The sequence below is a fragment of the Bubalus kerabau genome, chromosome 4, assembly GCF_029407905.1.
Source record: "Bubalus kerabau isolate K-KA32 ecotype Philippines breed swamp buffalo chromosome 4, PCC_UOA_SB_1v2, whole genome shotgun sequence".
NCBI lineage: Eukaryota > Metazoa > Chordata > Mammalia > Artiodactyla > Bovidae > Bubalus > Bubalus kerabau.
The window spans coordinates 173,549,810-173,838,167 of record NC_073627.1 but is presented as its reverse complement, the minus strand read 5'-3'; the positions used below and the strand labels follow the sequence as shown (position 1 = coordinate 173,838,167).

The following is a 288,358-nucleotide window of genomic DNA, read 5'->3' as shown; positions in this document are numbered from 1 at the left end:
GTCCATTGAGTCGGTGATGCCATCCAACCATCTCATCCTGTGTCGTCCCCTTCTCTTCCTGCCTTCAGTCTTTCCCAGCATCGGGGTCTTTTCAAATGAGTCAGCTCTTTGCATTAGGTGACCAAAGTATCATGAATTAAAACTGATCATTTGAGAATATTTATTTTAAAACAACAGGAATAAATCCATTACATTGTAATGGGTTAACACAAACAACATATTTTTATGAAAGTATTTTTCAAAAGGGCTTCCTTGATATCTCAGTTGGTAAATAATCCATCTGCAATGCAGGAGACCCCAGTTCGATTCCTGGGTTGGGAAGATTCACCAGAGAAGAGATAGGCTACCCACTCCAGTATTCTTGGGCCTCCCTCATGGCTCAGCTAGTAGAGAATCCACCTGCAATGTGGGAGACCTGGATTCAATCCCTGGGTTAGGAAGATCCCCTGAAGAAGGGAACAGCTACCCACTCCAGTATTCTGGCTTGGAGAATTTCATGCATTGTAGTCCATGGGGTTGCAAAGAGCAAAAACAAAAATAACTTACTGTGAAAAGTCGCACTTTTTTTTTTTTTCATTTTGGAGATCTCTTTAATGTTTGGCTTAAGAAAAGCCAAAAGTTTTTCAGGTCTGCTTCTGCATTCAACTTGCTGCCTCTGGAAAACTCCACTGTGCACTTGTGAGAGGATGAGTGTGAAAAATTTCTATAATATCGCAGTATCACTATGAAAATAGTCTTGGCCTCATGGACTCCTTGAAAGGGTCCAAGGGACCCCTAAGGATCCCCAGACTACACTTTGAGAATCACTGCTAAGCGTATTTCATAATACATGTTCTACAGACAGCAGGGAAAATAAATCAAAGGATTTATTTTTCTTTTTTCAAAAGAGATTTACAGTTTTATCCCATTAGGATAAATCCTTTTATTCTAGGATGCCATTGGTAGAGAAATTGGCAGGCACATTCTCATTAAATGATTAAAATACCATCAAGAAGGTAGTTCCGGTTCCAGCGTGGGGCATTCTCGTTGCTGGTGGTCAGTTGTTGCGGTTGGTGGGTAGTAACTGAGCCAAGATGCTACGGAATCTTCTGGCTCTCCGTCAGATTGCTAAGAGGACCATAAATACTTCTTCACGCAGGCAGTTTGAAAATAAGGTTCCAGAGAAACAAAAGCTGTTTCAGGAGGATAATGGAATTCCAGTGCATCTGAAGGGTGGGATGGCTGATGCCCTCCTGTATAGAGCCACCATGGTTCTTACAGTTGGTGGAACGGCATATGCCATGTATGAACTGGCTGTGGCTTCATTTCCCAAGAAGCAGGATTGACTTGAGTTTATCCTCCCAGCAATCAGTTGGTTCAATTCCATTCAGCTGTCTGTGGACCAGTAATCTGATACATAACTGAGTTCTTTGGGGATCAATATTTATTGACTTGTATTAGCTGCCACCAATAAAGCAGTCTTTACCATGAAAAAAAATAAATAAATAAAATACCATCAGTTCAGTTCAGTAGCTCAGTCGTGTCCAACTCTTTGCGACCCCATGGACTGTAGCCTACCATGCTCCTCCATCCATGGGATTTTCCAGGCAAGAGTACTGGAGTGGGTTGCCATTTCCTGCTCCAGAGGATCTTCCTGACCCAGGGATAGAATCCAGCTCTCCCACATTGTAGGCAGACATTGTGACTTTACTGTCTGAGCCACCAGGGAAGTAATATCATAGTTGTTAAAATCTACAAAAAGCTTATCTTCGCAAAACAGAAAATTCATCACAGCAGCACAAAACTGCAGTTTCTGTAATGTTCCTTCTAACTTACCTCCCATCATCTCTCTGCATTCTTAACTGGGCCTTCCAGATCATCAGGAGTTCTAGCAAGAAAACCAAGAGTAATGTGAGATGGCAGAAGAATAAAGCTTTTAATTCTTATAACTGGAGACGTAGCCCAAAAGTTTCCCCACCCAAGTCTTTTCCTTTTTGTCCTCCTGTCCCTGAAAACTTAAGGTTGCTTAAAAAGTAATTTACATTGAATGGCTTTGAAAGAACTACTTATCTCCTTGGTGGTCAGTGAAAATACAACTCAGAGTTCATTTCACTGTGCAAGTTGAGAAATCCAACTACTTGGATTTAAATCCTGGTTCCTCTACTTAATAGCTTTGTGACTTAAAGCAAGTTTCTGAAACTCTCTGGCCTCAGTTTCCCATATCTAAGATGAAAATGATCACTGTACCTATCTCTTAAAAGTATGATAAGGATTAAATTAATTCACATATGTAGAGTACTTAACGGAGAAGGCAATGGCACCCCACTCCAGTACTCCTGCCTGGAAAATCCCATGGATGGAGGAGCCTGGTAGGCTGCAGTCCATGGGGTAGTGAAGAGTCGGACACGACTGAGCAACTTCACTTTCACTTTTCACTTTCATGCACTGGAGAAGGAAATGGCAACCCACTCCAGTGTTCTTGCCTGGAGAATCCCAGGGACGGGGGAGCCTGCTGCGCTGCCATCTACGGGGTCACACAGAGTCAGACACGACTGAAATGACTTAGCAGTAGCAGCAGAGTACTTAAAATAGTGCATGATGTGTAGCAAATTGTCAATAACTACTGGCTATTATATATCTTTTAAAGTTTATTAAGAGGAACTAGAAATGTACATTTCTACAATTGATTCCATTCCCCATAATTTAGCATGACTTATAAAGATTTGTTTGTAGTTGCAATTTCAAGGCTGAATTCACTTAAAATAGCTAAAAGGGTTGATTGATTGAAGTACCATCATGGAGTCATCTGCTAACAAATCAAAACTGAGGCTTGAAAATCCATACTACAAAGAGACTGTGGAAAACACCTCCTTTCCCAAAAGTGTTTTTGTATGTAGTGGTTATCAGCCTTGCTCCAGCAAGTGCTAAATGGCAATCAAATTTAAGTTGACCCCCAGGTTAATTGCACACCAAGAGGAATTGTTATGGTCAGGCATTTATTGAGCACTAACAGATTCAGCAACTCACACTGAGCATCCCTCCACATAAACTCTAGGAGGTGATGAGGGCTGTGGAGAGCCCCACATGCATGGGACAGTGAGTGATACAAGTAAGACATCCTAAACACTCAAACACAGGCAGTAAATAAAAATGCTTACAAAAGAGGAAAGAGAAGGTCATTCTGACTTGAGGCACCTGGGAGGACTTTGCTAAGGTGGTAGCTCTGAGGTGGGTGTTGAGAAATGGGTGAGATTTCACCATAAGGACATGAGAGAAAGCAAGAAAGGACATGGCAGAGAGCAGGATTCGGCACAGTAGACTGCTCTCATAGGAGCAGAAGGCAACAGTGAGAAAGGATGTTTGGAACAGAACAGAGCACATTTTACATTCTAGGCTTAGAAGTCTAGAGGCCACTGAGCAAGCCAGAGGGCAGCCTTAGTCACAAAGGCTGTGAAGCTGTGTTATCCACACCTTAGTGTTTGTCACTGATATACTGCAGGATGGATGAAAGAGAGGGCACTGGAGGGAGGAAAACTTTTGTGAGACCATGGCGACGTCCAAAGAGAGCCATAGTTGGGGCATCTGCAATTGGAAGAGGAAAAGAGGATGCGACATTTATTCTAAAAGAATACAGTAGACTGGGGACTGATGAGATGTTTGGTGGGAAACTGTTCTGCACTAGACCAGGGATGAGTCTGTTATAAAGGAAAGAATTTTGGCAACAGCTCCAAGAAGGTAAATTTGGAAAGTATATGGGACTGAAGGAAAAGAAAGAACTCACGATTGCCTGATCCAGAGCAAAGGAATGGGGAAGGAAATAACAGGACCACTAGAAAAATAATAAACAAAGAACTCTTACAATTTGATAAGAAAAATGAATATGCCAGGAGAAAAATAGGCCATGGATATAGACAAGAAAATTATAAAATAAAAATTTTAAATGGCCAAGAAATACGGAAGAAATGCCCAACTGAATTAAAAAGCAAACATAAACAAAAATATGAGATATCACATTTTGTGTCTAAGATTGGAAAAAAAAAAAAAAATACAAAGATTGGTGAGGCAGACACTTGGTTGTCTACCCAACAGCATTTTTCCTTGCTAGCAGAACTCTGGATTTGTTGAGTTATCCAGACTCTTCTGACTGGCTTCATTTTTCTAGATCCCAGTCCCACCCTATCCCAGTAAGGAAGAACTTGGATTAGAATGAGCTTCCATTCGTATCAGTGACTGACTTGGGAAGGGATATATGCTCCCATTCTGGCTAATGATATTTGACAGAAACATATTGAGAAAGATGAGAAAGCCTTTAGGAGCAGTTTCATAAATCTTGAAAGCTCAAGGTATTTCAATACTCTCTGTACCCCTAGATACATGAGGATACAATGAGCTGCTTCAGCTCTGTTGAGAAAATGAGGGGACCCAACCAACACGCTGAAAATGGAACAGAGGAAAGGCAGAAATAAGCTGGTATCTGATGTCATTTGGCAGCTGAATTAACCTATTTTGAAATCTTCCTATCTTGGGACATCTTGTTACGTAAGATTTTTTTAAGTCTTATTATGTACATGAGTTTATAGAGAGCCTTATTTTCCTGAAGAGCTTTCAATACATTTCATTTCGGTTAATTATGAGAACAATTTGTATCTACACAGTAGGTGCTTAATAAATATTTGACGAATGAATGAATAAATGAGGGTGATAATGGGGCATGCCCGGAAGGACCATAAACTTCAAGTTGGAAAGGACCTCAGAGATCCTGTTGAATCTGAGTATGTTCACCAGTATGGAAATGGAAAGTGGAACAGGGTTTGGACTTCCCCTGACCAGACTCCGTCTAACTCACCACTTTCCCCCAGAACTGTGGCTCCCAAGGTCCAGTTTCCATTTGGCATTGGTTCAGCCAAATAAGGTTCAGGAGTCAAGATCTGCCATCATGGGTCACAGGACTGGCTATTTGCCAAAGGCCCTGGTTGCACTAATCATGAGAGAGGATGGATCTCCACCCAGGAAAATTGAGAAAGTGCCCAAACTTGGTATGTAGAGGAGAATCCCTTCCTTCATTTTTTCCTGGGGGTTGCAGCAGAATATGGTGGCAGAAATCCAACTGGGAGAGTATGCTGGGAGTGGCCCTGTGAGTTCCTCTTTCATCACATGAATTTGTTCAAACCGGTTCTGTTAAAAGTTGTGGATCCCACTGGTGAGATGACGAGCACAGACACTTTCTCTCACAGAAGCAGTTCTCCTTGTGTCATCCTCAGTATTCCCTCCAGATGAGGAATTTTCTCTTTTTATTGTTGCATAATTCATGTTCTTGGATTCTGAAATTGGACATGAAATATGCCCTGTCTTCCCTTGAAATTTAAAATTCAAATGTAAGTGAACTACAGAGAAAAAATTTTATGCCATAAAGTAAAAATAAATTCCATGGATTTAAAATTTTAGATCTTAAAAAACTATAAAAGTTGTAAGGAAAACATAAATCAATATTCATAACATCTTGTAGTAGTGATATGCTTTATATATAGCACTTAAGGTAGAAGTCATAGTCCAAAAAAAAAAATGAATGGATTCAGCTATAATTTTTTTTTAACTCTTGGAGTGGAAACCTGAAGCCTGGGAACCAAGAGTGGGAAGGTGACTAACTTGTCACTAAGCTGTTTTTATGCCTGGAGATTAGCTCTTCTCTTTTTTTTTTTAAGATAATGTTTTTAATTAATTTTTAATTTTTTATGTATTTATTTTTGTCTGTGCTGGTCTCTGTTGCTATGCGGGCAGCAAGTGGGGGCTACTCTGTAGTTGTGGTGCATGGGCTTCTCTGGTTTCAGAGCTTGGGCTCTAAGGTGTGTGGACTTCCACAATTATGCCACACAGGCTTAGTTGCTCCACAGCATGTGGAATCTTTTCGGATCAGGGATTGAGCCCACCTCCCCTGCATTGGAAGGTGGTTTAACCACTGGATACCAGAGAAGTCCCTAGATGAGCTTTTCAAATAATAAAATAATAATGCAAAAATTTAAACTTCCATAGTCAAAAAATGAAAGACAAATTATATTCCAGAAAGAAAACATATTTGCAACATCTATCACAGAATAAGCTACTATATTTATTTCATGAACTAATAAATAACACCACTTTGCAGACAGACAAATCAAATCAGCTCCAAGACTCCCTCTTGCCAAATGCAAGACTGAGGCCATGTTCTCTCTTTGCCTCAGTTTCTTTCTCTGCAAAATGAAGATAATACCTCTTAGAGTACAACAAGTAAAATATCTGATCTTTGTCCCCAGGTCCTGGTACAGAGCTCCTTAAGCCCTGAGTTATAAGGGTGTGAGAAGCGTGACTTGTTCTAACCAGTGGCTCTTGGTGGGCCCCTCAGAGAGGATGGGGATGGTCACTAGAAAGACCAACACTTGATTAGAGATTTGTTACTTTCAGTCCTGTCCCCCAGTCTCTATGAAGAATGAGGATGGAGACTAAGTTAATCACCAATGGCCAGTGATTTAATATACCATGCTCAATGATTAATGAATGAAGTCTCCATGAAAACTTCCAAACCACAGAGTTTCGAGAGATTGAGAGTTGGTAAACACGAGGTCTGTCCATGGGAACAGAGGCTCCTGCACCCAAGACCCTTCTGGACTTCACTCTTTGGACCTCTTCATCTGGCTGTTCACTTACATCTTTCATAATAGACCTGTAACAGTAAGCACAGTGCTATTCTGAGCTGTGAGCCAGTTTGGTGATCCATCAAACCTGAGAATGGGGTTGTGGGAACCCCAATTTACAGCCAGTCTCTCAGTCACCTGATACTTGTAATTAGCATCTGAACTGAAGGCAGTCTTGTGAAACTGAGCCCTTAAACCTGTGACTGATGCTAACTCTGGGTAGTTAGTGTCAGAACTGATGCCTAGTTGGTGTCACAGGTAGAAATGGGATCTTGGAAAAAACATCACACGTTCAACGTCAGGAGGAAAAATGTCCCTTACGTCCTCACAGAGTAACCATGTGAATTAGATGAGATAATTGAGGCAAGACATTTAGCAAACAGTGGACCTCAATAAAATATTAGTATTATCATTGCTACTAGGGAAAAAAAAGATGAACCCAGAAGTTGGAAAATATATGAAGGTCATTACAGGTAGGTAATTCATGAAAGAAGAAAAATAAATCATCAATTAACAAATAGGATGCTGAACCTCATCAGTCATCAAAGAAATGCATCTTCAAATAAGATATCATTCTCTCCTTGCTTAATTGCCAAGTATTAAAACTAATGGCAATGCCTAGTGCCAGGGGTTCACTTCAGTGGTGTATATAACATCTGCTACGGCAAAGAGGTAATGTGTGTCAAAATCTTAAACACACACTCTTTGACTCCAGAATTTTATTTCTGAGAATGTATCCTAAAGCAGGAAAGTAAAACATAAATTTGCACAAATATTTAACTGCAAGAATGCTCATTATGGCACTAGTCGTAATAGCAAAGAAAAAAACAAAGCCATCTAAACGGCCTGCTTCCAGGCAAACCATTAAGCAAAGTGTGATTCATAGAAGAGTATCATGCAGCTATTACAACAAAAATACTTAATAGCAAGAAAGAGTTTCATGATATAGAAAGTGATTAAAGAAAGGTTATAGAACATATAATATTTAGAATTATATATATATTTGATAAACTATAAAGGTATATATCAAAATATTATAAAATTATGGCAAAATTGTAGGAGGCTGTACTTTGTGCCTTACTGGTAAATTCTGAAATATTTACAATAAACAGTTACTTTTGAAATGCTTTTTTTAAATTATGTTTATAATTCAATCTTTACTAAGATATTATTAACATAAAGAGTGAAAATGTATCAAGACTATTCTAAAAAACTAAGATAAAACAATTATTCAGGTGGGTTTTTCTCAGCCTACTCTCAGTTTTTCTTTTTTACTAATTTGGTTCTTTATATATCACACCTTCTGTATCCATTCATCCATTAACGGATACTTAGACCATTTCCGTATCTTCGCCACTGTAAATCATGCTGCAGTGAACAGGTGGGCACAAACATCTGTTCAGATTAGTTTTGTTTTTTTTTTCTGATAAATATCCAAGAGTATGGTGACTGTAAAGAAATAGCCAGAAAAGCTGATTTGGTCAAAAGCTGGTTAGGCATTTTTCTTAATTTATAAAGAGAAGTAATGAAGTTTTAGTGAGTTCCTGCTATCCTATTCATGTTTGTGTGTAGGAGATTAATACTAACTCCATACCCAGTGGTCTAACCCTAAGGCCCTGAACTCATGGCCCCAAACACCCTCAGAGGAGAGCCATGGGGGCCTCAGTAGTCTGAATCTCAGTTGGCACTGGCCATGGGGAGGCGGTGTCTTAGTCCATCTGGGCTGTTGGACAACCTACCACAGACCGAATGACTTATAACCAGCAGTTACTTATTTCTCACATTTTGACAGTCCAAGATCAGTGTGCCAGCAGTAGACGTCTGAGGACAGTCCTCTTCTGGATTTCAGAATTACTGCATCCTCCCATGGCAGATGGAGACGGAAATGGCCACCCACTCCAGTATTCTTGCCTGGAGAACCCCAGGGACAGAGGAGCCTGGCAGGCTACAGTCCATCCGGTCGCAAGAGTTGGACACAACTTAGCGACTAGATCACCTGTGGCAGAAAGAGGGCACCAGCTCTCCAGGGTCCTGTTATAAGGGTCCTTTCACAGTCATGACCTAATCACCTCCCAAACGCCCCACCTCCTAATGCTGTCGCATTGGGGGTTAGGATTTCAACATAAGAATTTTGGAGGGACACAAGCATTCAGTCCATTGCAAGCAGGTTCTCTCTCCAGATTTTCTCCTAGTTAAAGACACAAAATTTTCTATCTTGTTAAACATTCTACATACCCAGAGTCAGCCAATTAACTGAAAAGCTGAAAACAACAAGTAGAATTTTTAGCAGAGCAGTACTTTAATAAATGAAAAAAAAAAAAAAAAAAAAAGAATTGCCTAATGCTCCTTCTTACCACCATCATTTCCAGTATGCACACTTCTATTTTAGGGGAAAAAAAAATTCTGAGGAAAGGGGATGAAAATTGGAACAAGAACTGAGAGTAGCCTTCAAGGACACGTCTGACCCTGTGACCAAAACCTAGAGAATAATCTCCCTTCACCTCTATGCCTAGCCCTTGACTACCAGGATCATTCTAGGCCCCCTGCCTAGCCAAGGCTTTCTCCCAGGGAAGTTCAGGAAACCCTCACTCCCTGCAGCAAACAGTGGCTACTGATCAGTGCATTAACAATTTAAAGGTAATGAACAATCAAATCTGCCTCTCTCTGAGCTCTCTCTAGATGCCAAACAACGTGCTGGATTGTCCGCCCGCTAATCTCATTTGGCTCACAACAATGCTAAGGAGCAGGGTCCATAACTGCTGTTGTCTGTTGTCTCTGTTTTAAGGCAGAAAAAAAACTGAGGCTTAGAGATCTCAAATAATTCATCCAAGATCTCAAGGCTACTGAGTGGTGGACCTGAGACTCTTGTCACCTTCCCACCTCCCCTCTCTCTGTACCCACCTCTCTCTAATCTATTTTCTGGTCTGGCTGAGCTGGTTGTAGTTCACCTGAAGGCACCAGGCATTTCATGTCTTCTGCACCTTTGCTGAAGCTGTGGTTGTGGTCCCTGTTCAGAGAGTCCTGGCCTCCCACCCCCTTGATTGGCTGGCTGACTCCCACCCATCATGTAAGAGCAGGTTGACAGTTCTGCATCTACGAAACCCTCCTAAACCAAACTCTCAGATTAAATCATTCTTGACCTCTGGGCATGCCACAACCATGCTTATCTCTAGGTTTCATAGATATGATTTTCCCTCCACCAAAACAGTCTTTATTTACATGCACAGACGAATACATGTACATGGGTGCTCATATGCATGCACATAAATGCCTCTTTCCCCTAATCCTACTTCTCCTTCAGGTATCCTGCAAGTCCAGCATTCTGAGAAATCTTCCCTGAGCCATGCCCACAGCCGCACACATGGGACTTCTTTCCTATCACACCATCCATACCGGTTTGTCATTGTTTCTACAAAACAACTGAACTCCTTCAAGGCAGTGACCATCTCACCATCCTTGGGTAAGAGTCAGGCACATAACAGGTGTTTAATAAATGTTACTTGAATAAGTGAATGCTCCCTCTATCTGCTTCTTCTTGTTTGTGCCCCTAAACTATGGAAACAGAGAATTATGTGTCCCAATATCGTGCTTCCACTTGGTTGAGTTGTCATTGAAACCAGAGGTCCCACACTTTTATGGTAGGAAATGAAGAATCCTGAAATTCTTCCCAGGACTTCTTTTGAGAATGAAACACTCTGAGGTAGACAATATCATTTTTCCAAAGACTAGAAGCAACCTGGATGGGGGAAGGTGGAGAGCAATAGTCAAGAGGAAGAAAGATCTTACTGAAAATTAAAGCTGCTATTATATATCCAATAATCATGAAAAGGAGCTTATTTCCAGGAAATATGAGATATCCTCACATATATGTATTTGCATATTTAATATATCTCATATAAGAGATACTCCTTCAACAGCAATGGTTCATGGTGATATAATTTTACCTTGACATTAAGATGCTTTCTTTGTTTGTTTGCTTTGGGGAATTGTATTTACTCACCTTGTATTTGTCACGCGAAATTAAACTTATTTAATATGTTTGTAGGGCTTCCCTAGTGGCTCAGATGGTAAAGAATCTGCCTACAGTGTAGAAGACCTGGGTTCAATCCCTGGGTCAGAAAGATCCCCTGGAGAAGAGCATGGCAACCCACTCCAGTATTCTTGCCTGGAGGATCCCATGGACAGAGGAGCCTAGCAGGCTATGGTTCATAAAGTCGCAAAGAGCTGGACACAACTGAAGCAACTTAGCACGCACTCACACACCATGCCTGTAACAGTTAACCCACTGACTTAAGATCTCATCCATCTCATCATATTTAATCCAAATGGTAGTTTAAACGGCCCAAGTTCTCTTGGAATTAGGAAAAACATTTGCAAGTTTGTTCTTCTTTAGTTTATGTAATTAAAATAAATTACTTTATATGAGTCATTTTTCAAACTCAATGTAGTTTCAAACTTAATATCGACAGTGATAAGTTATGTTGAAAGCATGAACCCGTGATATGATGTGGTGAAAATGACACTATCTCTGTGGTTTTCCTCCTCAAAACCTATAACTCTAGTCTAATCATAAGAAAAATATCAAAGTCCAATGAAGGGTACTCCATAAAATACCAATTCACCTCAAAACTGCCAGCACCATCAAAAACAAGACAAGTCTGCAAAAAGGTCAGCGCCAGGAGGCGTCTGAGGAGATATGATGACTAAAACATGATGTAATACCCTGGATAAGATCCTGGAACAGAAAAGAAAAAAATCATTAGGTAAAAACTGAGGAAATATGAATAAAATATGAAATTTTGTTAATAATCTTACACCAATAATGGTTCCTTAATTATGGCAAATGTACCAAACTAATATGTTAGTAAGAGGGGAAAATTGGTTATAGGTATATGGGAACTCTTTGTACTTTGTAATTTTTCTGTAAATCTAAAGTTATTCTAAAATTTCTAGAATAAGTGTTTTTGTTTTTTTTTAAAGAAACTCAATGTAGAATTATAACATTTTTCTATGTCTCTTTTTCTTCCCATTCCAAAATTATTGCTGTCCTGTTTTGCTTCTCTCCTCTCTTCTTTTCCTTCCCAGTTTTAATAAGCACAGGCCTCAAGCAACTCCCCCAAGTGATCCTATAAATGGCTGGCAGCAACAGACTGAGGGCAGGTGAGTATAGATGGTAGGCTGATTGGATTAACGTGCTCATGTATCACACCCTTTGACATGAGCTTCTTAGTTTATTTCTCCACTCCTTGGATCTGGGCTGGCCTATTGACATGCTTTGGCTAATGAGATGTTAGCAAACAGGAAGCAATCAGAGACTTGAAAAAGGGTTTGAGCATTTCAACTTGATTCTTCTATTTCTGCCCCTGCCATGTGACCGTGGCCTGAGCTAGAAGGCTGCTGGAGGATGAGAGTCATGTGGAGCAGAGCAGAGGCACGCCATCCCAGATCAGCCAGCCTACTCCCAGACATGTGAGCATGCGCCCCCAAGACCAGCAGAGCTACGGAACTGACTCACTGCTGTCCACAAACGCCTGAGCAAACCCAGAGACGGTCAAGTCCAACCCAGACCATCTGAATCGCACTGACTCCCGGGCTAAGTAAATATTTTGTGGTTGGTTGTCACAGATTTTTGTGGCAATACACAGCTGATGCAACACCAACTAACATGCAAATATTGGTCCATTTCAACTGGAAAGAGATTCCTTGGTAGCAAAGACAGATAAAGGGAAATTCCAGGAACTCCTTCCCCCAGAAGAAGAGAGCAATGGCATCCCATGACCAGGCCTTTAATTACCAATCCTAGCTTCATCTCTAACCACTTCCAGCATTTATCCTTATACTCGATGTACAGCTCCTTCGTGTGTAAAATACTGACAATGACAGTATGTATCTCGTAAGAGTTGTGAGGCTCAAATTTCGGTAGATCTAAATTGCTAAGAGTACCCGGTACGTATAGTAGATACTCAACAAATGTTAACTAATGCTTGTGGTAGTACAAACAGCAGCAGAATTCTCAGACTGTCTACCCAGGAAGTTCTTTCCACTCTTTTTCACCTGGGCAATTTCTAATCCTATTTTAAGCCTCTTGTCATCGCCTCCAAAAAGCCATGCTTGGCCCTGGCACAACCTAGCTTTGCACTCTTCCTTTGAACTCATAGAGCTCAGTATTCCAACCTTCCCCTGAAGCTTGGGACGTGATTTGATTTTCAAACAACCTCTATGTACTAATAACTGCCTTTCTGCCCAGACTGCAAGTTTCTTGAGGACAGAGACTATACCTCATTGTTCACTGAGTAAGGCAAATATGTTCAGAGCTACAGACACTATGCCTCTTAAGACCTGGATGAGGTTGTCTTGAATCCCCATCACTCATCTTGAGGAAAGCTGGGGCACCTCCTCGAGTTTTCTGACAATTCCCAGGGACCTGACACTTTCATGACCCCTCTGAGCCCCAGCTCCTACCAACAGAATCAGTTCATTTACACCTTGTCCTGCTTATTGGAGGCACTCCCTCACTTCCTTAAAAGTCAACGCAGGTCTGGAATTGACTCATTTCCTCACTTGCTGTATATTAGCTCACAGAACCTTGACACGTGCAGTGGACTCTGCAAGAGGTTTACAGAGATGACAGGAGTGAAGATGGTGCCGCATGACAATAGTCCAAGCATGTTAAAATTCCATGGTAGACAACCCCGGGCTTCAAAAAGTTCCTCAGCTGCCTGCCAACATCAACCCTCATGCCTCTCTTCTCTCCTCACCCTCTATACCCAAATTCCTGCTGGTTTGTTACTCATTCAGCTCCTTCTTTTTCCTTATCTCTAACTAGACCCCTTAATCTTGAAGTGAAGAGCCGACTCACTGGAAAAGACCCTGATGCTGGGAAAGATTTCAGGCAAAAGGAGGAGGGGGCAGCAGAAGATGAGATGGTTAGATAGTGTCATCGACTCAAAAGACATAAATCTGAGCAAACTCCTGGAGACAATGGAGGACAGAGGAGCCTGGCGTGCTGCAGTCCACTGGGTCACAAAGAGTCAGACACAACTTAGCAACCGAGCAACAACAGCAAACAGGCCCCTTAGGGAGGGCTCACTCACAACCCCAGGTGCAACTTATCCCCAGGAGCAATTCTTGGGTTAGTTTCTAATTCTCTTCTTACACTGCTACCCAGAACAGCACCAAGTTCATGGCAGGCACCCTATCAATTTAAGTCCGATTTTCAGGAAACATCCAGACAGACTCAGGTAAGAATGGACTCATGTAAGACTTACGAGAAAGGAAACAAAGTCCAAACAACAGACTGAGAGGTTTGCTCATGATTCTTATAAACCTGAGTCTTATGATATTTGTCATCATTCAAAGGGATGAAATCTAATTGATAACAAGATACATGCAATGGAGAGCAGGCATTAAAAGCAAGGTCTTTGGAGTCCAGATGACCTGGGATCAAATTCTAGTTTTCTAAATAACCATCTTCATCACCAAGTAATTAGCTTCCCTTAGCCATAAAATGCAAATAACGGCACACAGGCCACGGCCTTGTTAGAAAGAGTAAATGAGAAGTAAGCAAAACGTCCTGCACAGTCCTGCTGCTGCTGCTGCTGCTAAGTCGCTTCAGTCATGTCCGATTCTGTGCGACCCCATAGACGGCAGCCCACCAGGCTCCCCCTTCCCTGGGATTCTCCAGGCAAGAACACTGGAGTGGGTTTGCCATTTCCTTCTCCAGTGTATGAAAGTGAAAAGTAAAAGTGAAATTGAAGTCGTTCAGTCGTGTCCGACTCTTAGCGACCTCATGGACTGCAGCCTACCAGGCTCCTCCGCCCATGGGATTTTCCAGGCAAGAGTACTGGAGTGGGTTGCCATTGCCTTCTCTGCCCACCTAGTCCTAGCCTCTAGTAAGTGTGCAAAAATAGTTTCTCTCATCTAATGGGAAGATGAGTCTTCATACCTAGGAATCCCAGGAAAGAAAGACACCCCAAGAGATAGAATAGAGGTCCTATGGTATTCTCTTATCTCTCTCTTATGCATCCAGAATTGTACTAGTTACAAACCACCCTTGGAAGAAATGAGAAAATGGTTGGTTGCTCAAATCATGTTCTGTGTTAGTGGCACAGATGAGGCTCCCAGTTGAGAAAGGCTGGGATGGAAGGAGGCAGGACTAAGGAGGTGGATTTCTAGACATATGATATGAGAAGGAGAGTTTCTTAGATATTTTAGGCCTGGGAGGAAAAGAATGATCTAAAACTTTAAATACTTGAAATTCCCTATGATCTCCTCACCTAAGCCTCTCCTATGGTTCATCTTCTCTCAGAAAAATCACATCAAGGTCCCAACGTGAAGGACCTCAGATTCATGGCAGGTCTCAAGATTCCTCAAAGACTTTTTTACCTTAATTTCAATTGTAGTTTTTATCACAGACCAGTACTATCAGGATTAAAGATGGCACTCATCTTGCGACTTTTAACTTGTGCCAATAACCAAAAAGCATGCTTTCCAGGGAGCTCAGTGAGTGCCATATATGACCAACTATAAAGCAAGTCCATATATAGGGAGAAGCTTACAATCCCTGACAAAATATCAATAAAAATCTCCCATCCTCATGTATATTGTAATAACTTTAATTAAAATCTTCATGCTCATCTTCAACATCACTGTCTTTGTCATCAATAGAGCCATTTTTTTGGAGTCATCAAACTCAGTTCTTCAGAGTGTATCATCTATAATTCTGCTTCAGAACTATGTGCTGATCCACAAATCATACTCACACTTCAGATGCAATCCAAGGCAGCAAGTCGCATTTTCAGAATGCTGGGAGACTTTGTTTTTCTTTATCTTCTGGTGCATAATTGTATACTCAAAGCATAATCACACTAATTCTATTGTTTAATAAAACCATCTGTTTAATTTTCACCCATCACTTACATTCTAGGAAGGCAGAACCCAAGAAAAATTATTGAATATGGTTAGATTTATTTGCTTATCATTCTAAATGACTACATCAGGTTATATTTGGGCATACAGAGTAATATTTTTTATGAAGTCTGTTTCATCTTACAAATAGCACAAATGTATTACATTGTTTTGCAGTACAAGTTCAAGCTTGTTAAATTTCTACAATTAATATAACATATAAATTCTGTATTTTTGCTTTTTAATCTTTGCTTAAACTGTAAGGCCCTCACCATTGTAAATAAAACATGCCTACATCATTCATTCTCCCCAAATACAAAGATGTCCATCTCTCTTGTCTTTTTGCTTTCTCATTCACCACTCTGAAATTCCTTCATTCATTCATGGAACTCATCAAGTGCCTTAGCTCATGAACATCAGAAGAAAGACTGACCTTATGTTGCCATGACTTAACAGCATGGGATACAAATTTATTTCATAACATTTGACATTTTCACTAAACTTACGTATGATTTTTTCTTGTTCTAATTCAAGTAGAGTTGAGTAATTTTTCCTGTTCTCTAAATAGTGCTTAGATTAGGTTCCTTTATCAGTCTCTTGACTTTTCAGATAGCTCTCAGTATGACCAAAAATAGAAAGGCTGGAATGAACCAAGCACTGAAGGGGAATTTAGGACCAGGCCCTGGTCCAAGCAATAAGTTCATGCTAGAAAAATGGTGACAAAGAATAGGCAACAAGAGAAACTGGCTAGCTATTTGAACCCTATCTTTCAGGCAATGGGGAGCCACCAAATATTTTTTTAGCTGACAACAGACATTAAAAAATAAAAATCCACAGGCCATTTAGTAAAACATGGCCTTTGGGATCCCAGAAAAGAATGTATTCATATCTCGTCACTTAATGATAAGATCTTAGACTGCTCACTTCCCATAAGCTTCTGCTATTTAAGCAAACATAATTATATAGACCTCAAAGAGTTGGGGAGAAGGCAATAGCGCCCCACTCCAGTACTCTTGCCTGGAAAATCCCATGGACGGAGGAGCCTGGTAGCCTGCAGTCCATGGGGTCGCTAGAGTCAGACACGACTGAGCGACTTCACTTTCACTTTTCACTTTCATGCATTGGAGAAGGATATGGCAACCCACTCCAGAGTTCTTGCCTGGAGAATCCCAGGGACGGGGAAGCCTGGTGGGCTGCCATCTATGGGGTTGCACAGAGTCAGACACGACTGAAGCGACTTAGCAGCAGCAGCAGCAGCAAAGAGTTGGTGGAAGGATTTTAAAAGGCAATGACCATAAAATGCTTAGCATAGCACCTGGCATAAAATAGGTGCTCGATAAATGGTGACTGTCAAATCATATCATGAAGTCATGTTTGGGGAAAATTAATCTACCAGAGGGTGTATGCATGAGGGATTAGAGGCAGAGAGATCACTGTAGCTTACAGGAAAGTTGGGAGGATGGCTTGGCATCCTGCAAGGTTTGGGGATAAAGAGGACAGAGGGGCCAACATACAGGCAAGACTAAGGAGGACCCTGATAGCCGAGCCCCAGCTGATCAGCTACTGAGAGAATATCAGTGCCTCCAGGAGTGTCGGGACAGGGGGGAAGAGGAGGGGAGAGAAAAGCACTACAGATGACCCAGAGAGCCCAGCTAAACAGCTGAACAAGGAAACCTCAGTGCTATTCAGAGGGAAGGTCAGGATAGGGAGAAGAAGAGGATAAACTTGCTTCTAGACACAGTGGGTTTAAAGTCATGATGGTAAAGCCAAGGAAATGTTTACTAGAAAGTTGGAAACATGAAACTCTTGGGAGATAAGTCACAGGGAGGAAAAGAGGCTCTGGAACATCTTCCATTGAGGTAAGAATTAAGATGGTGGAAACAGAACTGTCCACAAAGTGGGACATCTGGAGCATGTGGAGTTGATGCGACAGACTTTCTTACCCACTGGCTTTATTCTGCTCTGATTTTCTTTCCTTCTCAACTCAAAATTCCAGGAGAACAGAGAGACTGAGCAGGGATGCTTATCAATGTATCTCCAAAGCCAAGTTCAGGGTTGGGCATGGAGCAGGCTTTCCTTGAATATTGTTCTTCTAATCCATCACACACCTGGAGGAGGACATGGCAACCCACTCCAGTATTCTTGCCTGGAGAATCCCCATGGACAGAGGAGCCTGGCGGACTACAGTCCAGGGTGTCACAAAGAGTTGGACATGATTGAGCGACTAAGCACAATCCATCACACATGGGATAATCAGAGAGACCATGACAAGTCCAGGCTCAAGGCTAAACATTTAATATTCCTGTCTTTTAAAATCCACTCAACAACTCTTTGAGGGGTATGTTGTGCTATTATTATGCTCACCTAAATAACAGCAGTTTATGCAAGATGAGATCTCCAAGATCTTGCAGCTATTGGTCTCTCTGATTATCTCAGGCAGTTCTGAAGCTCTAATCATCCCTTCTGAGGTCTTTGATTCATATATACTAGGGAAATAAATTACTAATGGAAAACATCTTTCAAGACATATAGAGTTTTGTTTGGCAGCAGAACTACAGGCAGCAGGTCATGGGCAGGGATTTCAGAGCAGAAGGGGTGGATGCCGCCAAAGGCAATGAAATGGTCAGAACTCCAGAGGACAGAAGCACTGCTCCTGCCTGTGTGTGTGCCTCCAGCTTGGGGAAGCCACTCCATTGGCCTGGATTACTGAAACAGGACCCCACTGGGGCAGGGGGAGGGGGTCTATCAAAGAGGATTTAGGCCATGTCCTTGATAGAAGGGCAAGGAAGGCAGCCTGAGGAGGAAGCCAGGTTAGCTGAGACCACACCTGCTTCTGCAGCCCCTCCCTGCCAGGCTGGGGACTCTCCAAGCTCACGCCTCACCAGCTCTGCAGGGCTCTTTCATCTCTTTCATTTCTAGACTCCCAGCCTGATGTTTGCTAGTACCAAAGTGCCACTCTCATCATTCCACTAGAATGAATGCCATCTTCTGGGCATACTTTTCAAGTAGAATCAATACTCACCTCTCTTTACAAATGGCAAGAGGGGAAGAGAAGGCAGACATGGAAAGCCCAAATCTTCTGATCACTGAAAACCAATTACAGTCGGATAAAGCTGTGGTCAGACTCATTCAACAAGCAAGCTTCCTGAGGGACTTTCCTCTGTAGGTTTCTAGGCTTTGCAAGATGTTTCTCCCACCATCATAACAGGGGAAATAACCCCAGCTAGCCTAAGGAAATCAACATTGCATAGATCAAAATGATTGATCCCTTCTACCTTCCACAAGAGTTCTATTGTCTGAGCCAAAATATAGGCTTCAGGAAATATCTCATTAGCAACTTCAATGTGGCTGCAGTAAAGCACTCTAGAATGGTCTGACCTTGCCTTTGAAGAAGAAAAACAAAAATTTCCCCAACAACTAGCTGTGCCTCTCCTCGCTCCAAAGAAGAATGAAATCATAATAAATCATACACCTCCCCTCAAACATTAAAAGCTGTCCACGGGGTGTAGAACAGAATCACCTGTGTGAGCGGTTGATCTGTAGCTGAGATAACTCCCAAACATAGGGATTTAAACCACAAACCCAAACAGGAAACCACGATTTGAGGAAACCACATACACGCTGGTCTCCAATCGGCTAGCCCTGGAAGCAGAAACAATCTGAGGCCTGTGTCCAGGGCCACTTCTCCTATTGGGTAGCAATATCGAATTTGACAACTGGTGACCCAGCTTCTTCTGAAAGAGGGGAGAGAAAGGGAGTTCTGATAACCCTAGAGGAGGATACTGCCAGACCTGGGCAAGGCCTGGTAACTACGGGAGAGCACACAGTCGCCACCCAGTTTTCTGAACATCATAACCTCAGAGCAAGACCTGTGTGTTACCAGGCCTAAAGCTGACTCTTGGCTGACCAACACCTCAAAAGCAGGGATCTTGCCGCTCTTCTCCACTGCTGGATCCCAAGCACCTAAGATAGTGCCTTGGGCTCAACATGCACTTGAAAATTCGGATGGATGAATAGATGCCCCAATTTTGGTTTCCATTTGGCATTAGTGATTAATTTTAGTGAAAGACACCTGATATATCACTGACCCATATATATCCATCTCATCTGGGGGTGCAGATGTGCAGGGTGGTCCATAGGGTGTCCACAACTTTCCTCCCACCAGCATGTCAGAAAAAGTACTGATTAGGGGTCAGATGGACCTGGCCTCAAAGCCTGGCCCTACCTCTTTCTCTCTGGGCAAATTTGGGCAAGTTATTCCACTTCCCTGAACTGTGGGTTTGCATCAGTAAAATGGAAACAGTAACACTGACCTCATAGGGTCTTTGTGAGAATTAAACAAAATGGGTTATATCAAATGACTCACAGTACCTGGCCCACAGCAGGTGTTAAATGTTATATGCCACTGCTGGTGTTATATCACCACCAAGGCAGAGGAAGGGAGGGCGGCCAGAGAGTGGCCACCCTCCTAATGTCTACTGCCTCCATTCTTCTGCATTCTTCTCCAGACATCATTACCCTGCTGCCCAAGTTCCTGCTGGCAGGGTGAAGACCAAGCTGTGCATTCAGGATTTCAGAGCCACTTATCACAAACTTTCACCTATCTTCGCCAGTGCTGGGCTAGAAAAGGTTTAATAACTGGTTCTCTAAGGGAGAAAATGGAGAAGGCAATGGCACCCCACTCCAGTACTCTTGCCTGGAGAATCCCATGGACGGAGGAGCCTGGAAGGCTGCAGTCCATGGGGTTGCTAGGAGTCAGACATGACTGAGTGACTTCACTTTCATTTTTCACTTTCATACATTGGAGAAGGAAATGGCAACCCACTCCAGTGTTCTTGCCTGGAGAATCCCAGGGACAGAGGAGCCTGGTGGGCTGCCGTCTATGGGGTCGCACAGAGTTGGACACGACTGATGTGACTTAGCAGCGGCAGCAGCAAGGGAGAAAAAGGGGCCTTGATTTGTGGCTTTTGCATTTCCATGGTGTAAATATTTCCCCCATGTCCAATGTCAAACTGCTGAAGATATGGAGCACAAAGTTGGTAAGAGATGACTAATACATATCACTATATTGTATTTCACCATTCAGATACAACAGACGCAAACAACCTAAAGAGTAAAGTAATCATAGTAACAGTAAAATGTAACAAAATGATTAAGAAGTGGTGTCTTGAATATTCCCTTACCTCTATTTTCATTATAATTCATTCGATTAGAAGTTTATATGGTTTTCAATAGTGGCTGTGTTTCACAACCAGCTTGCAAAATTCCTGAAACTTTAACAAATGGGCCAGTGTGAACTGACTCCAGCACAGGGCTGATTCTGGTCTGCTTCTGCCCACAGGAGCACTATCACCAGAATGGAGTGTGGGCAAATTCAGCAGGCCTGAACATCAAAAGACTTCAAAGACCAACAAGACGTCGCCAGAATTCAAGGCAAGTTTTAGGGAGACAAATTTCACTTTCTCTAAAAATGCCTCCAGGAGAAAGTAGTCAATCTTTGGGGTCTTTCAGTGAGGAGATTAATTGACTTCCTAGGTTCAGGGGAAATCCAGCATAAGTCAGTACACTGGAATACCAGAGACTGGATCTGTAAAGCTAGGGTGAGGCAGAAAAGAAGCGTGGGTCACCACCTGCCTCTGCTGCCACGTGGCTATGTATCTTCAGGCAAGTGACTTCATCTCCCACAGCCTTAATTTCATCATCTGCAGAATGGGGACAGTACCTACTTATAAGTGTGGCTGTGTGGCTGATGAGCTCATATATTCCAACTGACTCTGTGAACTGCAAAGCATCATAAACACGTAAGGCATTTCTTCTATGTGGGGGATGAGACAGAAACCGGAGTGAGAAAGAGCTGGGTGGGAAGGAGGAAGAAGGTAGCCAATTTAGACAGCGGACAATGGAAGAAACCGGGAGGCAGAGGCTGGGAGTGGGAGGAAGATAAGGGAAGTGGGGGTGAGAGAGGGCAGAAAGCAGCCCATTGCATCTGGAGTGATTCCTCAGTGCTTTTCCAGCCCTCTGGCCACACTCACTGCAGCAGGTTCTGCCTTATTTCTTAATAGTTTCCATGCTCATCTAGGACACTTTTACACCATCCCAAACACCAAGAATGGATTCTGGCTTTCTTAACCTGTACCCTGTGGCCTTCCTGACCCACACGTATCCCTACCTCATCATGGGTAGAACCATCTTAACTACAGCTGGCATTAGCATTATCTGACGCCCGGAGCTCTATTTTGACAAAAATCCTTCTTGAGCTCAACCGTGTTACTGTCTCTGTCATACATGAAGCTGGAAATAGTGTTGGGCCTTGAATGAGAAAAAAATGAAAATCAATTTCAAATCAAGGCAATGGTTTGCTTTAGGGGTGCCTTTGTTAAGCAGGCATTTTCATACAAGGATTCTTAAGACCCGTCTCAAAAATACTGCATTCTCTGGCCAAGGTAGGGGTAGAAATGGGACAGATGGGTTGATGTTCAGCGCTGAAGCTTTTCAGCAACAGAATAGGCAATTCAGGAGATGAGTGTCTTCTCATTACAGGAAGGATGAAGAGGAGATATTGTCTTCAGCGTGTCAGAGAGGTGTAGAGAGTACCCACCAGGTTGGCTTCTCAAGATTCTTCCAAACCTGAGACTCTGCTACAGTCATTCAAATATACCAGCCTTGGCTCCCATCCTTCAGGCTTTACAGCGTAGTTTCTTCACCCTTTGGCAGGGCTGTTATGAAAACTGGGACATTCCCTCCCCACCACAGACTCAGCCAATAGGATTACGAGGAGTAAACAAAATGGCATTCCTCCTGAGGACACTCATTTCCCAGGGTACCTCCAATCTCAACCATAGTTACACTTTATTTTTGCCTTTGAGACCACCATAAGAAACTTGGGTTCAGAAATACTTAACTTGATTTGACTTTATAGACGGGGAATCCCGGGGCCCCCACTCCATCTCCCTGGCCTCTGCCTTAATCATCTCTCACCTGGACAAGTGCCACCGGCTTCCACCAGCAGCCTTCCCGCCAGCCTCTCTCACTCCAACCTATCCTCTGCATGGGAATGATTATTTTGAAATGCAAATGTAACTGTGTTCCTCCTCTGCCTGCAATTTTTCCATATCTCATCACTAGGAGCTTCTGTACACAGGAACAGAAGTCCCAGTGAACCTGGTTTCACTGCATCTGTATGATCTGTGCCCTCCTTCTGCCCTGCTTTCTTCCCCATACAGCCTATGCTGGAGCTGCACCCCCTTGCAATTGACTGTCCAAAGATACCACGCTCCTTCCTGCCTTCACGCTTTCAGGAAGTTACTCTCTCCTTTGAGAACAGTGCCATCTGGCACACCATTACCCCTACTCACCTGGTAAAGGTCTCTGCTTCTCTTAATGCCTATCTCAAATACCACTTCTCCTTTAATGTCCTCCCAGAACCACTCAAGCAGGTTCAATTCCCTCCCGCTTTCCTATTTCCACAGACTCTTGTATTGATACAGACTCTAGTTCTGCAGGCATCACTCATCTCTGCCTTCAGATCAGATCAGATCAGATCAGTCCCTCAGTCATGTCCGACTCTTTGTGACCCCAAGAATCGCAGCACGCCAGGCCTCTCTATCCATCAACAACTCCCGGAGTTCACTCAGACTCACGTCCATCGAGTCAGTGATGCCATCCAGCCATCTCATCCTCTGTCGTCCCCTTCTCCTCTTGCCCCCAATCCCTCCCAGCATCAGAGTCTTTTCCAGTGAGTCAACTCTTCGCATGAGGTGGCCAAAGTACTGGAGTTTCAGCTTTAGCATCATTCCTTCCAAAGAAATCCCAGGGCTGATCTCCTTCACAATGGACTGGTTGGATCTCTTTGCAGTCCAAGGCACTCTCAAGAGTCTTCTCCAACATCACAGTTCAAAAGTATCAATTCTTTGGTGCTCAGCCTTCTTCACAGTCCAACTCTCACATCCATACATGACCACAGGGAAAATCATAGCCTTGACTAGATGGACCTTTGTTGGCAAAGTAATGTCTCTGCTTTTGAATATGCTATCTAGATTGGTCATAACTTTCCTTCCAAGGAGTAAGCGTCTTTTAATTTCATGGCTGCAGTCACCATCTGCAGTGATTTTGGAGCCCCCCGAAATAAAGTCTGACACTGTTTCCACTGTTTCCCCATCAATTTGCCATGAAGTGATGGGACCGGATGCCATGATCTTCGTTTTCTGAATGTTGAGCTTTAAGCCAACTTTTTCACTCTCCACTTTCACTTTCATCAAGAGGCTTTTGAGTTCCTCTTCACTTTCTGCCATAAGGGTGGTGTCATCTGCATATCTGAGGTTATTGATATTTCTCCTGGCAATCTTGATTCGAGCTTGTGTTTCTTCCAGCCCAGCGTTTCTCATGATGTACTCTGCATAGAAGTTAAATAAGCAGGGTGACAATATACAGCCTTGATGAACTCCTTTTCCTATTTGGAACCAGTCTGTTCTTCCATGTCCAGTTCTAACTGTTGCTTCCTGACCTGCATACACATTTCTCAAGAGGCAGATCAGGTGGTCTGGTATTCCCATCTCTTTCAGAATTTTCCACAGTTTCTTGTGATCCACACAGTCAAAGGCTTTGGCATAGTCAATAAAGCAGAAATAGATGTTTTTCTGGAACTCTCTTGCTTTTTCTATGATCCAGCGGATGTTGGCAATTTGATCTCTGGTTCCTCTGCCTTTTCTAAAACCAGCTTGAACATCTGGAAGTTCATGGTTCACATATTGCTGAAGCCTGGCTTGGAGAATTGTGAGCATTACTTTACTAGTGTGTGAGATGAGTGCAATTGTGCGGTAGTTTGAGCATTCTTTGGCATTGCCTTTCTTTGGGATTGGAATGAAAACTGACCTTTTCCAGTCCTGTGGCCACTGCTGAGTTTTCCAAATTTGCTGGCATATTGAGTGCAGCACTTTCACAGCATCATCTTTCAGGATTTGGAATAGCTCAACTGGAATTCTATCACCTCCACTAGCTTTGTTCGTAGTGATGCTTTCCAAGGCCCACTTGACTTCACATTCCAGGATGTCTGGTTCTAGGTGAGTGATCACACCATCGTGATTATCTGGGTCATGAAGATCTTGTTTGTACAGTTCTTCTGTGTATTCTTGCCATCTCTTCTTAATATCTTCTGCTTCTGTTAGGTCCATACCATTTCTGTCCTTTATCGAGCCCATCTTTGCATGAAATGTTCCTTTGTTATCTCTGATTTTCTTGAAGAGATCTCTAGTCTTTCCCGTTCTGTTGTTTTCCTCTACTTCTTTGCAGTGATCGCGGAAGAAGGCTTTCTTATCTCTTCTTGCTATTCTTTGGAACTCTGCATTCAGATGTTTATATCTTTCCTTTTCTCCTTTGCTTTTCGCTTCTCTTCTTTTCACAGCTATTTGTAAGGCCTCCCCAGACAGCCATTTTGCTTTTTTGCATTTCTTTTCCATGGGGATGGTCTTGATCCCTGTCTCCTGTACAATGTCACGAACCTCATTCCATAGTTCATCAGGCACTCTATCTATCAGATCTAGGCCCTTAAATCTATTTCTCATGTCCACTGTATAATCATAAGGGATTTGATTTAGGTCATACCTGAATGGTCTAGTGGTGTTTCCTACTTTCTTCAATTTAAGTCTGACCTATCTGCATCTCCTGGGGTTGTGAGCGCTGAGACTGCATTATACTCATCTCTAAGAGCTCCCTGGTGGCTCAGCAGTAAAGAATCTTCCTGCAGTACAGGAGACACAGGTTCGATCCCTGTGTTGGGAAGATCCCCTGGAGAAGGAAATGCAGCCCACTCCAGTACTCTTGCCTGGGAAATTCCATGGACAGAGGAGCCTACTGGGCTACAGTCCATGGGGTCATAAAAGAGTCGGACACAACTTAGCAGCTAAACCAAAAAGTGCCCTGGAGGGCTGGAAACAACACCCGGTTCGTCTCAGAATGGCTTGTCCAAGGTCATACAAGTAGAAGAGGTCACATGTGAACCAGCTCTTGATAAGCTCACTTCCTCACCTGCTTTCATTCAATCTCTCAGCCCTAATGTTTTCACCTTTCTTAATTTCTTCCTTCTACCCTTTTGCGGATAAAAATCTGACCTGAACAGCCTGAAGCTCCAACTTTCGGTTTTACTTAGGTGCTCTTCCAAAGCAGTGCAATGAACAACCATGCTCCTCTCTCTGCACCTCCATCTACCTCAGTGGTTTCTGGATTCTGCTCAGATCATCAAGAAGGCACACAATGCTACTCCCAGTACAAGCTTCCAGAATACACCTCGGTCTTTGCCACTTACACGTGCTGAATCTGGTTATAACCCACCCATCATAAACCTTCCAGCAACACCTTCACAATCCACCCTGGTGTGAAGCTGGCTGTCCACAACAGTCCAAAAACAAACATGTTGGGAGACTGTCCTATAGAGAAACTTTAAAGAAAGGAAAGTGACGAAAGCCAAGTATTTTTCCCAAAATATTTTCATACCCATTACTGAACTTAATCCTCTTCACAACCACTTATCTTACCCACTTCACTTTACAGACCAACCAACAATCCAGAGAGGTGAGGGCTTTTGCCCAAGGTAGCACAGTTGGTTACAAGCAAAAATACAGATGTCTTCAGGGTCTCCCAACACCAGTTTTTTAAGGTTCTGTTCCATCTGCAAGGAACAGCCATTCATTTTCCTTCTTTCTTCATTTTCTTTCTTTCTTTTGGCTCCTCACATACTTGCTCTGAGTTTCTACCAACATTCTAGGTACTGGGGACACTAGCAACAAAACAAAATTTCTGCCCTCATGAAGCTTGTGTTCTAGTTTATGTAATTTTTTATGGACTCATCTGAGTCACAGGAAATATTTATTTTTTCAGAGAAATCACAGAAAATCAAAAGAGAATTCAATTCTGACTATTGCGTTGGACCACGCAACATACCTTGATGCTTTGTAAAGCAAGACTCTGGCTCCCAAGGAGAATGCCTCCAGCTAGCATAACTGGATGGTTTAGCACAACTTGGGAGGGTGGGGAGGGTGAGGCAGAATCTGGTTGTAGAACCCCACGTGGTAAAAGTCAAGGCATACAATTTAAAAAATAACCAAAACTCTTTTTTCCTCCCAAAACACACAGTTTGATTTAGGAATGTACTGAATCTCAACCCAAAAAGAACCCCTTGAATGCTTTAGTCCCTTTTTATCCTCTGGTTGGTTCAGCTCCTGCCAGTCACTGAAGGGCACAAGAATAAAGCTAGGTTCAGTTCTGGTTGGTACATGAAGCCAGTCTCTGCCAACCAAGAGCTATGCTTGTACCAGATTATAGATAATCTTACATATCAGGTGATCTAAAATACCTGCTCTGAGTTCCTGTGTGAAACTAGAAAGTTCTTCCCCTTCCCTGGGCCTCTATTTCTCCATATGAGACTAGGTAGGAACCAGTCCCAGTGATGGCTATGGACTTTGAGAAGTTAAATTTTCCTGGACCTCATATTCATGTATTCAGTAGGCATCTGTTAAACACTATCACTTGTCACTGTGCCAAGTGATAAGGACACAGCTGTGACCAAGACGGACTTGATCCCAACCTTCACAGACTGATTCTTACCAGTGTCTCTTTGGAGCAAATTTCTCTTTCTCCCATTCTGTTTCTTAAGACTATCTCTATACAAGGTATGGCCCTGGTGGAGCAGAAACTCAAAGTCAAGTCTGTTGTGAGATCTCTCTTCAAGGAGCTCCAAGTAGCAGGAGAACATATCTATACATCCCATTTATCCCAACCAAAGTGGAAAGTGTGCAGTGGCTTAAAGAGGTACAGTGAAATGCCACAAGATCAGATTAGAGAAGAGAAACCTACGGGCCCTCTATGACCTAGAAACATCTGCTCAGATCCAATTCAGCCGTGCTAAGTGCTTTCATAGATGTGGCCTTTTTGGACCTTCGCCACAGCCACAGTGCAGTCCCTACTTTACTGATACGAGACTTCAGGCACAAGGAGGTTCGTATGACTTGTTTCGGACCAGATTGCTAAGAAGTGCTGGGACCCGCATCCAGGTCTGTCCATGTCCATAGCCCTTGCTGGTGTGCCATATGAAGTCCCCTCTTTCAGCACCAGGCACTCACTAGGGCCTACAGGTTTTAGCACCATGGGGAGCTCTTACAAAGAAAGAACAAAGAGAAATTTGGTTTCTAGTGTCATCATTTTGGTCTGAAAAAAGATGTGGCTCTGACCCTACCCAACTTTTTCACACTTGCCGGCATGGGTTTGGAAAGAATTTGAATCAGATGAAGACAGGTTTGCACCCAGCAGAGGAACAGGGACCTGACAGCTTAAAAGGCATGGAAGGAGCTACGATTCTCGAGGGGCTCCAGGAGGGGACAGTGTGCTGGGAAATGAGGCTGGCTAGGTGAGCTGGGTACAGACCACAAGCAGCTTTAATTAGATCTCATTAAATTCAGCAATTTGGCTGAAGATTAGTCTGAAGTCCCTGAGGCCATATTGGGCAGGATGGAAGAGGGATGGATATGAGTCTGAATTAGACATTCACCAAAGATAAACCAAGGCTTTATAGTACTCAGATGGTCTTCCAGGTATCAACAGTAAGAGGTTTCTACTAATTAAGATAAAATTTTTGTTTATTTTAGTCTCATAAGGTGAATGGCATGCCAAGAGGAAGGCTTGGAGCATCTGCAATTTCCTGAAGCTCATTTGTGGTTTTGAGAAGTTAGAGGGGTGAGCATAGCTGAGGGTGCAAGAACGCCGCTTTAGAGTCAGCCAGGCACGAACAAATCTTGACTCTGCCGTCTCCTCGTTGTTTGACTCTGCAGCTTCCTACACGTCTCTATGCCTCTACTGTTCCACGGCAAAGGGGGAAATAACACTGGCCTCCTTCACACAGCTTCTGCAAAGTTTAGTGAAATTATATATGTAAACTTACCTAGCACTTTGCTTACACGAAGTTAACAACAAATCATAACTTGATACTAAACGAACGTGAGCTAACGGGAAAACTAACCATCTATCACTTAGTGTTTACCAGGTGCTATATAGGCGTTACTTTATTAATATTTAATCCTCCCAGCAATACTTCTGCAGAGATGTTGCCATCACAAGTTCGCATATTAAGAAACTGAAGTTCCAGGCAGTTATGCCTGATCGGTTTTTTTTTAATCATTTTATTTATTTTGGCTGTACCGGGTCTTTGTTGCTGAGCGGGCTTTTCTCTAGTTGTAGTGAGTGGGGGCTACTCTGCAGTTGTGGTGTGAGGGCTTCTCACTGCCCTGACTTTTCAAGGTGCAGAGTACGGGCTCTAGAGCAGTGGGCTTCAGTAGTTGTGGCCCCTGGGCTCCAGAGCACAGACTCAGCGTGGCAGACGGGCTTAATTGCTCCGCAGAATGTGGGATCCTCCGAGGCCAAGGATTGAACCCATGTCTCCTTCATTGGCAGGCAGAGTCTTTACCACTGAGCCACCAGGGAGCCCTAATCATTTGGTTTTGATCTCAGTTAGGTTGCTCATAATCTAGAGCCCAGCTGCCATGGGTTAAACTCCTCACCCCACCGCTTCTAACTTTGTTAATCAAGGCTTATAAATTCTCTGATACTCAGGTTTCTCACCCATAAACTGTGAGAAACTTCTGCCCACAGCTGTCATAAGAATTAATAAGATAACGTAGGTAACATGACCAGCCCACACAGACCATTCATAAACGGTGTTATCTTTGTGGTAAATTCACACAGCTATGAAGAGGTGGAGCTGGAATCTGAACCTATGTCCAAAGCCGAGGTTCCTTCCTCTGTATCACATGCTGGGAAACAACCCCAGTGTGCAATTCTATATTCAATGGTAGATGACATGACCTCCAAAGATGGGGAATTTCCCAAAAGAATCCAGCTGGTCCAGAAGTCTTTCTAAACCCAGCCCCTGCTTCAAATTCCTTCTATTAGTTTCATTTCATTAGGTTAAAGCTCAACTAAAAGCCAAATGTTTCTGCTGGGAGGTAAACACATTATTTCTTGCTGAAGTGTAATGGTCTTATGTTTGCATTAGATGGCTATCAGCAAGCAGGAATCAGGATATAGGAAGTGTAAAAACAAAGACATGTCAAGGTTCAACGAAATAAAGACTCCCATCAGGAGTTGAACAGACATGGGTAGGCTGCCAGAGTTATAGGCAGGACAGAGTGGGAGAAATAATAACTGACATTGATAAGTAAGTTCTAGAACTCTACTGTATAGGAGAGTGCCTATGGCTAACAAAGCTGTATTGTATACTCAGAATCTGCCAAGAGGGTGGATATGATGCTAAGTGTTCTTATCACCAAATAATAATCATCGTCATGATAAATGGAGCAGGAGTAAACTCCGGGAGGCGATGGATGTGGCTCTGCCCTTGACAGTAGTAATGGTTTCCCAGGTGTAGACTTTAACCCCAAGCCCCCTGAGTTATATGCATCCCTGCTGGCTCAGTGGAAGAGAATCTGCCTGCCAACGAGGAGACACAGGTTCAATCCCTGGGTCGGGAAGATCTCCTGGAGAAGGAAATGGTTACCCACTCCAGTATTCTTGCCTGGGAAATTCCATGGACAGAGGAGCCTGGCAGGCTATAGTCCATGGGGTTGTAGAAAAGTTGGACACGACTTAGTGACTAAACAGCAATAACAATAAAATATGTATACCTTTTCACATGTCATCATACCTCAACAAAGCAGTTCAAAAAAAAAGAAAGAAAGAGATTTGGTCAATAAGAGGCCCTAATCTAGCTGTGCGACCTCAGCTAAGCCTCTTCCCTCTTCTGAGTCTCCACTTCCCCTCTCTAAAAAAGGACTCAGACCAAATGTTCCTAAGCACTTTCCAATTCTGACAGTCTCTGCTTCTGGGGAGGGGAGAATGGCCAAAAGTGACTGAAGAGACAGTCTTTCCCAAGGCATCTTGAGGAGTTTTTAGGGAGAGGCCCGAGTTGGGGATAGGTCATCTTAAGCAAGCAGAGGCACAAAGCTCATCGGCTGATTGTAGCTTCCAGACCACAGATCCTCATCCCCAGTTCTGAGCTCACTCCATCTCCCTGATCACTCTTAACACCAAAACTGAACTTGGAAGGATCCAAAACCTTCTTGCCTTGCATTATTTATTACTTCAGATGAGGAGGCTGTAATCCATGGAGGTCAAGCTGATCCCTCAAACATCCTACTTTTGGATTCATATAGAACTTATTTAAAAACATCTTCTCTAAGTGGCAAAGTTAGCAATGACCTTTAAACCCAACTCTCGTCCAGTGCTCCTTTGGCTCCGTCAGATGGACTCCTATTCTAATTTCTCCAGGGCCATGATTCTCAACCAGGGTCAACTGTGTCTCCACAGGGGCCATCTGGCCAAAGACATTGCTGCTTGTCACAGTGCTACAAAGAACTACTGGCATCTAGTGAAGGCATGCTGCCAAGGATCCCACAAGGTACAGAGTAGCTCCCACAAAAAAGAATTATCTGGCCCAAAATGTCAATAACACTGAGAAATTCTGCTCTAAAACATACCAAAAGCTCACCCAGTTTTTCAAGTTACAGCATCTGAAAGACTCCTTCATACACTTTTTGACAGCTAAGTTGAAAGTGAATCCTAGGTCACATAACTCCTGGTTCTTTGATCCTCTCCATCTGACATTTATAACACAAAAAGATACAGAAGCTCCTTGTCAAGAATGTAGATGATTTATTGTCTATCTAAATGTCAAAGATAAAGCTACTTGAGTCACATTTCCACCAAACAAGATAATCTTCCTGTTGAATCCCTGGAGATTTCAAGATGGAAAGAGGGGTCTCTGAGCCAATTTCTGGACCAGTTTCTATCATTTTCTATTACCTCACTGTCTTGTTTCCTTCCTCTTTTGGACAGACACTCTAACTTGGGCAACACTGAGTACCATTCATTTGTGCTACAAACGTTTATTACAACAAGGCCTGTGCTGGATACTAGGGATTACAGCAAAAGGCACACTGGCCACCCATAAAAATCGCAGTCTAGTAAGGGGAGACAGACCTGTCCACAGGAGGTGGCAACACAGCATAGTAACTGCCTTAGTGAGGAAGCCCCAGGAGATGCCTGACAGCTTAGGGATCAGAGAAGGCTAAAGGGGACAGGAGCTCTGAGCTGCTGCTGCTGCTGCTAAGTCGCTTCAGTCGTGTCTGACTCTGTGCGACCCCATAGACGGCAGCCCACCAGGCCCCCCCGTCCCTGGGATTCTCCAGGCAAGAACAGTGGAGTGGGTTGCCATTTCCTTCTCCAATGCATGAAAGTGAAAAGTGAAAGTGAAGTCGCTTAGTCGTGCCTGACTCTTAGCGACCCCATGGACTGCATCCTACCAGGCTCCTCCATCCATAGGATTTTCCAGGCAAGAGTACTGGAGTGGGTTGCCATTTCCTTCTCCAATGCATGAAAGTGAAAAGTGAAAGAGAAGTCGCTCAGTCATGCCCAACTCTTTGCGACCCCCTGGACTACAGCCTACCAGGCTCCTCCATCCATGGGATTTTCCAGGCAAAAGCACTGGAGTGGGTTGTGATTGCTCTGAGCTGAGGCTTATGGAATTATCTAGGTCAGAGCAAAAGTGGCAGCCAAGTGTTCTCTACTAGGCGAAAACAGACGCAGATAGCTAAAGGGAAGGGTGAACATGGCTCTGTGAGAAAGTCTTAGTGGTTCCAAATGGCTGAAATCGATAAAAAGATGGTGAGACAGGCCAAAAGTGAGGATGAAGAGAAGATGGAGCCAGAATGAGAAATGTGTCCATGCCAGTTAAGGAAGTAAGCTTTATCCTGAGAATAAGAACGCAGCCAAGGGTTATTCTGGCTGTACTTTTGGGATGGATTGTAAGGCAAGTGTGGAGGCAGCAAGACTGGTTTTATGAATTCATCTGCAAAGCAGAAAGAGACAACAAATAGAGAACAAATGCATGGATACCAAGTGGGGAAGCAGTGGTGGCATGGGGAGTAGGATGGATTTGGGAGCTTGGGATTGACATATATACACTAGTATGTATAAAACAGCTAACTAATGAGAAATTACTGTACAGCACAGGGAACTGTACTCAATGCTCTGTGGTGACCTAAGTGGGAAGGAACTCCAAGGAAGAGGGGATAATAGGTATACGTATGGCTGATTCCCTTTGCTGAACAGCAGAAACTAACACAACATTGTAAAGCAACCATGCTCTAACAGAAAAAGAAGAGAGGGGTGGGCAGAGGGCGGAGGTGCTGGTTTGGCAGCACTCTCGGCACCACTCTCGGCACCCTGATGCTAGGTATGGCAACCCGACTCTGGGGCCGGGGTGGGAGCCGGGGAGGCTGAGAGATACAGATAAATGTGGGCAGGTCTCGCAGGTATGCTGAACAGTGCCCAGTTACTGCTTGACGATGGGGGGTGAGGAGTTGGGAGAAGTCAAGAATGACTCCCAAAATCCTGGCTTAGGTGACTGAGGTCACTGACAAAGGGAACACAGCAGAGAAGTAGATTAGGGGCAGTACAACAATTTCAGTTCTGGTCATACTGAGTACAGATTTTCTGAAAACCGCTATGTTGGTCTGGAGCTCAGAAGAAAGGCCTAGACACCCAAGAGAGGGTGGGCCCAGTAATGAGGTGATACACTCTGGCGTGAGGGCCGCAGGGCTCACACACCCAGGGCCTCAGGGAAGGAATGAAAGCGACAGCAACAGTTTTTTCCACTGTCGTTGAGCACATCGTCTAGCTGGGGAAGGACCTGGTGTGTCTCTTTCCTCCAAGGATCTACAAGGCTGGTATTACCTTTGATTCAACAATGGAAGAAATGGAGCTCAATAAGGGGCCGATGATCAGCTCATCAGTTTGAAGTTGATATTCTAGATGAGATCTGTCTGTTTCCAAATTCTGTGTTCTCGCTAAATAAACACCACTGCTATACTTTTCAAAAGACTGCCCTTGTGTTTCTAAACATTTAATGTGATGAAGCATCACAAGTGCTAATGTTGGGAACACATGGATTCAAATCCCAGCTTTATCACTTATTAGTAGCTCAACATCCTCATTTGCAAAACAGAGGCTATTAACACCTACCTCACCAGGATATTGTGAGGACTGAATATGGAAATCCCAGCACTGGGGCTGGCATAAAGAACTCAACAAAGATGGTCAGTATCTCAGCCAGGGCAACTGTGCTCCCCTCACCCCGCTCCCTGGGATGTTTGGCAATGTCTGGGGGCATTTTTAATTGTTACGACTTGGGGGAGAGCCGCTTCTGACATTTGTGGCTGGAGGCCAAAGTTGCCACTAAACATTCTACAATACACAGCACAGCAAAGAACTATCTGCCATGCAATGCCAATAATGCCAAGGTTGAGAAATCCTGCTTCCATGTAATAAAACTATCTAAACTAGGGGGGAATGAAATTTGTTAAAGATGATATAACTTAACCTATTCATTTCACAGAAGAGAAGACAGAGATCAAAAAGGGAAAGGGATTCGTATCCCAAGGAGAGATAACATGGAGTCAAGAGGAGCCTACCTCCAGAAGCTTCTGGTGGGGAGGTTTCTACATCCTTCCCAACACGCCATCTGGGGAGAGTGGCCAGGGCACTGCTTTCCTGGCCTCTCTGAAGATGAGAAAGGAAGGTACAGGGGCCCAGTGTGAGGGCATGCAGTCTCAATCTTCCAGTGGCCACGCTCCAATCTGTCCTGCTGTCAGGGAAGCAGTCAGGAATACACGTTGAATAACGTGTCCAGCACGTTATGAGCAACATGTCATTTATTCTTGAGGACACATCATTCTATTGTTGTCATACCTCTGTGGCTACGAAGGCAACATGGTTTGCCCAAGTTTACACAACTGAGGGAGGCAGCCAGGACTGGGAGCCCTAAGGCAGTGGGGGTCCTAAGTTCAGAACTCCCCAGAGAGACCCTGGCCTCGGTCTCCAAACCCAACATTTCTTCCATGTTTACAAGAAGCAGAGCTAGCTTCTTCAGAAAACATGGTTTAGGTGTCATTAAAACTACTTTCAACCAAAATCATCCGAAAGCATGTTTCACTGGATTAGCCCTCTCTCCGGGCACACAGATGAGAACTGTGGATCTGGTGGGGTTCTCTGTGGATCTGGTGGGGTTCTCAGCCCACTTTTTTTTTCCAGAAATCAGAAATAACAAGTTTGTGACTGGTCTCCTGACTCCTTGACCATTTGGAACAGAAAAGCAAAAGGAAAAAACACTAGCTCTTAATGCCTCTTACTCAGAGATGGCCAGAGACTTAACCTTGGGACAGTTTCCTTCTGAGACAAAGATATTTGCATGAAGTGATTCCCCAAAAGATTGTGAAGAAAAGGTTTTCTTGTCTCCGTTCGCCCACAAAAGCAAATGGGAGTCTGGATTGCTAAAATAGCAACTTAAAAGGGGTAAGTAAAACTGCAGAATGAAAAAGAAAAGCTATTTGCAGATGTCCAGCCCAAATAACAGTTTCAATTCTATAAATTTTCAAGCCAGAACCCAAAGCTTCACTTTCCTTTTTAAACAAGGAAAGAGATACTGTTTCCCCAATTTCCCTTTAATAGGAGCCATCTTCCAGCAAGAATGCTTTTGATTCATTCATTTATTCTATAGCTCACCTCATCCCCACAAGTATTTTGGTATTTTGAAGCAACAAGCAAAAGTACATGCAATATTGGGGAGGGGTGGAAAAAAATCAAAAGTCTTGGGCAAAAGAGTGTCAAATAGGAAGATGAGCCAGAGAACATCACTCAACAGCAACAAAAAGTTGTTATAACGAGCTTCCTGGAAGCCAACTCAATGAGGAAAATCAACCTATTACCAGGCTCACAATGCCCATAAGAAAAAATATACACTAGTCATTTAGATGAAAAACAGATATTTTTTTCCTTAACATGATGTGAAAAATAAACTTGTCCTGTTGAGACACTGAGGTTCTCGGAGGCTGGCTAATGCGGCAACTAACGTTAATACCTGACAAATCCCCACTCTACCCCTTTCCACCTCCGCCCTCTCGCAAGCAATCAGTTAAGTGCTGGATGAAGGACTGAATGAAGCCACTTCAGGCTTTCTGATTGGCAGGTGATGTTCCCTAATCTCTCTATTAGGTCAGGATGCTACAACTTTTATTCCCTCAGTTCAGTTCAGTTCAGTTCAGTCACTCAGTCGTGTCCGACTCTTTGCGACCCCATGAATCGCAGCACGCCAGGCCTCCCTGTCCATCACCAACTCCCGGAGATCTCACTCACGTCCATTGAGTCAGTGATGCCATCCAGCCATCTCATCCTCTGTCGTCCCCTTCTCCTCCTGCCCCCAATCCCTCCCAGCATCAGAGTCTTTTCCAATGAGTCAACTCTTCACATGAGGTGGCCAAAGTACTGGAGTTTCAGCTTTAGCATCAGTCCTTCCAAAGAAATCCCAGGGCTGATCTCCTTCAGAATGGACTGGTTGGATCTCCTTGCAGTCCAAGGGACTCTCGAGAGTCTTCTCCAACACCACAGTTCAAAAGCATCAATTCTTCGGCACTCAGCCTTCTTCACAGTCCATCTCTCACACCCATACATGACCACAGGAAAAACCATAGCTTTGACTAGACAGACCTTTGTTGGCAAAGTAATGTCTCTGCTTTTGAATATGCTATCTAGGTTGGTCATAATTTTCCTTCCAAGGAGTAAGCATATTTTAATTTCATGGCTGCAGTCACCATCTGCAGTGATTTTGGAGCCCCAAAAAATAAAGTCTGACACTTTCCACTGTTTCCCCATCTATTTCCCATGAAGTGATGGGACGGGATGCCATGATCTTCGTTTTCTGAATGTTGAGCTTTAAGCTAGACCAGAGCATATTCCCTAGACCTGATTGATATTTTGCGTGCATGCTCAGTTTAAGTCACGTCCAAGGCTTTGCGACCCCAGGGACTGTAGCCAACCAGGCTTCTCTGTCCGTGGGATTTTCCAGGCAAGAATACTAGAATGGGTTGCCATTTCCTTCACGAGGGACCCAAGGATCAAACCCATGTCTCTTACCACTGAGCCACCAGGGAAGCCCAATATTGACATTTTAGACTAGATAATTCTTTGTTGGGGGTGGGCAGGGGAAGCTGTCCTGTGCACTGTTGTATGAGATTTAGCAGCATCTCTGGTCTCTATTCACAAAATGCCAATAGCATTCCTCCCCCAGGCGTGACAATGAAAAATGCCTCCAGGTTAACTAATACAATACTGTAAATTAACTATACTTAAAATTTTTTAAATGCCTGCAGGTATTGCCAAATGTTGCCCAGTTGAGATCACTACCCTACAAAAAGGATCCAAAAGGACAAATTATATATCCCTCTCTCCCAGCCATCCCCATACCACTTATCCAAAACACGATAAACAAAGAGGGACAGGATAACCATGATCAACATACCTGCTTGGAAAGAAAGGGAAACATATGAGTCATAAGGCTAGAGTGGTTCCGAAATCTTGCTAGGCAGACTTCAGGAAGCCTCCTGCTCTGGGTAAGAGGGAATGATGTCCTCTTAGAGCCATCAGTGAGTGTCTATTGTTCTCATAACCCCAGCGTCCACCTTTGGGACCCATGCATGACCTATCTTAGAGTGAGTATTAGGGATTATGTTCTGCTGGACATTGTATTTTTTTCTTTGGTGAAAAGGTTGGAATCCCAAGAGTTGTTTTAAGCCTGAAAGATTTTCTAGACCAGGCTTATGGTTTCTTTAGCATTGCATTTCACTCAGTAATATAATAGGTTTCTGATCTATTTCCACTGACCACAGCCAAAGCTCTTTTGAAAATATAGTTCTCAAATCTGTCCTTTTCCTTTGCTTTCTCACTCACTTGCCTCTCTCCCTCTTAAGCTAATGACAGCTATCTTGAGACTATATGGAAAAAATCAATGAGAAATCTGCTCTTTTCATTTGATCCATCCCCCAAGTCACTTTTCCAATTGAGAGGTCTGACTAGGCCTTTGCCGCCTAAATCCTTATAGAATCTCCTCTCTTATTGTGTGATGTCTTAAGTAGTATGCAATCCAATTTCAAAGCCTCGAATTTCTGGACTCTCTCTTCTTAATTTCTGCTTGCCATCCACCTAAGAATTTCCTGAACTTTTCTCATACTTATAATACCTTATCAAATGCAGCCAGGCCACCATCATTCTATTTTACTATGTGTTCCCTGGAAAGACAAGTACACTAAGCTCAGGATCCACATTTTCAAATCATCACAAGGAACAACTTTACAAATATCTTGCCACTGAATACTCTTACCTCCATCTTTCCAGTCTCCAACACACTTTCCCATTACCTGTCCCAATCACTAAGATATCATATATTTTGTTTTTATAATGGAGCACTTCACTTCTTGTAGCAATTTCTGCATTAAAATAATTAACAGTAGCTGTCAAAACAGATAAATCCTACAGTTTCAGTGGCTTAAAAGAATAGGGGTTTATTTCTCATTTATTCAAAGCCCAATGAAGATAAGATGTCCTTTTCCATCTCAGAGCTACAGAAGAGCCAACTGCTTCAAGACCCCAAGTGATAAAAGATGAGATTTTTAAAAGGCATTGAATGATAAAGCCCAGTAAAACCTAGGTAGAAAAATCAAATTAAAGGTGTGTTTCCTCTCTCTCTCTCTCTCTCTCTCTTTCTCCTGTGGCCTTTGGTAAACCTAGTGGACACATGTTCTAACTACAAGATGGAAGAAGACCATTCATAGCTATGTTCACCAAGTGTTCCATAAACATCACCTCCCTGCAAGCTTCTTGTCCAGTACTAGCTCCTAAATATCAAAAGGAACATCAACAAACTTGGGAGACCTTAATCAAGGGACTAGCTTCAACAGCCTGAGACTGTAGTATGGGAGAAGTGACCGTGGAGAACTGTATCTTCGTTCACAAATATCTGCAGCCCCTTCCTGACTCCAGAATTTTCCTCCTCACCTCACTGACAGGAGGCTCTAACTAAAGCAGCAGGATTGAGTGTGAGATGTGTCAATTCCAGTAGAAGCTTTCAGGATCAGGGTATGGAGGCCTGTGTTCTCATTTTCTTCAACGAATACAGTTGGCAATGCTTTATTTTTGTTGTTGTTGTTGTTGTTGGCTCTGCTTTGTAAACCTTTTAATGCATTCATTTTAAATCTGGGGGCGGGGAGGAGAGGGCAGTAAACTTGAACTTCCCTCTGAAGAAATGACAAAAACATGTTGGGTGTCCCATCCTCTCCCTCACCTCTGCCGGCCAAGTAAGTACCTGCTAGGAGGTCACTTGCGCTGCCTCTGAAACCCTGAACTAGGTATCAAGTGTTCAGGTTGCGATGGCACAGAGTGGGCCCTAGACACCTGGCAGACGGACCATCACTGGGTCTGGACAGTTCCGTCGGGTGTCGTGGTCCTGGCTGCGTTTGGTCACCGGCAAGACGCGAGTGCTGCATGGAGTTCAGCCCGGATGGAAGGCCGCCTGCAATCCGTCCAGGAAGCTCTCGGGAGCTGGGACGCCCTCCTTCAGGCTTTGCATTTGTGTGTTTCCACTGCAAGCTGGCTGGGGTGCCTGGCGGTGTCCGAGGGGTCTGCGGCCAGGGCGTGACAGTGTCCAGTGGACTGCGGGGTAAGGCCTGGCCACCCGTTTGGACCTCAGGTCAGTGGAGAAGCCAAAGGACTCATGACAGCCAGCAAAGCTTTCATGACCAACACGGGGGTGGCGACCACCTGGGGGACCCCCAGGACATGGTCCATCTTGTTCGTGGACAGTGGGCCTCCACCAGGTAGATGGGCTCCAGGTGGTCAGCACGCAGTGTAGACGCAGTGCCCGGCGTGGGGCAGGGGCCCATCCGAGGTCATCTGCGTGCTGCATCACATCGCAGGCATCAAAGCACATGCTCTGCAGTCCTCCCCGCCCAGCGCCCCCACCTTGGTGGACCAGCTGGCACTCAGAGAGAGGCGAGGCTTGGCCAGATGGGATCCCAGAACGAAGATGAACCCAAGCAGTGGATCTGGCTCACAAAGTGAACGTACAGCATGAGCAAACGACAAAGATTCTCTCCTCAGCCACCTCTATTCAGGTTCCTATGAACCGTCCTCTCAAGCAGGCTTTGATTTTTGAGCTTCAGTGTTCATCTTTGCATTGCCCTGTTTTAACAAGAATACCGCCAAGTCGGTTTAGCTAGACTCCTCCATCCTCCATGTATGATGGCTTTCAACATTTGGTCAGGTCTTCATCCTCCACCACTTCCCAGGTGATGTGTAATCACCCTGGCCTGCCTTCAGTAAGAAGCCTGTTAGATCTTATTAGCCAGAATCGCCTTACTTCTGATATTTCTTCTTAGCTATTTTCCATCCACTGATCCCCATTTCCACTTACTCGTGCTATATTAAGAGCTGAATCCAATCTCTGCAGGGCCTTGTGGTGGTCCTACACCCATTGAAATACCCCTTTAATGAAGTCTCCTTGCCATTCTTTAACAAGTGTCATGAATGACTTTTTTCTTTACTACAAGGAATAAATGTTTGTTCCTGAGAGCCCCTGAGATATTGAGATTGTTTGTTACCGTAGCATAACTTAGCCTGTCCTGACTGGTTACACCAGGGGAGGAACTGCAGATGGTGGTCCTGAAGAAGAGAGACTCTATGGGAACACGGCCATTGCCATCAACAGCCTGAAGAGTCAAGTGGAAAGGGCAGCACCGAATTTGCTAGTGTGATGTTCCCAAACTGAAAGTCGCAGAGGTGGCTGCCTGAGCAATAATATTCTGGGAGTTAGTACTAAGTGGCTGGTCTTTGGAGTTCCCTGGAGGGCCATAAACAGAGGAGTGAGATGGGAGGACAGGAGATGGCATGAAGGCCTCTTCTGGGACTGTGGTTACAGGGAAAATCTATGTCATAGGCGACCTTTTACCCCGGGCTTTCCACCTGTCAGTGAGGAAAGCCCAGAAACTTAGGACTCCCCAGCACCTCAGGTAAGCCAAAGAATCTCTCTTCCCCGGAGGCCCACAGGGCCAGAACACAGTCCTCAGGAAGTTTATATGTTTTTCTCTCTATGAAACACAGCTACCCATGGGAGTTTGCGTCACTGTCCTTTCTTATTCTCTGTCCCCATCTCTCGGCCTCTCCGATTTCCTCTCTCATTGCCCTGGTTTCTGTGCACCTTTGGATCTCCTCAGCATTCTCTCCGTGTGGCTGTGTCTTTGGGTTTTTCTTTTCTTTTGTGTATTTCTGTCCCCATCTCAGTCTGTCTCTCTGCTTCAGTGTCTCTTCTCCTCCCTCTCAGTCTTCACTTTGTCTCTCCCTCCCATACACTGGGATGTTTACACCACTCCGATGTTTTTTGATGATCCCCATGAAACCAGTCCTTGGGCTTCTCTCACCAAAACTGGGACTAAAACCATCTGCTTGTTCAGCCACACCTTCCATCTCTTGATTCTTTTTTATCACTTCTTTTTCATCCCTAGAGAAGAGCTCCTCCCGCAACATTACTCATCTCCAGCCCCAAAGGCTGGAAGCCTTGTGCTCAATCTCTCCATTCTAAATTCCAAAATCGTCTCTGGCCCTGGCTCCACGGCAGTCAGTGCCTTGCCCTCCTTCGCTGCCTGAGCTCTCTGTCCAGAAATATTCCCCAGAAAGCCCATGACAAGGGTGTGGCCACTGCGGACTTTCTTGGGCGTGAAGGGTGGAGGTTTACAGGCTCTAAACAGAATGTCCCTGACCACGGACACCCACCCTGACCTCAGGAGCTGCCCAGCCTTCTAATGCAGCCTCATTCCTGCTCCTCCTCCACACAGTCCTCTGCATGTGTCTAATGGCTCCCGCCCCATGCCTTGGCTCTGAGCCTGACCTCCAATGGCCACACCTTCTGTGCATGGCAGTGTGACGGGATATCAGGAACAGAGCACAGGCCTAGGAAATTGGGGCGGGGTCCAATTTAAACTTCCGTTCCAGCTCCACAACTCACTTTTTGGGTAATTCTGAGAAAGTTTCTCACCCCTCCATTGTCTCTTTCTTACTCTTAATTTAAACTTCAGCTCCAGCTCTACAACTCACTTTTTGGGTAATTCTGAGCAAGTTGCTCACCCCTCCACTGTCTCTTTCTTACTCTTAAAAATTGGAGTCATGGTGCCTATCTGCCAATGTTGTGTGATAATCAAGTAAGATCATGCACAGGAAGTTCCTGATGCCGAGCTGATGGTGAAACATTTATTCCTGTTCTACTTCTTCACCACCCAAACCCCAGGCCCCACGTCGTCTCCCCTGTCTGACCTACAGCTGGTAGACACCAAGACAGCAATATCAACAATCTGCTTTCAGAGTCTGCTCTGATGGGTGAGCAGGCATGCAGTTCCGGTTGTTACTTACCTTGACTATCCCCACCCCATCATTACCACCACTCCTCCCCACTCTCTCTCCCCTGATAGAGAGGAAGGGAACCCACCCTCTATGCATGGAACCCACTTCAAACACCAAACTAAACCACCCTCCCTTATCTCTGATCTTCCCTGAACCCCATCCAGGCAGTAATAATCTGTCATTACTTTGAGGTCCCAGTCACTGGGTGCTGACAACAAGGTGAAATGCATGGTGTTCCCCCAGCTTTCAAGTAGCATCTCCAGTCTTCCCTGAACTTGGGAGACTTGGCAATGAAAAAGGCAGAGTCTCTGCCCTTGACATGTTCACAGGCCGGTGGGCGGGGGAGCTCTGTAAATAAACCAGGACGATACAATGTGATACGACTTCAGTAATTGAGGTGTGGGCTGGACATACTGAAAGGAGGGAGCTCCAGCTCTGCCTGGGGCTGCCACTGTGGATGTGGCTCTACAGCTGAGTCTTCTGCTCCTCTACTGCAAGATCCACTTGATGCAATACTGCACAAGGAGCCAATATTGCCCATGTTGAGAGAAAATAAGCCAAGGACAAAATATTACCAGTCTTCAACCTCAGATCTGGGTCAAATATGCATATCCAGCTTCTGGTTGAGTCTGGGCCACGGGGGTAGGTGTCCGAGGAATCGAGGAATGCCCACACCCACAGCCAGGCTTCACAACATAGCCACATTCTTGGTTGAAACTGAATAATTCCAGAAAGGTCAGAGAAGAAAGAAAGACTTCAAGGAAATAGTCTAGTTGTTTGGCCAGGACAACTCAGATTCCATCTTCCGTGCTTCAAATTTGTTCCAACACTTTCTTCACCCAAGCACTCTCCTCCCAACCAGAACATTTCATGTATCCAAAGAGGTCTCCTCTATTTTTTTTTTTTTTTCTGTAATCGAATTGTCAACAAATACACAATCAGGCCATTTAAGGGAATGCTGATTTAAGGAAAGGCTTAAAATGGGACCAGGTTCAACCAGACTTCATTTTCTAGCAACATCAGTTGCTGGACCAGAATTAAGAACTAAGAAGAAATCAAAACATTCCTTTGTAAGACCAAAGCAGTCACTCTGAAATCTATGTGTTGAGGCTCATCCACATGATTTGTTGGAAAGTCTTTCAGGAACACACACAGCATCCACTGATTCTTATTTTTTGTCTGTTTTTGGATCTCATAAAGACAGAATTGGAATTGTCATAATCCCTGGATCATGTTACACACGTCATAGTCTATGCTTGGACTGCCTTTTAATCAGTCAGCTAATTAATTAGTAATAACATTGTAAATACCAGTTAATGCATGACATAAAAGGAAAGCCAGGACCTTGAGGGGTATCATATGAAGCCTCTTGCCACCACCCATTTACTGTTCCAGCTCAGGGTATTCCTCATCCTAAGTCCTGTGTTCATCATTGTTTTATTCTCCTTTATAATTAGCTGTATCATATGTATTTGTGTGTGTGTGTGTGTGTGCACACCCATTGTTTTTAACTTCATATAACCTTGCTATATATAACCTCTGGGAATTTACCTTTCCACTTAAAACATTTTGCTAAGATTCATCCATATCAAGGCATGCTGTGTTGTTCCTTCTTTTGAACGGCTGTATAATGCCTTATTTGGTGACTTCAACACACTCTGTTCACCACCCTTCCTGGTGACATCCAGGTTTTTGCCCCCATGGTAACTGCTGTGGCAGAGGTTCTCGTATGTATCTCCCGTTGAACATGTGTGAGAGTTTCTCTTGGGCATGTGCTTAGGAGTAGACTAGTTGGCTCTAACCTGCTTGAGAATTATGATAAAGCATCTTCCTGCAATGCAGGAGACCTGGGTTCAATCCCTGAGTCGGGAAGATCCCCTGGAGAAGGAAATGGCAACCCACTCCAGTATTCTTGCCTGGAGAATCCCATGGACAGAGGAGCCTGGCGGGCTACAGTCCACGGGGCTGCGAAGAGTCAGACACAACTGAGTGACTTCACTCACTCACTCACTCACTTGCTGCTGCTGCATCACTTCAGTCATGTCCGACTCTGTGTAACCCCAGAGACGGCAGCCCACCAGGCTCCCCCGTCCCTGGGATTCTCCAGGCAAGAACACTGGAGTGGGTTGCCATTTCCTTCTCCACACTCACTCACTTACAACATTGTTAATAAAATCCCCTAAACATTTTGGGCTTCCCTGGTGGCTCAGAGGTAAAAGCGTCTGCCTCCAATGCGGGAGACCCAGGTTCAATCCCTGGGTCGGGAAGATCCCCTGGAGAAGGAAATGGTAACCCACTCCAGTATTCTTGCCTGGAGAATCCCATGGACAGAGGAACCTGGCGGGCTACAGTCCGAGGGGTCGCAAAGAGTCAGACACAACTGAGCGACTTCACTTCATCACTTCGAAGGGCATAAAGACCTAAATGCAAGATTATAAACCAGAAAACTCCTAGAGGAAAAACTGGCAGAACACTCTTTGACATAAAATTATAGGAATATTTTTTCTGAATCTGCCTCCTAAAGCAAATCTGTCTCCTAAAGGGGCTTCCCTAGTAACTCAGTTGGTAAAGAATCTGCCTGCAGTGCAGGAGGCCCGGGTTCAATTCCTGGGTCAGGAAGATTCCCTGGAGAAGGAAATGACCACCCACCCCAGTATTCATGCCTGGAAAATCCCATGAACAGAGGAACCTGGCAGGCTACAGTCCATGGGGTCGCAAGAGTAGGACACGACTTAGTGACTAAACCACCACCACCACTTAAAGCAAAGAAAATAAAAGGAAAAACAAATTAATAGGACCTAATTAGACTTAAATCTTTTGCACAGCAGAAGACCATCAATGAAATGAGAAAAAGTCTACTAAATGGGAGAAAATATTTGCAAATGGTATGATTGATAAAGGGTTAATATCCAAAATAAATAAATAGTTCATATGACTCCACATCATAAATAGAAACAACTCAATTTAAAAATGGGCAGAAGACCTGAATGAATTGAAGACCTCTTCTCCAAAGAAGACAAGCAGATGGCCAACAGGCACGTGAAAGGATGCTCCACATCAATAATCATCAGGGAAATGCAATTCAAAATCACAGCGAGAGAGCGCTGCTTACCTGCCATACTGAGTGTCATCAAAAGGAACACAAATAACAAATGTCGGGAGGATGTAGGGAAAAGATTGCAAATAGCCAAAACAGTCTTGAGAAAGAAAAACAGAGCTGGAGAAATCAGGCTTCCTGACTTCAAACTGTATTACAAGCTACACTAATCAATAAACATAGCATTGGCATGAAAACAGGAATCAATGGAAATCAGTAGGAAAGGATAGAAAGTCCACAGATAAACCCAAGCACCTATGGGCATCTAAGCTATGACAAAGGAGATCGGAGTACACTAAGGAGAAAACACAACGTCTTCAATAAATGGTGGGAAACCTGATAACTACCTGTGGCGGATTAGTTTTGATGTTTGGCAAAACTAATAGTGTTTCAGGTTTAAAAAAAAAAAAAAAAAGTGGAGCACTTCCTAATACCATACACAAAAACAACCTCAAAATGGACTGGAGACCTAAATATAAGACTGGACACTACAAAATTCTTAGAGGAAAACATAGACAGAGCACTCTTTGACAAAAATTGCAGCAAGTTTTCCATTCACCTCCTAGAGTAATGAAAAATAAACACAAAAATAAACAAATGGGACCTAATTAAATGTAAAAGCTTTTGCAGAGCAAAGGAAACCATCAACAAGATGAAAATGCAACTTTCAGAATGGGAGAAAATATTTGCAAACAAAGCAACTGATAAAGGATTAATCTCCAAAAGATAACAATCCAATCAAAAAATAAGTGGAAGACATAAATATGCCGATTGGTGCTGGTTTAGACACTAAGTTGTGTCCAACTCTTGCAACCCCATGGACTATAGCCTGCCAGGCTCCTCTGTCGATGGGATTCTCCAGGCAAGAATACTGGAGTGGGTTGCCATTTCCTTCTGCAGACCTAAGTATACATTTCTCCAAAGAAGACATACAGATGGCCAACAGACACACGACAAAGTGCTCACTAGCGTTAATTATCATGTGTGTGCTTAGTCACTCAGTCATGTCATTAATTATTAGAGAGATGCAAATCAAAACAATAATGAGGTATCATCTCACACTGGTCAGAGTGGCCATCATCAAAAAATCTACAAACAATAAATGCTCTGGAGGGTATGGAGGAAGGGACCCCTCTTCATTGCTGGTAGGAATGGAAATTGGCACAGCCACTATGGAGAACAGCATGGAGGTTTCCTAAAAACTAAAAATAGAACTACTACTATCCAGCAATCCCACTCCTGGGCATATGCCCCAATGTTTATTGCAGCACTATTTATAATAGCCAGGACATGGAAGCAACCTAAATGTTCATCAGCAGAGGAATAGATAAAATAGATGTGGCACACATATACAATGCAATATTATTCAGTCATATAAAGGAGCAAAACTGGGACATTTATCAAGATGTGGATGGACCTAGAGACTGTCATACGGAGTGAATCAAGTTAGAAAAACAAATATCATATATTAATACATATATATGGAATCTAGAAAAATGGTACAGATGAACCTAATTGCAAAGTGAAACAGAGGAGCAGACATAGAGAATAAATGTATGTATATCAAGTGGGGAAAGGAGATGAACTGGGAGATTGGGATTGAGACACATATACTACTATGTATAAAATATAACAGGTAACTAATGAGAATCTACTGCACAGCACAGGGAACTCCACTCAGCTCTCTATGGTGACCTAGATGAGAAGCAAACTCAGAAAAGAGGGGATGTGTGTATTTATGTAGCTGATTCACTCTGCCACACAGCAGAAACTAACACAGCCTTGTAAGGCAACTACACGTGCGTGCTCAGTTGCTGAGTCATGTCGAACTCTTTGCGGCCCCATGGACTGTAACCGGCCAGGCTCCTCTGTCTATGGAATTTCTCAGGCAAGAATAATTGCAGTAGATTGCCATTTCATTCTCCAGGGGATCTTCCTGACCCATGGATCAAACCCAGGTCTCCTGCATTGGCAGGCAAATTCTTTATCACTGAGCAGAAAACAACTATACTGCAAATAAATAAATAAGTGTCATCAAAGATGTAAATAAAAGGGAGCCCTCATACACTGTTCACTGTTGGCGGAATGTAAATTGCTACAGCCACTGTGGAAAACATTATGGAGAGTTTCTAAAAACCTAAAAATAGAACTACCATATGACATGTATGATACATACTTCTGGGTATATATCTGAAAAAAATAAAAACACTAATTTGAAAAGATCTATGCACCCCATTCATAGCAGCATTATTTACAATTGCCAAGATATGAAATCAACCTAAGTATCCATCAACAGAAGAAGATGTGGTATAAACATACCACATGTAAAGTAGATACAGTATTTTATTACAATGGAATACTACTCACTCAAAAAAAGAGAATGGAGTTTTACCACTTGTAACAACATAGATAGGCTTGCAGGGTGTTATGCTAAGTGAGATAAGTCAGTCAGAGAAAGACAAATACTGCATGATATCATTTATATGTGGAACCTTAAAAATATAACCAACTAGTGAATATAACAAAAAATAAGCAGACTCAGATGCAGAGAACAAACTAAGTGGTTACTGAGGGGGAGAGGGAAGAAGGGAGAGGTGATGAGAAATTAAGAGGTACAAATTATTAAGCATAAACTACAAGGATGTATTGTCCAACTCAGGGAAGACAGCCAATATTTTGTAATGACTACAAACCTTTAAAAATTGTGAATCACTACATTGTAGACTTGTCTAATATTATACACAACTCTGTGCTGGTGGTGCTTTAGCTGTAAATTGTGTTCGACTATTGTGACCCCATGGACTGTAGCCTGCCCTGCTGCTCCATCCGTGGATTTCCCAGGCAAGAATACCGGATTGGGTTGTCATTTCCTTCTCCAGGAGATTTTCCCAACCCAAGGATTGAACCCAAGTCTCCTGCTTGGCAGGAGGATTCTTTACCGCTGAGCCACTTCAATATAAATAAATAAATAAACATTTTTTTAAAAAGAAGAAAAATTCTTTCATCAAATAGCTTATTTCCCAACAGAACCAGAAAGGGGAAGCTCTGCAGCCAAGAACACCATTCCAGGAAGGTGGAGAGGCACCCTGGATTAGCAATCTCCTGGGAAGACTGTGGGTATTGCACAAGTCAAGACATACTAAGATGTCAAGAAGTAATTACTGAAAAAATGACTGGTTTTCCCAATTTGGGAAGCAGCAAGAAAACCTCCTCCTCCCTATCCCAGCTCCCTATGCTAATTCCTCATTGCACATTGTGGGCAGTTGCATGGTATGGTGTGGGAAGGCTACTCAGCGAACAAGGGTGTGTAGAGACGCGTAAGGGGAACAACCAGGAAAAGACACAGAGAGACCCTGAAAACACTGATGCCGAAAGCACCCTCAGCAATAATCACAAAGCTCAACTCCTTGTCCCCATTTTACAAATGCAGAGACCGAGACCTGAAGAGGAGAAATGATTTAGACTCATCCTGTCTCAGTGAGACCAAGAACTGTAACACACATCGAGTTCAAGCATCTCTCTAATAATTTAATTTCTCCTAAAATATCCCCCAATAAGTGGTTATTCAGGTCTTGTATTTAGTCATTGGGCAGAGAGCTGCCGCCTTTGCAAGCAGCATGGTTTATCTTTGAAGAGCATTGATATAGGCTTAAAATTGAGCTGAAATATGCCTCTCAGTACCTTCCGGTCTTTCAACTCTGTGGGTGCTACACAGAATGGCCAAATAATAACAGCACAGTGATAATAATGTGTGTGCATGCTTAGTTACCTAGCTGTGTCCGGCTCTTTGGGAACCCATGGACTAGCCCGCCAGGCTTCTCTGTCCATGGAACTGGATCTTCCCAACCCAGTGATCAAACCCACATCTCGTGTCTCCTGCATTGGCAAGTGGATTCTTTACCACTGTGCCATCTGGGAAGGCCTAATGATAATACAATCCAAAAATGTGAGGAAAAAAAAAACAAAACAAAACCCTAACAATGTGAGACGCAAATGTAAGATGCTGATATGATGCATTTGGCACCAAACCTAACTTGAAAACATAAGTGTGTGGGTGTGGTGTGTAGATAAATCTCACTCAATTTGAGTTGGGCTTCAGAAATATCTCTGTGTTTGATTAGAGCACTGTTCCAAACCCACCAGAAAAGTGTTACATAATATAAGACATCTGGAATGGACAGTTATGATGAAGCATATATATTATTAATATGGGTCAAGAATGGTCTGATATTGGCAATTTCTTATGGTTCAGCTTAATGCTTTTCTAAAATCTGGTCCTAAGGACTTTGCACTGACAATCTGTAATCAAAAGAGGAGCCTCCACTTTTTGGCACTAGTTATGTGATGGATGTCAGGAAGCAACGGTTAGAACTGGACATGGAACAACAGACTGGTTCCAAATAGGAAAAGGAGTACGTCAAGGCTGTATATTGTCACCCTGCTTATTTAACTTATATGCAGAGGACATCATGAGAAATGCTGGACTGGAAGAAACACAAGCTGGAATCAAGATTGCCTGGAGAAATACCAATAACCTCAGATATGCAGATGACACCACCCTTATGGCAGAAAGTGAAGAGGAACTCAAAAGCCTCTTGATGAAAGTGAAAGTGGAGAGTGAAAAAGTTGGCTTAAAGCTCAACATTCAGAAAACGAAGATCATGGCATCCGGTCCCACCACTTCATGGGAAATAGATGGGGAAACAGTGGAAACAGTGTCAGACTTTATTTTTCTGGGCTCCAAAATCACTGCAGATGGTGACTGCAGCTATGAAATTAAAAGACGCTTACTCCTTGGAAGGAAAGTTATGACCAACCTAGATAGCAATTGAAAAGCAGAGACATTACTTTGCCAACAAAGGTCCGTCTAGTCCAAGGCTAAGGAGAAGGCAATGGCACCCCACTCCAGTAGTCTTGCCTGGAAAATCCCATGGACAGAGGAGCCTGGTAGGCTGCAGTTGATGGGGTCGCTAAGAGTCGGGCACGACTGAGCGACTTCACTTTCACTTCTCACTTTTATGCATTGGAGAAGGAAATGGCAACCCACTCCAGTAGTCTTACCTGGAGAATCCCAGGGACAGAGGAGCCTGGTGGGCTGCCATCTGTGGGGTCACACAGAGTCGGACACGACTGAAGCGACTTAGCAGCAGCAGCAGCAGCAGTCAAGGCTATGGTTTTTCCTGTGGTCATATATGGATGTGAGAGTTGGACTGTGAAGAGGGCTGAGCACTGAAGAATTGATGCTTTTGAACTGTGGTGTTGGAGAAGACTCTTGAGAGTCCCTTGGACTGCAAGGAGATCCAACCAGTCCATTCTGAAGATCAGCCCTGGGATTTCTTTGGAAGGAATGATGCTAAAGCTGAAACTCCAGTACTTTGGCCACCTCATGCGAAGAGTTGACATATTGGAAAAGACTCTGATGCTGGGGGGGATCGGGGGCAGGAGGAGAAGGGGACGACAGAGGATGAGATGGGTGGATGGCATCACTGACTCAATGGCCGTGAGTCTGGGTGAACTCCGGGAGTTGGTGATGGACAGGGAGGCCTGGCGTGCTGCAATTCATGGGGTTGCAAGGAGTCGGACACGACTGAGCGACTGAACTGAACTGATGTGATGGATTCTACCCCAAGAGTGACTCAAAAATGAATATCTCCTCCCAAGTCTTTCCCCGGGACCCCAGACTTGTCATCCAACTGCCTCCTTGTCATGTCCTCTCTGCTTGGGTCTAAAATCACCTTACAGGATGCACATCTTGATCTGAGATGTGGAACTCCCAGTCTTCCTTGTCTCCATGAAGAGCATCTCCATTCTTCTGATGCTCTAGGCAAGAACTTGGACCCAGATTTTTCTCTTCTTTCTCATTCACATTCAGGTCAGTAAGAAATTATGTCTGCTCTATTTCAAAATATATCTGGAATCTGCCATTTCTTGTGACCCTCCCTGCCACCACCCTATCCAATTTACCATTACTCCTCACCTAGTTTACTTCAATAGTTTCCAACTTAGTCTCTCTGATTCCATCCTTCACCTTTCAGGCTATTCTCAACATAGCAAACAGGATTATCCTTTTCAAGTTGAAATCAGAACCTGCCAACTTTCTGCAACACATCTTCTAAGACTTCCCATCTCCTAGAAGGAGAAGCCAAGTCCTACCTGAGTCCCACCCCAGAGGCCCTGTGTGGTCAGGCTCCTGTGACAGTGTTCCAGTCTTCATGACCAGCCTGATGCTCCTTACACACACCTGCTTCAACATCAGGAGCAATCTTCTATGATACCAGACACCCACAGGGCTTCTCCTCATTCCAGGTCTTCAATCAAATGTCCACTCTCAGGAAAAGTTGCTTTTTCTGACCACCTTATTTTAAGTTACAACTAGGGTAACTCCCTAGCTCTCTTTTCTGTTTGTTTGTTGTTGTTTTTTTAATTTGTTTTCTAAACCACTAAGGCCATCTACTATACCATAAATTCAACTTATTTTTTGTGGTCTACTGGCCATCTCCCCACACTAGACTATAAGCTTCATGAGACCAGGGATTTTTATGTGTTTTCATCACTGCTTTAGCCCATCACTTAGAACACTATCTTGGACTCAAGTACAGTAACTCATTATTTCTCTGTAAGCTACTTACCTCTGTCTTGGAATTGAGAATCTCCTTCTGCACTGAGAATCAAGGAGGAAGGGAGAAGTACATTGCAACAGCCAAAACAGATGTTTGTCTCACCAAAGAGGTTATACAGATAGCAATAAAGTGCATGAAAAGATGTTCAATGTTGTTAGCCATTAGGGAAATGAAAATTAAAACCACAATGAGACAACCCTATACACTTAACATAAGAGCTAAAGTTAAAAACTGTAGTAACTCTAAGTTCTGGAAAGGGTGCAGAAAGGATGTTGGCTCTTTCACACATTGCTGTGGGAAGTAAAATGATACAACCACTCTGGAACAGAGTCTGGCAGTTGCCTATAAACTAAATATGTGCCAGCTGCATGACTCAGCAATTTCACTCTTGGGCATTTACTCTAGAGAAATGAAAACATGTTCACACAAGAACCTGTACACCTGTACATTCATAGCAGCTTTATTCTGCTCTAAAAACTCTAAACAGGAAATAACCCAAATGTTTAACTGGTCAAACAAACTGTGGTCCATCCATGCCATGGAACTCCATTCAGCAATTAAAGGAAATGAAGTATTATTTATGTAATAATTTGGACAGACCTCAAGGAAATGATGCTGAGCAAAAAAAAAAAAAAAAAAGCCAACTCCTAAAGGATACACACCACATGATTCATTTTATATGATGTTTGGCAAATAGCATAATTACCAAGTTGGAGAGAAAATTTGTGATTGTCAGGGGTTAAGGAAGAAAGACTCTTGAGAGTCCCTTGGACTGCAAGGAGATCCAACCAGTCCACTCTAAAGGAGATCGGTCCTGGGTGTTCTTTGGAAGGAATGATGCTAAAGCTGAAACTCCAGTACTTTGGCCACCTCATGTAAAGAGTTGACTCATTGGAAAAGACTCTGATGCTGGGAGGGAATGGGGGCAGGAGGAGAAGGGGACGACAGAGGATGAGATGGCTGGATGGCATCACCGACTCGATGGACGTGAGTTTGAGTGAACTCCGGGAGTTGGTGTTGGACATGGAGGCCTGGTGTGATTCATGGGGTCGCAAAGAGTCAGACATGACTGAGCGACTGAACTGAGCTGAACTGAAGGGAGAAAGCGGGGGAGGATGGCAGCTGTGACTATATAAAGATCCGTGTTGGATCTTTGTGGTAGAGATTTTTCTGTATCTTAACTGTAGTGATGGTCCCAGGAATCTATATATGTGATAAATATCACAGGGCTAAACACATATACACAAACAGTGCATATAAAGCTGGTCAAATCTGAATATCAATGTCAACTTCCTGATAATGGTATTATTATACTTATGCAGGATGCTGTCTTTAGGAAAAGCTGAGTAAAGGGTATAAAGAATCTCCCTGTATTTTTTCCTCTGTTCCTGAGGACCCTCCAGGCAAGATTACTGGAGTAGGTCGCCATGCCCTCCTTCAGGGGATCTTCCCAACCCAGGTCTCCTGCATTGCAGATTCTTTACAGACTGAGCCACCAGGGAAGCCCATTTTTTTCTTACAGCACTATGTAAATGTACCTCAACAATTACCTCAAATAGTTGTCTAATAGGTCTATGCCCTAACACTCTTATCCTCTTCCCAAAGGAAGTTCCCCAGGCACAAATTCAGAATCCATTGACCCTTACTTTAAACAGAATTATAACAAGGCTGTGTGCTGCGTTCTAAGTTGCTTCAGTAGTGTCCGACTCTGAGATCCCATGGAAATAGCCCACCAAGCTCCGTTGTCCATGGAATTCTCCAGGCAAGACTACTGGAGTGAGTTGCCATTTCCTCCTGCAGGGGATCTTCCCGACCCGGGGATTAAACCTGTGTCTCTTATGTCTCCTGCATTGGCAGGTGGGTTCTTTACCACCAGTGCCACCTGGGAAGCCCATAACAAGCTTATTTACCACATTTTGCAGATAATCAGATACATCAGAATGAGGAGCGTCTCCTGGAGTTCTGAAGGTCGCACAACTACGAGACTAAAACTGAGGTCTCCAGATACCCAGTCTGGTGTTTTTAGTATTCACCATTTTTCAAGACCTTCTTATACTGAAGATGATAATACATACCTCTTCAACTGAACCCATACACTTACACTTTTAAGACCGTGGTTTGATCAAGCACACCAACTCTCTAAAAAAGAACTACAAGGGTAAGTACACGTTTATAAACTCCTTCAAGATGATTTGATACTAAGTGTGATTACATGTTTAAAAGTTACAATAGCAAAGATTTAGGTTAATCTCAAGGAAAAGTTTCTTATTAGATTTGTTAAACCAAGAATAGGTAACCAAGGAACACACCCTTGGCTGGGATTCTTTGAGAATATTTTAGATGCTTATTTCAACAGGTGTTGGTTAAGAGTCTATGGTGTGACAGTTACTACGTTAGAAGCAACAGGAAGGGACGTGTCTGCCGTCTTAGATTTGATACTTTACTGAGGATGATGAAACAGTCACAGTCTAGTATGAAATACTCAATGGCAGGGGAAACAGTGGAGGAACAACAAATACAACAGAGCAGCTAGTCCACAGTGCATTGAGGGAACCACAGCTTGGAAAACAATAAGAGAAGAGCTGGACGTTGCGGAGAGGTGACAGTGGGTGGGTCATGCAAGGTTTTTCCAAGAAGCCTGCAGGGTTCCAGCTGTGATAGAAACAGAAGTAGCCGCTGAATAGAGGCACGAGTCAGACTGGTTTCCACCATATGCCACAGGACACCCTTAAGTTTTCCTCTTTCTGTAACCCGTCTTTTTGTAGGGCCCTCTCTTCTTCTCCAGTATCACCCTCCCTAAGTTTCAAGGTCTTGTTCCAACACCACCTGTTTCTCCAGGAAGCCTCTGCAACCTGTACCTGAAGGGATGACAGTCTGGGTAGAATGGTGTGGGTGTCCGTGGACATGCAGTGTAACGTAATGGTTGGGAGTCTCTGGAACCAGCCTGCCCCAGTGCCAAGCCTGCTTCTATCACTTATTCTCTGCACTTTCATTTCCTTATCTGTCAGGTGGGAAGAGCAACATTTCTACACCAAAAGGTCATCTCAGGATGGAATAATTTCATTGATACATTTCACTCACTCAGAAGAGTGACCGGCACAAAGCCAGCATTTAATCAGTGTTAGCCTTTGTTACACGTGATGGCCCCCAGGCACGCCCAGCTTGGGCTCAGTCAACTTTGGACTCATCAGAGGGTGTCCTCTCCATATAGACAGTCACCTCTTATTACCTCATACTCTTGCCTCAGACAAACACAGGTTGGTCAACACAAGCTAAAAATACACTTTCCTTTCATAAGCAACCATGTGAAAGAAGCTTAAAACATGATTTGGAAGAACCAGATCATCTTCCTAGCTCCTGTGTCTTAATCCCTGGCTGACCTAGGGCAGGTGTGTTTTCGTTTCAGGACATCAGTCATCCCATCTGTGCAATGGGAATAAGCTCCTAGGAGACCTAAAAAAGCAGAGGGCTTGGCAGCACTTTGCAAAGTGGTGATGCAAACATGATTTCCATCTGCCAGTCCGCAAGCCACAGGGCATACCTCCCCATCCTCACTTTCACTTCCGGAAGACACACACTCCCAGATTGGCACACGGGCAGGCCTCCAGCAGCCCAGGGAGCAGGTATGTTTTCATTGGCTCCACCCACTGACTTGAATTCTTTTTCTCCTCCTCCAGGGACTTTCCTGACTTCCTTCTGTAGATGAAGGAAGGAGCACATGAGCACACTGTATATAAATATGCTTGGGAAAGCTTTCTTCTTCTTCTCCTTCTCTTTTTTTTTTTTCTTAAACCAAACTTGGTTTCTGTTGTAGGCGGTGCATTCCCTAGCAGGGTGGGGTGGGGCCAAGTGTGTTGTGGAAAGGGGAGGGGGGGCGGGCAAGGGGAGGAGTAGGCAGTGATTAATTCACCCACTGTGAGAGCTGGGCTTCTATTTAATGGGGGGTCTCTCTGCCCAGAAGGAGTTGGAGGCAACTCTAGGAGCAGCAGGAGCATGGCAGAGAGCCTGACACTGGGCTTCAGGGAAACGGCCAGTGTGGAAATGCTGCCGGAGGATGGCGGCTGCAGGCCCAAGGCCAGGGCTGGGCTGGCGTCCAGGAGGAGCAGCGCACGCTGGCCTCTGACCTGCTGCCTGCTGTCGATCCCCATCCTGGCCGCACTCACCACCTACCTGCTCGTCGGCCAGCTCCGGGCCCAAGGAGAGGCCTGTGAGCTCCGGGTAAGTGAGACTTCTCGGTGACCTGGGGGTCCGCAGACCTCCGGAGGCCACCTGGCCACTACTGCAGCTCTGGACAGAGCTCCGGGATCCATCACGGTGCTTGCTTCCACATGCAGAGGAGAGGTAGAATGTGAGGGCTGGAGAAGTCCAAACTGGTTTTTACTCTTAACATTGCCAGGGTATGAATTGTGCTTTTGGATGTTTATTTTGGAAAGAACTTCAAGCCACATATTTAGATACTTATAATGTACTGATAATTTGGGGGTATTCCTTTTCTTTAAAAAAAAGCTAAACTATGGGGGGAGGAAGTGCAAAACTAATACATAGTTGTCAAAAAAAGAAAATACAGATAAAGGGAAAAAGATAATTATCATTACCCATAATGCATGAAGGTGACTACAATTAACATTTTGGGGTATTTTTCAATAAGATGGGTTTATTTTGAGTCTCCTAATATATTGTGATTTTATTTATTGTTAGTAAATTCACAGCAGCATGATGACATAGATGGTTGTATTATATTGCTGTATATGTATGTGTTATAATTTATTTAATCAACCCCCTTTCTTGGGTTTGGAAATATTCTTTATCAAAGCTCAAAAGAGAACCTCCTACCTGATTATTTATCTCTCCGGTCTTGGTCGGGATGGGGTGTCACGGAGCTTAGTCAAAGAATATTGGGTCTAGGAAAACAATGATGCAATGGTTGGAGAGTGCTGACAGGTGATGGGGGAAAACAGTTCCAGACTAGGAACTCCAAAAACCTCAAAGCCTGAAGAGCGTGTCATTCAAGCAATACCCTTGTAAAAAAAAACTCTCCTGCATAATCTGTGATAAGTTATTTAACTTCAGTCCAAAGTATTAAATTCCAGAGGGGAAAACAGGCTCTTCAGTTAGTTTAACTGGAAACCTGTTCTCTAAGCACTGCTGGTGACTTGAAAGCAGAGACATGCTGAACCAGTCGTGGTGAGCGTGTAACTCTCACCACCCATCAGGGTCAGCAGAGATTAGGACCCTGAGACTGACACTGGCTGAGATCCGGACACCAGCATCCATGGCCATATGCCACGACCATTCAGGGAATGTAGAAACAGGCAGACAACCAGAATTGCTGCTCATAATTACAGAACAGGAGGGCATGGGGGTCTGGGCTGTGACCCTAGACCACTGTGGGGCTGGTTCCTACAAAGTCAAACTGTAGAGTCCAGTCAACATTCTGGACTTTGTCCCTCTTTAGCCAGAAAGGGTCGGGTGCTCTTGAATGAGGCAGTGAGTGCTTTCCAACCTGAGCTCTCCTTGGTTCTGATGGAAAACCCTGTCTCTGCCCCAAAGGACTGCCCAAGGGGTGTTGATCTAAAAGTCCATCAGGTGGGATGCTGTGGTCCCTCAGGGGGCAGTGATGTACCCAGTCGGAAAGGGAGTCCAGGCACAAGCTGGCACTAGACAGGAAGCCCTGTGAGTGAAGGAACCACGTGCCTGCCCTGTTGTAGGCACTCAAGAGATGCAGAAGTTAATATTCCGTTCTGTCATTGCTAAATCAATCTCCCTGGAGAGTGAACATGTGGGGACTTTTGGAGCTGTGGTTTGGTCAGGTTATACAAGTTCTTGGTCAGAAGAAAGAGAAAGGGAAATGAGGTTAAGGCTGGGGAGCATGCAGGAATTGGAGTCCTGAAAAGAAACACCAGCCCTATTCAAAGAAGAGACTTAAATAAGAATGTTTAAAGAATTTAAAAGAGGTTCAAAGAAAGGTCAATTTGCTAAAATGCAGATGGATTAATGGGAACCACAGGGCTGGCAGCATCCTGGTGCTACCAACGGTATAGTTGGTCACCGCCTCTTGACCTGAAGAGGCAAACAGAGGGAGGCGCTTTAAAAGAACCCAAGGAGACCTAACTTGTAGGAGAGGGCCTGCCTGGAGGGGCAGCAGGGAGGCAACAGAAAGCGGGCAAGGGAAACTCTGACCAGTGTCTGGTCCCAGCCCCTCACCCCATTCGGCAGAACTCAGCTGGAAGCTGGGTTCAAAAGAGCCAGGGAGGCAGCCTGCCAGGAGGGAAGACTCGCCAGGCACAGGACCGAGAGTGGACCCAGAGAGGCTAGCAGACAATAACTAGCTCAGAGGGGATGGAAGACAGTGGGATTCAAGAAGGAAAATCAGTTTACCAGGACAGCTTGGGTAGACATAGCAATGAAATGTCAGGGTTCTTAGCCGCCCGACTTTGAAGCCCAGCTCAGGAGCTTCCGGTTGTGTGCATAAGCATGAGGCTTCTGTGTGTGCGTGTGTGTTTGCCTGTTCCTCTTTCTAACAAAAAGGATTCTAATATCTGTGCTCTGACAGCACTAATAAAGCACGCGCAGGTGCAGTTTACATGCTGGAAATGTGGGGAGAGCCGCAGAGCACGTTCAGAGCACTTGCCGCCACCGGCTGTCACACCGAGTCCATCCGAGCTCCCTGCAACTGGAGTGACAGCTGTGGCAGCCGAGTGGCTTCCTCCAGGGGGAGAGCCAGCGTCCAATTTCCCTGTGACGGAAGGCGGTCTTGCCACTCGGAGCCAGGTGCCCACCTAAATTAGGTACCTACCTTTGCACTGTAACTGGGAGGCTGGGGTATTATCTTTCCTGATGTTCACATTTCAGAGAGATGCTCCCAGGTCCAGGGAGAGGGTGGCAAGAAGAGACCTATGTGGTCTTTGAAAGAGTTTCTATACATTCCAAAGCAGAGAGAAACCACTTATGAGTTTCCTAACATAAATGCTCGAGGAAAGAGGAAGGGAAAGAAATTTCTCTTATTTTGAACAAAGCTTCTTATTTTTCATTTGCACTTGTCCTTATGACCTAGATGCCACAGTTAGTAAGACCTAGATCCACATCTCAAACCCAGATCTGTCTCCCTCAGAGCCTGAAACATTCCACAAGCCCTGCAGATACAAAGCCCCACTGTGATCTGCCTGAGGGGACTGCCCCAGATGCACCTAGGGGCAAATCACCACGTTCCCCATCCTCCCTTCCATGGGCTTCCCCTCTGTGTCCCCGTCCTCGCCTCCTCCTCCTCTTCACCACTCCCACCCAGCCCCACAACCACCATCTGCCGACAGCCTTCAGTGAGATCCACAGGATCTGAGCTTGTTTACGGAATGACTTTTCAGGCCCAGGCAAATCAATGCTAACACAAGAAAAATTAAGAGAAGGGGGTCACCCAGACCTTCAAATATATTCACAGGCCTGAAGAGCTGGCTGAGCAGCAGAGGATAAGCTGATGATAACACGTTAAAGACAATAATGAAGATACGCTATGAGCTCCCATCTCACACGTGTAGCGTGAGCTCATAAACGTGATCCCACTGGACGTTCATCCTAACCTAGAGAGGCAGTGAGGGGGGAACAGAAGCATTTGGCAGACGGGGAACTTGGAGCGAGAGTATCGGCGGAGCACCCAAGGTCGAAGACTAGGGGGATAGAGCAAAGCCTCAGAGTTGACAAATCCAGGGTGCCTTGGTTTCTTTGTTACCTCCCCTCCTCCACCGCCCCATCCACAATCAAGCTTTCAGCCAACAAAAGCACTTTCCATTTGCCCCTTTGCATGGATGAGAGAGGGGATCACCCTCATGTATTGGGGAGTTGAGGAGCATAGGGAATAGGAGAACTCTGCAAAATGAGAGATCCTGTAAAGAGGGGCCTGACCCTGACTCTCCCCATGGGAACCGCAGTGATTCTTGGGAACCTCTTCACTGCACTGCGTCCTGGCCCCACCACGGTGGCTTCACCTTTCACCCCTCACCCTTCTTCCCTGCCTCTGGTTCCTCAGCCCCTCTGGCTCCCCAAGGTCCCCTCAGGGCTCCAGTGCTCTTGCGCGCCAGGTCCTCACCTGGCCTCTTCCCCCTGTGAGGGTTGCACTGAGAGACCGCCTCATTCCACCCACGGAACAACGGTAGGAGGCCAGCATCCCTGAGGATCTTTTCTAATCTACCTCAGAAGAGAGCTGAGGCTTGAGAAGAGGAGGCTCAAAGGGGCTTGAAAGGAAGAGAGTGAGCAACGCGCAGAAGCTCCCCAAGTTTCCATTTTCCCATCATACCCACCCCACAGAAGAGCCCTAAGGATGCTAAGGAAACTTCGTAAAGCCCCTCGAAAGTACTTGGCAATCTAGGCACTACTGGGTGTCTGTCCCTTCCTTTCCCTTAGTAGCAGGGCTCTTCAGAGATTTATAGAAATTAAAAGATGGCAATGCCCTTAGTCCAAGGGTCAACAGCTATGACCCATGGGCCAAATCTCACCCAGTGTGTGTGGTGGAAACACAGCCACACCCATTCGCTTACGCAATGAACATGTTCACACTGGACACATTACACGCTGGACATTTTCATACAAACAGCAGAGTTAAGTGTTTGTGACAGGCCCTGTGGTCCACAGAGTTAATATTTACTACGTGGCCCTTTCCAGGAAGTGTTTGCTGACACTTGATCTAGTCGAATGTCCTCATTTTAAAGTTCAGGAAGCCAAGAATCAGAGAAGGGAAGGAGAAGTCCAGGGTCACAGAGCAGGTCAGGGGCAGGCCTAGAGCCAGATCCTACGTCTGTGTTTGCTTGGCCCCACTCTACCAGAAAACAGGACCAGTTCCTTTCTTGCTGGGTCCCTAGACTAGACTTTGGAAAAGCAACAGCGACTTGTGAGTAGTCTTCCAGGTTTTTCTTAGCAGCAACAAAAACGGTCACCAGCACTGTTAAAAAAAGAAAATACTTTAAACGGGACTCTTCCTTCAGGAAATGTGTTAGGGAAGATTCAGTGTGACATATTATCCAGTAAGTTGCAGAGATGAAATAAAAATTAGATTTGAGAAGGCTGGGCTAGTTGCCTTTAGATGAAGTGATCATAAATATAGCATCAATTAAATATATCGTGGTCCTTTCATGCAATGGGAAACTAAAAATGAAGCATCTCATATGAAAGGGTGGGACTTTCTGGAAGATGTATGTTAGGTGAAAAAAACCAAAGTACATAACAGCATATAGAATGCGAAATACTTCATCTTCTGAAAAAACAATGTATATTAATATATATGGATGTGTCTATAAATGCATAGACTATCTCAAGGAAGACGATTAAATAGACTGATAACTCTGTTAGTATCCAAGTGGGGAAACTGAAGGGGCTGGGTAACAAAGGAAATAGGGAGATATTCTTGAACCCATAACATTTTGGACAAAATATATTTGTTACCTATACAGGAAAAAAAAAAGAAAATTAGACACAGTGAAGCATTTGAGACTCTTGAAGCATGCTAGATAGATTTGCATTGTGGAAAAACCGTGAGTCAAAAATTCAAACCCAATTTGAATTCTGGCTTAGCCACTTCTTAGCCATGTTACCTAATCTTCCTGGGCCTCAGCTTTTTAATGTATGAAATAGGGATAATTAGAAATAAAACACTTAAAGTATCTGGCAGGGTGTGGAGTATTAGCAGTCGTAGCAGCTAGGCTCCGGGAACTTCCCTGCTCATGGAAATTATGTCACAAGAGGACGATTTCAGCAGCCTTCCTGGAATCTGCCATCAGCAGTCCAGAGAGCAGGTTCTGGCACTGGAAGGCTTTTCTTGGTCTCTGATATTTGTGAGCTGTCTTCGTACCTCCTTCTCCACCCTGGTCTTGCCCCCTTCACCCATACTCCAATGCATCTTTTCCCAGCTGCTCTTGAACACAGCCCGGGTGTTCTTTTGGCCTTTAGTGGCCTTCTCCATCTCTGACTCAGGCCCAAAGGTACCCGGAGTCTAGGCCTTCATCTTCCCTCCAGTACAGAGTCTGCGCTCCAGGCATAGCTGAATGCACCGCACTGGCTCAGCCCGAACCCAGCACAGATCCACAGGTTGGGCACTCAGTGCTGTGTGATGAAGAGTCAGGAATGCCACAGGAGGCACGGCTTCCCAGGGCTGCACCACCATCAGTTTCAGTCCTTTCCTCCAGGTCCTACCTCTAGAATCATCTGCATGCACTCTCCTCACCTCTCCTCAGTCTCCTCCAATCTCAGTTCCAGCCTTTCCTGAAAATCCCTGCAAGGCTCCTGGTTCTTGTTCCCTGCACCCCTCTTTCTCCTACACATGGCCCCTGAGACATCCTGGTTTTGCTCCAGGTCAGCGGGACCCAACAGTGATGCCAGCTCAGGCTTTAGCATGGTACACACTACAGGGAAAGCCATGGCCCTTCCAGGCCACAACTGTGACCTTATTATAATTTGTGGACTTCCCTGGAGACTCAACGGTAAAGAACCCGCCTGCAATGTGGGAGACCTGGGTTCAATCCCTGGGCTGGGAAGATCCCATGGAGGAGGGCATGGCAATCCACTCCAGTATTCTTGTCTGGAGAATCCCCATGGACAGAGGTACCTGGTGGGCTACAGTCCTTGGGTTCACAAAGAGTTGGACATGACTGAGCGACTAAGCACATTATAATTTATTATATACCAGACTCCATTCTAAGCTTTTTCATATTCAGTTTTGAGACAAGCACATGAGGTCACGCCTATAAAGTTCTTAATGTGGGATCTGGCATATAACACGTGCAGTGAATGTTTACTGTTGATGCTTAGTGCATCATCTCAGTTAATCCTTGAAATCACACAATGAAGAAAGTACTGCTATTATCTCTGTTTTAGAGAAGATGAATCTGAGGCTTAGAAAATCTAAACCATACACAGAGCGATACTGGGATCAGAACCCCTGTGCGTGTTCGTTCCTCTTAACCGTGATGCTAGTCTGCCTTTGAGTATAAAGCCAGCAAATTATTCACTTTCTGGGGGTAGTCAGAGAGGATTTAAAGATGATACCCTAGAAAATGCCTTTCACGTAATAAGTGCTCAAAAATGCGACTTCCCTTTCTCCTCTGGAGACACCTAGCAGTCCCTAGCACACAGAAGGCATTCATAAGTGTTTCCTGGATGGAGAGGAGAATGGAAGAATGCACAAGGTACCTGATCTCCCTAAGCCTTAAACTCCCCATCTATAAAACAGAGAGAGTAACACATTTTCTTCACAGCATTGCATTGAGAATTCTGCACAATGTCCAGAAAGCTATTGCCATACAGTAGATGCTCCACAGACATCATTTCTCTGCTGAGGCCACCTTTAAGTGCTTTATTTCACTGAAGCTGTTCCCTCTGCTGGATGTAAGGATTAAGCCCCTTTGCTTGTCTAGAGGAAACAAAGTTGAGAGAAGTGCTTTTTGTAAACTGCAGAACCCTGAGCACTCAGTGGCTGCCTCTGCTGTAGCCTCAAGGAGTCTGGGCACAACTGGAGGAGAAGCCCAGCCCACTGCCAAGGTCAAACCAGAGGCAAAGTGCAGAGAATCCAGAGGAGGTGAGGGTGCGCTGCAGAAATGAAGGGAGGGCAACTGAGCAGGTATGTGAATTGCACACTTCCGCTGGAGCTCCTGGCTACTGACTCCATGATCCATCCATTCCCTCTTTAAAATAAACACACATCACTCAAGGCCAGCGTCCTCTTCTAACAGAGCAGAGGCAGCCCAGCGGCAGCAGCACCGTGCCTCTCAGAGGTCATCCCCCAGCCTGGTGTCCTTAACAAGGCCCCGCAGCTGAAAGCAGCAACAAGCATGGGCTTTGAATGGGTGAGGCTATATCCCAATCCTTCAACTCCTGTAGACTCAGCAAGGGCAGGAGTCTAGAAGCAAACTGTGGACTAAGGAGGCCTCCTGTTGGGAGAAGGAGAGAGCCGTCCAGAGGGTCAAAAGGATCCAAATGTGCCACTAATCATAAAGAGACCCAAGGGTGGCTTCTGTTTACCACTGCAGCGGTGGGGATGAAGGGAAGGTTTGTGGAACTGTTGTAGCCACACGTGCTGGGAAACAAACTCACTCAGAAGGACAATGCAGACAATGGAGTGCAGTTTATTACACCGGCAGGCCCAAGGCAGTCTCCTCTTAGCCAAGGACCCCGGCCAGTTTTTGTGAAAACCTTATATAGCCTAAGTGTACATGCCCAAACCCACCTCCCCAAATTCCCTGAAACTAGTCTGAACAAAGGAAAAAGACAGATACAATCAAAGTTAACCCGTGATTCATATGCCTTAAGCCTGAGTACTGGAGTGGGTTGCCATTGCCTTCTCCAGATAGTTAACAGTGGACAATTATCAATAGGCTTGTGGTCATATCCCAATAAGCATAATAGAATGTATGATTCTATTCAGTTGCACAGATAATTAGGGTATTCTTTTAGGCAATGGAGAGCCCTGGGGCTCTTCCTTCCGAGGGCCTGGTTTTCCAGTTGGTATGTCGTTTCCATAGATACTGGGCATATAGCTCAAAGTCCATTAGTCCGGCCCAAGATGGAGTCCTGCTTTCAAGATAGAGCCTGTTCTGTTTCCTCCTTCAGAACCAACAACACATACCATAAGGATTGACTGAGCCCAAACAAAGAAGGAAAATGAATCGGCTTTCTACTCTAGCACATGGTCTTTCTTAGCCATCACAACAGTCTTGGGAGGAAAGAATCAGTTTGCTTTCACTGATGAGACTGTCTCATTGAGGTTATCATGTTTATGTGCTTAGTCATGTCCAACTCTCTGCGACCCCATGGACTGTAGCCCATCAGGCTCCTCTGTCCATGGGATTCTCCAGGCAAGAATACTGGGATGGGTTGCCAGTTCCTCCTCCAGGGGATCTTCCTGATTCAGGGACTGAACCTGCGTCTCCTTCATCTCCTGCATTGCAGGTGGATTCTTTACCACTGTGACCACTAGGAAATAATACAGCTGAGATTTCCAACTTTTGTTGGGCTGCAAACACCACATTCTTTGCCTTGCACCACTTGGAGTGTTCCATGTAAAGCTCCATCCAGCATACCCTGGAGGAGGATGAAATGAAATGGCCTTGGCATCAAACATTTCCTGGTTGGGTATATCCTTGTGCAAGTTCCAATAGGAAATTGCAAAAGGAAAAGGCAAAGCAACAAGCATCTGTGTATTTCTCCTCGAAGTGCTGGGAGAATGTTATGGGTCATAAAGCATTTATGCCTTTGCAACTGTGGTATTTATGTGGTATTTATTTATTTATGTGGTATTTATAGTATTTCCCATAGTACAGACTACGGGAAAAAGGATAAGTGGGTCATTAGTTAAAATATACTCAAGGGATTTTTCTGGAGAAATGCCAATAAGAGATTCTCAAAGACCATATCACTTCAGGCTCATCCATCATGTAGTCAGCTAATGTTTATAGGGCTCCTGACATGTACCAGTCTGTACTTGATCTAAAGGTTCAGATCCCTCCCCCTCTTTGCCTTTGACTTATAAAGATGATAAACAGGTGATAACCTCTCCTGAGGGCAACTGGAGTACTAGATGAGGCAAGCACAAAAGCACTAATAGTACCTGGCACCAAGGAGCCCTCAACTAGATTGCAGTCTCCTCCTTCCCTCCATCCTTCCTTTTTCCTTGTTGGACGTATTACAGAATTTCCAAAATGTCTGAAGTAATAGGTCATGGTTAGTTTGAGTTGCTGCCGCTGCTAAGTCACTTCAGTCATGTCCGACTTTGTGCCAACCTATGAACTGCAGCCTGCCAGGTTCCTCTGTCCATGGGGTTTTCCAGGCAAGAATAGTGGAGTGGCTTGCCATTTCCTTCTCCAGGGGATCTTCCCAACCCAGGGACTGAACCCGGATCTTTCGTGTCTTACCTGCTTTGGCAGGCAGGTTCTTTACCAGCCAGTTTCCCAGGTGGCGCAGTGGTAAGCAGTCTGCCTGCCAGCGCACGTAAGACACGAGAGACGCTGGTTCAATCTGTGGGTTGGGAAGATCCCCTGGGGGAGGGGCATGGCAATCCACTCCAGTATTCTTGGCTGGAAAACCCCATGGACAGAGGAGCCTGGCAGGCTACGGTCCGTGGAATCGCAAAGAGTGGACCATGACTGAGCACACACACGCTATGGAATCTATATGCACCATCCCCTCAAAAAAAAAAAAAAAAGCAAGAAGGGGAAAAAAATCAAATGCAAGTGAAAATTCCCTGATCTATAAGAAATATCTTCCCTGCTGACTCAGATGGTAAAGAATCTTCGTGCAATGCAGGAGACCCAGGATCAATCCCTGGGTTGGGAAGATCCCCTGGTTGGGAAGATCCCCTGGAGGAAAAAATGGCAACCCACTCTAGTATTCTTTCCTGGAAAATTCCATAGACAGAGGAGCCTGATGGGCTATGGTCCATGGGTTCCCAGAGAATCGCAAGTGACTGAGCAACTAGCACTTTCACTTCTACCTTTATTAACTAACTTCATAAGAACTAAAGGGGAAAAAGCATGAGTTTGCTTTGCTTGGGCTAATAAATACCAAAGTAGCAAGCGTCCTACTCTCTCATCAACATATATGCTGGTGTGCAGACACATTTGCATTTTCTGATTCTGATCCTGGCCAGCTTTCAACAAATATTTCTAGAGCTGTGACTATGCTCCAAGCAGAGCCTGATGAAAACAACCTTTGGAGGCCTCTGTACTAAACGATTATGGCTATCCACTTCTGCCTAATCATTTTTTTTTTTTAACAAAATCTCAAAACTTTGCACATATTTAGAATATGTGCAAAGTTTTGGATTTCTAAGTTGTAAAATTCTGGCTAAAGTCACTGAAACTGAATCTTATTCCATCTTCTGCTCTCTCTTCTGTCTGTCATTCTGGTGCCTGAGCATCAATTGGACAATCCAGTGGGAGAGCCAGGCACTGTCTGAGGTGCTAGGAATGTGGGGGTGAGCAAGCCAGACCAAGTCTTGCTAGAGAGAGAAAAGCCATAAGCCCACAAATAAGCAACAACACTTGAGGGAGTGATAAATGCTCTTAAGGGGGAATAAAACTTGGATCCTTGTTCTCAGCCAGTGATTTGAGAAGGCATTTAATGGGAAATAGATAACGTATATTTCTCAGGGGTGCTCTTGGATTCCGTATCTATTCAGATTTCTGAGCTAATGTTGCAGTAACCAGCATTTCTCAGGAGCCATCACCTCCTTGGTACCCCAGAATAACCAAAAGTGATAAAGAGGACTCAGAGTTGGAAGACAGTAAGCCACTTACTGACATTTTTTCTAAGCAACCACCTTGAGAGCAACAAGCATTGAGCCAGGACACATACGTAAAGCTTGCCTCGAAAACTTTGTTTCATCCTCTCAAATCTCCTGTTTATTCATTCCTGCTTCTCATCACAGTCATCTTCCTTCCTTGATAGAGTGATTATTAAGAGAAAAAGTGGACTTTTCTGGTGTTACTGTGCCTAAGAATCCTCCTGCCAATGCCAGGGACACGAGTTCAATCCCTGATGCAGGAAGACTCCATATGTCATGGAGTAACTAGGTTCATGGGCCACAACCACTGAGCATGCACTCTAGAGCCCATGTGTTGCAACGACTGAGCCTGGGTGCCCCAGAGCCTGTGCTCCTCAGCAAGAGAGGCCACCACAATGAGCAGCCCACGCACCACAACACAGAGAAGCCCCCACTTGCCACAACTAGAGAAAGCCTGTGTGCAGCAACAAAGACTCAGTACAACCAAAAATAAAAATAGATAAATCATTTTTTAAAGAAAGAGAGAAATAGCAATGGAAGGCTTTAGATGTTGTTCTTGGAAAGAGAGTCCCAGCTGACCTTCTTCTTGGAGACTCTTGGAATGCTTTGTTCTTCAAACCTGCCAACTGGCAGGCACAGCCTCCTGATGTGATATCCACAGAATGCTGGGTGGGCCACTTCAAACCCACACACATCCATCCATATATGAAAATAAAATATGTGCTCAAGTTACAGAAATCCAGCAGAGCAAATAGGGAAATGAGTTCATTCCCAAATTCTTGCTAAAGACAATCAGACTCTGAGCCATGAGAAATGCTCCAGACTCTTAGCTGAAAGTCTGCTTAGACAAAAATAAGCGGGATGTTCACAGAGATCTCTCAGCGAAGAACTAAATGAAGTAGAAGGCCAACCGGGGAAGGTACCATTTCCTACACCAGGGGATGTAACCAGGCTACCCAGTTCTCTCTGAAAATTCACCTTCAGTTTTCTACCTTGCCAAAGGAGCAAGTCCTTTATCAGCTGTGTCAATAACAAGTAAGGAAACAGGCTACAGAGGAAGCTCATTTCTAGGCTGCTTTCCTACCTACCAAGCTCATCCAAGTTATTCATGCTGGATAAGTCATCATGTTGATTGGGTTTAAGTGTTCAAAGATGATTGTGTTCATGGCGCTATGCTAAAAGCATATAATGAGTTCATTTGGCAGCAGAAATCCCAGTTTCCCAACTGCTCCTGTGCTCTGTTGAGCCTCTTCACTCTTGCACAAGCTTCTGGTCTTGTCTAAAATTGTCATTATCTTTATTATATGGCTAATACCTGTACAACTCAGTTCAAGGGTAATCCCCTCTGATTCCCCCACTTCTGGGCCAAGTTCCTGTTTTCCAGACTCTGTGTTTCCCCCACTGCCACAGTACATGGAACCTCTAGCACTTATCCATCCACCTCAGCAGATGAGGAACTTGCCCAGGATTAGAAGGAATAATGGCTGAGGACTTAGGATTCCGGAGTCAGTTGGCCTGGGATAAAGCCCTGCTCCTCCACTTTCCACTAAGAAAGTGTCCCTTAGTGGACACTTAGTGTCCCTAGGCCTAATTTTCAATATGAGGATATAAACAGCATCCACTGCAGAGACTCACTGCCAGGATGAAGGAGGTAACGCATATGAAGGGCTTAGCACAGCACAGTGCCACTACTCAGGGAATAAATAAGGCTGCATTTACTGCCTTTTTCAGGTCTCTTGAATCATTCACTTAGTTGCCTCTAATGACTGGAGTAGAGAGAACTTGCTGCTTCTCTTGCTCAGTCGCTTCAGTTGTGTCCGACTCTTTGTGACCCCAGGGACTGTAGCCCACCAGGCTCCTCTGTCCATGAGATTCTCCAGACAAGAATAGTGGAGTGGGTTTCCATGCCCTCCTCCAGGGGATCTTCCTGACCCAGGGATCAAACCTTTGTCTCATGTGTCTCCTGCACTGCTGGCAGATTCTTTACTGCTGAGCCACCAGGGAAGCCAAAGAGGACATGGAAAGGGATAAATAGTGGATAACAAGGCTGGGATGGCAGCTGGGACTTTAATTCCAACATAAGCATTTAGCACTGTGTCTGAAAGTTTATAGGGGGCACCGAAGGTTTAGGAACAGAGTTGTGTCTCAAAGTGATGCTTTAGAAAAAGCCCTTTGAAGGCAGCTTAAGAGATGGGTTCAAGAAAAGTAGGAACCAGGTGGAGGAAGACCTGTTAGGAGGCTGTGGGAAGGATCCAGGAGAGCAGTGTGCTGAAACCTGGAGTGGAGGCATGAATGACAAAATTTTCAAAACAAAAATAATACTTGGCTTCGTGGAAGAAGAAAGCAGCAAGCAAATGTCAGGCTTGGTAACTGAAGAGGAGCAGTAGTGGGGCCATCCACAGAACTCGGAAGTGGAGAAAAGGGTGCTGGGAAGGCGAGAAAGTCACTAGACAATTCGGGCGGGCGGCTTCTAGTAGAAGTTAGGCAACGTGTCTTGAGAGTAACACAAGCCTGGTGGTCTGGGCTCTAACAAGATCACTGTTATCACAGAACTGCTCAGACCTAGACCCACCAACAACCCAGTTACATCCATAAGACCACATATGCACATGCATAGAATCCATACATACAACATGTGTAGACACACAGATGCAAAAACACAATGACTTACACCCTCTCCCACTGATAAAACTGCCTTCTCTCTTACTCACAGTTTCTCATTCACAAGCACACACACACATACACACATGAATTTTAAAATGTAAAATTAACCAAGTGTTCATGGTGGCACTATGATCAGTGGTCACGTGGACTATGTAGTTACAAGAACCAAATCAGAAGACTCAGAGTTGAGTCAAAATTACAGCAGAGAAGAGAACATTGATAATGTAAAACAGTGATCTTATTTCTAAACTAAGAACTTAGTTTTGCTCCTGAGTTCGTATGCAAGTCTTATGAGTGGTGGTTTTTCATTTCCTAGGCCTTCTCCATACTGACTCATACATCTCTGACCCGGGAGTTATCTGTTGCTGGGGATGTTATTATTCCCATTTTTCAAATGAAAATGCCAAAGCTTGGAGTGGAAGTATCTTGCTCAAGATTATACGGTTAATAACTGGTGGAAACAGGATTCAAATCCAGTCCGTCTACCCCCCAAAGCAGTTATTCTTTAACTACCCTTTGGTATCTGAAATGGCTCACAAACTAGGGTTGCAAGAATGAAAAAGTCTTCATATATTACAAAGCAATACGGCAGAATTGTGGAGGGTGATGGTGAGAGAGTATAGTCATTTCTTTTTCAGTCTCATTTTTTGCAATAGTTCCAATTTTTAAATTGTGCTGAAGAAAAGAAAATAAAGCAAGTGTGGCTATTTGTTCAAATAACAGAAGCAACGATAAGATGTCAGAGTGCCCTAGAATGGAGCAGGAAAAAGCTCTCAGGACAAAATTTTAAAGCTGAGCTTCAGAGACAAGCCTAGGAGAGAGAAAGGTCATTGGGGTGCTGGAAGAGGAAAGGAGAGAGCTTGGGTGCAAGACTGCCATCAACCCCATATTCTCATGCCCATCTCCCTTATCTCTGAGGACCAAGGCTGGGTAGCAGCAGCATCTTAACTGCACTCATGATATGAGCAGTGGGTCAAAAGGACCACAGATGACCTGAACCATGTCTTTCTTTCCCAACAGACTCCAAAAGAGCAGGATATTGGACCTTCGCATCAGCGAGCTTGTAAGTGTGTTCATATTTTATGCCATTTCTTGTGGGGTGCAAGAATGTTTCTTGTGGTTCTGATATGTGGGAAGTTCAGATGTAGACTCAGAGGAAAAGTGAGGCTCCTCCTCAGTCACTAGGAAGGCAGAATGGTGCCATGGCCAAGTGTATGGCCTGTGGAGTTGACAGTCCTTAAACAAATAATTTCACCTTCCTCGGTCTCAGTTTACTCACCTATAAAAATGGTGATAATGGTACCGACCTCCCAAGGTTAGTGTGGATTAACTCCTGGAAAGGTATTTTTGCAATACCTAGCACACCAAATGTATGCAATAATTTTTCTTTTTATCATCAATAACATCATCTTTATTACTACAGTTAGAACACAGTTATCCAATATAATCATCTCTGAGAACTGATAGGGAAACAGAGGTCCAGAGAGGGAAGGGGATTTGCCAAGGTCACATAGCTACAGAGCAGTGCCCAGCTAGATCTGTTAGCACATTCAGATGGCTCAGAGGATACAGTTGAAGGGACAATGAAGAAGGCCAATCAGCTCTCACAGAACAGACAGAAGCAAAGGAAAGGCAAGATGAGCCTTGCTGAACACCAACCATGTGCTGGGAATCACTTTGAGCACTCATCATCCATGGTAGGAATTGATGTGCCCATCTTAGGTATGAGAAAACAGAGTTTCAGGTTGGATAACTTGGCCAAAGTCATGGGGTCAAGGTTCACTTGTGTTCAAGATTATTTCTTCTGAGGCTGCCCTGCCCCTGGGGGGAAAAACAAAAACAAAAACCCTGAAGCAAGCTGGAGGAGAGGAATGCTTCTCTCCGGTTGCAGGCACCATGCAACTCCCCAAACGCTGTCTTCACTCCAGTCACCCTCCCACTCATACAAGCATTTTTCTCCTTTCTTTACAGACACACCTCCTGGAGCTGACAGGGAGAAGCCAAGGGCACACCTGACAGGTAATTCTTCTGAGTGTGTTTTCAAAGAGGCTAAGGGCCATGGACCTGAGGCTTCTTTCAGTGTTTGCCAAGACTCAAGTGTGTAGCTTTAAAATGGAAACCACACCCCTTGGTAACAAGACTCCTCTCAGTCAAGGGTTTTCAGATTTCTTCCTCCCTTGAAAGGTCCAAAGCCCCTTTGTTTCTTGGGCGTTTTCTTTCAGATTCTATCAGTGCTCCTCCTTCTCTATCATTTCTCCCTTCATTCTCACACTTGGTCATTCAGAAATGACTTTCCTCAGATGCAGAGAGTCACGTAATTATAAATCTAGTCAAAGATCAATGTTCCCCTGAGTTGCCAATTTACTGAGTCCATCTGTGCTCTATCCAAGATGAAGTTATTGGGCATTTACATTCAGCTAGGTATTTCTAAAGAATTTTCATTGATGTGAAAAGATTAAGAGCAATCTCTTAGCATCACCAGTTAGTCAGATTCCCAAGTTTAGTGCTGACATTCCTGACACCTTGTGTCTGGAGTCACACATACTTCTAAGACTCCAGAGATGAGAGCAAGACAGTGCAGAAGGATGTGTTAAAAACTCACTGAAATACTAGAGCGTTAAAAGAAGCATATTCTTCTGACCTATAACAAAGTCTGCAACCCACAAAGGGATATCCCTGTGGCCCACATTTGCCTTAATGTTTGACCAAGTGGGAACTGTGGTGAGTCCTAAGTGAGGATGAGGGCCAGGGAGATGTCAGTTGCTATCACTCACCACTTACCTATGAAAATGGGAGATACTGAACAGGCTTGGCAGGAAAATCCTAGACACCAAGTATGAAGATGCCACTCCTTTTCCTATTGAATGGGGGGAATGGAAATTGGGACAGGAATCTATCCCAGGTTTACTGAGCTTTTAATATGTCTCAAGCACCACTGTTTTCCCTGGTGGCTCAGGTGGTAACAAAGCTGCCTGCAATGCAGGAGACCTGGGTTCGATCCCTGGGTCAGGAAGATTCCCTGGAGAAGTGAATGGCAACCCACTCTTAATATTCTTGCATGGAGAATTCCATGAACAAAGGAGCCGGGCAAGCAACAGTCCATGGGGTCTCAGAGAGTCAGACACAGCTAAGCAAGTAACACTTTCAAATACTAAACACTATGGTAGACATTTTACATTCACGATCTCTATCAACCTGTGTATCAGCCCAATAAGATGGGGAAACTGAGGCTCAGACAACTAAGTTCACTTTCCCAAGTCACAGGATGAGGAAGAGTTGAGATTTGAGACTGACTCCAACTATTTCCACTACAACATACTTGCTACTCAAAGTCCTGCTTGCTGCTGTGTTGACCTAGCTAATTGCATACCAATTTAACAGAACTGACTTTGTCTAGAAAATATATGTTTTTGCTTCTAATCATCTGAAATTAAGTTTTGGTTTTTTTTCCCCTAATTTTTGACTGTACTCGGCACACGGGATTTTAATTCACTGACCAGATATGGAACCCGTGTCCCCTGAAGTGGAAACGTGGTGTCTTAACCACTGGACTGCCAGGGATGTTCCAGATGACTTTTTTAAATCTATTGCATTACCCACAAAGAAGGAGTAGAGACTATCAGAGGTCACTGGTAAAAATGGCTTTTACAGATTTTGCAGAGAAACAACAGAGCTGTCCAGGGGCCACTCAGTGCAGGGATCAGGAAAGACCACACACATTCTAAACATGTGTCATAATCGCAGAAGAAGTCACAATGTAGTCAGCAATGGGAAAGACACTTCAGAAAATCCGGGAACCAGGTTTTGGTCACTTACCAAGTGAGAAGTTTGCTGAACACTTCTTTAAATATAACCTATCCCCAAACTGTGGCCAACAGTACATAGTGGTTATTGCTATGAATTTCAAAAGCAGTTGTAGGAAATTAAAATGTGTTTTTCTTTTTTCTGAAAAGTACCAGTTTTATTGCAGGTTATCTTATTCAAAATCAATGGTTTGAATCAATGGTTTGATTCAATTTTTTTCTGCTATAGACAAAACCTCATAAAAAGCATTCATTCATATGTTCTATATAATGTATGTGAAAATGAAAATGTTAGTTGCTCAGTTGTGTCCAACTCCTTGCAAGCCCAGGGACTGTAGCCTGCCAGGCTCTTCTGTCCATAGGATTCTCCAGGCAAGAAAGCTGTAGTGGGTAGCCATTCCCTTCTCCAGGGCATCCTCCCGACCCAGGGATCAAACCCAGGTCTTCTGAATTGCGGGCAGATACTTTACTGTCTGAGCCACCATTTTAAATAATGCAAACATAAAAACATATAAAGTATATATAATATGAAAAAGGTTTATTTTTAATGTCAAAATGAAAGATGTTAGCTTATTTGAGGAAAGAGAATAAATATATATAGAAGTAACACTGTATCCAGCCATCATGATAAAAATGTCCACGTCTCTTTCATTCATCTGCTCTTTAGAACAAGACTATGAGAGACCTTTGTCTCCAGTTCACAGACAGGAGACTGAGTTTCAGACAGAAGAGCCTCCATGTTATAGAGTCAGGATTAGAACAGGGCCCGGGTGGTCCAGAGTCCCTGTCTCTTTCACTCCTCAAGTCTGTGGTATTTTGGCTTACATTTTGTCCCTTTTGATGTGAGAGAAGCATTGCAAAATCTTCTGGATCTCTGGTGTTCTGCATGCTAATTTTTTATTAATTACTGCCTGTGTTTCATGTGGCTTTGGAATAGGCATTGGAAGGGAGTGATAGGGAATATGACTCTCTCTGACATCTCTCTCAGTAGCAGAGCATTTCCGAAACCAAAAGGCTAGTAAAAGTGAATGTAGTTTAGAGGACGTTCCTAACATACATCATCTCTTAATCCTTTCCACTGGTATTATCTCCTTTTCCTTTTCGTTTTTTTTTTTTTTTTTAATGTTGTTCTTTTTTTTTGTTGTTTTTAAGGAAAAGTACATCAAAAAACAAATCCTCTTTAATAAATACTATATGCAAAAGGATTATTGCAAAGTGGGGAGGTCGGAGAGGGAAGAGGCTTGCAAACGGAAGGATCTCAGACCATAAAGTCTGCAAGTTTCTCAAGAGATAGGCTGAAGGGTTTTCCTTTTATAGAAGGGAGTACATACAGCTAAAAAGAACCACGTATGGGGAAGTGGGATGGACATTTGGCTTGATCAGCTCAGTGAATGCTTTATCCTGAAGCCAGCATATTTTCAGGAGGCTGGCTCAGGTTTAGGATCAGGTTGAGGGTGGACAGAATTTCAGGTGCCTGGAGCAAGGAGAGTAGGAGATTTTTTTTTAACCTTCTTTGGTTTCCAAGATCAGAGGGCTCAGAAAAAATTCCAATTTATCAAACAGGAAAATTCAAGTCCAGAGAGGCCAAGTGATTTGCTTGAGGTCCCCTGCCTAAGATGTTACTCTCTGAACAGAAGTCTATGTGCATTCACACATCCTCTACTCATTCCTTCTCAAGGAGACTGTTAGCATTGGTTTTATCCAATCTGTTTACTCTTTGAAAATAATGTAAGATTTTTCTAAGCAAATTCCTTAGGTTCTGACACAAGCAATGAAACCACCCTCTTGTCTTTGCAGTTGTGAGACAGACTCCCATGCAGCCCTTGAAAAATCAGTTCCCAGCTCTACACTGGGAACATGAACTTGGCTTGGCCTTCACCAAGAACCGGATGAATTACACCAACAAATTCCTGGTGATCCCAGAGTCGGGAGACTACTTTGTTTACTCCCAGGTGACATTTCGAGGGACCACATCGGAGTGTGGTGAAATCAGCCAAGGGAGGCGACCAAACAAGCCAGACTCCATCATCGTGGTCATCACCAAGGTAACAGACAGCTACCCTGAACCAACCCAGCTCCTAATGGGGACCAAGTCAGTGTGTGAAATAGGTAGCAACTGGTTCCAACCCATCTACCTAGGGGCAATGTTCTCCTTGAATGAAGGGGACAAGCTGATGGTGAATGTCAGCGATATCTCTTTGGTAGATTACACAAAAGAAGATAAAACCTTCTTCGGAGCCTTCTTGCTATAGTGGTAAGACAAATGTCATTGTATGGAGGTCCTCTGCTTCTTAGGTCCTAATTTTCCTCACTCGTAATTATAACCAGGAGGCTTTGTCAGAGGATAGAGACAGCAGTTAAGAAATTTAGGGGCCAAAAATTCATACTTTATGTACCTAACTGATGAGAATACTAATCAGAAAAAGGCAGAAGACAGCAGACCTATTATCAGAACTGCTTGGAAGAGCAGTGAGTTTCTAAACATTAAAACACTGATCACCAAATGAATGGAACATTTCCATGCCTGGCTCCTATGCATTTGTCAAGAAGAGGGCCTAGGTACTGTTCAATTTTATTATGCAGCATTTGCTTCAGTTCAGGAAACTTAAAAACAAAATTCAAAGCCCCAGAAATAGTCCAAACACTTGAGAGGCAAAATCCTGCATCAGTTCCCCCAAACACATATTTTAATGCCTTACCGGAAAAAAAAAAGAAAAAAGAACTGATATTTCTTATAAATGTTCTTCAAGAAAAGGAATTAATTTTCATGCCATCTATGAAAAAACTACCTTTATAACAAAGTTGATTGATCCCAAGAGACGATGGACTTATTCCCTGGAGGGAAAATGCCAAAACTACTTTACCCAATGAGAAAAACTACCTTTCTCTTTATTATGTACACATGCACCAAAACAAGCAACTGTGAGTTCCACATGCATATTAAAAATACAACAGCACCTGCTCAGCACTGTTCTTGAGTACCTTTTATGTGTGTGCTAAACCAAAACACACTATGAAGAATGAGACAGACTCTACCCAAATGTATATGAATACCTGGCTCCTGGTCAAATGCCACTCAGTGTATTTCAAGGTCTAATTCCAACTCCGAACAAGTATCACCGGATACTGTTAAACAGAAGATTTCTGGAGGTCTCCTCACTATGTTAGACAACCAGCTGATTAGGCCACTCAAGAAACTTGAAGACAAGAGTTCTAGAAAACAGACCACCCATATAACAAAGTCGATTGATCCCAAGAGACGATGGACTTATTCCCTGGAGGGAAAATGCCAATCACCAAATCTGGAGATGTTAACTGAGATCTGCTTTGAGGTTTGACTCACTGTATATGCAGAGTGTTATATGGGTACTTTGAAAATATTCAAAGGGATTTAAATGTGGAATTGGCTCATCAGCCCAGCCAAGGTGTCTTTCCTGAAGAAGAGGCAGAACACTCTCCTGTGCTTCTATGAGTTCATATCCTCTATGATCCTCAAATCTGTATGATTTTCCTGCAACCATATGTCAAAGGTTGGAAGGACATTCTTGTTCTCTTAGCCTCTGTTGATTTGTCTGTAAAGGAGGAATCCGTCAATTTGTTTCCCAGGATCAAATGCGCTCATGGGGATGAAACATGTTAGCTTTGAGCATTCTGTGAAGCCCGCGAGTGTGTCAGTGTGACTTGGGGAGTGGTCTCCAGCACCTTGGCCTTTGTTATAGATATCCCCTATTGTGAGAGACCTCACAGATGGGTCTGAAAGCAAGCCTGGCAACGATATCACTCTTACTTGGGCTTCCCTGGTGGCTAAGCTGATGAAGAATCTGCCTGCAATGCAGGAGATCTGGGTTCAATCCCTGGGTTGGTAAGGTCCCTTGGAGAAGGGAACAGCTACCCACTCTGGTGTTCTGGCCTGGAGAATTCCATGGACTATTCCACGGGGTCACAAAGAGTCGGACATGACTGAGCAGCTTTCACTTCACCTCACTCTTACTCGTTACCTCAGAGGCAGAGACGTGTGTGATGGGGTTCCTGAACACGATGACTAGTGGAGCAGTACTTGACCAACACTTGTTGAGCTATAAGTAAATAAAAATTAATTTCTTAGTTGGGAGGTTAAGGCTCTGAAGCCCTGAGTTTCTCCAAACAGTCAGCAAAGGGCTCAGCACGAGCAAAGAGCAGGGCGTGGTCCCTTCCACCTGGTTCAAAAGTGTCTTTACAAGGGAAGTGAAGCTTGCATCCTGAAAGGAGGTGGGCGGGCAGCAGAGGGCCTGGGGAAAGGGCATCTCAGTCAGAGGAATTACCCTTTACTTAAAGCAGAAAGGAAAGGTTTCTCAGTAACTACAAAACCAGCTTGATAAGAGAATGTTCCCTCTACCAACTCCTAGAACAATAGTTACTTGCAATTCAGCAATGTTTTTATCAATGACTCCAGCCTGGCTCTAGGTCAGAACTAACCCTGTTAAGGAAATAAAATGCTCTGTCTGCATCTGCATGTGAGCACCAAGCAATCTCGGATGTGGAAAAGGATTTTCACAGAGGTGCCCAGAGTGGCCTGCTCACTTTGCCCTCCTTTGAAAAGAACCCCTTACCAAGGGCCTTCAAATCTTCCCTCTGTTCCATAGGGAATCTGGTGAATTTGGAAGTTTATCCAAAAAATAGGAATTTCCTACTCTCCTAAAAGACTTGAGGCTTTGGAAAAATCCCCACCACATATTTGTTTTGCTCTTGATTACTGAAGATTGTATTTTGCTCAAGTTTTCATTGCTGAAATGAAATGTTAACTTCTCTGTTACTGCTGAATTTGTTAAATCCTCTTTGGTATTCCTTTTATTGTTCAAGTAGGCCAAACATTGCTAGTGGGACTCAAGTCAGAACTTCTGTTTCCTTGGCATTATTTCCATGACAAAAATTAGTACACTAGTTGTGAAAATGAGGTGAGGGAATGCTTTTTAAGTTCGTGATGGTCCCCTAAAAGGAGTAAATGGGGTGCATTCAAAGATTTAGAAGGGGAAAAGGAACATGCTCACATGCTTTGTAAAATAGTTAATTTAGGGAGAAAATGTTTTACTGGTTCTAAGTCTATGAGAAGGCTGAAATCAAATCAATTCCACAAACATTTACTGAGTACCTACTTGCCCTGGGGATACAAAGAAAAATTATTTTCTCTTCTGATGTGTTCATTCTAACTGCTTAGCACCCCCACTGTCTGTAGATCTTTTAATTTATTTTGGTTGTATTAGCTAATTAATTTGCTAGCTTTAGGCATGTGGGTATTTTCTCATTATGAAAATGGGTGCCGTTTGATGAAGGATAATCATTAACAAAATGACTTGTGCTTACCCTAAGTGGTTTTTTAAATAGCTATTCAAGTACAGTTCTCCATAAATAAAAGGGGAGAAAACAAAGATACTTTCTGTGGTAAAATCCACTAGCTAAGCCACATATAGAAAAAGGTTTTTATTATCTCCTGGACTAGAGAAGATAATCCATCAACACCAATGACACTATTATAACTTTGGGGATAACTCAAATGTTTTGAAAAGCCTGTGTTTCTCAGCCAGTACAGGAACCATGATCAAAATGCATGAGGTCATTAGCATTTTGACGTGGTTTGGATCTATTTGGCCCAACAAAATTGCTTAAGCTACTAAACTTCCTAAATTGTTTGGCTAAGGTACAGTAGGACATGAAAAGGTGCACTTTCACATCCTGAAAAGCGTCTGGTTCAGTTCAATAACAGGGCATGCCAGAGCCCTGGGCTCCATTTCAATCAAAGCTACGCCACCCCAGAGGAAATGCCACCCCGGTGATTGTCAGTAACCCCTCTGGATTGTAAAAGTTCAACTAGCTCACTGCAACAAGGCATGTCTGTTGCCAAGTTTCTCTTGCAAGGTGTTTTCCCAAGTCCTTTCCCAGTCGTATTTTCATGATTGTGACATTGGGGATTAATTCTTTAGGTCAGGACTGTTTATACGCTGCACCTTGCCAAACACATGCAGAAGTCACTTTCCTCAAGATTTCTTGCTCTCCCAGGACCCAGAGCCCGGAAGGATTCTGCCATTTTTAGAAGAAATTTTTTAAAGGATGCACCACTATCCTGGATATTAAGAGCGATTGCATCCTGTTGGCAGCTGGGCCTGGGAAGAATTCAGTGAACTATTAACCCCTGAATGCTTCTGTTCTGACAGTGAGAGAGTGAGGGTCAGAACAGTCACATCTATGCCCTGCCTGACTCTGACAACCATATTTACAACTTTTCAAGCTCTGATACACATTTGCCCCCTGCCATCTCTCCTTCCATCATCCCATTTTAAGAAAAAAGTACCATACCAGCCCATTCGGAACTTATTCAGGACCACACAATGAGCTAATGGCAGATCTGGAGCTGGGATACTAGCTTCCTGAATCATAATCCTAGGCTCACCAATTACCCTCTCCTCTTATTAAATAGTACTCCTCTTAATAACTGGAGGAGAAATTAGAGGAAGACGTGAGAAATATCAAGTGTCAATGGGGTGATGTAGGAAGGGGAAGAGATTTCTTTCTTATTTTCCTAGAAGAAAGAACTAAGGCTAAGAAGTTGAAGTTACAGGGTCACCATTTCTGCCTTGATATCCAAATGAACTTTCTATCCCTCAAGAGAATGTTCCCAGATAGTGAATGTTTAGTCCCAGAAGATATTCAAGTAAAGGACTCATCTTGAGGCTTTTGTAGAAACCATTCTTTCATTGAGGTGAGAAGAAGAACTGAGTCAAAGGATTTTTGAGGTCTTTTCCAAATCTTTGTGGCCATTTTTAAACTGATTTTTTAAGTCCATTTTTAAATGGACTTCCCTGGTGGCTCAGACAGTAAAGCATCTGTCTACTATGCGGGAGACCTGGGTTCCATCCCTGGGTTGGGAAGATCCACTGGAGAAGGAAATGTCAATCCACTCCAGTACTATTGCCTGGAAAATCCCATGGACAGAGGAGCCTGGTAGGCTACACAGTCCATGGGGTCGCAAAGATTCTGACACGACTGAGAGACTTCACTTTCCTTTCCTTTCCTTAAATTGATTAATGTTCTATTTGATTATTAAGAACCTGGAAGGCCTTGTCAAGGGTTCAGGGCTTCTAGCCTAGAAGTGGTTGCCATTTCCTACTTTCTCAGAGACTGTCCAACACAAGGGACTCTGAGATCGTGACCAACAGAGCATGTCATGGAATTTTAGAGAACTGTAGAGTTTATTTCTCCAGGTTACATCATTTTAAGGATGAAGGAACCCAGACTCAGAAAGGTGATGTGAATGGCCCAATGCCAGGCAGTAACAAGTAGCAGTGTGAGGCTAGAAGGCATATCTCCTGACATCCAGACTAGTAATCTTTCCATGTCACCCATGACTCACTTACTTTCTTGAGCATCTGTCACATGACAGCACTTCCCTAGATGCCAGAGAGCCGAGACAACAAAGAATACGACGGGCGAGTCCCAGGCTTGTGTCGTATGTGTTCAGGTGGAAGGAGACAAACGATGTTGAGTAACTAAAGAAGTTGAACTTCATCAGATGACTTTATTTGTAAAGTCATGAAATATGTAATCTCCCCCCTTTTGTTTCAGGGGTGAAAAGATTAAACAAATGTTTATCTGGTTTTAATGATAAGCCCCATGTGCTTTTACTGATTTTATGTTTTATGTTAAAACATCACAAACCCAAGGTAAACTGCATATTGTATGCTGTTGGATATGTTCTTAATTAATCCCATGTCTCCCGGCACTACTGTATGTATTCAATCACTGTGAATGGTATGTTGTATGTTAAAGTATTTAATAGATGTAACTTAATAAACTGGCATTGAAAGCCACAGAATTTTAATAATTAGACCAATTCTTTTGTCCATCTGTGCATTTATTTTTCTTTCTAGATTAAGGTCCAAAGATAATCTCTTGAAGTTTTAAAATGCATCTAGTTCTCCATGTATTTGAATCCAAAGTGGCAACTGATTTTTCACAGGTTATAATAAACCTTATGATAAATTGATTGTGAAGCCCAACAGATTGTACCACTCTGGTCAGATGGAGGAAAGGAAGAGAAGCACAGAATATGATGAGTTCCTTTCATGAATTAGGAGATTCTGTAGTTAAGTGGCTTAAGCTCACACTGAACATCCCTAAAAAAGGAGAAAAAAATGCCAGAGAAAGTCATATTAGTATTTGATAGAGCCAGAACTTGGACCCAGATCTTTGAAACCACACATTCTGTCACTCATGACAACAGCAATCAGCCAGAACTGAAGGGGTTAAACTCATTCATCTCTTTCCATTTCCAGAGCAGTATCTGGAGTCACCACTGATGCTCAGCCAATATTAGGTTGGACCATATTAAATTGCCATTTCTGTGGGTCAAAAAATGGTCACATTGAAATTTCATTTGTTTACAGCTAGTGGTTGTAGGTAAAATGAAACATGGATTGAGGGAGAAGACGATAAGTCCTCCTCCAAAAACTCAGTCTCAAAAATTTCCCTCTCCCTGGTGGCTCAGATGGTAAAAGAATTTGCCTGCTTCGTGGAAGACGTGGGTTCGATCCCTGGGTTGGGAAGATCCCCTGGAGTATGGCATGGCAACCCACTATAGTATTCTTGCCTGGAGAATCCCATGGACTCATGAGTCCATGAGGTCGCAAAGAGTTGGACACGACTGAGCAACTTTCACTTTCAACTCCTGGGAGTGATAAACCATTTTTTATACTTATGGAAAAAAATGAAATATTTCCCCTAAATGTATTAAAAGTCAAACGTCCACAAAAGTCATAATACCAAGTTCTCCAGATGAAAAATACTGGAGAACCAAATCCAGCTCCCCAAACACAATTTTTGTTCTCAAAAGGACTCTAATCCCTAGGAACTTCAGAACAAAGAGCAAAACTAACCAAGTGTTATACATTTTGACTGCCATCCCTGTTTACATTGCTTCTATCCACTCCCCCCATACACATCAAAATAACAACAACAATGATAATGGCAATAATAATAATGCTTCAGGGTGGAACTGTAGAAAACACAGTGGATTAGAGTCAATGAACTTTGGTCCAGGCCCCGGTTTGTCACCCGGCAAATTCTGCCACCTTGGGCAAACCACTTTATTTCTATGAATCTCAATGTCCTCCTGTGAGAATCATGAGTGAGCGCGTGCTATGTCACTTCAGTCGTGTCTGACTCTGCAATCCCATGTACTGTAACCCACCAGGCTCCTCTGTCCAGACAAGAGTACTGGAGTGGGTTGCCATGCCCTCCTCCAGGGGATCTTCCCAACCCAGGGATCAAACCCTGCAATGCAGGGGGATTCTTTACTGTCTAAGCCACTAGGGAGGCCCGAGAATCTTGAGTACAGAAGGATCAAGTGAGCTAAAGCCCCTTCCATTTGTAATTTAGAAACAAGTCTCAATAATTCTATGCTCATAATGCTTGACTTTCAAGTGAGCTTCCCTTTTTCAGTGTATTGGGGGAGACAAGAGGGTTTCTCCAAGAGAAAGCAAAATTCCCCGTGTACCATATATTTCGAGTACGTTACACTTGGCAAATGGGGACTTTTCACTCATCCAGGGCAGGAAATGGAAAGGTGGGTGGGACTGAGACATATACTCCAGGGTCAGTGAGTGCTGTGCCATCCTGACGGCACTCTTCCTTCCCCTCTGCTCCCCCAAACCACCACCACCCACCCCCGGACTTTCCACTGGGCTTGGCAGCCCTTTCACCAGCTTGGGCTTCTAAGTTCACCTCCAGCCTAAGATTCTAGGTTCACGGCTAAACAAGCCATAATTGTCATCATCCTCATAATACAGATGAGTAAAGTCAGGTCTTGCTTTTGAAGGGAAATCCTACCCAGAGCCCTCTCCTCTCCAGGTTGTGCATTTATCCCAGGGGACCATGATGCATTATCATTAAAGCATTTCCCAGGAAGTTCTGCCCTCAAGCAAAACTGCTTCACCGGCTCTATGTTTATCTTGTGCTTTTCAGGGCAATAGATCTCAATTTTGACTATGCATTGGCAGAAGTGGGAGATGGGGCTAGATTTAAAAAAAAAAAAAACCACCTGATGTCCAGGCAATATCACAGACTAATTAAATCAGAATAATAGAAGGTGAGGTTTCCCAGGTGGTGCTAGCAGTAAAGAATCCACCTGCCAATGCAGGAGCCACAGGAGACATGGGTTCAATTCCTGGGTCTGGAAGATCCCCTGGAGGAGGAAATGGCAACCCACTCCAGTATTCTTGCTGGGATAATCCTATGAACGGAGGAGCCCCGAGGGCTACAGTCCATACAGTTGCAAAGAGTTGGACATGACTGAGCACACACACACACACAATGGAAGACAATCCAACGTATTTTTTTTAACTCCAATGTGCAGCCAGAGTTGAACCAGAAATTTATTTTTATTGGAGTATAGTTGCTTTACAATGTTGTGCTAGTTTTTGCTATAAAGAAAAGTGAATCAGTTATACATATACAAAAACCCCTCTTTTTTGGATTCCCTTCCCACTCAGGACACCACAGAGCACTGAGTAGAGTACCCTCTGCTGCACAGTCGGTTCTCATTAGTTATCTGTTTTATATGTAGCAGTGTATATATATCAATCCCAATCTTCTAATTCATCCCATTCCCTTTTCCCCCCAATTGGTGTCTATATGCTTGCTCTTTACATCTGTGTCTCTGTTTCTGCTTTGCAATAGTGAACCAAAATTGTTGAAACACTGACACAGGAAGCAAAGAGCAGGGCCTTGAGGCTGGACAGACCTGTGTTGCATTCTCAATTCCACCACGCTCCAGCTGTGAGACCTCAGACAGCTGAGTTAGTCTAGCTGAGCCTGGCTTTCTTCATTTGCAAAATGAGAAGTAGGGCAGTACCTGCCTTAGGTGCGCTCCTGAAGATAATATGAGACTTTGCCTATCAAAGTGCATGGCCTCTGGTCAGAGCTCAGTAAATGACAGTCGCCCTTCTGTCATAACCTAGAGATTATGCTCTCTGTATTTCTCCTCTTCCGCCTTTAAGGAAGCAAAACCAAGTTATAGGAATTATAATGAAATGGGGTAGAGTAAATGATGAGCTACAGATTGGGTTATTCATTCATTCAACTGATGCTTAATAAGCACCCTGAATGTATTAGGCTCCTGGGAGCTGTGAGTGAAACTGACATGGCTATTGAGCTCACCAAGCTTCCAAGCTACTGAATTGAAATTATGAAGGGGGAACCATAAAGGAATAAAATAATGACATTACATCCTGATAAGTCATCACAGACAGGAAACAAACAGGGTGTGAAGACAGAGAACCAAGAAGAGGGATCCAACCACAGAGGTTGATTCAGTGTGTTTGATTTAGTTAACATTTGGACTGATGACTATACAACACAATTACTGATTGATAGCAAGTATGACTAATCCAGTGAGTACTGCCAATTACTAGGACCTGCAGGGGCAAAGAATAAGATGACTGAGCACTGGCCAGCTGCCAGCTGTCCCTGAGCCAAAAGCAAATGAGTTTTACCTTGGACTCTTCTGGCATGGCTGGTCACAACCACCCCACCAATCCCTAGCACTCCATTCCGTGCTTTCAGATGGGAAATATTTCTCCTGCACCATGGCATGGGGATCCAGAACCTTTTTTGGCCCTTCTTGCCATATTTAAAAAAATATTCATTGACGTATTTGGCTGTGCTGGGTCTTCGTTGTGACACGTGGGATCTAGTTCCCTGAACAGGGATGGAATCCAGGCCCCTAATATTGAAAATGCGGAGTCTTCACCACTGGATCACCTGGGGAATTCCCAATTTTTTTTTTTTAAGGAATAATACCAACGGAGTTTGCTTCCTGCACCAGGGACCTTTCCCTAGTGTCCTGGCACTGGGAAACACAATTTGAAACCACAAGAAAAATCACTGGCATGTATCTCTTCTCTCAAGAGTTCCATGGGGAGGAGAATTGGGTCCAGAGGACAATAACAATTTTATAGAGAAGCAAACAGGCCTAGAGAGGAAACTGTCAGGCCCAATGGAGCCTGATCAACCTCAGTACACTGTTCCCAGCTCCTGTAGTGCCTTCCTAGATGGGACAGCCCCTGGGCAAACGGGCCAGAGACGTCCCACTCTGGAAGTCTACACAGCCAAATGAAACCCCTGTAAGTGCTTGTGGGTGTGATACAGACAGGGACACAGGAGTAAGGACCGATGCACTGGGACCTTCTCATGTCTCCAAGACCTTGTCTGGTCTTTTCACCATGAGCATCTTCGCCATCGACATCTTCGCTGCAAGGATTTTTACCGTATAACTACTAACAGGTTGTAAGGCAATTTTGCCATAAAAGATAAAAATAACAAAAAAAGAGGGATATGATGACTTATTTACAAAACAGAAACAAACTCACAGACTTTAAAGAACTTATGGTTACCAAGGGGAAGGGTCAGAGGTAGATTGAGAGTTAGGAATTGACATGAACACACTGCTGTATTTAAAAATAGATAACCAACAAGAACTTACTGTATAGCACAAGAAATGCTGCTCAGTACTCTGTAATAACCTAAATGGGAAAAGAACTTGAAAAAGAGCAGACACATGTGTATGTATAACTGAATCACTCTGCCGTACACCTAAAACTTGGACAACATTGTTAATCAACTATGCTCCAATATAAAATTTTAAAAATTCAAATCTACAAAAGGACTTAATGGGGGGGGGGGGGGCAGTGGGTGGGGTGCGAGGAATTAGGAGACTGAGATTGACACATAAACACTATGCGAGTGTGCGACTCCCTGACAGGCCCCTTGCATTGGGAGCAGGGACTCTCAGCCACTGGACCACCAGGGAAGACCCACATATACTCTATTGATACTATGTACAAAATAGATAACTAATTAGAATCTACTGTATAGCAGGGGGAACTCTACTGAGTGCACTGTGGTGACCTGAATGGCAAGGAAGTCCAAAACGGAGAGGGTATATATATATATATATATATATGTATATGTATATGTATAGCTGATTTATTTTGCTGTATGGTAGAAACTATACATTCCAATCCCAAAGAAAAGCAATGCCAAAGAACGCTCAAACCACCACACAATTGCACTCATCCCACAGGCTAGTAAAGTAATGCTCAAAATTCTCCAAGCCAGGCTTCAGCAATACCTGACCCGTGAACTTCCAGATGTTCAAGTGGTTTTAGAAAAGGCAGAGGAACCAGAGATCAAATTGCCAACATCCACTGGATCATCGAAAAAGCAAGAGAGTTTCAGAAAAACATCTATTTCTGCTTTAATGACTACGCCAAAGCCTTTGACTGTGTGGATCACAATAAACTGTGGGAAATTCTGAAAGAGATGGGAATACCAGCCCACCTGATCTGCCTCTTGAGAAACCTGTGTGCAGGTCAGGAAGCAACAGTTAGAACTGGACATGGAACAACAGACTGGTTCCACATAGGAAAAGGAGTACGTCAAGGATGCATATTGTCTCCCTGCTTATTTAACTTATATGCAGAGTACATCATGAGAAACGCTGGACTGGAAGAAACACAAGCTGGAATCAAGATTGCGGGGAGAAATATCAATCACCTCAGATATGCAGATGACACCACCCTTATGGCAGAAAGTGAAGAGGAACTAAAAAGCCTCCTGATGAAAGTGAAAGTGGAGAGTGAAAAAGTTGGCTTAAAGCTCAACATTCAGAAAACGAAGATCATGGCATCCGGTCCCAACACTTCATGGGAAATAGATGAGGAAACAGTGGAAACAGTGTCAGACTTTATTTTTGGGGGCTCCAAAATCACTGCACATGGTGATTGCAGCCATGAAATTAAAAGACGCTTACTCCTTGGAAGAAAAGTTATGACCAACCTAGATAGCAATTGAAAAGCAGAGACATTACTTTGCCAACAAAGGTCCGTCTAGTCAAGGCTATGGTTTTTCCAGTGGTCATGGATGCGAGAGTTGGACTGTGAAGAAAGCTGAGCGCTGAAGAATTGATGTTTTTGAACTGTGATGTTGGAGAAGACTCTTGAGAGTCCCTTGGACTATAAGGAGATTCAACCAGTCCATCCTAAAGGAGATCAGTCCTGGGTGTTCATTGGAAGGACTGATGCTGAAGCTGAAACTCCAATACTTTGGCCACCTCATGCGAAGAGTTGACTCATTGGAAAAGACCCTGATGCTGGGAGGGATTGGGAGTAGGAGGAGAAGGGGACGACAGAGGATGAGATGGCTGGATGGCATCGCCAACTCGATGGACATGAGTTTGGGTGAACTCCAGGAGTTGGTGACGGACAGGGAGGCCTGGCGATTCATGGGGTTGCAAAGAGTCGGACACAACTGAGAGGCTGAACTGAACTGAACTGATAGTAGAAACTAACCCAATATTGTAAAACAACTATATTCCAATAAAAAAATTAATTTTAAAAAAATTTTAAAATTAAAATGTCAGAATGTGAAAATGAATGAATAAAATTTTAAAATGATAATGAAACATGAAAAATGAATAAAAAATTAAAGACTTTATTGCAAACTATAAAATATTCAAATATGTTTAAAATTTCTGCAGACTCATGGCAATACTGTGCAAGGAATCAATTTTATTTTGTGGCTTGTCTTCCAAGCCTTTGTTCATGTATTATACATTTTTTGGCTTATTGACTCATCTCCTCGTTCAGCATCATATTTTTTCTTTTTGGCTGAAATTTCTTCCTTCATTAAGAGAGATTTCCAAATACTGGGATGCATATTTGTAACTGAGCTCTGTACTGCCTGGTGAATGCCTACTGCTTATTCTTGCAGTACTGTCATATGTCTGTTGATAGACATTCCATGGGAAAGGTGGGTTCAACTCTGAGCCTTGAACCCCCTTGACCTGTTTCACTCCAATGTAGTGTGTTTCAAAACAAGAAACCAGTTCTTGGAGCAAACCTCCATGCTCCGTCGGCTTGATAAAGCCATCATTAACGAGGCTAACTTAGAAAAACACTATTCATTCCAACCATTTGAAACCAACCTGCCAAACCAAACTGTCAGCTAGTTATTTTGTCTTTCAGGGCAAAGCTGTCTTCCAATCAATTAGTTATGTAGCAAAAATAATTTTAGCAAAAATGCTGTGGCAAATATGTTTACAGCAAAGAACCTCCCAGCAAAAATACCCATAATCCCCAAAGACATTTTCCCTGTCCACATATTCACGAGCACTAGCACTTCAGAGGCACCACCATCTTCCACCAAGTGTCCAAAAGAAGAAAGAAGGAAGGACATGGGAGGGAAAGAGGCGGGGAGGGAAAGGGTATCCACCATCAGTGAGAACCTTCCCTGAGGCAAGCATGACAGAGGTGATTTACCCTTGTTAATTCATTTAACGCTACCTAGAAGATAGGCATTCATATTCCCATTTTACACTTGAAGAAACTGAGGCTTAGAGAGCTTAAGAAAACTGACAATTGCTGCACATCTCATAAGCACTAGAACTCAGCTTTAAGAGCCCTTCTTTCTTCCAAGGTTTACATGTCTGACCTGATGCAATCTTCTAACCCAACTTCCTGCACAGTCACTCCCAGGAAATGGCTTAAATAGAAATTTGACAGCTCAGCATCAACTTGAAAGAATGTAAAGCAATCAACAGTCACTCCAGAAGGACCAGGATAAACATTCAGAGTACTCAGGGAGACAGAGAAGTAGCCTCTGACTGCATCAGAGAGATGCTCTAAGCAGTGTCCTGTGGCTTTGGTACACGAAGAAGGAAGCTACAAAGATAGCACTGAAAAACACTGGACATTTCCCTGTGCTTCCCCTGTAGTCCCCCAAAGCAAATCCTGAAAGGTTAAAGTGGTTTCATCACAAATATGGTTGTCAGTTTCATAAAGCAGAGAAGAAAAAGTCATTCATGGGGAACTTAAGCCTTCTTTTTACAAAAATGGACACTGGACCCGCCAGTTCATAACCAGAGAGAGAAGAAAATGAAGCCCCATACAATACAGCATAGAAAAGCAAGAGCAGGAGGCCAGAGACATGGGGTCCACACAGTAGTCCACCACAATCCCTTATCCTGGTCACTTAACAAAATTACTGTGCACTCCTTCAGCCAGCACCAGCACCTGGCTCGAAACACTGCTCTAAGCTCCGAGAAAACAAAGATTAGGAAGAGACTGAGCCCTCCAGTTCTAGCCATGCAGAGTAATGACTAAAAGACTTAGCCTCCTGTCCTAACAGCTGTAAAACCAGACCAAGTTTATGAAGCAATTACTTTTGGGGATTGGGCAACAGATAACATAGTTCTGTGATCTTGAGAGAAAGGAAATATGAGACATGAGCTCCCCATTCATCTCAGCTTCCTGCCTGCGCAATTTTCAAATGGAGACAGGAAAGTGGTGCCCAAAGAGAAAGCAGTAGTCTTACAAGGAAAGGAAATAGCATCAGCTTTGGGGGGCTGCTGAGGCAGCTAGAATTGGTGAAGAAGGATACAAGAAAGAAGGAAGCTGTGCAGAGAAGCAGCAGAAATTTTTGTGTAGGTTCCTTTGGTTAAATATTAAACTGTAAATGCAGAAGCATCAGGAAACAGCTACAGGGAACTGACAAGCTGAATGGGGGTTACAGAAGTCACACGCTATTGGGATATCATGGAATTCTGACCAACCGGAGTGGAGACAGATGACTGTAAGCCCAGGTATTCAGTTGAGAGCCTAGAAAGACCACATTTAGGTAGACATCTGTCTCATCCTATCAAGCCCTTTGAACATGCCTTGACAGGATCAAAAGCTCTGAGAAAAAAACACACATGCGAACAACAACAACAAAAAACACTCAACATTTTTCAAAAGAAGACAACAAAAATCCTGGATTTCAACAACTTCAGTCAGTTCAGTCGCTCAGTCGTGTCCGACTCTTTGCGACCCCATGAATCGCAGCACACCAGGCCTCCCTGTCCATCACCAACTCCCGGAGTTCACTCAGACTCACATCCATCGAGTCAGTGATGCCATCCAGCCATCTCATCCTCTGTCGTCCCCTTCTCCTCCTGCCCCCAATCCCTCCCAGCATCAGAATCTTTTCCAATGAGTCAACTCTTCGCATGAGGTGGCCAAAGTACTGGAGTTTCAGCTTTAGCATCATTCCCTCCAAAGAAATCCCAGGGCTGATCTCCTTCAGAATGGACTGGTTGGATCTCCTTATAGTCCAAGGGACTCTCAAGAGTCTTCTCCAACACCACAGTTCAAAAGCATCAATTCTTCAGCGCTCAGCTTTCTTCACAGTCCAACTCTCGCATCCATACATGACCACTGGAAAAACCATAGCCTTGACTAGACGGACCTTTGTTGGCAAAGTAATGTCTCTGCTTTTCAATTGCTATCTAGGTTGGTCATAACTTTTCTTCCAAGGAGTAAGCGTCTTTTAATTTCATGGCTGCAGTCACCACATGCAGTGATTTTGGAGCCCAGAAAAATAAAGTCTGACACTGTTTCCACTGTTTCCCCATCTATTTCCCATGAAGTGATGGGACCAGATGTCATGATCTTCGTTTTCTGAATGTTGAGCTTTAACAACTTAGCATTCACAATATCCAGCATACAATAAAAATTATCAGATATGGGAAAAAGTCAGGGAAAACGTGACACACAGCCAGTAAGAAAAAGATCATTGAAACATGCCCGAAATGGCAGAGTTGTTGGAATTAAGGGACAAGAACTTTTAAACAGATATTATATACCTGGTCATAATTTTAAATGAAAAAATGGATATAACAAGTGAACATCTAGGAACTCTCAGTAAATGAAAGCTATAAAAACAATCAAAAGAGAATTCTAGTAATGTAAAACACCACATAGTAAATTTTAAAACTTTGGGGGTGGGCTTAACAGTTTATGGACATTTCAGAAAAAAAAAAATTGTTAACTCAAAGACAAGTCAATAGAAATTAATCAAATTAAGACATAAAGAGAAAAAAATTCTGAAAATATTAACTTGAGGGACAAAATCAGGTCCAATATATGTTTAATGAGAGTCCCAAAAAGAGAGAAGAAAACTAGTTGAAGCAGAAAATGTACATAAAGAAATAATAGCAAAAATTTTCCAAATTTGATGAAAAAGAACAACTCATGAACCCAAGAAACTCAAAACCACCGACAGGATACATTTTTAAAAAAGAAAGAAAGAACACCAAACAAAGGTTTATCACATTCAAATGAATGTAGAAAAGTCTTAAAGTAATCAGAGAAAAATACACATTACATTCAGGGAAACAATGAGAGGGATGACATCTAATTTCTCAACAGAAACAAGTCAGTGGAATAACATCTTTAAATTGCCAAAGGAAAAAAAGAACATATCAACACACAATTCTGTATTCAGTGAAACTCTCCTTCAAAAATGAAGGCAAAATAGAGGTTAGATTGCAGCATGCGAAACAGGGGAGAATCGCAGTAGTCTAGGGCTGTCTACGAATGACATGAATTATGGCTCTCAAGCCCTTACATTAAAATCTCAGGGAATGAAAGAGATCATGATAACTTTACTGACTCACCATCAGAAGGGCAATTTCTTCTAGTTATTCACCCAGAAATAGCTTTTGACTACCAAAAATTTTTGAAAACTTTTCTATGGAAAAAGTTTCTCTCGGAACCTCAACAAAAGAGACAAAAAGGCACATTTCTTGGGGGACAGTGAATGACGAGAGACTGCCTGAGAGCCTTCTCTTCACTCAGTTCTCCAGCTTATAGTACAGAGAAAATCTGGACAGAGTTTTCATGGAAACCATATAGTACATACGATCAGAAGGCATTCTGTGAAGTATCTAGGATTCCCTTTGTAAAACACTCCAGAGAATCTCACTAGGGGAATTTTCCTATGACTGACAACATTATCAACAGAAGGGACCTGTGGGCTTGATACCACTGTAGGAGGCCAATGCATTGAGTTCATTCCTTAACCTAATGTTTGTTGAGTCTTAGTGTTCTATACGCACTGACTATTTAACCTTTAACAACGTAAGCAGGGTCTCTGCTCTCAAGAAGCTAATATTCTCGTAGGGTCGAAGTGGAAAAGCTTCTCAAATTACTTTCCATGTCAAGAGTGATGGGGCTGGGGCCAAGATCTTAAACAAGGAGATGATGATGATTCTGAAATACATTTAAAATTTTTTTCAAGTGAAATGGATGTTGATTTCAAAGCTTTAAGTGTACTCCTAGAATCATCAAGTCTCTCAGCTGAAGTAGTTGAGTCTGGGGCCCTGTATGAATCCGCCCATTTAATTGTGGCCTCTTCCTAATTCAACAGGTAATAAACCCCAAGTTGAAGAAGAATTCTCAAATGCTGAAATGCAGAATCCAAATACCTATAACAAGTTGGTCTGGACTTGTTCCAGTTGACAACTCTGGTATTCAGGTACCAGGTGACTCCTCAGAAGTCACCCTGTGCCTTTTGGACCCCAATTCCCAGTGGCAGCTCTTTCAGAGGACAGATGCACTAACATTTCAGCAGTCAATGCAGCTCAGCTCCAGCAATAAGCAGTAGCTCCTCTTCTGCAGCCACACATAGGAACTCTTCTAAGACTGAATGAAAGGAAACCAGATCCCATGTGGCCACAAACAACCTGAAATGAATCTGCTCTTGTTTTGGGTAGTCTGTTGAAGCCATCCACTTCATCCATGTTTTTATCAGTCGTTATTCAAAGTTGTTCAATTCACTGATTAGCTTCTTTGTGAAGATTTCCCTGGTCATTCTACATCAGGGAAAGATGTAGAGATGTACAGCCCTGCATCTCTGTTGTTTCCTTCATAATACCTCACATAGTTTATTTTTTTTAATTGAAGAATAATTGCTTTACAGAATTTTGTGGTTTTCTGACATACATCAACAAGAATCAGCCATAGGTACACCCATCTCCCACACTTTTAGACTGTCACAGAGCCCCTGTTTGAGTTCCCTGAGTCATACAGCAAATTCCCATTGGCTATCTCTTTTACATATGGTGTTGCAAATTGCCATGTTGCTCTCTCCATGCATCTCATCCTCTCCCTCCTCCCAACTCCCTGTTGTCCATAGGTCTGTTCTCTATTTTTAAGTGTTTACAAGGCAGGAACATCTACCTTTTCACTGCAGAGTCCCAGCACCTAGCACAGTGTCCTAACTATGTATGTGTGCTAAGTCACTTCAGTCATGTCTGACTCTGCAACCCCATGGACTATAGCCCACCAGGCTCCTCTGTCCATGGGATTCTCCAGGCAAGAATATTGGAGTGGGTTTCCATGCCCTCCTCCAGGGAATCTTCCCATCCCAGGGACTGAACCCACATCTCATGTCTCCTGCATTGACAGGTGGGTTTTTTACTACCTGGGAAGCCTGCCCTAACTATAGTGAGTATGCAATAAAAAATATGTTAATGAAGAAATATTCAGCTGGAAAATAGCTTACTGAATGGAAGAAATGCAGATGTTATATATCTTTAAATATTTACACTGAGTAGTTTTATAGTTATTAATTATGGCAACTCTGTAAGGCAAAATTTTAAGTTGAAATTTAAATGTAAAGCTACAAACTTTCTGGGCTTCCTTGGTGGCTCAGTTTGTAAAGAATGGGCCCACAGTATGGGAGACCTGGCTTTGATTCCTAGGTTGGGAAGATCCCCTGGAGGAGGGCATGGCAACCCACTCTAGTATTCTTGCCTGGAGAATCCCCATGGACAGAGGAGCCTGGTGGGCTATAGTCCATGGGGTCACGAAGATTTGGACATGACTGAAGCAACTAAGCACAGCACGGCACACAAACATTCCACAAAGAGTGTTAATTCTATTCCTCAGATGCATGAAAGCTATGAAACATGTGAAAATATTGCAGCTCAAACTTGATCACCAAAAAGCAATTTTTTAAGCCACAATATATCTGCACTTTTCCCTCTTTAATGGAGAGTTCCATATACTGAATTTTAAGCACACGTGAATTCTACTTTGGTAACCTTAAGAAGGAGAAGGCAATGGCACCCCACTCCAGTAGTCTTGCCTGGAAAATCCCATGGACAGAAGAGCCTGGTAGGCTGCAGTCCATGGGGTCTTGAAGAGTTGGACACGACTGAGCGACTTCACTTTCCCTTTTCACTTTCATGCATTGGAGAAGGAAATGGCAACTCACTCCAGTGTTCTTGCCTGGAGAATCCCAGGGACGGGGGAGCCTGGTGGGCTGCTGTCTATGGGGTCGCACAGAGTCGGACACAACTGAAGTGACTTAGCAGCAGCAACCTTAAGAATTTGAATTTTTATCTAACCAAATAACTCCAATTGGTTGATAGTTATTTTAAAAAGAGTTACATCAAGATCAGAGGAATATAATGTTTTGGAATTAAAGAAAACTATAGCTTTAACAAAGCTTTGATGAAGATGGAGACAAATGAGAAGGTATAACAGAAGAACATCCAGAAAAGAGGAACTCCAAATTTTCTTGACATTTGTAAACTTTTGGGCAGAGGACCAAAACATGAACACACACACACTAAACACATACACTTATTTACACACACATACACTTGTTTACACACACCTCTTCTCCCTCATGGCTCAGTCAGTAAAGAATCCATCTGCAATGCAGGAAACCGGGGTTTGATCCCTGGATTGGGAAGATCTCCTGAAGAAGTGAATGGCTACCCATTCCAGTATTCTTGCCTGGAGAATTGCATGGACAGAGGAGCCTGGCTGGCTACAGTCCATAGGGTCACAAAGAGTCAAACACAACTGAGCAACTAACACTTTCACTTTCACACAGTCCTCTTAAGATGTGCACACAAACAAATGTACCAGCATCAAGTCAGAACTAAAGAAAGAAGAAAAGAAAAGTATCTAATAAGCACTGTGAATGTTAATTGCAAATTAATAGTATTGGATATTTTGACAGCCAAGACTGAATATCAATGAGTAATTACATAATAGAACTACAAATTGCTTCTAATTTCCTTAACACATTATTAATATTGTCATTATTTGGTGTACTACTCTTTTATTTCATCCTTATGAAAATAAAAATACTTAAAAGGGAATAATGAAGGCAAAATAAACCATCTAAAATATACAAAAACTAAGATAATTTATCAGTAGTAGATCTGGACTGAAAGAAACACTAAAGGAATTTCTTAAGGTTTGAGGGAAATGGAACCACAGAAAACAAAGATCTATGCAAAGGAATGAAAGCACCAGAAAAGGAAAATATAAGAGAGATTATAAAGTAAAATTTCCCATATTTGTTCTTTTAAAGACAATTGGTTATTTAACATAGAGGTCATCAAGTGAAGACCAGCAGGCCAAATCTGGTAAAGCCCATAAGACAGAATGGCTTTTATATTTTTAAATGTTGCATGGTTGAAAATATGTCAACAGAATAATAATATTTCACAACGTGTGGCAAATTACCTGAAATTCAAATTTCAGCATCCATAAAAACACTGCATGGAATACAGCTCTGCTCATTTGCTTAGGGAGCATCTATGGCTCTGCTTTGCACAATAATGGCAGAGAGGACCAACAGAACAGTATTTATCACTCCCATCACCTCTCACATTTGTGTGGTAAACTGCAAACCTGTGATGCAGTTATAACTTAACAGCACTTCCAGTCTATCTGCAATGCAATTTTTTTAATATTAACAATGCAAATCTGTAATGTTAAAAAGAAAGCAAAATGGACTTCCAGTGTCTCACTTTAAGGTGCAGTGGAGTGTGGATTATTTTTTTGTCAAATAGATGGCAATACAGTGTGTTTATTATACAATGGCACTATAACTGTATGGAAAGAAGACAATATATCTCAACATTACTACACTAACATCTGTCACAATATTCCCTATTCACAAACTAGCAATAGTCAGAAGAATTAGAAAATGTAAAATAACAAATCTCCTCACAGAACCACCTCTTCACAAAAATAATAAATGGAAATGAAGCCACAATCCAAGTTCCAAGTGGCTCATTTGTTACACAAGCAGGGAAGATCATTCAGCAGTGATGAGTTAATTAAATTATGTTTGCAGCAGCTAAAGAAACATGTCCGGAGGAAATAAATTTGTTTAAGACTATTAACCTTTTGGCAAGAAGAATTGATTGAATTGTTGAGGACACTAGGAGCAACATCAATAGTCAATTAAAAAACAGGACAAATGATTTCAGCTATTTTCCATACTGTCTATGAGTTGACAGATGTTACAAATACGGCTCCACTGTTGTCTATTCAAGAAGTCACTGCCAAATTTGAAATGACTAAAGAACTGGCCACTATGACTAGTTTTTGTGCAACAACTACAGGTAAGAATATTTTCAAAGAGGTTGAGAAAACACTAGTTGAGATAATTTGAAGTGAAATCTGATAGACGGGTTACAACCGATGGTGGTAAAAATGTGTGCGGAAAAGAAAATCTCTTACTCATATAAACTTACAAAGCTTAAGAAAATGTGAGATGTTTGAGGTCAATGGTTTATTTATCAGTAGTTACTTGGCTATTTATCAGTAGTTACTTAAATCATCCAAGTATTATTAAACCACTAGTGTTACTGGTAGGCTTCATTCACTTCCATATGAATGAAGTTCCATGTCAGTTTCACGAATTTTTGGTGAAAATAAAAGGGAATATTTTCACTTGCCCTACCACATAGCAGTTTGATGGCTTAACAGTGGTAAACATTAATTGCAATTTCACATCTGACTCTTTTTGACTCCACAGACTGCAGATCTCCAGGCTCCTCTGTCCATGGGGATTCTCCAGGAAAGAATACTGGAATGAGTTGCTATGTCCTCCTCCAGGGAATCTTCTGAATCCAGAGGGAACCGAATTGGGCTGAACCTTCAGACCTTGGGCTGAAACCAAGGTCTCCCGAATTGCGGGCGGTCTTTACCATCTGAACCACCAGTCCACAGGATCCCAAAAGAGTCAGAAATGACTTAATGACTAAACAATAACAAACGAAACTACTGTTATCCAACATTTGAATGACTGGAAATCAGCTTTTGCTGAAGATTCAATCATGTTTCTTAGTGAATTCTGCTTAAAATTACAAGACAGCATAGCTTGTATTTGGGGATCGTGTACTGCAACAAAGTCATCTGACAACAAGCAACAAAATCTGAGTCACAAATAATGTCAAGCTGCCTTGTGTACTACCCATGCTTTCAAAACTTAAGAAGGAAAATCTCTATTTCACACAGATTTGCAGCTTACATAGTTTCTGAGCTCAAAGTACAGTTACAGCTGTGTTTCTCAAACCCCAACACAAGGGCAAACAAAATGCCCATTTTCAAAATCCATTAAAGTGGACAATTGAGGAGATTCCCCCTAAATGTCAATTGAAAGTGGTGAATAAGAAAGGCAAAGCCATAGAATGTTCAAACTACCATACAATTGCACTCATCTCACACGCTAGCAAAATAATGTTCAAAATTCTCCAAGCCACGCTTCAACAGTACCTGAACTGTGAATTTCCAGATGTTCAAGTGGATTTAGAAAAAGCAGAGGAACCAGATCAAACTGCCGACATCCATTGGATCATCAAAAAAGCAGGATAGTTTCAGAAAAACATCTACTTCTGGTTTATTGACTATACCAAAGCCATTGACTGTGTGGATCACAACAAACTGTGGAAAATTCTGAAAGAGATGGGAATACCAGACCACCTTCCCGCCTGAGAAATCTGTATGCAGGTCAAGAAGCAACAGCTAGAATTGGACATGGAACAACAAACTGGTTCCAAATTGGGAAAGGAGTACATCAAGGCTGTATATTATCACCCTGCTTATTTAATTTATATGCAGAGTACATCATGTGAAGTTCCTGGCTGGATGAAGCACAAGCTGGAATCAAGATTGCCAGGAGAAATATAAATAACCTCAGATATGCAGATGATACCACCATTATGGCAGAAAGCAAAGAACTAAAGAGCCTAATGATGAAAGTGAAAGAGGAGAGTGAAAAAGTTGGCTTAAAACTCAACGTTCAGAAAACTAAGGTCATGGCATCTGGTCTCATCACTTCATGGCAAATAGATGGGGAAACAATGGAAACAGTGACAGACTTTATTTTGGGGGGATCCAAAATCACTGCAGATGGTGATTGCAGCCATGAAATTAAAAGATACTTCCTCCTTGGAAGAAAAGTTTTGATCAACGTAGACAGCATATTAAAAAGCAGAGACATTACTTTGCCAACAAAGGCCCATCTAGTCAAAGCTATGGTTTTTCCAGTAGTCACATATGGATGTGAGAGTTGGACTATATATAAAGAAAGCTGAGTGCTGAAGAATTGATGTTTTTGAACTGTGGAGTTGGAGAAGACTCTTGGGAGTCCCTTGGACTGCAAGCAGATCCAACTAGTCCATCCTAAAGGAAATCAGTCCTAAATATTCATTGGAAGGACTGATGCTGAAGCTGAAACTCCAATACTTTGGCCACCTCATGCAAAGAACTGACTCATTGGAAAAGACCCTGATGCTGGGAAAGACTGAAGGCAGGAGGGGAAGGGGATGACAGAGGATGAAATGGTTGGATGGCATCACCAGCGCAATGGATATGAGTTTGAGTAAGCTCCAGGAGTTGGTGATGGACAGGGAAGCCTGGCGTGCTGCAGTCCATGGTGTCGCAAAGAGTTGGACATGACTGAGCAAGTGAACTGAACTGAATCTGCATTGTAATGACATGCTAAAAGGGAAATATCAAGAGGAGAATCTAATAAAAATATTAAATACCTTCCAAGTGGTGAATATGTTTACTTATAATCACATGTCAGCAACCTGGTGTTAGTATTCCCAGTACCACCTATGAGATAAAACATTTTTCAGAATTAAAATAGATAAAATCTCATTACCGATCAGCACTCACAGATGAACGTTTGCAACTGAACTTGCTGACAGAGAATACTGACTCTGAACTCCAGTTAAGCAAAATGTTATCCCTCAAAGAAAAATAATTCTACTCTTCTCATTAGTAGACCAGTATTACAAAAAACACTGTACTCAATATTTATAATTTTGTCAATAAAAAATTGTTGAAATTTATTTTCTTTCCTCTTACATGAGAACATAAATAATATCTGATTTTTCATGTTGGCCCACAGAGTCTAAAATATTTAGTATCTGGTCCTTTACCAAAAAAGAGCTTGCCAATTTCTGCTCTACACTGAAAACTAGTAAACAACGTTTAGAAAACTTGAATACTGTAGAAAACAGAGAAATTTACCACTTCTTGGATCATAAAACTCAATATTACCAACATGTCATTTCTCTCTGGATTGATTGATAAATCTAATATAATCCCAATTAAAATCCCATGGGCTTTTTTATAGAAAGTGATAGATTGATTCTAATGCACAAGGAATTGCAAATGACTTAGAAAATTCAGTGCAATCTTGTGAAAGAAAATAGTGGGAGGATCTAGCCTGATTTCAAGACTTATGATAAAGTTAAGGTAATCAAGACAATGACACAAAGATAGATCAGTGGAATAGGGTCCAAAATATTCCTACATTTATACCTTATATTGAGTAGAAGGGCCAAATAATTCAAAGGGGAAAGGAAAGTGTTTCTGCAAATGATGCAGATGTGTATATGAAAAACAATAACACACACCAGCCACCAAAAAAGTATTTGAAATGAGTCACAGACCTAAATATAAAAACTGAAAGTAAAGAAACATATCTTTCCAACCTTGGGGCAAGCAAGATCTATTAGACAGGACACAGGAAACACTAACCATAAAGAAAAAATAATAAGTTAGACTTCAGAATATATGAAGAATTTCTACAACTCACTAAAAAAAAAAAAAAACAATATGAAAATAGGCTAAATCGTGAACCATATATATAACCAAAGGTGTTATTTAAGTAACCAATAAGCACATGAAAAAAAGCTTGAGATCATTATCCTTAGTAGAACACAAATAAAACCACAATGAGAAACCAGAGTACACCCACTAGAATGGTTAAAATTAAAAACAGTGATAGTACCAAACAGTTTTTGACACTTAATAGCATCAAAACCTGGAGAAGGAAATGGCAACCCACTCCAGTATTCTTGCCTAGAGAATCCCATGGACAGAGGGGCCTGGAGGGCTGCTGTCCATAGGGTCGCACAGAGTCAGGCAGGACTGAAGCGACTTAGCATGCATGCATGCGTTAGAGAAGGAAATGGCAACTCACTCCAGTATTCTTGCCTGGAGAATCCCGTGCACAGAAGAACCTGGTGGGCTGCTGTCTATGGGGTCACACAGAGTCAGGCACGACTGAAGCAACTTAGCAGCAGCAGCAGCAGCAAAACAAACGACCCACTTAAAAAAATGGGCAGAATACCTGAATAGACATCTCTCTAAAGAGGACATGCTGCTGCTAAGTCGCTTCAGTCGTGTCCGACTCTTCGACCCCATAGATGGCAGCCCACCAGGCTCCCCCATCCCTGGGATTCTTCAGGCAAGAACACTGGAGTGGGTTGCCATTTCCTTCTCCAGTGCATGAAAGTGAAAATGAAGTCGCTCAGTCGTGTCCGACTCTTAGCGACCCCATGGACTGCAGCCCACCAGGCTCCTCCGTCCATGGGATTCTCCAGGCAAGAGTACTGGAGTGGGGTGCCATCGGCCAATAGGTGCATGAAAAGATACTCAAAATCGCTAGCTATTAGAGAAAAGTCCAACTCTTTGCCACCCTATGGACTACACAGACCATGGAACTCTCCAGGCCAGAATACTGGAGTGAGTAAAGTGTTCCCTTCTCCAGGGTATCTTCCCAACCCAGGGATCGAACCCAAGTCTCCCACATTGCAGGTAGATTCTTTATCAGTTGAACCACCAGGGAAGCCCAAGAATACTGGAGTGGGTAGCCTATCTCTTCTCCAGTGGATCTTCTCAACCCAGGAATCAAACCCGGGTCTCCTGCATGGCAGGCAAATTCTTTTCCAGCTTAGCTACCAGGGAAGTCCCAGCTATTAGGGAAATGCAAATCAAAATTACAATGAGATACCATCTCACACTGGTCAGAATGGCTATCATCAAAAAATCCACAAACAACAAATGCTGGAGAGAGTGTGGAGAGAAGGGAACCTTTCTTCACAGTTAGTGGGAATGTAATTGGTATAGCCACTATGGAGAACAGGAGGGAGGTTCCTTAAAAAATTACAAATAGAGCTACCATATGACCTGGCAATCTCACTCCTGGGCACATATCCAGAGGAAAAATCGTGGCCTGAAAGGATCCATGCACCCCAATGTTCATTGCAGCACTGTTTACAAGAGCCAAGACATGGGAACAAGCTAAATGTCCACTGACAGAGGAGTGGGTAAGAAGATGTGGTGTACATGTCGGAGAAGGCGACGGCACCCACTCCAGAGCTCTTGCCTGGAAAACCCCATCAATGGAGAAGAAGCCTGGTAGGCTGCAGTCCATGTGGTCACTAAGAGTCGGACATGACTGAGTGACTTCACTTTCACTTTTCACTTTCATGCACTGGAGAAGGAAACGGCAACCCACTCCAGTGTTCTTGCCTGGAGAATCAATGAAATACTACTCAGCCGCTAAAAAGAATGAAATAAGACCATTTGCAGCAACATGGATGGACCTAGAGAGTGGCATACTGAGTGAAATAAGTCAGACAGAGAAGGAGAAATATCATATGACATCGCTTATATGTGGAATCTAAAAAGAAATGGTACAAATGAACTTACTTATAAAATAGAAAAAGACTCATAGACTTAGAAAACCAACTCATGGTTGCCAGGGTGGGCGGGGCGGTAGGGGGAGGGATAGTTAGTTAAGGACTTTGAGAAGGTCACGTACACATTGCTATATTTAAAATGGGTAACCAACAAAAACCTATTGTATAGCACGTGGAACTCTGCTCAATGTTATGTGCCAGCCTGGATGGGAGGGGCGTTTGGGGGAGAATGGATGCATGTAAATGTCTGGCTGAGTCCCTTCACTGTTCACCTGAAACCATCACAACATTGTTAATCAGCTATTCCCCAATACAAAATGTTTTTGGTGTTAACAAAATGAAATTTAAAAAAAAAAAAAAAAAAAACAGTGATAGTACCAATTATTTTAGGGAATTTCCTGGAATGGTACTGATATATCTTGATATGGATGTGAGTTACATAGCTGTATGTATTTGCTAGAACTCATGAAACTGCACACAAGTTCTGTGCATTTCACTGTATGTAAATTAGACTTCAATTTTTTTAAAAAAAGATCTTAACATTGTCCTAAACTACTCAGCATCCTGTAAGTTCTCAGAGAATCTTATACATTACTATTATCTTTATATCAGAATTCTATTCCCGTGGGCTGAACACTATCTAACATTTTCACACCCTTCTCGCATCTTTGCAAAATATTCAACAAGGAAAGTCAAAAATCTCTTGAGGGGTATCAGCTCACAAATGGCTTGAGTCAGCAGTTATGGGCAAGCTGACAGCTTTGTTTTTTCCTCTTCTGGTACTATGAGCTCCTTTCTATCTTGTGTCATCTACCATGTGGACTCAAGACTATCAAAGCAAGTTAATTTAAATGTTTCCTACAAGAGTGAAGCAAGAATCCTGGAGAGATTGACATAAGATGCCAGGTGTTTCTACAGACACAGGTACTATTTTGTGAAATAAGTATTAACCCCTCAGCTTCTGAAACAAAGTGAGACCTCAGGAAATATATTCATTATTGTTTCACTGTGCTGGCTCCAGGCCCTCTCTCAGTCTCATTCCAATTGCAGACATATAACACATACACATGTTAGTTCCCCATGCTTGCACACACATACACACATATTTTCACACACAATTACACTTGCACATGTGTCAGTCAGTCAGTTTCGTTCAGTCGGTCAGTTGTGTCCGACTCTTTGCAACCCCATGAATCACAGCACACCAAGCCTCCCTGTCCATCACCAGCTCCTGGAGTTCACCCAAACTCATGTCCTACGAGTCGGTGATGCCATCCAGCCATCTCATCCTCTGTCATCCCCTTCTCCTCCTGGCCCCAATCCCTCCCAACATCAGGGTCTTTTCCAATGCGTCAATTCTTCACATGAGATGGCCAAAGTACTGGAGTTTAAGCTTCAGCATCAGTCCTTCCAGAGAACACCCAGGACTGATCTCCTTTAGGATGGACTGGTTGGATCTCCTTGCAGTCCAAGGGACTCTCAAGAGTCTTCTCCAACACCACAGTTCAAAAGCATCAATTCTTCGGCACTCAGCTTTCTTCACAGCCCAACTCTCACATCCATACATGACCACAGGAAAAACCATAGCCTTGACTACACAGACCTTTGTTGGCAAAGTAACGTGTCTGCTTTTTAATATGCTGTCTAGGTTGGTCATAACGTTCCTTCCCAGGAGTAAGCATCTTTTAATTTCATGGCTGCAGTCACCACCTGCAGTGATTTTGGAGCCCCCAAAAATAAAGTCTGACACTGTTTCCACTGTTTCCCCATCTGTTTCCCGTGAAGTGATGGGACCAGATGCCATGATCTTCGTTTTCTGAATGTTGAGCTTTAAGCCAACTTTTTCACTCTCCTCTTTCACTTTCATCAAGAGGCTTTTGAGTTCCTCTTCACTTTCTGCCATAAGGGTGGTGTCATCTGCATATCTGAGGTTATTGATATTTCTCCTGGCAATCTTGATTCCAGCTTGTGCTTCATCCAGTCCAGCGTTTCTCATGATGTACTCTGCATAGAAGTTAAATAAGCAGGGTGACAATATACAGCTTTGATGTGCTCCTTTTCCTATTTGGAACCAGTCTGTTGTTCCACGTCCAGTTCTGTTGCTTCCTGATCTGCACACAGGTTTCTCAAGAGGCAGGTCAGGTGGTCTGGTATTCCCATCTCTTTCAGAATTTTCCACAGTTTATTGTGATCCACACAGTCAAAGGCTTTGGCATACTCAATAAAGCAGAAATAGCTATTTTTCTGTAACTCTCTTGCTTTTTCCATAATCCAGAGGATGTTGGCAATTTGATCTCTGGTTCCTCTGCCTTTTCTAAAACCAGCTTGAACATCTGGAAGTTCATGGTTCACGTATTGCTGAAGCCTGGCTTGGAGAATTTTCAGCATTACTTTACTAGCGTGTGAATAAGTGCAATTGTGTGGTAGTTTGAGCATTCTTTGGCATTGCCTTTCTTTGGGATTGGAATGAAAACTGACCTTTTCCAGTCCTTTGGCCACTGCTGAGTTTTCCAAATTTTCTGGCATATTGAGTGCAGCACTTTCACAGCATCATCTTTCAGGATTTGCAATAGCTCATCTGGAATTCCATCACCTCCACTAGCTTTGTTTGTAGTGATGCTTTCTAAGGCCCACTTGACTTCACATTCCAGGATGTCTGGCTCTAGGTGAATGATCACACCATCATGATTATCTAGGTCATGAAGCTCTTTTTTGTGCAGTTCTTCTGTGTATTCTTGCCACCTCTTCTTAATATCTTCTGATTCTGTTAGGTCCATACTATTTCTGTCCTTTATCGAGCCCATCTTTGCATGAAATGTTCCTTTGGTATCTCTAATTTTCTTGAAGAGATCTCTAGTCTTTCCCATTCTGTTGTTTTCCTCTATTTCTTTGCATTGATCGTTGAAGAAGGCTTTCTTAACTCTCCTTACTATTCTTTGGAACTCTGCATTCAGATGCTTTATCTTTCCTGTTCTCCTTTGCTTTTTGCTTCTCTTCTTCTCACAGCTATTTGTAAGGCCTCCCCAGACAGCCATTTTGCTTTTTTGCATTTCTTTTCCATGGGGATGGTCTTGATCCCTGTCTCCTGTACCATGTCACAAACCTCCATCCATAGTTCATCAGGCACTCTATCTATCAGATCTAGGCCCTTAAATCTATTTCTCACTTCCACTGTATAATCATAAGAGATTTGATTTAGGTCATACCTGAATGATCTAGTGGTTTTCCCCACTTTCTTCAATTTAAGTCTGAATTTGGCAATAAGGAGCTCATGATCTGAGCCACAATCAGCCCCCGGTCTTGTTTTTGCTGACTGTATAGAGCTTCTCCATCTTGGCTGCAAAGAATATAATCAATCTGATATTGGTGTTGACCATGTGGTGATGTCCATGTGTAGTCTTCTCTTGTGTTGTTGGAAGAGGGTGTTTGCTATGGCCAGTGCATTCTCTTGGCAAAACTCTATTAGCCTTTGCCCTGCTTCATTCCGTACTCCAAGGCCAAATTTGCCTGTTACTCCAGGTGTTTCTTGACTTCCTACTTTTGCATCCCAGTCCCCTATAATGAAAAGGACATCTTTTTTGGGGTGTTAGTTCTAAAAGATCTTGTAGGTCTTCACAGAACCGTTCAACTTCAGCTTCTTCAGCATTACTGGTTGGGGTATAGGCTTGGATTACGTGATATTGAATGGTTTGCCTTGGAAACAAACAGATATCTTTCTGTCGTTTTTGAGATTGCATCCAAGTACTGCATTTCGGACTGTTTTGTTGACCATGATGGCTACTCCATTTCTTCTAAGGGATTCCTGCCCACAGTAGTAGATATAATGGTCATCTGAGTTAAATTCACCCATTTCAGCACATGTGTACACACACACAAACACACACACAAAGACTTTGCTCTTCCTCATAGAGAAACTGTCCCCCACACCAGTGGCCTCACCAGTCTCTACATGTGGAGAGGGAGCAGAAAAGCCCCACCTTATGAATCTTGTTGGGGGTTCAAAGGATGCTATTGGGAGGTGCCAATCAAGGGAAGGAGAAGAACTGATTTGAAAGTTGGATCTCAGGATCATTATCTTCAGTCATATCAATTCTGATATAACAGAACTGAAGGTTAGAATGAAAGTGCACAGTCTTTCTTCCCAAAGTGCCCTTTGTACTCTGTCCCCAGCACATCTGGGCCCGCTGAGCCACTTCAAGCTCCCTCAAAAGCTCCTCGATAACTTCGTGCCTTTGCACAGGGTGTTGAAAGGTCTGGGAAGACTTTGCCCATCTTCAAACCTCTCTCCTCCCTCAATCTATTCTGGCTCACTCCTAACTCATTGTGTGGGACCCAGATGAAACGTCTCATCTTCTAGGAAGCCTTTGCTGATTGCACAAGTGACAGTCGGGTCAGTTCCTCACTCTTTGCTGCCTGGGTGGGCTCGATAACTACCCCCATTGAAAAGGTTAAGAAAGTGGCCAGGAGTATTACAAAAACTGAACATTTTATAGGATTTTGGGGTGAATACACTAATTCCCCTTAGCACTAATGAAGACAGCTCAGCCTTGGAAATGGAGTCTATGAGGTTTAGGACATGGATATTCTAAAACCATACACCAATTAATATCCATTCAGATCAACTAAAAATAGAGGAAGAGGCTTTTTTCTATTTGATTATCACTAAGGAATATATGAGATAGATATTGAATCCAATGGGGAAATCTTGGGTTCTTCTATGGACAACAGCAGGGCTTCCCCAGCAGCTCAGTGGTAAAGAAATCACCTGCAGTGCAGGAGCCGCACAAGACTTGGGTTCAATCCCTGGGTCAGAAAGATCCCCTAGAGGAGGAAATAGTAACCCACTCCAGTACTCTTGCCTGGAGAATCCCTTGGACAGAGGAGTCTGACAGGCTACAGTCCATAGGGGTCACAGAGAGTTGGACATGACTGAAGTGACTCAGCATGCACACATGGACAAGAGTAAGGAACCATCCAGTCCTGTCTGAAGGCCCATCTTTGCAACAATTCTCTTCTCACCTCAAAGCTCACCCAAACATGTTCTGGCCACAAGACCTGGGACTTTATCTGCTTTCTTGCATGCTTCTTACAAGGTATAAATGTGATAAGGTGCATAAAGTACTATTCCAGTACCTGAGATATAGCAGGTACTCAAACAAACAATGGTAGTGGTTTGAAGTTTCTGCTATCATTTCTGAATTTAACTATCCTGCTGCATTAATTGTAAGCATCATTCCATCCAAGCAGGAAGACATATCCTTAATAAACAATGATCTTAATTTCTCTATTGTAGGCACTTTCAGCAAAAGGGGAACACAGCAGAGGAGCTGCACAGCAGAAACATAAGGAAACACTCAATACTCCAGTTTTCAACAGTCTGATAAATCAGAATCCCTAAGATTGGGCCTCGACCAGTATTATTTCAAATCTTTCTATGTGATGAGATTCAGAATCTCTGACTAATTCTTCTGCAGGGGAATAAGTTGATGCAACAAGCAAATAATGAATGATCCCATTCTCATGCTTAAAACCTTCCACTGGCTATACTCACAGATATAGCCGACAAACTAGCGGCTACCTGTGGGGAGAGGGAAGGGGGAAGGGAAACATAGGGGTAGGTGATTAAGAGCTACAAACTATTAGGTATAAAATAAGTTACAAAGATATATTGTACAACACAGGAAATATAGTCACTATTTTATAATAACTATAAGTGGAGTATAAATGGAGTATATAGAGAATCACTATATTGCAGACCTGTAACTTACATAATATTGTACATCAACTATGTATTGAATGAACTGTGTTTGAATTTTTAAAAAATCATATTTTTTTTATCACCTGTGTCTCTCCGTCCACACTAGAATGTGAGTCCCTTGAGAGCTGAGGCCCTGCCTATACTATAAATGGTTACAGCCTAATGCACATAGAACACTGCCTGGCAAAGGTAAGTACTCAACAAATACTGGGTGAATGAACTGAATGTGGGCTTTCCCAGTGGCTCAGTGACAAAGAATCTGCCTGCAATGCAGAAGACACAGGTTCAATTCCTGGGTTGGGAAGATCCCCTGGAGGAGGACATGGCAACTGACTCCAATATTCTTGCTTGGAGAATCCTATGGCTAGAGGAGCCTGGTGGGCTACAGTCCCATAGGTTAACAAAGAGTTGGACACAACTGAAGCGACTGAGCACGCACCATAAACTGAATGCACTGGCCTCCTAAAGTGCATAGTCAAGTTAATCATCAAGTTCTTTCTGTTGATATATTGCAAATTTCAGGAAAATTCCCCTCCTGAAATCCACTGGGGTATTTTAATAAGGGATTGGAAATCCTAATTACTCAGTTCATGCAATGCTTAGTGACTCTGTTTTCAACTTATTCGATTGGGAACTTTTTTTATCTTCACCTTGCTGATTTAATAACCTTACTTTCTGAGAATTTAGAATATAAAGGGGGAAAAAAGCACTTTGATAACTCTTTTTAGCCAAAACAGCTTGATTTAATCCTACGTATCCACATTTCTCATGGTTGTATTTATAGCGCAAGGTGATGAATTCCCTGCTCCTAGAGCTTGAAAGTAATAATTATATGCTGTGGGCCTCAGATCATCTCCAAGACATATTACATATGCGTATTGCATAATGCAAATTCAGCAAATTGCTGAAGCACAGCAATATGTGAAGCTGTGGTTTCAACATGTTAATAGCAGAGCCCTGTATTTAAATGAAATGTAAGATACTCTGTAAACAAAGCAGTCAGTGGGCAAAATCCCAAGCTACCTTGGTTACTGCCCGTAAACACAAAATCAGCAAGTCTGACTGTGTGGGACTCTGCCAGTCATTCCACACCAAGTGAGCAGGTGTGATGCTGCTGGACCCTTGATGTGTGGGTCTCAGCCCACACTTCCTTTAAGAGCATGAGCTGAACATAGCTCCTTCATTTAAAGGTATAGATACGCACTGTCCATAGAACGTGTTCAGTAAGTGGACGACAGTGTTGCTCGACTAAAGGGACAGTAGTCCCACTGGGGATAAAACTGGCTGTGCAACGCCTAATGAGAGTCACTTTCCAGAGCCGTGCCTTCTGAAGGGCTTTGCACAGGGTGACTTTAAAAATCTCACCCTCGTTACAATGGGATTCTACCATACAACAGACAAAGCAGAGCTGCTCTGATTAAGTGACCTAGGAAAATTTCCAAGAGCCTCCCCTACCCTCAAGCAGGTCCGCCTGGCTCTCTTTACCCCTCTAGAGACCAAGCCTAAGGTCATCTCTCAAAGGCATGTAAGGAATGGTGCCTGGCCTGTGAGGCTGCCCAACACTGATGACTCAACAGGCCTGACCTGTGGTGAGAGCCCAATAAAGGTGCGCCAACCTGTTGAGGTGGGGTTGAGGGTGGATTTTGCAGGATATGTTGAGACAAAAAGAACAGGCATTTTCTATAGGTATACATATAGCTGATTCACTTTGTTGTACAGCAGAAACTAACACAACATTGTAAAGCAATTACACTCCAATAAAAAATTAAAAATAAATAACAGGCATTTCCGTTGTAGGAATAATGGAAAAGTACAGAAACAGGGAGAAGACAGGGAGAAGAATCGGATATGTAAGACAGAGAAGATGAATTTACTGGGGAGAAAGAGTGGCACTCTAGAGCAGCAATGGCGGATAAGATCGGAGTGACAGGTGGCACTGAGCATGGTGCTCCTTGATTTCGGGCTTTGTTGCAAGAGTTATGAGAGTCATTGATGGTGTCAGGCAAGATGATGCTTCTGGGAGATCCTCTTCTTCTAGAGTGCTCCTTCCCCTGGCAACTTACTGATGTTTTCCCTTTTTAACAGCATTTTATTTATCTCTGGCTCAAGGGGAGCAGAGACGAATGAGGACATGAAAAAGAACAGTTATTTTAGTGAATATTTATTGAGTATCTGCTATATGCTGGATATTAATGGAAGTACTAGAAACACCATAGTGAGCAGGTGGATAACATCTGTGGTCTCATGGAGGTAATATTCTAGTGGGGGAAACTGGTAACAAAGTAACCTCTACAAGGAAAACTAAAATATGGTGACAGGAGCAATTGGGTGGGCAGAAAGGAACCAACTAGTGATGATCAAAGAAGAGACAACTCCAGGCACAGAGAATAACTAGTGCAAAGGCTTAAAGTGTGATGAACCTGAAGTGTTTCAAGGAACCAATAGAAAGACAAGTAATGGTTGGGGCATGGGCAGGGAGCAATACAGTGGGAGAAAAGGTCAAAGAGGAAGATAGGGACCAAGTCACGTAGTGCTCAGTATAAGGACAAAGAGTTTGGGCTTTGATCTATAAGCAACTGGAATCCATTGTAAGTAAGCAATGTAGTGATACAATCTGAGTTATATTTTCAAAGAGCAATCTGTCTGAAATTTAGAGACTAAGTCATCGAGATGCAACAGTAGAAAAAAGAAAGACAATCAATTAGGAAATTGTTTGAATGATGCAAGACAAGAGAAAATGGGACCATAGTCTATAGATGTAGATTCAAGAGGAGTGATGGATTCTTTTAGATCACATTTTCCAAACAGATTCCATATGACTGAACACTAGATTGGATGTAGGGGCTGAGGAAGAGAGAAGTCAAGGTTTAGCACTTAGCTTTCTGGGCTTTAACATCCGGATGGCTGTACTGTTTTTTACTAAAGTCAACAGATGGAGGGATGGTCATGGCTACAGGGAGAGTCCAGGGTTATACTTTTACTGTGTAAGTTTGGGGCAGCTTACTGACCAGCCAGGTGGAGTCAGCAGACAAGCAATGGGCAATATGAATCTACAGTCCCAGAGAGAAATCAACCTGTCTGTGTGTCTGAGAACCATCAGCACGGCACATGGGGCTTAATGAGGTCACCTGGAGAGATGTGCATAGCTCTAGATGGAGAAGGAAGCCCAAGACTACTCTGAGACACACTAAGAGTTAGAGGCTATGGTTTTTCCAGTGGTCATGTATGCATGTGAGAGTTGGACTGTGAAGAAAGCTGAGCGCCAAAGAATTGATGCTTTTGAACTGTGGTATTGGAGAAGACTCTTGAGAGTCCCTTGAATTGCAAGGAGATCCAACCACTCCATTCTGAAGGAGATCAGTCCTGGGTGTTCTTTGGAAGGACTAATGCTAAAGCTGAAATTCAAATACTTTGGCCACCTCATGTGAAGAGTTGACTCACTAAAAAAGACTCTGATGGGAGGGATTGGGGGCAGGAGGAGAAGGGGATGACAGAGGATGAGATGGCTGGATGGCGTCACTGACTCAATGGATGTGAGTTTGGGTGAACTCCGGGAGTTGGTGATGGACAGGGAGGCCTGGCATGCTGCGATTCATGGGGTCGCAAAGAGTCGGACACGACTGAGCTACTGAACTGAACTGAACTGAAGAGTTAGAGGACGAGTGAAATAGAAGGTAAAGGAAACTCAGAGGTGTGAGCCAGTCAGGTAGGGGAAAACCCAGGAGAGTGAGAGGCCACAGAAGCCAAGAAGGGATACAGACCACACAAGGGAAGACCCAAGACCATGGATCTCACAGCATGAAAATCATCAACACACTTGAAAAGTAATGACTCCTTGTGGTGACGGGCCTCTGTTTCAGTTACATGTCACTACATAACAAATCATCAAGTACTTAGAATTCGACTATTATTCCTCATGATTCTGTGGTTTGACAGGCAGTTCCTCTGTTCCACAGAGTATCTAGTGGTGAGCTGGGGTGATTACAGTCATCCAGAATCAGTCAAGCTGGAACATCCAGCACGAATGGAATTTAATGCTGACAGTCAGCTGGAAGCCCCACTTGGGCTATGGACCAGAGTGACTACGTGTGGCCTTTCCATGTCCTAGGCTTCTCACGGCATCTCAGTTCTGGGAAGGAGTGTCGCAAGAGGCATCAGACCGTGAGACCCACCCAGGCAGGAACTGAAGGGATTCTGATGAGCTAGCTTCAGAAGTCATGAAGCATTGCTTCTACCATGTCCTACTAATCAAAGTAAGCCTAGAATCAAGGGGAGGGAAAGCAGACTTCAGCTTTCAGTGAGAGGTTAGCAAGGAATCTGTGGCCATCGTTAATCTTCCACAGGACCATGACCTGATGAAGTGAGTTGAGAGGAGAATTTGAGGTAAGGAAGGGGTGAGAGAAACCCACAAACAACTCAAAATCGCATGCACTCAAGTTGACAAAATTGGCCAAAAAAAAAAGAGAAAAGAAAAAAAAAAAAAAAGCAAGGCCTTCATTATGATGCTACTAGTAATTCTGCTACGTTTAACTTCCAATTTTACAACCTATAAAACTAAGAAATATAAACCTAGGGATAAAACAGGGGCTTGACAGATGGTGCTAGTGATAAAGAACCTACTTGCAAGTGCAGGAGACGTAAGAGACATAGGTTTGATCTCTGGGATGGGAAGATCTCCTGGAGGAGGGCATGCAACCCACTCCAGTATTCTTGCCTGGAGAATCCCATGGACAGAGGACCCTATTAGGCTACAGTCCACAGGGTCACAAAGAGTTGGACACAACTGAAGCAACATAACACACATGCACGCAGGGATAAAAGAGCAAAAGTACTAGAAGAAAACAGTGATAAAGTCATCATGAATATAAAGATGGGGACCTTCCTAGAAACTCTGATAATAGAAGTCACAAAGTGAAAGACATTTTGATTAGATGAATATTTTAAATTTCTATTAGGATTTAAGAAATTGGCCAAAAACTAAAAACTTATTAGTAAAATCACTAATTCTCACAAATCAAGAAGAAACCAAATGCCCAATAGGTATAGGCAAAGGATTTACATAGGATATATATAATGTGTGTATATACCAGATCAGATCAGATCAGTCACTCAGTCGTGTCCGACTCTTTGCGACCCCATGAATCGCAGCATGCCAGGCCTCCCTGTTCATCACCAACTCCCAGAGTTCACTCAGACTCACATCCATCGAGTCAGTGATGCCATCCAGCCATCTCATCCTCTGTCATCCCCTTCTCCTCCTGCCCCCAATCCCTCCCAGCATCAGAGTCTTTTCCAATGAGTCAACTCTTTGCATGAGGTGGCCAAAGTACTGGAGTTTCAGCTTTAGCATCATTCCTTCCAAAGAAATCCCAGGGCTGATCTCCTTCAGAATGGACTCGTTGGATCTCCTTGCAGTCCAAGGGACTCTCAAGAGTCTTCTCCAACACCACAGTTCAAAGCATCAATTCTTTCAGTGCTCAGCCTTCTTCACAGTCCAACTCTCACATCCATACATGACCACAGGAAAAACTATAGCCTTGACTAGATGAACCTTTGTTGGCAAAGTAATGTCTCTGCTTTTGAATATGCTATCTAGGTTGGTCATATGTGTGTATATATATGTGCATGTATGTACATATATATATATATATACACACACACACAAAAGAAGGAAATAAAAGTCAATAAACAGAATAATAAAACATTTCACTGGCAATCAAATAATGCAAAATAAAATGCTGAGATGGTATTTTCTGAAAATATCAATCAGTTTAGCTCAGTCGCTCAGTCGTGTCCAACTCTTTGCAACCCCATAGACTGCAGCACACCAAGCTTCCCTGTCCATCATCAACTCTCGGAGCCTACTCAAACTCATTTCCATTGCATTGGTGATGCCATCCAACCATCTCATCCTCTGTCATCCCATTCTCCTTCCGCTTTCAATCTCTCCCTGCATCAGGGTCTTTTTAATGAGTCACTTTTTCCCATCAGGTAGTCAAAGTATTGGAGTTTCAGCTTCAGCATCAGTCCTTCCAATGAACATTCAAGACTGATTTCCTTTAGGATTGACTGGTTGGATCTCCTTGGAGTCCAAGGGACTCTGCAAGAGTCCAAGAATCTTCTCCACCTCACAGTTCAAAAGCATCAATTCTTCAGTGCTCAGCTTTCTTTACAGTCTAACTCTCACATCCATACAGGACTACTAGAAAAACCACAGCTTTGACTAGATGGACCTGTGTCAGTAAAGCAATGTCTCTGCTTTTTAACATGCTGGTTGTAAATATGCTAGGTTGGTCATAGCTTTTCTTCCAAGGAGCAAGCATCTTTTAATTTCATGGCTGTAGTCACCATCTGCAGTGATTTTAGAATCCAAAAAAATAAAAGTCTGTCACTGTTTCCATGGTTTCCCCATCTATTTGCTGTGAAGTGATGGGACAGGATGCCATGATCTTAGTTTTCTGAATGTTGAGTTTTAAGCCAATTTTTTCACTCTCCTCTTTCACTTTCATCAAGAGGCTCTTCAGTTCTTCACTTTCTGCCATAAGGGTGGTGTCATCTGTGTATATGAGGTTATTGATATTTCTCCTGGAAATCTTGATTCCAGCTTGTGCTTCATCCAGCCTGGCATTTGGCATGATGTACTCTGCATATAAGTTAAATAATCAGGGTGACAATATACAGCTTTGATGTACTCCTTTGCTGATTTGGAACCAGTCTGTTGTTCCACATCCAGTTCTAACTGTTGCTTCCTGACCTGCATACAGATTTCTCAGGAGACAGGTCAGGTGGTCTGCTTTTACATGAATGCCAAAAATAGGCACAGTTCAGGGGGAACATCCACTTCTATACATTGCCAGAGAAAGTATGGAGGAAAATTTAGCAATACTTATCTCAAATCCAGCTGTATGAGATGTACTGTTGCTCTACAAACACAGACTTTTCTTCCTTATCATCAGAACTTTGCTAGACTTCTTCGATCTCTCTTGGTTTCCTTACTCCAGCACTCTCATTGCAGGAAAATCCTGCAGGCTTCGGTGTGGTTGTTGGCAGCTCATTTCACTTGCCCCACGATCTCTTCCATTCTACATTATCGCACAGTTTCCACTTTTCACCGCTCCTGACAATTTGTTTTAAAAACAGAATGTTTTTATTATGTTTAAGTAAAGAATCATATGCAGAAATACAGCCAAGAAGTTTTTGTCCTTTTTTTTCACTTAAGTGGAGCCCAAACATCAAAACAACTACCATAACCAAATTGGTGCCAACGATTTTCAGTGCTTGATCTGGATACCCTGAGTATGTTGGCTATCTCCCATGTGGTATACTGTTGATTATTCTCAATTAATGTCTTGGTTTTATCAACTTCAACTGGTCTACCCAACTGTGGAGCATCATTCAGGAAGAAATCTCCAGCATGAAACTTTGCAAACCACTTTTGACACATTCAGTCAGTCACAGAACCTTTTCCATAAACTATACAAATCTTCTCTTTTTTTTTTCCCACATTTCGGTTGTGGTTTTACCTTTCTGGAAACGATAAAGCATAGTAAGATGAAAATGTTGCTCTTTTTCGTCCACATTCAATATTAAAATGGCTACACAAAAATTCATCAATTTTGATGTTTTTTTTAATTCACACTGACATGACAGCCGTCACGATACAATCTAACCAAAGTGTTTCCAGTGAAGTAAAGACAACCGAGTACTACTAGAGCTAGCATAGGGAAAAACCGAACAAACATTTTGGCCAAGCCAATATTTTTGAATCCATCTAATTAAAGTTCTCTTCCTTGCGCCCCAGCTCAGGTTGTGTCTGTGGTTTCAGCAGTGTGGGACAGAAGGAACTGGATACGGTACACACTCCATCCTTCTTCCTTTCCTGGTTGTCTTCCTCTGTCAAGGTGGGAAGGAGGGAGAAACGAGTTGATACTGTTCTCAGCCAGCTACTGGTGGAGAAAGTGGCTGTTCTCATCTTCATTGCTCATGCCTCTTTCCCCTCTCGTGAGCGAATCCACAGGGATCTTGAAAGGCGCAGGCCCCCCTTCTGTTTGGTTGCCTCTGTTTCGCTGTCTGCCTCTGCAAGTGTTGGACTTTTCTCTCTCAGGGCCAGTTTTCAAATGCAGGCTCTCCTGTACAGGTTGTTTGTAGCTCTTGGTGGGGGCAGGCCGGTGCTCTGCGGACTGCCCTCTCCCCAGTCCCCTGGCTGGGAGGCCCCGTTGAGGCCGGACATCTTCCTCTTCCCTCAGAGGCCCCTCTCCCCTCAGTGGTCCCCTTAGAGGAATGAGCAGGAAGGTTTAAGCCACAGGCACCTTCAGGAGGTTCACCGTGCCCAAAGGAGAATCCCCTATATCTCAGTGGGAATGCAGCTCACCCACACTTCCTCTCTCAGATCCACCAGCTCTCACCTACCCCCTTTTCCACAACCAGCCCCATGGGCCTTAGAGCACTAAGTTCCATACAGGTCCAGATGTTCCGAGATTACAGAAGTGAAATGAACTACCCTCCCAACTTGGAGATGAGGGCAAGGGAACAGTTGTTGGGCTTTCCCCGTGTTTTAGGAAGGAGAGGAACAACTCAAATGACCTCCCATGAGGAGGGGTTAAAGCAGCAAAAGCTCAGAGCACACAGAAGCAGTACTTCCCTCCCATTATCTCTCCTGAGTCTCATGCCCCATCCCTTCACTTCTCACTGATGAAGGCCGTCAGACTCCATCAGCATCCAGAGACACACAGGAACTCCTTCACCGAGGACTAAACTTTCTCAAACAAGGTTTGCCTGGTAACTTCCAGTGACATGAAAATATGCTGTTTCAGACCAACCTGCCTCATTCAGAAAAAGAAAACAGGTACCCCGCAATGTCTGTATATGGTGGTTAACACTGTACTTATTGTCCTTGTCTTGACTGGGGACTCTTTGAGAAAAGAGACTACATGTTGTTAAATTCATTTCAATTCACTCTAACAATTATCAGCTAAAAATTTTATGTGCCCTAAATACACAGCTAGCCATGACCTCGAGGAGCTCATGCCCTAGTGTGGGAGAGAACAAGGAACCAGATGATTCAGGAAAGGATGAAGGGAGCATCACATGTGAGTTTCCCAGAAGAAGGGACCACTGAACTGGTCCTCCCAGGCTGAATAAGGGTCAGCCTAGCAAAGAGAGTTTCAAGTAGAGGAGGGAGCATAGCCAAAGGCCTGAGCTACCAAGCAGACTAATGTAGAGAAGAGCATTGTGGGTGACAGGCAGAGACCAAGGGGTGCAAAGACAGCTGAGCCTGAAGAAGTAGATGGAGCCAGGGACGAGAAGTATTTCAGGTCATGTCAGTGACTGTGGACTTTCTCTAGGAGTCCTGAGGAGCCATGAATGGGCTTGAAACAGCGGAAGAACTTAATATGATTTCAAGCTTGGGAAGATTATGCTGGCTACACTCAGGAGAAAGAATTGGCTAGGAGCAAGAGTGGGGTCAGGAAGACCTATTGGGAGGCTAGTGGCCTGGGCTAAAGTTTTATCAGAGTGACAGAGCGGAGCATGAAGACCAGAGATATGAAGCAGGCTTTGACAACTGAGAGAATATAGTGATTGGAGGAGAGCATGCAAGTATGATGTCCAGGTTCTGGTTGAAGCAACTGATGCATAGTAGTGCTGCTTTTGACTACGCCAAAGCATTTGACTGTGTGGATCACAATAAACTGTGGAAAATTCTGAAGGACATGGGAATACCAGACCACCTGACCCGCCTCTTGAGAAACCTATATGCAGGTCAGGAAGCAACAGTTAGAACTGGACATGGAACAACAGACTGGTTCCAAATAGGAAAAGGAGTACATCAAGGCTATATAGTCTCACCCTGCTTATTTAACTTATATGCAGAGTACATCATGAGAAACGGTGGGCTGGAAGAAGCAGAAGCTGGAATCAAGATTGCTGGGAGAAATATCAATAACCTCAGATATGCAGATGACACCACCCTTATGGCAGAAAGTGAAGAGGAACTAAAAAGCCTCTTGATGAAAGTGAAAGAGTAGAGTGAAAAAGTTGGCTTAAAGCTCAACATTCAGAAAACAAAGATCATGGCATCTGGTCCCATCACTTCATGGGAAATAGATGGCAAAACAGTGGAAACAGTGTCAGACTTTATTTTTGGGGGGCTCCAAAATCACTGCAGATGATGATTGCAGCCATGAAATTAAAAGACGCTTACTCTTTGTAAGGAAAGTTATGACCAACCTAGATAGCATACTGAAAAGCAGACATATTACTTTGCCAACAAAGGTTCGTCTAGTCAAGGCTATGGTTTTCCCTGTGGTCATGTATGGATGTGAGAGTTGGACTGTGAAAAAAGCTGAGCACCGAAGAATTGATGCTTTTGAACTGTGGTGTTGGAGAAGACTCTTGAGAGTCCCTTGGACTGCAAGATCCAATCAGTCCATTCTAAAGGGGATCAGTCCTGGGTGTTCATTGAAGGACTGATGCTGAAGCTGAAACTCCAATACTTTGGCCACCTCATGCGAAGAGTTGACTCATTGGAAAAGACTGATGCTGGGAGGGATTGGGGGCAGGAGGATAAGGGGACGACAGAGGATGAGATGGCTGGATGGCATCACCAACTCGATGGATGTGAGTTTGAGTGAACTCCGGGAGTTGGTGATGGACAGGGAGGCCTGGTGTGCTGTGATTCATGAGGTCGCAAACAGTCGGACACGACTGAGACACTAAACTGAACTGAACTGAGTGTTACTCTTAAAGCTAGATGACCCCAGGGGTAAAACAAGTATGGCTCAGGGAATAGCAAGGTGATATATTTAATATTGTACATTATTTATATACCATTCACAAGCACCCTGTAAGATACATAACACTCTTCCCATCTCATTAACGGAGACATTAACAAAAAGCCATAAAGTCAGGAAGAACAACTCCTCTTGGCTGCAAGAGCCCCCAGGAACAATGAATCCTCTACAGGCCAAATTGCCAAGACCAGCTGGAGGTTGATTATCATTCATATCACCCTGGAAGCTCACACTTCTTGTTTAGGGGAACAAAGGAAGAAAATCCAAGAGAGATCACCCAGCGTCATTTCTGTCTATCTCAAATTCCCCACCAGACTGGGTTGGGGCCTGGACTTTCTTTAGCTCCACCACACCATTTGCCAACCTTTTACCCACAGTTAAAACAGTCCCTGTACATAGGGAGGAAAATCAGGCAAAAGGTAGCACTTCCTCTTACGGGAGAATTATCCCCACCTACTCCCTCGACTCACCTTGCACACTCGTGGCTTCTTGGTCACTGCTGAAGTCTTGGTGTCAGAGCAACATCCACTCCCCTTGCTTCTTCTAGCAATCATGCCCAAAAGAAGTAACATGCCATCACAACTGTTAAACCACTGTTCTCGGCTCAGAGCTGGGCTTAGGTCAACTCATGCTCTCTGACATCTGTAACTTCCAGAATTTTTGCAGTATGCAGGCCTCAACATTCTTCCTTTCTCAGCAAATGCAATCAACTGCCAGATCGATATCAAACACCTACCATATGCTGGCCATCATGCCTGGAGCAATGGAAAGCTCAAAGATAAAGACTCATTAACATCCAGGGCAGTTTTGTGTACAGAACCCAAATTAAAGTCATAAATTCAAAAGAAGGGGAATCCAAACATTTTTGAGCACCCACTATATGCCAGATACTATATGAGGATTCTAACATGGCATCTCATCAATCCTCATAATAAGCCATAAAATAGAACTTATTTTCCATGTTGTACATACAGTGGGAGAAGAGACTCAGAGTGGCAAAGACCTTGAAGAAACTCATTTCTCTGCTTCCTGTTCATACATGTAGACTCCCTTTCCTGGACTCGCTTGCAGGCATGGTTGTAAGTACGAGTCCTAGCTAGCAGAAGCCCTGGCCCACAAAAACCCTGTGTGAGTCTTCATTTTACCTCATCTCTATGTCTTGGCCAGAGGAATCCTGGAAGTCACAGGTTGAAGATGACATGTTAATAAATGATTTCTAGAATCACCTTATGGATAGAGAGAGTACTGTCTCATTGCACTTTGAGAAGTAAAATTCTACTATCAGAAGACACAAAAGTTTAAGGTTTACCCATTACTGCAGCTAAAATTTGTTGATGGCTTAACACCACCAGAGTTTATTTCTGGTTCATACTACATGTTCAGTGTGGATCCCCAGTAGTTTGACATACATCACTTCTGGTTATATTTCTTTAGTCAAAGAAAGTAATATCACTACATTTAAACTCAAAGTTAGAGGAAATATAATTCTACCATATATCCAGAAAGCAAAGATCTGGAAATATCTGATAAACAGTGCTCACAGCTCCTTGAAAATATGAAGGTCCTGGATATCAAAGCAGAGAAATATATGCTCATTTGGGAAATATTTTTATTAGAGGATTAAACATCTGAGTCTTTTAAGAAGCAGGAGTTTTTATTTTTACCAGATATGGGGCAGAAATATAGACCAAAACTCTGAGGAGAACTTTTGAAAAGGTAGTTTGTATATGGGTATGTTTTGGGAATTTTAGGAATGTGGTGCCCAGATGGTAAAGAATATGCCTGCAATGCAAGAGACCTGGGTTTGATCCCTGGGTTGGGAAGATCCCCTGGAGGAGGGCATGGCAACCCACCCCAGTACTCTTGCCTGGAGAATCCCATGGACAGAGGAGCCTGGTGGGCTACAGTCCATAGGGTCGCAGAGTTGGACATGACTGAGAGATGAAGCACAGCATATATACCCTTTTCATTTTTTTTACAAGAATTATATAATATTTAACTCTTTGGTTCTGGCTCCCAACAAATTCAGAATCTGTCCCCATGAAGTATGTCATATTGAAGAAGTCGTCTGGCCCTATGTTAGCCTTTCTCATCTGTAAGAGGAAAACGATAGTAACAGGTATCTTATAAATTGTTGAGGTTAGATATCATTCTAGCACAAGATGCAGACTTCCAAAGAATAGCAAGGAGAGATAAGAAAGCCTTCTTCAATGATCAATGCAAAGAAACAGAGGAAAACAATAGAATGGGAAAGACTAGAGATCTCTTTAAGAAAATTAGAGATACCAAGGGAACATTTCATCCAAAGATGGGCACAATAAAGGACAGAAATGGTATGAACTTAACAGAAGCAGAAGGTATTAAGAAGAGGTGGCAAGAATACACAGAAGAACTGTACAAAAAAGAGCTTCATGACCCAGATAATCACGATGGTGTGATCACTCACCTAGAGCCAGACATCCTGAAATGTGAAGCCAAGTGGGCCTTAGAAAGCATCACTACAAATAAAGCTAGTGGAGGTGATGGAATTCCAGTTGATCTATTTCAAATCCTAAAAGATGATGCTGTGAAAGTGCTGCACTCAATATGCCAGAAAATTTGGAAAACTCAGCAGTGGTCACAGGACTGGAAAAGGTCAGTTTTCATTCCAATCCCAAAGAAGGGCAATGGCAAAGAATGTTCAAACTACCACACAATTACACTCATCTTACACACTAGCAAAATAATGCTCAAAATTCTCCAAGCCAGGCTTCAACAGTACGTGAACTGAGAACTTCCAGATGTTCAAGCTGGATTTAGAAGAGGCAGAGGAACCAGAGATCAAATTGCCAACAAACACTGGATCATCAAAAGAGCAAGAGAACTGAAAAAAAAAAAAAATCTACCTCTGCTTTATTGATTACACTGAAGCCTCTGATTGTGTAGAACACAACAAGCTGTGAAAAATTCTTCAAGAGATGGGAATACCAGATCAACTTACTTGCCTCCTGAGAAATCTGTATGCAGGTCAGGAAGCAACAGTTAGAACTGGACATGGAACAATGGACTGGTTCCAAGTTGGGAAAGGAGTAAGTCAAGGCTGAATATTGTCACCCTGATTATTTAACTTATATGCAGAGAACATCATGCCAAATGCTGGGCTGGATGAAGCACAAGCTGGAATCAAGATTGTTGGGAGAAGTATCAATAACCTCAGACACGTAGATGATACCACTCTTATGGCAGAAAGTGAAGAGGAACTAAAGACCCTCTGGATGAAAGTGAAAGAGAAGAGTGAAAAAAAGGCTTAAAACTCAACAATCAGAAAGCTAAGATAGTGGCATCCAGTCCAATCATTTCATGGCAAATAGGGTAACAATGGAAACAGTGACGGACTTTATTTTCTTGGACTCCAAAATCACTGCAGATGGTGACTGCAGTTATGAAATTAAAAGACCCTTGCTCCTTGAAAGAAAAGCTATGACCAACCTAGACAGCATATTAAAAAGCAGAGACATTACTTTGCTGACAAAGGCCCATCTAGTCAAAACTATGGTTTTCCAGGAGTTATGTATGGATGTGAGAGTTGGACTATAAAGAAGGCTGAATACTGAAGAATTAATGCTTTGGAACTGTGGTGTTGGAGAAGACTCTTGAGAGTCCCTTGGACTGCAAGGAGATCCAACCAGTCAATCCTAAAGGAAATCAGTCCTGAATGTTCATTGGAAGGACTGATGCTGAAGCTCAAACTCCAATAGTTTGGCCAGCTAATATGAAGAGCTGACTCATTGGAAAAGACCATGATGCTGGGAAAGATTGAACTCAGGAGGAGAAGGGGATGACAGAGGATGAGATGGTTGGATCGCATCACTGACTCTATGGACATGAGTTTGAGCATGCCCAGGAGTTGGTGATGGACAGGGAAGTCTGGTGTGCTGCAGTCCATGGGGTCGCAAAGAGCTGAACACCAACAAATGATTTAATACATGTAAAAGCCCTTAGTAAATTATTTTAAAAAACTATCAGTCACTGTTAAATACTCAAGCATTCACAAACATATATACATTCTTCATAGTGCTGTTTGTAATAGAAATTTTGAAATTCTTTACTGCTCCATCAATGTAAAAATTATCACATGTGTGTGTAGAGAGCCAGAGCAGAAGAAAGAATACCAAACGTTTATTTTTTTTAAATAGGACAAAATCATATATATTGATCTGGAAAGATATCCAAAATATACTGTGGAATTGTGTAAGTACAAAAGCAAGCTGCAAAACACAATGCATAGCTTGGTTTCAAGAGTGTGTATATATATACAAATTGCAATAAGTATCTCAAGTCATAATAAGTCCTATAAAATATATTAAAGATTATGTCATAGAGAGCAATTGGTTGGGAATGGGATGCTATTTTAAACTAAGTGATCAGAAAGGGTTTCTCTGATCTGAGCTGTGAATGATTAAAAAATTATAAATAAAAAAGTAATCACACCCCAGCACCCAGATATTGGTAGGTAATACTATTCTTAAATAAAACAACAACAACATAAAAAAAAATAAAAAAAAAATAAAAAAAACAGGACTTCTTGGAGGAATGACCAATTTTCCAATGGCAGAAAATAGGGAGGATGAACCTGCAGCATGATGTAGTGCCAAAAAGTAAGAAAATGCTCAAGAAACAAAAGAATGGAGGCATGTCCAAGGAATATAGTCAGTTCAGTTCCTCAATTGTGTCAGACTCTTTGTGACCCCATGAATTGCAGCACTCCAGGCCTCCCTGTCCATCACCAACTCCCCGAGTGTACCCAAACCCATGTCCATTGAGTAACTGATGCCATCCAACCATCTCATCCTCTGTTGTCCCCTTCTCCTCCTGCCCTCAGTCTTTCCCAGCATCAGGGTCTTTTCAAATGAGTCGCATCAGGTGGCCAAAGTACTGGAGTTTCAGCTTCAGCATTAGTCCTACCAATGAACACCCAGGACTGATGTCCTTTAGGATGGACTAGTAGGATCTCCCTGCAGTCCAAGGGACTCTCAAGAGTCTTCTCCAACACCACAATTCAAAAGCATCAATTATTCGGCACTCAGCTGACTCCCTGAGTCCCCAAGGCCAAAGCTGGAACATTCAGCAGCAAAATAGGAAAGTTAGTATTGGAGTCACCTCAAAGTATAAGCTAATAGATATGAGTCTATACTGATATGAATGAGTAAATAAACAAATGCAGGAAGATAGAAAAATCTCCCATAGTAAGAAATTCCAGATGACCCACATGGATATTGTGCCCTCAAGGAAGTGGAGCATAATTCCATAACACTTTGAGTGTGGGCTGAGCAAAGCAGCTTCCTTCCGGACAGCAGAGTATCAAAATGGGGGGAAATAGTTAACTTTATAGGAAGCAATCTGACAAGCATTATCTCAGCCAAGGATCATCAGTGATAAGTCACAATGATAAAAGGTACCCTTGATATAATGAAAACAGCGTATCACCTCTACAGTCTTTCTCTCAAAACCTATAACCCCAGTCTAACTACAGAAAAACATCAGATAAATCCCAACTGAAGGAATATCTATGAAAAAAACCTGACCTCAGAACTATCTAGATCATCAAAACCGAGGAAAGTCAGAAACTGTCACAGTAGAAAGGAGCCTTAAAAAAACAAAACCAAACAAACAAAAAAAAACCCACAAAAAACAAAAAACCACTAAATGTAATGTGGTATCCTGAATGGGGTCCTTGAATAACAACAAAAAGTTCTTAGGGGAAAACAGAGGATTTCAAATTTTAAAGGACTTTACTTAATATTGTTTCAGTATTGTTTCACAGTTGCAATAAATGTACCATACTAAATCAGGGAAACTGTACTATCTTTGCAACTTCTCTGTTAATCTTAACAAAAGAAGGTATTTTTCAAATTGAACAGGAAAAGAGAGAAACTGTGATAAATTCAAGCAATTAAATACTATTCAACAATTAAAAGAAACAAATTAATAATAGCTGTTATAACATAGCTGTATCTTAAGGATATTATACTAAGTAAAACAAGCAAAATGCACCAAAATTACAAACTGCATGATTCCATTTACAAGGCATTCTAGTATAGGCAAAAATAGCCTACGGTAGTAGGTGTGAAATCAGAGGGTATTTGGGGAATACCATGTAGGCAAGAATTCACTAGGCAGAGACATGAGGAAATTTTCTGGGTTGATGGAAATGTTTGGTGTCTTGATGTATATTTATCAAAATTTCTTGAATGGGATACTTAAGATCTGAATTTAAAGTATATATTAAATATACATTATAAATAAGTTTAAAATATATATTATAAATAAATATATTATTTATATAATATATATTCATAATATAGATATATATTATATATCTCTAATATAGATATATAATAAAATATTTTAATTTATAAAAACATAAATTATAAATTTAAAATATATAAAATATTTTAAAATTTAAAGTATACTAAATCAATTTTAAAATACATTATAATTTATATAAACATAATTAAAATTTTTAAGTATATAAAATCAATTTTAACTATTGTGGAAGGAACGAAAAAAGAAAGTGAGAGAGGGAGAGAGGGAAAAAAAGGAGAGAGGGAAAAGATGTTTTTGAAGCCCAGGACATTTGCATTATAAGAAAAATTAAAATTGTGTAAAAATTGTGTTTAATTCATTCATTTAGACAAAAGCACTTGTTTTTAACCTTCCAGACACAAACATAACAAAAATGGGATCATATTGCTCATATTAGTTTGTAGTCATTTTCTAAATTAACCATATAGCTTATAATTTTCCTTCAATACCACAGCACCTCCTGGAACACAAACATTGTACAATACAATTTTATCATATAACTTTGTAGAGATATGTGGCAAAACCTGCTGGCTCCCTCATTAGTGATATTTCAAGGGGCCCTTGAGCAGGAATAGTTTTAAAGAAATCAATGACTAGATAATCCATGTCCACTTGGATACTTTCCTAAAAAGGACTCGCTTGAGAATACACCTTCAGTCAAGGCAAGGCTTTGGGCTTATCTTTTGGGTCCCCACTTCCCCTTTCAAAATCACTCTTTTCTCTCTGTCAATAGAAAGACACACTTTTCATCCATCCTGAGTATGGTGGTGATAATGGTGGTGGTGGTGATGATGATGCAGGTTGTCAAAAGGGAAAATTCTAAATTCAAAAGGGAAAATTCTAAATGTTGGAGTCAACTTTGCGATCAATGCACTAAGTGCATAACAAACCCTTTACAAGTCAGGTGGTTTTCAATTCTTGTTTTCAACAAAACTGAGAGTGAGTTGTCAACTGAGAGATGATTAAAAATAAGTTGTGATGGTAGACTGTAATTTTTCACATTCCCTCAAAAGAGTCCAGGGAATTGAGTAACATAGCTCTAAAATAGTTCCCTCCATTTCCATTTATTTATGGAACAAGGTTTTTCACTGCCTGAATCTATGAAAATAAAATCAGAAATATAATTGATGTTATGTTTACACTTCCTATCACTAATAGTCATACACAGATACAGAAATTAATTTTTTAAAAGCCTCATCCCTCTTGTTAAAATACACATTTTTGTTTCATATTTGCCAATATATATGTTATGCTTTTACTATTTTAATTAATTGTATAGCACCAATAGCTACAATGATAATTCAAAGAAACATTTTAATACTTAAATTAAAATTTCCATTTCTATAAATGTTATTTATAGAGACTCGATAAAGTGATCAATAAAAATGCTGAAGCAGGAAAATACATATTAGAAAAAAATCTTTAGAGGAAGCAGAATGAGAAAAGGAATGACAGAAAATTTCCAGCTGTTTAAAAATTTGTTTATTTTTTAGATGAAGGACGGCGGCTATCATTTTGCAATGGTATTTACATTCCATTGGGCCTATCTTAATAGGTAACACAAGAGTTTTATTTTTTACACCAATATTTACAATGAGCCAGAAATTTTATTCTTAACATTCCTATATGACTGTGATAAAAAATAAAAGCTAAAAATTTCAGGGACAATCTAAAACTGTACAAAGTAGTCTATAATTTTTCAAAATTCTTTTAAAGGATATGTGAGCAAAAATGTCTGAAGACCTTACATCTGCCCAACACATATTCACTCATTCTTCCTTTTATTCCTTATACCAGAATTGCTGGCAATATGCCCAGCTGAAAATCCACCCTTCCAACTCTCCTGGCAAATATGTATGGACAAGTGACTAGATGCCAGCTAACGACACACTAAATTTTGCCATTCCCGCTTTCCACATGAGGTGTGGATACACTGGCTGGAGCTCCAGCAGCCACTTTGGACCATGCACTAAGAACTGCGGTATTGAAAGACAGAAGGAACCTGGGTTCCAGATGACTGTCACTCCTCTTTACCAACACCAAACTCCCTACATCCAAGTTTCTTTTAGGGGGGGAAATTCCATACATGTCTAAGTCACTATTATTTGGGGATTCCTGCTATACACAGCCAAATATGGTCCTGCCTGGTAGAAGGGCTACAGCGTGTTTCATATAATCAATCAATTATTAAACATTCAGGTTTTTCAGATTTTTCTATTTATTATAAACCATACTGTGATCCTTCTTAGATAAATCTTCAGATACATACATAGTAATTTTTCTAGAAGACAGTCTCAAAAAGTAAATTCTGGGTCAAAATTGTCTTGATACATACTGCATTTTTTTCTTCATAAAGGTTAATTTACACCCACATCAATGGTGTATGAAATGACAAGAACTCCACACAACTTATCATTGAATAGTTTTTCTCTTAAATATTGCAAAGTGATAGAGAAGAAAAAGTCTATTTGTACTGTTTGCTAACTAATAAAGTTATGCTCTTTTCCAGCGGCATTTCTTAATGACATTCTCTTTTATTTTTTTAATTTAGAAAAAGAGTTAAAACTATTTTGCTCCAAATTAAGTTAAAGTTGGATAACTAGAGGTAAAGCTACCTTTGAGGTATCCGTTTATATAAAGCTCCATGGCAACAGAGTAGTTGTCTGTCTTGTACTGTGCTCTGTGCCTGGCACATAGTAGGCACTCACTAAATAATCGCTGGATATATGAAAGCTGCCCTGTTACTCCGTGACCCTGAGCAGTTAATTTTCTGCTCTGGGCCTCAGTTTTCTGTTTAATAAACTAATGGGATTAGATGAGTCTATGTCATGGTCTTTTCCAACAATTTTTTATTCGAAGAAAGTCAGATCCAAGTAATGCCTATAGCGTGTCAAGTGGAAAATACTCCCTTCCTTCAGGGCTATTTATATTTGTTGGAAAGACCCAGAGGCACAAGGGGATAAAATAAATAGAAACAAAGAATTCGCATTCTTTTTTGTTCCTCTTCTATGGTTCAGTTCAGTTCAGTCACTCAGTCGTGTCCAACTCTTTGAGACCCCATGAATCACAGCACATTAGGCCTCCCTGTCTATCACCAACTCCCGGAGTCCACTCAAACTCACGTCCATCAAGTCAGTGATGCCATCCAGCCATCTCATCCTCTGTCGTCCCCTTCTCGTCCTGCCCCCACTCCCTCCCAGCATCAGAGTCTTTTCCAATGAGTCACCTCTTCGCATGAGGTGGCCAAAGTACTGGAGTTTCAGCTTTAACATCATTCCTTCCAAGGAACACTCAGGACTGATCTCCTTTAGAATGAGATCTGCAATGACTTTAGAATGACTGCAAGGTTGGATCCCCTTGCAGTCCAAGGGATTCTCAAGAGTCTTCTCCAACACCACAGTTCAAAAGCATCAATTCTTTGGCGCTCAGCTTTCTTCACTGTCCAACTCTCACATCCATACATGACTACTGGAAAAACCATAGCCTTGACTAGACGGACCTTTGTTGGCAAAGTAATGTCTCTGCTTTTCAATATGCTATCTAGGTTGGTCATAACTTTCCTTCCAAGGAGTAAGCGTCTTTTAATTTCATGGCTGCAATCACCATCTGCAGTGATTTTGGAGCCCAAAAAAATAAATTCCCTGGTGGCCCAGATGGTAAAACGTCTGCCTACAATGAAGGATACATGGGTTCAATCCCTGGGTCAGGAAGATCTCCTGGAGAAGGGAATGGTAACCCTCTCCAGTATCCTTGCCTCCCCACCACCAAAAATAAGGGGCTCAAAGAAATATTTATTAGGAGCAACCCCACATCCAAGGAGAGGTGGCTGCGCGGGCGCAGGAGGGCCGAGAGGAGCTACTCCGCGATCAAGGTCAGGAGGGGCGGTAGTGAGGAGATACGCCTCGTCCAACGTAAGAAGCAGTGGCTGCACTTTGCTGAAGCAGCCGTGAAGAGATACCCCACGTCCAAGGTAAGAGAAGCCCAAGTAAGACGGTAGGTGTTGCGAGAGGGCATCAGAGGGCAGACATACTAAAAGCATAATCACAGAAAACTAGCCAATCTGATCACACGGACCACAGCCTTGTCTAACTCTTCCATGGTAGTAGAAAACAAAAGCATTACAAAGGCAGTAAGAAACATCAGGAATAGCCCTCTTCTCCTGAAATCCTCTCAGGACTGGGAGTAGACCCAAACTCCAGCCTAATCTCATTCTGCTGGAGTCCAGGCTTTGAGAAGCCTGGGTTTAATTGGGCAAGTACGAGCACATGAGAGGTAACGATACAAGTCCCGCAGGACCAGTTGAGATAAGGTATACGCCCTAGAAGCAGCTCAGTCAATGGTAATCCCCGTGGTGGTAGCCAGTCCCAAACACCATAAGTGCCAAGCAGTGGTGGCAGTTGGCTTTTTCCTGGAAAAGCCCCCACAGTGGGACTGGTCACGATTCTGGCTTCATACATTTCAGATTCGTGTTCTCTGGCCCTCCAGGAGAGTCTGAGAGTTTCCTAAAACCCTTTCAAAAATTCCTTTGCTACTTAAATGAGCCTGAGTAGATTCTGCCATCTACAACTTAGAACCAGGACCACTAGAGCTCCTGTTGGCCGCTGCTGCTGCTGCTGCTGCTGCTGCTAAGTCGCTTCAGTTGTGTCCAACTCTGTGCGACCCCATGGACTATACAGTCCATGAAATTTTCTAGGCCAGAACACTGGAGTGGGTAGCCTTTCCCTTCTCCAGGGGATCTTCCCAACCCAGGGATCGAACCCAGGTCTCCCTCATTGCAGGTGGATTCTTTACCAGCTGAGTCACCAGGGAAGCCCAAAATCTCCAAAGGAGAGCTTTATTGAAAAGAAGCTCTGGTCTACATGGTCTACATTCAGCTCCTATCCCAATTCTACCGAATACAGATTCAAACTCTGCCCTAGTCAATACCTGTGCAAATTGTCTTCTCAGAAACCCCTTAGAAACAGAGGCAGTCTGTTGAAGCCCAGTGGAAGATGACCAAAGGAATGAATGGGGATGAGGAGATATGGTCCCCAGTCCACCACTGGAAATCCATGTAGCCTGAGACACATCCTTTCAATACTGTGAGCCTGGGTTCCCCAGCCTGTGCAATGGGAGGAGAGCATCTGGCACAGGGAACCGATGTGAGATCAAAAGAGCAGTAGATACGAAGATCCCTTGTCAACTGTAGCTCTAAGGAACAACTTAAATAGTCTTTTTCCATCTATCTCCCACGAAAGGCAGGCACTGGATCTTCGTGATCAGGTCTCTCAGACTGGGGGAGGGGGAGGCGAGGGTGGGAGGAGGGGCTGCACAGCCAAAACACGGGTCATATCGCCCTCTGGTGGATTTAAATGGAAAGGGCATGGTTTTCAAATGGGCGACAAAGCTACAAAAGCAGAACTCACCGAATCCTAAAATTTCAGAAGTGAAAGGGATCTTTGAGACCATTTAATCTAACATCCCCATTTAAATATGGGACAATAATAAAATTCCGAGAGGGAAAATGACTTTCCTGAGGTCTTACCAAGAACAAAGCTCAGAGCCAGGGCCAGACCCCAGCCCCTAACGCACATTCAGAGCGAGAACATTCTCTCTGACGGAGAAACACAGAAACTCTCAGTGGTCAGGGTCCGCATGACCTTGAACACTCAGCACAGCTCAACGATGTTGTCAGCAAGTAGCACTTTAGCTGAACTCTGCCCAAGACTGGGTAATTTCCCCACCCAGTTTTATTGTCAAAAAGTTGTCACTTCTTTTTAAAACCTACCATGTCAATGTTTTGATTTCAATACAAACAGACCAAGCTATAGCTATGGCAACTTCTTAGAAACTTAGAAAATATTCTCAAGCATGACTGCGTAATTCTAAGAGAAAAGAACAACAGAATGTCTAACTTCTCCAGGAACTACAGAAACCTTTTTTTTTTTCTAGACCAATCTCTCCCACAGGTGGTTATCTATGAAAATACAACAGTCCAAAGAAATCAAACACGATTACCTTCACCTTAACACAACTGCCACCCTAAGTCTGACTCATATGCTAAGTCACTTCAGTCGTGTCCGACTCTGTGCGACCCCAGAGACGGCAGCCCACCAGGCTCCCCCGTCCCTGGGATTCTCCAGGCAAGAACACTGGAGTGGGCTGCCATTTCCTTCTCCAATGCATGAAAGTGAAAAGTGAAAGTGAAGTCCCTCAGTCGTTTCCGACTCTTAGCGACCCCATGGATTGCAGCCTAACAGGCTCCTCCGTCCATGGGATTTTCCAAGCAAGAGTACTGAAGTGGGGTGCCATTGCCTTCTCCACTGACTCATATAAGACCCCACATTCTTCAGTTCAGTTCAGTTCAGTCGCTCAGTCGTGTCCGACTCTTTCCGACCCCATGAACTGCAGCACACCAGGCCTCCCTGTGCATCATCAACTCCCAGAGTCCACCCAAACCCATGCCCATCGAGTCGATGATACCATCCAACCATCTCATTCTCTGTCGTCCCTTCTCCTCCTGCCCTCAATATTTCCCAGCATCAGGGTCTTTTCCAATCAGTCAACTCTTTGCATCAGGTGGCCAAAGTACTGGACTTTCAGCTTCAGCATCAGTCCTTCCAATGAACACCCAGGGCTGATCTCCTTTAGGATGGACTGGTTGGATCTCCTTGTAGTCCAAGGGACTCTCAAGAGTCTTCTCCAACACCACAGTTCAAAAGCATCAATTCTTCAGCGCTCAGCTTTCTTTATAGTCCAACTCTCACATCCATATATGACCACTAGAAAAACCATAGTCAAACCTTGACTAGACGGACCTTTGTTGACAAAGTAATGTCTCTGCTTTTTAATATGCTGTCTAGGTTGGTCATAACTTTCCTTCCAAGAAGTAAGCATCTTTTAATTTCATGGCTGCAATCACCATCTGCAGTGATTTTGGAGCCCAGAAAAATAAAGTCAGCCATTGTTTCCACTGTTTCCCCATCCATTTGCCATGTAATGATGGGACCGGATGCCATGATCTTAGTTTTCTGAATGTTGAGTTCTAAGCCAACTTTTTCACTCTCCTCTTTCACTTTCATCAAGAGGCCCTTTAGTTCCTCTTCACTTTCTGCCTTAATGGTGGTGTCATCTGCATATCTGAGGTTATTGATACTTCTCCTGGCATTCTAATGGTGCCCAGTTAGCCATCTTAATAAATGCTAAAAAAAATGTGGGTCATGTTGGATCTTTGCCATGGAGAAGCATTCCACTGAAGGCAATTCTTAGAAGTCTCTCTGTTTTTTTAACCTCTAAATCCCTTTGGGATCTGAAGACTTTGTTAAAGACAGGGCTCAAATAAGCCCCCAGAGTTCTGTTTCCAGAGAGAGCAGGTGGATCCTTGAATGACTCACCCACCCCCGCAGCAGTCTCATGGGTAGCAAGGGAGCTTGGCCAGCAAGTCCTGCCAGTCTTTCAGGGTTAGGGAGAGAATTGATGGACTTCATCCCAGATCACACATTTTAATCCCCCACAATGCAATAGCCTGAGTATTCCTACCATGCCTAGTCAGGGTCCTGAAGTTTAACCTGATTCAATCCTCTATTTTTACTCAGCAATAGCAATATCTGGTATTGAGTGTTTACAGTAATGATGGTCTAAGAGGTTTACATGGCTCAACCCAGCTCCCACCAAAACTCTATACAGAAGGTGCTATTAATTATCCCCATTTTAGAGACAGAAAAACTGCAGCTCACAGAAGTTAACTCATTTGAGATCAAACAGCTAATAAATGAGGGTCAGAATTTGAAGCCAAATTCAAATTCACTTGATTTCATAGCCCATTCTTTTAAATCCAGCCCCACTTGGAAGATAATCTTTGCCATCTCTTAGCTAACTCATAGCAGGGAGTGGACCTCAATCCAAAATTGAAGGTGAGAATCACAAAAGTTCTGTTTGCGTTTGAGCCCAGTCCTCCAAAGGCGCCTCTGGACTGAATTTTCCGGCTCATTTCCAGCATTTTTGTCCCCACTCTGCTTCCTTCCAGCAGCACAGGTGTGCGTCTGTGATCACCGTTGGATAGAGAGTGGTACCACGCTGCCAGCACGCTTAGTGTTTCCTCTTTCTGAAGGCAGTATGGTATTTTTAGGAAAAATGAAGGTTTTGCAGTCAGACAGACCAGGATTTGAGACCCAACTCTGCCATCTCTACTACCAGCTTGTCCTTGGATATTTACAGGAATCCCCCGGTATCCATGGGGGGGATGCCTGACACCACAGACAGAAACCTGTTTTCTGTTTAGGTCTTCTACCCACAAATTCAATGCCTTTTCATCTTAACTAAGCACTCACCACACACTCTGGCTGTAACCTTCGCAGTTTGAGGTGGGACAACAAGACTAGCAAAAATTTCTTTTTCCTTCTTCACAGTTTCAGAGATGGGAGGTTCTTTCCTACCATAGATCTCAGCAATGTCAGCATATGATTTCTTTTTTCCTTACTAAGCAAGGAACTTTCTCCTTTCACCTATAGCAAGTACTTAATCACTTCTCTTTGGCAGATCCAAATGGCTGGCATCACTCCTCTTACACTTTGGGGCCATTATTAAGTAAAATAAGGGTTCCTTGAAATAAGCATTGTGACATCGTGACAGTCAATCTGATAACCAAGAGGGCTACTAAGTGACTAATGGGTGGGAATGGAAAAGGTTGGACAAAAAGATGAATCACCTTCTGGATGGATTTACCTCCTGGGTAGGTCAGGGCTGACAGCTGAGTTTTTATCACATTACAGTTTAAAACTTATGGATTGTTTACTTCTGGAATTTTCCATTTAACATTCTTGGATCATGGCTGACCCATGGGTATTGAAACTTCTGAAAGCAAAACCACAGATAAAGTGGGGACTACTGTATTCCCTCTGGGTATCATTCTTCTCATCTTGGAAAACGTGAATAATAATATCAACATTATACTGCTGATATGAGAATTAGTTCAAACCTATCTGTAGTACCTAGCAGTGTCTGGCAGGTATATAGTAGGCATAGAAGACACAGTAGCAATTAGCAGGCAATCAGCCCACCCAGTTGTTCAGTTGCTCAGTTGTGTCCAACTCTCTGCAACCCCATGGACTGCAGCATGCCAGGCTTCCCTGTCCTTCACTATCTCCCTGAATTTATTCAAACTCATGTCTGTTGATTCAATCATGCCATCCAACCATTTCGTCTTCTGTCACCCTCTTCTCTTCCTGCCCTCAAATCTTTCCCAGCATCAGGGTCTTTTCCAATGAACTGGCTCTTCACATCAGGTAGCCAAAATATTGGAGCTTCAGCATCAGTCCTTCCAATGAATATTCAGGGTTAATTTTCTTTAGGATGGACTGGTTGGATCTCCTTGAAGTCCAAGGGACTCTCAAGAGTCTTCTCCAACACCACAGTTCAAAAGCATCAATTCTTCAGCGCTCAGCTTTCTTTATGTTCCAACTCTCACATCCATACATGGCTACTGGAAAAACCGCAGCTTTGAATATATGGACCTTTGTAGGCAAAGTGATGTCTCTGCTTTTTAATATGCTGTCTAGGTTGGTCATAGCTTTTCTTCCAAGGAGCAAGCATCTTTTAATTTCTTGGCCTGCCCAATGCAGATACTTATTTTCTTCGTTTGCCAACTCCAGTAGCCATAGAGGTGGTGATGGACCTCAGGATAGGAGGGGACACACCCCAGGGCCAAGAGGCATTACACAATGAGATGTGCATGGGCTTTAGACTGATTCCCAGTTCTGCCATTTTAGCCTTGATTTTGCTCAGTCTCACTTCCTTTGCTATAAACAGAGGCAATAAATCCTCATTATATATATTATGTGTCCCCAGGATACTTACCATCCAGTCAGGAAACCAGGAAACAGACATAAAAACAAAAGGAAGACTGGAGCATCTTGAATAAAAATTTTTAAAGGTGCTTCGATGACATAAGTTACTGAGCTAAATATTCTAAACTGCTTTTATTTAAGAAATGAGATATTTTTCAGAAACACTAATAATACAATAAAGCATCAGCTCTCTGGATGTCCTAAAACTGGGGGGTTAGTTAAGACATCTAGATTATTTCAAACCAAAAAATGCACTTTAATTTTAATCAACTAATGTAGAGTTATTTTCAAGCATATTTTAATGTGTAGCATCACTACACAGTCTTTAAGTTTTTTATACCATAAAAGCGTTATGCGTACATACCTCTGAGAGACTCCTGCAATAAACAAGAGACAGGCACAAGAATGTTCCTGTAACAGAACTGTACTGTAACAGAAACTGAAAGAATTCAGGTGTCTACCAAACAAGAAGGATTACACTTAAGAGTTTTTATACAATAAAAATACTACATAGAAGAAAAAATGAAATTATAGCTGTTAGCAACATGGATGAATCCTCAAAGCATAATATGGAATGAAAAAGAGCCAACTCATGGAACAATATATGGAACAATACATGTAAGCATAAGACCACCTTTATAAAACTCAAAGCAAGCAACCCTAATGTTTAGGGACATATACAGAAGTAGTGAAAACATATTTTTAAAAAATTTTTTTTAAATTTTATAGTATTGATTACTGATGAGAGAAGGTTGAAGGAATAGAATTAGGAAGAAATGTATGGGTGAATTCAATAGTTTTAAAGTTCCCTGCTGGGTGGGGGTCACCCATTTGAATATGACATTTATTAATTTATAATTATAAATTATAATTCATAATTATATATAACTAGGACTTCCTGGTGGCTCAGACAGTAAAGAGTCTGTCTACAATGCGGGAGACCCAGGTTCAATCCCTGGGTCAGGAAGAAAACCCTGGAGAAGGAAATGGCACCCAACTCCAGTACTCTTGCCTGGAAAATCCCATGGATGGAGGAGCCTGGTAGGCTATAGTCCATGGGGTTGCAAAGAGTCGGACACGACTGAGCAACTTCACTTCACTTCACTTCATATATAACTACGCTTATATTTATAGATATAGCCTGTATATATAATATTAGATATAATAATGTTATATAATAACACTTTTAAACCCATGCTATTCAATGTTGGACTAGGAATCTGATTCCTGTGCCCCTGATCCTGTATTGTTGACACCTTAGGAATTTTTTTTTCTTATGTCTCTTCCATGAGTAGATTGTACAACTCAGTTACATCTTTAAAAAAATGTACACTGGAGATCGAAGATGAAGGCCATAAACTAAATTACAGGAAGAAAGCAATCCACAAAGGTGACTCTATCCATCCCTCAAAGGTCAAGTGATAGAGGGTGGAGAACCAAATAGCACTGGAGACCAGGGATGACAAATCAGTGCCCAGAACGAGAATTTGAGTTAACGCCTATGCCAGGGTTATCAAAACTAGTTTATTTCCACTGGCCACGACTGGACAGAATTGCATTCCCAAAGAGTGTAATGCACTCTCCTGTGCTATATGCAGATCAAAGAAAAGTCACTGAATTCATTTGCCAAGGCTATCATTGAAAAAAAGAAACTACCACAAATGCATCATAGACTGGGTAGCTTAAACAACCTAAGTTTATTCTCTCACAATCCTGGAGACTAGGAGTCCAAGAGGAAGCCGTTGATAGAGGGGTTTCTTCTGAGGCCTCAATGCATGGCTTGAAGATTGGTATCTTTACCCTATTTCCATAGCCTTCCTCTGTATGTACGTGTTCTAATCTCCTCTTTTTATAAGGGAACCAGTCCTAATGGGATTAGGGCCCACTTCAATGACCTAAATTAACTTTAATTACCTCTTTAAATATCCTATACACAAATATGGTCACATTCTGAAGTAGTGAGAATTAGGACTTCAATATACGAAGTTGGGGAGGATGCAATTCAGCCCATAACAGTCACCAGGGGCTCTTTGGAAAACTGTTGTTGTTGTTCAGTCGCTAAGTCGTGTTCGACTCCTTACGACCCCTACACTGCAGCCCGCCAGACTTCCCTGTCTTTCACCATCTCCTGGAGTTTGCTCAAACTCATGTTGATGATGCCATCCAACCATTTCAACCTCTGTCGCCCCCTTCTCCTCCTGATGATGGGCTTCATTATATTTCAAATTAGCCCAGTGTTGTCCAGGAGCACTTTGCATAGTGATGAAAATGCTTTTTCCCTGTGCTGTCCAGAAAGGTAGATTTGTGTAATTTGCTCCTTAACACTTGAAGTGTGGTAAGTGTTACGGAGGAACTAAATTTTCTATCTTGTTAACTTTCAGTTCAGTTCAGTTCAGTAGCTCAGTCGTGTCCGACTCTTTGCAACCCCATGAATCGCAGCACGCCAGGCCTCCCTGTCCATCAGCAACTATCGGAGTTCACCCAAACTCATGTCCATCGAGTTGGTGATGCCATCCAGCCATCTCATCCTCTGTCATCCCCTTCTCCTCCTGCCCCAAATCCCTCCCAGCATCAGTCTTTTCCAATGAGTCAACTCTTCACATGAGGTGGCCAAAGTATTGGAGTTTCAGCTTCAGCATCAGTCCTTCCAATGAACACCCAGGAGTGATCTCCTTTAGAATGGACTGGTTGGATCTCCTTGCATTCCAAGGGACTCTCAAGAGTCTTCTCCAACACCACAGTTCAAAAGCATCAATTCTTCGGCACTCAGCTTTCTTCACAGTCCAACTCTCACATCCATGACCACTGGAAAAACCATAGCCTTGACTAGACGGACGTTTGTTGGCAAAGTAATTTAGACTCTGCTTTTTAATATGCTATCTAGGTTGGTCATAACTTTCCTTCCAAGGAGTAAGCGTCTTTTAATTTCATGGCTGCCATCACCATCTGCAGTGTTAACTTTAATCAACATTAATTTTAGTTTTACTTGTCATGTGTGGCTAGAGCTACCATTTTGTACCTTTTCAGAATTAGACCAAGCATGAATGCAGGGGAGGCATACATCTGAAAGGCTAGAAAAGATCAAAATATCAGATCAGAAGGGCTTTTTAGAGACCATTTAGGCAACCCACCCACTGCCCAGAGACCTATACCCCAGAGAGAAACAACATTTGGTCCAGGGTCCTAGAGAAGCATGAGAATCCTTGTGGCAGACATATCTGGTGTTCTCTCTTCTCTTCATTCAAATTCGTCTTTGACATCCTCAGAGCATTAGTTCCAGACGCTTGTTGTATGTCCCCTTACCAATATCTAGCAGCCCTCAGGGCATCCTGCAAAACACCAGCTCCTTCTCATCTGAAGATCTTTACACTTGCTACGGCTTCTACTTGAGGCTTAACCCCCCAAAATCTTTGTGCAATGACCTCCTTCTTGCCAACCAGGCCTCAAACCAAATGTCACCTTCCTTGAACACCCTGTCCAGATTAGCAGCCCCCTCAATCCTATTGCGAAGTTTTCTTTCTATCATGATACTTCACTATCTTGTTTATTGATTTTTTTATTGCCGTTTCTTGCTCCCTACTCCCACCGTAGTCTTGGCTTCATAACATTAAGAACCCTGTTTGTCTTGCTCGCTGCTTTTACCCCCAGTTCTTAGACAAGGGACAGATCCTCAATAAATATCCCATGAAGGATGGACAATGGATGAACAGATGGAGCTTTGTCCTCCTAAGAGAAGGCTTTAAGTCCTGTGAAGTAATAAAGATCTCCATAACTATGCTGTCATCCTCTGCCCCCTGGAAATCCAGCCAACAGGATTGAGGAGACCATGTTGCACCCAGAACATCCCAGAAGCCATTCACAGGGTAACTGATTATTTGTACAGAGCCCTGCTCTTTGCTCACCCTCACAGACTCCTTCCAACTGACAGCATCTTCTTGAAAGTTCCTCCTCTCTGGAGCACCGAGGGGGTGACCATGAATGGTTCAGAACCTAACAGTGAAGGGGGCACAGCTTGGTGCCAGGCCCAAGAACTGTAAAACTGCTCTTTCCTCCTGATAAAATATTTCCACTCTAAGAGTGTTCCCAGGGAAATAATCCCAAAGTGAGCAGGGCTTGGTGAAGAGAGACACTATACATGGCAGTATATAGAGTTAAAAACATCTCAAACACTCAGCAACAAGGAAACAGCCATGCAGTCCCTGTGGTACATCGTACAGGGCACAATCCCTTACCCAAAGCCCTACAGCTTGATATATTTTGGAAATAAAATGGTTCCAATTTTAGAAAAGTTATACATTGCTTCTACTCTATTGCATATCCCACCCAGCCAAGTATGGGGCAGCCCACACTCAAACACACTAACACTGTAGCAAAACAGATGCACAGTCACCCTGAGTGGAATAAATGACGAATACAGAGAGCCTCAGACCAATTAAGATGCAGTTAAGAAAAAGAATTTTCCCAGCAGAAGAATTTCTGGTTTATGGAGCATCGTAGATTTCTGCAAATACATAGAACAACTATACAAAAACGATCTTCATGACCCAGATACTCACGATGGTGTGATCACTCACCTAGAGCCAGACATCCAGGAATGCGAAGTCAAGTGGGCCTTAGGAAGCATCACTACAAACAAAGCTAGTAGAGGTGATGAAATTCCAGTTGAGCTATTTCAAATCCTAAAAGATGATGCTGTGAAAGCATATTGTGCTGCACTCAATATGCCAGCAAATTTGGAAAACTCAGCAGTGGCCACAGGACTGGAAAAGGTCTGTTTTCATTCCAATCCCAAAGAAAGGCATTGCCAAAAAATGTTCAAACTACTGCACAATTGCACTCATCTCACACGCTAGCAAAGTAATGCTCAAAATTCTCCAAGCCAGGCTTCTACAGTATGTGAACCGTGGACTTCCAGATGTTCAAGCTGGATTTAGAAAAGGCATAGGAACCAGAGATCAAATTGCCAACATCCGCTGGATCATCGAAAAAGCAAGAGAATTCCAGAAAAAAAATCTACTTCTGCTTTATTGATTATGCCAATGCCTTTGACTGTGTGGATCACAAAAAACTGTGGAAAATTCTGAAAGAGATGGGAATAACAGACCACCTGACCCGCCTCCTGAGAACTCTGTATGCAGGTCAAGAAGCAACAGTTAGAACTGGACATGGAACAACATACTGGTTCCAAATCGGAAAAGGAGTATGTCAAGGCTGTATATTATCACCCCGCTTATTTAACTTATATGCAGAGCACATCATGAGAAACGCTGGACTGGATGAAGCACAGCTGGAATCAAGATTGCAGGGAGAAATATCAATAACCTCAGATATGCAGATGACACCACCCTTACAGCAGAAAGTGAAGAAGAACTAAAGAGCCTCTTGATGAAAGTGAAAGAGGAGAGTGAAAAATTAGCTTAAAACTCAATATTCAGAAAACTAAGATCATGGCATCTGGTCCCATCACTTCATGGCAAATAGATGGGGAAACAGTGGAAACAGCATCAGACGTTATTTTGGGGGGACACAAAATCACTGCAGATGGTGACTACAGCCATGAAATTAAAAGATGCTTGCTCCTTGGAAGAAAAGCTCTGATCAACCTAGACAGCATATTAAAAAGCAGAGACATTACTTTGCCAACAAAGGTCCATCTAGTCAAAGCTATGGTTTTCCAGTAGTCATGTATGGAAGTTAGAGTTGGACTATAAAGAAAGCTGAACGCCAAAGAATTGATGCTTTTGAACTGTGGTATTGGAGAAGACTCTTGAGAGTGCCTTCCTTGGACTGCAAGGAGATCCAACCAGTCCATCCTAAAGGAAATCAGTCCTGAATACTCATTGGAAGAACTGATGTTGAAGCTGAAATTCCAATACTTTGGCCACTTGATGGGAATAACTGACTCACTGGAAAAGACCCTGATGCTGGGAAAGATTGAAGGCAAGAGGAGAAGGGGACAACAGAGGATGAGATGGTTGGACGGCATCACTGACTCAATGGAAATAAGTTTGAGGAAATTCCAGGAGTTAACGATGGACAGGGAAGCCAGGTGTGCTGCAGTCCATGGGGTTGCAGAGTCCGACACAAATGAGCAACTGAACTAAGCTGTACAGTAGTAGATAAAGAAGTCCAGAGTGCATCCAGAGGACATGCTCTACAAACCATGTGCGAAGACTATTAGGGGGACCCCTGCTGAACATCAAAAAAGTGTTCTCGACAGGGCCCATATTCTTTCTCAGGGGCTTTATCCCTCCTGAAGTAAGAACTCCAGGGCCTCCATTCATGAGGTCAGAAGCCCTGTTGGACAAATCACTGACCTGTGATTTTTTTTTTTCTGGTGCAGATGGAGTGGCCAGAAGCAAACGGTGCTGAGAAAGTTGTTCTGATCTGGAATTTGGAAAACAGGAACATTCATTGTCAGATTTTTCAAACCATCCTTTCAAAATGCATGCTCTCCCATGTATTTCTCTCAGCCTCTCCTTTTCTCAAGAAAGTGAAATTCCACAAGCTTATTTTCCCTGTTGCTGTAGTTTTCCTGTTTAACAAAATTTTAAGTGTACAATAGGTCTGTACAGCAGATCTCCAGAATTTATTCGTCTTGTATAACTGAACTGCATACCACTGAACGCCATATTTACTCCTTTCCTCTGCCCCTGGCAATCTCCTTTCTGCTCTCTGCTTTAGTGACTGACTATTTTAGACACTTCATATAAGTGGAATCATGCAAAATTTAATCTTCTTTGACTGACTAATTTCATTTAGTAAAGAATCCTCCACCTTCATTATTACATATGTCAGGATTTCTTTTTCAAGGCTGAGTTATAGTCCACTGTGTGTATATATTCCTCATTTCTTTATTTATTCATTCATAGATAAACACTCTTTTTTTTCCCATAGCTTGGTCATAGTGCACAAAGCTGCAGTGAACATCAGAGTACAGATATTTCTTTGAGGTCCTGATTTCAATTCCTTTGGATATATACCAAGAAGTGTATTGGTAAATCATATGCTAGTTCTATTTTTAAAATTTTAAGGAACTTTCATACTGTTTTCCATAATGATTGCACCAGTATACATTCCCACCAACAGTGGACAAGAATTCCAACATTTCCATATTCTTGCCGACACTTATCCTTTGTTTTGGGGTTTCTTTTGATAAGCGCCTTCCTCACCGGTGTGAAATGATGCCTCATCATGGTATTGACTTGCACTTCCCTGATGACTAGTGATTCTGAACATGTTTTCATGCACCATTTCTTCATTCATATGTCTTCTTTGGATAAACGTCTATTCACTTGGTCCATTTTTAAATTATGTGTATTTCTGGTCTTCTTGCTATTGAGTCAGAGGAGTTCTTGGGCTTCCCAGGTGGTGCGGCTGGGAAAGAATCCACCTGCCAGTGCAGGAGATGTCTGAGACGTGGGTTCAATCCCTGGGTAGGAAGATCCCCTGGAGTAGGAAATGGCAAACCAATCCAGCATTCTTGCCTGGAGAATCCCATGGACAGAGGAGCCTGGAGGGCTACAGTCTATGGAATCACAAAGAGTCAGACACAACTAAAGCGACTTAACATGCATGCAGAGGAGTTCCTTACATATTCTTGACATTAACCACTGTCAGATACAGGGTTTGCAAACACACTCTCTCATTACATAGGCTGCCTTTTTACTGCCAACAACAAAAACATTTATTGTTTCTCATTCCATAGGCTGCCTGTCTATTGTTTCCTTTGCAGAGGCTGTTTTGTTTGATATAATCCCACTGGTTATTTTTGCTTTTGTGGCCTGTGCTTTTACTGTCACATTAAGGAAATCATTGCCAAGACCAGAAATTGCCAAGAAATCAAGAAACTTTTTCCTTATTTTCTGATTTTAGGAGTTTCACAGTTTCAGATCTAAGACTTTAATTCACTTTGAGCTGATTTTTGTGCATGGTGTAAAATAAAGCTCAATTTCCTCCTTTTGTATGCAGGTATCCAGTCTTCCCAACAGCATCTGTTAAAGAGCCTATCCTTTCTCCACTATGTATTCCTGGCACTCTTGTCAGTTAGTCCCGTTGACCTGTTTGTCTGTCTTTACACAAATCACTGACATACTGTGCTCACAGATCAGAAGACAACACTGTTAGTGTCCATTCTACCCAAAGCAATGTATTTAAATTCAGTATTTTTGCCAAGAAAATCCCAATGGCACATTTCACAGAAAAAGAAAAAACAATCCTAAAATTCATATGGTACCAAAAAAAAAAAGAGACTCTGAATAGACAAAGCAACTGCCATTGGTAGGAAAAGTTATTTTAGATACAGACAATAAGATATGAGGTCAAGACTGACAAGTGAGGTAGAAATCTGACCTTGAAATAGCTAAACAGATTTCGGGATCTTGGACAAGACTTGTTGCCAAACTAGGCCTCAGTTTCCTCATCTATAAAGTGAGCTTGTTGGATAACATGACCTTGAAGGGAACTTCAGGAAAAGTTTGAGTAATGGAAACCCCAGTGGTATTATGTTTGCTGCTGGATATATGAGTTTAGCTAGGTTTTGTTGAAATTATAGTTAACTTTATTGCATAGGTGCTTCTGAAACAAGGATGATCACTTTATTTTACAGAGAAAAAGAACAGGATCCAGAGAGGTATTAATCTTTTGGAGGAAAAACAAACTCCAACCATCTCTTGCCTTATCCCCAGAGATACTCTGAATTTGTCTGTTCAGCGACATAATCGGTAACATCTAAAATCAGCACCTTCACTTCATCCCTCTCCCTCTTCATCTCTGAGAGGTCCCACAGATTGGAGAATTGCTTGTAATGATGATGGAATAACTCATTTAAAACATCACAAACTGAAAAAACAAGTTTACTGCCTTATCTTTAAATGGTTTTGGTGTCAAAGGAAAATTGTGTCTTCCACCAAACAAAGGGGAAAAAAGCAATTATCTGAGATGGAAACCCTCAGCCCATCAGTATGCGTCTGGAAGATGGAATTCATAGATCAGAGTCAAAGTTCGATGTCCAGATGGAAAAAAATAATGTCCCTGCATCATTAATTTCAATAGAATCTAAAATAATGGAATGCAGCCAGGCAGAAATACAGTGAAATCTAACGTTCCCTGTTCCCTAAGTCACCTGCTCTCAGAGTGCAGTGAGGCAAAAGACGCACTCGCATTTACAGCTGCCCAGAAACTGTTTTCAAAGCCTCTGGGCTTTTTTCTCTTTTGACTAACATACATTTCAAACATTCAGAAAAATGCAGAGAACTACAAAATAATATTCGAATACTAACCCAACTTTCATAAAATTTGACCTTTTGCCATATACACTTCCAGGCCATTTTAAGGCAATAAAATGTTAGACACAATTGAGACCCCTTCTCTCCCATTCCCCTTCAACCATCCCCAAGTTAATCACTGTCCTGATACTGGTATAGACAGTTCCATGCATATTTTTTGTATACACTACATGTATGCTGTTCTGTATGTTTTGTCTTATTGTGATAAAACAGTCATAGTAAAATTTACCATTTTAATCATTTTTAAAGAGTAACCCCCAGTGCCATTTAGTATGACACGATGTTATACAACCATCACATTATCTAATTTCAGAACATTTTCATCACCCCATAAGGCACATTGCAGCTTTTAAGCAATCACTCCCTCCTCTCCCAGCCCCTAGCAAACACGAATCTCACTCATACCTCTACAGATTTGCCTATTTTGGACATTTCCTACAAATGGAATCCTACAGTGTGTGATCTTTGGTCTTTTGAGTCTGGCTTCTCCCACTTAGTATGATGTTTTCAATGATCATCCGTCCGTGATGTATTGGTACTTCATTCTTTTTATGGCCAAATAATATTCCATTTGTGGATATGTTGTAATTGTTTATCCACTCATCTACTGATGGGCATTTAGATTGTTTCTGCTTTTTGGCTATTATGAATAATGCTGCTCTGAATATTCATACGCTAGTTATTGTGTGAACAATTGTTTTCAGTTCTCTTGGTAGACACCTAGGAGTGAAATTGCGTATGATAAGCCTATGTTTAACATTTTGAGGAATCGCCTGCTTCCAAAACTCTACATGTTTTTATGTTGGTATCATCCTGCATTTACTTTTTGCACTCACTGTTACATTTTGGAGAGTCTTCCAATTTAATATTTAGCTATGGTTCCTTTGCCAGTACCCTCTTGCTGGACATTTAGGCTGCTCCCAGTCACCATACATAACACTGCCATAAGGAAGTTTCAAAGGTTTCACCTTTTGAATGGACCCACCTGCAGAGCAAAAGACGCTCAGACGACTCATTGTATCTATTCTTAGTTGACAGCCCCCCAAGTCTTCCAGAGCAATGTTTCTGTGTTGTGAGCAGAGAATCAGGGTGAGCAAACTGAAGGGATGCATCAGAACATGCCCCCCAAATGACTAAAGCTCTCAGATCAGAGGGTGGTCAGAGTATTATCAGTCCCAGTTATTGGCCGCCTTCCCTGGAGGCAGATTACCCTTCCCACTCATCGCCCTGTGGCCTGTAGTGCATACTTGGAGGAGGCTGGTATAGTTCCTGTCCCCTCCCCACCCCAGAAATCAGGCTTGGCCATGTGATCGGTGTGACCTTGGGGTGTGAGCAGTAATGATGTAAGTGACATAGGAGCAGGAGCTTTGGGAGCCATCCCCTGCCTCTTCCCCCTACCACAACAACGGCATATCATAGATGAGGAAACTCAGTTTCTTCATCTGCAAAATGGGGGTAAGGGCCCCACAATCTAGCAGAGGCAACCACCTCTATGATTCTGCTTCTCTGTTGACACACTCACATGGCCTCTGCCAATGATTCCACAGGCATTTGTTTCCTGAAAAAGGGAGAACAGGAGCAGAGAGGATAAACAGAAGCCCTCACCACCTGCTATGCAGGGAGCTTCCTGAACCCCATCAGTCCCGTTTCTGTTATAGTCCAGGAAGCCAGCAAGGTGCATTCTGAGGACTCTGTCCTTCCCTGGGCCCCCAACCCTGCTCCTCTGCCAGACTCACAGACTTCTGAGGAGACTGTAGCAGGGGTTCCCTGAAGCCTCCACAGAAGGAGGCATGCTTTCGCCAGTCCCCTTGCCTGACAGAAAGGTCTTTCACTGAGTTGAAATCTGCTTCTTGGAAAATCCACCCTTGACCTTTACTCTTCCCCAGAGAACCCTTCACTTCTCTGGAAGAAAGCATAGAACCTGGGGTCACAAACTTGTATCTGCAACAGACCTCGAAACCCTGAATGATCTAATTCTCTGTGCCATGTAACACGAAGATGATGATGTTGTTGTCATTATTTTATTATTTCAGATCACAACTATTGGAAGTTTACTGTATACCAGACAACATTTTAAGCACTTGAAAGTAAAGTGAAACTTGCTCAGTTGTGTCCAACTCTTTGTGACCCCATGGGCTATATAGTCCATGGAATTCTCCAGGCCAGAATAATGGAATGAATAGCCTTTCCCTTCTCCAGGGGATCTTCCCAACCCAGGGATCGAACCCAGGTCTCTCACATTGCAGGATTCTTTACCAGCTGAGCCACAAGGGAAACCCAGGAGTACGGGAGTGGGTAGCCTATCCCTTCTCCAGCAGATCTTCCCCACCCAGGGATCAAACTGTGGTCTCCTGCATTGCAGTCAGATCTTTACCAACTGAGCTATCAGGGAAGCCCTTAATTTAAGCACTTGATTAGAAATAATTCACTTAATCATCAAAAACAATACTATAAGATAGATGCTATTATCCCCCATTATACAGAGTAGGGGATTGAGGTTCAGAGATATTAAGTGACCAGCCCAAGGTCACACATCATGGATGTGACAGAAAGTAGGCAGAATACCAGTGTCCATCTCTCCAAGTCATTAATGAGATTAACAAGGCTAACCTTTACCAACCAGCTTAACCTGGTGGTTCAGACAGTAAAGAGTCCGCCTACAATGTGGGAGACCTGGGTTCAGTCCCGGGTTGTTAAGATCCCCTAGAGAAGGAAATGGCAACCCACTCCAGTATTCTTGCCTGGAAAATCCCATGGTTGGAGGAGCCTGGCAGGCTACAGTCCACGGGGTTGCAAAGAGTCAGACTTCACTTCACTTAATCAACCTCTACCGAGCCCCTACTGGGCTCAGCACTCGTGATATGCAGATTAATAGCCCCTCAGAGATATCCTGACTTAATCCCTAGAACCTATGTATATATATCATCTTACCTGGCAAAAGGGACTTTGCAGATGTGCTTAAGTTAAGGACCTTGATATGGGAAGATTATCCTGGACGGTCTGGGTCTAAACTGTTAATTGGTCTAACCACACGGGCTCTTGAAGGCCAAGAATCTTTCCCAGATGAGGTCAGAAAGAGATGTGACCATGCAAGAAAAGGTGCTCAATAAATGGAATCTCCCCTCCCCCTTTATAATAATCTTTAGAGTTTTCTTTTTAATGCTTTGTCATCTCCATTGGCAATCATTTCTTGGAAGCCTCACTTGGAGGCCTTTCTTGAGCAGCCCAGGCCCATCTACAGAGATTCTAAAGTCATTGGTCTGGGGTGCAACCACAACATTGACATTTAAAAACTGCTCAGGGATTCTAACTGGCAGCCAAGTTTGCAAACCCTAGGTCTGCAGCAGTATCATCCAAGACACAGACGGCTGACTTTCATTCCAATCCTGAGTTCTCAGAAATCAGACACAAACAAGGGCTTCCTCCAAAATACATTAATGAGCAAAAAGGCTTTGTGGCATTCTCTCTCTCTCTCTCCCCCCCCCCAAAGTCTTGCACAGTACCTCTTAGACTCAGCAACTCCCAAATTATTACAATAAGAAATTAGTGACGCCATGTTCCTAGCATGCAACAAGACAGTGCTCTTCTACTGTTGCATCTTCTATATGAGGCTCTTTACACTTGCCTTCCACAACTGTTATCCCATTGCTGGCTCCAGGCACCCATGTTTCCATTTTCCAGACCAAAATACCTGGACTCAGAGCGACAAATGCTTTAGAAAAGCACAAGCGCTGCTGGAAATCAGGTCTCAATCCCAAAATCTGACTTGTTCAGTCCACTGATGTCTCCTGAGCAAGTTCCTTACCTCTATGAGCCTCAGTTTCTCTGTCAAACAGAGGCTGTTGGCAGTACCTCGAGGTTAGAAGGAAGGAAATGCCACCAAGAGCCTGCAAGTAAGTGGGACCAGCACTTGGCCCTGCTGCTCGACCCGAAGCCTAGCTCTTCACATGGGGGCTCTCCCCCCGACGAAGCCCAAGAGCAGATACAGAGCAACAGAAAGAGGTGGATGGCGGTACTGGGTTGTCCTGCAGTCGGTTCCCAAACTTTACTGTGAGTCAGAATCCCCCAGAGGGCTTGTTAAAGCGTAGATGTGCTGAGTCCACCCACAGGGTTTCTGATTCAACAGGTCCAGGGCGGAGCCAGAGAATCTGCATTTTTGACAACTGCTGGGTGATGGGACTGCTGGTTCTGTTCTGAAGGCCTTTTGAGGGTGTCGAGGAGGGAGTCAGACAGCGCTTCTCACGCACAAAACTTCCTCCAACTCCTCCTTCAGCATTTCTTTCTCTACAGAGCTCTGTCCTTTGTGAACCTGCTCAGATCTCTGCCCTCTTTCCTACTCATTCTCATTTTGCTCAAAGCCTAGAACTGGAGAGTCACACTCCTGTCCCTTCGCCAGCCCCTCAAGTAGAGCAGCCTGGCCCAGGGGACTTCCGCCTTGCTCCTCTCCACACCCCGCGAGCGGCGCCAACCAAGGGCGCTCCTTGTAAAACAGACAAGGGGCAACCAGGGCCAGCCGTGTGGTTTTTATCGCTTTTGTCCTCACATATACGATCACCGCTAAGTCAGTTAACATGTGTGGTACACATATTGTGTGTCAGACACTCACTGTGGATCCACCAGTGGACAGGAGGGCCTACTTCTGTCCTTGATGAACTCACAGTACAGTGGGGCTGGGGAAGGCGCAGGGAGAGACCACTACGAGGAAGGAGCGATTGCAGTGGCCATTTCTATAGTAGGATCTGTGGGAGCCCAGAAGCCAGAATCAAATCAGGGTGGGCTTCTCAGAGGAGGTAGCATTTAAGCTGACACCCGAAGGATAAGTAGGAGTTGATCAGACAAAGAGGCAGGAGGAGAAGTTTCCAAGCAAAGAGAGATGCACATACAAAGGCCCAGAAGCAAGAGAAAGAGACAGAATATTCATGTAAACAAATCCACCCATGAAGGAAGAGATGAACTGCCTGTGTGGATAAGAAGAACGTGTGTGTAAAGAACTTGCTCTCCAAAGCACAAGGGGAGATGACCTGCCCTGTGCTGTCATCTGTCAACTGAGTTCTGTTTGGAGGACAGTAGCAACGCAAAGAGTTGGACACGACTGAGCGACTGAACTGAACTGAACTGAATACACAAAACAAGCTTCCCTGGTGGCTCAGTGGTAAAGAATCTGCCTGCTAATGCAGGAGATTCTAGTTCAATCCCTGGGTTGGAAGATCCCCTGGAGAAGGCAGACCACTCCAGTATTCTTGCCTAGGAAATCCCTTTGAGAGGGGAGCCTGGCAGTTGCAGAGTTCACACGACCTAGCAACTAAATAACAATACACAGAATGGTATCAGTCGATATGGACCACTGCCAGTGAACGCGTGCCCGCTCCTCACCCCACCAGGAAGGGAAGCCTGTGGAGGCTTTGGACATACAGATACACTGGTCCTCCCTGCAGCCCCAGGAGGGCCTTTGTGAGCACAACTTTCTATGCTTCCTGGAGGAGGAGACCAAGGCTCCAGACGGTCACACGACTTGCCCTGGGTCACACCCAGGCAAGTGAGGAGCTCAGGTTTGAATCTACACAGGCTGGCCCAAGTTGTTTTCACTCAGCCTCTGCCTTACTGGCTCAAGAGAAGAAAAAGCACAGGCACGTTTTCTCCTTCTCCTCACTTCAATTCCACCATCCCCGAGAATGCTCTGACAAGCAAGGCCACAGGGAACGGAACACCGCCCCAGGCCCCCAGAGACATCCAGACCACAGGGGGCTGCGTCTGCACTGGGACCGATCCCTCGGCATCAGGTATACATAAGTGCATCATTCCTCCTGAGGTAGCTGGTGTCACTCTGAGTTCTGGTATGGGACAAAACTAGGTTCACATTCTACTTCCAGTCCCTACAAGCTGCATTCTCTCTTCTTCAAGTCCCACCTATAAAGAGATACCACGCTCGCCCCAGGGGACTACTGCTGGGAGGAAGCAAGCAGGCTTATGTCCACCAAGCATGTGCCCAGCACAGAAGCAGAGCCCAGGCAAGGACAAGCGGGAGGCTTTCATCCTCAGGGGTGGACTGACCCAGGGGTGTCTGAACTCACTGAGCTGAAGGCCACCAGTCCCCACTATGGAGACGTCACCAGGATAACCACCACTTTGTGGGCACAAGTCTAGCTGTCAACTGGTCTTGCAGACAATCCCATGAGACCTGTCCCCGTTTCATTCCTGCCTTATTCAGGCTCCTTATTTCGAATAATGCCTGTTAGAACATAGTAAGGTCAGGTGTTCACCAGGACTGCCATAACAAAGTACCAGAGACTGGTACTGGGTAAAACAGCAGAAAGGTTATTTCCTTACAGTTCCAGTAGCTATAAGTCCAAGGTCAAGATTTGGTAAGCTGGTTTTTCTGAGGTCTCTCTGCTTGACTTGCAGAGGGTCTTCTTCTCCCTGTGTCTTCGTATCATCTTCCCTCTGCATGCATTCTTATGTAAATATGTGCAAATATTATGCAAATATGTCATAATGTCCTCTTCTTATCAAGATAGCAGTCATACTGAATTACAGCCCACCCTGATAACCTCATTTAAATTATCTCTTAAAGACACTATCTTTAAATACAGTCATAAGCTGATGTACCAGGGCTTAGAACATTAACACATGAGTTACATACATGCAGCTGGTACAGTGCTTAGCATACAGGAAGCACTCAGTAAGTGGTGCCAAAGGTGAGGGTGATGATGGAAATGATGACACTCTCCTGACTGGGAACTACTGCAACAGGATGACAAGCCATCAGTGCCCATTAGGAAGCCCCTCTGGGTTTGACTGGGACTGATCCTTTGGGATCAGGATCTGGGAAGACCTGGATTTGGGAAGCCATGCACTGAATGAATTTGCACATCCACTAACTTTGTATTCAGAGCCATGTGGCTTCACACCCTCATGATAACATTCACTAGCTGGAGACTCTGAGCAAACCCACTTGGTTGAGCCTCAACTTCTCTCACACAACAAGGTAACAACTGCCAAGGGCCTGGCAGTGAGAGATCCCCAATGCATGCTCTTTCCTCCATCTGTGAGCAGAAAGACCAGTTTTGAGTGGCATTTGAGCTGTCTACCAGTGATGACTCTGGGAAAGTCACACCCGGGTGCTCAGATGCTTCAGCTCTTGCCTGGGAATGACCATCCCAATCCCAAGGGTTGTCATAAGGTAGGAATGAATCAAGGTATATGAAAGTGCTTTGCTACCTGCAGAGCATCCTGTACAGGTGAGATGTCAGCCCCCTTTTGAGACACAAGTCTTCAAAGGTCTTTGTGAGAGGGTGCTCACACCCACACACCCGATTCCAAGAAAAACACAAGAGGTGGGGGCCGTGTGGTTTCATCCTTCATGACTCACAGAGGCCACTCCTGCTGGGTATTCAAATTCTGTGGCTAGAGGAGCTGTGCTTTTTGACTATTCACCCACACCCACTCCTCTCTTGTCCAGAGGGAGGGAGTGGAAGGCCAGTGTGACTTGGAAATTTATCCCAAGGCTGTGAGATTCTTTGGGGAGGCAGGTGCTAGGGTGTAAAAAAGGAAGTCAGGAGAGGGCATGAATTTTCTGGTCAGTAAAGGAGGAGACTGATGCTGAAGCTGAAGCTCCAATACTTTGGCCACCTGATGCAAAAAACTGACTCACTGGAAAAGACCTTCATGCTGGGAAAGATTGAAGGCAGGAGGAGAAGGGGATAACAGAGGATGAGACAGTTGGATGGCATCACGGACTCGCTGGACATGAGTTTGAACAAGCTCCAGGAGTTGGTGATGGACAGGGAAGCCTGGCATGCTGCAGTCCACAGGGTCGCAAAGAGTCAGACATGACTGAGCGACTGAACTGAACTGATACCTTTTAAAAAAATATACAAACCATAAGTGTCATTCAAAGAATTCTCACCAGATAAACATATCTGTGTAAGCAGCACCATCCCAGAGGCCTCATGACCCCTTTAAAATCAACAGTCTTGTTCTGGTCTGAATTGCATTGCCCCCGTACCCGTCCCCGCAAAGGTGGCTCAGATGGTAAAGAATCTGCCTGCAATGTGGGAGACCTGGGTTCAATCCCTGGGTCGGGAGGATGGCTACCCATTCCAATATTCTTGCCTGAAGAATTCTATCGACACAGCAGCCTGGGAGGCTACAGTCCATGGGATCACAAAGGGTCAGACACAACTGACCGTCTAACATTTTCACTTTGCAAATTCATATGTTGAAGCCTTATTTTCCAACATTACTGCAGGGAATAGACCTTAAAGAAGGTAATTAATGTTAAATGGGGTCAAAAAGTAGGGCCCTAGTCAAACAGGACTGGGGTCTCTGTAAGAAGAGGCAGAGGGGACTTCCCTGGTGGTCCAGTTGTTAAGACTTCACACTTCCAATGCAGGGGGCACAGGTTTGATCCTTAGTCAGGGAAATAAAAATCCCACATGTTGTGAGGTGCAGCCAAATAAAGAAGAAGAGCCAGAGACACCAGGGAGGCATGACAATGAGAAAAGGACATGTAAGGATACAGCAAGAGACAGCCACCTGCAAGCCAAGGAGAAAAGCCTCAGGAGAAACAAACCTGCCAATGCCTTGACCTTGGACTTCCAGCCTCCAGACCTGTAGGAAAATGAACTTCTGTTGTTTAGTCCCCCCGTCTGTGGTGTTTTATTATGGCAGCCTAAGAAGATTAATACAACACTTCTCTCCTAGTTTTATTACTTTTTTATTACCCACACTTGGTATATATCGAAGTCCTTAAAATAATTACCTACCAGGGCACGAGGATGAAAGTAACAAAAAAAGTGTCTGGCACAAAGTACATAATACTGAACAAAACAAGACACAGAATGAATTTAACTAAATGTACAACACAGGTGCCCGAGTTCTGATCAAATCTATGTGTGCATGTGTTTTAATTTCATCTAAGTGGCACATGCAAAAGCATTATTCAGAGCTGTGTGTCAGGCATGGTTCTACTTTATTCCATTTAATTCTTACAACTGTTTGGAAGCTATGCCTGTTGCCATACACATGTATGCAATCTGTGGGCTCTGCTGAATGCACAGGACTTCACAGTGTGCTGACACTATGTTTGCCTCTCCTGTTCCCCCAGTGTACCCCAAGGACCTCCTGATCACCTTGTTACCAAAAGCAATGCTGTGATGAACATGTTTGAATATGTTCCCTGAGGGACCTGTGTAAAAAACCTGGGATGCTCACCAGTAACAATGCTGAGTCCATCAGAGTCGATACATTATCTTCACTAAATTCTGTCTGATGGCTCTCCAAAATCACTGCCTCCGTCTACACCCACACTAGTGGTGTGCAAGAGTCCCTAGATCCTCATATCCCTGTAAATGCTTGACATTATCCAATTATTTCATCTTTGCCAGCGAGTGTAAAAGTTTACCATTGTAACTCATATCTCCAATTATTAATGAATATACTCACAAGCCATTTTGGCTTCTCTTGCTGTGGATTGCTTAATTGTACATATTGCCCAATATGCCAGCAAGTCTGTAAAACTCAGCAGTGGCTGCAGGACTAGAAAAGGTCAGTTTTCATTCCAATCCCAAAGAAATGCCAAAGAATGTTCAAATTACTTTACGATTGCACTCATTTCACAAGCTAGCAAGATTATGCTCAAAATCCTTCAAGCCAGGCTTAAGCAGTATGTGAATCAAGAACTCCCAGATGTGCAAGCTGGATTTAGAAAAGGCAAAGGAACCAGTGATCAAATTGGCAACGTCCACTGGATCAAAGAAAAAGCAAGGGAATTCCAAAATATCTATCTACTTCTGCTTCATTGACTACACTAAAGGCTTTGACTGTGTGGATTATAACAAACTGTGGAAAATTCTTAAAGAGATGGGAGTACCAGACCACTTTATCTTCTGACTGAGAAACTTGTATGCAGGACAAGAAGCAACAGTTAGTACTGGACATGAAACAATGAACTGGTTCAAAATTGGTAAAGAAGTACATCAAGGCTGTAACTGTCACTTATATGCCACTGCTTATTTAACATATATGCAGAGTACATCATGTGAAATGCTGGGCTGGATGAATCACAAGCTGGAATCAAGATTGCCAGGAGAAACACCAATAACTTCAGATATGCAGATGATACTACTTTAATGGCAGAAAGCTAAGAGGAACTAAAGAACCTCTTGATAAAGGTGAAAGGGAGTGAAAAAGTTGTCTTAAAACTCAACATTCAAAAAACTAACATCATGGCATCCGGTCCCATCACTTCATGGCAAACAGATGGGGGAAAAATGGAAACTGTGACAGGTTTTATTTTCTTGGGCTCCAAAGTCACTGCAGACAGTGACTGCAGTCATGAAATTAAAAGATGCTTGCTCCTTGGAAGAAAAGCTATGACAAACCTAGACAGCGCATTCAAAAGCAGAGATAACACTTTACCAACAAAGGTCCATATAGTCAAAGCTATGGTTTTTCTAGTAGTCACATATGGATGTGAGAGTTGGACCATAAAGAAAGCTGAATGACAAAGAACTGATGCTTCTGAACTGTGGTGCTGGAGAAGACTCTTGAGAGTCCCTTGGACAGCAAGGAGATCAAACCAGTCAACCCTAAAGGATATCAATGCTGAATATTCATTGCAAAGATTAATGCTGAAGCTGAAGTGCCAATATTTTGACTACTTGATGTGAAGACCCACTTTGCTGGAAAAGACCCTGATGCTGGGAAAGGTTGAGAGCAAGAGGATAAGGGGTGACAGGATAAGATGGTTAGAGAGCATCATTGACTCAATGGACATGGATTTGAGCAAACTCAGGGAGATGGTGAAGGACCGAGAAGCCTGGCATGCTACAGTCCATGGGGTCACAGAGAGCTGGACACATCTTCATGACTGAACAACAACAGCAACATTTTGCCCAACTTTCCATTGGGCTCCCCATTTTTTCTTAAAATTTTATATAATGTCTTATATAGTCGAGGTTTTAGATGTGGCATCTGTGACATCTGTCTATCGGAGTGTTGCGGTCCCAGCACTGCCCACATTTTGTCCTGAGAGTCCTTCACTGAGGCACTGGAGCACATTTAGTAGCACCCCTGGCCTCTGTGCGCTAGATGCCAGGAGTGCCTCCAGCCCTGCTGTGATATCAAAACTGTCTCCAAATATTGTCAGTGTCCTGGGATGGTGGGCAAAATCAACCCTAGTTGAGGACCACTGATCTATAGGTCATCTTCCCACTGGGTTATGACTATCTAATCCCATTGATTAGAAATCCAAAATTTTGATTAAAAATAAATTAATTTTTCACATGAGACTTTGCATTTGGGGATTTTGTTTGAGAAGACTTCCTTATGCCTAAGTTTAAAGAAATATTCCCTTACATTTTCTTCAATCTGTTTTACTGACATTTGAATCTTCAATTTATCTGGAGTCTACTTGTGTTGTTCTGGGTAGGAATCCAGTTCTACCGTGATATATATAATCAACCAGTTTTCAAAGGCATCTGCAAGTCCGTGAGATTTTCCCCATTGCTCTGTGGTGCTGTGTTTATCACGTATCAAGTTCCCATACCTGTGTGCCTTGTCCCTGAGCTCTCCATCCTCTTCCATGGATCTACTGACATTCCTTCTGTGGAAACCACATAGCTCTCTATTACCCTGACTTTTTAAAATACAATCCCAGAGATACTGCATTTTATCTTTTGACATGTACCCACTGCTATATTTATGTACACATGCATTTTTGGCTGAGCTGGGTCTTTCCTTGTTGCACGAAGGCTTTCTCTAGTTGTGGGGGGAGGAGGGGGACCCCGCCACTCTCTAGCTGAGCATGGGCTTCCCGCGGTGGTGGTTTCTCTTGTCGTGGAGCACCTGCTCTAGGCGCACAGGTTTCAGTAAGCTGTGGCACAGGGATCTCAGTGGTTGTGGCGCAAGGGCTTCACTGCTCCATGGCATGTGGAATCTTCCTGGACCAGGGCTGGAACCCACATCCCTTGCACTGGCAGGCAGATTCTTATCTGCTGTACCATCAAGGAAGTCCTACTACAACTTTTTTAAATATTTTAGTATCTAGAAGACACATCCCTCCTCTTTTTAAAAGATGCCTCAGCTATTTGCAGACCTTTATATTTATTAATTTGAGAAAAAGTTTAAGTTTCTCAACATATATGAAGTTCTAATTGCAATTGCATTTTTAAAATTTTAAATTAATTTGAAGTAGCTGACATGTATAGAATGTTATGTTATCATGAACCTGGAGTATCTCTCGATTTATTTAAAACTTTCTTTTATGTCCTTTAATTGAATTTAATTTTTTTCCAAAGAGAACTCATTTACTCAGTGATAAACTAATTCCTAGGAATCACTTTTGTAGCTACTATGAATGGCAGCGTACTTTCTTTTATGTGTTTTATGGCTGGTGTTTGCTGGTGTGGAAACAAGCTGTCAGCTTTTAGTAGCTGGTCTCGTGTCTGACAGTCTTGCTGAATCCTCTTGTTAGTTTTGTTCAGTTGGTTTTCCTTGTCCATGATCACAGCACTTGTGAATAATGAGAGCTTTATCTTTTCCCTTCAATCTTCACACCTCTGTATTAGTTTGCTGGGGAATCTATAACAAAGTGCCATAGGCTGAATAGCTTAAACAACAGAAATTTATTTTCTCACAATTCTAGAGGCTAGCAGTCCAAAATCAGGCGTCAATAGGGCTGGTTTCTCAGCTTGTCGACGGCCGTCTGCTCCCTATCTTCACATGGTCTTTCCTCTGTACCTGCCTGAGTCCCAGCTTCCTCTTATAAGGACACTAGTCCTACCGGATTAGGGCCCGCTCTAATGGTCCCATTTTAACTTCATTATATTTTCAAAGACTCTATCTCCAAATACAGTCACAATCCAAGGGCCTGGGGGTTAGCACTTTAACATATAAATTCAGGGGAAAACAACTTCTCGTTTCTTCTTCTTGGCATCAGCTGCAGGGGAAACCGAGGTGCCCCCACAGTTCTCCGCGTCACAGCCAAGTTGTAGCAGGCAGGCGCTGGGACCCTGAGGCAATGAGTGGGAGAGAGGAAAGAGCAGAAGTCACATCTGTGTGACAAGGCTTCCCATCCCCGTCTGCCTCTGGCTCATATTCCCTCCACGTGCCAAATCAGGACGTCCTCCCCGGAGCTTCCCACAGATTTAGACTAGTTCTTAAGTGCCTCCATGCTTCCCCTTCCTTCCATGGTGTCCCCAGAGGTCAGGTTGTGGTGGCAGGTGTTAGGATACAAGGGCCAGTGGGAGTGGTGTGAACCATCTAACAGAAATCCCTGTGATCTGATCCGGCTTTAGAAAGATCTCTTTGGCTAGTGTAGAAACTGAATTAGAAATGGGGAATCCCAGAGACTGAGAAACTAGATAAAGCGCTATTGCAATAAATGAGCTGTCAACTCCTAGACAGAGGTAGTGGTGCTGGGAATGGAGATGGTGTTGATAGGACTTCGTAATTCTTTACGTGTGGGATAAAAGGCAAGAAAGAAGTCATGAGTGATTCCTAGGTTTCTGGCTTGGGCAACTGAGTGGATGGTGGTTAACTTACACTGTGTATCACAAGACAGTCCAGGGTCAGGGAAAGGACTCAAGGAGGACTCAAGGAGATTGACGTGCCCACAAGACATCCAAACTGAGATGTTTAACAGGTAGTTGGGGCTATAGGGCTGGTGGTCAGGAGAGAAATATGGACTAGATGGCCTTGGACATCATTAGCCCATGAGCGGGAATTGAAGCCATTGGAATAGATGAGCAGGGGTGAACTTCCAGGGATGGTGTGAGGAGGGAAGAGAATAGAGGGTCAAAGACCTATCCTTGAGTATTACAAGGGCAGGTCTAAAGAAGAAATAGCAAGACGCTGAGAAAAAGTGTCCCCCTTGGCAGTCAAGGAAAGAGTACGTGTTAAGAAATGTGGCCAGGTGAGAATCAGGTCAGATGAGGCCTGAAAGGTATTTAGGGGCATGAAAGTCATCAGTGACCTCTGCCCCCAATAGAGGAGGTTTTCATTCTCATCATAGTGATAACAATAAAGGATCTTATTAACAATGATATCACTCTAGAACTATATGGCTTTTTATTACTTCTACAAGCAGTTTATATTCAACAACTTCCTTTTGTTTTAGGAAAACTGTGTCCCATAATATAATTTTCGAAGGAACTGGGGAAGATTTTCTAGAGAAGAGGAGACTAGGGATAGGGTAGGATGTTTGGACTATGAGCAGTCTTAGAAATCACAAAAGGCTGTCGAGAGCCTGCTCTGGGGAAGCCAGAACCGATTCACACGTTTGCAATGCCAGAGTTGTTCAACAACAGAATGTGCTGCTCCAAAGCTGGAGAGACTCCCCCCACACCCTCACCCCACCGACTGCAGCCTCTCAAGCCCTTTCAAGTTTGTGGTCTTATTTTGCCTCACAGCAGTTTTCTGCCAGGAGAAGTGAGTTTCCCTTTGCTGATATATAGGGAGGATGAGTTTCAGAGAGGTTCAATGATATTGAAAAGGTCACACAGCTGGAAGATGGATGGGGTGGGGCCTACACCGGGTCCTCTCATTCCAAGAGCAGCATTCTGGCCATGCCGGAGGTAAGGGGCCTCTCAAAAGGGAAGCCCAGAGAAGAGTCAATGCCCTTGGGAAGCAGGAGGGCATGTCAGGGCTGGGGCCCCTACTAGATGAGGGTATTTCCAGCTGAGCAATCAGTGTGATTTTCTGTATTGCATGGGATAATGCACTCTTGACACATGAGAAACTAAAACACAGAGGCTAAGAGACTGATGTTTAAAACTGAAGATGTGTCTCCTGTTAATGCAGACCAACAAAGGGCTGTGGGCTCCCCATGAGGCGCAGTGGTAAAGAATCTACCTGTCTGCCAAGGCAGGAGGTATAGGAGATGGGGTTCCATCCTTGGGTCAGGAAGATCCCCTGGAGGGAGAAATGGCAACCCACTCCAGTATTCTTGCCTGGGAAATCCCATAGCTAGAGAAGCCTGGCGGGCTACAATCCACAGGATCACAAAGAGTCAGACATGACTGAGCACACACACATACAGATGTACAAAAGGTTGTGCTTCTAGAGGCCTCAGCAGGAAAATTCCAACCTCAAAAGGTGACTATAGCCATGGTTACTGATCAGTTTATCTATATCTGTGCTCTCAGGGCTGGTGAGGGTCTTTGTCCCCATGGCTTGCTGCAGAAACAGCCTTGTGTACAGAACTAGCAGTGGCCCAGGCTCACACTCCAGGTGTGAGGCCAGGTAAGGCCACTTACCTGCTCAGCTCTTCTCCTGCAGATGCTACCATATTGAGGATTAAGGACACCAAGGACTACAAGGAACAAGTTTTGAGCATTGACACCATCTAACTACCAGAAAGCAAGGGCAGATATAATGGCCATCTGAATTAAATTCGCCCGTTCCAGTCCATTTTAGTTCACTGATTCCTAAAATGCCGATGTTCACTCTTGCCATCTCCTGTTTGACCACTTCTAATTTACCTTGATTCATGGACCTAACATTCTGGGTTCCTATGCAATATTGTTCTTTACAGCATTGGACTTTACTTCCATCACCAGTCACATCCACAACTGGGCTGGCTTTGGCTCTGTCTCTTCATTCTTTCTGGAGTTGTTTCTCCACTCTTCTCCAATAGCATATTGGGCACCTACCAACCTGTGGAGTTCATCTTTCAGTGTCCTATCTGTTTGCCTTTTCATAATGTTCATGGGGTTCTCAGGGCAAGAATACTGAAAAGGTTTGCCATTCCCTTCTCCAGTGGACCACACTTTGTCAGAACTCTCCACCATAACCCATCCGTCTTGGTGGCCCTAGACAGCATGGCTCATACTTCCATTGAGTTAGTGATGAGTGGACATGAGTTTGAGCAAGCTCCGGGAGTTGGTGATGGACAAGGAAGCCTGGCATGCTGCAGTCCATGGGGTTGCAGAGAGTTGGACACAACTGAGCGACTGAACTGAACTGAGGCAAAGGCAGCCAATGGACAGATTCAGATCTTGAAAAGAGCTTATCCCTTAAGCTTAAGAAAGTCACTAAGATTCATATCCATTTTGGGGGGTATCATAGGATCTCAAGGGGGTGATAGGGAACATTCTGTTAATTGTGGCAGGGAGAGCTCTGGCAATTAATTTGAAAGAAATTATAAAAACTCAGGTATCCATCAACAACAGCATGAATAAAAGTTACAGTATGGCCACGCCGTGTAACACTATACAGCAGCAAAAACTGGATGAACGAGGGTATTCACCTGTAGGGTGTTGGATGAATAAAACACCTTGCAGAAAAGCACATGCACTATGATAAAACTCAGTGTAATTTAAAAGTCTGCAAAACAATGCTACACATCACTTAGATATGCACACTGGTGCAGTAAAAGTATAGGAGAACTGATGGGGGCTGATAAAGACTTCATTCAAGGAATCAGTTACCATTTGGATGAAGAGATGGTGGGAATATGCAACAGGAAAGGTATGCCCAGGTGGCACTAGTGGTAAAGAATCCACCTGCCAATGCAGGAAACACAAGAGGGGTTCGATCCCTGAGTTGGGAAGATTCCCTGGAGGAGGAAATGGCAACCTACTCCAGTATTCTTGCCTGAAGAATCCCATGGACAGAGGAGCCTGGCGGGCTTACAGTCCATGGGTCACAAAGAGTCGGACGTGACCAAAGCAACTTAGCAAGGACCTGCAAGGTATACCCAGGAGTTTCTACAGGATTGGAAATGTTTGTTTCTTAGGATAGGTAGAGTACATCCATCTTACAAGATTCTTTAGGGCTTTTTGCTTTTAAAATACATTTCCTAATAATTTCTTGTGACTGTGTTTATACTCAAAGCTGGTAACGCAAATCATAACATTCATATGTGTTAATGAATCTGTCTCCTCTGCTGAGACATGAGGTCACACCCTCTTGAAGCCAGAATCATCCAGCTAAGCTGCTCCCAAATTTTTCGCCCGCTGGGTTTAGGGGTAATTTTGTTACACACAAGTAGAAAACTATTATGAGGAATTACTGGGTATTCTTGAGCAAAGCAGTGACACTATGAAAGTGGTATTTACCAGGCTATCGTGTAGCCTCCAAAGACCAAATAGCGAAATTTGCTGTTTTGCAAAGCCCCAAGTGGTTACACAAACCCGGAAGAGCCTGCAGCCCAGAACTCGTGGGCGGGGTAGGCATCATGTTGGTACTTTCAGTACGGCCTCAGACCAATGTTAATCAACTCTGAACTTTTTCCAATCAAATCTACTTGCCTCAACAGTTCACCCCTGAGGACAAAAAGCAGACCTTCAGACTTCTCTGCAAACCTCCAGAACTCAGCTAAACATAGAGCAGGGGCAGCTGATTTATGATACTTCACAGGTGATGAGGAAAAATATCCCCAACCTGGCCGGGAGATGCCGTGCAGCCCTGAGGGACAGAGTGCCGAGAATGGAGCCAGAGCCTCCTGCCCTTGCAGCTCTCCTTGCAGCCTGGTAAGACACTATTCCAGGTTTCATGTCCTGTTTGCCATCCTAGACCCATGCTTCCAGTGAGCACAGAGGTGAGGGTGGGATAGTGATGGGTAAAAGAAGCTCATGAAACAACCATAAAGGGAAAAGCAAAAACATTTAGCTAAGCAAAGGAAGCAATCTTTCTCTCTAGGCTGCAGTTCCCAAAGCTGATTCAAAAAGTAAACTCTGCAGTCAGGGCATCTCCTTAAAACAAGCTCTAGCAATTGCCTAAGAATTGAGCTCTCAGTGAAAGGGAGAGGGATGAGGTTGGTGACAGAAATAGATATGGTCCCTGGACGGAAAATGTGTCATCAGCCTGACGTGCTGTGAGGGGCTCAGCTTATGACTTTGATTACAACAGGAAGACTTTGTGCTGGGTTGGAAGTAGTCATCTCAAAGCTAAATTCCATTTCTTGGAGGTGGAGTAGAGAAAAATCATCAATTAGATTTGGGCAAAGTTCACATTACAAGAAGAAAAACATGACCTCCCCACAAAAACAGAAAATGTAAAAACAAGTTTTGAGAGAGTTGTTGTTTGGTTATTTCTGTAAGATTAAATAAAAGTTGTTTAGCATAGATCAAAATTTTAAAAACAAAGGAGACAATTTTACATAGAAGCCAAAGGCCTCAGATTTGTCCCTTGGCAGCATTCTAAGGGGGCTTCCCTGGTGGCTCAGATGGTAGAGAATCCACCTGCAATGCCGGAGACCTGGGTTCTATCCCTGGGTTGGGAAGATACCTTGGAGGAGAGCATGGCAACCCACTCCAGTATTCCTGCCTGGAGAATCCCCATGGACAGAGGAGCCTGGAGGGCTACAGTCCATGGGGTCACAAAGAGTTGGACATGACTGAGCGGCTAAGCACACACACAGCTTTCCAAGGATCTCTTTCACTTGCAGATGGAAAAGCTGAGGTTCAGAAAGGGAAGGTATGGAGCCAGGGTCACAAAAAGATTGTTGGCCAAGCTTAGAGCAGGACCCAGGAACCCAGGAAGTGGGCGACATTCATGAACTATTTGAGCCTTCCCAGTTCAAATGAGGAACAAACATGAGCGTGAAGAGCTGGGCATCTGTGAGCTACTATTAATCCTCCTGGGGACAGCCTCCCAGTCACTCAAATTGTTATTAAGGGAATAAGGACTGGAAGACAGGAGCTCGCTGACCCAGTAGAGCGCATACACAGGGGCAGCATCTGAGTCTCTGGGAATTGCTTTCTCTCGCTTAGGCCCAGCATGGACTTCTCCAGAAGCTGGGCCTGAGGACAAATGAGATTAGAAATATAGCAGAGAGTGCTTCTTGAAAAAGAAGGGGTCCAGGACTGAATGAAAAGACAGACAAAGGCAGCAAGTGGACAGTCTTAATGCCAGAGAGACCTAGGTGTAAATCCCAGCTCAGCCCTTCCAGCTGTGTGATCTCAAGTAAGTCATAGGACACCTCTCAGCCTGTTTCCTCCTCTGTAAAATGGGCATCATACACACTTGCAGGGAACTCAAGATATCTAAGAGAGCTTTAATAAATGTTATGAACTCCTGAATCCTTAGCTAGAAAAGAGAAAGAGAGGAGACATCCAGACAGGTACAAAGTTCACCTGCCCAACCTGACAAGACTTGCTGCTGCTTTTAGACCATTCTCTCGGCTGCCTTTGTACAGACCCATTTCCTCCCAGGGAGGCCAGGACACACCTTGCTGGCTCACCACCAGACTTACATTAAGGTCACTCACCAGAGGCACTCGTGGGCTCTCCCAAGGGCCAGATAAAATCCCAGTGGGTTTTGGAGATATCCTATAGTCTCCCTTCTGCCTCCTTTAAACCTTCTCTGGCTGTGCCAATGATGGCAGAGAAGACAGGTGGCAAGAGTGGTTCTGGAGTCAGGCAGAGCTGGATTCAAATCCTGCCTCTTCTTTTATTTGGCTGAGTAAACTTGAACAAATACTCACCTCTCTAAGTCTTGGTTTCCTCATTTGAAAAACTCCAATGATAATAAATATCTATTTTGTAGGATTGTCATGAATCAACGTAATGAATTTAATGAGGTAGTTAATTAATTTAATGATGAAATTAATAAAATGCAATGAATTTAATAAATTAATGTAATAAATTTTAAAATATAAATATTCTAAATATATATAATATAGTATAAAAGTATACTATAATACTATGACATATACAGCATAATAATACACTATAATTGTGATGAATTTAATAAATATTATAAATATCACAATCACACATTATAATCATATATCATGATAATGATATAATACTGTTTTATATATATATATAATAATGTACTATGATATGCATAGCATATTATGGCATATTATAATCTATATAGTATAATACTATAATATTATAGTATAATAATAAAAATAAATTTAATAAATTAATGTGATGAATTTAATGAGGAAATGTAATTAAAGCACAATCAGCCAATATTTGGGTAGCTCAGATGGTAAAGAATCCGCCTACAATGCAGGAGACCCCAGATCAATTCCTAGGTCAGGAAGATCCCCTGGAGAAGGGATAGCTACCAAACCCAGTATCGTTGGGCTTCCCTGGTGGCTCAGAGAGTAAAGAATCTGCCTGCAATGTGGGAGCCCTGGGTTCAATCCCTGGAGTGGGAAGATCCCCTGGAGAAGGGCATGGCAACCCACTCCAGTATTCTGGCCTGGAGAATCCCCATGGACAGAGGAGCCTGGTGGGCCACAGTCCATGGGGTCGCAAAGAGTCAGACATGACTGAGCGACTAAGCACACACACACAGCCAATATCGGCAGTGGCTGAATACACGATGAAATCAGGGTAGGCTGCCTGTCCAGAGGTGGGCAGACATGGTAAGTCTTAGAAATTCTGCCTCTGCTATGGAGTAGGTGTGTGATTCTAGGTAAGTCACTTAAGCTCCCTGCGCCTCTGCTTCCTCTCATGGACGATAGACATCATGCTTTCCAGAACTCAGAAGGTGTCTGTAAAATTCAACTGATTTATTGGAAATAGAAGTGGTTAGAAAACTCTGTAGCATGACTCCATAAAAGGATAATAATTATTCAGATATGACTGGATATCTGTAACTCTAAAATGTTTCCATCTCAAAATTATCCAGAATGCAAGCAGAAAAGAAAAGAATTAGCGGTGGGAGAGGTAAGATAAAAATCAAAGAATTTTGAAACTTCTAATGGCACAAAATTCATTCAAACATTGAAATTTCACCTTAACTGGTTTTTCATTGTTATTATTATTTTATTTGGGGATGAGATTTTTGGGTGTTTGTTTCCAGAGAACACTGTGTTTCTTCTTTTCTCTAAAGTTACTAAAGAGTATAAATACTCCAACTGAGAGCTTTAATAAGGGCAATCATCCATGTGATTTGTCAGAAGCCAAAATAAAATTCTGAGACAAAAAATAGGCCAGTCTAAAGTGATTTTGGCCATTCTCACGAATGGAATGAGGACTCCTCAGAGCTACTTAAAAGTGTCAATTCTAGAAGTTCCTGTCTTTCCAGATCTTGAAAAGTGGTTATGAACAAGGAAATTGCTCACTCACACCTGGGACTGAGTCCCAGCGCTGGAGCTTCACAGGCACGTGATCCAGCGTCACCTTCTCCATAAACAGGGATAGTATAGTGTCCCATGGCGTTAGCAGTACATGTCCCAGAGGGTCGTTTTGAGGGTTAAATGGATAAACCATGTAAAGAGCTTACCCAAGTGCCAGGCACACAGTAAGGGTTCAACAACCACAGTTTTAAGAGAAAGCTCCCCTTGAACCTTTGGGGCCTTGTACTTTCGCGCTTGTAACCGTTTTCCCAGGTAACGTCTCCTTTTGCCCTCTCAACAGCCCAAGAAGCTCTGTAGATTGGGGTTCATTAGCGCCCTCTAACTACTGAGAAACTGAGCCTCAGTGAAGTTAAGTGACTGGCACGCGGTCTCCCTGAGGATGAACAGGAGTGAAGACTTGGGTTCCTTCAAAACCCTGCACTAAGGGGCAGGTTTCCCAGACCTCAGAGAGAGAAAGGCTGAGGGTAGCAGTCCCCGTTACAAAGTCCTTACCAGAGTGGAATTCAAGACCTCGGGGCCTTGTGGGGCAGTGACTGTGACTCAGTTCTCCCACCGTGACTCCCCCACCTCTGACCTTCCCCACACACACACACAGCTTGGTGCCAGAGCTGTCCAGCTGACAGCAGTCAGAGCTGCTGACACCTGTTACAGATGGGCAGGCCTGGCTGTGGCTAGAAAGCCAGAATGTTCTGCCCCACAGTTTCCAGTATCTGACGTACACGCCTGCTGCTCACCTGCTGAGGGAAATCTCTCTTCAGGCACCACGTCAGCAGGTTTACCGTAAAGTCATCCTCTGGGACTTCCAGCCCCAGCCCCTAATTAGTCATGCCCCTCCCATTTTCCTTTTTGATACGGAATGGAAAGACCCCAGAGGTGACGGAAAACACTGTCATTGAGCCCCACGAAATCTTGGACTTAACACATGTTGAATCACCTAAGCTACCAAGATCCCAGACATTCAGACCTTGAGAGTAGGAAAAATTCTCAGAGGCCATCTAATCCAGGGTAGGGTGAACTTTTCCTGTAAAGGGTCAAGTATATATGTTAGGCTTAGTAGGTCACATCCAATCTTCTTTATTTTATAACAAGCTCCTGAGCTAAAAACAGTGTTTCCATTCTGAAATGGCAGAATTTGGCTTGAAGACCATGGTCCATGGATTGCTGATTCATCCAACCACCTAGTTTAAGTATATTTGTCCAAGGTTACTCAACCGTCAGGACTGTCACTGATACTCAGATCTGATTTATGGGCCATTCTGCCTCCAGAATTAAGATTATTTTATTCTGGTTCTTAAAAAATCTCAATCTCTACTTCTTAACCAAAATGCTTGGCTAATTGTATTTTCAACATTCAATAATGAACAATGCTGTGGATGAGTGCAATAGAAGAACAAATGTTATTTAAAATCAAAACTAGCTGTGGTTGTTTCTGCCTTGCAAAGAGAGGAGAAATTATTTCCATCAGCATGAAGATACATCTTTAGTCTGGCAAAGCTGGTAGGGAGAGAGAAAGGAATAGATGGACAATTTAAAAACCTTTTCCTGGTTCTCTAGCACTAGTGAAAAGGCAAGAGGCTGGGGGGAGGAAGGATAAAGAAGACTGCCATTGCTTTGCAGCATTTTTTATTGTGCAAAGGGAGACCCCCACCCCACCACCAGGCCACGTGGCAAGTATTATCAGCCTAAATTGCTCTACTTAGTAAAAGGAGGCGAATCAGATGGCCTAAGAGATGGTGCTCCTAATGATGGGTACATAGAGGGGAAAAACAGGATAGCATGACAGTGTGATACACATACCAACTGGTAAAACCAAGAATGCCCAGTGTTAGTGCTAAGTGATTTGCATAAATAGGATCTAAGGTCCCTTCAAGTCCCTGGGCTCTGCTAGAGTTGACTTCTATGAGCATCTGTATTGCTGTTTTTTGTGCAAATTGAAGAAGAGGTGCTAGGGAAAGTGAGGTAGACTTTGTGTATGTGTCAACATACACAGAAGCAACCCAAGGACTTAGAACACATTAAGCAGAGACAGGATCTCAGAGGAGATGTAACCAGGAAAAGATAAGCCTGCCCAACATCGTGCCCCCTTCTTCTTGCTATCAGAAAATCCCCTGGCAGCTGGGAAGGGCCCTAGGCATTGTCAGGAAGACACTGACAGAAGTCTTGTGGGAATTCTGGAAAAGTTTCATTCTTGACAAAAGGAAAAACGCGGCAGCACCATCATGTCCTACCTTTCTCCTCTCTTTGTCCATGCGCTCCTAGACTGCAGGGAACATCCCACTGCCATCCAACAGAACTTTCTGCGTTGACGGAAATGTTCTGTGCCTGTACTAGCCCAATGCAGTAGGCACCAACCACTTGAAATGTTGCTAGGATGACTGAGGAACTGCATTCTTTTTAACTTTTATTAAATTTTAATTAATCTAAACTTAAATAGCCACACGTAGCTGGAGGCTACCTTATTGGACAGTTAAGACTACAGAATCATGGGAGCTTTGACTCTGATGCTGAGCCATCTATCTCCAAGCTGCTCATTATTCTAGAGAAATCTCTAGTTTTTAAGTTAATGTAAATTGAGTTTTCTGATGCATGCATGCGTGCTAAGTTGCTTCAGCCGTGTCCAACTCTTTGCGACCCTATGGACTGTAGCCCACCAGGCTCCTCTGTCCCTGGGATTCTCTAGGCAAGAATACTGGAGTGGTTTGCCACGCCCTCCTCCAGGGGATCTTCCCAACACTAGGACTGAATCTGCATCTCTTACATCTCCTGCATAGGCAGTCGGCTTCTTTACCACTAAGGCCACCTGACTGGGGCCAAAAGCATTCTAACTGATACTTCCAGAGAGAGACTAGGACAGCCCCAGAGCCTCCACTGCCTAGGGGATAATATTCAATCCATCAACCCTATCTTATTTGCATCTCAAAGAACAGTTAAGTAGCTAACGCCAGGGTAGAGGAATATCCCAAGCAGAAGGGAAGGGTGGAAGAGAGTCCTCCCCTCCCTCACTCAGACTGTCTCTTTGGTCAAAGACACAAAAGTCTAAGACAGCTAAGGCTCGGGAAAGCTGGACACCTAGCGTCAAAATGAAGTGTCAAGACAGTGGTCTGGGGCCTGCCTTGTCCGGGCTTGGGTTTTCCCTACCACACTCACCTTCAGCAAGTCACTTCCTCTCTCTGAAGTTCATATCTTACATATATCAAGTGGGGAACAATCAAACTCTTCCAGCCTAGCTCAAGGAGCTATTCTAGGGCTCGGCTCAAAATGGATGGAAATAACATATAGTCAATAGGAAAGTGCTGGTGAGGAAATCTTGGAGGAGGTCATTCCTAGAAAGACTGGAGGCTTTAGAAGGTCCTGTCACCTGGTCTGAGAAGCACCTCGCATCCAGGTCTGGTCAGCTCTTCAGGCCCCGATTTCACCTCTAATGGCAGAGAGTTCCACCAACCTTGCTAAGGGCCTGATGCAGGGAGAGGGGTGGCCTGGAGCTTAGATAGCCCAATTCTCATGAACAAACTTGGGGCAGGCACAAGACATGGATCCCTTGAGTGGCCAGCTCAATTGGTACCCGAAATGACTGCAGATCAGTACCCTCAGACATACACAGCCTAACCTAGTCCTCATCTCTGTTCCAGGGGAAGTATTTCTATCATCCCCCAGTCATGACAGGTCAAATCCAAACAAAGAAGTAGGTAGTAGGTTAGCAAGCCTCTAGAGTAGCTTTGAAGTAGGGAGTCAGGAAGAATGGGTCCCTTTGCAGGAAATGCAAAAAGAAAAACTCAGGGGGCCAGAGTTTTATAGGAAATAGTTTGGACCAGAAAAACAGCCTCTAGCCTGCAAGTACAAAGGTTTATATACCTACACCTTCAACCCTTTACCCATCAACAATGCTGAACAGATTTGTGTTGCAGCTGCCATATATTGTTAAAAGATAGTTTACTTAAAATTGGATATAATCATGACCTTCATAGAAATATAAAATAAATGTGTATCAGAGATTTTATTTAGGTCATTAATTAGCAAGGGAACCAGTAAGATGTTTAAAGAATCACATATACACAAACAATAAGAAGTTTTGAAATGAAACTACAAATAGATGCTCAAATGGCTTATTCCACAGGGGTGTGCCAAGCCAGTTGTTCTTCCACTGGAAAAAAAATCACTTGGGTATCTGTGAACATGAACCATTTGCATTGCTCTGTTATCTACAACTTACAGAGTTCGGAAGTAGCTCAGAGGCAATGAAAATCACAACAGCCCCATAGAAACACCTAGTTTTCCACTGACGACATCTAGGAATCTTTTCAGTCCACGTCACAGCCATCCACCATCTTCCCTACAACATCTGGGCAGGTACCTCTATCACTTTAAATACTGGATCCACACCTGTCTGTGGGACCACTCCTTGAAATGGATGCCAACATCCCAGGAAGTTATCCAGTCTGCTCTGGAGCTAAGGAGAATTGAGGGAAGTGCTGAGAGGGCATGGAAAATAGCATTCTTGAGCTCAAAGAGGTCGAATGTCAAGGACTGTATTTTACAGAAGCATAAACGGAAGCCTGGAGAGAAAAGGGTTTTTTCTAAAGACACAGAACAGAATGGAATAACACCTTATTCTTCTCCACAGCATACACTTTTTAAGGCAGAGAGGCTGAAAAAGGAGGTGCCAAGGGGCTACTCATTTTCCCATAGATATGTTCTTTTCCTCCCTGAGTCACATCTGCAAAACAGGAGTAATAATACCTCCCTCCCTGTGCTGTGGGCTGTGAGGTTTACATAGGAAAAAATGCCTCATAGCCAGTGCTCCACAGAAACCGTTCTCCTCACTGTCCTGAGTGGTCCTGTGACTCAAGGACAGTCACAGGGGCCACTCTGCTTTCACTCTCCCAGAGGGTGGCAACAAAACAAAGACCAAAGCTTCTCCCCTGAAATGAGTCAGGAGCTTCTTTCTGGCCCAGATTCAATTAGACTGGACCGGTATCAGGCCACAGCTGCATTTCCAGTGCCATGTTGGCCCCTTTATAACAAATTTTGAGGAAAATACAGCAAAGAGGAGGACAGTTCAAAAATAATTTAAGTTGAAAATTCACCAGGAGGGGCTCTGGGGCAGAGGCCTGAGGGTGGCAGGTAGAGACGGTCGGGCAGGAGTAGGAATAGAGGAGGCAGAGCCCCAGCGAACTGTGCCTTCAGCATAGACAACCCGCAAACAGACACACTGAGTTCGTTTCCCAGCAGGGCCGAGTCGGTGTGACCTTCAAACAGCCCGCAGGGCAGGGCTCTGCGCATCTCCTGGGTCCTGATATGACTGAGCATCCGTCACATAACCCTGCTGTGAGCAATTTGGTCTCAGTTCTCTGCCACATTCTCAATTTCAGGGCATCCCTGATTTCTCTCTGCAGAGAGATTCAGAAGAGGCCCAGGCTAGAAAGCGGTGGGGTTTTTGTTTTGTTTTTTTCCAACAAGCACACTCACTAGCATGTAACAAGGAGAGAAAAGTTTGCAAAAGCATCCAGGTCAGGCAGGAAGGGACCCTCAAAGCTTCTGGGACCCCGTCCTCTCCCTCCTCTACCAGGTCAAGTGAAAAAAACCACTGCAAGAAGAATCCTGGCTCTTCGAGGACTGATCAAGTAGCCCCTTGGATGAAAGCCCTTCACGTTCCTCTGACACTTCGGAATTGACAGGTCACTTTCTTGTCCTAGTTATTGAAGAACATTTGACCCTACTTTACCAGATGAGAAAAATAGGATTGTGAAAGCCCAGATGAGTTGACTGGGGCCATGCAGCTGAGTCAGGACTAAAACCCACGACTTTCATCACAGGTATCAATGAGCAATGGGGAAACTGAGGTGAGAGCAGGGGAAACCATTTGCCTAAGGTCACACAGAAGGTCACCTACAGGGCTGGGGCTAGAACCTGTGTCCCTCGTACATCAAAGCTCTTTTCATTCCACCTCTCTGCCTCTCTCCGTGGCAATCTCTCAGGACAAATGCCGTCTGAGGCATCATGGGCCTTTCCTTTTAGGGAAAGACGCCAAATCCTTTTCCTGCCAGGCAGACATATAGGCAGTGACTTCGTGGAGCTCTTTGTTACTAGACTGAGGGTGCCCGTGAGCTCAGCAGGAGAGAGGACCTTTGTTTATCGTGTCTGCATGAGTGCTGCAGGTAGACTGGTCACTTTCGATTTCCTATCTTTGTCTGAATTCTATTTTCACTGCCTTTTCTCCTACGTTGAGTAGCATTACTGTAGGCAGAATATGAAAGTGACAGAAACAGTCAAATCTAGAACCCTGAGAATGAAAATAAGACAAATGGACATAAAACTCATGAGAGCTGCCATCCTTACAAGAATTTAGATTTTTTTTTTTTTTGAAAAGCCAAAGTTCATAGATTGAGTGCGGATTCAGTTGGGACTTGGTGCTACCAATCCAGAAGTGCGTAGAGATGCCATGCGGTGGGAAACAGCTCACCTGAAAATCAGTACCTATACTTATCTACCTGCTTATCACTGTGATTTTCAACGTGGAGCTCATGTTTGAAACCACTGCTTGCCGTCTTTATGGGACAGACTGTAAAGGTTAGCATTACATGGGATCTCACTGTAATTCCATTTTAACTCCTCTGGGAGGTGAATGACTGTATCTTTCAACTGCTCCCCAGTGCCCCCCACTAAGTGAATTTAACATAAACCTCTGCAGTAGTCTGTCTATGCACAGTCACTCAGTTGTATCTGACTCTTCTCAACCCCATGGACTGTACAACATGCCAGGCTCCTCTGTTCATGGAATTTTCCGGGCAAGAATACTGTAGTAGACTGAATTACTATTCCCAGTTCTTTCCTGCCCTGTAAAAAGGACTACATCTCCTTTTTGCCTTGTGAGTTGGCAATCTACTGAATTCTCTTTGAATAGAAGGGATAAAGTGTATATCCAAGCCCACCAACACTGGACTCAGCCATAAGACTTGTTTTGGCCGGTGGGACATGGGTGGGAGTGACAAACTGCAAGTTCTGACAATGACTTTAAGAGGCATCACGTGCTTCTGCTCGCCTCTCCTGTACTCCTGCTCTTTGCCATAATAAAAGTTTCCCCCGAGTAGTTTCTGTCCCTTCCGTTCAGGTCTTAAAGTGCAGATATGTGAGGTTAAGTCTGAGCTGACCCGCATCTTAGAGCCAAGCTCTGCTGATCCAAGCTAAGCCCAGTAGAAACACATTTTCCTGACCAGAAAATCTGAGTAAGAAAAATACATGTTATCATAAATCACTGATATGAGGGTAAGTAGGTGGGATTAGTTATTATGCAGCATTATCAAGCAAAAAAAAAAAAAAAAATTAATACAGACACAGAAACTTAGGTTATTCCATCCAAGGCAAAATCTTTAAGTTCAATCAGTATTTTCATATCATATAATAACAGGCAAATGGACAGCTTTTTTATTTATACATGCTATAAATTGACAGTGTGACACCCAGTTCATACAACAGTGTCTGGATCAGATGAACCCACTCCCAAAGCTAATCACTAGTCAGGAGGATTCAGGGGTTCAATTCAGGGCTAACAATCAGAGATATGAAGAAAGTATTCACATGAAAGAGGACAAAAAAAAAAAAAAAATACTGCAAAAGTCTGCTCACTGCTGAGGTATTAAAGACAATAGAGAGTTTGTGGAAGTATGTTTCCCTACTGCCACCCAACTTGTCCCTGGGAGCACTTAAAACAGACGTTCTCAGATGTCAAGCAGGGATTTGTAAAAGAGGTGAGGAAGTGCTCAAACCTCGTTTGCAATAGCAGAGCCCTTTGTTTAAACACCAACTCAAATGTATCCTCAATTTATGAAATAATTAAGAATGGAAGTGCTCTGTCTGAAGCCTATGTAAGCAGTCAGGGTTCTTTCTGCTCAGCTTTTCCTTAATTCCCTGGGGTGATCTCTACACAGATATCAATTTTGATGGCAGGGAAACTGAGGTCAGAGAAGGGAAAATGACTCTACAGACTCCAGTGAGAAAGCCATGGGATTTTAGGGTCTCTGAAGACTCACTCAAAACTCTAGGACCCCGGGTGCCTTCCAAGCCAATAGTCTGGAGGTGGTCATTTTCATCCTATTTGGAACAACGGAAAATATAAACAAGTAGCTATGAATCTTGATACCAGAGGCATGCTGAACCCTGGCCAGTGTCAGCAAGGGAGGTGGTGACTGTTGCTGCTCTCTAAAGAAGTAAGACTCCAGCAGCAAGGTTTTGACTCAAGGGATCAGCAGATAAATCTCAAGACCATCTCCTGTACTGCAGCCATCATTCTGCACACAGGCCACATGAATCAAAGTGGCAGGAGCAGAAGCCCTTCTAAGATCTATATGGCTTCTGACTGAGGGAAATGTGAGATGGCCCTGGGAGCCCTTGCATCTCACAGCTGTCAGTGCCTGGTGCTGGTGCCTTCAACCTCCTGCCTATCCTGAACTCCTAACGAAGTGAAATCACACGCACCAGGAAAAAGAAGGCATTTCTTCTATATTTCAGTGCAAGCCAAGGAGGAAAGGGATAAAAAGGATTGAGAAGGGCCCTGGATCTACTTAACAAACTTGTGGGGTTTAGGCTGAGTATGCTCAAGTGTTGGGAGCTGGCGTGAGGACCTCCACCCATGGCAAAGGTCATGAGGAAGGAGGCTCGACATATGCAAAGGCAGGATCGAGCCTCAGGAGTCCCCCTGGAAATTCTCAAGCATCTACCCCCATATCCAGAGCCTGCCTACTTTACTACTTTGTGCTCTCACCTACATCGTGACTTTACGGGGGCAGTACTCCACTACCTCTCTCTGAAAAAAGAGTTAACTTACAGCTCCAGTTAATAATTCCTGGGTGTGACAGTGTTTCAACCTACAAACTCCTTTGGAAGTCCTCTAGCCTACCTGAATAGGTTTTTCCGGCCACATGTGATTGTTCAGAGCCTCCCAACTGTGAGAGGCATGAGATGTTCTAAACTGTCTAAATACAGATTCCTTTGAACAGTTACAAGATTGATTAGAAATTGTATTGGTGAAGGGTTTTTCACTTGCTGGGCCAATGTTTGCTGCTAAGTTTCCATATCCCTTACCTGCTGTGTCCCTGGCAGTGTATTGATTAATATAATTGGTGTAAGTAGTAGCTTTAATATTTGTAACCTTGGACCCTTGAGTTAATTCTTTTTCTTGTTGTAGCCCACCACACCTTTGCCCTATAGGAATGCAACTTTATCTAATGCTTTTGGAGGGTGGCGCCTGACTTTAGAATAATCACCTTTAGAGAAAAATAAGTTTCTTAAAATGTTAACAGGCCTCCGGGCCAGAAGATGATGCAAATCACCTAAACTTTTGCATATGATTAAGTTTGCAGGAAGAAAGCCTGGCTAACTGCATGACTCTACCCCTTCCCCCATTATCCTCTATGCATAACTTAAGGTATAAAAACTACTTTGGAAAATAAAGTGTGGGCCTTGTTCACCGAAGCCTGGTCTCCCCATGTCATTCTTTCTCTCACCTTCTGGCTAAATTATTCAGCCTCTTTTCTCCACTGAATTTCCTCACTGAGCTATCCTTATTTAACCACTCTTTATATCTTTAATTAACATTTAAGTAAGCTGTTGTTTCCTGATCGCCGAAGCCCTCTCCCCCTTCGAAACCCCTGGATCCACCGGGGCTGGACCCCTGCACTCAAGTAATGAGGAAATGAAATAGCTATTGCTTCTCGTTCCTCTAGGGCAACATTATATAACATTGTTTGTTCTCTTCTGAAAGCAGAGAAACACGTTTTGAATTTGTGCATCTGGGAACCGGCAAGTCACCATTTAAAGAGACACAAACTGTGTAGGATGGAAGAACATGATCTTAGGGAACATGACGAGAACCAACATGAGGATCCAGTATTCCTAGTGGCCCTCTGAAACTCACATAGGCAAATCTCTTTCCCCTTCCAGGCCTCATGATGCCCTGGAATTTCAAGGTAGGGGAAGGATCAAAAGGAGGATCAGAAAGACCTGACTCAGGCCTCCAGAATTCAGCCCCTTACAAAGTGACCTTCTTTGCTGCTCTTGTCACTGACCCTGAAAAGCCAGCAGGATCTGCAGTTGCCAAGGAATTGGAGCTAATTTTCCTTTCATTTAAGCTGAGTAAGCAAATAAAGCATTTATTTTGTGTTGAAGATTTTGGAAAATTGCCAGAATCACTTTCATTTCTCAAACAGAAGGAAAATGACCAAGTGAATTGCTCATCCTACCACTGTCAAAACCGCCTGAATTTTTTCCCCATCTTTGAGGAACACTCGGTTACATTTGCTACTAAATATCTCTCATCAACTGTTATGAAGTTTAGAATCGATATTGATTTCCATATTAGTAATGTTTAATTTTCATACTACCCAACACTTTATGATTTAATGTTTACCCTAGTCATCATTTTATGGCATATAAATATTTAATATCTAATATTTAGATATTTATTATTTTAAATTATTTTAATATTTAAATTTTAAAATATTAAAATATTTAAAATATTTAATATTTAAAATTAAATTTTTTTTTAATTTTATTTTTAAACTTTACATAATTGTATTAGTTTTGCCAAATATCAAAATGAATCCGCCACAGGTATACATGTGTTCCCCATCCTGATATTAAAATATATTAAAAAGCATTTAAATATCTAAGATTTTGAATGCATTTGAAACAACAAATGAAAAAGGATCTTCAATATATGGGTTGGCCACAAAGGATGTTCAGGTTTTTCCAAAAATGTTACAGCAAAACCTGAATGAACCTTATGGCCAACTCAATATATAACAGAAAACTAAATTATCAAATTTATTAGCACTAGAGAATTTTCCTCATCCTAAATAATATTATTTATAGGAACTCAAACAACCATGAAGACTGGGGGAAAATGTATTCTTTGAAACTTTTTTTTTTTTTTTAAGCCTTTTATCTTAAGTACTATAATACTTAGAAGTTGCCCAAGAGAAGCTCATATTTATGGTGTTTTTCTTCCCTGACTTGGCAGAGGCAGGACTGAAACTAAGGCCCCTTGCTTCCCAGTTCAGTTCTCAGGCCACAACACAACAGTCTTCGTGTTATGAATTAGTTCTCTCTGAAAGTGTCTTGTCTCCAAAATAGACTCTTCCCAAGCACCGGGTGAAGCTTCTGAAGCCTTTCATAATTACTCACTCAGAAGCAAAGATTCCCCAGCACAGATGTAAGTCATAATATAAACACCCCTCAGCGTGGGTCTGTGCCAAAGGTCCAGACCCCGTGTGCCATGGGCAGTCTCCAAACCCAGAGCGGCTAACCTCAGAGACTTGAAAAACTGCCCCCCAGTGCCTCCCTTGCCCTTGTATTTTGGACTCAGTGAACAGAACTTCCGATCCCATCGGCCTCTTTTTCTCCCCCTTTCCACCTATCCCTCCATCCATCCAGTCATCCACCTGCAGCACACTGGATCCACTAAAGCCCTGGTTCTCGGTTCATGCTGTACCAGTGCTTTTGCCGTGTAACAGTCAAGCTTCTTCTCACTCTCTCTCTGGGTCCAGCCACGGGATTTGCTTTGGCCAATGGGATGTTAGTAGATGAGACATAAGCAGAGGCAAGAAAAATTACCTGAATGTTCTACTCTTCATTTGTGGCCTCTTCGATTGGCACAGGCTAGCTAGGTAGGATATAACAGGCATGTGAAGCAGAGCCAAGTCAAGCCAGTTGTCCCAGCCATGGCCACCCTAGATCATCCAGTAGCCAGCCAGTTCCCCCAGATGTGTGATTAGCTCCAGCCAAGTTCAGTAGAGGTGCCTAGCTGACCACCCAGACATATGAGCAATAGTCATTGTCATAAGATGCCAGGGTTTTATGGTTATTTGTTACTCAGCATTATTTTGGCAACAAATAACTGATATAAGATCCAACAACATTTACCAGTGTCTTCTATGTCCTATACTGAATCCTGAATCACAGAAAAAATTCAGTCATGGTCCTCCCTCATAGGGATCCCAGCTTCTGAAATAGATACACAGAATATCTCTTTCTTCGTGTAGGACAATCTTGCCTCACCATCCCCCTGCAGAACTCCCAAGACCTAACTTTTATCCTCTAACAACAAGAAAATTTATATGGAGGCAGAATGAGGTAGTAGAGTATCAGTAAAGATTAGCTCCAGATGCAAATGAAATATTAAAAAACAATTCAGTCATATAAAAAGGCCAGGGATGGGCATTTCAGGGCTGGTATAGTGTTCAGTAAAGTTAGGCATCCAGGGTTCTGCTATCTGGATGTTCCCCCATGCTCAACACATGGCTTTCACCTCATCATCCAAGATAAGCTGCTCAAGCTCCAGCATCACTTCCACAGTACAACCAGTAAGGTGGAGGAAGAACAAAGAAATGTTTCCAGAAGATGTACAGGATGTGTTATTGGCCAGAACTTAGTTTCTTGACTACTTGACTACTCTACTGCAAAGAACACTAAAAAATAAATCTTTATTCCAGAAAGTTATATGCTCAGCCACAAACTGGAGGTTCTGTTAATAAGGGGAAAGCAGCAGATGGAAACTGGAAACCAATTGGTAGTTTCTGCTGCAAGTCCAAACAGGTTTTGGCTCAAACAGACCTAGTTTGATCCACGGTTCAGCCAGGAAGAGCTCAACTTATAAACTTGGGAAAATTCTTTCCTTCTTCAGGCCTTAGTGCTCCTGTCTATAGAATGAGGGCAAGGGAGAGAGTTGGTCTGCATGGCCTCTTAACCTCTTTCTGCCTCTTCCCTTTCCTGAATCACAGACTGAAGATTCTGAACAGCTTGGCCTTCCATCCTCAGGTTAGCCATCCATTTATAAATAGCTATATAAATATATTTAAATATATATTTATAAATATATCTATTTATAAACCTGGGTGACATTTCCTCTTGGGTCTGAAAGCACTTAGTGAACAAAAGGACAAATGCCAAATATAAACCCGTGTTGGATAAAGAGGGAGATTTACCTGAGCGCTCTCATTGCTGCTTTCCAAGTTACATAGAAGTGGCTTTCTCGGGAGCCTAGAAGCTTCTAAGTCTGACCTTAGCTATAACCCTCAGGCACCTAGTAGTGGTCAGAGAACAAAGATCAATTTATACCACTCAACTCCTGCCCCATATCCAGGGCAAGGAAGCTATACGATCCAAAAGGATTTGAGACAGGAGCAGTTAGATATTCAAAACCCAGCCAGGAAACATTTATGTGACACTGTTTAGAGCGGGAAGAGAGAACAAACATATTTTAATTTACCACCATCAAATGGTGATGGACAGGGAGGCCTGGCATGCTGCAATTCATGGGGTTGCAAAGAGTCAGACACGACTAAGTGACTGAACTGAACTGAACTGATATGCACTTTATAAAGAGACAGTAAACCTTTGCTCAGAGTCTAATTAAGGTCTTCTTCACATCTTTTAAAGCCTTACAATTCTGTGATGAAAGAAACTATCCACTTCCCTCTGGGTTAGGACAATATCATAAAGCTTTCAAATCTTACAGTAAAAGCCTCTTCCATCTGACAGGTGTAAGAACCTCTTCTTCCAAAATAAGCCTACTAATCTCCATATGCCTGGGGAGTTGGCAAACTGTGCTGAAATCAGTTATAAGGCTAACCGAAAAACCACCATGAAAAGGATAGAGTCTTAAGTTGATATTTTCCAATCTTTCTTTATAAGGAGCAACCTCTAATTTCTCTAGTTGAAGAGACACCTGATGGAGTTCAGGTGGTCAGGTGTTAGAAATGGAAGAGTTGCTGTATGTTACACACAGATGTATTGTCACTTCTAATGGTGCAACTTTGCCCAAGAGTAGACCAGAGAAAATACTGGAAGAAGGTATGTGGATACACCAGTAGACTGTCCAAATCCGCTGATTTAGAAACCCTGAATCTCTCTTTCTCAACTCTTTTAATGTTCTTCTCCATAAGACTTTGTTCTTTGTCTTGTAACATTCTTCTTTTCTATCCCCCTACTGCTTGACACTATACATTTTTTGACGTCTCCTCTGTTTCTTTCAAGCGTCAAGGCAACAATAAACATAGTTTCTTGTGTGCATGCATGCTGTCATGTCCAACTCTTTGTGACTCCATGAACTGTGGCCTTTCAGGCTCCTCTGTCCATTGGATTTCCCAGGCAAGAACACTGGAGTGGTTGCCAATTCCTCCTTCAGGGGATCTTCCTGACCTAGGGATCCAACCTATGTCTCCTGCAGCTTCTGCACTGGCAGATAGATTCTTTACCACTGAGCCACCGGCGAAGCCCCATATAGTTTCTTACTCAAATGCTATTAAAGTGTATTTATACACCATCCTCCATGTATAAATGGCACTCTGCTGGGATCTGTACTATAAAGAGACACAATAAACAACACTGATATTCAGAAATCGGGGGGTAGGGAAAAGGTGAGGTCTCAAGCTTGCCTTTATCATCCATTAAGTTACTCCATCACCTTCTGGATCAGGTGCTCTGTAAGCACACTGGTGCTTTGTGAGCACAAAAGCTCAAGAAGAGAGCACAGAGAGGTGGGTGGCCACATAAAGGCAGCCTGGTAAGACCTTGGGGAATGTACAGTGTCCTTCCAAAATACACCACACGGCGCGGTTCAACAAGCAATTTTATAGAAGCTCATTCTTTTTGCCTTGGGCAAGGTGGGAATTGTGGGTCCCATTTCAGAGATGAGCAAACGAGACTCAAAGAAGGTGAATGACTTGCCATGAGTGGAAAGGCAAAAAGCTGAATCCACATAAGGGTAAGTAATCTTTCAGACCATGGACTTAGCAAATGACTTGGTACAAAAGGAAAACACCCTTGAATGAATAGGGAAAGCCCACATTTTAACCCTGGATTAGACGCCACCCTATGCTGCCTATGGCTCCTTCTTTTCTAGCCACTGTTTCAAAAGAGGAAGAAGAACAAAATTCAGCACTAAGAGGGAGTTCTCGAGAACTGGCCTACACTGTAGCACTGTCCCGTGGGCTGCGCTCAGGTGGGAGGGACATGTGTAGGAGTATGCATCGCCTCTTTGGAAGCCAGTCCTTTTCAGTCACTGCCCAAGAAGCCCCAGAAGGAAGCCCTCGGGTTCTGCTCCACAGCAAATAGTGTCACTGTGAAGTTTCAGTGTAATAAAGAGATGATTCAGGCATTACTCAGAGAAACCGTAGCATTTCAAAGATGTTCTCCTGGACCACAGCATGTACAGTGATGCGAGCTTCATCTTCCTGCCACAGCCTTTGCATTTAGTGTCAGATCTGAGTAATAAGTGACATATTAAATGACTGGTGACAATGTTTACCCTTCCTCCATCCCCACCCCCACTGCACTCAGAAGTCAGCCAACATGACAAAATTTCAGTGCCAAAACCTTCACTGAGAACAGTGAAACTTTGAGTCTCTCTGTTTTCCCACAAGTCTCAAAGCGATACTGGAAATTTTTTTTCTTTGTCCCCAGTGTAATCGAAAAATATGTTTTTATTTAGAAGCAATACAAAAGTCAAGCCTATTTTTAGAATGTGAGATTACAGAGGAGGATTTTTCCAAAAGGTTCCGAAGTAACAATTATGTAAGAGCCACAAAAGGAGTTTATTTGTGACCATCACCTTGGGGCTTTGAAAGAAGTCTAGGGGTTGAGATTCCTGGAAATTGAGAAGCCCAAATATTTTGAAAGAATAAGCCCAATTTTGGGCTCAAATAGTACAGGCAAGAGATGAGTTTACATCTAAAATGATGCCCTTCTACAAGATGCTTAGAAAATAAACATAAATCCATTTCTTAATATTTATTATATAGGCCACAGACATCATGATGTACATCAAATCAGTATTTCCTAGACTCCATTTATTCACATATCATTGTTGGATCTGCCTATTATCTAGTATTTCGTTATATTTTTCTTTAAGCCATCTCATTATTTTACACTAAAACAAATGTACCATAAGAGGATAAGTCAACATAAAAAGTTGAATAAAAACATAATAATGGGCTGAGATTCTGGTATGATGCTGTCACCTGCAAAAACTCTGAGGGTGCCATTTTCTTTTTGTTATTAAAGGGAGATTGTCAACTTTCCGTAGGCATTACAGAGTGGGTAACATCTAGCTGAGACTCAAAATGGATCAAAGATCTACATGTAAGAGTTAAAACTATACAATTCTTAGAAGAAAATATGAGAGTAAATCCTTATGACCTTAGGTTAGGTAATTGATTAAATATGACATCAAAAACGTAAAATGAAGACATACAGATGGCTAACAAACACATGAAAAGATGCTCAACATCACTCATTATCAGAGAAATGCAAATCAAAACCACAATGAGGTACCATTTCACACCAGTCAGAATGGCTGCAATCCAAAAGTCTACAAGCAATAAATGCTGGAGAGGGTGTGGAGAAAAGGGAACCCTCTTATACTGCTGGTGGGAATGCAAACTAGTACAGCCACTATGGAGAACAGTGTGGAGATTCCTTAAAAAACTGGAAATAGAACTGCCTTATGACCCAGCAATCCCACTATTGGGCATACACACCGAGGAAACCAGAATTTAAAGAGACACATGTACCCCAATGTTCATCGCAGCACTGTTTATAATAGCCAGGACATGGAAGCAACCTAGATGTCCATCAGCAGATGAATGGATAAGAACGCTGTGGTACATATACACAATGGAGTATTACTCAGCCATTAAAAAGAATACATTTGAATGAGTTCTAATGAGGTAGATGAAACTGGAGCCTATTATACAGAGTGAAGTAAGCCAGAAAGAAAAACACCAATACAGTATACTAACACATATATATGGAATTTAGAAAGATGGTAACGATAACCCTGTATGTGAGACAGCAAAAGAGACACAGATGTATAGAACAGTCTTTTGGACTCTGTGGGAGAGGGAGAGGGTGGGATGATTTGGGAGAATGGCATTGAAACATGTATAATATCATATATGAAACGAATCGCCAGTCCAGGTTTGATGCATGATACAGGATGCTCAGGGCTGGTGCACTGGGATGACCCAGAGGGATGGTACAGGGGGGTGGGAGGGGGGTTCAGGATGGGGGATACGTGTATACCCGTGGCAGATTCATGTTGATGCATGGCAAGACCAATACAATATTGTAAAGTAATTAACCTCCAATTAAAATAAATAAATTTATATTTAAAAAAAACATAAGCAACAAAAGAAAAACTGGTTAAGTGAACTTTATCAAAATTTAAAATTTTGTGCTTCAAAGGACACCATCAAGAATGTGAAAAGACAATCAACAGAATGCAAGAAATATTTGCCAACCATATATCTGACAATGGTCTAATATCCAGGATATGTAAATAGCTCTTAAAATTCAACCATAAAAAGGTAATCCCATTTTTAAATGGGTAAAGGGGCTTAAGAGACATATCTACAAACAAGATATACAAAGGGCCAATACATACATGAAAAGATGTTCAATATGGTTAGTCATTAGGACACAAATCAAAACTATGAGGTACTATTTATACTCACTAAGATGGTTAAAATTAAAAAAAAAAAAAAGACAATAACAAGTGTGTTGAGAATGTAAAGCAAATGAAATCTTCATACACTGCTGAGAGTAGCACCACTTTGGAAACAGTTTGGCTATTTCTAAAAGGTTAAAACTAATTTACTATATGACTCGACAAATTCACTTCCAGGTATATATACCCAAGAGAAAAGAAAACACATGTCCACAGAAAAAAATAACTTGCATATATTCGTGGCAATATTTTCCATAGAGCCAAAAATTGGAGACAACCAAAATGTCATCAATAGACAAGTAAACAAATGTGGTATATCCTTACAATGGAATATTATTTGACAACACAAAGAAATGAGGAACTGATACATGTCACAATCTGGACGAACCTTAAAAAGATAAATCACATTATATGATTTAATTTATATGAAATGTCCTGGATAGGTAAATCCATAGAGACAGAAAGCAGATTAGCAGTTGCCAGGGGCTGCAAAGTAGGAGGGATGGAGAGTGACAGCTCATGGGTATGGAGTTTCCTTTCGGGGTGATGCAAATATTGAAAATTAGACAATGTTGCCCAGTTCTGTGAACATAATGAAACTACTGACTTGTACATCATAGAAGAACAAATTTTGTTGCATATGAATTATATCTCAATAAGCTATCACTTTGAAAACTGAATTTTAAAAAATGATCCAATCAGAAAGTGGGTAAAGAACATGAAGACATTTCACCAAAGAGGATATGTGGGTGACTAACAAGCATGTGAAAAGATGTTCAACATTAGTAGCTATTAAGAAAATGAACATTAAAAGCACAATGAGATACCAGGTCACACCTATTAGAATGGCTAAAATTTAAAAAGTGGGGGGGTCGGGGGGGAAACCCTGGAGAAGAGGCGAGAAATATAAACTGACACAGTCTCTCTGGAAAATCATTTGGTCACCAGCAAAGCCCATTCACAATTCCCAAGAAATAAAAATAGAATCTGGGTAACAAAATAAAATCTAACCTTTTTTCCTTTTCCTTTGAGCTTCATGGAGCTTTACTTTCTCACAAGCTACCACTGACAGAGGCCTCCACGGGGCACTTTACAGCAGAATTCCTAGTGAGAAACCATGGCGGCACCTAACACTGCAGCTCGGGGCCGCGTGCAGAAGCACTGCACACGGCACTGCAATTCAAGATGGCGGCAATGAGCCGTGCGCAGAGAGGCTGTGCCTGGCGCCGCGATCTGGAGCCTGCGCAGTAAAGCTGTGCTGGACCCTCCCCAACAGAGGAGCGATTCCCTACAAAGCAGCGCGTCCTGATGGCCTGAGGGGCTGCAGAGAGCATGGACTCCCGAGCGGGAGCTGGCACGTCTGCTGTTGTTGTTATTGCTGTTGTTGTTTATTTTTTGGCCACCATGGCATGCAGGATTTTAGTTCCCTGATCGGGATGGGACCTGCACCCCCTGAAGTGGAAGTGCAGGCATTCTTTGATCAAAGAATAAAACTTTCACAGACGTTCCTGGTGGCTCGGTGGCTAAAAACCCATGCTTCCACTGCAGGAAGCACCAGCACTCATTTGATCCCTGGTCAGGGAACTAAGATCCTACATGCCATGCCTGAGGTGTGGTGGCAAGGGGGACCTTTCCTTTGCTTCTGAACTCAAATCAGTCTCATTCTATTGGAGGCAGGAGGACCCTTGTTTGGGGACCAACTTGGGAAAGTTGGTAACAATTGGACACTTACTTGTAGAACTAAAAATGGATTTACCATACAATCCAGAAATTGTGCTCTTGGGCATTTACCCCACAGAAGTAAAAAAACGTACCTTCACCTGGAAACTAGTTTATGAATGTTGACAGTAGTTTCGCTTGTAATGGCCAAGAACTAGAAACCACTCAAATGTTTCTCAGTTGGTGACTGCTTAACAAACTGTGGCACATTCACACTGTGCATTATGAGTCAGCAATGAAAAGGAATAAACTATTGATACATGCTAAAACTTAGATGAATCTCAAGGAAATTATGCTGAGTGAAAAAAAAACTAACAAAGATACGTGCATACTCTGTGTTTCCATTTGTGAAAACTCATGAAATGACATAATTCTAGAAATGGGGCACAGATCAGTTGTTTCCAGGAGTTAGAGATGGTGGGGAGAGGGAGTATCGTGTCTATAAAGAAGCAGCACAAAGGAACTTGGTCGTGGTGGTAGTTATGTCTTGGTTGTGGTGGCAGTTACATGAAGCCGCATGTGGTAAAATTGCATGCAGCTGTATACATACATTGGAGAAGGCAATGGCACCCCACTCCAGTACTCTTGCCTGGAAAATCCCATGGGCGGAAGCCTGGTGGGCTGCTGTCTATGGGGTCGCACAGAGTCGGACACGACTGAAGTGACTTAGCCATAGCTGTATACATACATACACGTATGAGTATATACAAAACTGGTGAACATCAAATGAGCTTAGTGGATTGCACCAATGTTAATTTCCCAGTTTTGATATCATTAGTAATACTAGATGTTAACATTGGGAGAGTCTGAGTAAAGGATCCATGGAAACTCTGCTCTTTTCTTTGCAACTTCCTGTGAATTTGTAATTATTTCAAAATAAAGTTTTAAAACCTAAATTTATCCTTATCCAAAATATAGTCTTCCTGAATTCTCTAATTCCACATCCACAGCTGTGACACCATCAGCCCAGACTCAACCTTCACTCTCCATATCCAATAATAATAAGAACAGGCCACATTTATTGAATGCTTCTTCTCTACCAGGCACTACAGTTGGCCTTCCATATCCAAGGGTTTCACATCCACAGATTCAAGCAACCATAATAGAAAAAGAGAAGAAAAAAAAAAAATCTGTAAAGTTCCAAAAAGCAAAACTTGAATTTGTCACTCTCTAGCAACTATTTACATGGCATTTACATTGTGTTGGGTATTACAAGTAATCTAGAAATGATTTAAAGTATACAGGAGGATGTGTTTAGATTATATGCAAATACTACACCATTTTTGGAGAAGGCAATGGCACCCCACTCCAGTACTCTTGCCTGGAAAATCCCATGGATGGAGGAGCCTGGAAGGCTACAGTCCACGGGGTCGCTAAGAGTCAGACACAACCGAGTGACTTCACTTTCACTTTTCACTTTCACGCATTGGAAAAGGAAATGGCAACCCACTCCAGTGTTCTTGCCTGGAGAATCCCAGGGACCGGGGAGCCTGGTGGGCTGCTGTCTATGGGGTCGCACAGAGTCGGACACGACTGACGCGACTTAGCAGTAGCAGCAGCACACCATTTTATATAAGGACTTCAGCATCCTCAGATTTGGTACCCTTGGGTGTCCTGGAGACAATCCTCCCTCAGATACAGAGGAACAACTATATACTTACAACATTCCATGAATGGTCTAAGGCAGTACTCACATGAACACTCTTATAATTCCCATTTTAAAGGTAAAAGAACTGAGGATGAGAGGGGTAAGTTACCATGGCAGGCTTCTCATGCAGGCAGCCCAACTCCAGAGGCCATACCCTCTGGAATCATCAGGTTCAAAATCCACTCATTCATCTTAGGCCATTGCCTTAGTTCAAGAGTTCATTATTCTCTACCTGGACCAGGAAGTAGTACAGGAGCCTGCTGATTAGACTCCTACCTCAGATCCAAGAGGAAAGAAGCAACCATACCATATATTCTTGAACGATAAACCATCCCAAACAGAAGACAATCTCCCAATTTCTCCGTGCAAAGATTTTTTTAAGTCTTTTGGGCAACTCGAATATATCAACATTTAGTGCTATGGGTGAAAAAACCAAGCATTTATTTAATGTCTTATGGAAAAACCCAAATGAAATTTTGCCCAATTCAATACAAGGATTCAATATAGGATGTTTATATACAATGGCATATAACATAAAATCTATTAACTTGGAAATACTGCTATTCTCATTCTCCCGTTTTCTGAAATGATTTCATTCAAATGCTTCTCACATATCTCTAACATTAGTATCCTTAAAATTTTCATAAAATTTTCATCTAACAGAGGTTTCCAGAGTATACTGTCTTCATTTCTAAGCTATTTTAAAAATAATCCTTTTGACCCCATCAATAATACTGTCCTTGAAAAGCTAAAAGATACATTTATACAAGCATCAACAAAAGTTAGGTTTTTAAAATTTGTTCTGTAAGTCAGTAGTTTTGATGCTGGCTGCAACTTTAAAGTCATACTATATTATAAATCTCAAGGTTGGTAAGAGGCTACATCTTAATTGTTCTCAACAGGAAAAGGAAATAATTATGTGAAGTGATAAATGTGTTAGCTAACATATCCTAGTAATCATATTGTGGTAGATAAATATATCAAACCAACACTGTTGTACATCTCAAACTTATACAAACTTATATGTCAATTATATCTCAATTTTTTAAAGGGTGGTGGGGAGAAATTATCTGGGGAGTTTTTAAAATTCCCATTGCCCAGAAATAGTGATTTTTTTGGCCTGTAAAGTGGGCACTGGGCGTGGCATTGTTCTTTTGGCCACTCTGCACAGCGGGTGAGATCTTAGTTCCTCGCTGGAGACTGAACCCGCAACCCCTGCAATGAAAGCTCAGTGTCTTAACTACCTGATCACCAGGGAATTCCCAAGCTTGACATTTTTAAAACTTCTGCAGCCTTTGCAAGAATCACCACTTACGTGTATAACAAACAATCTCCACAACGTAATTTAGTAGTTCTCAGTCTTGATTACATTTGAGAATCACCTGGAAAGCTTTTTAAAAATACTTATGCCAGGGTCCACCCGCTGCTCCATCCCTCCCCACCCCCAACCAGGATTCTAATTCCTCTGGAATTAAGCCCCAGGGTGTTTCTACATTTTAAAAATATCTCAGATGAATCTCACTTACAGCCAGAGTTGAGAACCGTCAACATTACTATACTTAGGAGTATTTCTTTACAAATGAGGTTTAAAAGTCTGTTTCAGTTAGGGCACCTCCCACTCCCATAACAACGTCCAGCCACCCCTCCACCAGGACACCAAAAACTGGGCGGAATCTTTGCTCCTTTCTGTTCCTTTTGTTTCAGGTGGCTTCCAGAAGCATCAAAAGATAGCACTGATTGAGAACATTTCAACCTAATTTGGCTTCCCCAAATAGAACTTGGTTGTCCCAAATAAAAGAATTGAGAGTGCCCCCCAAAGGTGAGAGATTTCTCTCAGGACTCAAATATAAAATATGCCTTTTCCTAGAAGATAGATTGGGAAGAGAATGCCACTTTATTTTTGCACCTATCATTAACAACAACCATTTCTTGAATGTTTACTATACCTAGGCACCATGTTAAATGTTTACCTGATCCCATTTAATCCTAAAACTATAATTTCCAATTAAATAATAATTATTGCCATTTTACAACCGAGATGCAAAGTACATTTGCCTGAGGTTACCACCCAGCTGGGTATGAAACAGAACCTGGATCCAGGTCTTCTGCATCCAGTGCTCTGCTGCCCCCTTCTGCCCAGCCATCCTCAAGAAGCTTTCACAAGAGGCACCAAGACTTCCATCCCAAGTGCCCCAAAGGACAGCATGGCATTGTGGACGGAGGGAAGGACCACTAGAGAGAGGATCAGCAGACACCCTTCGCCCTTCCTGCACTGACCATCAGCCCAAACTCCTCTGTCCCCAACATTCCCTGGTTCCCAGGCTCTGTGACATCACAGACAGCCCCATCTCTGCTCTGCCAGCTGCAGGTGAGTGAGGCTCAAGAGTTAGGTCTGAGAGCAGGAGGGGCATTTTTTTCTCTATTTAAAGGGACATCGTCTCCATCACACCTTTTCACTTTGCTCCAGGAAGCAGAGGCCATCTCTCTTACCATGATCCCACTGCTTCTCTCTCTGGGTCCCAGCCTCCCCACCTGTGTTGAATGACCCCCCGCCACCCCCCACCAAGGGCTCCTCCAGCTCCAGAAGTCTTCCTCATCACAGAAGTGTGACCTCATCAATCCTTCCTGTTCTGGTCAAAGTGCTCCAGGGTCACTGGAGACCTGAAGTTCACAGTCACAGCAGGGAGGGGCGGGGGTGGCGGGGTGGGTAACCTGAGGGCCCTTTTCTTTAGCTCCTGCTTCCATCTAGAGGAGGGCATTGGCAGTGCAAGAAACACCACACCCAGCCCACCAAGCCAAATCAAGCCCACATTTTCATCAGATTCAGCTTTTACAATTACTGAGCCTTTCCAATGTGCCAGACAGCTGTGCTAAGCACTTCCCATCACTATTTAATCCTCAAGACCACATTCAAGGGTAGATACTATTATCATTCCCAGCTTACAAACATGAAAACAGAGGTTCAGGAAAGTTAAATTCTTTTAAATTTCATAGCTAATAAGTAGTGAGTTCTTAGGAATTATACCCCCAAAAATGTGCTTGTAAGTGCTACACTGCCCTTCCTAAGATCCTCTCCATTTCTGAAGAGGGTTCAAAAGTTCAAAACTCTTAGTTACAAACACTTAGAGGAGAAAGTGGTTCTACCTGTCTCCTCAGTGAACTGCTGGGGAGTAAAAATATGAAAATCATCAGTGCTAGATTCAGATAAACCTATATTTGAAAATTTTTGCTGAGCTGCTACTACGGAGAGATCCTCAAGACACTGGGTATGTATAAGCTGCTTTAGCAGAAGAGATTTCCATTTTGTTCCATTCAATGTGTGGAACAAAATCTGACTTTAGTTACACAAGGGAGACCTACGCTTTGATGACAAAGTCTCTGAGCAAAACTAATAGCTGGTGTTTTAAGGGTCTGTGAAGGCGTTGAGTTTGTGGTATTTCAGAGGCAGGAGTGCCTAGGGATGGCAGACCATCGGCCATGAAGGTGTTAACTACGGTCTGTTCCTTTCAGGAGGATGGTCATTGAGGTAAAAGTTCATTAACAGATTGAAGGCTTTAAACAGGTCCTGGTGATTATCTGTTATCAAGGTTACAGAGCAATTGGTCTTCACTTAGAAGTGTAGGAACTCCCCCTTTGGGCCCTTCCTAAACCAAAATTGCCGGAGAAGGCAATGGCAACCCACTCCAGTACTCTTGCCTGGAAAATTCCACGGGCAGAGGAGCCTGGTAGGCTGCCGTCTATGGGGTCGCTAAGAGTCGGACATGACTGAGCGACTTCACTTTCACTTTTCACTTCATGCATTGGAGAAGGAAATGGCAACCCACTCCAGTGTTCTTGCCTGGAGAATCCCAGGGATGGGGGAGCCTGGTGAGCTGCCATCTATGGGGTCGCACAGAGTCGGACACGACTGAAGCGACTTAGCAGCAGCAGCAGCAAACCAAAATTGCAGGAGATACTCTTGGGGATTGTACAGATCTTCACCACTGTTACTGACTTTCCTTGAAGACGCAGTTCCAGTTTTCCACTTACAGGGATCTGGTGTTCAGTTTGAGCATCAACCAGCCTGATGTCTTCTTGTTTCTGTCCTTAAATTATCTGCAGAACCATATGTCGGGCCAGTTGCTGCATAGAAGTATTCAACTCTCTGGACAAGAGGCAATGGATGACTAAGACAATTCAAACCTGTGAGCTATGGATTTTCAATTGGTGGTTTGTGCCCTAGGGTGTGAGCAGAGAAGGCAATGGCAACCCACTCCAGTTCTCTTGCCTGGAAAATCCCATGGCTGGAGGAGCCTAGTGGGCTGCATTCCATGGGGTCGCTAGGAGTTGGACACGACTGAGCGACTTCATTTTCACTTTCTACTTTCATGCGTTGGAGAAGGAAATGGCAACCCACTCCAGTGTTCTTGCCTGGAGAATCCCAGGGATGGGGGAGCCTGGTGGGCTGCCATCTATGGGGTCGCACAGAGTCGGACACGACTGAAGCGACTTAGCTGCAGCAGCAGGGTGTGAGCTGTTTTGTACCATGTCAGTAAACGTGAAGGAAAATGAGCACTTTGTGTTGTCCACCTCCTTTGGAGGGCTCACTGTCCTCAAAAGTCTAGGGTATTGATAACCCCATAAAGACGTTTTTTCCTTTCCAACACTGTGTAAGTCCACGGAGGTTACCGGGGAACTGGACACTTGGAAAGGTCCATGTAGTCATCAAAAAAAGAAAAACAGTCGCAGTTAGCATTGAAGACTCTGACGTTCCTACAAGAAATAAACCATGTCACCAGTCAAGCAGTATCATTGTCCACTTTCATCAACTTTATTTGCAAGTTTAGAGGAAGAACAGGCAGGTGTTGAGTGCTAAGGCTCCTTAGAATGGCATCACTAGACAAGTCTGGACATTTGACCTTTGGCCATAATGGAACATGAGTTCTTCTAATGGTCTTTCTGCTCAAAGTATATGCAAGTATCTTCATCCATAGAATCCATATTCCCTAAGAACAGAGGAAATTTTGGTCCTGTTTTTATTTCAGAAACCAACTGTTTTATCTAGGAGGTCTTAAGTCATTTTGATTTCTAGTTAATATTTTAGGACTATTTGAAAATAACTTGGAGATCTACGTTGACATTTCTCATTCCAATTTATTGTCTCGAAGTCCACATTTCAGGTCTAAGTCCTTTGCAAGAAGAAAAGAAAAGTTTCGCTTAAGCTGTTGGTTTACCCCAGAATGTCCTGAAGTTTATTCAGTCTCCTATTGATTCATCTTGGTTTTGTTTGCAATTCTGAATCTTTGTCCAAACTACCTTTCCCTTAAGAGAAAAGTTTTATTCTTTTTTTAATAGCTTCTGAAATAATTTTATGTGGCATATTTTCTGTTTCTACACTTCTCAAGCCCTTGACTCTTTTAGGAATTATGCATGTGTGCTAAGTTGTTTCAGTTGTGTCCAATTCTTTGTGACTTCATGAACTGTAGCCCACCAGGCTACGCTGTCCATGGGAGTCTCCAGGCAAGAATACTGGAGTGGGTAGCCATTTCTTTCTTCAGGGGACTTTCCCAACCCAGCAGTCGAACCTGCATTTCTTATGTCTCCTGCGTTGGCAGGCGAGTTTTCTACCACTAGTGCCACCTGGGTGGAGAAGGCAATGGCACCCCACTCCAGTGCCCCACCAGGCTCCTCCGTCTATGGGGTTTTCCAGTCAAGAGTACTGGAGAGGGTCGCCAGTGCCTTCTCCATCCCCCATGTTGAAGGTTAACAATAAAGTGAACTAATTGATACAAGTGTGATAATTCAGGGCAATAGTAACTGAATAACAGAACCCTGAACTGGACTGCAACTTTCTGTTCTGAAATTTGGCATGATTCTAAATATTTCTCCTCAACTCAGCTCTCATCAGATTTTAAATTCAACCTCTATGGACCCAGCTTCTTGTACAGGAGTTTTAGAGGAATATTGTGCAATGTTGACTGTTCATTTCTATAGAAATGCCCCATAAAGAAAGTTTATGTAGGCAGTTAGGGAAAGGAACAAGAGAAGTTTAAGTGGGTGATAAAGATAAACCTGGGCTCTCCTGGTGGCTCAGACAGTAAAGAATCTGCCCAAACTGCAGAAGACCTGGGTTCAATCCCTGGGTCAGGAAGATCCCCTGGAGGAAGGCATGGCAACCCACTCGTCTTCTTACCTGGAGAATTCCATGGACAGAGGAGCCTGGCGGGCAACAGTCCATGGGGTTGCAAAGAGTCGGACACCACTCTTTGTGCACTATTAACATGTGCACAAAGATAATGCTTTGTGGAGGAAGAGTGAGAGATGAAATGAAGTAAGTTTCAGGTTTGAGAAGGAGTAAGATTTTTTTTCTTCTTTCTGGGGTCAGAGTATATCAATCAAAGAAGCCTTCTATTAAGTATCTGAGTTTTTGTCTTCTCTCTTTTCTACTGTGCCTCTTGAATCTATTATTTTTGACACTGAAAGTTTGCCATAATGGACATTGTCATTTTAAGTCATCTAGCAAAATTTTTGTCATTAAGATAAACACATCAGAGTACATTGAATGAGACTATATATACAAAGCAAGAGTTTTTCTGGAAAGAGGCAGCAATTTCATATAGATGAGACCATGAGAAACAGGAAAGAATACACTGTGCTCTGCTTAGTCGCTCAGTCATGTCTGACTCTCTGCAACCCCATAGACTGTGGCCGGCCAGGCTCCTCTGTCCGTGGGGATTTTCAAGGCAAGAATACTAGAGTCTGTTGCCATGCCCTCCTCCAGGGGATCTTCCTAACCCAGGGATTGAACCCAGGTCTCTCCAATTGCAAGAAAATTCTTTACCATCTAAGCCACCAGGGAAGCCCAAGAACACTGAAGTGGGTATCCTATCCCTTCTCCAGGGGATCTTCCCAACCCAGAAATCAAACCAGGGTCTCCTGCATTGCAGGCAGATTCTTTTATCAGCTGAGCTACCAGCGAAGCCCAAAAGAATACACTACAGTTAGTCAAAAGTTTATACTTTGCATGGCATCTTGAATTTCTTGGCCAAGGAGAACCTTAAAGAGTTCATATGATCTATGCCCTGGAAATCACTAATTCCAGAATACAGGCTGAGAAAAGTGACCATTCATAGTTGCTTTAACCTCTGAGCCACCAGGGAAGCCCCTTTAACAAGATAGACATGTGCTTATGAAGGTTTGGAGACACCCAAGGCAAAACTTTAGCAATTCCCTTCCTACAAACTGACCACCAGTCTAACAGACCTCCAACCATTAGATCCCAGGGCTGCCTGGTGGGGTAGTGGGGGGTGGCAGGGGGAGGGGGTGGCTGGCTAGACTTAAAGCCTCCATTCCCTCCTATGAAGCACTGCCTTCTACACTCACATACATGAGGTAATCTAGAACAGAGAAAAACCCCATGAAGCAAGAGTTTATATAAGTAGATGAAGAGAACTGAAACTACAGCAAGCAGAAGAATCTGTATTAATGGCAAGCGTATTTGCTAAATGATGCATCTCCAAAACAAAAGATCTGATTGCCTCATATTAACATCCATTTGTTTATAAATCCTAAGAAAATAAAACAAATTCATTAAAGAGTCAGTGAAATATGTCACAGCTCAAATTTATGACAGAAAACTCGCTTGGCAGCAGATCCAAAGGACTATCAGAGATTGAGGCTGCTGCTGCTGCTAAGTCGCTTCAGTTGTGTCCGACTCTGTGCGACCCCATAGACAGCAGCCCACCAGGCTCCGCCATCCCTGGGATTCTCCAGGCAAGAACACTGGAGTCTAGATGGGCCCAGAAAGTACCCTTCTTGGTCCAAGGATCCCACATAGTGGAGACATCTGTATGTGTTTAGTCTGTTGAGGGTATCTAGCCACAATATATAAAGGATGCTATCAACATATTGAATAGCTTATGTGAAGGAAGTTCAAGATTTTTGTCTTCATTATTAAGAAGTCAGTTGTGGCTCAGCTGGTAGAGAATCCACCTGCAATACAGGAGACCTGGATTTGATTCCTGGATTAGGAAGATCCCCTGGAGAAGGGAAAGGCTACCCACTCCAGTATTCTGGCCTGGAGAATTCCTTGGACTGTATAGTCCATGGGGTCGCAAAGAGTCACACACAACTGAGCAACTTTCACTTTCACTTTACTAATAGAAAGCTATTGCCATAATTCAGGGTGGCTTGTTTGGTATCACAGTGGAGAAAGTGAGACAGAAATGCCTACGAACGAAACAACTCATCTACTGAACTGAGTATTGTGAGGGACATCTAACCAATACCATGAGAAGAATTTTCTACAAGGGGGTTTTACCACTGAAAGGGAAAGGAGAACAGGAAGCATCCAGAAACCTGGAAAAGTTGGTACACAATGAAAAAACTTTGGGATGAAAACAAGGCCTTTTTCTGGACTGTCCAAACTAGGAAGATGCTTGAAGTGATCATGCAACCTAACTTCCTCTTATTACTGGTGAGGAGCCTGAGACAAAGAGAGAAGCAGGGACTTACTCAAAGCCACACAGCAAGTTGGTAAGAGTGTGCTTCATCACCACATTCTCCTGCGACCCGGACCAGCAGAATTATTTTGTAGCCAATGAGCTACATGAAGGGAATGACCATTGACTAGGCACTTTGAGTACCTGGCACCACAGAGGTCACTTTGTGTATGTTTAAACCTTGCCAGTTGCAAAGCAGGCACTGTGATTCCCATTTCCCACAGGATAAAAGTGAGGCTCGAGAAAGTTAAGGAACCCACACCTAGAAACAGAATAGAATATAGGTCTGCAAACACGTTTCTGTGCATCTCTGCATGGCCCAGCATTTTGCTGCAGTGAGGTCCGACCTGGAGCATGAGCACTTTTCACCCTCAGTCTTATGTTTATTTAGGAAACAGCCCTGCCCAAGGAACTGGGCTCAAAGATCAGCTGATTCAATAAGGCAGCCCTGCAAGCAATGCTGAAAGAATAGAGGCTTCAACTCCTTTCCATGGGTAAGAAAATTTTGTATAAAACAGGGGAAATGACTTGAAGAGAACCACTATGCTCCCCACTGTAGCTCCATGGAGGAGCTACAAAAGATTTGGGAAAGGAGAAGACTATTATACCTTGGGGGAGGCTGAGCCTATATGACCCCCCCCCACCCCCCGGTCCCTGCCATCACAGGGAATTTCCAACGGGGCATCTGGAATTCAGGCCCTGGATCCCAAGGGCCCCCATTCCTTTTTCTTCATATTAGCAGCTCACCAAAACCTGGCCTCAAAGATCTTCTCTTCATGCTGCAAATGCTGTGAGAAACCCGATGCTGCAGATGACTCCAAGATCCCCAATCAAACCCAAGAGCTTCAGCTGTCGAAGCATGGTAGGTACCAGGCAAGAATGCCCTGCCCAGCCTCGGGAGACCTCATATTGCTCATCCCCCTCCTGCTGAGATGCCCTCAGATTTCCTTCAGCTTTTGAGTGAATAATGTCAACCTAAAATGAGGTGAAGACTGACCGGCTAAGTAACGAAACTGATAAACAATAGAGCTTAAAATCTTGATACTTACAGTGGGATACTTGGACTAGCAACATCAGCATTCCGGGGAGTTTGTTAGAACTGAACTTTCAGACCCTACTCCAGACCTGCCAAGTCAGAACCATTATTTTAATATGACCTCAGGGAAACCTGAATGTATATCATAGTTTGAGAATCACTTGTCTAAAGACGATAAAGATAGTGCTTAAGAACCCTGCCTTAGGTATACCTATGACTGATTCATGTTGATGTTTGGCAGAAACCAACAGAATATTGTAAAGCAATTATCCTTCAATTAAAAATAAATAAATTTAATTTTTTATAAAGATTTTTTATAATTTTTTATAAACAAATCCACAGAAAGAGCCCTGCCTTTGGGTCTGAGGCTAAATTCAATCAGCTCTGCTACAGAACTGGACAAGTCAATTACCCTCTCACTCCAAGCTTGTGTCCTTACCTGTAAAACAGGGATACTTATACTGTATTATTGCTTTTCAGAATCACTGGGAGGGTTAAAAGAGGGAATGTATAGAGGCAAAAAGCACAGGGCTTGCACAGAGTAGGAATTCAACAAAAGTCAACAAATGAAGACTATAGTATAAGGTATTGGTCAGGAGAAGATAGGCTCTGCTGCTGCAACAAACACGCCTTTAAATCTCAATGGTTTACAAAACAAAAGTGTATTTCTTGCTCATGCAAAGTCTGTTACATATTATTTTTCACCTTTAGCCAAGGCATATGGAACACATGGTTTCCAAGACTATCAGGTATAAGAGGGAAGAGAGAGAGAAGGCATCCTGGCCTTCAGTTTGTAATTATATCCTTCTTAATGATCCAGGACAAAAGATCATAGTGGAGAAGACTGGGGGTCAAAATCAGCAATTTCAGACCAAAAAAAATATGCATTATTGTCAAGGTCAGGCAAAGCTAGGACTAACACACAGCTGAGCGGTGAGCGGCGGCACGGTCCTACCGGGAGACATGGCAGTTCAATGGCAGGAAAAAACTCATGGCATATTTTGCCAGAAATCCATACCTAGGAGCCTTTAAAACATTTCCCCTGGGAATATGGGATTGGCCAAAAAGTTCATTCAGGGTTTTCCATGTATTTTATTCCATTGGATTTTGACCAACCAAATAATTTCATGATAAAAAACAAGAATCTTAAAAGTGTCAGCTCCTTTTTCCAAGATGATAGTAAGTACTGAGCCCCTATTAGATGCAAGGCACTGTCTAGGCACAGGGACCCAGCTGTGACCAGGTAAGTCCCTTACCGTTTCAGAACTTAAACACTAGAAAAGTGGTCTTATTTAACTCCCATAATAACTCTAAGAAGTGTATCTGATTGTCCAGAATGAATGTATTATTTTGCAGTTCTGAAAACAGAGGCAGAGAGAGGTGAAGCAATTTGTTCAAGGTAGGCAGCTAGAAAAGAACAGAGCTGTTTATTAAAGAACACTGCTTAGTCTGTTGACAAGACTGTTACACAAGAATCTAGGAGTATATAAACAAAGTCTTATATACAATGTTCATCACAGCGGTGTTTATGGTAGAGAAATTTGAAAATAGTCTAAACACCCAAAAATAGAATATTGGTTAAATAAATCCTGAATTATCCATAGAATATTATGCAACCATTTTTTTTAAAGCTTAGTGACATAAGAAAACAGCTTATGATACGTAGAAAGTAAAAGCATGCATAACATATAGGATGTGATGGACTATGTAAAAATTGTTGTTGCTCAGTCATTAAGTTGTGTCCGACTCTGCCACCCCATGAACTGCAGCACACCAGGCTTCCCTGTCCTTCACCATCTCCCAGATTTTGCTCAAACTCATGTCCACGCAGTTGGTGATGCCATCCAACCATCTCATCCTCTGTTGCCTCCTTCTCCTCTTGCCCTCAAGCTTTCCTAGCATCAGGGTCTTCTCCAATGAGTCAGCTCTTTGCATCAGGTAGCCAAAGTACTGGAGCTTCAGCTTCAGCATCAGTCCTTCCAATGAATATTCAGGGCTTATTTCCTTTAGAATTGACTGGTTTGATCACCTGCTGTCCAAGGGACTGTCAAGAGTCTTCTCCAGCACCACAGTTCAAAAGCATCAGTTCTTCAGTGCTCAGCCTTCTTTATGGTCCAACTCTGTAAAAACATCCATAGGCAAACCCTGGAACTGTGATCATATCTGAGGGGAGTGGTGTTTGGGGCATTTTTTTCCTACTTCATATTCTTCAATATTTCCTAAGCTTTTGTATAATGTGTATGAATTATACTTATAAATGGGGAAAAGTAAACTTTATACTTGTAAAGAAATACATATTTTGAATCCAGTACCTGCTTATGAGGGGGGAGAACTTAGAAGACTAGTGATGCTGATTCAGGTACACCTCATTCCATAACCATCGCCGCCGGTCCATGTGCGCGCTCCAGAGTTGGCAAAACACTTTGGCCTCTGTGACCTCCTCTGAGCACCCCACATGACCACGTGGAATTACCATTGCCAGGTGTGCAGAAGGATGAGCTCAACAGACAAAGCCTCAAGCACAGTGATGCAGCACCCTGCATGAGTCTGGGGAAAGCCACGCTCCCCTCAGAAAAGACAACTTCTTGTTTCAGCAGCAGTGAGTATAGTGAATTCAAAACTGGGGCCCTGATGCTGACCGGGAACCTCTGGGGTAGGGAGCCTTGTCCTCATGTCCAAACCCGAGTTTGATACTGAGCTCAGTGGGATGACAGGAGCGGCGGGACTCCTCCCTTTAGGATGCTGCAGTCACATTCTAGAACACACCAGACAGAGCCCAGGGAAAGACCTGCTTGTATGATCCTCGGAGCTGGGAATTACATGAGGAGCAGGAGCCCTGAGAGGAAAGAATACATGTCCATACTCTCCTTCTAAGTCCCCGTGGCATTGTCTTACATGTGTATAGTATGTAAGTATTCGCTTAATGTCTGCTTCAGCCTCCGGATGATAAGTTCCAGGAGGGCAGGGCCTACATGAGTGTCATTCCTCCAAACTCAAACAGATACATGGCAGATAAACACGCCAAAAAATGCCTGTGCATCGAGAGTCTCCAGGTGGAGGAGGATGCCTCTGAGTCCTGGACTGTAGCCATATCCAGGAAGAAGAAATGTGGCTCCCTTGATGGGCACCGACGCTGTGCCCGGGTGACCTCACATAGCTCGCAACCACCCCATCAGGCTGGCTGTTGAGAGGTAAAGGTCCTCCAGCCCAGTCACTTCAGAGGGATTCGCAACAGGGACTTCCCTGGCAGTCTAGTGGTTAAGACTCCGCACTTCCAATGCAGGGGGCACAGGTTTGATCCCTGGTCAGGAAACTAAGATCCCACATGCCACGCACATATCACAGGGCACAGTCAAAACAACAACGAAAAGGCTACCAACCCCTTCTCGGAGTAATGTATTTATATGCATTTAATAAAATACATAGAATTATAAAGGACATCAATTACATATCATATATATGTAAGATAAATAAGATTCCACATTTGAAACAAACAAAATTCTCATAACAGCTAAACCCTCCTTGCAACCAAAATCTCAAAGTCCAATTTCTATAAAAAATCCGAGGTCCTGCTGTACTTGAATTGGGCATGAGTGTTTGGGTGCCCCACTAGTTCCCCTCCCCTCACAGGGCTCCATGGTGCATAGTTTAAAAACCCATCTCTGATTGTATAGAGGAGGCTTCAGTCCCTAGTGGGAAGGGGCTTTCCCAAAGCTCAGCAGCTGCTGCTGCTGCTAAGTCGCTTCAGTCGTGCTCGACTCTGTGCAACCCCATAGACGGCAGCCCACCAGGTTCCGCCGTCCCTGGGCTTCTCCAGGTAAGAACACTGGAGTGCGTAAGCTCAGCAGAGAGAGGTGGTAATGTCAGAACCAGGCTGGGCCCAGTTCTTCTATTTTCTAGGCTACTGCATTTCACAAGACAAACTGCTGTCACTTAATGCTCCAATAAGAGTACCAACACGTCCCAGACCGGGAGTGGAGGGGGGGGGGGGGAGGCGGGGGGGGGGGCACATGACTTACAGGCTATTCCAGAATCTGATACCGAACAGGGATGGAGGTGACCGGAACAGTCCATCCAGGCCCAAAGCAGAGTCTTCGCTCAGTGTTCTTTCCTTTCTCCTTTCAGATGTAAATTCACAAGTTTCCAAAAGAGGGTTTCACAAGAGAAGGCTCAGCCGCTACTCCCAGGATCACTGGCCGTACCAACCATGCCTCATCGGGAGGCCCTGATCATTCTAGACGGCAACCCCCTTGCAGGTCTTGGAGCCTGCGCAGCTGCGGAGAGTTTCCAGGAGAAAGAGGGCGGTGCACCGGGGCCATGAAGACTGATTCGGAAACTCCCTTCCAGGAGGAGAAGACGTCTGAGCCAACGCTGTGCTGCCAACAAGAGTCACTTCAGACCCCAAAAAGCCACTTGGGAGGAGCTGCCTCCAATTAAAGTCTTTGGTGACGTCACAGGACTTTGTACCTCCTCTTTCCCCTCCCCCTTACTGGTACATCCAGTTTATAGAGGAGTTCATCCATGTTTGTTACATGTTGTGGGCCTTTATTTCTTACATCTAGATCCTTGTTCCGTTTCACATTTATCATTATATATATTAGGTATGGATCCATATCTTTTTGGACATTTATTTGAAAGACCATCTTTGGCCCAATCATTTGCGATGACTCCTTTATCCTCGTGTACAAAAATTTCATATGTATTTTGGTTTCTTTCTGAAATTTCTATTTTATTCCACTGTAAGTCGGTCTGGTACCACCTTGTCTTATTCCTCCATTTTTTAAAATTTATTTTTTAGTTGAAGGATAATTGCTTTACAGAATTTTTTCTGTCAAACCTCAACATGAATCAGCCAAAGGTATACATATATCCCCTCCCTTTTGAACCTCCCTCCCATCTCCCTCCCCACATTCCTCCATTTTTTAAAAATATAAACATTAGTATCTACTTGTCTAGATCCATTTAAAAAAAACATTGATATTTTGGGGGATTTGTCTGGCGGTCCAGTGGTTAGGACTGTGCTTCCCAAGCAAGGGACACAAGTTTGATCCCTGGTTGGGGAACTAAGACCCCCACATGCTGTGCAGTGCAGCCAAAAAAAAGAAAGAAAGAAATTGATATTTTATTGTGACTGTACTAAATTAAAAAAAGACGCTTACTTCTTGCAAGAAAAGTTATGACCAACCTAGATAGCATTATTGAAAAGCAGAGACATTACTTTGCCAACAAAGGTCCATCTAGTCAAAGTTATGGTTTCTCCAGTGGTCATGTATGGATGTGAGAGTTGGACTGTGAAGAAAGCTGAGCGCCAAAGAATTGATGCTTTTGAACTGTGGTGTTGAAGAAGACCCCTGAGAGTCCCTTGGACTGCAAGATCCAACCAATCCATTCTAAAGGAGATCAGCCCTGGGTGTTCTTTGGAAAGAATGATGCTAAAGCTGAAACTCCAATACTTTGGCTACCTCATGCGAAGAGCTGACTCATTGGAAAAGACTCTGATGCTGGGAGGGATCGGGGGCAGGAGGAAAAGGGAACGACAGAGGATGAGATGGCTGGATGGCATCACTGACTTGATGGACATGAGTTTGAGTGAACTCTAGGAGTTGGTGATGGACAGGGAGGCCTGGCATGCTATGATTCATGGGGTCGCAAAGAGTCGGACACGACTGAGCGACTGAACTAGAACTAGTACTAAATTTTAAAATTAACCTAGGAAAAAAATATAAATTAACATAGGAAGAACGAACACCTCTTCAATTTTTACTCCTCCCATCCACATACAAATGGCTTTTCATTTGTTCAAACCTACTTTTTTGTCTCTCAGGGCTATTTTTCAATGTTCTTCATATAAATTTGGCAAATTTCTTGTTAAATTGGTTACTGCCATGATAGCACAGAGGCCAAGACAGGAGGGGAAGTAGCAGCAGCATTGCCACCCCAGTAGAGAAGGAACTAAAATGGTATAACCCATTTGTAAAGCAATTTGAACCTTTTAAAATTCCACCTCTGATCACTTCATTTGCCAATTACTAGCAGTATCACTTTAGCCAAAATACCTAATAAATTTTGTGCTTCAGTTTCCTCATCTGTAAAATGGGTACAGCAATGACATCTACCTGTGGCACAGCAAACTATTAGCCAGTTCTTCACCTTTCTTAGCCAAGTCTTCTTGGGTGAAGTGTCCTTTCCTCCCCCTTGACTTTGAACTTCATCATATGACCTGCTTTAACCAATGGAAACCTAGTAGATGGGATACCAATAGAAGCTTAGAAATGTGTTTTCACAGTAGGGCTTGCTGTCTCATGCCTCTAGAATCCCCCTGAGAAGAACATGCCCCAGCAACCTATTCCAAGGAAGGAGCTACATGAGGCAGAACCGCCCCAGCCAGCCTGATGAACATCGGCAGACGCCATGGCATCGTGAACCGAGGGAAGGTCAACGGGAGAGAGGGTCAGTAAACCTCCTCCCCCTTCTTTAACTCTGTGGTCCAGTCAAACCCTTCTGTCCCCAACATTCCCTGGTTCTCAGGCTCTGTGACGTCACAGACAGTCCCATCTCTGCTCTGCCAGCTGCAGGTGAGAGGGGCTCAAAGGTTGGGCCTGAGAGCAGGAAGAGTACTTTTCTGTATTTAAAGGGACAACATCTCCATCACTCCTAGGCACCTATCCACTTTGCTCCGGAAGCAGACACCATTACTCTTCGAATGACCCCACTGTTTCTCTCTCTGGGTCCCAATCTCCCCACCTGTGCTGAATGACCCCTAAGGGCTCCTCCAGCTCTAGGAGTCTTCCCCTCTGACCTCACTGATCTTTCTCGTTCTGGTTGAAGTGCTGTGGGGTCACGGGAGACCTGAAGTTCACAGCCCACTGGGGGCAAACCAACGGCCCTTTTCTTTAGCTCCTGCTTCCATCTAGAGGCTGTCATTGGTAGTGCAAGGAACACCACACCCACCCCACCCCAGCCAGCATTTCTCCTGGGAAGACAAAGCCCATGCAGATAAACTCGAGGATGTGTTGGAATGCGCCAAGGGCTCTGCAGAAGAATGAACAGGGACTGCCAGGGGAGGGGGGAGGGCCATTTAAATAGGGTAAATAATTCAGGTGACTTGGCCAGAAGACCTCACCAGAAAGATGACCTTTAAGCACAGCCTTGAAAGAGGGAGGGGTGAGCTTGCGGATCTCTAAGGAAGGGCGTTGCAGGCCAAAGGTGGAGCATGGAGCATGGCAAAGGCAGTCGTGGTGGGGTGTTGGGTGCAGCTGGATAAAGGAAGGATGAGAGGAGACCGCAGGGGTAGCAGTGAGACTGTGAATTTTTGAGGGAAGTCCCAGAGAAGGACTTCAGCATTTCCTCTGCCTCACACAAGAAGCCAAGGAGCAGAGGGGTGACACGATCGGACTTACACTCTCAGCTGTGTTGACACTAATGGAGACTGGGCTGGGAGAGGCCAGGAAGCCATTGCAATAATTCAGGTGAGAGATGGTGCTGGCTGGGAAGGGTGGGGAGCCGGTGCCCACGGTGAGGCCAGGAAATGAAGCCAGTGTGACGCTAGTAAAGACAGCCACCAAGACAGAAATTCCCAGAGTGCGGCTTTGGCCAGAGAGAAGAGGGAGCAAGGGCAGGAGATGACCAGGCATCTGGGAGAAAGAAAGGAGAAACTGGGACTGAGACAAGGACTTGCCGCTTGTGTCATCAGAGCCGGAAGGATCCCTGGAGAGAAGGTGCAGCCCAAGTGCCTCCTATTACAGACGGGAGCCTGGACTCAGAGCTACTGAGCAGGTGAGTGATGGAAGCAAGAGTTGAAGGAGCAAGGCTGAGCTGCGTTACCTATTCCAGTGGGACTGGAAAAAGTATGCACACTGAGCCAGCATCTATACGCACCTGCTACCCCAGTGGTCACTGTGCATAGTTAATCACTTACTCCTTTAAGGTGGGTGCCACTCAACACTAGTATTTTCCAGGCAGGAAAGTGAGGCTCAAAGAGATTACAGAATCCACCCAAGAGCACAGACCTAGAAAGCAAAAGACAGATCTGACCCCTAAGCATAGGCTGGCCTGTGGGCGCTGCCAAAAGCCCTGGCAGAGAAGGGACTGGCTTTCTCTGGCTGTAGTCTTCTATTCATTTAGGAAACAGCCTTGTCCAGAGAACTGGGCCAGACTCTAAGATCTACTGATTTCAATAAGGCGACCCTGGGGTAAAGACTGGGCCTCCCAGGTGGCGCTAGTGGTAAAGAACTCGCCTGCCAATACAGGGGGTGCAGGAGCACAAGGGTTCCCTCCCTGGGTCGGGAAGATCCCCTGGAGGAGGGCATGGCAACCCACTCCAGTATTCTTGCCTGGAGAATCCCCATGGACAGAGGGGTCTCAAAGAGTCGGACCTGACTGAAGCCACTGAGCACGCACACACGTGGTAAAGACTGGCAGAGCAGAAGCAGTACTTCCCATGGTTAAGTGAATTTTGGGCAGAAGAGGGCATGGATCTGCTGGAGCCACAGGAGATTTGGGAGAGAAGAGGGGCGTGATATCTTGGGGGAGGCTAGTCCAGTATGACCCACTGCTTAAATAACAATGGGCTTCTGGATTGAGGCCCAGAACCAGACATGGCAGTGCCCTTTCCTCTTCCCACCACCCACCAAAGCATGGTGTCAAGGATCTTTTGTTGCTGCTGCCCCGATGAGGGGTCTTCCACCACAGGTAGCTCCTACAGTCAAAATGCCTGCCAACAGCGTCACCCACGGACCTTTGGTAGGTTCCACGCATGGGTGTTGTAGTGCTTTGGTAAAAACACCGAATCATTTCTCTGGACTTCTGACTCCCCACCCAGCTTCTGCTCTGGGTCATTTCAGATTTCTTTCAAGTCTTTTGGGGGTGTGGTAAGGGATTTTTTTTATTCAAACCTATAACAGCACAGCTAAAAACTACATCAGTTATTAAATAGACACTTACTCCTTGGAAGGAAAGTTATGACCAACCTAGATAGCATATTAAAAAGCAGAGACATTACTTTGTCAACAAAGGTCCATCTAGTCAAGGTTATGGTTTTTCCAGTGGTCATGTATGGATGTGAGGGTTGGACTATAAAGAAAGCTGAGTGCCAAAGAATTGATACTTTTGAACTGTGGTGTTGGAGAAGACTCTTGAGAGTCCCTTGGACTGCAAGGAGATCCAACCAGTCCATCCTAAAGGAGATCAGTCCTGGGTGTTCATTGGAAGGACTGATGTTGAGGCTGAAACTCCAATACTTTGGCCACCTAAGGAGAAGAGCTGACTCATTGGAAAAGACCCTGATGCTGGGAGGGTTTGGGGGCAGGAGGAGAAGGGGATGACAGAGGATGAGATGGTTAGATGGTATCATTGACTCAATGGACATGAGTTTGGGTGAACTCCAGGAGTTGGTGATGGACAGGGAGGCCTAGCGTGCTGCGGTTCATGGGGTTTCAAGGGGTCGGACACAACTGAGCGACTGAACTAAACTGAACTGATGACGGACTTAAGCCCTACATACCAGTCAGAGCTCAGTCTCAGCTACTTACTGTGCATGTCTCTGAATCTCTCTCTGAGCTTCAGCGTCTTCTCTGCAAAATGAGGATCATGACAATATACCACCTGCTTTTCAGGCTGTTAGGAAGATGAAATGAAGCGACATATATAAATGACTACAGCCCCACCCCAGCACTCAGTAGATGGTAACTGTGTATCCGTCAGAGTCAGGGCCAGACAGGCTGTGCTAAAGTGACAAAGAAATTCTAAGATCTCAATTCCTTAACCCAATTTGAGGTTATCTGTAGCTCGAGCAAGCAGAATATTTTTTTTAAGTCACTAATAATATGCAAATATCCCAAGGAGGATATGACCAAGACCATTTATTCACATGTAATTCAAAGCCTTTACCCGGGATAAATATTTTCCTCCACTCTTTCAGATCTGAATGCAGACCCTCAAAGAAATAATATGTCAACAAGATACCAACATCGTCATCACCATCACTTCAACAATTTTGCGCTGAAGAAGTGTGTTCCTGGGAGACCCTGATTTGTATAGATGGCAGCCCCTCGCATGCGTGTGAGGCTGCACGGTCACTAGAGTGTCTCCAGGAGGAAGAGGGTGGTGAACAGAGACCATGAAGACTGATTCAGAAACTCTCCAAGAGGAGCAGGTGATGTCTGAGCCATCCCTGTGCCACCAGCAAGAATCGCCTCAGCTCCTGGAAAAACTCTTAGGAGCTGCCTCCAATTAAAGTCCTTAGTTGCATCGTAGGCCTGTGTTCTTCCTCTTTTTTTCCGCTCTCCCAGCCCTATTTCTGAGATCTCCTTGAGTAGGGGACAATTAGAATCTGGCATCCCTGATGACAAAATGAGGTTTGATAAATGTCCATCCACAGAGGAATGGATAAAGAAGATGTGGTACATATATATACAAGGGAACATGACTCAGCCATTAAAAAGCGAAATAATGCCATTTGCAGCAACATGGATGGACCTAGAGATTGTCATATTGAGTGAAGTCAGACAGAGAAGGAGAAATGTTGTATGACATCCCTTAAATGTGGAATCTAAAGAGAAATTATACAAATGAACTTACTTACAAAACAGAGACTCACAGTCTTAGAGAACGAACTTGTGGTTGCTGGGGTAGAGGAAGGATGAGGTGAAGGGATAGGGAGTTTGGGATGGACGTGTACACGTTGCTGTATTTTAAATGGATAACCATCAAGGACCTACTGTATATTATTAAAAAAAAAAAACTAAGTAAAAGAAAACAACAAGGAAATGAGGCTTGATTCTAAAGCACTTTCAGTCACTCCTCACCCACCTGATGAAGGGCTTGGGAGAGGCTGGTCAGCGTGACGGGCAGCTCTAAATAGACGTGGCAATGCCTGTCTGGAGCTGGAGGGCACAATACTGCTCGCCTGCGCAGGACTCGATTTGGTGCTCGGGGCCCTGGTGAACAGCGGGGCAGGAAGCACAAAGCTCTGCAGGCAGCAGCCCTATAGAGATGCAGCACATAGCGCATGCAGATGTAGGAAGCTGTCTGTGCTAAAACACAGAGCCTGCCAACATGAGTAACATGCAAGAGCCCCCAGGTGGCTTCAACTTTAGCCAGGGAGCCCGGCACAGAAGCACGTGGCTTCACATAGCAGACCACGATTTGGAAACAATAGCACTGGGAAATCTGGCAACCAACGTGGGGGGCGTGGTGGAAGGCTTCCTGGTGCTTGAGCTTCCTGAGAGTCAAAGGGAAAGAGGAGGCGGGAACGGTATTTCAGAAGAGGGGAACAAAATAGGCAAATCTGGGAAATAGAGACACAAGCTGATAGGAGTACAAGGTGGTGAAGTTCGATGTTTGGAAAGATGAAAGTGAAGACCTGAGCCAGGGCGTGGGGGGAGGTGAGGGGAACAGAGCGTTAAGAATCTTAAATCCAGGAAAAGACAGTTAGACTCTGTCTGGAAGGTAATGGGGAGTCAAGAAAGGTAATGTTTCGGCAATAGTTACATAGCCATATTTCTAGTTTTTGCAGTGTGAACGTGGTGAGTTGTTAAGGCAACATTTACTCCTTGTGTCTGCCCCCAGCACAGAAGAATAAGGGAAGAGGATGTCTTACACCAGGATATCATAGATTACAATTCATACCTACAACAGAAAGGTCATCCTGGCTGCAATTTGAAGGATGTGCTATTTGTAAAGGAGTGTGAGCAATCCTGGTAATGTATAAATCCGGTATATTGCTTACTTTTCTAAGTACTTTATAAGTATCAATTCACTTAGCGTAACAATCCAACAAGGACAGTACTGTTACTGCTCTGTTTTTACAAGTCAGGAAACTGAGATACAGTGCCTAAGTCTCTGCAAACTACACTAATAGTATCAGGGCTGAGATTTGAACCCGGGACTCCTGGTTCCAGATTCAGTACTCTTAACCAACCGGTTATGCTGCCCTTCACAATGATGGTAGAATGGCAGTCAGTGATTGCTTTTGGCTCCCAGCGGACTGTTTGTTGCCTGCTCTTCAAACCTGGTGCTGGGCCCTTTGAAATCTTTCCCCTCGGCAGCTAGTGCAATGCCATGCTTTGTCATTACGGGGTGGTACAGACAGTGGTAGACACAGGGCTCTCCTTCTGCTCTGGGGAGCTCCTCTTAAGAAGGCTCCTGTAGCAGCTCCTTGGGTATCTGGCTCTGGCAGTTCACATGGCTTCTCCCGCACCCAGATCCAGAAGCATGTGGTGGTGGTCAGTAACACTTAGCAGCCAGCAGCTTCTCCCATGCCTTCCCCCAGCAAATGGAGCAGTGCCTCCATCTCTCCGTGACAGCTAGAGATATCTACCTATCTATCTAGCACCCTAGAGGGCACATTTCTAGAACATTCTGTCAACATCGCATCTCAGACACTTCTCTGCATCCAGGGGGCCATAGCCATATCATTTCCAAGGTCCATACTTCAGCTAGGGATGGAGCGGGGGTGGGAGGGGGTCTCTTCCTTGGGGGCTCTATCTCAGCCCTTTGGTGGTGGCTATGCCTTAGATCTGCTATTTCTATATTCTTTATAAGAGATTACTTCTTATTAACTAATCCATTATTTCAACCCCCCATTAAAGTTAGTAATTCTCTATATTAAATGCCCTATATTCAAATGACTGTGTGTTTTCTGTCTTCTGATTGGCCCCTAACTGATACATCCAAAAAGAGGCTGCCTAAGCAATCAGGACAGACAGTGACATAGGTATGCACTAGGTCAGCAGCTCTAGGATGGAGAAGAGAGTCCCAAGTCACAATATATATCTCAGGTAAAGCCACACTCTAACTCAGAACCGTATAGGGAAGAAGATTCTGCACAGTGAGGTTCTTGATTTCTTTTGCAAAGCACAGAACTGAGAAAAGGGCGGCAGTGAGGCCAAGTTGACCGTGCACAGGCGATCGTGTCATCTTGGGCTATCTCAGCTAGAGGAGCCTATGGGACATCTAGGTGGCCACATCCAGAACAGCTTTAGAAATGTGTAGCAGGAAAAGGTAAAAGAACAATGGCTGGAAGGGAACCTCCAGAAAGCCCTAGGTTCCTCATGTCTTGGAACTGTTTCCTGCAACAGATACAGCACGTGATCTGCACATAAAAGAGGCTCCGTAAATGTCATCTCCTGCACTGAGAAGCCACTTCACAGAACCTGTCAAATGGCTCTTGGCCTCAGGATGATATCTTTCTTTAGAGGATTTTCAAATAATAAAAATAATAAGGAAGCCACAGTTGGGCCTCACCTCTGACTATGGCACATTAGCTGGTATCAGACTAACCCTCCTGCTGAGAGTAGCTTAAAAGCCTGTGGTTTCTTTTTCCTTAAATCTGTCTGAATGTATCAGAGAGCTACCAAGGCAGTGAGGACTTGAGGGGCCAAGATCCTGGAGAGAAATGAAGTCCAGAGAGATGAAATGGACATCAAGGTCTTCTTACCTACTCCAGGCACTTGCCAATTCCTAAAAACAGTCTAGAAGGCTGAAAAAGTGGGCGGAGCTTCCAGCAGAATCACAGCTTTGAGGCTGGGGGCTCACCCTGGAGGAAAAGGATTGGCTGTTAAAAGCTTTTATAAAATAGGTTTCTAGTTAAAGTTCCTGAAGAGCGAGGACCTGAAAATCAATGCTAACCAGAAACAGACTAAATCTCACTAGGACTAAAACCCAGAGTCAAACTATTTCAACTTTACCTTTCTCAGAAGCAAAAATAAATCCTTTCTGAAGGAATATCCAGAGTCTTGTACATTTCTTCAATCCTTCATTTTTTTTAAGAGTCTAGCATTCAATCAAAAATTACCAGGCATACTAGAAGATCAGATCAACTGACCAAAAACAAAAGGAACATATTTACAGAAGAACCAGATATTGGAATTAGCCGATGTGGACTACTGAAGAAAAAAAATTTTTAATATTAAAAAAAATATATTGAAGAAAATAGATGATAGGATGGAAAATTATATCTGAGAACTGTAAACTATTTTAAAAATTAATTAAAAACTATAGGACTGAATATTACAATAGCTGAAATTAAGAACTCAACTGAAAGGACTTCCCTGGTGGTCCAGTGGTTAAGACTCTTCATTTCCTGTGCAGGGGGCTGCAGGTTTAATCCCACGTCTGGGAACTAAGATCCCCACATGCTGCATGATGTGGCCAAGAAAACAACAACAAAATCAAACAAACAAAAAACAAAAGAGAGTAAAAGTAATGGAGTGGAGATAAGTCAGTAAAAAAAAAAAAAAAACTCATACTAAATCTTGAAGAACCAAAAGAACAGAAAACACAAGAGTCTTAGAGATACAGTGATAAGACTTTAACACACATATCCTTAGAGTCCTAGAAGGAGACAAGAAAAAAAAAAAAGAAAGGTAGAAGCTATGATGAAAAATACTATGTCCCAGATTTCAAGATGTGCTCTGAACCCCAAACAGGATAAATATAAAGAAATCTATACCTAGGTAGATCAAAATACAATTGCTGAAATGCAAAGCAGAGAGAAAACTTTAAGAACAGCACAGAACTGACAAGTAGTGAAAGCCAATGACATCTTCCAAAGGTTGGGGGCAGAGGGAGTGGGGTAAGCTGTAGTACTCTGGAATTCTTGACTTCCCAAAAATTTCTTTCAAAAATAAAAACACAATAGAGACCTCTCAGCAAACCAAAACTCACTCTGTCACCAGAAGATCTGTACTGGAAGGAAAATACTAAGGGTGCTTTTAAATATAGTTAACACTATGCTACAGAACAATTCCAAAGGTAGTTTCTGGAGAAGGTGAAAGAGTCTAGATTAATGTGTAGAAATGCAGGAAGGGACAAAGAGTACCAACAAAGTAACACATGAAGAATAACAGAAAGTAAAGATGTGGATAAACCTAATGAACACCGACTATATAAAACATTAATAATGATGTCTGTTGTGGTTTACCATACAGCAAGAATTGAAACTCATTATAACCAGAGCATCACAGGCAGAAAAGGTGAGAGAGTTCTGAACTCTTTGGATTGTCCAGAAAGTGGTAGAAGGATTCTCTTGTAACATACTTGAATGAGTCAAGAATGTATGTTGTAATTTAGGGTACCACTAAGGGAGAAGAATGCATACCTCACAAGCTAATAATACACAAATCACAAAGCCTTAATGCAAATGAAGGCAAAAGAGTACAGAAAAAAGAACACAGAAAGGGAGAACCAGTAGAAAGTAAATAGTAAGATGGACTATTTAAGCTCAAATCTATTTAACATATCAGGAAACACACTAGACATAGCATAGTAAATATTGTAGTTAAAAAACAAAGACTGAATATTTTTAATCCCATGTTTATAAGAGGGGTATCTTAAATATAGGGATAGAGATAAGTTGAGACTAAAATTACGAAGAGATATACTATATAATCACTAACCAAAAGAAAGCTAATGTATCAGACAAAGTAGATTTTCAATTCAAAAATCTAGTAGAGATAAGGAGGGACATTTCATCAAGATAAAAGGGTCAAATCAGGCAGTTTTAATGATTCTAAATGTGTATGCATGGAATAAGAACAAAATTTGTCAGAAGTGAGTTAAAATACATGTTCACACAAAAACCTGTACACAATTGCTCATAGCAGCATTATTCGTAATAGGCAAAAAGTAGGTTCACTACCCCAAATGATGAATGGATAGACAAAATGTGGTGTATAAAAGAAATGGAATATTACAGGGTCATTAAAAAGGAGTAAAGTACTGATACATGCTACAATGTGGATGAATCTTGAAAATATTATGTTTCATGAAAAAACAGTCAGACCTAAAAGCCACAAACTGCATGATTCCGTTTATACGAAATGTCCAGAACTGGAAAATCCATAGAGAGAAAAAGTAGATCAGTCATTGTCAAGTGCTGGGGAGAAGGCATAGGGGGTGACTGAATGGGTAGGGGGCTTTTTTTGGTGGGGAGAGGAAGAGGTGATGAAAATGTTCTAGAATTAATTAGTGGTAATGTTTGTGTAATCTTGTGAATATACGAAATATAACTGAATTTTATTCTTTAAAATGGTGAATTTTATGGCATATTAATTACATCTCAATATTTTAAACTCAGCAACTAAAACAAGAAAACTTGTCAAAAGCCAAAGGAGGAAACAGAAAATCTACAATCCTAGTTGGAAACTTTCCTCTCTTGATAGAACCAACCAACCAAATTCAGTAAGGATATAGATTTGAATAACGTAAGTAACATCTTACCAAATAGACACAGATAGAAAACAGCATGTAGCAGCTAAAGAAAAGACAGCGTTGGATGACGGAGGCCTTACTAGGGACCACACTATGAACCAGACCTGTGCTTTCCATGCATCACCTCAACTCATCTCCCTGTCATCACACACGCCCTTAACAGATGAGAAGCAACAGAGGGTGAGCATCCAGAATCTCCAACCAGCTTGTTCTTAAAACCCCGCTAGGCTTCTTCCAGTACTGAATTTCAGAGAGATCAGACTGGAATCTTTATTCTCATAAGTACACCTCACGGTGCTGGGGTAACTGAGCTCTGATGCAGAATGAATAAACATGAACTGTTAATGAACAATGTCATCCACAGAAACATACCTGAGGCACCTACAGCACACAAGACATCGTGAGAGAGAAAAAATAATAATGGCAGCCACAATTTATTGAGATTTTACTCAAGTTTGCAACTCACAGTTGTAAGCACTTTACAGTATTTTTCCTATCATTTAATCTTCACAATCAGTTGCCAGGTAGGCACACTTATCCCCACTCCACCTTAGAGGACTGAGACCCAAGGATGGGAGGCACCTCCCCTAAAGTGGCAGTCCTTGGATTTGAATACATGCGGCTCTGGAATCCAAGCCCTCCGCTCCCACTTCACAACACAGCACCATCTTCACCAACACCATACTTATCATTAACATAGAACCTTGAAACAGCCCACACGCTCTTTTATGGAATCTCATCTTCACAGCAACCTTGTAAGGTCTAGGCAAGACAGAGATCACAGAACTTTCTAAAAGAAGAAATGAGGCTTGAATGCAAAGAGATGTATCTTATGGTCATACCTGAATGGCCCATCTGCCCAGTGAGACCACCAGAAACTCTACAGAGAGGGAAAGGCCGGAAAGAACACATCAAGGGCCCTTTAAGGAGAAACTGCTGTTTTCTCAAAACACACACATTTTTATTCTCTATTATTATACTTACCAGGGCTTTGTGGTTGGATGATAAACGTGGGCTTCTACTGGTCACAGTCACAGCCCACACTTCCTCTGTGGCAGGTGGAAGAAGGCAGTGATCACTTTTATGAATAAATCTCATTAAGCAAAGCAGGCCATGGCATTGGCCGAAGAGAAATGCTTAAAACAGCCATTTCTAAGAGCTGGTCTATGCTCACGCTTTCTCTTCTCTGGCCCAGAGAAAATGGTCAGATTCATCTCTTACATGGTAAGTCAGCCACATAATTACAGTTCATGTTCACTAGAGTCATTTATAGAGTGAACTGACATTCAGAGAGGTTAACCTAGCCAAGGTCACACTGCTAAGAAGAAGCAGATCTAGGATGAGAATCCAGGTCTCCTACAACCCCATCCAAATGATTATCAAGCCTGGGGCACCTTATCTGTGTGAAGCTATAGAACCTTTCTACATGTAGACAAAGGCATAACAGACAGAAAGGCCAAGGGCAAGAATGGAACAGAAAATGCTAGAACTTTCCAGATATTTGACTTTGAAAGGGCCAATTAAAAAAAAAGAAAAATCCAAGCTACCCATTATACAGATGTGTAAACTGAGGACCAGCCAAAAATTACATAGCTAAAAGTGTCAGTTCAAGACCAGAACCCCAGTCTGTGCCAACTCTACTCATCATTCAACTGAGTACAAAGAGTGTTTTGCAAAAGCTATTATTGAGGTGACAAGCACTCAATCCACAGGCATTTCTTTTCCTTAGCAGGTCTAGGTCATACACAAAAAGTATAAGTCTTTGTCCTTGAGGGGTTTATGGGCTGGCTAGAAAAACAGGCCTGTGCACAGGAAATCAGAATCAATAACAAAACGGCAGTAAAGGCAGCTGCTGCTGCTAGGTCGCTTCAGTCGTGTCCAACTCTGTGCAACCCCAGAGACGGCAGCCCACCAGGCTCCCCCATCCCTGGGATTCTCCAGGCAAGAACACTGGAGTGGGTTGCCATTTCCCTCTCCAATGCATGAAAGTGAAAAGTGAAAGTGAAGTGTCTCAGTCGTATCCGACTCTTAGCGATCCCATGGACTGCAGTCCACCAGGCTCCTCCATCCATAGGATTTTCCAGGCAAGAGTACTGGAGTGGGGTGCCACTGCCTTCTCCAGTAAAGGCAGCAGCTACATCAAAAACTCAAAGGAGGAAATTCCCGGGGGGCCCAGTGGTTGAATCCGGAACTTTCACTGTAAAGGCCCAGGTTTAGTCCCTGGGCAGGGAACCATCCAGCATGCCATGTGACACAGCCCAAAGGCAAAATAATAATAGTAACTTTTTAAAAAGAGAGAATTTAAGGGAGGCAGAGTCAGGAATTCCCTGGAGGCCCAATGGTTAGGACCCAGTGCTTCCACTGCCAAGGGCCTGGTTTCAAGCCCTGGTAAGGGAACTCAGATATGCAAGTCCTATGGTGTGGCCAAAAAAAAAACAAGGTGAGATGATTTGGATTAATAGATTAAAGAGGTAATTTTAAAAAACAAAAAAATAGAAGTGGCAGAGATGTTGGAAGGCTTCCTGAAGGACGGTTAAGGACAGCTAGGCTTTAAAACATGCAAGGAGGAGGGGCAATATGGGGGAGGAGACTAAGAGGTACAGACTCCCATGTATAAAATAAATAAGCTACAAAGATATACTGTACAACACAGGGAATACAGCCAATATTTTATAATAACTATAAATGGAGCATAACCCTTAAAAATGAGGAATCACTACATTGTACACCTGAAACTTACATAGTATATCTTACATCAACTATACCTCAATTTTAAAACATCTTTTTTTTAAAAAAAAGCATGCATAGGAATCCAACAGATGCAAAAGAATAGCTATGTCAGTTCAGGAAATATTTTCAACCTATGAAGGATTTTTATGGGCAATGAGGCCAAAATTGCAGATGATGGCCAGGTCTTCAGCACTGGGGAGCCTTTAAATGCCAGGCTGGGGTCTTTAGATTCGGGCCCAGGGAACAATGGGTCTTCATATTTTTTCAGAAGCAGAGCACCTGGAAGCCTCTGAGCTCTTCATGGAATTCCCGAGGGAGAGATCTCGCTTCACTGCAGGACAGCGTTAGTGTGAGGGAACAGGACTGCCGTTCTCTGTCTGCGGTGAGACCACACCCACAGGCGTGTGTGCCTTGGAACAAAGTAAGTCCTCTGATCAGACAGGATCAGTCTCTTCCAAATCTCATTAGTTACATACTGTTCGTTCCTTCCTTCTGTCTCCTGAAGGCCTGCGTGCTAGCAGATAAGCCCAAGTGACATCGTTTTTTCAGAAAATGTAGGGCAAAAACAACTTAAAAGTGGAGAACATTCTGAGAATTTACTTCTTTGCTTCAGATTGGGAAGGGGGCATCTTATAATTTAAGGGGCTCGAGGCAACGCCACATAGAACAGAGTCCTCCCAGAGTCTCCATCTGACGCAAAGCAGGTGAGGACTGGAGCATCGCCTGAGAGCCAGCTTTGGGCCCACTTTCAGCCCCGTCTGGTCATCTTCACATTTTCGGGGCTCAGCAGACAATGAAAGGGATGGGCGAGGGGCCCCTTCCACTCATGCCAACGGTTCTAAGCAGCACAGAAAGTAGCTCAGAGTGGGACCATCGGCTTCTGCAAAGGCCAGGGGTCAGCGTGGACTGTCGACAAGCCATTTTGGTGCAGGGTCCTGGAGTGAACACCGGATCCCCAGTGCTGACATGACTGACAGCCTCAGGGCACCCCAGAGCCTCGCCGTCAGCCGCCCCGGGGCTGCAAAGCCTCCCTGACCTCTCACCTTCAGTCCCGGAGGAAGAGGAGTACCTTCGTTCCAAGGTCACCTGGTCAGGAATGGGCAGCACCCCGTGCCCAGGATGTAGGCCTCTATGAGCTGGCAGGGGCATGGAATCCTTGGAGAGTCCATGTGTCGTGTCCCCAGTGACTGGGGAAGCTGAGAGGTCACGAGGAGGCGGGTGTAGTAGCCACCAAACACCGCTAGCAGCTGCTGGGCCATTTCCTGGAAGAGGCAGGGAAGCAGAGTGAGGCCCACAGAGAAGTATCTAAAGAGTGAGGAGAAAGCCAAGTGGTCCTCGGCTTTGACACTGGTCACGCAGTGACACTCACTAAGAAGAACCCAGCCAGGCCCTCAGCCGGGGTTCTTGAAAGATGCCTGAACGGGTCCGGAACTCCAGCTCTCAAGCTCTGTGGGGCTACTGCAGTCTCAATTTCCTCATCTCCAAGGTGGGTAACCTAACTGCTAGTAGGCGATAATATGCACAAAAAAGCTTCCCTAGCGGCTCAGACGGTAAAGCATCTGCCTGCAATGTGGGAGACCTGGGTTCGATCCCTGGGTTGGGAGGATCCCCTGGAGAAGGAAATGGCAACCCACTCTAGTACTCTTGCCTAGAAAATCCCATGGACGGAGGAGCCTGGCAGGCTATATAGTCCATGGGGTTGCAAAGAGTCGGACACGACTGAGCAACTTCACTTTCACTTTCATGCACAAAAAAGCTAGGGAGCACTACAGAAATTACCATTAGCTTATAACAGCCAATTGCACACACACATAGAGACACACTGTCTCTTTCTCTCTCTTCTTCCAGTTTCAAGTGATTTTGTAAAGTACAGAGGTCAAAGTAATGCACCTGAAGAGAAGCACCAGTAAACGGAGGCAGGGTTGGGAGAATATCCCTATGACGGCAGATTCTTCAATTTACACAGGGTAGTACCTGCTGTATTACTTCAGGCTAGTACTCCTATATTAAAAGTGCTCATCGAGGCTACCAGATCACACTTCTCTCCTCTATGCTGTGTGAGCCCCCTAGAGAAAATAAAGGATGCTCTGATCCAGGGAAAGCGGGGTTCAGGGCCTGACTCAGTTGGATATTTAGGAGCAAAAAAAGGCTGAGCCTAAGAGTGCAAGGGGACCGTCCCCGTCCCACTGAGAACCTGCCTTCACTTCCTGCCCTCATGCATGTGAGAGGAGCAGGTTTCTCTGCAATAAACTGCAATGAGTCATTTCACCCCGTTCACTCATCTGTTTCTGTTTGTTTGTTTGCTGGCTGAGGCCAAAGACCTCTTCAATCAGAGCTGTGTGTACAAAGGATCTGACACAAGACAAACACAGTATGATTCCACTTAAAAGAGGCACATACAGCAATAAATTCAGGAAGCCCAGGTGGCTCAGTGGTAAAGAATCCACCTGCTGATGCAGGAGACCCAGGTTCAGTCCCTGAGTCAGGAAGATCCCTTGGAGAAGGAAATGACAATCCACTCCAGTATTCTTGACTAGAAAATTCCATAGACAGAGGAGCCTGGTGGGCTACAGTCCATGGAGTCGCAAAGAGTCAGATAAGACTGAGTGACCAAGCACGTGTGTGTGTGTGTGTGTGTGTGTGTGTGTTAGTCGCTCAGTCACATCTGACCCTATAGACTGTAGCCCGTCAGGCTCCTCTGTCCATGGCATTCTCCAGGCAAGAATACTGGAGTGGGTTGCCATGTCCTTCTCCAGGGGATCTTCCCGACCCAGGTATTGAACCCAGGTCTCCTGCATTGCAGACAGATTTTTTTTACCACTGAGCATGCACACAGAGCAATAAATTCATAGAGACAGAAAGCAGCATGGTGGTTCCCAGGGGCTGGGGAAGGTAAGAGAGTTTGTATTTTAATGCGTATGTGGTTTCAGTGATGCACAATGAAGATAAGAAGGGTTTGGAGGAGGATGCAGTGATGGTTGCACAACAATGCGAATGGACTTAAATGCCCTTGAAATACATACACTTACAAAGAATTACGGTGGGAAATTTAATATTGGGTATATTTTATTGCAATAGAAAAAAATTTAAGTTAAAAAAAAAAAGAACTGGAAAAATTGTTTACTGCATGCTCTTATTAACACATTTGGTCTCCAAAGTTCCATCCACCAGTCTGGCAGCTGGGATTCCAGGGAAGATGCTCTAGCTCCTTAACGTGCAGCACAGCTTAGGTGGTAGCACCCAATAGAACTTTGGAGCAGGAGGAAATGGAATTCAACAGAGATGCATATAAGATTTCAATATCTAACTGCAATTTAAAGAGATAGATTGATGACAGACTGGCTGATAAACAGATTTTAAAATGACCCAAATACTTATCAACATGTTCATGTTTAGGTAGGCTTACCATCTATCGACACACAACTACACATCCCATGGAACTACACAAAAAAAAAATACCAAGATATTTTTTAAATGGGGGGGTACCTGGTAAGTATTTTTTATTTAAAATTTTATATTTATTTTCCTCTTTCAGAGATCTTTCACCTGCAGCCAGTCTGAAGGTAATGCAGTAAGGTGTGGGTTACACCCAGGCTGTTTATGTCGGTACAGTTAGGGATCAAAAAAAGTGGGAATATCAGCTCAGCCACCCTGGGACAGACCGGAAACAAGTCACTTCACTTTGCTGAGCCATTTCCTCAGCAGCAAAAGACAGAAAATCGAAACATCTTTCTGGCTGTGCTAGAGTGAGGATTTATTAAAGGAACTTATGGAAAGAAAGCCCAGTGTGCAGTACTCAGTGAATGCCATCAATATCACTATCATTATCATTATTCAAAAAGCAGAAACTAGCTCTGTTGGATCAGTGTTTCCTCAGAGTTATCCTTTGTGCTAGAAAAATGCTGAAAACATCAAACAGCCTACCACTTACTAATTCAGATTGAGCTTTGCACCCATTTACTTCAAAATTGATTAACATAAGGAAAGAAACTCAACAAGAAAATTTGCCTCCTGGAAATCATAGGCTGGTTTCCGCCCTGGATTCTGCCATATTCTCCCTTGTTATGTGACCTTGGGTAAGTCAGCTGACGCCCTGGAAGTTTATTTCACCCAACAAGAAAAAAAGGAAAATAACCCATATTTTAGAGGAAATGCTAAAGAATTTTATGCATGACAAAAATCTATAAAAATGTAAGAGGTCATTATAACTATTTATCTGCCTTTCACACACACTGGGTTCCTCCTAAAATATGACAGTCTGGCCCAGGCTGAGACTTGGGCATAGATTGTACTTTCCCTCACTACGTTGTAAGGGCAGCTACTTTAAAAACATGTGCACACGCACTGAGACTTGATATTCATGACAGGAAATTGTATTACTATTGGTTTGAGTGAATTTGAAAAAAATCATTTAAAAGACCCATCATAGTTAATGGGCTATTTCACATAAACCCAGACATGCATGCGCAAGAAAGAATGTGACCTTATATTTTCAGCTCTTTGAAGAGATTAATATATTTATCATTTTCTCTCATAATGGTCCTATTTGCAGGCTCCCCACTCCCCATCCATGCAAAAGGTAAAGTCTGGACTGGACTAGACTTTTCATCTCCAAATCTATCGGCAAAAAACCAAAGGCAAGTGTTCTCCTGTATCACACCCTGCCGGAGATCACCCCTCGCTGCATGTCATCCAAACCGTCTGTCCTCATGGTGAGAAGGGGGTTCCACAAGCTGCAAACCATATTACCAGGCTTCTGGTCTACCAGCTCTTAGCCATCCCAAACAGCTTAGCTAGCAGGACCTAATAGAACTTTGGAGCAGGAGGAAATAGAATTCAACAGAGATGCACATAAGATATCAATATCCAACTACAATTTAAGGAGATAGATAAATTGATGATGGATTAGTTGATAAACAGATTTTAAAATGACCCAAATATTAATCAGCATGCTCATGTTGAGGTAGGCTTACCATCCATCAACACACAACTACACATCCCATGGAACTATACAAAAAAATACAAAGATATTTTTTAAATGGGGGGGTACCCAGTAAGTATTTTATATTTAAAAATTTATATTTATATTCCTCTAAGCTATCTTTTGGAGAAGGCAATGGCACCCCACTCCAGTACTCTTGCCTGGAAAATCCCACGGATGGAGGAGCCTGTAGGCTGCAGTCCATGGGGTCGCTAAGAGTCGGACACGACTGAGCAACTTCACTTTGACTTTTCACTTTCATGCATTGGAGAAGGAAATGGCAACCCACTCCAGTGTTCTTGCCTAGAGAATCCCAGGGATGGGGGAGACTGGTGGGCTGCCATCTATGGGGTCGCACAGAGTCGGACATGACTGAAGCGACTTAGCAGCAACAGTAGCAGCAAGCTATCTTTTAAACTGCTGCAGTGAGGAAAAAAAATATTAAAAAAACTAGTAGGCTGGAAGAGGTGTATTGTCCCAACCAACTCAGTAAAGGCACATCCCCAGGAATCTACAGTAGAACTTGAGAGCCATGCACGGACTCTATGCAAACACCCGGTGAAGGAGGGCGGCCCTACCAGCCCAAGTGCCTGTTACCTCCGGCTCAGCCTCAGGAACAAGCTGGCGAAGTTCAGTCTGTATGAGCGGCTTCTCCGTGGAACCCGGACGGTCGGGCAGGAGAGGAGTTTCCTCCAGCAGGTTCTCTGGCCCCTCGTTGGCTGTGGGGCTTACCCCAGTCTCCATGACAACACACAGCTGGCTCAATCTGCTTCTCAGCAAGGACTACGAGGGAAACAGAGAGGGGCTCAGTGGTGTCCTCAGTTGGGTGGATGTAGGAGGCCGGGTGGCTAGCCAAGCATCAGACCCACAGAGGATGGGTGGACCGTCTACAGATTCAGATGCCAACCTCAGGAGACCCTGGAGCTGAGCCACATTGGAGAGATCAGATAATTCCTGCAAAAATACAGTCAGAAGCACTTTTCCTTCCATGCTCTCATCTGTTCCTCAGAATAGCCTGGGATATGGGAATCTTTACCCATATTTGCAGATGAGCAAACTTGAGCTCAAAGGCCTTCTCCTAAGCCACACAGGGACTAACTTAGCTGGATCGGGGCTAAGCCACAATCCTGACTTCAAGACCAACTACAGCACTTTCGGGACCAAGGAAATGGGTCCCACGAAAGAAGCACAGGGCTCGAGGATGGGAGGGCTGGGCCCCGAATCCAGCATTTCCAGCTGGCTCTGGGCCTTCTCAGAGCCTCAGTTTCTGCTTCTGTGTAGGTGAAGCAAAATCTCCCTGTTCCTCCTCAAAACACTGAAAATTCTGAACAAGGGAAAGTCACCTAAATATATGGTATTTTCCTCTGCCAGAATCTTTATCATTGTTGTCGTGATAAATGAAATCTATTATTTATTACTATTATTATAATTAAAATAAACATTCACTATAAGAAATGTGGCAAATGCAACTAGTTATAAAGGAAGAGAAAAACGGCCATAATATCCTGGGCAAAAACAGCCATGATTCCACAGAGGTATTCTTCCTTCCAAGTAACTTTTTCCTTAGACATTTTTCCAACACTGAGATAATGCAATCTATACAATTTAGCCTCCTGGTTTATTTTCTTCTTTTGTTTTTCACTTAAGGTATCTTACTTACCTCTTGGCTCATCTTCATCTCTCGAATGTGATCAGACAAAAACTGCGCACAGGTCTCCAGGTCAAAATAGACAAACCAGAGCTGGGGAGAGAAGCAGTCATGACCACAGAGGACAAAGCCCACGGGACCTTGAACTCTCCATCCCCAAGACGGGCCTCACCCCCTGCCTCCTCCCCACAGGCCCGCCCTTCTGGGGATGACCAGATTCACCCTGGTCTCAGATGGGAGCCATTCTGCTGTCTCTCATAGTTCCCCTACATGACCGATCCCCTTTGGATGACTGGCAGACAAATGGCTTTGTGTGCAAAATTCGGAAACTGTCAAACCCTGTCCCAAATGGCTGAAGTCCCATCTCTCTCAAGTCACTGAACATCCCAGATAAACTCTGGACCATCCTGGACATCACATATCCACCTGGGATGAACACTGTGTGTACCCCTCTATCCACAGTGGTTGGGATGCCCTTCTGTCTGGAACCTATCAAACAAGTGAAACCCTTCGGAGCTGTCACCTCCACTGGCCGTGGCCACGTCAGAGGTCAACAACCTAGGGGCTCTGGAGGCAGGAGCGACTAAGAAGTCTGCTGGCCCCTCGCCATCACCTCCCCTTCCACCTCCACCTCCACAGTCCCCAAGAGACTGGGGTAAACTCAGCCAGGTGGAAATCCTCCATGTTCACACATCACAACCTGAGTTCTGCAAGAAACCACTGGCTCCTGGCCCACGCCCCTGGCCATAGACCCGCTCCTCTGGATCCCGGGCCTCCCTCTTCCTGGTGAGACCCAAGGTCACATCTCTCCCACTACCTCACCCCCAAGGGAATATTTGGATTACTTTTTTACTTTTTATCATGAACATATATACACAGAAGAAGAGCACAGGAAGTCATTAACTTCCAGTTACCCATCATCTTGGTTCAGTGATTATCTCTTCATGCTACGCTTATTTCATCTCTACCCTCACCCATTACTCACCCTGGACCCCTCCATGCCCCACATCCCCCCCAAAAAAATCCATTATATCACCCCGTCTCAAGATGCTACTTTGCAACTGAAAGAACCTGGTTTTTTAAAAGATGTGTCCACTCCTTAGTCAATCCAGTCAGCCAGCCATACATCCAACTAACACTTGCCAAGTCGCTCCTCTGTATCAAATGATAAAAGAGGATTTAGAGACAAATGAGGCTGAAAGGACCCCCAGATTCAAGAAGCTCCTGGCCTACACTATCACGCTTGACCTACCAGTAGTCTAGTGATCAAGTTCACCCTTGGTGTCAAGCAAGATCGCTTTACATCCTACACCATCTCGGGCGTGCTTCGTAAACTCAGGACCTGCCTATGTCTGTTCTCTGCCATAGCCTCAGTACCTGGAATAGTGCCTGGCACATTGTGGGCTCTCGGTAAATATTTTGGGGATGTACAGGTCATGTGCCCAATGGGCTTCCTACCAAAGACCACCTGTACCCCCACCCCGGGCTCCCACTGGGTGAGAGGCAGGCGTGACACTGACTGAGGAGATGCACCCATCCCACTGGCAGAGCCCAGCCAGGATCAGGAGCCCTGAGCCTCTTCCAGCCCGGCTGTGTCCCAGACCCACTGTGTGACCTCCTTCTGGTCGCTTCAGATCTCGCATTTCCCTGGAGCCAAGGAAACAACCAAGCCAGGGGCACACGGCCTTCAGGGTCTGACCTGCCTCTCCAGGGACCTCATCTGGACACTGAGGGCTTGAAACAGGGGAGGCCCCATCTCTCTGCTGAATAAATGTTGAAGGCAGAATGTAGCTTGGCTTCCTTCAAACTGTCCTTCCAGTCCTGCCTTGTGGAGGTTCTAGGCTGCTGCTAACCACAAAGAGAGGAGTCTCCAGAAGGGGACACGGGAGCAGGGAGGAAGGAAGGGCTGCTGATGCCGTCTCTGTTAGCAGACCCGGGCAGACACTGCACAGACCTGGGGAGCCCGGCCTCAAAGCTCCCACAGGAGGGGTCGCTCAATGATGCGGTACCTGAATCACACTCTGGCAACCTTCCACCGTGTCCGTCACCCCCAGAAGCACCCGGTGTCTCAGTAGGGCTCCGTTGGCAGCTGTCAGCCTGAGGTCTGTGTTGGTGTTGGCCTAGAAGACAAACACCAGCCTCACGGCCTGAACTTCACGTTGTCGGGGCACTCCTGGGCCCAGGTAATAACCACGCACTGTCCCAGCCCGAGGCACCACGGGACAATCTTGGTCTTTAAGACACAGCCACTGTCTCCCCTATACAACAGACTGTGGGGTTGTTGGGACAATAAATTCAACAGTGTCAGCAAGCCTGGGGTGAAGCCCGGCTCCACTACTTCTGGGAAGTGTGGTCTTGGTCAGCTGTGTCCCTTCTCTGAGTCTCGCTTTCTCCAGTTCTGAATAAGGATAAAAAGTGTCCCCAGCCCTTAGGAAGGTGGTGAGATTGAATTGAGACTGTGTGTGTGAAGCACTTCACCTAGTGCCCAGGACACAGTCATATGCCACAGGTATCTGCAGGAGGAGGGGCTCCTGCCTCTCCCAAACAGGGGAAACCAAAGCGGTGTGTACAAATGCTGAGACTCTCAAGGATGTTGTGTGATGCAGGTTGAACACAAACAATCAGAGTGACGACGGTCAGGGAGGGGGATCTGCATGGTCCTGAGTGACAAGGGATTTGAGAAGAAGTCCTTGAGCTGAGGCTCAAAGGAAGACGTAAGGAAGGCTGTGTGACCACAGACCAGTTACTTAACCTCTCTGAGCTTTGGTTTCCCCACTAGTGAAGAGTTAATATGTTATGTAATACCAGGTAGGATTATGCGCTCCCCTTGTGGCTCAGATGGTAAAGAATCTGCCTGCAACGTGGGAGACCCAGGTTCAATCCCTGGGTTGGGAAGATCCCCTAGAGAAGGGAATGGCAACTCATTCCAGTATTCTTGCCTGGAGAATTCCATGGGCAGAGGAGCCTAGCGGGCTACAGTCTACAGAGAAGGGAATGGCAACTCATTCCAGTATTCTTGCCTGGAGAATTCCATGGGCAGAGGAGCCTAGCGGGCTACAGTTGGACACAACTGATCAACTAACGCACACACACAAGTAGGATTACAAGCACTGCATGTATTACATCATTTAGTTCTCCCAGCAATCCTATGAGGCTACAATTATCACCCCATTTTACAGACGAGAGAACTAAAGCCCCAAGAGGTTAAGCCATAAGTCACCCCAGGTTGTAGGGCTAGCAAATGGTAGGGGTATCCTGCCTTCTTGTCAGGTTGTTGGGCATAGATATCAGGCCCCAAATACAGAACACATAATAAGTGCTCATTAAATGATGGCCCTATTAGAAAGTAAAGGATCCTGGAGGATCAAAAAACAGTGATGACAGAAGAGCCATTATGCACCTGGGGCCTCCATGCTGCACCTAAGAGGAAAAACAGTTTTGTTCATCTCTCTGCCCTATGCCCAGCACATCCCCTGGCACTTGCTGAGCCTTCATGAATATCAGCTGAATAGGGAAGAAACGGAGGGAGTAGGCAGAAACCCACAGCAGGCCTCCTTGAACTGCCTCCCTGAAGCACCTGCCAGGCGCCAGATATTTTTCTTGCTCCTGATAAAGCAGAACACTTAGCATTTTCCCCCTCCCCAAGAGAAGGTTCTTGTTGCAAAAGCAGCCAGTTCAATTTATTTTTTTATAGGCCAAACACAAGACCATGAAAGCATTAACGGAGCCCAAGGGCAGCATTATTTTGTCAGCCTCATCTCGAAGCTCAACAAAGATCCTTTCAGAATGACTGAGCCATAAAGTTCCTATTCGTCCCTGTGAGCACAGGCGCTAAATGGAATTCATACCCCAAACCCTGACCACATTTCCTCACATCCCGCCCTCTCCTCCTGAGTCAGGCAAGAGTAAAGTGTTTACTAAAGGTCTCAAAGTCCACCTCTGTGCCAGGTGCCGGGGAGCTTCCTAAAGTAGCTAGGAGAACAGTGGAGGGGCTTCCCTGGTGATCCAGGTGTTCAGAACCTACCTGCCAACGCAGGGGACATGGGTTTGATCTCTGCTCCGGGAAGATCACACATGCTGCAAGGCAACTAAACCTAGGCACCACAGCCACTGAGCCCACACTCCAGAGCCCGTGCTCTGCAACAAGAGAAGCCGCCACAATGAGGACCTACACACTGCAACTAGAGAGCAGCCCGTGCTCGCTGCAGCTAGAGAAAGCCACGTGCAGCAGTGAAGACCCAGCACAGCCAAAAATAAATAAATATTTTTTTTTTAAAAAGAAGAAAGAATGACAATGGAGGTGTGACAGGCAGAATAATGACCTCCCAAGGCTGCTTAAATCCTACCGCACAGAATCTGTGAATTTATGTTATATAACACAGAGGAATTAAGGTGGCAGATGGAATTAATGATGCTAATGAGTTAGCCTTAAAATAGGAAGACTGGCCCAGAGTACCTAGACAGGCCAAAGACCCAGGGATCAAACCTGAGTCTCCTGCATTGCAGGCAAATTCTTTACCATCTGAGCCACCAGGGAAGCCCTAAAGTCATCACAAGGGGCCTTATAAATGGAAGAGGGAGGGAGAAGACTCAGAGTCAAGAATGTGAGAAGGACTCAATTCACCACTGCTGGCTCTGAAGATGCAGGAAGGGGCCATGAGCCAAGAAACGCAGGAGGCCTCGAGAGCTTGAAAAGACAAGGAAACAGATTCCCCACTAGAGGTTCTAGAGAAGAGACAGCCCTGCCCTGTCAAAACTTTTAAACTACAGAACTGTAAAACAAAACATTGTTTTAAGCCACTACATTTATGGTTATCTGTTTCAGCCACAGAACACCAGTGCACTTGGGTATTGGTCCAGAACATGGCTTGGAATCTGAGCTCCTGGCTTTGAATTCCAGCTCTGCCATTTATTAGCAGCATGACCTTGGACTACTCCTTGGGCCTTTTGGAGTCTCAAGTACCTCATCTGTAACATGAATGTAAAAGACTCTACCCAGAAATTTACTGGGGGGTTCTGAGTTAAGGTATGTAAAGCATTTATCTACCACATATGAAGCGCTCAACAGTAACAAAAGACTGATGCTGATGAAGCAGAAGACAGTTAGCAAACCATACATTCAGCCAAAGGTATCAATCTCCTTTGTGAATGAAGGCACAGGAATCAGTGGGTTCAAGCTTTAAACTCCCAACTCTGCCAGTCAGACTGGGATTGGCACAAGTTACCTAAACTCCCTGATCACCCGCTCTTGGCCTCAGAGGTCGCTACTGAGATTAAAGGTGATGCAACTGTCAACTGAGGGCCAGGCTGGAGTCCACCCACACGCACGGCTATCGCAAGCACACAGGCAGGGGAGGCGCATGGCAGGGCCCAGTCGCCTCAAAGGGCCGTCCCTGCCACTCCCACACTCTCAAAACACAGCCCGCTTCCAAAAAACAACACACAGGGATCAGAGGGAGAAACAGAAAGGACCTGATCACATGTGTGACTGGACTTCTTTGAGTCACTGGACACATCGGCCAGGGCAAAGTTTCACAGCTGGGGAAATTCTTTAAAGCAGGTGGAAGAAAAATCTGACTTGGGGTTCTCCTACTGGTACAGCCTCTCTGGAGGGAGCATGGCTGGGGTCCCCGGAGGGCTCACCTTCCTCTGGTGTCTCTCAAAGATGAGCACGAGAGCCAGGGTGAGGCTCGTGGCAGCCAGGGTCACAAGCAGCACGCCTGCCCAGTGGTTCCCCAGGGCGAACATCTGGCTGGTGGAGTAGATGTTGGCCCACACCACCATGTAGAACACCTGTGAGAAGCCAGAGAAAGGACATGGTCAGGGACACCTGTCCTTGGGTGGAGCAGCTCCACTCCCAGGGCCACCCTCTGGCCACTTCAGACACCTTCTTCGGATTTAGAGAGCTCACAGTGCCAGACAGAGACCAATGCGGGTGTGGGGGCCTGTGAGAACGAGCCCTTGTTCCTTGTTCATAAGCAGATGGAGAGGCAAGGGGTTAGAACAGGTATTCCAAATTCCTTCTTACTCTGATTTTAAATAAAACAGAAAAGGGCAGGGCTTGGGAGCGAGATGAATCTGAGTCAGAAGCCCACTTTAAATGCTAAGTGGACTTGACATGTTATAGCACCTCTCTGAGCCTCAGTTTCCTTATCCATAAAATGGGGATAATAATACCTCCCTCATGTGGCTGTTATAAAGGTCAATAAAATAACCAAGTCCCAGAGAGCAGAAAGGTCTTCACAAGACCAGATACTAAGACTGGGGTCTCGGGGGTAGGTCTGCAGATTCCCAGTCCCCCAGCCTCTGCCCTTAGTAAATCTGCCGTCCACCCCTTACATGAGGAGCTGGTAACAACTCTCCTCCATAAACCTCCTCCTACACCAAACCCAGGGCCGTGGGTACTGCTCTCTCCCCGGCAGCCTGGCCACCAGCCCCTAAAGGCGTTACCAGCACCCACAGGCTGCAGGGCGTGGCACTGAATTCAGCAGTGTCTCAGGGGACCCCGCCCTCCTTACCACAGCGAAGGCCAGCCGCATGGGCCTCGAGTTGTAGATGATGTATCTCCTCACTTGGGGCTCTAAGAGGGCGCTCTCAGCCAGGCTCCTGTACTGGTCAGCTGGGACCTGTTTGGCCACCCAAGGGAAAGAGACCCGTCGGCCACAGAGAACCACGCCCCTTCTTCCCACCAGCAAGCATGCTGTGTCCAGTTCACGTGGCTATCATGTGGAAGTGGGGTGAGTGCATCCTGGGCTGCCCTAGAACGCAGAACAAGGCGCATGGAGCCCTGAATGGCATCACAGGGTCAGAGAAGGACGGGCCCTAATGGGGAGGCGGGACAGCTCAAGACCCAGGGAGACGCCCAGGAGAGGGATCCCCATAACCCCAAGCTCAGCACCTCACAACAGACCCAGGAGAGCCTAATGGTTAAGGGGCAAGCCCTGGAGTTGACCAGCCCTGGGTCCAAACCTTGGCCCTGCCCCTCATGTGCTGCGTGACCCAGAGCAAGGAAACCCACTTCTCTGAGCCTCACTTTCCTCCTCTGGAACATGAGGGTAATAAATGTACACTTTATAGAGGTGGTGTGCATATTAAACAAGATAATACTTATAACACTTATATATGTATTATACCGGAGAAGGAAATGGCACCCCACTCCAGTACTCTTGCCTGGAAAATCCATGGACAGAGGAGCCTGGTAGGCTGCAGTCCATGGGGTCGCTAAGAGTCGGGAACGACTGAGCGACTTCACTTTCACTTTTCACTTTCATGCACTGGAGAAGGAAATGGCAACCCACTCCAATGTTCTTGCCTGGAGAATCCCAGGGACGGGGAAGCCTGGTGGGCTGCCGTCTCTGGGGTCGCACAGAGTCGGACACGACTGAAGCGACATAGCAGCAGCAGCAGCATGTATTATACAGTGAGTGAAAGTCGCTCAGTCATATCCGACTCTGCGACCCCATGGATTTAGTTCATGGAATTCTCCAGGCCAGAATACTGCAGTGGGTAGCCTTTCCCTTCTCCAGGGGATCTTCCCAACCCAGGGATCGAACCCAGGTCTCCCACATTGCAGGCGGTTTCTTTACCAGCTGAGCCACAAGAGAAGCCCATATATTATACAGTAAATATATGTATTATATATATATATACATATTATCTGGACATCCCTGGGAGTTTCTGCTCTCTTACTTGGGGCTTCCCTGGTGGCTCAGATGGTAAAGAATCTGCCTGTAATGCCGAAGACCTGGATTCGATCTCTGGGTTGGGAAGATCCCCTGGAGGAGGGCATGGCAACCCACGCCAGTATCTTGCCTGGAAAATCCCCATGGACAGAGTACCCAGGTAGGTTACAGTCCATGGGGTTGCAAAGAATCAGACACGACTGAGAGACTAAGCACAGCACAGACTGCACACAGAGTCGCTCTCTTACTTAGACGGATATCTGTATCTAACTATCTGCTTATCCAAGCCCAGGGCCCCCTTCCAAAGTGAACACTTGATACACAAGTATTAGTATCAAACTACATCAACAACTGTTAATGCAGTCCAAGATACTGAAAACTCACATCTTTCTGCCCCAGCAAAACGCCCTAGAGCATAAAGGTCTTATGAGAATGAACTGCTTAAGAACACAGAATTTAATCATTAGAGATGATAGGAGCATGGTAGAACAATATGCAAACTGTTCACCAGTGAAGAAAACCCCATCTGAAGACAACTGTTTAAGGAAAATGTCCTTTTGTACAAAGGCTGAAAGGAAGCGTGGGAAGGAAAACCAGCTGTCATGCTGATGTGGGGTGAGTACTTTCAACTTGGAACGTTTCCCTTTAATGGTGCTAAAATGTTTTAAACCATAATACAATTCTGTGTTAAAGGAGTAAATTCTCAAGTCTTCAGGGTAAAATTAGCATTGTAGCTTCCTTATCCATAAATAATCCATCCCAGGCAGTGATGATCAGACCTCATACTCTAAAGGATATGAGAAGAGTGAGAATCACACCTGTGGGAACTTAAGAGCCACAATTAATTGAACATTTACTATGTGCCAGAGTCGGTGCACGTGTTCCTCGAGCACTATGTCTTCTCATTTGCACAAAAGTCCCAGTGTGTGACCCCAGGCACGGGGACCTAGTCACCTCTGTAGCAATCACTGAGCAGCTGTGATTACGTGCCCAGCACAGGGCGGACACCCCCAAACACATGTCTATTAAGTGAATTAACTGGCATATCAAGCACAGGGTAGGTGCTTAAAAAAAATGTTGTGAATCACGGCTATGTTTAACATGGATGACCAACAAGGACCTATTGTATCACACCTGGAACTCTGCTCAATAACATGCGACAGCCTGGATGGGAGTGGAGTCTTGGGGGGGGCGGGGATAGATACATGTTCGTGTCTGGCTGAGTCCCCTCACTGTTCACCTGAAACTATCACAACATTGTTAATTGACTACACCCCAGTATGAGATACAAAAATAGAATTTTAAAAGAACAGTGAATGAGCCAGTAAAAAAAAGAAATGTTGTAAATAATGAGATGATAGAATAGATAAGACAGACAGATGGGTGGATTGATGGGTGGATGGGAGAAAAGGTAATAAGGATACAGTACAGTCAGCACTCACCTGAATACCCCAGGTCTGCAGCTGCTCTTCGGCGGCTCCCAGGTCAAATGAGATGGGCGCACAGGTATTGTCGATCCGGAGCACCGTAAGGACCTGGCCACTGCGGAGCTCTGAAAGCAGACAGACGCTTCACCTGACTAAGCGATAAAGACTTGGGGTGAACCCAGATCTTGGTGGCATCACCTCCTCCGGCCTTGAACATTCGCATGGCAAGGAAGGACTTGCCATCCTTAAACCTTCCAATGAAGGCTGCAGGTAAAAGTAAGGGTCTAATAGGGCCCGAAAGAGAGAGATTCCTAGGTTATCTGGGTGAAGTGGAAAGTGTTAGTTGCTCATTCATGTCCAACTTTTTTGCGACCCCATGGGCTGTAGCCCACCAGGCTCCTCTGTCCATGGGATTCTCCAGGCAAGAATACTGGAGTGAGTAGCCATTCCCTTCTCCAGGGGAATCATCCTGACCCAGGGATCAAACCCCAGGCTCCTGCATTACAGGCAGATTCTTTACCTTCTGAGGCACCAGGGAAGCCCAGATAATCTGGGGAGGGGCCCATTGCAACCACAAGGATCCTTAAAAGTGGAAGAAGGAGGCGGCAGAAGAGCCAGGAGGGCTGTGACTACAGAAGAAAGGTACAAAGAGATGGAACACCTCTGGCTTTAAAGTGGCAGAAGGCTTCAGGAGCCAAGGCATACGGGCAGCCTTTAGACGCTGGGAAAGAAAAGGAAACAGTCTCTCCTGGAGCTTCCTAACACAGCCCTGCTGACCTCATGATCTGAGCTCAGTGAGGCCAGTGTCAGACTCCTAACCTACAGAACTGCAAGAGGATACTGCATTCTCTAAGCTCCTGTTAGTGGTCATTGTTACAATAGCCACAGAAATCCAATCCACTAACTTACTGGCAAGCCCTCCCCAGTATATCAGCACTCGTTTGACACTTTAAAAGCATAAATTGCGTGAAAGTAGTACCTCAAAAAGCACATCAACTCAGGCTTATCACAACTTCTCACTCTTGCCCTGCAACGCTGCATGGAAGCCAGACCAGGAGCCAGAGTGAGGTAATCCCCTCAGGCCCAGGGAGGAATGGCAGCAGAAGGAAGCCACACCTACTTCCCTTCTGAGCAGAAAAACTCTGAAGGGAAGGACTGAGCTCTTCTCTCACCTATGAGGCCCCGGGAGCCACCGGTGAGCAGCCAGGGCAAAGCTGGGGCTGGCTGAGCCCTGAGATACTAGGATCCTAGAGTTGAGCCACTCGAGGATGGAAGCTGAATATTTCAGCACATTTTCTGTAGCTGTCACTCAGAAGAGGAGCAGGACTGAAGGGGTTAAACCACAAACATGTTATCTACTGGCACAGAGCCCAGCTCTGGGCAATACTGGAGTCTTAAATCTCCACCTTCCTGGGGATTCCTGCCCACCACCCACCTCAATCGCTCCTCCACCCCCTCACCCAGTCCATCCCTGGGCCCTGCCAATTGGGCCCAACAAAATCTCTCCCAGCTCCATGCACCCCTCGGCATCTTCCCCACAACCCTCGCCCAGGCTCCCTTCACCTCTCGCTGTACCCGTCTCCTAACTGGCTTCTTCAACTGCTCTTCCTCTCACACTGCATTCACACAGCTGCTGCTGCTGCTGCTAAGTCGCTTCAGTTGTGTCCGACTCTGTGCGACCCCAAAGACGGCAGCCCACTAGGCTCCTCTGTCCCTGGGATTCTCCAGGCAAGAACACTGGAGTGGGTTGCCATTTCCTTCTCCAGTGCATGAAAGTGAAAAGTGAAAGTGAAGTCACTCAGTCATGCCCGACTCTTAGCGACCCCATGGACTGGAGCCTAACAGGCTCCTCCGTCCATGGGATTTTCCAGGCAAGAGTACCAGAGTGGGGTGCCATTGCTTTCTCCGATTCACACAGCTGCCAGGGCACAAATCAAACGACGTGAATCCTCTGAGTAAAAGTATTCAATAGGGGCCTTCCCCTGGTGGTCCAGTGAGTTAAGCATCTGCCTGCCAATGCAGCGGTCTCGGGTTCAATCCCTGGTCTGGGAAGATCCCACATGCCATGGAGCAACTAAGCCCGTGTGTTGCAACTACTGAAGCCCATGTGCCCTAGGGCCCATGCTCTGCAACCAGAGAAGACATTGCAATGAGAAGTCCGTACACCGCAACTAGAGACTAGCCCCCATTCCCTCAACTAAAGCCCGCCCATGGCAATGAACACCCAAGCTCAACCAAAAATAAATAAACGAATAAATCTTTAAAAAAAGAACAGTAACTTTCAATAGCTTCCCAGTGCTCTGAAGAAAACCAAGCTCGTTACCATACTCCCCCAGGCCTTAGAAGAACTAGCTTCCTGCCAAAGTCAACTTGAAGGCACAGCCTCATTCTGCATCTTGCCGCTTCCTTTGTTCCTGGGACTGCAGTGTTCTCTCCCACCACAGGGCCTTTGCATATGCTCTTCCCGCTCTCTCCCTAGAACACATCCCCCTGGCATCACTCCCTTAGACCCCAGTCATCATTTGCGTTCCAGTTCATTAAGCCCTTTCCTAGGGAGTCTTCCTTGATGCTCTAAACTCTCGCCAGGTCAAATCTGTCTGATAACCCTGCCCATCACTGCCCTTCTCCTTTATGCTCCCTGAAGATGAGTTCATGTACACCCAGTTACTCAATCAGCCACTGTCTCCATCCGAACAATATTACTCCCACATGGGTTTCACACATCACTGAATCCCCTTGAACTGGGTTCAGTGCCAAGTATACAGCAGGTACTAGATAAATGTTTCATGTATGAATGAAGTGGGGGAAGCACACGCTAGATGGTTTGGGGTTCAAATTGTAAGTGAGCCTCTCACTAACAGAGAAACTTGAAGAAGCCATTTAATTCCTGGCCATCCCCTTAGAGGATGATGATATCCACTGCAGAAGATTCTGCAAATAATTAAGACGATGAAGATAAAGCGTTTAGTGTAAAATGGGTGCTGAATAACTGGCTGCTATGGTTGTCATCATTTAAAAGCTTGTCAGAGCGCCTAAGTTACCATAAAGCCACACTGGTTTAGTTGTATTGGTTTTTATCTTCCCACACCTTGATCCAGAAAGGATTTCATAAAAATAAAATATAAAAAGGCAAAATTATAAAATTAGATTTTAAAATAAGTAAATGATGGAAAACAGATAAAAAGAAGATAAGGGCTGAAATAAAAATAGAACAATAAAATAAAATATGAATAGCTTCCGGGGACTGAGCCCTTCCCATGCAGTAGCCACAATCACAGGATCACAGTCCTGATTCCATTTAATCCTCCAAGAGCCCTGTGCTTAGTCACTCAGTCATGTCTGACTTTGCAACTCCATAGACCACCAGGGTCCTCTGTCCAGGGGGGTTCTTCAGGCAAGAATATTTGCCATGCCCTCCTCCAGGGGATCTTCCCAACCCAGGATCAAACCCAGGTCTCCCATATTGCAGGCGGATTCTTTACCATCTGAGCCACCAGGGAAGCCCAAGAATACTGGAGTGGGTAGCCTATCCCTTCTCCAGGGGATCTTCCCAATCCAGGATCAAACCAGGGTCTCCTGCAAGAGCCCTAGAAAGTGGAAAACAATTACTATGGGAAAGGAAACAGGGCCTCTGAAAGGAGAACCAGCTTGGCTGGTGATACCAGGGGAAATGAAAGTAAGAAAGAGAAGAAGTGAAAAGAAAGAGGAGCACAGAAAAGGCAGCAGCTATGCTGTAGGAGCCTCAGACTAGCCCTTTACCACATGGCACAGGGTGGAAAACCCACACTGATCTGGACCTTGGGCGTGGAGACTGTGAACTGCTCCCCTAGCCTGGCTCTTTGCACTCTGGGGACAGTGTTTGCCCGAGCAATGCAAAGACTTCTCACAGTGATGGTATCTCTGTTTCCCTTTCAAACCATGAATTCCTGGATTCTTGGCAATAATCTCTCTCATCTGTTGCTTAAAGTGAGAACTTAAAGTCCTCCACTTAGAAATCCTTATTTTCACACTAAGCTAAAAAAAAGGATCTGAAAAGCTACCAAGAAACATGCATGTGTACAAGTGTGTGTGTGTGCATGTGTATGTGTGTGTGCACATACAGAAAGCTATTTCCTATAAAGGGGCAAGAACTGGCTTGCCAAAAACCAGTGGAGCAATGTCTTCAAAGAGCTGAAGGCAAATTATTCCATTCTATTTCATTCTACTGGTACGCGTGTATGTGTGAATTGCTTTCCTAATAACAGCAGACATAAAAGGAAGCCTTGTTTTTAAGTTTGAAATCATCTAAGAAACCAGCCACAATATAAAATGCTATCTCCACTTGGCCTATGCCCAGCCACTCATTAATTCATTCATTCAAAATACTTACTGAGTTATGACCAACCTAGACAGTATATTAAAAAGCAGAGACATGACTTTGCCGATTAAGGTCCGCCTAGTCAAGGCTATGGTTTTTCCAGTAGTCATGTATGGGTGTGAGAGTTGGACTATAAAGAAAGCTGAGCGCTGAAGAATTGATGCTTTTGAACTGTGGTGTTGGAGAAGACTCTTGAGAGTCCCTTGGACTGCAAGAAGATCCAACCAGTCCATCCTAAAGGAGATTAGTCCTGGGTGTTCATTGGAGGGACTGATGTTGAAGCTGAAACTCCAATACTTTGGCCACCTGATGCACACAGCTGACTCATTTGAAAAGACCCTGATGCTGGGAAAGATTGAGGGCAGGAGGAGAAGGGGACGACAGAGGATGAGATGGTTGGACGGCATCCCTGACACAATGGACATGGGTGTGGGTAGACTCTGGGAGTCAGTGATGGACAGGGAGGCCTGACGTGCTGTGGTTCATGGGGTCGCAAAGAGTCGGACACGACTGAGCTGAACTGAGTATGTGCCAAGCTGTGTGCTATGTACTATAGACACAGGGATGAACAAAGCAATACAGAGCCCCTGCCCTCATGCAGCTTACATTTTACTTAGGAAGCTGGACATTCAACATGTTATTACACAAGGAATTAATTTAATTACAAACTAAGTAATTTTTAGTAATTGGCACTAGCACTAGCACGTGGCACTCACCTGTGCTAAGTGCCAGAGGGAGAAGCAGAGATATATCAGAGAGCCTGGCTGAGGCTGGGCCATCAGGGGAGGACTCCCCGTGGAAGGGATATCTGAACTGAGCTCTGAAGGATGAAAGGAAATAAAGCAGGGGAAAGGAGACAGGGAAAGGGCATAACATGCAAAAGGGACAGCAGGTGCAAAGGTCCTGGGGCAGCGCAGCATGGCCGGGGCAGCAGAAGCCATTAAGGCAGGCCTTGCAAGCTGGTGAACGATAGAAACAGAAACGGAAACAGAAAGGTTGTGCATTTTTAAAAACCCCTCTGAGACACCACGAAGAGACAATGGAAGAGGCAAGGAGCAAGAGGAAGCTATAGCATCCTAGCAGAGGGCAAGCTAAGGAATTCGGTGACAGAGAGAGTACGTAGCAATGACAGAAATGCCTGGAAACACATCCCCAAATGCCCACCCTTATCTCAGGCACTTCTGGGCCCTTCCACTCACCTCTCCTCAAGCATACTATCTGAGTCCAGCTCAGCATCCTAGGGGCGGGGGCAGGGGGGTAGAGGAGGAAGGAATTAAGGGTCATGACCCTACCTTGCCCCCAGCCAGGAGGGCTTCCGCCAGGCAAGGGACTCCAGCCAGGGGAGGAGGTGGGCAAGGGGCCAGCCGCCCCACCGGGGTCCATCTGCGGTTCACACGCCATAGCAGCACCAGCAGGACTCCTACTTCCCCTTCTTGGAGCTGCGGTTCATCCTGGAGCAGCCAGCTCAGCTTCGCCTGCCTTCAGAAAACAACATCATGAGAAAAAACTTCAGGCCTGGTCCTGGGCTGGCCAGCTTCCTCAGACTCTCAAGGCCAAAGCCATCACCAGACCGAGTAGAGCCACCCAGAGTCTTTCCTCGGACTGCGGTCTCGTTGATCAGACTAAGGAACGTTCTCAGACGGAATGAATAGGAGAAGCCAGAACCCTCCAAGGCCTGGGCTGAGAACTTCCCTCTGGTCTTGGATCTTCTCCAGCTCAGACACATCCAGGAACCACAGGGAACTCACGAGCTGACCAGACCCCACTCTCAGGCATCTGGGATTTCCCTTCCTGACTGAGTAGAGGATAGGTCTATTCATGACAGGGAGCCTTGTTTATACAAAGCAACAGACTGTTATAGAAAGAAAAGAGCAACGACTTCAGCACCAAAGGACCTAGATGTGAACCTTCACTTGACCCTCACATGCTCTGGGACATCCACTGTCAAGGTACTTAGCTACCCAAGCCTTGCTGACCTCACCTGCAAAATGGGTGCAGGGAGGCCAGCCCAGCATAGCTGCTATGGGGCTACACAAAGAAATACAAGTGTGGCATCCAGTATCCTGTTCACCATCAGGCCATTTCCTCACAGGTTTTTCCCATTTCCCCAGAGACAGAATTGCGAGTCAAAGATGTGACGTGATCAGCCCGAAGTGGGGTGGCTGGGAGCTGTGGGGACTGGAGATGACCCAGGCCATCCAGCTCCAGAATCCAAGCCTATCATTCCCACATCTCTGAACCTCGGAACCCAGGTCCGGCTATGGCTGAGCCTCTTCCTTAAACTGCCTTAAAAAAGAGTGGGTGGAAGGAGACTGCATTTCCCAGGTGTGATCCAACAACACATTCGAGTTGGCATCTGAGCTGCCAAGCTGTGGGAGGGCAGGGACCATCTCCCCCAAGCCTGGCGCACAGTAGGCACTCCCAAATACTGCTGAATATCAGTCAATCATATCGCCCCTTACTTCCTTCCTCTTCCCTGGTACCCCCAAGAGGCATGAAAACAACAGCCCAAGGATATCTACCCTGTACCTGGCGATAAACGAGGTTCTGCTCCATCTGATTGGGTCTTAGGCCTATGGGACAAAGAGAATCCGTGGATCTATGCTCCAGACCAGGAACCCAGGGACATCCTAGCTAGGAACCTGTTTCCCAGAGAGGCTATACTGGAATCTCAGAAACATTTGTGGGGCCCAGGAGTCCCCTGTCCCTCCTCCAGGCAGAAGGGACCATCCACAAGCTGGAGCTGCCCAGACAGCCTTCCAGACAGCGTGGAAGGTTCATTAGCTGCAGAATCCCACAATTAGACAGTGTTTTGGGGAAGAAATCCCCATCACCCCAGTTGGCCCAATTAGCCTCCCACAAAGTCCCAACCAGGAGAAGTCATGCACCTGTAGGCTATTTAGTGTAATGGAGAAAAGCAACCTGCTCAGGCCTGCCACTTCCCACGTGAATGACCTGGAGCGAGTGCCTTGCACCGCCTCGGTTTCTTCACGTGTACATGGGAATAATGCGACCAGGTTGTTGTGAGGCTTAAAGAATTCAAACTTAAATCACTTGAGAGCAGCACAGGGCAAAACAGAACATACCAATCATTATTTTTACTCCACAGACACTCCCTAAGAATCTTCTGGTGCCAGGCCCTGTGCTTTCTAGATTATAAAGCCAGCAATAAAATCTTGAGTCCCTGTTCGGCCCTCTCTGATGGGTACCACCATCTGGTAGAAAAGACAAACTAAGAGAAAGAGAAACAAGAAACGGACAATGATCAGAGAAGGCAGTCAGAGGGAGCGGGCAGTACCTTGGATTGAGGGAAGACTTCTTCTGGAGGCTTCTCAGAGCACAGAAGGAGGATCCTGGCTTGGCAAAGGTGGAGGGAGAGAAGGAACTGCCAAGTAGGGAGAGGTACAAACCAGAGGGCAGGATGGGGCCAATCAAGGCGGCCTCTGCTCTCACCCTGTAGCCTCTCATCCAAACTGGAGGCTGCAGAGGGCAGGAGGGGTGTTGGCCAAGGGCAGGTGCTGACCCATCACCCATTAGTGTATTCTGAGCTGCCACACCCCCTCCAGCCCTACACTAGCCCTAACGGGACAAGGCGGGTGAGGTCGGACACCAGGATGGAGTCAGGCAGGGAGTGAGCCCAGCCCTGAAGTTCCTCAAACTAATTGGCCATCCACTCCCCAGCTTCCTAACTCCCCTTGCTGATTCCATTTAACCAGACCTTCCAATTATCCATCTTTCAGAGTTGGGTAGCAAACCTCTGCAAAAATCTCCATTTCTGCAGACACTGAGTGCCCAGCATCCCCAGAAGAGCCCCATGCGCCTCCCTGAGTTGTGTGTGTGTGTGTGTGTCTGCCGGGGGGGGGGGGGGGGGGGGAGGGGGTACGGGGGAATCCTACAGTTTTCACAAGTCAAGTTTTGTTTTGTTAAACTGGAAAGTCCCAACAAGGGGCCGTGATGGAGGGTCTGTCACAGAAGTTTTGGGGTGGAAAAGCCTTCAGAGACAATAGCTCCAAGCCCTCCATTTTACACGTGAGAAAATTAAGACCCAGAAACGAAAGTGAACCATCCAAGGTCAAGGAGCCAGGTTGGGGGATGGAGCCACAAAGGAACCAAGCTCGTTCGGGCAGGGGGATGTTCGGCCACCTCTGGCCTTGGCCTGGGCGGCTGAGTCTTGATCCAGGGTCTGCTGCCCCTGGGCCTCCCTCCACCCCCGAAATCAGCCCCCCGCCCCTCTCGCCCTCCCCCGCCCCCTCACAAGGGCCGCCGGAGAGCGGCTCCCACGCACAACAGGGGCCCAAACTCAGCCCTCGGCGCCCACACCAGGCCAGGACCGGGGCACCCAGGCGGCAGCGCGGCTGAAATCTGGACTCGCGGCCGCCCGCGCCCGCGCCCGCGCCCGCGTCCGCGCAAACACAGGGGCGCGCGCCCCGGGCCCGCGCACACTCACCCGTCCGTGCCGCCGCCCGCACCACCGCCCCCCGGGGACGCGGAAGGTCGGGGGCACCGCCGCCCCACCGCGCCGCAGCCTCCGGGCACGGCCGCCCGCGCCCCGCCTGCCGCCCGCGCCGCCCTCCCGAGTCCCGCCCCCGGGCCGGGCCGGCCCCGCGTGGTCACCCCACCGGGAGGAGCCGCCCGCAGGGCTCGCCTCCGGGCCTAGAGGGAAGCCGGTTCGCGTCGGAGCCGAGCTGGGAGCTACCTTTCATCAGCCGGGCTCCCTCCCGGGACGCGGGGAAGCGCCTCCGCGCTCGCCGACCAAGTGCGTTGCTTCTGGGGCTCTCGGGGAGGTGGGGTGGGGGGACCAGATCCCGGGCCGGGATGAGTTTCCGCCCAGCTCTGAGCCTCGGTCCCCGGATCCTGAGAGCAGCGGCTTGCGTCTGAGGTCCAGCCCGCGTCTGACAATCATGGGACCCGATGGATGAAGCAATATTAGGAACCAGAAATTCCTCAGGGACTTGTTTTTTAATGAAAAATTACATGTGCATTGTATTAAGAGCATCGGTTTGGGGATCAGGCTCCCTGAGCTCTCAGCCAAGTGTCTCCGATTTTTAGATCATCTTGAGTATAGAGTTTTCCCTCTCTGTGCCTTAGTTTTCTGTTAAAAACAAAAGCAAATTATTCTGCTTCATGGGATTATGTGAAGCTTTAACGAGATGATCTGTGTGAAATGTACAAAACTGCAGGACCAGTGACAGTGGCCACCACGCCCACCTCCATCACTCGGGATTTCAAGGGGTCTACAGTGAAAAGGACCTCCTTCCCTGAGGCTTCTGTAGATGGCTTATGGACGGATGGGGTACACTGTGCATTTATACAAAAGGGAATCTGTTCTATTCTTGCTTTTTCTTTGAGCTGAGTTCCTTGGCATTCACCTCATTCCAGAACACTCCACTCTGTCTGGTTTGTTTTTAAGGGGATACATAAGACACTGAAGTATTTTGTAGGTGTGTGTTAGTCACTCAGTCAGACTCTCTGTGACCCCATGTACTGTAGGCCACCAGGTCCTCTGTCTGAAATTCTCCAGACAAGAATGCTGGAGTCGGCTGCTATTTCTTTTTCCAGAGAATCTTCCAGACCCAGGGATTGAACCAGCGTCTCCTCTGCTGCAAGTGGTCTCCTGCGTTGCAGGCAGATTTTCTACCAGCTGAGCCACCAGGGAAGCTCTATTTTGTAGGAATAGAGCTATTTTTCCCTTGCCCCTCACCAGTGGTGGGCATGTAGAGGGTCCCCACTCTTCCTCAACAGCCTTCCTCATGTGGTCATAGCCACCATGCTGTGTACATGCCGCAGCCTGCAAGTGGACTTGCTGAGTCAGTTGCAATTTTAATTTCAACAGATACTGCCAAATTGCTAGGGGCCTCTCAGATCACCTCTCAGATTCCCTGGAGAAGGAAATGGCAACCCACTCCAGTACTCTTGCCTGGAAAATCCCATGGTCAGAGGAGCCTGGTAGGCTACATACACTCCATGGGGTAGCAAAGAGTGGGACAGGACTAAACGACTTCACTTTCTCAGATCACAGGACCTAGTTGGCTTTGGACTCTGCCAGAGGCAAAGGAGTGCCTGGGGACATGAGCAGTGACTGAGGAATAAAGCAGCCATGCTGCCCTCATTCACCAGGCAGGTGAGGATCTAGGAAGTAGGCTACTAAAAATGAAGTTCATTGGTTTATTCATCAACGGATAGACGTCAGGTGTGTGCTGAGTGGCACGCATTGTTCTGGGCACCACTGAGCAAGACATACAAGATCCAAGATGTTTACTTTGCGTAATTTCTGTAAGCACGATTCTGTAAGCACGTAATTTCTGTAGGGGCACGAGAGCAGGAGTCATGGAATGCTGGAGCTTTCCTACCTGCTGATAAGATATTGAAAGGGAACCTTGGACCGGTGTGTGGACTGGTCATCGTCTAACTCACTCCTGCCACTCCAGCAAGGCCTGCCTTCTCCATGAAGCCAGATACTGTCCTCCTGCGCTTTCTGCCGGGCTACCGTCACTCTGCATTCTCACTGCTTGTTGTTCCAGCTTGAACTTATATGTTGACACATCATCTCCTTTCCTAGGGAGGCAAAAAGACATGGTCCTTTGGAACTGCCTGACTAGGCTCCACCACTCACTGGCCTGTGAACTTGCACGGGCCGTTCCCCTCTCTGAGCTCCAATTCCCTCATTTATAAAAGAAGAATATCTGCTAAATAGAGAGGTTTTAAGAATTAAGTGAAATGGTGAGGTGCTTAGCAGGAAGTGCTCAGTAAAAGTGAACTGAATTTCTGGGCAATTCTTTTGCATCTCCAGAACCACAGCACATGGCAAGGCCTGGCACTCCAGTGTGAGGGGACGGGGCTCCGTGGAGAATGGAGAAAAATGAATGAAATCCAGTGCATGCATGCTTAGTCATGTCCAACTCTTTGCAACCCCGTGGACTGTAGCCCGCATTCCTTTGTCCACAGGATTTTCCATGCAAGAATACTGGAGCGGGTTGCCATTTCCTCCTCCAGGGGATCTTCCTAACCCAGGGATCGAACCCATGACTCTTATGTCTCCCACAATGGCAGGCAGATTCTTTACCACTGAGCCACCTGGGAAGTCCAAAATCCAGTGAAATCCAGTGAAAGGTGACTGATAAGCTCTGAAAACCCTAAGCTCCAAGAACACTGACCCATCTCTCAGTTCCTCCTACACCCTTGCTCTCTCAGTTTCGGTTCTCAATGGTTGCCATCCTTCTCCTTCTGGGAGAGATGCCTCAAACCTCATCCCCACCTCCTGGCCTGGTTAACTGACACATTCTCAGACCTCAGCTGAAAGGGCCCTTCTTCTAGGAGCCCTCTCCTGTCCTGAGCCCAGGCCAGTCCCGCGTTCTCACAGTCACTCTTGATTAATCTGTGGCCACACCTGGCACACACTACGGTCATTGTTCAAGATCCCCTTTCCCAAAAAGAGAATCAACCTTTGGGGCACAGGGCTGTTTCTGCCCGTGCTCAAGAGTGGGCCCCCAGTAGGGTTACACGCGTCTGAACTGGTAAATGAATGGCTATGAATGAACTCATCAGGGCTTCAACTACAGATAAATCCAAATAACCACAAACCCCAGCCAAAGCCACCCTTACTCAGCACTTGCCCCATTCTGTTCCGTCATGTGGGTGAGAGTTATAGGCCCGTGTCTGAAGGCCAGCTGCCAACTATCTGGCAACTTTGGTGAAGCAAAAAGGAACTTCTTCTCAGCCTGGCAGAATTTTCACGTGTGGCAGCAGACAGTACAGGAGAGCACCTCAGAGCCATGGGATAAGTAAGTAAAAAGGCAAAGATCAAAAATTAGATCTTGTTTTTGGGACTGGTCTGCCAGCTGTAGAGTCACTGACTTTCTCTTTTAGAAACGCATTGCTTGAAACACGGCCATGGCCTGAACACACTGATCTAAACCATACAGCAATTCAGGCTGGACGTCAGACAGACTTGGGTTCAAGTCTTAGGCTTAGCCACTCATTAGAGCTCTCTGAAAAAAGTATTTCCACAAGCAAGTCCCACAGAAAGTTCTATTGCTCCTGGCTGCACTACATTGATTCTAGATCCTGGAGTCACATCTCTCAGTGAGTTCTCCGCTACAAGATATGCATGTGAGAGCTTGGGGCTAAACACACCACCATCCCTGTCAGCAGCGTGCAGATACACAAGTCATATGCTATCTGTCAGGAAACTGGGTCAAAACCAGCAGAGATACTTTGAATTTTCACCATAAGGCTGCCAGTCACCTGCGGGGTCAGGGATCTGTCTTGACACTGTGGGTAAAGAGGCAAGCGCACGGACAGGTACAAAGGGAACGAGGTGGGGCAGGGCCTGAAAAGGGAGGACTGGCATCTGGTTGGGAAGGGGAGGGGAGGGAAAGGCAACTGAAGGTGATCTGGCTTTTAACGAGAAATTTCAACTGTCCCGTCTTCATAATTTTAAAAACCCTGTAAGACACAGTAGACAACCCAGTCGTGATCTCAGAACCACCAGCGTAGTTTCTCTTCTACTCTTATCTTCAACAGCTGTCATCTGGTCTAAAATGCTGCCACTCTACCCTTTTATTTTCAAAAAGGAAAAAAAAAAGGAATTGTCTGCCCCAACTCTCCAAGCCCATTCATCCCCATCTCCACAGACATGGCCTTGAATTCACACTTGACCCAGGAGCCAGTCAGTGTAATTTGAAATTTCTTAAAAGCCAAAGAAGATAGATGTTGATATGATTCGGCAGCATTCTCTCCCTGAATTACTGACCAAATCTTTCAGTAAACAATGTGCTTCTCCTGCTCCTAAACATCTGCCCACAAGATGCCTCTTTTTATTGGGCTGCATCTTTTTGAGCTTCAGAGATAGTGCCTTTTATTCCCCAATTGAAGGTTTGTGGCAACTCCGCGTCAGGCAAGTCCATTGGCACCATTGTTCCAATAGCACTTGCTCACTTCAGGTCTCTGTGTCACACTTTGCTAATTCCCGTAGTATTTCAAACTTTTTGTTACGATATTTGTTACGGTGATCATCTCTGATGTTACTGTTGTTTTGGGGTGTTAAGAACCAGGCCCATATAAGATGGCAAAATTAATAAATGTGTGTCTTGATGGTTCCACTGAACAGGTGTTCCCTATTTCTGTCCCTTTCCTTGGACTTTTCTATTCCCCAAGACACAATATTGAAATTAGGCAGGTAAATAACCCTACAGTGGCCTCTTAAGTATTCACATGAAAGGGGGAGTTGCACGTCTATCATTTTAAGTCAAAACCCAGGAATGATTAAGCTTAGTGAGGAAGACACATTGAAAGCCAAGATAGGCTGAAAGGTAGGCCTCTTGTGCCAGTTTTCAACCTGTGAATGCAAAGAAAAAGTTCTTAAAGAAAAGTGCTATTCCAATGAACACACGAATTGATAAGAAACAAAGCAGCCTTACTGCTAACTGGAGAATGTTGCTTTTTTTTTTTTTATTGACTATATGGCTTTCAGGATCTTAGTTCCCCGACCAGGGATCGAACCCAGGTCCCCCCTGCAGTGGAAGTGCAGAGTCCAAACCGCTAAACCACCAGGCAACTCCCTGGAGAAAGTTGGAGTGGTCTGGATAGAAGATCAGCCACATCCCCTTAAACCAAAACCTAATCCAGAGCAAGGCCTTAACTCTATAATTCTATGAAGGATGACAGAGGTGAGGAAGCTGCAGAAGAAAACTTTGAAGCTAGTGGAGATTGGTTCATGGGGTTTAAGGAAGGAAGCTATCTCCGTAATATATGAATTGATGTAGAAGCTGTAGCAGATTATGTAGAAGATATGGCTAAGATAATGGGTGGAAGTGGCTACACTAAACAACACTCAGTGTAGACAGAACAGCCTTTTGTTGGAAGATGCCATCTCGGACCTTCATAGCCAGAGAGGCCAGTGCCTGGCTTCAAATCTTCCAAAGGACGGGTTCTCTCTTACTAGGGGCTAATGCAGCTGGTGACTTGAAGTTGAAGCCAGTGTTCATTGACCATTCTAGAAATCCTACGACCCTTAAGAATTGTGCTACATCTACTCAGCCTGTGCTCTATAAATGGAACAGCAAAGTCTGGGTGACAGCACATTTGTTTACAACATGGTTTACTGAATATTTTAAACCCACTGTTCAGGCCTGCTACTCAAGAGAAAAAAAGATGTCTTTCAAAATATTACTGCTCATTGAGAAATCACATGGTCACTAGCTGGCATGGAGGAAGCTAGCTAGTACTTGCAGCAGAGAGTTTTTACTCACCAAATAACCACAGGTTGGTTATTTCTTAGCCTCCCTAGCAGTCAGGTTTGCTCCTGGGCCTGACATGCATAAATGAGCTGAAAACAATTGTTACATATTATTTCAGGACCAAAGCATAGAGCTGCCTGTTTGCTAACTTTTCCTTCCCTTGTCTCAGGGATCATGGAAACCATGTGCTAAAATGATAGAGCCACAAAGTGGAAGTAATCGGAATCACTGTGTCACCATATGGAGGACAGCTGCCTGGTCCCCCAACCTGTATCAGACATTATAAAAAATAAATCTTTGTTGTATTAAGCCATTGAGACGTCAGAGAACATCCAATCCGTACCATTTAGAGCTATTATTAGACTTGATATAATCAAGGATGAGAAAAGAAGCAAATTTTAGAAAATTAGGAAATACTCGTTGGTGCGTACAAGGTCCCAGGAATCGTGTGGTACGTTCAGTAATTCTCCTGTCGTTAAGTGGTTGTCAGCTGGGTGGTTTTGGCCCCCAGGGGACATCTGACAATGTCTGGAGGTATTTTTGGTCATTACACTGAAGGGGTTACTACTGGCAGCCACTGGGTACAGGTCAAGGACACCGCTGAACACCCCAATGGGTAAATGTACTAAAAGTAACTCTCCCACAGCTGAGACCTGAGATAGTCACTATTAACCAGCAGCGTATAACCACCAGTCATACACTCTGCATATGGAAATGCAGGTGTGTTTAGCTTTTCATGCTCAATAAGAACCAACCACACACTGTTCGGCATGTCTTGAGGTTCATTCTACATCAGAACCAACATATCTGCCTGTCTTTGAGGTTGAAGAACCTACCAGATGCTACTTTCTTGTCACACCTCCAAAGGGAAATTTATTTTTGGTCACACTTCCCAGCTGGCACGCAGGACCTTAGTCCCTGACCAGGAATCAAAGCCACACCACCTGCATTAGAAGTGTGGGGTCTTAACCACTGGACCACCAAGGAAGTCCCCAAAGGGAAATTTTTTAAAATGTTACTCCAGGCCCCACTCCCAGAGACCAGTTCCACTGCCTGGGAGGGGCCGGGGCAGGCACCATTTTTGCTGGGTACAGTCAAGGTTGACAACCAAGATTGCCAAACAGTCTCTTGGCCTCCAGACCCCTCAGGGCTCTCTCCCCACCCGGGAACATCTTCTCCAGTCTCCCTCCTTCTGTCCCCTCACCCACAAGCATTTAAACCTGCCATCACCTTCCTCAAACCACCTCCCCCAACAGCCACTGGGCACCCATTTCCTCTCTCCCCTTACAGCCAAGTATTTTTCTGCTCACTTTACATTCAGTTCCTTCTTCAGTCTCTTTAGGCTCCTGTCCCTCAGTTCACACGCCAAGCTCTGTTCGTGTCTTATCTTGTGAGCCTAGATTACACCCCTTTTGCTTGTTATGTTAGGGACATTCAGCTGGTTAAGTGGAAGGTTAAGAGTCAAGCAGTCAGGTAAGTACAACACTACAGATTCAGGGTGAAAATACTGGCGGACACCAAGTTGAAGATACTGGGTCTTAACTAGTGGACACACGACGTTCCTCCTTGATAGTCCTCCAGTTTGGGAAATCTGTATCTGCAGTTAGGTAGAGGCTTGGAGTTGCTCTCCTTAACCATACCAGGAGTAAAGCCCTAACAAATCCAGGTACTATTTGGGACACATTAGTTAGGGTGGAGATGCTTATCAGATGTCAAAGCAAAGCATCAAATAAGCAATCTGAGAATTCTGAGTTCGGGGGAGGTAAGTTGGAGATATAAATTTGGGTCTTCAGTTGGAGATACAAATTTGGGTCTTCAATATAGATGATAGTAGAGCCACGAAATGTAGATGGTCTCAACAAGGAAATGGATGTAGAAACATCCAAGAACAAGACTTCAGGAGAAGGGGACGAACCAGCAAGAGACTGGAAAGCAAGGCAGCACGCTGCTGCAAAACGGAGGCTGAGAAAATGGCTCAAGAAGGACCATGTCCCATGATAATCAAGGTCAAGCAGGCAGAGGATGGGACTCCAATCTGGTCAGCACTGCTCACCTGACAGTTACTGGAATGCTTGAACACCAAAAAATAGTAAAGCTCATATAGAAAGTTCTTATGAGGAACTCTATAAAAAGGGACCAACAACTGAAGACGGAAGTGCCCAGAGAACAAACCATGCGGGGTAAACAAAAATAATACATTTTTAAAAGGTCATCTAATTCTCCTTTAGTTTCAGGATGATGTTCTTTCAATTGTTTCCACCTACCAGAAATTATCTTGCCCGCCAAAGACTATCAGTTTACAGTGGGTTGGCGATGGTGGTTTAGTCACTAAGTCATGTCTGACTCTTGCGACCCCATGGACTATAGCCCACAGGCTCCTCTGTCCATGGGATTCTCCAGGCAAGAATACTGGAGTGGGTTGCCATTACCGTTTCCATTACAGTGGGTTGGGGGCATTTAATTCTTAAGTGCTAGTGTGAAGTTCCCTTAGGTTCCACACTAAGCATTTAGCCCACCAGTAAGGAAATACAAGGCTGCCCCAGAACAGGGGGCTCTCGAGAAAAGGCAAACTTCAGACTTACTAGTTGACTGCTGTTTTTCAAAACAGTTGCTGGATGAAGTCACATGTGATTTCCTTCCTGCTAAAGTGCATACCATGAATATTTTCTCGCGCAAATGTGTGTGTGATGCATGTACTAATCTAACTTCCTTAGTGAAATTCTGCAGAACATCTGGGTCAAAGCACATTTTGCATTATCAAAGAGCACGCAGCTGAGAGGAGGAAAACGCACAACAGTCTTTACTTTTAAATGATTATCAGTACAGTATCAGTACACAAGTAGTAACATGTAACAAGTTAGTGAATTCGTAACAAGTTAGTGAATTCTACCACCTAGTAAGTGTGAATAAGAGAAACTAACAGCAGCCCAACACTAGGACCCATTGTTCTAACCCTTAGTTGGAAAGGACTATTTTAAGGCTGGCTGCTGTTTCACATGGGTTACAAATGACTATTTACTACTTTTTCATAGATAAAGCCCCTGACCTTCAAGAAAGATTTAGGGAAAAAAATGTTTTAATCCCTTTCTTTCTTAAGAAAATTGGGTTTTAAAAAACTATCTAAGAAAGAAAAAGTCAGTGTTGATAATATGCTGCTTGAGAGAAAAGGCATAGAAAACAGATAACATATATCCATTAAATTTCTAAGAAATATGAGGTAAAAAGATACAATCTTTGGATAAGCTCCAAGCCTGTACAAAGAATCTACGTTAGCGATTCTGCAAAAAGTGAAGGGACCTACTATATAATATACAGAAATAATTTAATGCCTTTTCATAAGATATAACTCAAGCCTTGCTAAATGAAGCCTCATGTTCCATGAAGGCATTCAAAACGCCAATCCACGGAATAGGCACTTTTCTTCTGCCTCTATCCATTTATGCGGTAGTTCTCATGGATTTCTGGCCGGATATCGCAGACAAAGGCCAAGAGGTTATCCAAGACTTCATCCCTGTTCTGCTGGAAGTAGGTTTGAAGGATGGTCATCTTCTCCTGGGTGTCCTTCTCTACTTCAGTGCTGCAGCTACCGTGGGATCCCAGAGCCTGGATTCGGGGAATGACAACAGAGGGAACATCAGGATGAACATTTAATAAGCAGCTTTCGGACTTTTAATAAGCAGCTTCCTGACCAACCCAGACAGCATACTAAAAAACAGAGATATTACTTTGCCGACAAAGGTCCATCTAGTCAAACCTATGATTTTTCCAATAGTCATGTATAGAAGTCAGAGTTGGACTATAAAGAAAGCTGAACACCAAAGAATTGATGCTTTTGAACTGTGTTATTGGAGAAGATTCTTGAGAGTCCCTTGGACTGCAAGGAGATCCAATCAGTCAATTCTAATGGAAAACAGTCCTGAATATTCACTGGAAGGCCTGATGCTGAAGCTGAAACTCCAATACTTTGGCCACCTGATGTGAACTGACTCACTGGAAAAGACCTTGAGGCTGGGAAAGATTGAAGGCGGGAGGAGAAGGGGACGACAGAGGATGAGATGGCCGGATGGCATCACCGACTCGATGGACAAGTTTGAGCAAGCTCTGGGAGTTGCTGATGGACAGGGAAGCCTGGCGTGCTGCAGTTCATGGGGTCGCCGAGTCGGACATGACTAAGTGACTGTAACTGACGGACTTCAGGCTTTTGAAGAAACCCAGTTTCATCATAAATATAATAATCAGCAGCAGGAAATGTAACATTGTGACCAAAGAGCATGTGAGAAGTCAGTGTTCCCATGATTTGTGGGAGCAGAAGCTGATACAGTCACTTGGGTGGCTGACTTTTCAACACTGAACAAAAGGTAAACAAACCTCACAGCATTTCCACTCCTGGGAAATTATCCCAGAGAGGGACACAGTCACATGTCTCTAGGGTCTAATGTGCAGCCTTAACCAGAGACTGGAATGAACCTGAAGACCCAACCACTGAGGCCTCGTGGTTAGTAGTATCTCCTAGTGCAGTTTTAAAAGGAGAGATATATGTGGTATTTAAAATAAAACAAAACCTCTTAAAAAGTAACACTCAGTTCAGTTCAGTCACTAAGTCATATCCAACTCTTTGTAACCCCATGAACCGAAGCACGCCAGGCTTCCCTGTCCATCACCAACTCCCGGAGTCTACCCAAACCCATGTCCATCGAGTTGGTGATGACATCCAACCATCTCATCCTCTGTTGTCCCCTTCTCCTCCTGCCCTCAATCTTTCCCAGCATCATGGTCTCTTCCAATGAGTCAGCTCTTCGCATCAGGTGGCCAAAGTATTGGGAGTTTCAGCTTCAACATCAGTCCCTCCAATGAACACCCAGGACTAATCTCCTTTAGGATGGACTGGTTGGCTCTCCTTGCAGTCCAAGGGACTCTCAAGAGTCTTCTCCAACACCACAGTTCAAAAGCATCAATTCTTCGGTGCTCAGCTTTCTTTATAGTCCAACTCTCACATCCATACATGACCACTGGATAAACCATAGCCTTGACTAGAGGAACTTTTGTTGACAAAGTAATGTCTCTGTATTTTAACACTAGGGAGATGCAATTTAGGAGGAATATACAGTTTTACTATAACTAGTTAATGTTTTAGCACTTCAGCAGTGGATTCACCAGTATTATGAACACATGACATCTGTTCATTCAAATATAAACATTCTAGAAGAATACACAAGACACTGTTAACAGTGGTTATCTCTGAGGACTGCAGGTCTGGGTGAAAGGGGAACTATCCTCTCACTGTTGCTGTTTTATTGCTTGAAATTTTGGTGCACAGATGTCTTACCTCTTCAGTTTCTATTTACAATTTCACACAGAGTGATAAACTTTCCTTTTACTGTCTTCTCATTGTTAACTGTTGCACCTACTTTATCAGAATGTGACCCATCAGGTTCTTAAGGCATCACTTTTTTTGTACCTGACCCTTTCCAACACCTAAGCTGCTGTCACCTCATTACATATGTTAATAATTACATTCCTTCACTCAAAAAGGTTCACGTGAACAGGCAGAGATTCAAACCTAGGGCTCTTCCTACTATCGCTGTTCATACTGTAGGAATACCTTGGAGCATTTCATAATGGTTGGCTCAGCTGCCTACCCGTGTTTTAAAAGTCCATAATCCTTACTCAATGGGGTGGGGGGGAGCCGGAAAAATCCACTACCTCTATTCTATGAATATGTCAACTATACAGCAAACCCCAGGAAGTCACAAAAGTGAAGCAGTTACAATGGAATACCGCTAGAAAAACTCATCTCATGCATGAGACCATCACTATAAGCAATGGCAGCTTCAATGCAATAATAGGACAAGATGGCCACCCCTATTTCTACACTGTTTGTGGGCAGTCTGACAATTTACAGCACCAATTCATGAGTAAGAGACCCAGACCCATTTTAAGTTTAAATAGCAGTCACTGCCCAGTGCAAAGATGAACGAAAACTTTGGCTACTTACTAAGAGAGAGGCATGACCCTTTAATCTGGACTTGGACCTGGGAGGGTGTATACCTGGATCTAGTAGGCCACAATGAAGAACTTGAGAATGAAGCCCATAAAGGCAGAGAGGAGAGATGGAAGTAGCCCTGAAAGCATTATTTAAGCTCATAGATCAAAATGAACTCAGTCTTTACCTGGGTTTCCAATCATGTAGGTTGACAAATTCCACTTTGCTTAAACCAGCTTGAGCTGTTTTCTACTACCTGTATCCCAAAGTCCAGATGGAGGTTTTTCCCTCTGTAAAGCCTCTTCCATCCTTTACCTTCTTCCCGAACTTCCCCTGCTTCCTCTGTACCTTCTGTGATCTGTTTTTGTACTATTATTATATGCATCACGTGCATCGTGGTCTAGCCTCTACTGGTAAGTTACTATCTATACTAAACTAAAGCAGGGCTCCATGGAATTCATGTTTATGACCATCACAGTCCTCTTCAGTTGTCCATTTTCGTGACTTGTGTTTTATTACTGAGTGTCCCTGACCACCAGACTGTAAGCTAAGGACCATGTGTATTTCTGTTCACAGCTGATCCTCTGCATCTGGCACACGTTCACCATCTAAAGATATTTAATATTATCTACATTTAATAGATATTAAATAACATATCTCCATAAAGTTATCTATATTTAATATCTAATTATATCTATTAATAATTTCATTATTTATCTAAGTGAAGACTAGAATTCAAATGTTAAAAACTAATCATCCTGAGGGATTCAGCCTACGTATCCAATAACCCAGTTTTCAAATTTTTACCAGAATCAGAATTGCTGAGCTATGCTGACTATTTTGGGGGCCTAAGGGGGAAAGGAGAGGAAGGAAGCCTCAGGAAACTAAGGCAATAATGAAAATTCACTGGACCCACCGCAGCTTCCTTGGCCTTGAACTCCTTCTCCCTCTGCAGGCGGTACTGTTCAACTTCAGCCTGGGCTTCTTCTTTGGCCTGCTTCAGCCTCCGGTTCTTTCCTGTTTTCAAAGGAAGTGGTTAACAGACAAGAAGAGGAGGAAGCAGAGACTGAGATGGTAAATTCTAACCATAAACAGTGACAAAAATTTGAAGATACAGTCTCAAGAGACACGTGTAGGGAAGAGGGAGAAAGGGAATTGAGAGCTAACCAATGGTACAGGTTCCTGCCTCCTGTACTTGACTAGACTGTACTTCACTGGGAAGTGACTCGATAAAAAGGACCACCTTCTATACTAACAGACTGTAAAAATTATGCAAAACACTTTGGAATGTGCCAGAATATTTTCTCAACCTCAACTACTAAGAATCAACATAAAATGGGCGACATAAGCCATCTGGGGAATTCTCTCCCTGAGAAGTAAACACTTAAGTATGCTGCTGATTACAACCGGAGCTCAGCTAGCTTACCGAGGCAGCTAATACGCTCCCAAAGAATGTCAACCTAAACTGTAACTAATGAAGCAGATGTAATATTGGAAACTAACATTCATGCCTGTGCACAAGGAAAAAAGCAAGAAACGTTCTGAGAAGGAATTCTTCTCAGATATGGAGCACTGGACATAAGACTGTACAAACATCTAACTGAGGAAACACAGAGGCTCTGGTTTCTAGAAGAGCATAGTTTAACAGACAGCTGGAAAAACTCTCTAGCTTCTGTCAGAGTCTCTATGAAAATGGACCACAAGATCAGTAAGTTTCTCTGTCCAAACTTCTCAGATACACAAATTTGGACGTGGGGTGGGAGGTCCTAGGCAATCAATCTGAATTCAGTGAAAGACATTCTACATCTTAAAAGCAAGCTGTTGGGAGGGCAGCTTAAGAGGGAGGGAATATATGTACACTTCTAGCTGACTCATGCTGTTGTACAGCAAAAACCAACACAACATTGTAAAACAATTATCCTCCAATTAAAATTTTAAAAAGAATTAAAAAAAAAACTTATAATTCATTGCATATCAACTGCCCAAATCCCACACAGTCCATGTAGATGAATGAAACTGAATTTAACCTTCCACCTCCTGATCTTGCCTAGGAAATCCCATGGACAGAGGGGCCTAGCAGGCTACAGTCTGTGGGGTTGCAAAGAGTCAAACACCACTTACAGACTAAACAACAGCAGCAGCAACAATTCCGGATTAACAACAGAATTTTGGACTGGTGATAACCCCAGGACATTAATACTAAATGAGGCTAGTCTAAAACCACCAAAAGGTGTCTAAGCCCCTCAAGGAGTATTTCTCCAGGTATGTATTTTCTCCAGTACTATTTACGGCCCCCCACTTAGGGTCTGCTCCAACTGACCTCTACTCCAATACTCCACATGCCATCTTCCTCATCAGCTATACATTCAAGGCCAACAAAGCCAAGATTATTTCCCAAACCAACAAATTTTAACTTGGCCTGAATATTACACAGTAGCCCAACATTTTCACAATACCACTTGCAATCACTCCCAACTCCCATGGCTTCCCAAATTAATTACTTAAGGTAAACCATTCTCTTGCTACTGTTGTTCAGGCACTCAGTCGTGTCTGACTCTTTGAAACTCCATGGACTGCAGCACACCAGGCTTCCCTGTCCCTCACCATCTCTTGGAGTTTGCTCAAACTTGTGTTCATTGGATCAATGCCATCCACCATCTCATCCTCTGTCCTCTCCTTCTCCTCCTGCCTTCAATCTTTCCTGGCATCAGGATCTTTTCCAATGAGTCAGTTCTTCACATCAAGTGGCCCTAGTATTGGAGCTTCAGCATCAGTCTTTCCAGTGAGTAACAGGGTTAATCTCCTCTAGGACTGACTGGTTTGATCTTCGTGCTGTCCAAGCGACTCTCAAGAGTCTTCTCCAGCACCACAGTCCAAAGGCATCAATTTTTCGGCGTTCAGCCTTCTTTATGGTCCAACTCTCACATCCATACATGACTACTGGAAAAACCACAGCTTTGACTAGACAAAGTAATCTCTGCTTTTTAACACGCTATCTAGGTTTGTCATTGCTTTTCTTCCAAGGAGCAAGTGTCTTTTAATTTCATGAAAGCAGTCACTGTCCACAGTGATTTTGGAGCCCAAGAAAATAAAAGTCTGTCACTATTTCCATCATTTTCCCATCTATTTGCCATGAAGTGATGGGTCTGGAAGCCATGATCTTAGTTTTTCGAATGCCGAGTTTTAAATGAGCTTTCACTCTCCTCTTTCACTTTCATCAAGAGGCTCTTTAATTCCTGTTCACTTTCTGCCATAAGGGTGGTGTCATCTGCCTATATGAGGTTATTGATATTTCTCCCAGCAATCTTGATTCCAGCTTGTGATTCATCCAGCCCAGCATTTCACATAATGTACTCACATGTAATTTAAATAAGCAGGGTGACAATATACAGCCTCAATGTATCCCTTTCCCAATTTTGAACCAGTCTGTTGTCCCATGTCCAGTTCTAACTGTTGAAGATCCAGTTTTCCCCACAGTCAGTCCCTCCCGTCAGGAAGCTTGCCCAAGCCTCCTATCCTCATCCATCAGAGGGCAGACAGAATGAAAACCACAATCACAGAAAACCATTCTCTCCCTGTCAGCAAACATCAAAGTTCAATTCTGATTGGCTTCTCAGAAAACCAAAAAGTATTTGAGCAGGACGTAATTTCTTTTAACTCTGGTTTTTTCTTTTTTTTTGAGGGCCTTACATGTACAGGCCAGCATTGCTGTTTCACTCCAATGACACAATGATTTCATGAAAAATTGGGCTGGACCATTTTACTGCATCATGTATTGTCTCTTTCCAATTCCTAACTGGGCATGTCAACCATGATTACAGATCAAGAAAGGCAATAACTTTTTCAAATTGTAGGTGTTAATAATTATATTCCTAACTACTGCAAATCCTGAGAGATATATTAGACATAAATTCACTCCTTTAAAACAGTTTCTTTCCATCACTATGTAATAGCTACCGGAGATATACAAGTCCCTGCACCAGGTCTGACAGGAAAAAGGAAGGTGTAAATCACGACCCCTACCTCCAAGGCACTCAATCATTTTTAACCATATGCCAAGTAATTCTTCCTGCACTTTCCCCAAATATTCTCACACATTTCCAACAGATACAACTTCTGTTGCTGATGATCCATCACAAGACATACTCTGAGAAGTCATTCTGGAAAATGAATGGAAATACTCATCAAGGGCATGAAGAGAATACTCCATGAGGAAAACAGAACTTTCCAGTCACCAGAGCAAGAACAGAAGATTTCTTCCTATCTCCAGCCCCCTCAAAAAAAGCTCTTTCAATGAAATACAAAGTATCATATGACCCCTAATTGAGAAAGTACCAGAGCCAGGCTTGAGTATGGGTGAAGAGTGTAAATCTTATGATTTAAAAAAAAAAAAAAAAAAATCAAGAGAATACTGAGATTACCAGTTTTTGGTATTTTTACCCCAGCTATGCTGTGTCCCAGAGTATGGTCATATCATTTTTCTCTGGGTCGCAGCTTTCCCATGGGTAAAATAGGAATAGAAACATCTATCTCGCCAGATGGGAAACTGAATAAATAAAGTTTAATTAGACACAGTTCCTGTTCTCCAGGAGCTTATTCTAGTAAGTGACCCATATAAAGAAACAGGTTACTGCACTGTGACGACAGACATAGGCACTTGGGGAGGAGGTCTAACCTAGTCTGAGGGGTAAAGACCAAGTTAGGGCAAGTTTCCTGGAAGAACTACTGCCTAAATTTTAAGGTCTGAAGGAAGACTATGTGTTTGAGAATAAGGAGAGTAAACTAGGAAAAGGCTTTTCCAATCAGGAACCAACTGTGCAAAGGCTTGAAGGTGATATCAACCTACGTGTCTTTGAGCAATACCTAAGAGATTAGAGAAGAAAGAAAGAGCCTGATTCACAAACACCTCCTACACCCTCCTAAGGAATTTAGGTTTTATTCTGCAGACACTAAAGGTCTGGTGACTATAGGAGGAAATCAGAGTGGCAACTGAGATGTATGACTCTGACTACAGGGAGAAGAATGAATTGGAGAGGAGGAAGTCTCCCACTCAACAATTAGATTCGATCCTCCTATTAAGTTCTTTAGTAACCTCTCATTTCTCAACCCTAGCCCTGCTCTCACCCGCAATTAATCTACCCAATAGCTGCTTCCTTCACTGGGGCTTTGAAAACTGCAATAAAAGACCACAGATGAACGGCGTACAGCGTTTGGCACGTATTAAGGAATTAATGAACTAGGCTGCTACGGGCTTCTCAGAAAACTTGGCGTCCTGGACTAAGATGCTGGCTGCAGAGATGGAGAAAAGTGAACAAATAATGCCTTGCCGAGTGACTAAACATGGCGAATGAGGGAGGGTCTGAGACGTGGCGAAGAGGACTGTTTCCAGGCTGGGTAACACGGTAAACGGTGGAGACAACGACTTCCGTTTGGAATAATCCATTTTATTCGCCTCCCAGACCCTAAGAAGGTCGTCCACCTATTATTGATTCCACACCCTATCTACTAGCCCACATCGCAGCTCTCAGGAGACCTACAAGACTTCCAGAGGTTCGGATCCTGAGAGCTGCGAGTCACACAAGCTTCCCCGACTGTAACCATCCCCCTCCCCCGCCCAGTCCGCAGTTTTTCGGTCCTAATGCATCTACCACCCCTCGCGGCCGAGCCGCAATCCCTGGACTCGCACCACGCCGGGCTGCCTCAACCCCAAACTCACGCTTGCGGGCCTCGGACACCTTCTCGGCGGCCCGTTTCTCCGCTTGGAGCAGCTGCTGGATGCCCTGCGACTGACTGGCCATGGCTATGGCTATGGCGCCGGCGGCGGCGACTCCGAGGCGGCAGACAGCGGCCTAACCTCAGCCAAATCGCCCCCTGGGGTCAGCTGATCCGGACGCGCACAATCTGCGCTTGCGCCCGTAGCCCCGCCCACTGTCACGTGACCTCCGGGACGCCGCGTCAGCTGACTGCGCTGCCGGCCCTGCGACTTGGGGCGGGGCAAGAGGCGGGGAGGAGGCGGGAGAGTGGAGCGGCTTGACTGCGCCTGTGCAGCATCTGTCTTCGCCGTCTTCCTGTCTCAAGAGCAAGCTGCGGCCTAGCATTTGTCTGGTTCTATCTTGGTGGGTGTTCTGTCACGTCGTTATTGCAATAATCCCCCCCTTCCCTTTACAATAAACTTACATTGAGATCCAGAGAAGAAGGGCCAGGTCAAATCACTTTCTCCTGTTCTGCACACTGCTTTACTCCTTCCCGTTTCTGAAACTTTACTTGGCACTCAGAATATATTAGGAGGCAGGCTAAACGTCTTACCCGGGCTCTTGGGTTGGAATCTGAATTGGGATAGGGAGACTTGAGGGTCAAGTGTGCCACTAATCCGTGTGGTTTGAGGAGAGATGTGTTCCCTCGCTGAATCTGAGTTCAGGAAAGGATTGGAGTGTTTTCTGTAAATATTTGATGAAGGCATGCTGCAAACCTAGACCACGTTTGTACGGAGGCTACTGAGGAGAGCGAGACACAAGGTCCCTGGTGGAGTGTTCAGATGATGGACAAAAACAGAGTAGGTCAACTAAATAGAAAATTACAAACTGTGGTAAAGTAATGAAGGAAAAACACAGATTGTTCTGAGAAGGAGTAAGGAGAGGGAGTTGATGAGGTGTCTGAAGATGCTTACAAAGAAGTGATATTTAAAATGAGATCCGAAGAATGAGAAGCTAGCCAGGAAAGAATAGTGGGGATGGTGCGGGTGGAGGGTGATTAAAGAAAAAGACCCACATATGTGGATTTTCAGGGAGCAACAAAGACATCTCCCACCACAAAGAGGGAGATAGGAAGCCAGGGGTTGAGTTTATGATATGACAGTGTCCTAAACGCTTGACAACTTCTTGTGGCAAATTAGAAGTAGTGTTCAGTTCAGTTCAGTTGCTCAGTCGTGTCCGACTCTTTACGACCCCATGAATCGCAGCACGCAGGGCCTCCCTGTCCATCACCAACTCCCGGAGTTCACTCAGACTCACGTCCATTGAGTCAGTGATGCCATCCAGCCATCACATCCTCTGTTGTCCCCTTCTCCTCCTGTTCCCAATCCCTCCCAGCATCAGAATCTTTTCCAGTGAGTCAACTCTTCGCATGAGGTGAGCAAAGTACTGGAGTTTCAGCTTTAGCATCATTCCTTCCAAAGAAATCCCATGGCTGATCTCCTTCAGAATGGACTGGTTGGATCCCCTTGCAGTCCAAGGGACTCTCAAGAGTCTTCTCCAACACCACAGTTCAAAATTATCAATTCTTTGGCACTCAGCTTTCTTCTGCCTCTTGAGAAACCTGTATGCAGGTCAGGAAGCAACAGTTAGAACTGGACATGGAACAACAGACTGGTTCCAAATAGGAAAAGGAGTATGTCAAGGCTGTATATTGTCACCCTGCTTATTTAACTTATATGCAGAGTACATCATGAGAAATGCTGGGCTGGAAGAAGCACAAGCTGGAATCAAGATTGCCAGGAGAAATATCAATCACCTCAGATATGCAGATGACACCACCCTTATGGCAGAAAGTGAAGAGGAACTAAAAAGCCTCTTGATGAAGGTGAAAGAGGAGAGTGAAAAAGTTGGCTTAAAACTCAACATTCAGAAAACTAAGATCATGGCATTTGGTCCCATCATTTCATGGGAAATAGATGGGGAAACAGTGTCAGACTTTATTTTGGGGGGCTTCAAAATCACTGCAGATGGTGACTGCAGCCATGAACTTAAAAGACGCTTACTCCTTGGAAGAAAAGTTATGACCAACCTAGATAGCATATTGAAAAGCAAAGACATTACTTTGCCAACAAAGGTCCATCTAGTCAAGGCTATGGTTTTTCCAGTGGTCATGTATGAATGTGAAAGTTGAATTGTGAAGAAGTAGTGTTATTAACCCCATTTTGTTATTGACCAACCTGCAGTTCAGAGAGGTTAAGTAACTTGCCCAAAGGCAAACCCTGTTAACTGTCAGGTAGGGTGTTTAAGGGTTTTCCCAGTTGGCACTAATGGTAAAGAATCCACCTGCCAATGCAGGAGATGTAAGAGATGTGGGTTCGATTCTTGGGTGGAGAAGGGAATGGTAACCCATTCCAGTATTCTTGCCAATAAAATCCCATGGAAAAAGGAGCCTGGTGGGCTACAGTCTATGGGGTCTCAAAGAGTCAGACACAACTGAGGACAAGGGTGTTTGAATCTACCAGGTCTACCAAGTGGAACATCTGATCCATTGTGCCCTTCTATGAGAATCTTATGGGCTGTAGGAAAGACCAGGTGATGCACCAAGAACATAAGACTTATGTCAGAACTTTTAGATAAAAGTATCTCTCTACTTCAGAAGGAGCTGAATTCCTACCTCATAACAGTTTCATGTGATAAGTTTCAGTTCAGTCACTCAGTTGTGTCTGACTCTTTGCGATCCCATGGACTGCAGAACACCAGGCTTCCCTGTCCATCACCAACTCTCAGAGCCTACACAAACTCATGTCCATCAAGTCGATGATGCCATCAAACCATCTCATTCTCTGTCATCCCCTTCTCCTCCCACCTTCAATCTTTCCCAGCATCAGGGTCTTTTCCAAAGAGTCTGTTCTTCACATCAGGTGGCCAAAGTATTGGAGCTTCAGCTTCAGCATCAGTCCTTCCAATGAATATTCAGGACTGATCTCCTTTAGGATGGGCTGGTTGGATCTCCTTGCAGTCCAAGGGACTCTCAAGAGTCTTCTCCAACACCACAGTTCAAAAGCATCAATTCTTCGGTGCTCAGCTTTCTTTATGGTCCAACTCTCACATCCATACATGACTACTGGAAAAAACATAGCTTTGACTAGAGGGACCTTTGTTGGTAAAGTTATGTCTCTGCTTTTTAATATGCTGTCTAGGTTGATCATAGGTTTTCTTCCAAGGAGCAAGCGTCTTTTAATTTCATGACTGCAATCACCATCTTCAGTGATTTTGGAGCAGTTATAAGTTTAGAAGGGTAGAATTAAACGAGCTGGAGATATACATCAGTTCAGTCGCTCAGTCGTATGTATATATATCCCAAACAATAATGCAGAAAGGTTCATGCACTCTAATGTTTATAGCAGCATTATTTACCATTGCCACATGTGGAAACAACCTAAATGCCCACCAGCAGATGAATGGATAAAGAAGATGCCTTTTATGTACACAATGGAATACTACTCAGCCATAAAAAAGAATGAAATCTTGCTGTTGGCAGTAACTTGGGTGGACGTGGAAAGCATTGTGCTTTAGTGAAATAAATCAAAGGGGAAAAAACAAATCCTGTATGGTATTGTATATGGAATCTAGAATAAACAACAAACTAGTAAAAATAACAAAAAAGAAAGAAAAAGACTCTCAGATATAGAGAACAGACTAGAGTTACCATTGGGGGAAGGGAAGAAGGAGGGGCAAGGTAGGGGTAGGGAATGAAGAGGCACAAACTACAATGTATAAAATAAATAATTATAAGGATATATTATACCACATAGGGAATATAGCTAATACTTTATAATAACTGTAAATCTAGTATAACCTTTAAACATTGTTGAATCACTCTGTTGTATAACTGAAACTTATATAATATTGTATATGAACTGTATCTCAATTAAAAATTAACGTAAATATAAATAAGAGATAATAGTAGCCCCAAAGTGGAAACAACTCCAATGCCCATCATCTGATGAGTGGATAACAGAATATGTTATTTCTTTACAATGAGTATTATTTGGTCATTAAAAGGAATGTGGTAATTGTACATGGTATAGGATGAGTGGACCTTGGTAACATCATGCTAAGTGATAGAAACTAGGCACAGAATACCGCATATTGTACAGTTCCATTTATATGAAATGTTAAGATTAGACAAATCTATAGAGATAGTAGTTTGTGGTGTTGCAGATGCAGAAAATTTCCTCTACCCTTTCAGGTTCTTCTGAGAATTAAATTGACATGAGAGAAATTAACAGGAGAAAATCAAACAAAGCTTAATACACATAAAATAGAGAGATACAAAGAAACAGTAATTCACCAAAGTGTTTGAAATCTCCCCTTAAACACTATCTTCAGCTGAAAACAATAGAGGATATTACTGGGAGGGGTTTGGGGCTTTCAAGGAGGAAGGCAATTAACATAAGACGGAAGAGCAAATGTTTGGTGAATAAATGTTTGCTGGGCCATGCAGGGTCAATGGGACTTAGAGTGGACTCCAGTCTCTGAGAATCTCCCCATCACACTTAGCCCATATTCTTCGCAGACATCTCTGGGGACAGCTCTACTACTGTAACAGGCCTTCTGTCTAAATTCTTCAGGCAGTTAAGGGAAAGGTCAGAGTTTCCTCCTGTGTCTTTTTTTGGCCTTGACTATTTTCAGTTCAAAATAGTCTGCATGCTAAAGAGACATTTTGGGGTGGCAAGTTTTGCCTCCCTACATTACCACCCTTGAAGCCTCTTTAAAGAAGTTTCACAGTCCAGGACTTCCCTAGCAGTCCAGTGGTTAAGGATCTGCGCTTCCACTGCAGGGAGCTCAGGTTCAATCCCAGGTCTGGGAACTAAGACCCCACATGCTATGTGGTGTGGCAAAAAAAGAAAAGTTTCGCAATCCAGAAGCTGAGTTGGTAGAAATTGTTCCATCTCATTAAGCCAGTTCCTTTAGTCTTGACACTAGGTCAGTGCAGTTAAGTTCGTTTCATGAGGTAATGATGCAGGTGGGTTATCAAAGTTAGGTTGATAAAGTGTAAGCAATACATTTCTATGGAGACAAAAGAAAAATAAAGATAAATGATTGGAGCAAATTATAAACCTATTGTCTTAGTCCTGAGAAATGCAAGTCAGGAAGACTTCTAGATGTCAGGGTCTAAGCACCTTTTGCAGTTTGAAATCTCGCTTATGATGTCATCAGCTGTTCCAGTAAACTGAGTGTCTCACACAACAACAGGCACGAAGATCATCTAAATGTGAGCTGATGGATATGATTATAATTTTATCACTTTTTGTTTGAAATATTTTTCTCCCTACCTGCTGCTGCTGTTGCTAAGTCGCTTCAGTCGTATCCGACTCTGTGCAACCCCAGAGATGGCAGCCCACCAGGCTCCACTGTCCCTGGGATTTTCCAGGCAAGAACACTGAAGTGGGTTGCCATTTCCTTCTCCAATGCATGAAAGTGAAAAGTGAAAGTGAAGTCGCTCAGTCGTGTCTGACTCTTAGCGACCCCATGGACTGCAGCCTACCAGGTTCCTCCATCCATGGGATTCTCCAGGCAAGAGTACTGGAGTGTGGTGCCATTGCCTTCTCCGTCTCCCTACCTAATCTCCTAGAATTTGGGAACTCTTGCTTGCTCCTTGGTAGAAAAGCTATGACCAACCTAGACAGCATATTAAAAAGCAGAGACATTACTTTGCCAACCAAGTTCGGTCTAGTCAAAGCTATGTTTTTTCCAGTAGTCAGGTATGGATGTGAGAGTTGGACTATAAAGAAAGCTGAGCACCAAAGAATTGATGCTTTTGAACTGTGGTGTTGGAGAAGACTCTTGAGAGTCCCTTGGACTGCAAGGAGATCCAACCAGCCCATCCTAAAGGAGATCAGTCCTGAATATTCATTGGAAGGAGTGATGCTGAAGCTGAAGCTCCAATACTTTGGCCATCTGATGCGAAGAACAGACTCTTTGGAAAAGACCCTGATGCTGGGAACGGTTGAAGGCAGAAGGAGAAGGGGATGACAGAGGATGAGATGCTTTGATGGCATCATCGACTCGATGGGCATGAGTTTGAGTAAACTCTGGGAGTTGGTGATGGACAGGGAAGCCTGGTGTTCTGCAGTCCATGGGATCGCAAAGAGTCAGACACAACTGAATGACTAAACTGAACTGAGGGAATATTCTTATTTTCAGGCGATATTGTTATTTGCATAAATTCACTAAGAATCTGTTCTTAGAATACAATTACAAACATTGGTTATATTACCAGGGCTTTGCCTGGAATGTCATATTTGAGATAGACATGCATAGACTCATATATGACCAGACAGCTTAATGGAAAGAATCCCTTAACATTCCTCTCAGCTTTTAATTGTCTTGTTAATAAATTTATTTTTTTTTACTAGCATCTGTAAGACCCATGAGAAGATGCAAAGATGTCAATCAGACTCCATAAACCTTCCCAAACTGTTACTGTTGTTATGCTTAAGGTTAGCTGTTATATTGTATCAACCTTTAAATTTGATTTTTTTACAGGTACCAATGTGGAGAAGGCAATGGCAACCCACTCCAGTACTTTTGCCTGGAAAATCCCATGGACGGAGTAGCCTGGTGGGCTACAATCCATGGGATCGCTAAGAGTCAGACACGACTGAGCGACTTCACTTTCACTTTTCACTTTCATGCATTGGAGAAGGAAATGGCAACCCACTCCAGTGTTCTTGCCTGGAGAATCCCAGGGACGGGGGAGCCTGGTGGACTGCTGTCTCTGGGGTCGCACAGAGTCAGACATGACTGAAGTGACTTAGCAGCAGCACAGGTACCAATGAGACAGTTTTTTATGGTGAGAGCTGTCTAAAAACCTCGGCAGTTTTTCAGTTTAAAGGATCCATCTTCTGGCCATTGACAAGTAGTATCTTAAGAGCAACACAGTTAAATTGCGAGAGGCATCTGCACAAGAGAAGGCAAAGGATGCTATCCTCACAAGGTCCAGAAAGGTCCAAAAACAGTCTTTAAAAGTGAAGACCTGTACCACATCACTAACAAAGCAACAAAGGTTCAGATGACAAAGGCCCCTTAGGGACTGGGACCCCTTATGACAAACTTCCCCGAGAGATGGCATGGCTTAACAAAGGGACTGCTAGGAAGCCCAGTCTATTTGACTGGCTGCCAAATGCACACCAGTGTGTATGCCTTCCAGATGGCAGAGACCAGAGAGAATCTTCCAACGGGTTTGCAAGCCAAGCTCTCAAAACACAGAGCAAGGCAAAAGGAAAACCTAATCAGACCAATGGGTTTCCTCCTTTTATAACAAAGAACACAAAAGACAGACACAAAGAGAAACAGGGATCATCTCTGGGAAGAAAAGAAGAAACAAACCAAGAGTACTCCATCGAATTTCAAGGGTTGCTGAGTCCAAGGAACCCTACAAATATTTCCTCCTGATAACCTAATTTTAGAAAAGAGAAAAACTCTTGCCATTCTTGTTTCCAGCAGATCCTGATGGCAGAGATCCAGGAGACTGATAGGCTCGGTAAGGATTCTCACCTTCTGCCAGGTTTTGTCAGCTGTCCCAGGATCTCTTCACTGCAGCAGCTTTGGGGCAAATTGTGTCCAGTCGCTAAAACCATCCCATCCTCACTGCCAACTGTTAAGGAGGAAGAAAGTTTACTCTCCCCTTCTAGATTCTTATGGCTGGTCTAAGAATGCAATTAACATGAGATAAATTAGCAGGAGAAAATCAAGCAAAACTTAATAACATGTGTGCATGGAGAGACCCAGGAACACTAATGCACCAAAATAGCTGAAACTTTCACATTAAATACCATCTTCATCTGAAGCAAAAGACAATGTTGTGGGTAGAGGTTTAGGACTTCAAAGGGGGAGGAAGGCAATTGACACAGAGATGGAAAAGCAAACGTTTGGTAAGAAAATGTTTGCTGGGCCATAAAGGGTCAGTGGGACACAGAGTGGACTCGGGTCTTTTAAGAATTTCTCCTGATACCTATCCCATATTATTTGTAGGCCCTCTAGATTCTTCAGGCAGTTAGGAGGAAGGTCACAATTTCTTTCTGAGTCTTTTGGGTCTTTATTATTTTCAGTTCAAAATAATCTGCATGCTAAAGAGACATTTTGGGGTGGCAAGTTTTGCTCCCCTACAATGACTGACGCAGCTGGGAGAAGATGGAATTAAGAGTGCTGACTGGTGTGGGTTTTCTTTTGGGGATGATGGAAATGTTCTGAAATTAGGTGGGGTGATGGTTGCACACTCTTGTGAATATACTTAAAACACCAAAGTGTGTATTTTAAAAAGGCGAATGGTACAGTATGTGAATTATGTCACAATAAAGTTATGAAAAGAGATGGTAGATGTGAAAATTTGTACAGTTTCTAGTCTATAGAAAGTGCCAGAAAAAACAGAAGCTGTTGTTTTTAGCTGGCTAGGGGTAATTGTTTGAATTACAAATCCGGTTCTCCACTTAACAAAAGCCTTCACATCAGGGGGTTTCTCAAACAGCCAGCTTCCTCAAAGCATCTAAATATCTACAAATTCCAGAATTTTTTTTCCCTCACAGCATTTCAAAAGTTTATTGTGTAAAAAGAGAAACAGCAGACAATCTGTCTTCTGAAGTGTTCAGCGGGGTTTGGTTTTTCTGGTTATCTGAGTGGGTGTTTGTTGTCAGAACTCGGGTACCCTGAGGAGATGTCCCTCAGTAACTAGGAAATGAGGGTAAAGCAATTGCCCTTCAAAGGGAGCCTCCAAGTCTTGAGCCAGCAGGCCGGAGCAAAGATTAGCAAAGTCCTCTGAAGGGTACAGTGTGGGTTCCAGGCCTTGTTTCCCTGATGAGGGAATGTGATAGCCAGTCGAGGAAAAGAATGTGCCCATTGTGAACTTGAGGAGAATTTATATCCCACTAATGTGAAAATTGTGTAAATCTTAATTATGTCGAATTTGTTCATAATGCTGGTCATAGCAAACACCCTCTTCCAACAACACAAGAGAAGACTCTATACATGGACATCACCAGAAGGTCAACACCGAAATCAGATTGATTATATTCTTTGCAGCCAAAGATGGGGAAGCGCTATACAGTCAACAAAAACAAGACCAGGAGCTGACTGTGGCTCAGATCATGAACTCCTTATTACCAAATTCAGACTTAAACTGAAGAAAGTAGGGAAAACCACTAGACCAATCAGTATGACCTAAATCAAATCCCTTATGATTATGCAGTGGAAGTGAGAAATAGATTTAAGGGCCTAGATCTGATAGATAGAGTGCCTGATGAACTATGGAATGAGGTTCATGACATTGTACAGGAGACAGGGATCAAGACCATCCCCATGGAAAAGAAATGCAAAAAAGCAAAATGGCTGTCTGGGGAGGTCTTACAAATAGCTGTGAAAAGAGAAGCAAAAAGCAAAAGAGAAAAGGAAAGATATAAGCATCTGAATGCAGAGTTCCAAACAATAGCAAGAAGAGATAAGAAAGCCTTCCTCAGCGATCAATGCAAAGAAATAGAGGAAAACAACCGAATGGGAAAGACTAGAGATCTATTCAAGAAAATTACAGATACCAAGGGGACATTTCATGCAAAGATGGGCTCGATAAAGGACAGAAATGGTGTGGACCCAGCAGAAGCAGAAGATATTAAGAAGAGGTGGCAAGAATACACAGAAGAACTGTACAAACATGATCCTCATGACCAAGATAATCATGATGGTGTGATCACTGACCTAGAGCCAGACATCCTGGAATGTGAAGTCAAGTGGGCCTTGGAAAGCATCACTACGAACAAAGCTAGTGGAGGTGATGGAATTCCAGTTGAGCTATTGCAAATCCTGAAAGATGATGCTGTGAAAGTGCTGCACTCAATATACCAGCAAATTTGGAAAACTCAGCAGTGGCCACAGGACTGGAAAAGGTCAGTTTTCCTTCCAATCCCAAAGAAAGGCAATGCCAAAGAATGCTCAAACTACCACACAATTGCACTCATCTCACACGCTAGTAAAGTAATGCTCAAACTTCTCCAAGCCAGGCTTCAGCAATACCTGAACCGTGAACTTCCTGATATTCAAGCTGGTTTTAGAAAAGGCAGAGGAACCAGAGATCAAATTGCCAACATCCACTGGATCATGGAAAAAGCAAGAGAGTTCCAGAAAAACATTTATTTCTGCTTTATTGACTATGCCAAAGCTTTTGACTGTGTGGATCACAAGAAACTGTGGAAATTCTGAAAGAGATGGGAATACCAGACCACCTGACCCACCTCTTGAGAAACCTAAATGCAGGTCAGGAAGCAACAGTTAGAACTGGACATGGAACAACAGACTGGTTCCAAACAGGAAAAGGAGTTCATCAAGGCTGTATATTGCCACCCTGCTTATTTAACTTATATGCAGAGTACATCATGAGAAACGCTGGGCTGGAAGAAACACAAGCTGGAATCAAGATTGCTGGGAGAAATATCAATCACCTCAGATATGCAGATGACACCACCCTTATGGCAGAAAGTGAAGAGGAACTCAAAAGCCTCTTGATGAAAGTGAAAGTGGAGAGTGAAAAAGTTGGCTTAAAGCTCAACATTCAGAAAGTGAAGATCATGGCATCCGGTCCCATCACTTCATGGGAAATAGATGGGGAAACAGTGGAAACAGTGTCAGACTTTATTTTTGGGGGCTCCAAAATCACTGCAGTTGGTGACTGCAGCCATGAAATTAAAAGACGCTTACTCTTTGGAAGGAAAGTTATGACCAACTTAGACAGCATATTGAAAAGCAGAGACATTACTTTGCCAACAAAGGTCCGTGTAGTCAAGGCTATGGTTTTTCCTGTGGTCATGTATGGATGTGAGAGTTGGACTGTGAACAAGGCTGAGCGCCGAAGAATTGATGCTTTTGAACTGTGGTGTTGGAGAAGACTCTTGAGAGTCCCTTGGACTGCAAGGAGATCCAACCAGTCCATTCTGAAGAAGATCAGCCCTGGGATTTCTTTGGAGGGAATGATGCTAAAGCTGAAACTCCAGTACTTTGGCCACCTCATGCGAAGAGTTGACTCATTGGAAAAGACTGATGCTGGGAGAAATTGGGGGCAGGAGGAGAAGGGGATGACAGAGGATGAGATGGCTGGATGGCATCACTGACTTGATGGACGTGAATCTGGGTAAACTCCGGGAGTTGGTGATGGACAGGGAGGCCTGGTGTGCTGCGATTCATGGGGTAGCAAAGAGTCGGACACGACTGAGCGACTGAACTGAACTGATATTTTTCTACTTCTCTGTACATTCATCCTATTAATTTCTGAGAGTCTGATATTGAAACTCCAACTAAAAATCTTAATTTATCTACATAAAACAAATAATTGTAAAATATAGTGGAACTGTATGTACCTTTGTTCTATATTTTCCAAGTCTCCTGTAAATGTGTTGTCATGTTTTCACAACTTAAAAAATATAATGAAAGTTTAAAAAGAAAAAAGAAGGTGCCTATTCTGAGGTGGGGCTGTTCAGACACAAGCCTGAAGCAAGTTAAAGGAATAACACCGAACTTTCCAGGCCCTGGTTCAACAATAACTAAGGGAAATAGGGTCTCTCAATGGTTGAGCTAAGGAAACTGACCAAGGTTCAAATTCCAGCCCTGTCATTTACTTGCTGGGTGACCTTCAGTAAAATTATTGAACTTCTGTGAGCCTCAGTTTGTTCATATGACATTAATAATAGTATAATAGGGTTATAATGAGGATTCAATTAGTTAATACATGTAATTAATTTAGAATGTACTCACTACTCATAAGAACGTAGCTTCCTGTTCTGATTATACATGAAAGCATGGAAGATACAGTTGTTTAATACTTTTTACATATTCTAGAAAAAGCTGGCTTAAAATTCAACATTCCAAAAACTAAGATCATGGCATCCAGTCCCATCACTTCATGGCAAATAGAAGGGGAAAAGTGAAAATAGTGACATTTATTTTCTTGGGTTCCAAAATCACTGTAAATGATAACTGCAGTCACAAAATTAAAATAAGCTTGCTCCTTGGAAGAGAAGTTGGGACAAACCTAGACAGCATATTAAAAAGCAATGACATCACTTTGCCAACAAAGGTCCATGTAGTCAAAGCTACGGTTTTTCCAATAATCATGTACAAATGTGAGAGTTGGACCATAAAGAAGGCTGAGTGCCAAAGAATTGATGCTTTTGAACTGTGGTGTTGGAAAAGACTCTTGAGAGTCCCTTGGACTGCAATGAGATCCAACCAGTCCATCCTAAGGGAAATCAGTCCTGAAGATTCATTGGAAGGACTGATGCTGAAGCTGAAGCTCCAATACTTTGGCCACCTGATGCAAAGAACTGACTCATTTGAAAAGACCGTGATGCTAGGAAAGACTGAAGGCAGGAGGAGAAGGGGATGACAGAGGATGAGATGGTTGGATGGCATCATTGACTCAATGGACATGAGTTTGAGCAAACTCAGGGAGATGGTAAAGAGCAGGGAAGCCTGGCACATTGCAGTCCATGGGTTCACAAAGAGTCAGACACGACTTAGTGACTGAACAACAGCAACATATTTAGAAGACATTCAAATGAAGGTAAGTAGTTTCAAATTGATTGTTAAACTTCTTGTAGTTGAGGATTTTTAACAAAGAAACCTGATCTGACTGTCAAGGAGGAGGTAAATAGCCAAGCTCGAGGTGTCAGTGCTAGCTTGTGGGTGAAGGCAGGGGATGTGAAGAGCTTTGGAGGAAAAGAGCACAACTTGAGAGAGAAGAACTCTACAGCAAGAGAGAGCATGGAATATTCCAGAAAGAGCAGCGAGGCTGGAGTGTACGGACTCGGGGTGGCAGGTAGGGGGTATATGGTGAGGCCAGATCCGTGGGGCCTGGAGGCCTTGCTAAGGACTTGACCTTCATCTTAAAAGCTTTTCTTCCAAGGAGCAAGTGTCTTTTAATTTCATGGCTGCAGACACCATCTGCAGTGATTTGGATAAACACTTCCTAATCAGCTGGTTGAGACTTCTGATTGAGGAACAATTCCAACTCTACATCACACCCCCTATGACTTACCTACTTCTTCCTATAAAAGTCTAAGGTAAAGCCCCTCCGTCAAGATGATCTTCCTGACCCAGAGATCGAACCTGTGTCTCCTGTATTGCCAGGTGGATGCAAACTACTATATACAGAATGAATGAACAACAAGGGCCTACTGTATAGCATGGGCTTCCGTAGTGGCTCAGACAGTAAAGAATTCAACTGCAATGCAGGAGACTTGGGTTCAATCCCTGGGTCAGGAAGAACCCCGGGAGAAGGAAATGGCACCCCACTCCAGTATTCTTGCCTGGAGAACTCCATGGACAGAGGAGCCTGGCAGGCTACAGACCATGGGGTCGCAAAGAGCCAGACAGGAATGAGCAACTAACTCACTGTGGAGCACAGAGAACTAGACTCAATATCCTGTGATTAAAGCATAAGGGAAAGAATACAAAAATAGAATGCATATAGTATATAACTGAGTCACTTGCTGTAACAGCAGAGATTGGCACAATAGTGTCAATTACAATAAAAAATATATTATTGTCTCTGTTATCTTAGCCTCAGTTTTCTCGTCTGTAAAATGAAAATAACAGTGCTACCCTGCAGGAATTTGAGAGGAATGGGTTCATGCATGAAATGTTAGCCTGCTATTATTACAGATTATGTTGGAAAAACAGTTTGGTCTTCTCAAAGGAGTGGGAGGCCACTGTCTATGCTGCTGCTGCTGCTGCTAAGTCACTTCAGTCGTGTCCGACTCTGTGCAACCCCATAGATGGTAGCCCACTAGGGTCCTCCATCCCCGAGATTCTCCAGGCAAGAATACTGGAGTTGGTTGCCATTTCCTTTTCCAATGCATTAAAGTAAAAAGTGAAAGTGAAGTCGCTCAGTCGTGTCCGACTCTTAGCGACCCCATGGACTGCAGCCCACCAGGCTCCTCTGTCCATGGGATTTTCCAGGCAAGAGTACTGGAGTGGGGTACCATTGCCTTCTCCGACTGTCTATGAGAAGCATCTAAATCACGCTCAGTGTCTGCCACTCTCTTTGTTCTCTTCTGAACCAAGTGTCCAGAGGCAGAGCCTTGCAAAAAGGTCGCCATGCTTCTGCTTCTATGTCCCTGCCACTCTGGTATAGCAGAAGCTCTTGTTGTCCTTCCCAATTCCCCGGGGTCTTTTTTTTTTTTCTTAAATTTTTGGCCATACCCTATGGCTTGCAGGACCTTAGTTCCTCTACCAAGTATCAAAGTCATGCCCCTGCATTGGAAGGTGAAAACTTAACCACTGGACTACCAGGGAAGTGCCCTTGTAGCCTTTTAATGGACTCCAGTGCATTTCCAGCTGCCAGTATCTGCTTTTCTCAGCCTAAAGACTTCCCCCACCCCCCAGAATTGAGGAAGGTTGTTCTTTCCAGGTACAGATCTAGCTGAAAATGACCAGTGGCACTCCCCAAGGAGCAGCCCTCAACAGGTGACACAGAGAGCTGGTGTATAAATACCTCTGTTCCCCCCGACTTCAGGTGAAGAAAATCTGAGGCATATATTTTGTGCTAGGTTTTTCTCAGGGAATTAACTCTACTCTTTCCTGGTTTAATAACACGCCACCCCTTTCTCGGGTCCCTTCTGTGTTGGGGGCCAGAGTGAGGCACTCCACTCGTGGCAAAGGTCATGAGGAAGGAGGCTCGACATAAGCAAAGGTGGGATCGAGCCTCAGGAGTCCCCCTGGAAATCCTTGAGCATCTACCCCCATAACCAGAGCCTGCCTGCTTTACTACTTTGTGCTCCCACCTACACCTCTGACTTTACAGGGGGCTGTCCCCCACCACCTCTTTCGGAGAAGGAGTTAACTTAGAGCTCCAGTTAATAAAAACTCCTGGGGGTGACAAGAGTGTTTTAACCTACAAACTCCTCTGAAGGTTCTCTAGCCTGCCTGACAGGCTTGTCCGGCCACATGTGATTGCTCACAGCCTCCCAACTGTGAGAGGCACGAGATGCTTTAAACCTTCTAAAAACAGGTTCCTTAGAAAAGTTAGAAAACTATTAGTATAAGTATAATGGGCTGATTAGAAATTGTATTGGTGAAGGGTTTTTCATTTGTTGAACCAATGTTTGTTGCTAAGTCTCCACATCCCCTGCCCTTACACACATTAATGAATATATAGAAGAAATAAGTATTGACCTTTGATATTAATCACGTTAGACCTTAGGCTAAGTAAATTCTTTCCTTAACTAAAACCCACTACATCCTCACCCTATAGGAATGTAACTTTATTTGGGTGGCATCTGTTTTAAGAATAATCACCCCTGGAGAAATAAGTGTCCTGGTTGACTGACCACTGTCACAAGGAGAGGGTCATAAATTGTCAGCAGGCCCCCTGGCCAGAAGATGATGTAACACCCCTAAGACCTCTGTATACATTTGTATGAAGCACCTGACTTTGATAAAAGTCAGGACTGCTGACCCCGCGTGACTTTTGCATAACATCTCAGTTTATAAAAGTAGACCATGGAAAATAAAGAATTGGGATCAGATTCTCGAAATATTGGTCTCCCCATGTCGCTCTCTCTCCCACTCTGGCTGAGTCTCCATCTGGAGCGTGGAACCTGCCATGCTTACTAATTATGCCTGGGCTCCTAAGATCCGACTGGGGAGGCCTCAGTGTCTCCTCTCCTTTGGGAGAACGGAATGACGCCTGCGGCCTATGTAAGTGGTGCAAACTTCTTGTCTTGACGTTTTATTGGTCTCCCGCGTAAACCAAGCTACTCAGCTTCTTTTCTCCACTGAATTTTCCTACTGAGCTATCCTCATTCTATTACTCTTTATATCTCTAATTAATATCTAATTGAAGCTATTGTATCCTGATCCTCGCCGACGCTGTCCCCTCTTCGAACTCCCTGGATCAGCCGGGGCTGGACCCCGGCACTTCTGTACTCTCCTACCACTCTGCCCTGCACCTTCCACATAAACTCTTGTGCTTAAGTGTATGCTTCAGGGTCTGCGTCCCAGAGAACCTGCACTCACCATCAGGCTCAACTGGTTAGACAGGGACTGAACCTTGATCTAAGACAGCCACCCTTGGAGGGCCAGAACTCCACTCTGTGCGTAATTATGATTAAGCGAAGCAAGCTGATTCTTTTTCTCATGGAGCAGAGAAGAAAGAAACTAAAGTAGGAAAAAGAAGAACAGCAAAAGATGGGCTGGATCCAGGAACCTGCGCTGGTGTGCTTCCTTGGGCATGTGTGTGTGTCCGTGTGGTTTTGTTTGTTTATTTTTGGGTTTTTTGCACCATGTGGCTTGTAGGATCTCCAGTTCCCCGACCAGATTTTGAACTGTAGTCCACGGCAGTAAAAGCCCAGAATCCTAACCACAAGGCCACCAGGAAACTCCTTCTGTGCAGTTTTATAACAGCTTCACCAGTGAGTGAACCTAAGCACAGTTTTAAAAAGTTCAGTTCGCAGAGGCTTCAGGGCCAGACAGGCTTGAGTTCAGATCAGGTGTGTGTGTTGCTGTTTGGTTGCCAAGTTGTGTCCAACTCCTTGTGACCCCGTGAACTGCAGAGTGCCAGGCTTCTCTGTCCCTCACCACCTCCCAGAGTTTGCCCAGGTTCATGTCCAGTGAATCAGTGATGCCATCCAACCATCTGAGGTCTGTGTGGTCTTTAGCAAATATAGCTCGGCACTTCTGAGTCTCCGTTTCCTCCATTCTAAATGGGAAAAGACAAGCCACCTCATAGCAATTTTAAGGATGAAATAAAGGAATATATGTTAGGCAACCTGGGACATAGTTTGTGATCAGTAAACGTAGCTCTGTCCCATACATGAGATTATCTACAGGTACCGGCACCTACAAATAGATCCTGTCTTTTGGTCACCATGGCGACCCTAGACAAGCTCATAAATTTCCTCTAATGAAGCTGAGATATTTTCATTTTTCCCTGCTGTGCTTGTCTGTGTCTTGCATAGATTAAAAACTCCCAGAGGAGTCACATTTTAGAGTATGTGGTCTGACCATTTGTAATCCACATCACCTACTCTAATATGGGCAAAAATAATCAAACAGGAAAAATCAAAAAGGTTCAATTCAATCTTCCCTAAGCCCTAAGGTGCCTCTATAGATATTGGACAGCTTAGGGACCAGCTTAGGGAACTGAGAGGGGAATACTGAGAACAGCTGTTGGTTGACTTTGGGAGGTCAAGAGTAGCTTCCAGTCAGTTGGTGTAATTTGAGAGACCACCAAGTAAGACCTCCTGCTTCACTGACTCTCACTCCACCTTCGCTTCAGGTTTGTAATTCATTTTGATTCCTCCTGAGGACCTGATCTTACCAGGTCCTAAGCTAAGCATGAGAGTCTCAGATAACAATCTGGCCCAAGATCTGCCCTGAGGAACTTAACTGTCAGCAACCTCCTTTTCCTTCTTTGTGAAATGAAGGCATTGGAGGCAGTGATTTTTAAAATCCCTTCTTATGTTGAAATGGTATGATTTTTTAGAACGTGAAGTCAACTCTATGAGCAAACCCTGAGAAGAAAGGCTTTGCTTGGAGATAAAGATAAGGTTGGGAGATGATTGAAATGTCATGGATTTTTGCAAACACTTCACAGTGTTACCAAAACACAAACCCAGCATCTTTCGTTCCATGGATCTAAAAGGGCTATGATGTAACTGGGGACCTGCCATGTGGATAAGCTGTGTCCACAGTTGAGATTCAGGCTGTCTGGACCAAGACATCTACAGTCACTTCTGCTTTAACACTTGTTTTGAAGATGGAATTTGTTCCAACACAATTGATATGTCAGAGAACCACTTGAGCATAATGCAAATTTTTATTTCATCCACAAGAAACTTTAGGTGAAAGCAGAAAACTGCCACCTTCTGACTCAAATTCGTAGTGAGGAATAAAAAACAAGTCTGGACTGAAGCAAAGAGAGACTTCATTTGAACAGTTTATTGCAAGGAGAGGATGGGGGCAAGCTACAGTTGTAGCATGGAGAAACACCCACCGTGAGGTCTGCGGTTTAGAAAGAAGTTCTCTTCAGTGTGTATTAGTCACTCAGTTGTGTCCAATTCACTGTGACCCCTGGGCTCCCGCCAGGCTCCTGTGTCCATGGGATTCTCCAGGCAAGAATACTGGAAGGGGTTGCCATTTCCTTTTCCAGGGATCGAACCCTGGTCTCCTGCATTGCAGACAGATTCTTTACCATCTGAGCCATCAGAGAAGCCCCTTTATGGATCAAAGTAACCAAGGCCAGAAGGAACTGGCTGTGGAGAGAAGGATGAAACAGACAGAGTAACTTGGAGAATGTCAGCAGACTCAGGAGGTTGCTAAGGAGGGCTGGATGCTGGTTCAGGTCCATGGTGGGCCAGGTTCAGGGGCCTCAGGGAAGGAGAGAGCCTTAAACCAAAGTTTGGCTGACAAGAATTTTGTTCTGATTGTGTTAAGTTGCTTGAATCATGTTTAGCTTTTTGCAACCCTATGGAATGTAGCCTGCCAGGCTCCTCTGTCCATGGAATTCTCCAGGCAAGAATACTGGAGTCGGTTGCCATTTCCTCCTCCAGGGGATCTTCCTGACCCAGAAATCTAACTTACTTCTCTTATGTCTCCTTCATTGACAGGCAGGTTCTTCAACCACCTGGGAAGCCCTTTGTTCTGATTGGGACAAAACAATTCAGCTACTCCTTTACAAGGCCAGGAATGGGAATTTGGAGGGTCTGTGTACGGCCTTGTCTTGGGTTAATAAGGACGGTCATCCAGAACCTTGTGTAACCTCAGTTACGCAAGAAGAATGGCTTTAGGCGTGTTTCCCAAACACAGAAAGGTGAGGGGGTTTCTTTAGCCATCGCTGTTTTCCAGGATGGTAAGACTCCAGTTAAATTCACCATTCTCACTAGATATATGCAAACACACACACACACACACACACACACACACACGCGCGCGCGTGCGCGCGCGCGCGCAAGTGTTTCAGACAGCCACGGCTTCCTCAGTTCTCTACGTGTGTTACGAGGCACACCTACCCCCATCTGGTGTCATAGCTATCTCACAGATTTCAGATAACCCTCTCCCACCACACCACACAACCCTCCCGGACTTCCACAAGCAAACTTCAGTTCTCTCTCAAGGAAAGACGCCATATTTATCGTGGTAGTTACATGTTTCTTAGCTTCCCAGGTGGCTCAGTGGTAAAGAATCCGCCTGCCAATGCAGGAAATGCAGGTTCAGTCTCTGGGTTGGGAGATCCCCTGAAGGAGGAAATGGCAACCCACTCCAGGATTCTTGCCTGGGAAATCCCATGGATGGAGGAGCCTGGTGGGCTATAATCCACGGGTTGAAAAGAGTCAGACACGACCTAGTGAACATACATGTCTGTGTTTCTTAACCATTTAATATGTGCAAGAATATGGCACTATCTTTATTAGGTTCCTACCTTAAAAAAAAAAAAAAGAGTGTCCCTGAAAATATTTCCCAGGGTTGTGCCCTTAGCCATTTTCCCCATTACAAGCCCTGTGGTTTGTAATTGCATGGTTGACATAGCACGGTGATACTCGGGAGCTCATAATATAATCATGTGATAGCAGAGCTGACTGTACTGGCGATGAGGAGCCTCTTTGGAGAGAAAGTACATGAGCAATGGCCCTGCACCAGCCCAGGATCACTGGTCTCTGCGGTGTGTATCCTGCATGTCTGTGCTCCGTGTCTAGCACACGGCGGCGTGTCCAACACAGGGCTACCCAGCAGAGGCAGGAAGCAGGGCTTGGATCCAGAGCTTGCTCTGCTTGCCAAACACTCGTGGCTCTGTCTGCTCAGAGGGAGCTCCTGTACTTGCACAGGAAGGAGGAGGAGAGAGTTTTAATTGCATTTGGAATTGGAGTGAGTTAATTAAATGAACAATATTGTGTCTTACACCCCAAAATGAGATTCTACTAATAACCTAAAAAGTCCTTCCAAAGTTTCCTAGAAAAAGACACTGTGTATTGAATGCTCATGGCCCAAGGCCCTTGGCCAGGAGCTCTGATTGCCCCGAGCCCCCTCCAGGCTGCTCTGAGGGCTCAAAGGATCCAACATGTCTGCACTTTCGGAGTCTGGTGTGCCATGCAGAGCTTTGACTCAAAGTGAAGATACTGGGTTGGCTAAAATGTTCATTTAGTTTTTTTCCATAGGCTGTTACAGAAAAGCCCAAATGAGCTTTTTGGCCAACCCAATAAAATGAAGAGTTCCAAAGAATAGCAAGAAGAGATAAGAAAGCCTTCCTCAGTGATCAATGCAAAGAAATAGAGGAAAAGAACAGAATGGGAAAGACTAGAGATCTCTTCAAGAAAATTAGAGTTACCAAGGAAACATTTCATGCAAAGATGGGCTCGATAAAGGACAGAAATGGTATGGACCTAACAGAAGCAGAAGATATTAAGAAGAGGTGGCAAGAATACACAGAAGAACTGTACAAAAAAGATCTTCACGACCAAGATAATCACGATGGTGTGATCACTCACCTAGAGCCAGACATCCTGGAATGTGAGGTCAAGTGGGCCTTGGAAAGCATCACTACGAACAAAGCTAGTGGAGGTGATGGAATTCCAGTTGAGCTATTCCAAATCCTGAAAGATGATGCTGTGAAAGTGCTGCACTCAATATGCCAGCAAATTTGGAAAACTCAGCAGTGGCCACAGGACTGGAAAAGGTCAGTTTTCCTTCCAATCCCAAAGAAAGGCAATGGCAAAGAATGCTCAAACTACCACACAATTGCACTCATCTCACACGCTAGTAAAGTAATGCTCAAAATTCTCCAAGCCAGGCTTCAGCAATACGTGAACCGTGAACTTCCAGATGTTCAAGTTGGTTTTAGAAAAGGCAGAGGAACCAGAGATCAAATTGGCAACATCCTCTGGATCATGGAAAAAGCAAGAGAGTTCCAGAAAAACATTTATTTCTGCTTTATTGACTATGCCAAAGCCTTTGACTGTGTGGATCACAATAAACTGTGGAAAATTCTGAAAGAGATGGCAATACCAGACCACCTGACCTGCCTTTTGAGAAACCTATATGCAGGTCAGGAAGCAACAGTTAGAACTGGACATGGAACAACAGACTGGTTCCAAATAGGAAAAGGAGTTCATCAAGGCTGTATATTGCCACCCTGCTTATTTAACTTATATGCAGAGTACATCATGAGAAATGCTGGGCTGGAAGAAACACAAGCTGGAATCAAGATTGCCGGGAGAAATATCAATCACCTCAGATATGCAGATGACACCACCCTTATGGCAGAAAGTGAAGAGGAACTAAAAAGCCTCTTGATGAAAGTGAAAGAGGAGAGTGAAAAAGTTGGCTTAAAGCTCAACATTCAGAAAACTAAGATCATGGCATCCGGTCCCATCACCTCATGGGAAATAGATGGGGAAACAGTGGAAACAGGGTCAGACTTTATTTTGGGGGGCTCCAAGATCACTGCAGATGGTGACTGCAGCCATGAAATTAAAAGATGCTTACTCCTTGGAAGAAAAGTTATGACCAACCTACTTTGCCAACAAAGGTCCGTCTAGTGAAGGCTATGGTTTTTCCAGTAGTCATGTATGGATGTGAGAGTTGGACTATAAAGAAAGCTGAGCGCCGAAGAATTGATCCTTTTGAACTGTGGTGTTGGAGAAGACTCTTGAGAGTCCCTTGGACTGCAAGGAGATCTAACCAGTCCATTCTAAAAGAGATCAGTCCTGGGTGTTCTTTGGAAGGAATGATGCTAAAGCTGAAACTCTAATACTTTGGCCACCTCATATGAAGAGTTGACTCATTAGAAAAGACTCTGATGCTGGGAGGGATTGGGAACAGGAGGAGAAGGGGACGACAGACGATGAGATGGCTGGATGGCATCACTGACTCGATGGATGTGAATTTGAGTGAACTCTGGGAGTTGGTGATGGACAGGGAGGCCTGACGTGCTGCGATTCATGGGGTCGCAAATAGTCAGACACGACTGAGCAACTGAACTGAACTGAACTGAATAAGATGAAAGGTTCTCACCAAAACGGTATAATGGGACCACTACTCAGTAGAAGCTTCCCCCTGATAGCTCAGTGGGTAAAAAATCCTCCTGCAAAGCAGGAGACACAGGAGATGTGTGTTCGATTCCTGAGTTGGAAATATCCCCTGGAGGAGGAAAAGGCTACCCACTCCAGTGTTCTTGCCTGGAGAATTCCATGAACAGAGAAACCTGGCAGACTACAGTCCAAAGGGTAGCAAAGAGTCGGAGATGACTGAGCAACTGAAGATCAAAAAAAGCTCAATAGAAAAAGGGCAGGGGAAGAAGAGGTAGGTGCTAGCAGAAGCGTCTACCGGTGAATGAAAGCTATTTCTGTACTAAGGTAACCAGACATCCCAATGTACCCAGGACAGTCTTGGTTAATGTGCCCCGTGCCCCCTTTATTTTCAAAAGGGACCTGCTCACCCTATTTATATTCTAAAAGTTGAGACTCCTTAATAAATACTTGGTTAAACAACCTGTGGTATAATAAAAAATATGTATTTGGTCTCTGTCCCTGGTTCCTGACATCGTGTTCCTAGGTTCTAAAACCCTTGGAATTTCCTAAGATATAGGAATGTCTTTTATTATTCATAATGAGCTTATGAGTTTATGCTAATGAGGTTACTCTTGGTGGGCCCTTAGATAACTTAGGATGGAGACTGGTTCTCAGAGGAACCAACCGTGTGATTACAGGACTGGAATTTTCAGCCTCACTTCATTTCAGGGGAAGGGAGAGGGGCTGCCAGTTGAGTTCAATCACCAATGGACAATGATTTATCAATCATGCCTACACAATGAAACATCCATTAAAACCCGAAACAGGGGGTTTGGGGGATCTTCTCAGTTGGTGAACTTATCTATGTGCTAAGAGGGTAGCTCATCCCATCTCCATGGGGACAGAGGCAACTGCACTCTGGACTCTTCTCCTCTCTTATCCACCTTTTCATCTGGCACTAGTCATTTCAACCTCATCCAAAGAAAGAAAAAGAAGAAGCAATCCTTTTTGACTTGACCCAAAGCTGCCACCTACTTCGACTCTTCCTTAATCCCCTCCTTCACCTCCAACTAGAGTAGATCACTTCCTTCTCTGAGCCCTGGTGGTTGACAAGGTTCATACTCCAACTGAAGACCCCGACTGTTCACTTGCATCAGGAATGTTTTCTGTTAAAACTCATCCAGTAGTACCTTAAGTTAAATACACGCTTATTATCTCGCTTCATAAGAAGACTCAGAGTCTGAGGATCCAGGGCCAGTCAGAGGTCCAGTGAGTTCCTTCAGGAGCCCAATCTCTTCTTGCCTTTTTGTTCCTCCTTCCTAAACTGTTAGTTTTTTTCATTTTCACTCTTGTCATCTTGAAGTCACAAGATGGTCATAGCAATTAGGCAGAAATCCTCATACCAACCTCCCAAAGCAATTTAAAAAAATTCGATGTGTATTTTTTTAACGAAAATATAGTTGATTTACAATGTACAGAAATGTGGATCAGTTTTATACACACACACACACACACACACACAGGTCTCTTTGACCAGTACTGGGGCCAAGAATACTCACATAGAGGGATGGGATTTCCAGGGCTGCCTAAGACAAACATGACTCTTCCTAGGGTTGGAAGAGGGATCTCTGCCCTTACAACATCCCAGGGGAAGGGATGGAGGGTGGAGAATGGGGAATGGCTCCTGGGCTTTGAAGCCAGCCAACTCTGACCATCTGTTTCCCCTTGGCCATCACACCTCAGTGCTTCTGCATCTCCAATACCTGGGCCCTTCTTGCAAACACCGCAAGGGACAGGCCTCCTCTCCCCCAGTCCCAGGAATGCTCAAAGTCCCCCCAAGGAGCTGGAGAGCACTTGGTAAGTGTTTTATGAATAAATGACAACAAAAAAGAAGAAAAGATTTGGTTTTATAAAGCAGAAGGAAGGGAGAATTTGGAAGAAATGTGTTTCATAGACTTAATGAACATTAGAGTCTGTGGAAAAGGAATTCTTTGCTAGAGCCCATGACTGAGTGTCCGGGATTCCATGAGTCGCTGAAACTTTAGGAAATGTTTGAATAAATGTGTATATGAATCTTGGGTATGAAGTGTTCTGTGGTTTATATTGCATCCTGAAAGTTCCTGAAACCCCCCAAAGGCTTAGAAGCTCCACCTCGAATGGCCTGGAACAACTCTTCGATTACCAGAGGGCAAACCAGAAGCTAGTGTCCTATGGTGAATTATAACCTAACTGATCAAGTGCCCAGGGCACTGGATTCCTAGGACTTATCCCTAGATGATCGCCTTCTCCATCTGTTCTATTTTTAGGAAGCCAGAGCAAAGGTGTCATTATTCTACCGCCCAGCCAGCCTGGAAAGTCTCTCCTGCTGACTCACTACCATCCTCCTGAAAGGTTGTAGTTGAATCACGCAAATACACGGGGATTCTTGGCCCCCGGAGGAGAAGAATTCAATCCGGGGCCAGAGACGAGGCTTGATCGCTCAGAGCTTTTGTGTAATAAAGTTTTATTAAAGTATAAAGGAGATAGAGAAAGCTTCTGACATAGGCATCAGAAGGGGGCAGAAAGAGTACCCACTTGCTAGTGTTAACAATGAAGTTATATACTCCAAAGAATGTCTGGAGGTTGTAAGGACCTCCCATAATTTACATTTTAAGATAACAGAATTAGCCAGAAGGTTTGATCCAGAGACTGTCCTTAGGCAGGATACATTATTGTTATATAATCCTAAGGAATGTGGAGAAAGAAAAAAAGTTTGTCCTTTCTTCCTCCTTGAGAATTCCAGACCCCCTCTCTCCTTGGGGACCACTAGACTCCCTATCAACCTGCCTAGGAAATGACTCTCTCATTCCCCCCTTTTCTTTTAGGAGAATTATGTTGCCTAGGGAAAAGGGGTGTCGTTCTCGTTCCATAACTGCTTCCGAGCTGACAAGGGGCATTGTCCCTAAATTGGTGAGGCAACATATTCTCTTAATCCTCATATTGAGGATATCTGATCCAGGGGCCCCAAATAGTAGCTGGAGGAAGCTACAGCAGTAGCAGGAGTTTGAGCAACCATTTGTAACTTAAAAGCTTTCATGCGGCTAGAAACAAATCCAGTTATACAATTACAGATGCAGAGGGCAAACAGCAAAAACACAACATTCAGAATCAAAATTAAAAGTCACATCATGTCCTTAGTTAAAGTGCAAAGTGCTGCACCAGTCCATTTTAGGGTTGGTAGATGTCATCAGATGAAGAAGAGGCATTGCATGTGATTGTTGTCGAAGGTATTCACAGACTTGGAGAAAGTCTTTTCCTTGAAGTGGGGATGTCCACCACGGGAAGCCTTCCACTGATGAAGAGAGGAGCGCTCCGCAGACCCAGCAGTTAGACCGATTGTGGAATGTAGCATAGGAGTGAGCCCAGGACAGGAAGACATTGTCTTGAGGATCCAACGGCAGACTCAGGATATTTGGAGTCAGCAGAAGTAGACTCACATAGATTATCAGGCCTATCCCCTGCCCTTTGTTTAACTCTAGAGCTCGAGTCAGAGCCACAAGCTCCGCTAACAGAGCACTGGTTCCCTGGGGGAGAGATTTTGCTTCCAAAACCTGTTCAGCAGTCACCATGGCGTAACCTGCTTTATGCTTTCCATCCTGAACAAAAGAACTGCCATCTGTAAATATTTCCATGTTAGGATTGTCTAATGGGGTATCCTTTAGATCCTCCCGAGCTGCATAGTTTAAAGTTAGGAATTGAGAACAAGCGTGATCAGGTGTTTCATTTTCCTTCTCAGGAAGGAAAATGGCAGGATTTAAATTTCCACAAACTTTGAGCTTAGTCTCTGGTCCTTCTAACAACAATGACTGATACTTAAGAAGCCTACTGTCTGTCATCCAAATATTAACCTTAGAATTTAAGATTCCACTCACATCATGAGAAGTCAGTACAGTAAGGTTTCGTCCATTAATTATTTTTAAAGCTTCGGGTGCTAATAAAGCCGCTGCCCCAATTACTCTTAGGCAGTGGGGCCACCCACGTGAAACTACGTCTAATTCTCTGCTTAGATAAGCAACAGGTTGGTGAGGCCTTCGGGGTTGTGTCAAAACTCCCAAAGCCACACCTTTTCTTTCAGTGACAAACAAATTAAATCCTGACCCTGTGGGCAAGGTCAGAGCTGGAGCTTGCAGGAGAGCAGTCTGAAGAATCTTAAAAGCCTTTTGAGTTTCTGGAGACCAAACCAGTTTGTCGGTTTGGGCCTGCTGAGTTTCAGCTATAAGTTTATATAAAGGCCGGGCAAGTTCCCCATAACCTGGAATCCAAATGCGACAGTATCCTGTGATTCCCAAAAATCCTCTCAATTGTCTTAAAGTCATAGGTAGGGGGTGATTTAGTATAGGTTTAATTCTCTCAGGGCCTATGGCCCTAGTCTCTTCTGATATGATTAGGCCCAGATATCTAACCGATTGTTGACAAAACTGAGCCTTTTCTCTTGATGTCTTGTAACCACAGTCTGCCAGAAAGTTTAAGAAATTTTCTGAGGCTTGCGAACAAGCTTCCTCTGTCTCAGCACAGAGCAAAATATCATCTACATATTGTATCACCACTGCTTCAGAGCTATTAAAGTTTTGTAGATCCCGTGACAAACTTTGTCCGAATAAGTGAGGACTGTCATGAAATCCCTGGGGCAAAACTGTCCAGGTTAACTGAGAAGCTGGCTGCGTAGGGTCTTCAAAGGCAAATAGAAATTGACTTTCTTCCGCCAAAGGCACTGAATAGAAGGCATCCTTTAAATCAATTACTGAGAAATATTTGGCCCTTTCAGGAATTTCGGACAGTAGAGTATAAGGATTAGGCACCACGGGGTGTAAAGGAACTACAGCCTCATTTATTATTCGTAAATCTTGAACTAGTCTCCATTTACCATTTGATTTCTTTATACCCAAAATAGGAGTGTTGCAAGGACTGTTACAGGGAATTAATAGTCCCTGCTCCTTTAAATTTTCCATGATAGGTTTTAACCCTTCTTTAACTTCAGGTTTCAGTGGATACTGCTTCTTATGTGCAAATACGTGTGGGTCTTTGAGGTTAACAACTACAGGAATAGCATTTTGTGCTCGACCTACAGATTTTCCATCCGCCCATACTCTAGGATTTACATTTTGTTCAACTAAAGGGAGAGAAAGGAAGGGCTCCATATTCATGAAAACAGAGGCATGGACCTTGCTCAGGATATCCCTTCCCAAAAGGGGTGAGGGAGATTCTGGCATGATCAGAAACTCGTGTGAAAACAGCACAGAATCCCAGTTGCAAGATAAAGAATAACTGAAATAATATCTTTTGGCTCGTCCAGACAGTCCCATTACGGAAGTGGATCGGGAAGAAAGTGGGCCAGGGGCTTCAGTAAGCACAGAATAAGTTGCCCCAGTATCTAAAAGGAAATCGACGGATTGGCCCCCCACGATTATTAATACCCGGGGTTCCTCAGGTGTAATTAGGACGGGAGCCTGTGTGGGGACCCCCGGGCACCTTCAGTCCTGATTGTCTTGAGAGTCCAACCCCGGAGACCTGCACCTCTGGGGGCAGTCTCTCTTCCAGTGTAGTCCTTTGCAGACCGGACATGGAACGGGGGTGGTGGGGGGGGGTGGGCGGTGGCTTAGATGCCTGAGGGCAATCCCGCTTGAGGTGCCCCTCCTTTCCACATTAATAGCAAGCCCATCCCTTTTCACCTGGGCCCCTCTGGGCATTTTTCTCAGGCTGTTTAAGAACGTTTTTCATAGCCATGGCGAAGGCTTCCCCCTTTTCCTTTGTCTTTTTTTGCCTTTCTTCCTTTTCCTCATATTCCCTACCATAATACACTGTCTGAGCCAGTTGTAACAGAGTATCTAAAGACTGATTTGGTCCATACGCCTGTTTTAATAGCTTACGGCGGGTATCTGGAGCCGACTGAGTGAGAAACTATCCTTTAAGATCACTTTTCCCTCTTCACTTTTGGGATCAATCTCAGTGAATCTGCGAAGGCCTTCTCTCAGTCTATCTAGGAATTTACCAGGAGCTTCCTTCTCCTCCTGTTCTATGTCTGCCAATTTGCCATAGTTTAAAGGCTTTAGAACGCACCTGCCTAAACCCTTCAAGAATACATCTAACAAAATGACTCTGATCCAGTCTTTCTTTAGCTGTGTTGTAGTCCCAGTCTGGTTCTATAGTTGGGACCGCCTGATTCCCAGTGGGGAGGGCCGCTATCTCGTTCTCCCTCTTCCCTACTGATTCATTACCAAGCCATTCATCTCCATAAGCAACCGCTTTTCCCAAAACTCGAGTCTTTGACTGGGGAGTCAGCGTTTGTCCCAAGATATACATCACATCCTTCCAAGTGAGGTCATAAAGCAGAGTAACACCTTTAAAAGCTCTAATATATTTTTCTGGGTCCTCTAAATAGTCTCCCAGATCCTCCTTGATTCTTTGTATTTCTTGATAAGAAAAAGGCTTATTAACTCTCACAGACTGATTATTTCTCCCGGTGGGTGTTTCATAAAGAGGCAACAGCTTGTGTGGCTGTTCCTCAGTCTCTCTGGCTGCTCTGTGCATATGATCCCAGGGATAGATTGGAGAAACCTGTTTTTCCTCTTCTCTTTGTCTCCTGTCCTCCATCTCATCTCTTACTTCGATGGTCTGAGTTTCAACTGAAATCAGAGTAGTCTGAGGTCGTACTGAGACAGGAGTTGTTTGGACCTCCATGTGGGCAGTTTGAATCCCAGTTTGGAGTCCCCAGTACGGGGGCAGAGGACAGGAGGGAGCTGAAGGTTTCACGCCCAAATCTATACCCTTAGGACATAAGTTTGGCATATTTCACAGAGAGAAAAAGGGCAACACATATGCTACTTCTACCCATTTCCCTTGTTCCTTACAGAACCGGTCTAATTGTAGAACAGTATTATACTTAAGAGACCCTCCAACTGGCCACCGTTCGCCGTCTTCCAATGGATACTGTGGCCATGCAGTATCACATAGGAAGACCAGGTGTGTCTTCTTTAAGCCCTGGGGATCAAATCTATCCCAGTTTTTCAGGATACAGTTCAAAGGAATGAGGCTGGAATTGTTAGCTCCCATCTGTAAGAGAGAAAAAAAGCGACCAGTGCCATTTTTCTACCGGAGGCGTCCGTCCCTGCTCTAGATGGGGGTGTAGACAAACGTTACACCAAAAGCTTCTCCTTCCTGGTCGGACTTAGTCTGTCCCTTACCGACGCAGGCACCATACTCATCCCTCCCGGTTCTACCACCGAGATGGGGTGGAGATGTACCAGGGGTAGACTTGATAGCATCCCTACTTAACGTCCAGCTCTTCACCTTTAACCTTGCTTGCCTCTGATGTCCCCCGGGGTGAATCAGAGTAACCTTCTGGAATGCCTCCCAAGCTAAGACCACTGTGGGAAACATTCGTCACCTGAGTGCCTGTGCACGACCCTGAGTATTTCCTGACTACAATAAGACCAACACGAACATAAAACTGAGATGTTCTTTCCAAGCATCACCACACCAGTATAACAGCCTCCTCTGATCGACTAAGAGCCGGCATTCCCAAAGAAAAAAAACCCATCGCAGTCCCAATCTGAGTAACCTTTAACCTCAGAGATACTCTGGGAGCTAGAGCTCCATCTAGCTTCCGAACTTTCGATTCCTAGCGAGGCTAGGCGCTTTCTTGACTACCAATCCAAGTTTGGGACCTAAGCCACAGTATGCAGTAACAGTATAGATCACAAGTGCCTTGAAAGTCTGTGATCCGATAGATTAGGTTAGTTCTTCTAATTCTCAAGGAGTTATGAAATGGTCAAAGAGACCGAAAAGTTTGACCGAGAAAGGAGAGTTCGGTCCACATGTTTTGCCCATTTCTGGTCAGTTCCCGAAGGAGACATTGGGTGCCTCTTGGCATTGGCAGGTCGGTATAACCCCCCGACAGGTTTCTGCCATAAGCCATATGAGATCACCGTGGAACTGCAGAGCAGGGCTCCTTACTTGCTTCACGCAGGGCATGCCATTCATTCACACAAGCACACGGTAGAGTTAGTAAAGCACAGCAGAAAATGTGTTCGCTAAGAGAACAAAGAACTAAAGCTCCAAGCATCCTTACCTTGTCCTGAAGGATCCCGGACGAGCCCCCAAGATGAAAGGTTGTAGTTGAATCATGCAAATACACGGGGATTCTTGGCCCCCGGAGGAGAAGAATTCAATCCGGGGCCAGAGACGAGGCTTGATCGCTCAGAGCTTTTGTGTAATAAAGTTTTATTAAAGTATAAAGGAGATAGAGAAAGCTTCTGACATAGGCATCAGAAGGGGGCAGAAAGAGTACCCACTTGCTAGTGTTAACAATGAAGTTATATACTCCAAAGAATGTCTGGAGGTTGTAAGGACCTCCCATAATTTACATTTTAAGATAACAGAATTAGCCAGAAGGTTTGATCCAGAGACTGTCCTTAGGCAGGATATATTATTGTTATATAATCCTAAGGAATGTGGAGAAAGAAAAAAAGTTTGTCCTTTCTTCCTCCTTGAGAATTCCAGACCCCCTCTCTCCTTGGGGACCCCTAGACTCCCTATCAACCTGCCTAGGAAATGACTCTCTCACTCCTCTGAACAATGGTCTGTGGGCTCCATCACTCATGCTTGCTGACACTATGGCCTGGAAAGAGCCAATTCTAAGTGGTTGTGTGGCTTTATGGAGTACTCGGGGTAGCAGCTTCGGAGAAGGCAATGGCATCCCACTCCAGTACTCTTGCTTGGAAAATCCCATGGATGGAGGAGCCTGGTGGGCTGCACTCCATGGGGTCGCTGAGGGTCGGACACCACTGAGCGACTTCACTTTCACTTTTCACTTGCATGCATTGGAGAAGGAAATGGCAACCCACTCCAGTGTTCTTGCCTGGAGAATCCCAGGGAAGGGGGAGCCTGGTGGGCTGCCATCTATGGGGTCGCACAGAGTTGGACATGACTGAAGCGACTTAGCAGCAGCAGGGGTAGCAGCTTAAGAAAGGAGGAGGGATGGAGGTAGAGGGGCATATCCACCATACAGAGCCACCCCAGGCTGGAGGAAAGGAAAGTTTATTTATAGATGCTGGTGAGATGCATGTTAAATTCCAAGCAGCTTCTGAAGAGCCCAAAGCTTGTGCTTGGGAGTGAGGAACTGAGAGAAGCCCCTCTCCCCGCCTGCCTCAGTGGGCAGCTTCCTCTTACTTATGAGGATGGAGAAAAAGGCTGCTGAGTCTGCATTGGAGGCTGAGTGTGCTAATCAGAGGATAGCATATCTGTGTGCTCAGTTGCTCAGTGGTGTCCAACTCTTTGTGACTCCATGGACTGTAACCCGCCACGTTCCTCTGTCCATGGGATTATCCTGGCAAGAATACTGGAGTGGGTTGCCATTTCTTCCTCCAGGGGATCTTCCAGACCCAGGGATCAAACCCACATCTCCTGCATCTCCTGCATTGGCAGGTAGATTCTTTAACCTCTGAAACACCTGGGAAGCCCAATCAGGGGATATCACCCCATCCATAATTCAGTGTGGGAAACCAGGCCCAGGAGAGCTTCCTATGTTCAGTCTCCCTGGTTTGTACCCTGGTTAACCTGTAGACTTGCTGTGTGATCTTGGGAAATTCATTTGGCCTTTCTGGTTCTTATTTGGAAGTTATAGGGTTGCACTACATCAGTGGTCTCTACTATTGCTCCCTACACCATCTGATCCCACAAAAGTTACTCTGGGAGGGTTCCCATGAGGGACCTTAAAGGCTGGAAGAAGAGGGCCCCCCCAAAGAGGGAACAGAGGAACGCTTGCCTCTGGACATCTCATACCTATGATTCTGCATCAAGGCTGCCCTTTAGAATCAGACACCCTGATAAATATCAAGTTAGCTCCCAGACCTACTGACTAAGAATCTTGAAGGGAATGGGGACTGGAAGAGGCACTTTCAGAAAGCTCCCC

At 43.9% G+C, this 288,358-nt stretch overlaps 5 protein-coding genes, 4 long non-coding RNA genes and 1 other non-coding gene across 16 annotated transcripts; 6 read left to right on the top strand and 4 right to left on the bottom strand.

Moving 5' to 3' along the window:
* Positions 1-970: 970 nt before the first annotated feature.
* LOC129650697 (cytochrome c oxidase subunit 7A2, mitochondrial-like) lies at positions 971-1,490 on the top strand. The gene has a single exon (XM_055579459.1). It carries the CDS (start codon positions 1,074-1,076, stop codon positions 1,323-1,325), a length of 252 nt encoding a protein of 83 aa, XP_055435434.1. The 5' UTR covers positions 971-1,073; the 3' UTR covers positions 1,326-1,490.
* Positions 1,491-44,068: 42,578 nt separating this feature from the next.
* Positions 44,069-44,140, top strand: TRNAW-CCA (transfer RNA tryptophan (anticodon CCA)). Its single transcript has one exon. It is a non-coding gene; the product is annotated as a tRNA-Trp (tRNA).
* A 9,937-nt stretch (positions 44,141-54,077) lies between these two features.
* LOC129650698 (uncharacterized) lies at positions 54,078-184,361 on the bottom strand. The gene is made up of 5 exons (XR_008713938.1): positions 183,538-184,361; positions 56,424-56,491; positions 55,761-55,911; positions 55,146-55,286; positions 54,078-54,242 (listed from the first exon to the last, which is right to left on the bottom strand). It is a non-coding gene; the product is annotated as an uncharacterized LOC129650698 (long non-coding RNA).
* TNFSF15 (TNF superfamily member 15) lies at positions 55,564-81,152 on the top strand. Its single transcript, XM_055579457.1, has 4 exons — positions 55,564-55,808; positions 70,534-70,576; positions 71,485-71,532; positions 75,114-81,152. Exons 1-4 carry the CDS (start codon positions 55,584-55,586, stop codon positions 75,566-75,568), a joined length of 771 nt encoding a protein of 256 aa, XP_055435432.1. The 5' UTR covers positions 55,564-55,583; the 3' UTR covers positions 75,569-81,152.
* Positions 184,362-189,370: 5,009 nt separating the features above from the next.
* TEX48 (testis expressed 48) lies at positions 189,371-199,649 on the top strand. The gene is made up of 4 exons (XM_055579787.1): positions 189,371-189,388; positions 195,040-195,235; positions 197,892-198,008; positions 199,535-199,649. Exons 1-4 carry the CDS (start codon positions 189,371-189,373, stop codon positions 199,636-199,638), a joined length of 435 nt encoding a protein of 144 aa, XP_055435762.1. The 3' UTR covers positions 199,639-199,649.
* Positions 196,580-239,282, bottom strand: TMEM268 (transmembrane protein 268). Of its 7 annotated transcripts, none has more exons than XM_055579455.1 (10): positions 238,894-239,015; positions 235,739-235,925; positions 230,105-230,214; positions 227,499-227,606; positions 226,624-226,773; positions 222,990-223,100; positions 220,993-221,073; positions 219,930-220,115; positions 215,395-215,613; positions 196,580-197,529 (listed from the first exon to the last, which is right to left on the bottom strand). In XM_055579455.1, exons 2-9 carry the CDS (start codon positions 235,845-235,847, stop codon positions 215,434-215,436), a joined length of 1,035 nt encoding a protein of 344 aa, XP_055435430.1. In that variant the 5' UTR covers positions 235,848-235,925; positions 238,894-239,015; the 3' UTR covers positions 196,580-197,529; positions 215,395-215,433. The 7 variants fall into 7 exon arrangements, with proteins under 7 accessions (XP_055435430.1, XP_055435429.1, XP_055435428.1 ...); XM_055579454.1 differs by lacking the exon at positions 196,580-197,529 and adding an exon at positions 213,506-215,286; XM_055579453.1 differs by lacking the exons at positions 196,580-197,529; positions 238,894-239,015 and adding an exon at positions 239,143-239,282 and having other exon boundaries at positions 213,506-215,613.
* LOC129650694 (uncharacterized) lies at positions 202,742-205,464 on the top strand. The gene is made up of 3 exons (XR_008713935.1): positions 202,742-202,878; positions 203,103-203,185; positions 205,329-205,464. It is a non-coding gene; the product is annotated as an uncharacterized LOC129650694 (long non-coding RNA).
* An 8,201-nt stretch (positions 239,283-247,483) lies between the features above and the next one.
* On the bottom strand, positions 247,484-256,606 carry ATP6V1G1 (ATPase H+ transporting V1 subunit G1). The gene is made up of 3 exons (XM_055579449.1): positions 256,384-256,606; positions 251,584-251,684; positions 247,484-248,287 (listed from the first exon to the last, which is right to left on the bottom strand). The coding sequence occupies exons 1-3, from the start codon at positions 256,463-256,465 to the stop codon at positions 248,114-248,116; spliced, it is 357 nt and encodes a 118-aa protein (XP_055435424.1). The 5' UTR covers positions 256,466-256,606; the 3' UTR covers positions 247,484-248,113.
* Positions 256,607-256,665: 59 nt separating this feature from the next.
* On the top strand, positions 256,666-280,809 carry LOC129650690 (uncharacterized). The gene is made up of 3 exons (XR_008713933.1): positions 256,666-256,783; positions 280,153-280,266; positions 280,716-280,809. It is a non-coding gene; the product is annotated as an uncharacterized LOC129650690 (long non-coding RNA).
* Positions 280,810-280,824: 15 nt separating this feature from the next.
* On the bottom strand, positions 280,825-286,999 carry LOC129650691 (uncharacterized). The gene is made up of 3 exons (XR_008713934.1): positions 286,517-286,999; positions 285,462-285,498; positions 280,825-281,850 (listed from the first exon to the last, which is right to left on the bottom strand). It is a non-coding gene; the product is annotated as an uncharacterized LOC129650691 (long non-coding RNA).
* Positions 287,000-288,358: the final 1,359 nt, after the last annotated feature.

What these genes read in the sequence shown, in the direction of transcription:
- ATP6V1G1 (XM_055579449.1), bottom strand. Translation starts at nt 256,465, where the DNA reads ATGGCCAGTCAGTCGCAGGGCATCCAGCAGCTGCTCCAAGCGGAGAAA. An exon ending in GGTGTCCGAGGCCCGCAAGC is followed by an intron (nt 251,685 to 256,383) that starts GTGAGTTTGGGG and finishes CTTTGAAAACAG; the next exon opens with GAAAGAACCGGAGGCTGAAG. An exon ending in TCAAGGCCAAGGAAGCTGCG is followed by an intron (nt 248,288 to 251,583) that starts GTGGGTCCAGTG and finishes CCCCGAATCCAG; the next exon opens with GCTCTGGGATCCCACGGTAG.
- TNFSF15 (XM_055579457.1), top strand. Translation starts at nt 55,584, where the DNA reads ATGGCAGAGAGCCTGACACTGGGCTTCAGGGAAACGGCCAGTGTGGAA. An exon ending in ACCTTCGCATCAGCGAGCTT is followed by an intron (nt 70,577 to 71,484) that starts GTAAGTGTGTTC and finishes CTTTCTTTACAG; the next exon opens with ACACACCTCCTGGAGCTGAC. An exon ending in GCCAAGGGCACACCTGACAG is followed by an intron (nt 71,533 to 75,113) that starts GTAATTCTTCTG and finishes TTGTCTTTGCAG; the next exon opens with TTGTGAGACAGACTCCCATG.
- LOC129650697 (XM_055579459.1), top strand. Translation starts at nt 1,074, where the DNA reads ATGCTACGGAATCTTCTGGCTCTCCGTCAGATTGCTAAGAGGACCATA.
- TEX48 (XM_055579787.1), top strand. An exon ending in GCTTCAGCTGTCGAAGCATG is followed by an intron (nt 195,236 to 197,891) that starts GTAGGTACCAGG and finishes TACCATTGCCAG; the next exon opens with GTGTGCAGAAGGATGAGCTC. An exon ending in AACTTCTTGTTTCAGCAGCA is followed by an intron (nt 198,009 to 199,534) that starts GTGAGTATAGTG and finishes TTCTCCTTTCAG; the next exon opens with ATGTAAATTCACAAGTTTCC.
- TMEM268 (XM_055579453.1), bottom strand. Translation starts at nt 235,847, where the DNA reads ATGGCGTGTGAACCGCAGATGGACCCCGGTGGGGCGGCTGGCCCCTTG. An exon ending in TGCAGACCTGGGGTATTCAG is followed by an intron (nt 227,607 to 230,104) that starts GTGAGTGCTGAC and finishes GTGGCCAAACAG; the next exon opens with GTCCCAGCTGACCAGTACAG. An exon ending in TTCCTGAGGCTGAGCCGGAG is followed by an intron (nt 215,614 to 219,929) that starts GTAACAGGCACT and finishes TGCCTCTTCCAG; the next exon opens with GAAATGGCCCAGCAGCTGCT.